Source organism: Pelodiscus sinensis, chromosome 4, assembly GCF_052426305.1.
Source record: "Pelodiscus sinensis isolate ZL-2025 chromosome 4, ASM5242630v1, whole genome shotgun sequence".
In the NCBI taxonomy this organism is placed as follows: domain Eukaryota; kingdom Metazoa; phylum Chordata; order Testudines; family Trionychidae; genus Pelodiscus; species Pelodiscus sinensis.
Genome location: NC_143055.1, coordinates 85,142,382 through 85,405,826, shown reverse-complemented (window position 1 = coordinate 85,405,826; position 263,445 = coordinate 85,142,382). Strand labels below are relative to the sequence as shown.

General features: G+C 44.1%; 2 protein-coding genes across 11 annotated transcripts; one reads left to right on the top strand and one right to left on the bottom strand.

The window, feature by feature from the left end:
• Positions 1 to 60,825: 60,825 nt before the first annotated feature.
• Positions 60,826 to 74,844, top strand: PGRMC2 (progesterone receptor membrane component 2). Its single transcript, XM_006127885.4, has 3 exons — positions 60,826 to 61,254; positions 72,783 to 72,938; positions 73,655 to 74,844. Exons 1-3 carry the CDS (start codon positions 60,849 to 60,851, stop codon positions 73,750 to 73,752), a joined length of 660 nt encoding a protein of 219 aa, XP_006127947.1. The 5' UTR covers positions 60,826 to 60,848; the 3' UTR covers positions 73,753 to 74,844.
• Positions 74,160 to 190,633, bottom strand: LARP1B (La ribonucleoprotein 1B). Of its 10 annotated transcripts, none has more exons than XM_075929961.2 (21): positions 189,787 to 190,633; positions 184,510 to 184,571; positions 175,681 to 175,740; positions 164,031 to 164,205; positions 154,188 to 154,328; positions 134,002 to 134,172; positions 133,036 to 133,204; positions 129,582 to 129,726; positions 113,283 to 113,457; positions 108,642 to 108,814; positions 107,057 to 107,431; positions 104,586 to 104,709; positions 103,566 to 103,777; positions 103,027 to 103,133; positions 99,140 to 99,300; positions 97,868 to 98,012; positions 87,077 to 87,186; positions 86,843 to 86,970; positions 85,601 to 85,826; positions 83,056 to 83,108; positions 74,160 to 81,683 (listed from the first exon to the last, which is right to left on the bottom strand). In XM_075929961.2, exons 1-20 carry the CDS (start codon positions 190,076 to 190,078, stop codon positions 83,089 to 83,091), a joined length of 3,171 nt encoding a protein of 1,056 aa, XP_075786076.2. In that variant the 5' UTR covers positions 190,079 to 190,633; the 3' UTR covers positions 74,160 to 81,683; positions 83,056 to 83,088. The 10 variants fall into 10 exon arrangements, 9 of the variants coding, with proteins under 9 accessions (XP_075786076.2, XP_089634103.1, XP_075786069.2 ...); XM_089777977.1 differs by lacking the exon at positions 83,056 to 83,108 and adding an exon at positions 187,517 to 187,627 and having other exon boundaries at positions 189,787 to 189,924; XM_075929954.2 differs by lacking the exon at positions 83,056 to 83,108.
• Positions 190,634 to 263,445: the final 72,812 nt, after the last annotated feature.

Sequence of the window (263,445 nt, the reverse complement as noted above, 5' to 3'; positions counted from 1 at the left end):
AGACTGTAGTGGGGCAGAGTGGCCACCACTGACCCCAAGGGGGAGGCGCCCCTCCTGGAGCCCTGGTGGGCAGCACCTGGCTACAGCAACCCACCTGACCAGAAGCCAGGAAGCAGGGCTGGAGATATAAAAGGCCTGCCCGAGAGTCCAGTCATGGCCAAGCAGCCAGAGCCTCTTTCATACAGCCAGAGCCTCTTTCACACAGCCAAGCAGAGAGCTGGGCCTGGGAGAAGCTGAGGACTGTCCTGGGATGCCAAGGCCATAGATGGATGACGGACTGGAAGGTCTGCTTGCCCGGCCGGGGGTTCCAGAGCACCAAAGTCCAGAGGATCTGCACCAGACACAGGTACCACACGAGGGGGACAGTGGAACAAGCGCAGGGGTAGCAGACCACCAGTGGACTAAGACAGAATCATGTCAGTGTGTTGCTGTACGGATTCCTGCTGACCCAGCAGCAGCCTGCTCTGCTGCTATTAGGGTCCTGGGATGGGACAGTGGAACGGGTGGGCCTGCGTGCTCCCTCCCACCCCACTCTTGGGTGGCAGTCTCCCCCCCCTTGGCTGTTATTCAACAGCACCCTGAACCTGCCAGACCCCTGCCCGAGAAAGGGGATCCAGCTGGGTGCTCATATTAAGACTGTTCAACTGCTTGCTTGCCACCCCACCCGAACCGAGGCTTGGGGCTCTGAACTGTTTGCTTGTGGCCCCATGCTCAACTAAGGGCCTGGGCGCAGAACTGTTTGTTTGATGCCCCACCCTGAGCAAGGGGCTGGGCTCTGGACCGTTGATTGGCCTGCCACCAGCCCTGAAGAGTTGAAAGCCACTGTTAATTCCCCAAAAGACTAAGCAGGGGGCAGAAGGGCAGAGTGGCCACCCACTGACCCCAAGGGAGAGGCGCCCTTCCCCAAGCCCTACAGGCTTACACACACCAATTTTGAGGGATATGAAGGTCTCTTATTTTCTGGGTACTGAAGTTCTGTGGTGAATGGCTGTTCCAGAGGTACATCAGAAGAGTCTATTGAGAACACAGAATGCTCCAGAGCAGAGACAGCAGAAGAGGCAGTGAGCACAAGAATTGGACTTCAGTGGGAGATGACAACTTGACTTCATTCCCTTTGGAAGTAATGGGAAATAGTGGCTATTTTGAAAGATGGCATCTTAACTGAGTGCACCAGTGGCCTTAAAAGGAATAGGTGATGGAAGCCATTTTGAAAGACTTTTTTGTGGAATTATCTATAGGATATAGCAGAACTTTGTAAACATCTACCGAAGAAAAATTTCAGTTATAAAGATTAATGGTACAAAACAGGCATTAATTCTAAAGAACTATCTTCCAAAGTAGCCAACACACGAGATATCAATGAGTTTTAATTAGATGGAGTTTAAGATCCTGAGTTATTCTGTGACTCAGATCATTTGGGTCAAAAATGTGAGGCACAGGGTGATAAAATAAAGATTTTACTTATGTTTTCAATTAACTAAAATTAATGAATATACAAAAGTTTCAGAATATCTAGGAGGAGGGAGAAAAATTATTCTCCTTAACCTCTGATAGGACAGGACAAGAAGCAGTGGTCTTAAATTGCAGCAAGGGAAGTTTAGGTTGGACATTAGGAAAAATTTCTTAATTGTCAAGATGGTTAAACACTGGAACAAACTGCCTAGGGAGGTTATGGAATCGCCATTATTGGAGATATTTAAAAACAGGTTAAACATCTATCACGGATGATCTAGATCAGTGGTCCCCAACCTTTTAGGGCTCCCGGGCGCGGAGGTCACGCATGCGCCGAGCGCTCGGGGGAGGCACGGCGCATGCGCCGCATGCCCGGGGGTGGGGACTGTGCATGTGCTGTGCACCCGAGGTGCAAGAATGGCTCGGGCTGGCCCTCGTCACAAGGCAGGTGCATATGAATGCCCCGGCAAGTGCCATGGCGCCTGCAGGCACCGTGTTGGGGACCACTCATCTAGATGGTGCTTGGTCCTGCCATGAAGGCAGGGGACTAGACTTGACCTCTCAAGGTCCCTTCCCGGTCTAGTATTCTATGATACTATTCTGTAGTCACAGAATAAGTGCTGTAATTTCAGTAAAGATAAACAGTATTCTTCAGGTAACAAAGTGGATAAATCTCTGCATAATACACAAAATTTAACTTCACTTCAACTGTGAAATTGAGAAAGGCACTTCCATAAAGTAATTGAGCCATTGTATCTTCTAGTGGCGGGTCTATGGCCTAAATTACTATCAGTAACAGATTTTCCTTCAGTTTAGATGGCAGGCACCTGTGCATTTGAAATAGAAAGTTGTAGGGTCTAAACTTATTGCTTATTATTAAATGTGTGAGCCCAATTCTATCCTCAGGTATATTGGTACAACTCCAAGGCAGTGGTGAATCAATTTTGTTCTCATATAAAAAGGTGTAATTTATTGTATTGGAGTCTACAATTAAAACTAGACTCTACATTACACAGTTTATATTTATTAGCTATTATACTGATAAGTCTTTAGGGAAAAATGTTTGACATTCTACACCTTGTTCAGTGCCATCACACCTACAGCACCATATGAAAATAGTAGCACTGGCACCATCTACCAGAAAAAAGACACCCTGATTAAAATCATTTAGAGATGTGAAATTTATCATGTACTATTCAGTGATTTTGCTCCATTTGAAATGAAAAGCAAAGAGCAGAGTCCTACACGTCAGTACTAACCAGAATGGGTATTCAGGGTACCATTTCCACCACCATAGAATTCCACCATACTAAACAAGGAGCTGTCAACCATAACAAATATTTAACCTATTAGTTCTCTAAATCCTGTACCACAAAAAATATATAGATGTGAAAGCGTGATAGCAAGTGCATCAAAAGTTATGGTGTCATTATAGGAAAACATGTAACCAACTATTCCTGCAGAATCATTTCAACTAGAGTGTTGCCATTGCCTTTGATGAAGAAGCAAAATACATTTTATAGTGCAAATAAACCATTAACAGTGACTAAGACCAGCAAGTTTGATGTAGCAAATTAAAAAAAAAATTAATCTCCTGATATACTTAATACATACTGCAAGTGCCACTACTGACATAAATCTCATTGGGATATAATAAGACTTATAGCTGATCAAACTAGTGAGCTTCATAGTAATGTGTAGAATTTTACACGTCTGGCTTGAGCATAGCTTTTTCCTCCGTTAATCTAATTTGCACAGGTAAAGCTTATTTTATATAGGAGAAGTTACAAATGTGCTCACTCTTCTAGGATGGAAAGTAAGGGAACATCTGTGTCTTAAAAATCTTTAACAGAAATGTCAAGTTCCTACTCTGAAACCACCATCACAACTAATATTGATTTATATCTTTGTTGGCACTCATCACATAAGCCAACCACAGAATGGGCTTTGACATAGAATAGGCTGATCTGCTTTTCAGTCCCTAGAGATGGTCACTCTAGTTCAGTGTTGAGATAATTTTCTCACTGCCCCACAAAACACAGTGAGTGGCTATTACGGCCACGTTGTACTTATTCTGTTACTTAAAAGAAAATGTATGTCTTCAGCATTCTGAATCTGGCATCTTTAAGGATTTACTACTTGTGACTCTTCTTATAAACCTGGCCAAGATCCAAATAAATATAATTGTCATAGGACGATGTTGTATATGTAAATTAGAACATTTAAGATCATTGGTAAGGTTTTTGCTTATCAAGTGAAGCTAGGAAAATCTTTACATCACTGCAAATGTCATTTACTGTTATTTAAACAACACTCTTCCATGTTTTCCATCTTCTAGAATGGTATTTTCATCAATAATGGCATATCATTGAAGACTGGCATATTGTATATCCTCAGATATTTTTCCTCATTTCTCAAACTGAACTTTGTTATCCCAAGTAGAAAAATGAGGAGGCAAGGACTTCTATGACAGTGAAAGACCCAAAGTCAAAACTCAGACACTTGTCACTGAAAAGTACTTAAGGGAATATTGCTATAGAAAAAAATTCCAACCTCAAAATAAACAATATTCCTTACATAGTAAGCAATAGTGAGTAACCAGTTTGTTACCATGACCTTGTTGTTAAAACTAAAACTTTAGAAGTCACAGAAAGAAGGGTTACTTATATCTCATAGCTGTTGTTCTTCGAGAGGTGTTCTTTAAGATGTGTTGCTCAGGTCCATTCCACGTAGGCATGCATGAATGTCAGAAGCTTTTTTGCTCAGCAGTACCTGTTAGGCCAGCCAGGGAGCTCTCTGGAGTGGTGCCTATGTATCTGTGCATATACACCTCTGCTAACCCTCCATCCCCTCAATTTCTTCTTGCCAGAAATCTCAGATGAAGGGGAGGGAGGGAAATTTGGAATGAACATGAGCAACACATCTCGAAAAACAACCGTTAGGAGATGCAAGTAACCATTTTTTCTTCGAGTGCTCGCTCATGTCCATTCCATGTAGGTAACTTCCTAGTCCTACCAACGGAGGTAGGATTGGAGACTATGTAGACGTGGACTGCAACACCGCTCTGCCAAAAACTGCATTATCCCTGGCCTGCTGCACAATAGCATAATGGCTGGTGAAAGTATGCACTGATAACCATATGGCTGCCATACAAACATCAAGAACAGGCACTTGCATTAGAAAGGCCGTAGACAAAGCATGTGCCCTAGTGGAACGTGCAGCAATAGGAAGCGCTGGTCTCTTTGCGAGATCATAACACACCTTGATACATGAGGTGATCCAGGAAAATAAATATTGGGCTGATATCGAGAGGCCTCTCATCCTTTCAACTACTAAAACAAAAAGTTGGGCTGACCTGTGAAACGATCTTGTTCTTTCTAAATAGAAGGCCAAAGCCCTCCTAACATCTAGCCTGTTCCTTGGGCATAGAATGTGGTTTTGGGAAGAACGCTAGTAAAAATCTCTCTCGGCACATGTGGAACTGCAAAAGAACTTTGGGCAGACATGCTGGGTGGGAGCACAATCTAACCTTATTGTTAAAGAACACTGTCTTCGAGGACTCTGAGGTGAGGGCTCTTAATTCTGACACTCGTCTAGCCAACATGATGGCCACCAGAAAGGCAACCTTCCAAGAGAGGGTACATTAGGGAGTACATAGCTAAGGGCTTGAACAGAAGGCTCATGAGCAGTGCTCCCTCTAAGCTTCAGGGCAGCACAGCTTCACAGGTGATTAATCAGCCCTGCCCAATCAGAGGCTCAGGGCTTTATGCATGGAGCTGACTGAGGGTATATCTACACTTGCACGCTCTTTTGAGAGAGGGATGCAAATGAAGACATTCAAAATTGCAAATGAAGCCAGGAATTAAATATTCCATGCTTCATTTGCATATTTGTGTTATGGTGCTATTTTGAAGTAATGGATGCAGTTATTTCGAGAGAAAACCCTTCTCTTGGAATAACCCTTATTCCTCATACTATGAGATTTACCAGTTATTTCAAGAGAAGGGTTTTCTCTCGAAATAACTGTCTTAATGTCTGTTATTTCAAAATAGCATGCAAATGTAGATATACCCTGAGTCAGCTCCATGCATAAAGCCCTGAGCCTCTGATTGGGCAGAGCTGATTAGTCACCTGTGAAGCTGTGCTATCACACAACTTAGAGGGAGCACTGCTCATGAGCCTTGTTAGGACCAAATTAACATCCCAGGACAGTAGGGGCTGTCAGCCAGGAGGATACAGCCTATCCGGCCCCTTCAAAAACCACTTAACTTCTGATTTGGAAAACACTATTCTGCCCTGCTTCCCCAGGTGGAATGCTGAAACAGCCTCCAAGTGGACCCTCACTGAAGAGATAGGTGCACCCTGTTGTCTAAGCTTCAACAAGTAATTGAGAATGAATGGGATGGGAGTTTGAAATGACTCCACTCCCTTCTGAGAAGGCCATAAGGAGAAACACTTTCACTTAGCCAAATACATGGCCCTAGCGGAGGATTTCCAAATCTGACAGCACCCTTCGCAGTGACTCGGAATAGAGGTGTTCCACTCCCCTCAACTACACATGTTCCACTCTGTGAGCTGGAGAGATTGACAATTCAGGGGATAGAGCTGACCCTGTCCCAGGTCCTGGGTGATCAGGTCAGATAGCAAGGGAAGCATAGTAGGTTTCTCTACCAACAGATCCAGAAGCATGGGGCCATACTGGAACCACCAAAAGTACTGCAGTCTTGAACCTATGCACCTTGAGCAAGACCCTGTGTATTAACGGGAAGGGGGGCCAGAACATATAGAGGAGTTGGAGTGGCCAGTCTGTGTGGAATGCATCCCCAGTGACCTTAGGATGTGATTCAGGTAAGAGTAGAAACTGACACTGTTTCTATAGGTGGTGAACGCATCTACATGGGGACAGTCCCACCTGCAGAAAATGTCTCGAGCTATATCCCCTATGGGACCACTTGTGCGCCCTGAACGACCTGCTGAGGCAATCTGCCAGGACATTGAGCATCCCTGGAAGGTATGAGGCCTTGAGATAATCACGTGAACAATACAGAACTCCCATAGGAAGAGTGCTTCCTGACTCAGGGCAGAAGAATCAGCTCCACCCTGTCTGTGGATATAATACATTGCTGCTGTATTGTCTGTCAGGACTGAAACAGGTGGGGCAGAACACTTAGAAGGGTAGGCAAGCCACCCTTAGCTCCTTGTACAACAACCACTCCGCCTGTGACCACATACCTTGAGTCTGGAAGTCCGCAAGGTGTGCTCCCCAGCCTGTGTCTAAGGCACCGAGCACCAGCTTGGATGAGGGCCTCTGTCTGGTGAAGAGGATGCCCAAGCAGACCATATCCACCTGAAGCCACCATTTCTGGGAGTCCAGGACTTCTGAAGGCACCAAAACTACCATGCGCAGCAGAAAGCATGCTGGATTGTGCACATGTATGAGCCACGCCTGCAGGGGGTAGAGGCATAATGTGGTATGCTGCACCATGAATGTGCATGCTGCCATATGGCCCAGCAGCTTCATACAATTTCTGGCTATTGTGAGAGGTGACCCTCTCATACACGTGATGTCGTCTCTGATGGAGAGTAACCTGGCCTTGGGGAGGAAAGCTGCAGCCGTTGTTGAATCCATGCAAGCCCCCATGAACTCTATTGTCTGTGCAGGAGCGAGGGTCGATTTTTCTTTGTTTAGCATAAGATCTGGCTGAGCAGAAGTATTCCTGACAAAGTCTATACACTGCAGTACCTGAGCTCTGGAGGTGCCCAGATTAACCAGTTGTCTAGGTAGGGGAAGACTTGGACCCTGCGTTTCCTGAGAAGGGCTGCTACCACTGCCAAACATTTTGTAAAAAACTCATGGGGCCATAGAAAGGGGGGGGGGGGGGGGGGGGGGGGGGGGGGGAAGAGGGAGGAAGAGAGACCACAAACTGAAAATGGTCCAGCCTGAATGTAAACCTAAGAAAACTCTCCTGTGCAAAGGGTCATAGAGGTGACAGGGGGAATGACTGGAATGTGGGGCGCAATTGGCACTGGGAGCCTCTGGGGGGGGCTGGCCAGAAAGAAGGGGGAGGAACCAGAGCTGGGGGGCGGGGGCCAGCCATGCTGCCCCCGACCCCGGGCCGGGAGGCAGGCACACCCCCCATCTTCCCGCCTGGGGTTTAAACTTCCCTCGCTTGCTGGGGAGGCAGGGTGATGATTCTGCTCCCTGCTGCCTGTTTCCGTGGGGTCCTAAGACCTGCCGGTTTTGGCCACGCATGCATGGCAAACCCTGCACAGCGTCCGTTTATGCACTTTCCCTCACTCTGACAGTGAGCTTCAGCCCTCTCCAGCCTCCCTAATGGGTGCCTGGAGTGTGGGAGGCTCAAGGCTGGGGCATTCCTGGAAGGATGTGGGTGCACCCCTCCCCCCCCCAGCCAGGCCCTTTCATCTGCTTGGTGAATCTCCTTTCTGTATGGTTTTATGAGAAATAATCCCATTCCAGACACACCACATTTTCCTGGCACAGACAAACCCTTATGTTGATTTAAGTTAATGGTAAGAGGAAGCTGCATATTTATTTGGTGGTCCTAGTCCTTACCATTTAGGAGGAGTTCTTGAACAAACAGACAAAATCTCTTATATAGTAGATATTGGCCCCAATAGAGCAAAGCACTCAATGGGACTCTAAATCATCAATGGCACTCATGACTCCAACTGAACAAGCCACTTACATGAATGCCTGTCACTAAGCCTGTGAGCAGTCCTATTGAAGCCAGTGCGATTAGTCATATGATTAAAATCAGGTACACGGTGAAGTGCCCTGCTGAATCAAGGCTCTCTTGCTTGAAGTTAAACACAAGTTTCTATGAGTTGCTGAATCATAGCCCTTTAAGAGGAGGTTAGACACTTACATGCTGAAAATAAATGAAATAATAAAAAAACCTTACCACCTACCACCACGTTTATATACAAAAAATGACATGAGGAATGCACTGCTGCTACTCAGTGTTATTGAACCCAGCAATATAATCTTCCAAAAGGGATTATCTCTCTGTTAAAATTAAGAATCAACTGTGGAGTTTCTTATGTTCCACCATATTTACAACTAATATTCCAGAATTTCTGATATTTTTAAAAAAATAAGTAGTTTGTTCTTTGCAGTCAGCTGTTTAAAAAAAAACTGAACCACACTGATCTTATGGCTGTTCACTCTTACACTACTGAGCCACACCATATGACAGACCTAAAGGTCCTAAGGTTAACCTGTGCTTCAGCATTGTTGCTAGAAGACATAGGGCATTTGGCCTATTAGTGTATTTCAAAATCTGTCCCTGGTTAGTAACTGTGAACACAACCTTAATTTATGCTTTTACTTTCATGTGCTTCACTGTGCTGTGATAACACAAGGAAACATTAGCAAGTGAACACAGAATTTAAATGCAGGATGTAAATTTAAAGAAGGTTATGGTCAATGCAAAATGGATACAACAAACGAATGAAACAGAAAATTAGCTATTAAGTTTTTCAAGATGTGTTTCCAACAGATTATTTTTAAACATTTCTAGTTCTGAATAGCTTTCCAGGGATTATTAGGTCTAAGTCATTGTTCTTTTTCCAGGAGCTGATGGGAGCAAACATGAAAACCAAAGCTACTTTTTCTTTTTATTTAAACTATATGACTTACTACCTACAGCTTGTGAGTCAGGATTACATAAAACAGATATCTGCTAGTACTATATCTACTGACACTGAAATTTTAACACTCAATTCCTTGCCTGAAAATGTAACCATATCAGTTTACTTTAAGGTATAGAGTCAGACATATCAAAAGAGTAAAACTATGCGGAGGCCAGGTCTGCACTAGCAAGTGATGCAGCTGTGCCACTATAAGATCACTCCTGTAGCTGCTCTATGCAAATGAGAGTGAATTTTCCAGTCAGTATAATAATACCACCTCTATGAGTGGTGGCAGCTGTGTTAGTGAGGGATGCTCTTCTAGCAATATTGCAATGTCCACACTGAGGCTTCTAGTCAAAAGTGGTAGGGTAGACATGGCCTTAGGAAAAATCAATCATTGTCCTCAAACCAAATTGTATTTGCTCTGTCAACTTCACATCAAAATATATAAATGTGCTTGAACACTGATGAAGTTGTAACATAATGAGAATAGATGTTGATTCCTAAGTAATTTTCTGACAATTCCCACAACAGTGACATTTTACGAAGATAATTGAAATACATTCTTAAAAGTAAACAAAAATATTATCTGTCAGTTTAAAAATAAATAAATTCTGCCAAGGCTACTTATAATTGTTTCCCCTCAGGATTCAAATCATTGGATAAAAGGTAAAGAAATATCACAATTCTCAGTATTAAAGCGTGAACTAACAACTCACCAACCATGACATCATCATTAAGTTCTGTGTTTTAACTTTCTTCAGGAATCACCTTTAATAATTTGGCTGTACAGTGCTCTGAAAAGATCATCATTTACTTATAAGCACAGCCTGCAGCAGCTCTTACAACCCGTACTCCAGTATTTTCCCAGTTCTTCAATTGATTTCAGCCATGTCAGTAAATCAGAGGAATCGCCACAGAATGGTTTCCTCAACAATACATATGCCTACAAACTCACAAGAGAAAACTTTACAGAGATTCAAATAGACTTTCACAGGACCCCTTTGGGGAGCTTATCTAATTTTATTAAATATGGCAAGCTACCTTTCTGTTTTGAGAAATTCTAAGCTGCACACTTGCCTACACTGAAAAGATTAAATTGGGGCTTAATCAGCGCCCTTTTCCCCTCCCCCCATCTGATATACACTTATCTTTTACCTTCCATTGTTTTGTTAGATGTTTGATGAATATTAATTTCTTGATTAATAATTGTTGTTAGGTCACAGTAAGGCAGGAATTTAGGAATTCAACAAACCTTTGTCACTAATACAGAAGAGCTTAGATTATGAAAGTTGAAATAATTGCAAACAAAGTCATTTTTAAAAGGGACATCATCTTAAATATCTCTTTTAAAACCTATCTTTGCTACCAATATCAACCAAGATTAACTACAATAAGCCCTGGTCTACAAGCAGCACGTCCACATTACCAAGCCCGTTATTTTGAACTAATGGGCTGGTTATTTCAAAGTCTGTACTCCTGCTTTCCATCAGGAATACTACTTATTTTGAAATGGTTATTTAGAAATAGTGGGAGTATGGACGCTCAGCTGCTGCTATTTCAAAATAATTGGCCTCTAGCAGCCTCTCAACTGTACTTGTGGCCACTCTGGCCACACCTGCCAGCTCCACTGCTCCCCGAAGGGCTTGTGGCACGAGGACAGCCTTGCCAGTGCTGTGCCACACAACCATCCAAGGCATCATGGCAGACCCCAGTTCTCCCTGTGAGCCCCCCCACAGCTGCCAGCACTACCGCAGCACCCTTTGTATTCCTGGCTAGGGATGCAAGCAAGCACCAACCTGGACTGGTACAGAGATCCTCAATCTCATCCAGGTCTGGGGTGAGACCACCAACCTCCAGGATCTCCACACCAGAAGATGCAACGCAGATATGCATGGGTGGATGGCCACCAGCTTGGCCGAGAAGGGACACATGTAGACCCTTAACCAGATCCACATGAAAATAAAGGCGCTCCAGCAGACCTACAATAAGGCCAGGGAGCAGAGTGGATGCTCTGGGGTGGCACCACACACGTGCCGGTTCTACAAACAGCTCAATGCCATCCTGGGAGAGGGGATGGTCACATTGGCCCCCTCTTTCTCCACAGGTCATAGTCTAGTCCAACCAGGACACGCCCAGCATCAGCCTCCATGAGGGAAGGGTTATGGAGGAGGAGGAAGAGGAGGCCAGCCAGGTGACCATGCCCACAAGCCAGGAGCTGTTCCTTATCCTGAAGCTGCTCCCTCACTCCCAGGATGTCTCCCAGGGGTCAGAGGAACCTGGGAAAGGCACTTCAATTGAGTTCTATAACTTTACCTATATGTGAGTTTAGGTGGCGAGCTGCGAGGGGCTGTGTACTACTTGCTCAGCCCCTTTGGCCTGGGGTGGGGGGTGTTGCACAATAGCCTGTGCACATGGAGCCCAGTCCACAACACAGCCCCATGATGCTCTGAGTCAGGAACCCCTCAGTCCTTTTCACAAGGCTCCCAGAGAGGCCTGCTCTCCTCCAGCCTCTGTGGTTGGACACCTCCCCATGACTAGCCACCACAGGAGGCTGGGGTCATGGAACCACACAACAGTATTGCACACACCATAGAATCATGCCCATACTCAGGCAGCATCCACTTCCAGACAAGCAGGGTGATGTGGAGATTGATCCTGTGCAAGAGAACCTGCTGGGTGAGATAGAGGGAGGAAACTAATAGCACTCTCTCCAGAAAGGGGCATCTGCCACTCACACACACTTCCCCAACCCCCACCTCCTCCAGTGTGCAGGGATAGACGTTCTCTCTCGGTGCCGGACCTGGTGTTTGCGGGACACAGAAGGCATCTGAGCTGCCCCATCCTCACCTTCCTGCCCACAGGCTCCTGGCCTGGCCATCACCTTCCCATGCCTGCTTGTCCCTGGGCCACGGGTGTAGCGATGCTCCCCTGGGATGTCTGTGTCCCTGCAGGAAAGTGCCCACTGTCTGGGCAACAAATGGCCTTGCTCAAAGCACATCACAACCATCTGAACCAAGATCTTCGGTGTCAGCTCCAAGATAAGGGCTAGGCTTCAAACACAGTGTCTTCTGGGATGATTGACCTTGTAACTTTTCTTCAGTTGGGCCAGCTGCGAGTATGGCGTGTCTACCACCTCCTATACCGTCCTCCGAACTCTGCAGAGTCTGCCAGAGGAAACGCACCCGGGAATAGAGGTTCAACTGAAAAAGTATGCTCCAAATTACCAAAAATAAACACCCCCCCCCCCACACACACACACACCGACACCATAATAAGAGACCCAAAAAATTCCCACCGTGGCTTAACAGCCAAGGAAAAGCAGCAGTGGGAAATTTTAAAAAAGCATTGTTTAAAAAGTGGAAGTTAAATCCTAGTGAGGAAAATAAAAAGGAGCATGAAGTCTGGTAAATGAAGTGTAAAAATATAATTAGAAAGGCAAAAAAAATTGAAAAACAGTTAGCCAAAACCTCAAGAAGTAATACTAGATTGTTTAGAAGGTTTCCTGCTTCTGATCTACTTAAAAACAAACTCCCTCTCAGAGCCTCAGGCAGATAGGGCGGGGAGGAGTTTGGATGGGGGGGGGGGGGGAGAGATTGGTTTGGGCTCAAGCTCTGGGCACCACCAAAACCTCTGCAAACCTGCCACCCCGTCTGTATGCAGGAATCAAGAAATTTTTAGCTTCATTAACTTTTCACTGTGGGTCCAAGAATGCTGCTCCCAACTGAGTCCGAGGCAAAACTGTTGGACTTTAGAGGTACATAATGAAGCAATTACACTGTTAGAGGAGCATTTTGGCTAAACATATTTCTTATGTACTTATAAAAAAATTCCTTTGCAGCTACATCTGTTTTTTCCCAGAAGCTTAGAGTTTTCTGGGGTATACTTGAAGAAAGTGAATGATAAGCACTGTAAAGAGAGACATTTGCAAATAAACTGTGCATGGAGCACTGCCACCTTTTGGTCATTTTCAGTAAAAGCAGCTTTGCTATATAGAAACGTGTTTTCTATTCAGATTGACAGGGTTTTATTTATTTGGTAACAGGTCCAACAATGCTTAATATGACAATTTGACTATAATCTATAGATTGTGTGATATCCACAATTACTGAAAATGTCTTTAAGGAACACAGCTAGTACTAGCCAAAGAAATGCTCTACTTTCAGAATTAGAAACCAAGTCCTGTGAGATTCAGAGAGCTTCTAGCAAGGCTCTCAACTCCCATTGGGTTTCACAAGTCCTAATATAGGTGTAAGCAGGGGCTGAACTGCTGCTTGCTGTCAGCCAGCTGAAAGGAGGGGTGGGTGTGCCCACTACAGTTGTTTAGCTCTACAAGGTTGTTAACTGTTAACTGTTGACATGTAAATACTGCTCAGGAGAGAATCCAAGGAGTGGCTATGTAAATCCCATTCAGCCAGGGCTGATGGAGGGTCAGTGTTGGAATGGAATGTGGAGAATTGTATATAATTTGGGACTGTTGTGGGGGTCACTAATCATGCTACCCCTAAATGTGGGAACTGTCAAACATGCCACCAGTGCTTGCAGGAGAGACACCACCATCATGGTAAGAGGCCTCGGAAGAACAAGCCTCCCCCCTTCCAGAGTTGAATGAACAGAGCTGGGGGAAAGGGTTAAAGGACTTGAGTCAGCCTGCTTCACACCTACCAGGTGTGAGCTATAAGACTGGCCCAGCCTGCACCTTTCCCCCTTTGTTTTAAGGACAGACCTAAAGCAGGCTCCCTGAGGAGTCTTTTTGTTTGCTAGTCCAGTGAAAGCTGGATTCATTTGAGAGCTGAAATCACTGGTTTGGCTGAGAGTTGAAATCACTAAGCTGAAATCACTGGTTTGGCTGACAGCCAGACCTACTGCAGCCAGTAGAGTGGCAGCAGGCAAGGAGCGGTGACTAGCGGCGTGGCGTGGAGCGGCGGCAGGTGAGGAGCAGCCATCAGCGGCGTGGCGTGGAGCGGCGGCAGGCGAGGAGCGGCCATTAGCGGCGTGGCATGGAGCGGCGGCAGGCGAGGAGCGGCGACCAGTGGCGTGGCGTGGAGCGGCAGCAGGCGAGAAGCGGCGACAGGTGCCCAGCGGAGCGTCCAGAGGTGTGGGACGAGACAGCTGGTGAAGTGTAGCGGAGTTTCGTATAAGGTGCCCCCTACCTATCTCCCCACCCCCATTTCTACCCAGGTTGGGAGGTGAAACCCTGTGGGTGAACTTTGGGACTCTGGGTGGCACAGAGACTTGTGGGGACAGAGACTTTTGGGGAGTCGGTGGACTTCGAGCGAACCTTGGCCGGGGTGGGGGCTCATGTTTGGGTTATGAACTCTGTTTGTGGTGTTTTCCCCAAGCTAATGCCGTATGAATTCTTCCTCTGTTTCATTAAATGTTCTTTTCCTACACTCAGACTCAGTGCTTGCGAGTGGGGAAGCATTGCCTCTCAGAGGCGCCCAGGGGTGCGTGAATTTCCCAGATCACTGGGTGGGGGCTCGAGCCGGTTCTTTGTGAGATTGACCCCAAGATATTGAACCCAGCCCTGGTTCCTGCCAGCCCTATCTGGCAGAAGGGCTACATTTTGGGGGCTCGTCCGGGATTTACTGGGTCAGTACCCCTCGCAAGCACATGTTGAGTGAGTTGCTGTTGTGGGAAATAATTGTGATTTGTATTTGAGGGCATTACTGTTTGTATCATGGCTTGTCTGTCAGGTTTGTTGGGCCCTGGCCCAGAAACCTCTAGCTCAGAGGCAGCAACCTCAGCAGATGATTGGGCAAAAGCCCTGGGGCAAATCTTGGAGAAATGTGTGCTATCCCATGCTATGGCAAGCTCCTATTGTAAGTTAAGATTATTCCCTGGGGAAGAGGAGTTTGAACCCTGGCTGGAACACACCACTGAAATGCTAGAGCATTGGGCTGTGCCAGACAGAGAAAAACGAAGATGTTTAGTAGACAGTCTCCGGGGCCCAGCTTTAGATGTGATTCGCACCTTGAAGCTCACTAACCCTGAGGTCAGTGTAAAGGACTGCCTAGAGGCCCTCACACACACCTTTGGGAGCATGGAGGGTCCTGAAGACAGTTTTTGTAACTTTCTCAATGCTAAGCAGCACCGAGGAGAGAAGCTCTCAGCCTATGTACAGAGGTTGGAGAAGTTGCTGCAGAGAGCTGTCATTAGGGGAGCCGTGACTGCTGAGCAGATGGACCAGACCAGATTGGCTCAAATTGTAAGAGGAACTCCATATTACAGCCCGATTCTACTACACCTCCGGCTAAGAGAACGACTGGAACACCCCCCTGTGTACTCCCAACTGATAAAGGAGGTCAGAGAGGAGGAAGAAAGGCAGGCTACCAGTGGGCTTTGGGAGGCCCAGAGGCCTAAGCCAACCAGCGCTGCACCCCGACAAACAGCCGGTGTGCTCATGGTGAACACCAGAGGAGACATTGCCCAGCAAGTTCAGGTCCTGACAGAACGGATTGCTGAGTTGCAGAGAGCCATTGACCAAGCGCGGATTTGCAGGGATGAGGAACCTCAGGCTGTGTTGATGGATAAGTCAGCGCCTGGAGCTGCCATCCCACCCAGCCAAAAGAGGAGAGGATCATTCTTCTGCTACCGGTGTGGTCAAGATGGGCACAGGGCTGCACATTGCCCAAATGAGGAAAACCCCAGTTTAGTTTATGGAAAGCTGAGAATCAGTCATGAGACGGTCGGGGGACAGGGACCACCCAGGCCCCCAGGATTTGACGGATTCCCCAGAAAAGATCACTCAGCTAGGATCCCTTCAGGACTGATAGGGCCTCGAGCAGAGGTCACTGTAAGGATTGAAGGGGTGGAGTGCAAAGCAGTGCTTGATACCGGATCTCAGGTGACAATTATATTCCAGTCATTCTACCAACAGGTGCTCAGGCACCTGCCTATCCAGCCATTGACTGGCCTTGGCCTGTGTGGTCTCAGCATGAACGAATATCCCTACAAAGGGTATGTCATAGTGCATTTGGAATTCCCTGAGGAGGTGGCAGGGGTAAGAGAAGAGGTGGACACAGTAGCCTTGATATGCCCTGACCCTAAAGGGGTCCCTGATGTGTCAGTACTGATAGGGACCAACTCCAGTCTCTTCAAGGTGCTCGCAGAATACTGCAGACGACGGGCTGGGGACCAATATCTGGATACCCTGATGATCCATACCCTTTGTGCTGAAGCCTATAGGAAGATTGAAGATGCTAAACAGGAGATGTCTGAGCTACCAATGGGTACTCTAAGGTATGCAGGCGCAAACCCTTTAGTAGTGCCTGCAAGGACAGAGCAGGAAGTGCTCGTCATGAGCACCTGGCTGAAAGGCAATAAACGAGTGTTCGCCATGGTAGAACAACCAACTGAGGGAGAGCTTCCTGATGGGGTCCTGGTCCCCTGTGGAGTTATAACTTTACCAGCAGCATCCCAGGACACAGTCACAGTACTGATTGCGAATGAAACAAGTCGTGATATTATTGTGAATCAAGGGCAAAAGATAGCAGATCTTTTCGAGACTGAATCGATTGTGAGTCCCCAGTGTGAACCACACGTTCAGACTATAGATCCATCAAGGTTTGACTTTGGAGATTCACCCTTGGACGAAGAGTGGAAGGATCGCCTGAGGAAGAAGCTCTCTGAAAGACCCAAGGTATTCTCACTGCATGAGTGGGATGTGGGATGTGCCAAAGGGGTTGAGCATAACATCAGACTACATGATCCCCGACCTTTCAGGGAGAGATCTAGAAAAATTGCACTTTCAGAGATGGATGATGTGCGACATCACCTTCAGGAACTGGCTGCAACTGGCATCATTTCCGAGTCCCACAGCCCCTATGCTTCACCCATTGTGGTAGTCCGAAAAAAGAATGGGAAAATTCGGATGTGTATTGACTACCGCACCCTGAACCGCCGTACTGTGGTTGACCAGTACACAATGCCCCGAGTAGAAGATGCATTAGATTGTTTATTGGGAAGCCAGTGGTTCTCAGTATTGGATCTTCGAAGTGGATACTACCAGATCCCCTTGGGAGCAGAGGACAAGGAGAAGACCGCCTTCATCTGCCCATTGGGGTTTTATCAGTTTGAACGCATGCCTCAAGGGATCTCTGGGGCCCCCGCCACATTCCAGCGCCTCATGGAGAAAGTTGTAGGGGATATGAACTTACTGCAAGTCTTGGTCTATTTGGATGATCTGATTGTATTTGGAAGGACCTTGGAAGAGCATGAAGAGAGACTTCTTAAAGTACTTGACAGGTTGGAGGCCCATGGGCTGAAACTTTCCATTGATAAGTGTCAATTCTGCCGAACATCAGTGAAGTATGTTGGTCATATTGTGTCCCAAGAAGGTGTGAGTACCGATCCGGATAAAGTAGAAGCACTCACTACCTGGCCGCGCCCCAGAAACTACAGAGAGCTTAAGACTTTCCTTGGATTTAGTGGCTACTATCGGAGGTTTGTGAAGAATTATGCCACCATTGTAAAGCCTCTGAATGATCTTACCAGGGGATACCCGGCCATCAAGAGGAAAGCTAAGACCAAGAATAAGGGGAGACCCCCACGACCTCCCGATCCAAGACAATATGGCCCCCTAGAGCCTTTTGGACCACGATGGGAGGAGGGATGTGAAAGGGCTTTCCGAGAGATCATTAGCTGTCTAACTCATGCTCCAGTCTTAGTTTTTGCTGACCCAAACAAGCCATTCCTCCTACATACAGACGCCAGTTTGGATGGTTTGGGAGCAGTCTTGTACCAAGATGTGAACGGCAACCGTAAACCTGTGGCCTTTGCCAGCCGAGGGCTGTCTGACAGTGAAAGTCGTTACCCCATCCACAAGTTGGAGTTCCTGGCCTTGAAGTGGGCCATCACTGAGAAATTTCGGGACTATTTGTACGGTGCTAATTTCCAGGTATGGACAGACAACAACCCACTGACTTATGTACTGACAAGTGCTAAGCTGGATGCTACTGGACAACGATGGGTGGCCGCCCTGGCCAGCTATGAGTTCAGCATACAGTACCGATCAGGGAGAAACAATGTAGATGCAGATGCGTTGTCTCGGCGTCCACAGCCAACAGAAATTGGTGAGATTCCTGTAGACGGAGTGAGAGCTATCTGCAACGGTAGTTATCAGAAATCCAAGGCACATGAGAGTCCTCATGGGTGTGTTGCAGAAACACTGGGCCTACCCCCTGAGAGTGTACCCTCTGTCTCCGTGAACTACATTATGTTGGACCAGTCCCCCTTGCCCAGGCTCAATGCTTCTGACTGGCAGAGAGCACAGCTGCAAGATGTCGACATCCGTAACACACTACTTGCAAAAAGAGAAGGGAAAAGCCCTAGTGCAGTTGCCACATCCACCCCTGAGGGTAAGCTACTGTTGCGGGAGTGGTGCAAACTGGAACTAATACAGGGGGTGTTGCACCGGATCACCGTAGATCCTTTGCAAAATCGACGAACGCAACTAGTGCTACCAAAAGAGTACAGAGCCTTGGCCATGAGAGCCCTGCATGATGATTTTGGGCATTTGGGAATGGAGAAAACCCTGGAACTTATCCGTAGTAGGTTCTACTGGCCCCGAATGGCTGAAGATGTACGAAAAAAATGTGAGACCTGCGCCCGATGTGTTCATAGGAAAACTCTGCCTACCAGAGCTGCTTATCTGGAGAATATCACCACCAGCAGGCCTTTGGAGCTGGTGTGTATCGATTTCTTGTCTTTAGAAGTGGACAGGAAAAATATGGGGAACATTTTAGTAGTGACTGACCATTATACCCGATATGCACAGGCATATCCCACACGTGACCAGCGAGCCACTACTGTGGCACGAGTTTTGTGGGAAAGATATTTTTCAGTGTATGGTCTCCCAACTCGGATACATTCTGACCAGGGGAGGGACTTTGAGAGTCACCTCTTGAAGGAGGTGCTACGATTGTCCGGAGTTAAGAAGTCCAGAACAACACCTTACCACCCCCAAGGTGACCCTCAGCCTGAGCGGTTCAATCGGACTCTACTAAATATGCTGGGGACTTTACGCCCAGACCAGAAAGCATCCTGGAGCCAGCATGTCGCATTTTTGGTGCATGCCTACAATGCTACAAGAAATGATGCTATAGGGGTCACCCCATTCTTCATGATGTTTGGACGAGAGCCGATGCTGCCTATAGACATATGCTTTGGAGTATCAGGAGATGGCGAGAGTTATGAGACACACTTGCAATATGTCTCCCGATTACGAGAAAAACTGCAGAATGCCTATCGCTTGGCTACTGCAGCTGCCCGGAAAAATGCAGACCGTAATAAACACCGATATGATGCGCGAGTGCGCCCACAAGAGCTCCAACCTGGCGACAGAGTTCTGCTACGAAATATGGGTATTGCTGGCAAACACAAGATTGCCGACAGATGGAAGGCAATGCCTTACCGGGTGGTGGAAAAACTTAGAGATCTACCAGTCTACAAGATTAAACCAGAAACTGGGCCAGGGCAAGTAAAAACAGTACATCGGAACCTTCTGCTGCCTGTGGGAGAATTGGTAGGCGCTCCTTACGAAATGGACCATGACATGGGGCCTCAGCGAAAAAGAAGTGTCCGGCCAAGTCAACCACCCATCATGTGTGGTGAGTCCTGTGAAGCTAATCTGCCTCTACCCAGCACCTTTGAGAGTGAATCTGAAGAGGAAGATGATCCCATTGAGTATACTGGGATGCAGACCAGATTCCGGACTCCATCAATGAGACATGGAGAGAGCTCCACTTCTTTGGCTCTGAATCCTATGGCTGAGGCATTTAGGCCTGTGGAAGGAGGTTCAGTGTACTCACCTAGACAAACCTCGGAGGATGAGTTTGTCCCATCTACATCTTCAGAACTTCTGGGAGAGGAACAGGCTTGTGATGACACACCTGTGCCAGTGGACAGAGAGTATGTTCCAGGGGAAGGTGTCCCCAGTGCCCTGGACATCCCAGCATCTCAACAAGAGGTGCAACGGCATTTATCTGAAGAGAGGGTACCTACACATAACCCCTTGTCAGCCCTACCCCCAGAAGAAGTCCCCACAGTTCCTGCTGTGCCTGTGCTCGATAGGCGTGACAGGGTTATAAAACCAGTGAACAGGCTAACTTACAATGCACCAGGAGTGGTTAGTGAGGATGTGATACACCTGGCACACAGGCTGGTAGAGGCCATAGTGGGGTTCCTTAGACCCTTTGAAGAGAACTCACGTTGCTGGTATAATCAGGAACATATTTTGCCGGGACGGCAAATTTTTGACTGGGGGGAGGATGTAAGCAGGGGCTGAACTGCTGCTTGCTGTCAGCCAGCTGAAAGGAGGGGTGGGTGTGCCCACTACAGTTGTTTAGCTCTACAAGGTTGTTAACTGTTAACTGTTGACATGTAAATACTGCTCAGGAGAGAATCCAAGGAGTGGCTATGTAAATCCCATTCAGCCAGGGCTGATGGAGGGTCAGTGTTGGAATGGAATGTGGAGAATTGTATATAATTTGGGACTGTTGTGGGGGTCACTAATCATGCTACCCCTAAATGTGGGAACTGTCAAACATGCCACCAGTGCTTGCAGGAGAGACACCACCATCATGGTAAGAGGCCTCGGAAGAACAAGCCTCCCCCCTTCCAGAGTTGAATGAACAGAGCTGGGGGAAAGGGTTAAAGGACTTGAGTCAGCCTGCTTCACACCTACCAGGTGTGAGCTATAAGACTGGCCCAGCCTGCACCTTTCCCCCTTTGTTTTAAGGACAGACCTAAAGCAGGCTCCCTGAGGAGTCTTTTTGTTTGCTAGTCCAGTGAAAGCTGGATTCATTTGAGAGCTGAAATCACTGGTTTGGCTGAGAGTTGAAATCACTAAGCTGAAATCACTGGTTTGGCTGACAGCCAGACCTACTGCAGCCAGTAGAGTGGCAGCAGGCAAGGAGCGGTGACTAGCGGCGTGGCGTGGAGCGGCGGCAGGTGAGGAGCAGCCATCAGCGGCGTGGCGTGGAGCGGCGGCAGGCGAGGAGCGGCCATTAGCGGCGTGGCATGGAGCGGCGGCAGGCGAGGAGCGGCGACCAGTGGCGTGGCGTGGAGCGGCAGCAGGCGAGAAGCGGCGACAGGTGCCCAGCGGAGCGTCCAGAGGTGTGGGACGAGACAGCTGGTGAAGTGTAGCGGAGTTTCGTATAAGGTGCCCCCTACCTATCTCCCCACCCCCATTTCTACCCAGGTTGGGAGGTGAAACCCTGTGGGTGAACTTTGGGACTCTGGGTGGCACAGAGACTTGTGGGGACAGAGACTTTTGGGGAGTCGGTGGACTTCGAGCGAACCTTGGCCGGGGTGGGGGCTCATGTTTGGGTTATGAACTCTGTTTGTGGTGTTTTCCCCAAGCTAATGCCGTATGAATTCTTCCTCTGTTTCATTAAATGTTCTTTTCCTACACTCAGACTCAGTGCTTGCGAGTGGGGAAGCATTGCCTCTCAGAGGCGCCCAGGGGTGCGTGAATTTCCCAGATCACTGGGTGGGGGCTCGAGCCGGTTCTTTGTGAGATTGACCCCAAGATATTGAACCCAGCCCTGGTTCCTGCCAGCCCTATCTGGCAGAAGGGCTACATAGGGAATCATGTATCTGTTGCAGATATGGGGGAAATCTTGGTTTTCTTTGAAGTCAAAGAGCCCATATGCTTGAGAAAAGATTTGGTTGAAAGTTTTCAGTCATATTTTCTACTTTTCTTCATGGACTACTTCCATTTGCTGTTCTACTCACGAATATTAACAGGTTAGATAGACATCTGTCAGGGATGGTGTAGACGGAGCTTGATCCTGCCTTGAGGGCGGGGGGCTGGACTCGATGACCTCTCGAGGTCCCTTCCAGTCCTATTATTCTATGATTCTATGATTCTATATATGAAAACACGACAAAAACCATTCACACAACTCTTTAGGTAGGGCAAGGGTTCTCAGAGTCTTTTTTGCTGGACTCCCATTTGAAAATATTTCAGGCTATGATTACCCCCCATCCTCTTAAAAACAACTACAAACTCCAGTGCCAACTCTATTCACACATCTATACAATTGACATCATAGGATTTAACCACATAAGCCACCACATTAGAGGCTCAGACAACTGCAATCCACGAAGAATGCTGACACTTGATGGCATAGATCACAATGCCTCTCTGCCATGTGTACTGGCCAAATTAGAAAGTCCTCTACAGCCAAGGATTAATGGACACAAATCAGCTATTCAAACTGGTAACACAGAGAAGCCTGTTGGAGAACATTTTAACTTGCCTAAGCACTCATTAATGGAGCTAAAAATGACTGTCCTCTTAGAAAGCAATTTCAGAAACCAACTAGAGAGAGAAGCTTCAGAACTTGCCTTCATATGCAAATCTGACACATTTAAGCAAGCTTTGAACAAACACATTGTAGCGGGTTCACTCACTTTTCACATGGCTTCTCACTTTTTTGCCTGGATGACTCCCTCAGGGTGGCTTGTGGGGAAGTCACCAACCGCTGATGCACCCCCTTTGGGGGAGGTGTTCTCTTCAGGTCACTGCCCTCCAGCAGTGATCACTCCCCTGTTTGTCCATGCCCCCTTCCGGGGGGAGAAGGCAGGAATCACTGTTCTTCCAGTACTCCCAGGGTTCCCCCTAGTCCTGGGGACCCCTAGCTCTACCCAGGAGCCCTCAGCTCTTTCCTGGAACACCCAGTTCCTCTGTCTGCCCGGTTCCCTCCTGCACCTCTGCCTTTGTGCCTTCTGGCCTAGGGCTTCCCTGGCTCAAGTGTCCCCAGCCTACTGCAGCTGCCTCTGTGCGAGCCACAGCTGTCTCCCTGCAGCCCAGCCTTTTAGGGCTGCCTCCATGCAAGCCCCCACCCTTCATGACTGCCTCCATGCAGCACTGGGCCTCAGGCCAGGTAGTCTGGGTTCAGTGGGCCCAAAGCCTGTAGCAGCAAACAGGCAGAACCCTCTCCTCCTCCCAGGAGCTGCTCTTATAAGTTCCAGCTGGGCCCTCCTTAATTGCCCTCAGCTGGGATTCCCCCAACTCCAGGTCTCCCAGCCCCTTAAAGGGCCAGGGCAGGGCAACACCCTGCCACAACATGTATTGGATGGGCCATTATGTTCAACACCCAAATGGCATCAAAAGCTAAGTATCGAGCACTTAAAGCCCATTCTATTAGCCTCATTTAGCATAGACACTTAAATTGACAAGGTGTTTTTTTTCCTTTTCCCTTCCCAAATCCCCTCTCATTCTGCTCTTTATTTGTACCTCTGAACCCCTTACTCTATTCATCTGAAGTGGGTTGTGTGCATGAAAGCTCATGATACTGTCTACATTTTTTGTTAGGCTCCAAGATGCTGCAGGACCCTTCGTTGTTTAAGTTCCTCCCCCCCCTTAAAAGTTATAGCAAATTAGCACACACTGAAAGGCTATGTCTACAGCAATGACTTCTTTGTTTCGGTCTTCACCGAGAAGTCTGGAGGTGTGCCTAACGTAGTGAATACAAGCAGAGAGAGGGTAAGTTTGTGTATCCTATCTTCTAAAGAACAAGTTAAAAATCACTTAGGAAAGTTAGATGTCAGCAAGTCATCAGGTCCTGATGAAATGCATCCCAGGATAATCAAGGAGCTGATAGAGGAGGTATCTGAGCCTTTAGCTATGATCTTTGACAAATCATGGAAGACAGGGGAGATTCCAGAAGACTGGAAAAGGGCAAATATTGTGCCCATCTATAAAAAGGGGAATAAGAACAACCCAGGAAACTACAGACCGGTCAGTTTAACGTCTGTCCCAGGGAAGATAATGGAGCAGGTAATTAAGGAAATCATATGCAAACACTTGGAAGGTAATAAAGTGATAGGGAATAGCCAGCATGGGTTTGGGAAGAACAAGTCATGCCAAACTAATCTGATAGCTTTCTTTGATAAGATAACGAGCCTTGTGGATAAGGGAGAAGCAGTGGATGTCATATACCTAGACTTTAGTAAGGCATTTGATACGGTCTCGCATGATATTCTTATTGATAAACTAGGCAAATATAACTTAGATAGGGCCGTGATAAGGTGGGTGCATAATTGGCTGGATTACCGTAGTCAGAGAGTTGTTGTTAACGGTGCTAAATCCTGCTGGAAAGGGATAACAAGTGGAGTTCCTCAAGGGTCTGTTTTGGGACCCGTACTGTTCAATATCTTCATCAATGATGTAGATATTGGGATAGAGAGTACGCTTATTAAGTTTGCAGATGATACCCAACTGGGTGGGGTTGCAACTTCTTTGGAGGATAGGGACATAATTCAAAATGACCGTAGCAAGTTAGAGAAATGGTCAGAGGTAAACAGGATAAAGTTTAATAAAGAGAAATGCCATGTGCTCCACTTAGGAAAGAACAATCAGTTCCATACATACAAGATGGGAAGCGACTGTCTAGGAAGGAGCATGGCGGAAAGGGATCTAGGGGTCATAGTGGACCACAAGTTGAATATGAGTCAACAGTGTGATGATGTTGCAAAAAAAGCAAATATGATTCTAGGTTGTATCAACAGGTGTGTGGTAAGCAAAACTCGTGAAGTCATTCTGCAGCTCTACTCTGCACTAGTTAGGCCTCAGCTGGCTCTGCACTAGTTAGGCCTCAGCTGGAGTACTGTGTCCAGTTCTGGGCACCACATTTCAAGAAAGATGTGGAGAAATTGGAAAGGGTACAGAGAAGAGCGACAAGAATGATTAAAGGTCTAGAGAACATGACCTATGAAGCCAGGCTTCATGAACTGGGCTTGTTTAGTTTGGAAAAAAAAAGATTATGGGGGGACATGATAACAGTTTTCAAATATCTAAAAGGGTGTCACAAGGAGGAAGGAGAAAATTTGTTCCTCTTGGTTTCCGAGGACAGGACAAGGAGTAATGGGCTTAAAGTGCAGCAAGGGAGGTTTAGATTGGACATTAGGAAAAAATTCCTAACTGTCAGGGTGGTCAAATATTGGAATAAATTGCCAAGAGAGGTGGTGGAATCTTAAATATCTCCAGAGAGCGAGAACAGGTTAGATAGACATCTGTCAGGGATGGTGTAGACGGAGCTTGGTCCTGCCTTGAGGGCGGTGGGCTGGACTCTATGACCTCTCAAGGTCCCTTCCAGTCCTATAATTCTATGATTCATATTGTTGCTCAAGATGATATGCAAAGCAGGCACGGCGATGAATACTGCTGCACCTCATTTGCATATCTAATGAGCTTCCATTTTTGCAGAAGGGGCTTTTGCGCAAGAAGGAGTTGTCCTCTTATTTTCAGGAAGAACGGCTCCTGCTCAAGAGGGTTTTTTTGTGCAAGAAGGAGTACTGTAGACAGCTCCTTCTTGTGCAAATGCCCCTTCCACAAAATGGCGTCTCATTAGGTATGCAAATGAGGCACAGCAATATTCATCACCACAGCTCATTTACGTATCTTCTTGCACAACAACACGCATTGTAGACGTAGCCAAAGTGTACTAAATGAACCATGTATTCATTTCTCTTACAGTCTAAGTCATGGAAGTTAGGGTTGGCAGGGGTCTGGTTTTTGGTGCAAAAGGGACTCTGATGGTTCTAGTCAGCACCGCTGACTAAGCTGTAAAAGTCTAGTCAGCAGTACACTGGGACTATGGTAAGCGCCCTGCCTGCTCTGGCTGTGTGCGGCTCACTCAAGCAGCCAGCATGTCCTTGCAGCCCTTGAGTGACAGTGGTGAGATCAAGGAAGCTTTTCATAATGTCCCAGCCTGAGCACTAGCTCCACAGCTCCCATTGGTGCAAGCAGCGCAATGAAGTCCCTGGCCACTGCTGCACCTCAGAGCTGGACATGCCATCCTTCCAGGAACCACATGGAACAAGTGCAGGTAGGGAGCCTGCCTTGACCCCACTGTCACCAACTGGAAGCGGCCTGAGGTAAGCACTACATGGCTGGAAACCAAATCGCCTCTCAATCCTCCTCCTCCATCTTCTCTGCCAGAGCCTGCATTCCAATCCCCTGCCCAGTCCAGAGCCCACCCTTGCATTCCAAGCCTCTTGCCTTGAGCCCCCTTGTACACCCTCATCTCTGGGCCTGCCTCTGAGCCCACACTTCCAGTCAGAGTGCACAGCCCAAGCTCACTCACTGTCCAGCTCTCCCCCCCCTTTTCCTAATTTCCTCCCACAGCCCAATGCTATACTTGAGCCCCTTTCCATACTTAAACTCCCTCCTGGATCCCCCAATCCCTTGCCCAGCCTGGAGCCCCCTCGTCCACCCCAAACCCTACATCCCAGAGCCCACACCTCCAGCCAGAGACTACTACTCCTCCCATACCCCAATTTCTTGTACCAGCCTGGAGTCCCATCCTAAATCCCTTTTTTCTTGTCCCACCCAGGAACCTACACCCCCAGCTGGAGTTCTCACCTCCTCCCAAGCCTCAAACACCTACCCTAACCTAGTTCAGTGAAAGTAAGTGAGGGTGAGGGAGAGCAAATGGGAATGGAGAGAGTAGGGGTGCAGCATAGGGATGTAAGAGACTAGTCAACTATCCAATAAGTAGAGGGGATAGTCTGTGGGGCTTCTGCTTATCAGATAGTTGACTAGTGATGCAACTTGTCACTTCCCCTCCCCTTACTGCCTCTATCAGAGAGAGGCATCAAGGGCAGGGGAGCAGGAGCCAGTGCTAGGAGCTGCCAGCTTAAAAGCTGGTTCCCACCAACACCGTCTCCGTGGGGGGCAGGGGAGGTCGAGGCACAATAGAAATGACACGAGCGGGGACTGAAGCAGTCTCCTCTTGTGCTGCTTCTGCTGCAATTCTGCTTCTGAAATGTACAAGAGCAGAAGCCCCATAGAGAATGCAAAGCCAGCAGGGGACTCCCCCGCTGGCTTTCCTTTGGAATGTACAAGAGCCCCAGCAGCGCTCTTGTATGTTTCAAAGGCTCAAGTGCCACAGGGAGCCCAGGGCCAGCAGGTAGTCCGGACTGGTCTCACGCTCCCTGCTGGGCTTCCTTTTGAAACATACAAAAGCCCCACAGGGGCCTAATGGGGCTCTTGTACATTTCAAAAGGAAGCCCCCTGCTTCAGTCCAAAGGTGGAGGTGCTCTTATAGAGTAATGAAATAGTCGATGGAAGTCCCATTGACTATTTCATTAGTTAATTAATCTAAATTTAGCATCCCTAGTGGAGTATCAGAAAAAGTGCAGAGCAGGGGCAAAGCCTTGGGGCAGAGCTATCCTTAGGCATATGTAGTATATGCAGCTGCATAGGGCACCACTAAATTTAGGGCACCTGGCCCTCTACTCTGCCTCACAGCCCCATCAGCTCCTGTCTCTCAGCCCTCCACTACCCTCCCGCAGTCCTCTGCTCTGCTTCCTGGCCCAGTTGTCCAGCCCCCAGTCTCCCCCACCCCAACCCTCTGCCCCCCACCAACCAGCTGTACCACTGCCACTTCTGCCTGCTCCACCTCCCAGCCCACAGATCCAGCATCCTATGCCACTCAGTCTGCCTGTTCCCCCACCAGCCTCCCTGCCCTTGCCCACAGCGGCTGCTCACACAGCAGCGGGTGGAGAGTGTAGGTGCTCAGACTGTGTAGAGCATCAAAAAAAAAAAAAAATCAGAAGGACCACCCTGGCAAAGGTGTTTCCACAGGCAGGTCCATCCATGGGGTGTATGAGGAAGAGTGATTATTAATGTCAGGATCACATTTTTTAGTGTGGGGCATTTTTTTTTTTTTTTTTTTTTTAAGTTTTGAGTCAATAATATTTGACAAGTTTCCCACATTTCCTACATAGGAAGCAGGAGATTATTTTAACTGGTGCATTAGACCCTTAGGGTTATTTTTTCAAAGCTGTGCTTGTGGAGTTCAAAACACAAATCCTTGTTACTGTTAGAGGATTAGTGCACATAACTTGCTAACACTGCTTTGAAAATGAAGCCAAGAAATATTTGTATGTAGTTTTTGGAATTAATATAGGCTGTGATTATTGGCCAATATTACCACAGCATGGCCACATACAGAGCTGTTGATGTTCTGTCTACAGTCACTACTTCAGATCTATTTGTTTTTAAACTGTGTGTAATGAAGTGGAATGTTTATGTAAAATGCATGACACTACTGCAACTTGTACTTAACTCCTTTGTTGCTGTACAGACTTAACTGTTTGTTAACAGTATTTGTCTATTTTTCATTTTTGACCAAAATGCACTGTAGAAGTTTAAAAAAAAAAGCTTTCTAAAGTTGAATTTAACAGTTAAGACTGGGAACTTCATTTAGATCACTCTCATACAGAAACGTGAAGCATTGAAAGATCTGGTATCAACCCATTTCTTCTGATTCTTTAACCCTGTCCAGCATGATCACATTAAACTCTCCCTTTCTGGGATATATGTTTTAAAAAACCTGGGAAACTTCATTACATCCCTACACAGCTCAGGCATTTAAAAAAAGTGGACTTAACACAAAATTCATTGAACACTATCAGCTAACATCTATAAGTAGTCTGTAATTTCCCTGTGTACAGGCAGACTCTTTATGTGACTGTACAGCACCAAGTACAATTGTGAATATGACCAAAGAACTCTACCGTGGTAAAAATGTTAACACCCCCCCCCCCCCCAAAAGCTTAACCCCTGACCCAAAGAGCTTCTCTGTTTTTATAGCACCCGGCACAGTGAGGCCCAAATCCAGAACAGGGCCTCTGAGCACTATTTTATTATAAAATGTATTTATTAATAATTTGTAAGCTAATATAGGATACAATTGTGTGTTCCATACTGTTTAATATGCATCACTTAATTGCAGCAAGAATGTGATTATTTTGAAAACACAACAAACTGAGAAACTGATGGCACTAATATCCTAAAGAATAAGAACCCCATTTTTAGGGACCAGAGTCCAAGTTTCAGAAGCAAAATAGACACAGAAGAACACAAAACCAGTGACTGCATAGATAAAACATACACAAATGGGTATTTGTACATCCAAGTACCTATATTTTGTGACCAATACATGTTCTCTAAATACAACAACCTGCTTATTTTCTCACCTTGTCATACCATGATGATATGACTTACAATTTTTTAAAATGTGACCCTACAACTTTACTCTTTGAAGGCTTTATTACTCAGATCTTTAACACACAAAAGTTTCATTCACTTAAATGGGAATTAAGACTTAATCGTATGTGTGTTTTACTATCCTAACTGCCTGCAAAAGGACAGTAAGGGTATATCTACACAGCAGGGTAAAGCCAAAATAGGCTAGGTAACTAAAACTACGCAATTGAGATAGTTGAAGTCTTAATAGCTTATTTTGGCTTTTGGCACTGTCTACACTCTTCCTCAAACTTCCCTTACTCCTCGTAAAGGAGTTGGAGTAAGAAGTCCTCCAGTTTGACATTATGATGACAATGTCAAAATAACTGCTTGTAGTGTAGATGCGGACTATGTTATTTTGGAATAATGTCAGTTATTGTGAAATAACACTGCTGTACAGATGTACCCTAAGAAAAGTCATATTTAGAACAAAGTGAAAGTCACTCTACACCACAAATGGTTTTCGTATAGCAATTTAAGATAGCTAGTGCCCACTTGGACAATATTAATTTATGACTAGATTCCGGGACACTTCCAGATATCAGCAGTATTATGAGAGGTGTGATGTCCCCGCATGCTGTATGAAGTTTGGCTTATGAATATAAATATGCATAACTTAAAGATGCTTTAAATAAAATACTTCATGTAATCTATCAATTTTCATGTTACCATCTACTGGATCTGTATATATCCTATTTTGGTGCATGTATCATTCTTATATGTAAAATTAGAAATACGAAGAAGATTGTTTATAGTTATATGTGCTAATCAAAGCCATTGCTAGTGTCCACACCCCAGGAAGCCTTAACTTGTAAATAGCCTTGTTTGTCCTTTAAGTCCAAAGGTGATTGGACTGATAAGATATGTGACCATACCACCTGCTACTGGGATTTCATTTTTGATCCAGGTATTTTTCCATGGAAGGAGGGAATGTAGAACAAAAGATTCCTGCCCTGGGGAAAAGACTATTGAAGCAAAGGGAAACTATCAGACCTTTGTCTTCAGCTGGCATGACATACTCAAAATGGGCTTGGAACCCAAGTCAAGATACAAGAGGTGGTCTCGGGCCTGAAAATTAAGCCTAGAACAAGAACAACTCTTTAGAGTAAGAATCTGCTTGCAATAAAGTTTAGTGGATTAGAACTATCTATGCATTCTCTTTTCATTTTAATTTAGTAGCTTACTTTGATCTGTCTGTTTTCTCTTGCAGCCACTTAAATCCTCCTGTTTGTACTTAATAAAAATCACTTATTTTTACTATTAGGCTCAGGATAAATAAATTCTTAGTTGGGGGAGAGGAGGGGATGACCAGTGTGCATATCTCCCTTTGCCTCTTTATCACTGAAACATCCACATGAGCTTTCTTTGTATAAAACTTTTACTCAGAGATTTATTTGGGGTTTTGATGCCTTTAGAGGCTTGGTTTCCTGGAAGCCGTGCCCTTGAACTGCATTCTCCCACAGCTAAAGTGGTTCAGTATCAGCATTGCTCTTCAAGGGGGCAATAACCCCAATTCTGTGCCTTGTCTGGGAGAGACCAAAGAATCTGGCCCACAGCGTGATGGGAAGCCCAGCATGCAAGAAGGCAGGTGTCAGTAGCATAATTAGTAGACTGGAGAACAATCCCAAGTGGTCTTCTGTGAACACATCCTGTCACAGGAGTATTGGAAAGCATAAGCCAATTATGTTTCTCAAGATGAAGACACTCTATATGTAGCTGCTTGGGAAACAGGAAGGGATGACTTGGAACAAGGAATATTACACCTCCAATTGCTCCATGGCTGAAATAATATTCTATACAGAAAGGGGTTCTGGTTTTGCGTCTTAGAAACGTGTAAAGCCAACTTACTTTGCTTGTCTAAGCTATAGCTCTTCAAAAACCCTAAAAAATAAAAGCCTGAAGGCAGAACCCAGAAAGCCTGAAAAACTGAGGTTCTGAGGGGGCTTTTTCCCCCTGATTAACCAAGTGAAACTTTGCCTGCTTATATTGCTTAACACTTACAGAGGTAAAGTAAAGAATGAATGTCAAACATTGCTTTGCAGCAGCTGTATCCAAAATATTTCCATGTCTGAAGAACCAGAAAGTGAAACTAGCACTTGAAGTGAAACAGTTGAATAAAAATAAAATAAAATAAATAAGCAAACAGCATAAACAGTTAAACACAGAGTTTGATTGTTTGCAGGTTTTTCCTCCTGGCTAAATTGCCAGGGTCATTTCAAGACTAGTCATTCTATCGTAGGAGTATTGGAAAGTGTAAACTAATTATATCTGCTATGATAGGAGGTGCTGCCCTCCAACACATGCCCTTGTTACCCTTTGGATCATGTATTACACTTAGGGTCTCAGGTTCTTTCAATCAGTTACCCTGGCTACATTGGTTAAAGACATTTACCACTTTCTTTTATTAAAAATCTTTCTATGACGAGTAATGCACTTGGGTCAGTTGCCCCAGGTCACTTCCTATGGGTCCATATAAAAAAATCCTACCCTGCTCTCTCAAAACACCAGCCCCCAGCTCTTCTCCTTGGAGTCAAGTTGCAAGTTAGCAAGCTAAAGGCCTCTCTCACATTGTTTTACCCCTCACTCCTCCTCCCATTAGTACTTGGATAAGGAAGGCCAAGCTTCTCCTGCTACATATCTGCCTTGCTACAGGGAAGGAGGTAGAATTTATGCCCATCACCTTCTCCCAATTCACCCCCAATTGGCAGAGTCAAAGAAGAAGTCTTATCCTTCCTTTTCTGCAAGGCACCTGACCCTTAAATACAGTGATGGGATTGCCTCCCAAGCACCACTTATTTCTGGCACCTCTTCCTCTTTTTCAGTATCTCCCCTGGTATACATACTGGGCCTTTAGAAATCTGAAAAGAACCATACCACATATGAGGTGGGTTGACCAGTCATCACTGGTCTTAAGGAGCAGACTAGCTCATCAGAAAAGCACTCAGGGCTGTTCACATGAAGAAGAATGCACTATAGCAACATATTGATAGATATTATCTAGTTGGATGCATTTTGTTATTCTGGTCAAATTACTTTTTCACCTACAACTAATAGCAGCATATTTTACCTGAACAGAGGCTTTTACAGTAGGACAAATTTGAAAATGGACACTTCTATACAAGGTAATTTATTAGCCAGTCACTCTTTATATTCTGACTACTGCTATTCCATGTATTTACCCAGCATTGCTTGGGTCCTTACCTCAACTAATTTTTGTTTTTCTTAATTTAAATAATTGCTCTGGGGAAGGGGGCTAAGGATGAGGGGTTCTGTAGGCAAGCTGCCCCAAGGAAAGAGGACTACTACAGCCATCACTCACTGTAACAGCTTGGGTTCAGTGAGAAGTGCTTCTTCATAGCCACTGCAGCTCCAAAAGGCACAGATGAAGGAAGGGTGCATGTCCCCAACTGTGGCAGATCCAGGTCTGTCTGCCCCTTGGGCTCCCCAGACAGAGTGAAGAATGCAGCAAACTGTGACCTTTCCTTTCACTTCCTTATGAAAGGATATTCCACCAGCAATGTTCCCAGATGAATCAGGGAGGGGTGGGAGTGTTAGCTCTCCCCCCGCCCTGCCTTGAGGGCTGGCTGCAGGGGACGGGGGGAGACTCAGTGCTAGAGCAGACTCAGACTGGGGTAGTGTATCCCCAGCCATCCCTTTTCACCTGCCTGGTGATTCAGTTTCTTTGCTACTCATAAAAAATCATACAGAGATTACATCCCAGACACGTCCCTGTGTCCTGGCACAACCACCCCCTTACATTGCTTTAAGTTATGATAAGAGGAAGCTGTATACCAAATTTCGTGGTCCTAGCTCTTACCATTTAGGAGTTCTTGAACAGACAAATGGACAAACAAACAAGCAGATAAAACTCTCTCAAATATATAGTAGATTAAATATTAATGTTTTCCCTTAAAACCCTGTTCTCCTGTTTTTGATCTTCCAATAAGAAGTTAAAAGACAGCACTTGTGATAAGAGTGCCCATTTTTCCATAAGAGCACCTAAATGAGGAACATTAGAGGTGCTGGAGTAAGTACCATAAAGGTATTGTAGATGGGTGTTTAAGTGCCACTTAGTGTCCAAATGCAGAATTTTGGTGTCTTAACATAGAAGCTCAAATTTGAAAGATGGACTATAGTTTGTTATTCTGAAAACACCTCTGAAGTTATGAGATTGATGTGATGATTATTTTAATATCAATCAGGAAAAGAAGATGGCCTGAGAATAAGGAAACTCTTGTTCAGTGAAAATCTAATGTGTCAAGAAACATTACAGAACACTAGGAAAGGTAAAAAGTTTGATATCTTAAATCAGATACACATGCAAGCTCTCAACATGGAAAGCCATTCTCACTTAAAAGCAGATTCCTCTGCTATTAGCATATCTAGCTGGCTCCTCCTTAGTTTAGCACATATTTTCGTCAACTGAATATGATCATCTAAAGGCTGGCCACCACTTCTTCAAATAATATGCTGAGTGAAATTCTGGTTACAATGAAGCCAATGGGAATTTTCCTTTGACTACAAAAAGGCCAGATTTTACTTGCCAGAATTAATATACAGGTTAAACTACATCAAAGTCTAATACAGTGGGTGGAGGAACAGGAGAAAACAAACAGTCCAATCAAGGCCACAAAGGTAACTTGCCAGAAGCTTAAGGACCAAATCTAATATTCATGAAAACAATCAGACTACAACCACTTCCCTGTGATACATAAGTGCAGCCCACACATTATACAGCAGTGGTGTGCAACCTTTTTTCATTCATAACCCCCGAATTGCCAGATGATGTTACCAAAAATAGAAGCACTGCCGAAATGCATTCGCAGCCTCTTTAATTGACGAGCCACTCCCCTGCCACTCCTCCCACCCCCACCACATATCCATCGGGCACCAAGCCAGAAAATAAGTTATCACAGTGCTCCGACCCACAGGTTGCGCACCGCTGTTATACAGTGTGGACTGCAGTCCATAACTTATACAGAGCCCATCATTCAGTACTCAGTTTTGAGCAGAGAGGTTTGCTTAGTTGATACGTCCAGAGAGACCTAGACAGATTAGAGGATTGGGCCAGAAGAAATCTGATGAGGTTCAGCAAGGACAAGTGTAGAGTTCTGCATGTGGGACGGAAGAATTCCAAGCATTGTTACAGGCTGGGGACCGACTGGCTAGGTAGCAGTTCTGTAGAAAAGGACCTAGGGATTACAATGGATGAGAAGCTGGATACGAGTCAGTGTGCCCTTGTATCCAAAAAGGCTAATGCCATATTAGGCTGCATTAGAAGGGGCATTGCCAGCAGATCTAGAGAAGTGATTATTCCCCTTTATTCAGCACTGGTGAGGCCACATCTGGAGTATTGCATCCAGTTCTCGGCCCCACCCAGAAAGGATATGGATGCATTGGAGAAGGTCCAGCGGAGGGCAACCAAAATGATTAGGGGGCTGGAGTGCATGACCAGTGAGGAGAGACGAGGGATTTGGGTTTGTTTAGTCTGCAGAAGAGAAGAGTGAGGGGGGATTTGATAGCAGCCTTCAACTTAGAATCATAGAATACTAGGACTGGAAGGGACCTCGAGAGGTCATCGAGTCCAGTCCCCTGCCCTCATGGCAGGACCAAATATTGTATAGACCATCCCTGATAGACAGTTATCTAACCTACTCTTAAATATCTCCAGAGATGGAGATTCCACAACCTCCCTGGGCAATTTATTCCAGTGTATTACTACCCTGACAGTTAGGAACTTTTTCCTAATGTCCAACCTAAACCTCCCTTGGTGCAGTTTAAGCCCATTGCTTCTTGTTCTATCCCCAGAGGCTAAGATGAACACGTTTTCTCCCTCTTCCTTATGACACCCTTTTAGATATCTGAAAACTGCTATCATGTCCCCCCTCAGTCTTCTCTTTTCTAAACTAAACAAACCCAATTCCTTCAGTCTTCCCTCATAGGTCATGTTCTCTAGACCTTTAATCATTCTCCTTGCTCTTCTCTGGACCCTCTTCAATTTCTCCACATCTTTCTTGAAATGCGGTGTCCAGAACTGGATACAATACTCCAACTGAGGCCTAATCAGCACAGAGTAGAGTGGAACAATGACTTCTCGAGTCTTGCTCACAACACACCTGTTAATGCATCCCAGAATCATGTTTGCTTTCTTTGCAACAAAATCACACTGCTGACTCACATTCAACTTGTGGTTCACTATAACCCCTAGATCCCTTTCTGCCATACTCCTTCCCAGACAGTCGCTTCCCATTCTGTATGTATGAAACTGTTCCTTCCTAAGTGGAGCACATGGCATTTGTCTTTATTAAACTTCATCCTATTTACCTCAGACCATTTCTCCAATTTGTCCAGGTCATTTTGAATTATTACCCTATTCTCTAGATTAGTCGCAACCCTTCCCAGCGTGGTATCATCTGCAAACTTAATAAGTGTACTTTCTATACCAATATCTAAATGGTTGATGAAGATATTGAACAGAGCCAAAACAGACCCCTGCGGAACCCCACTTGTTATGCCTTTCCAGCAGGATTGTGAACCATTAATAACTACTCTGAGTACGGTTATCCAGCTAGTTATGCACCCACCTTAAAGTAGCCCCATCTAAGTTGTATATGCCTAGTTTATTGATAAGAATATCATGCAAGACCATATCAAACACCTTACTAAACTTCCTGAAGGGAAGTTCCGAAGAGGATGGAGAAAGGCTGTTCACAGTAGTGATGGATGGCAGAACAAGGAGCAATGGTCTCAAGTTACAGTGGTGGAGATCTAGGTTGGATATTAGAGAAAACTATTGCACTGGGAGGGTGGTGAAGTACTGGAACGGTTTACCTAGGGAGGTGATGGAATCTCCATCCCTAGAGGTTTCTAAGTCTCTGCTTGACAAAGCCCTGGCTGGGTTGATTTAGTTGGGATTGGTCCTGCCTTGGGTAGGGGGCTGGACTTGACCTCCTGAGGGTCTCTTCCAGCTCTGTAAATTTCAATCCTGAATCATATTGGAACATATGATAGTCTTTAGTCACACATCTGCATTAAAAAAAGTCTACTGCAGGCTACCAGCCTGTCTTTATGCCACAACTCACATTTTGGCTACCTCTGGACTAAAACTATCTTCCTTTTCATAAAAATATTCTAGAATTTAAACAATGCAAATGGAAGGAAGATTTCTTAACTAAGAAATGATCATTTCCTTTTTGTGCTAGTGGAATAAATGTGGACACTATAACCAAAAGTCTCAGCCATTAGTGTAAGGTTCTTTTTAGTATGATTAAACATCAAATAGTTTCTGAAGCATCCATTTATAAAATTAGAATTTCAAATGCTTATTTCACTGTTGAAAATCCTATATTATTTTCAGACAGCTAAGCTATAATTCCCCACAATCCTTAAACCACAGTGGCCCAAGTCCCACCATCATCCATTAGTCAAGGATAGTGACTATGTCATTTGTAATAAGTCTTGACAGACAGGGCAGGAGATGGGGGGAAAGTATTTTCCTGTGCCAAGTGAGACAGGAATGCTGCCTACAGGAAACGGCACTGAGAAGTGGCAGATATTAAAGAGGTAACAAAATAGTCAATGATGACTGTGAAACAGGCCATTCAGAACTAGGATTGGGAGTGTTGGGATCACCCTGCAAGTGGTAACCAAGTATGACTGAAGTGGTTTTGTGCATAGCTGCAGCCTGCCAATGAGTCAGAATGTGATCTGCATTTTGTTTGTGAGGGGCCTAGGTTGGGACTTACAACAGCAAAGCCGTATGAAGGCATCCACAGTTGCATGGTTAAAACACCTCGTTAGTCTAAAGTGCATCCCAGCATGTAACATCCAGGTCATATTCCTGGATGACCTTAAGTAATTTAACCTATTTCTGTTTTTCCTCCCAATCTATCAGCTTGTCTCCTTCTGCATGCACACAGTGCCCATCACAATAGGACCCCACTGTTAAGTGCTACTGAAATATAAAGAGTTTTCACAAGTGCCTCAGCCTTGGAGGGTGAGGGGAGATTTGAGCTCCTCACAGACAGAGACTGCTGCAGGGGAGGAGAAGCTGCTTCAAAGCAGCCTTTATCCATGGTAGCCCAGGCTGGCCACGGACAGAGGCTGGTCCAGTAGCAGCCCCTTTTCATGGTGGGGGGGGGGCGTCCTTGCCAGGGACATGCCTCTGCCTGCAGGAAGCTTGGACCCCCTAGAGATGAGATGCTGCCATGAAGCAGCCTCTGCCCGCGGTAGGCCCAGGCTTATGGCAGCCTCCTCTGCTCCTCCTTTGCTCCTCCCCCCCCTACACACACACAGTGGGACAGCTGGCTCCCCCGAACACCAGCTACTACTTCCCCACCCCCAGGACAGCCTTGCTGCCTAGACTTATCAGTTAATCATATACTCAATTACTTGTTTACATCCCTAGTTGTAACCTACTTATAACTCATCTTTTGTATCATTGACTCAAGGATAGAAAATGCCAGTTTTTTTTTTAAATGGCTTTTGAGGTGATCCCAGCAATTACAGGCTGGTAAGTCTGACTTTAGTGCCAGGCAAATGGGTTGAAACTATAGAAAAGAGCAGAACATCATTTGTTGAGGAAAAGTCAAAATGGTTTCCATAAAAGGAAATTATGCCTCAATCAATCTACTAAAATTTGTTGAGGGGGTCAACAAGCATGTGGACAAGGTGGATATAGTGTACTTAGATTTCCCAAAAGCCTTTGACAAGTTCTCTTTTAAAGTTCTCTCTGACAAAGGCTCTTAAACAAAAGAAGCTGGCATGGGGTAATAGGGAAGGTCATCTCATGGATTAATAACTAGTTAAATGATAGGAAACAAAGGGTAGGAATAAATGGTTAGTTTTCAGAATGGAGAGCGTAACTAATCATGTCCCCCAAGGGTCTGTACTGAGACCAACCCTATGCAATATATTCATAAATGATCTGGAGAAAGGGGGAACAATGAGGTCACAAAATTTGCAGATGATACTAAACTGATAAAGATAGTTAAGGCCAAAGCAGACCGTGAAGATCTTCAAAAGGATCTTACAAAACTAGGTGACTGGGTAACAAGATGGCAGATGAATTTTAATGTTGATAAATGCAAAGTAATGCACACTGGATAATCCCATCATAGTGGATAAAATGATGGCAACTAAATTAGCTGTTACCACTCAAGAGACATCTTGGATTCACTTGGATAATTATCTGAAAACATTCCATCAATATGCAGTAGCAGTCAATAAAAAAAAGCAAACAGAATGTTAGCAAGCATTAAAAAAAGTGACACAGTAAGACAGAATATCTTATTGCCTCTAAATACCTCCATGGTATACCTACATCTTGAATACTGTGTGCAGATATGGTCACCTTATCTCAAAAAGCAAAAAACAAAACAAAAAAAAAACAACCCCAAAATACCACCATGGTTAGTTACCTTTGTAACTTATTTTTCAAGATGTATAGCTCATGTCCATTCCACGTAGGTGTGTGCATGTTTCATGCATGAGTTGTCGGAATACTTTCCCTTGGCAGAATCTGTTGAGCCAGCAGAGGAGCTCCTTGGAGTGGTGCTGCTAGATCAGCTAATATATACCCCTGCTGGCCCACCAACACCTTGGTTCCTTACCAGACTACTCCGAAGAAGGGGAGGTGGGCAGGATTTGGAATGGACATGAGCAATACATCTTGAACAACAGTTACAAGTAGTAAGTAACCGTTTTTTCTTCGAGTGATTGTTCATGTCCATTCCATGTAGGTGACTCCAAAGCAGGAGATGGGATCGGAGTTCTAACCGTCAACTGAGAGAAGGACAGGCCTACCCAAGGCTGCATCCTCTCTAGACTGATGGGTCAATACATAACGCTTAGCGAAAGTGTGGACCAAAGACCACAGGGCAGCCCTACCAATGTCTAGAAAAGAGACTTGAGCCACAAAGGCTATAGCGGAGGCCTGGGCCCTAGTAGAGTGAGCTGTGAGGGGAGGAGCTAGCTCATAACACTCTGATACAGAACGTGATCCATGAGGAAATCTTCTGCGTGGACATTGGCTGCCCCTTCAGACATCCCGTGACTGCTACAAACAGCTGAGGGGACTTACAGAAGGTCTTTGCCCTTTCTAAATAAAACACTAAAGCCCTCCTAATATTTAGAGTATGTAACACTTGTCCTTTACCCAAAGCATGGTGTTTGGGGTAAAAGACTGGAAGGAAACTATCCCGGGAGACATGGGAAGGAGACACCATCTTTGGAAGAAAGGTTGGGTGGGGGCATAGCCTGACCTTATCCTTAAAGAAAACTGTATGGGGGGGGGGGCGGTCCAAAGGGAGAGCCCTCAGTTCGGACACACGTCTGGCCGACATGATAGCCACCATGAAAGACACCTTCCAGGAAAGGGGTGACAGCAAACACGTTGCTCAGGGCTCAAAGGGAGGCCCCATGAGTTTTGACCACCTTGGTCAAAACCAGGTTAAGGTCCCACTGAGGGATGGGCTGACGGACATGCAGATAAAGCCTGTCCAATACCTTCAGGAACTGAAAAGCCATTGGGTCCACAAAGAGTGCCTTGCCCCATGAGCAGAGGTGGAAGGCTGAGATGGCAGCTGAGGTGTACCTTAATTGATGAGGGGGATAGTCCTTGGACCCTGAGGTCCAGTAAATAGTCCAGGGCCAGTGGGACCTGGGCATCCACAGGTGATACTCCTTTCTGGGTAGCCCAGATAGAGAAACACTTCCACTTAGCCAAGTAGGTGGCCCTAGTGGAAAGTTTCCTACTTCCTAACTGTACCTCCTGCACCCGCTCCAAGCACTGCAGCTCTGCTGCTGTCAGCCAAGGAGCTTCCAGGCCATCAGGTACAGGAACCACAGGTTTGGGTGGTGGTGCCTGCTAAAGTCCTGCATTATCACATCCAAGTCCAGCAAGGGAGGAGGGAGGAGAGGCGCGCGCTATTGGACTTTTTCAGGATAGGCTCAGAAGGGATGTAAACTGGTGCTGTCTGGGCCATGCTGGCACAATGGGTATTAGAGAGGCTCTGAACTCCTGAATCTGTAGGATCACCTTGTGTATCAGTGAGAAGGGCAGGAACACATAAATCAGACCCCTGGGCCAGCGGGTAATGAGTGCTTCTCCCAGTGACCCCCGACCCAGCCCCATGAGGGAGCAGAACCTGGGACACTTCCTGTTTTGGCAGGTCACAAACAGGTCTAGGAGGGGAAATCCCCACCTGTGGAAATCTGGAGGGCCACACGTCCCCTGAAAAACCAGGAGAAGGACCTGCTTAACTGATCTGCCAGAGTGTTCTGAGACCCCAAAAGGTAGGAGGCAAACAGGTAGATACCCTCCCTGATGCACAGCTCTCAAAGCTGGAGGGCTTCTTGACACAGGGAAGGAGAATAGGCCCCACATTGCCTGTTTATGTAGGAAACAGCAGAGGTGTTGTCTGATAGGATAAGAACTGTTCTGCCCCTGAGCTGAGGAAGAAAGGCCTGACATGTGAGACTGACTGCCTGCAGCTCCCTGATATTGATATGCAGGAAGAGAACCTCACACGACCACATAACTTGGGTCTGAATGTCACCGACGTGAGTGCCTCAGCCGGTGTCGGAGGCATCTGTCACCAACCAAAGGGTTGGCCGAGGCCTGGAGAATGAGACTCTGACACAGATCACCTCCTCCAGGGTCTACCAAGCCAGGGAGCAGAGGATGTCCCAAGAGTGGAAGGACGGGTTGCAAACTCATGCCAGCCACAATTTAGTGGCCACATGCAAAGCCTGGTGTGCTGGATCATGTAAGTCCAGGTGGCCATGAGGCCCAGCAGGCACAAGCAGTTCCTGGCCATGGTCATTAGGAACATGCACATGGTCATGATGGCTTCTCTGATAGCCAGAAAACGTGACCTGGGCAGGGAAGAGGCATGGCCAACCTGGAGTCAATACAGGCACCCACAAACTCTATGACCTGAGTGGGGACCAGGGTAGACTAGGCCACATTCAGTAGAAGACCTAGTTCCCGGAAGAGAGTTCTTGTACCAGGGCAACATGGGTCAGGACCTGGTCTGAGGAGGGGCCAGTTGTCCAGGTAAGGGAACACCTTGATACCCCGCTTTTTCAGGACAGTAGCAGCTACAGCCATACATTTTGTGAACACCCAAGGGGCCGTAGAAAGGCCAAAGTGGAGGGCCATAAACTGGTAATGGTCCTGGCCAACCATGAAGTGGAGGAACTGCCTGGGGCAAGGGAAATATGGAAGAAGGTTTCTTTTAGATCAAGGGCAGCATATCAGTCTCCAAGAATTAGGGAAGGGATGATGGATGCCAGGGTCACCATCTTGAATTTGGCCTTGGTGACAAAGGTGTTGAGTTCCCTCAGGTCTAGTGTAGTTCAAAAAACCCTTTTGCCTTGGGAACCAGGAAGTACCAGGAGTAAAAACCCCTGCCCATGAACTCATGGGGGACCACTTTGGCTGCCCATGGTCTCAGGAGCTGTAGCACCTCCTCCCAGAGGAGATTCTCATGAGAGAGGTCCTTGATGAGGAACAAGGCAGAAGGATGGGTGTCAGGGGCAAAAGGGGATAGACTATCCCCTCCCTACTGTCTCTAGGACCCATTGATCCGAGGTAATGGAATCCCAGGCACAGCAGAAGGGGAAGAGACGATCCTGCAACTGGAAGGGGGAGGTTGGTAGGCTGTCATTGGGTGTACCCTCAAAAGCCTTAATGGGGTCCCTAGGGCTTGTTGGAGGAGCCCTGACCCCAATCCAAGGCAGGGCAGGAACGGCACCTATTATTCCTTCATTTCCCATTTCCCCCCCATGGTAAAGGAAGTCTGATCTCAAGCCCTGTTGGGCAGGCCTAGAAAGATTCCTACCCAAGAGGGAATGTTTCTGGGGAGACGGGGCTTGAAGCCCTGGGCCTGGAGTAGACTGACCCTGTCCTAGAGGTGCCCTCACTCTGGCTTTGGTGGTAGGCACCCCAAAAAGGCCACTGAGCTGGGGGCCAAGATAGTGGGGTAGGCTGCAGCCAGGGCTGCTAGTGGAGTTGCAGGTGGCAGGAGTAAGATTAGTGCTGCAACCTTGATCAGGAGCCCCACAAAGACCAAACTGATTACACCTTTGAGTCGGTCTAGTATTCACAAGTTGACAACGGTAGTACAGTGGGGGAGGCAATCGGCAATCCCAGGGCATGCGAGGCCACAGATTCAGGCTTCCCCTGGTGCTGAGGAGAACGTGGAGGCAATGCTAGGCCACTTGGTGTTCCATCTGAGGGGCCCAGCACCCAGGTCAGTACTCCAGGAGTCCTCTGTGCCAGTACCAACTCCGGTGCCAGTGCCTGGGTCAAAGTGGAAGCCAGGGCTGGTGCCGTCACCGAGGGCTGTACCAGGCCTGGCACTGGAGTTTAAGACAACAGTGCCATGGTGAAGTCCTCTCTCTTCCAGGGCAAGAGTGCTGGGTGTGTAAGGACTAAAGACTCTTTATTATTATGATGGAGTTTAGTAAGACAAAATGGAGTCCATTGTTCAAGATGGAGTTTGTTAAAACAACATGGAGTCCATCTTGGATTGTGCCCTGCACTGGAAAACCAGCTCCATCCGGTTTTTCCCGCCAAAGCTGAAGTCACCTGGGTGTGCACTACACTGCACACGGCATGGGACATTTTGTACATGGCACAGAGACAGTGCACTCACCATCCTTACTGCTTTTCCTGCCTAAGGAACTTTAAAAGAACTGTCACCTGAGGGACTCTTGCTCTTCTCCTCCTGAACACTTTGCTGCTCATTCCTTCGATTGTTGCTACTTCTGGTCATCCTGCTGTCACTCTGGCAAAGGCTCAGGTGAGGCCTACCATCTGGCTACAGGATAGAAGCTGCCTGAGGATTGGAATATCTGAGCTGCTGTGGGCACCTCCCTTCACAGCCTCCACCAAACGGGGTGGGGTTTTGTGTCTAGGGGACATCCAGAAAAGCGCTTAGGTTCCTTTGCCTCATTCCGGAAGTCTGATCCTTGTGGTGAAAGCCCTCGGGAGTTCAAGGAATCCGTGATTAGCCCATACCGGAACACATCCATGGGATCACCTAGTGTTCCTCCCGGACAGCAGGTTCCCTGCTGAACGGTAGAAGGTCCTAGGTTTGCTTCTTCTCTTCATCCATATGTGTCATCTTCCATTTAAACCAGACACCTGTGAAGTATTTGAATACTTACCTTGTTGTATTGGGGAATTCTTTACTGTCTTCTTCTCTCTTCTGGTTCAAGGGTGTGGGGTTGGATCCACTGCTGGACTAGGGTCTTGACACGGGCTGGAGCAGCACCGACCTGACCACAATGATTTGGGTGCCGTACTTGCCGGTGCCACTTGCCCCTGTGAGGACACATGCCTCAAAGAAGACTTGCCCCAGCTATGTCTCCTTTTCTTCTATGGCACTGGGCAGTCCATGGTATTCTGCTAAGAATCCCTATTAAAGTCTTAAATTTGAGGCAAGGCCTGGAAACACACAGAACAAGCAGCTAACATGACTCTGGTTGCCCTGGCAACTACATTCCAAGAGGCTCTCACTCAAATAAGACCCTGGCTGGTACCAAAACAAACTTTACAGAAGTCATTCTCACTGTCTCCTTTAATCCTAGATAAGCCTGAGACCCAAGGACTATGCCAACATGAGGTGGTATCATCTCGCAGTAGACATAATTTCAACCAACAAAGTTGCCATTAAAATGCTTGTCTTGTTTATGTTGGCTTATTTAGCTTGTTAGGAATAACTACCTGCATTATTGATAAGATGTTTAATTGGCAATGGGCAGAGATGCTGTGTAACCTTCGTAGTTTATTGGCTTATGTGCTCATCACATCTTGCCACCAGACTCTATCAAATCACTTCCACTCCACCCATCTGTTGCCTATATAATCTATGGTAATGTTTTGATTAACTAGTGTTCACCAGGTTAACCCGAGGACACAAGCTATAAATCCTCTGCTTGTTTTCACCTGCATCCAGAGTGTCCACAATCATTCCCTACAGGTGCACAACTGGCTGGGTGTCTCCTATTCGGAAGCTGGTGCACTCTGGGTCACTGGTGCCCGGCCACCTCCATGAGGATAATCTTGAAGCAAGATTTTCCTTTCCCATTTAGTGCATGGTTTGGAGCCTTCGCAGATCTTACAAGCCCCAGTAAGAGGGATTCACCGAGGCACCTGAGGCAGGCTCTGTGGGGGTCGCCCCATGGCATAGACTTCTGGCACTTCTCACAGGGCTTGAAGCCTTGGGCCCAGGCATGCCCCATCAGGGGCACAAAGTGAGCCACATGGCCAAAAACTACTCACTAAGTGCTACACTTAACTGGTAACAACTATTAACTACTAGATAAAAAAAACAGAACTATGTAAACTTTAAACAATGAACTGAACAGCAAGGAAGAACTCCTAAGAGGTGCTTGCAAAGCAAGAGCGAAGCACATTCCAACAACCATCCATCACCAGTGGTAAGAAGGAATTGAGGGGATGAAGGGCCACCAGGGATACATGTGAGCCAATATAGCGGCACCGCTCTAGGGGGCTCCCCTGCTGGTTCAACGGATACTGCTAAAGGTAAATCTTCTGACAACGCATGCACGCAGCACACATGCACCTACAAGGAATGGACATGATCAATCAGTCGAAAAAGATGATATCTTAGCACTGGAAACGGTTCAGAAAAGGGCAACAAAAGTAGTTAGGAATATGTAGTGGCTACCACATGAGGAGAGATTAACACTTGGACTTTTCAGCTTGGAAGAGAGATGATTACAGAGGGATATGTTCGAGGTCTATATAATCCTGACTGATGTGGAGCAAGTACATAAGGAAAAGTTATTTACTTGTTCCCATAACACAAGAACAAGGGCCCATCAAATGATTATTAATAGGCAGTAGACATAAAACCACCAAAAAGAAGTATTTCTTCACATGGCCAGAGTCAGCCCGTGAAACTCCTTGCCAGATGTTGTGAAGCCCAGAGCTTTAACAGAATTAAAAAAAAAGAAACTAGATAAATATATGGAGGATAGGTCCATCAATGGCTATTAGACAGGATGAGCAGGGATGGTGTCGTTAGCCTCTGTGTCTCAGAATCTGGAAAAGGATGACAGTGGGTGGATGAACTTGGTGATTACCTGTTCTGTTCATTCCCTCTGGGGCATCTGGCATTGGCCACTGTCAAAAGACAGAATAATAGGCTAGATGGACCTTTGGTCTGACACAGTATGGCCATTCTTATGGTCTTAAGCCAATCCCTGCAGCGGGAATGGGGTGGGGGAGGAGGGAAGAAAGAGAGCTTTAACTTAGATTTCTCTGAACACTTTCCACAGCATACAGCCATCTTCTGGACATTTTCTCTCATTTTCTGACAAAGTGAAATAAGAAGCCCAACAGAGACATGGGGACAGATGCAGGTTAGCGGATCCTTGAGTAATGTTAAATACAATTTTGTCTGGTATGTTCTTCCAAATACTTGACTATAAAAGTCTGAGACCCCATTAATACGGCTGCACAAACAATCCCTGGCTGCTTTAATTTCTCCTCCTGAGGCATATACCTAAGCTATTGGACTACACCAGGTACAGATCAGCTCAACATTAGGTTAGTGACAGGGTGGAGACGATTCCACCTTTCTCAGCCGTACCAAGCAGTCATTAGCTAAAGCTAAGATTCTGGCCCAACATTTGCAATTTACTGTATATATAAAAACAAAAAGGAGCAAGTAGTTATGTAACTAATAGAGACAAAGATCACAGTCGATTATCAGAAGATTTAGGAGAAGAGGAACAGTCTTACACTTGCACGTTGTGTGTCTGTTTTCTAATAAAGTTATTACAAATAAACTCCAAATGGAGTTCATTCATTCATTCATTAAAAAAAAAAAAGAGAAACAACTGAGATTCATAATGACTAAAATCACCAGTTTACATATGGAAAGGTAACCTGTCATTTGTATTCCCATTATTGGCTATGGACAGGAAATACTCTCTATTCCTTACTGTAGTTCCCAAAATTAAATATAGTTTTAGACTAGGATCTATTGGCTGATATATATCTGTCTCAAATACAGCAATTAGAGCAGTGCTTCTCAAAGTGTTCCACGGATCTACTCTGAGATACCAGAGGGTGCAGTTAGCAGGTTTGTTTATTTACCAGCTCCACTGCCACAGAGCCACATGGCTCTCATTGGCGCCAGTTCTCCATTTGCAATCAAGGGAAGCCACGGGAAGCAGCAGTCCAGTCCATGCCACTTCCCACAGCTTTCCTTGGCTGCAAACAGTGAACAAGAGCCAATGGGAGCTGCAAGACTCCATGGCTAAAGAGCCAGTAAATAAAAAAACAATCCAGAGTGGCCAGTTATCAGTTTCTCAGAGTGGATCCATGGACCACTTTGACAAACACTGAATTAAATAATATTAGTTCATGAATCACTAGTTTGTTTTTTGCAATAGATAAGTCTTCCTTATGAGGTTGAATAAACTACTTTAAACTCTGTGATATTGTTGTAGACTGTACTCTTGAAGGTAATACATTAGGATTTGGCATCACAAAGTAAATTTTTACAATCTGTTATATCATATGACACTAAGAATAAAGCTGTTCACATTCCTTTCGTTGCACACACTGAGCTGTGCACAAATTTTTCTATCCATAGCAAAACTGATGCATTTTTGGTTTAGGGCCTGTTCTGCATGGGTCTCAGGAGCTCTGGCATTGTATTTAGCCAGAACTCGAGATAATTTCAAGCCTCTTTGTTATCATTCTTCCCAAACTGAAATACATTATCAGAGGGTATCTGCCAACTGAAAAGAGCTATGTCTACACTGCAGCCTAATTCAAAATGGGGCTGCAAATGTAGGCATCCAAAACTGCAAATGAAGCTCGGGATTTAAATGTCCCGCACTTGATTTTCATCTCTCCGGCTGGGCACCTTTTTTTTTTTTTTAAATTGAAAAGACTGGAATAACTGCCCGTGTCAACACGCAGCAGTGAAAGAGCCATTCGAAATAAAGCCCTATTTCGAACTACCTTTTAAACCTCATTGCAGGAGGAATAACAGGTAGCTCGAAATAGGGCTTTATTTCAAATGGCCATTTCACGGCTGCGTGTTGACACGGGCAGTTATTCCAGTCTTGTCAATTTCAAAAATGGCGCCCAGCCAGGAAGATGCAAATCAAGCGTGGGATATTTAAATCCCAGGCTTGATTTGCAGTTTCGGATGCCTATATTTGCAGCCCTATTTCGAATTAGGCTGCAAGTGTAGATATACCCCGAGTCTCAGTGCTTTTAGCTCTGGCTACATAGTGTTGTAGTCTTGAGGAACAGACTACAGCAAGGGAGGCTTAAGCTGGACATTAGGAAAAACATCCTACCTGTCAGCGTGGTTAAATACTAGAATAAATTGCCTATGGGGTTGTGGAATCTCCATCAATGGAGATACTTAAGAGCAGGTTAGACACTTGTCAGAGATGATCTCAACAGTGCTCCGTCCTGCCGTGAGGGCAGAGGACTAGACTCAATGACCTCTTGAGATCCCTTCCAGTTCTAGTATTCTATGAGTCTATAGAAGACACTGGACTGAAAGTGAGGAAGTTTTGTTTCACTAGGCCCTAATCAGGCAAAACACTTAACACAGGTGTAACACTTGTGAACAGCAACATCTCATTAAAAATGGCCATACTGGATTACTTAGGCACATAAGTGTTTTGCTTTGTGGCCTGGAGCAAATCAATTATTTTTGCCTCCGTTTCCCCTGCTGTAAAACAAATAGGGTATGTCTACACTAACCCGCTAGTTCGAACTAGTGGGGGTAATGTAGTCATCCGCAGTTACAAATGAAGCCCGGGATTTGAATTTCCCGGGCTTCATTTGCATGAAGCCGGCTGGCGCCATTTTTAAATGCCGGCTAGTTCGGACCTCGTGCCGCGCGGCTACACGCGGCACGGACTAGCTAGTTCGGATTAGGCCTCGTGGAACGAGGTGTACAGCTAGTTCGGATTAGAAGAACAGCTAGTTCAGATAGTTCCATATTGAGATCTATTAATCAGGATTTATAGGGGGAAAGGATGAATATTTTGGCCATAACGTTAGATATTATACAATACCTGCAAAGTAGGACATTTTATAGAGTTCTGACAGGAGAGTCAGAGCGATACATGTAGGGTACAAGTACAAATATGAAGAGTTATATCCCAGTCAAGAATGAAGCTAATCCTTCTTATACTTGCACACACACGGAATATATTTTATATAACTCTCTCTTGCCTACAGACATTTATAGACACACACATACAGATTTATGGTTGAGAAAGATACTATATGTTCACATAAGGATGATTTTATTTTTATTTAACTTCTAAGCTGAAACCCTGAAAGCATTTTCATAAATCACAAAGAACTTGATATGAGAAAAAAAAATCCTTAGTTTTACTCTGTGGTTGTTATTCTTACATTGTAAACAAACATTGGTGCACTAGCAGCCCTCCTTGGGGGGGGGGGATCTAAGGGGCCAAATGGCCCCCTCAAATGCCACAGGAAAGAGATGCAAGGGACCAGAATCTCTAGACAGCCCAAGAGACTTAGCAAGTGGGCCTGGCAGCTGCAGCAGGGGTCATCACCCCCCACATTCACTGGTAGCTACAGGCAAAAGTGGAGCAACACACAACATCCCTTTCCACTAACTGGGGGGGGAGGGGGGGCAGAGCAATGCAGCTGGCAGCCAGGGAATGGAGTCGCATTGTTCTGCTTCCTCTCACCATCGGCTGTGAGTGCAGGGGAGCCAAACCCCTGCTGTGGGTGCCAGATGCCCACTAGTGGTCTAAGTTTCAGCACTGGGAGAGGAGGCTTGTGGGAAGAGGAGGGCTGAGAAGAGGTAGAGTCTGGAGCAGAAGAAGCATTGTTCCAGTCCTCCCCAGGTGGCACAGGGAGGAGTCATGTGAGGGTGGCCAAATGACCAGTGCCCTTCTTCAGCAGTTGCCCCTGCACGGATGGAACAACCTTCTGAACGTCGAGAGAAAGAAAAAAAATTAATAGATTAGGCACAGATGAGGTCTGACCAACCAGTCTGTCTCAGTAGGAGACCTCATCATCTGTCAGTACACAAACCAAGAGGCCTGAGTATTGTCTAATACCTTTATTACAAAGAAACTTAGGCTATGTCTACACTTGGTCAGTGATAGAAGAGTGCTGGTTAGAGTTCCCATTGTTTTCCACGGCATCATGTGTCAGTATTTTGTCTGTTTCGTTCCTTTGAAAGATTTGCTTAAAAATGAAAATGAACATTCGAGTCTGCACAACACTCAGCCTAGCAAAAAAGGTTATGATTACTATAATTAAATGTGAAGCCATGACTACACTTGTTAGGAGACTCCACAAAAAAGATCAGTGGAACTGGGGATTAAATTCTATTTTAGCCACTAACAATGTTGTTGTTTCACAATTTTTATAGTAACCACTGTAGCAGAATTTAAATAGAATATGCTAAATTAAGATGTTACTTTAGAAAATATATCATGTTGGAGAGAAACACTGTAAGAGGCTGCAGCCAGAACAACCTCAGTCCAGACTGAAAGTTAGCAAAGACCTGTAAGCTACAAAATATGTACACAGAAACTGTAACTTATACTACAACTACTCTAATGTTAATCAGGTACCATATTATGTATTTATAAAGCACACAAACACATAGTATTTTTAAAAGCTATATGAAAAGGTTAAGGTTGCAAATTCAAGCACTCAAACATTAGGTGATGCCTGGTTTATGGCTGCTTGGGCAGATTTAATTCTGCTCTTGCCCAATCAACTAGCAATTGTGAATGAAGTAAGGTCTTGTAGAAAAAAATAGTGTATGATTAAAGAATCATAATGCATACGTGCACCGGATGAAATGAATGATGTTTTTACCTTTGCAGAAAAAAAAAAGTCTTAATCATTACTTTAACCATCTTTTGTCAGTAGCAGACATAAAAAATTTTGAGCTCATAGGTCCTGTCTGCACTAGCAAAACCAACATTAATTTATCTACAGCTGCCAAGAACACTTGTATTATGATCTTTATATTCCATTTTGTATGAACACTTTAAAAATACTAGAAAAATTGAAAAAACCAACCTGATTGCCAAGGAACTGTCATAAGTCTAAATGCTCATTGATATGCATTATTAAACACACAATCATGCTGAGGGCTAAGAAAAGAATTGCATAAAAGATTGCGTTCACACTATGCTTAATTGTGGCAACTCCAGGTTCAAAATAAACATAATTTGTAAAATTCCTGTCATAAAGAGATTGTGAATTCAAAAGCTAAGTAGTTATATTTGTTAACTCTCTTCCCCTTATTGCAATGACATTTTTAAAGCTAAAGTTGAATCAAAATCTCAGCTTCAAAATTTGAGACTTCAAATTCTGAGTCATGTTTTCAACCTCTTAAATTAATTTGGAAGTGTGAAGTGTGGTAGTAATTAGGTAAGGTATTGATCTGTGAATTCCTTTTCGGGAGATGCAATTCCCCACATAGCCACTGGATGGAGCGTGAGAAACTATTTTTCCCTCATATTCCCCCCCCCCCCCCAGATAGCAACCAAGATTCAAAGTACATAATCACCGGAGAAACCTGGTATTCAGAACAATAGAACATTTTCTGAACAAAATATCTGAACCACAAGGGAAAGAAGCAGATGTGTTTCTAATTTTTTATTTAGGACTTATTAGAATCCTGGTACAGCAAAGACCACATAATTGTCACTTTCAACTGTCTTTTTTTATATCATGTCAGTAAAAGCCCTAAAATAGATGCAGTTATACTTTCATTACAGTGCCTTACAGTAGTATGTTTTGTTTTTAGCATAAGTACTTATATACTAGTATAATCACGTCACACTGGAATTTTGCTGCTTTTACTATGCCAACAGACTTTATTGCGTAGCGAGTCTCAAATGTTACCAGTTAGCAACATTAGCAATGTACAGTTCCATAAAATGAGTGTAAATGCCTACCTGAAGCACATGGGAAGTGATAGAAGCAGGGGCTGAGCCAGCAATAAAACCCTATGCCTTTATTATAAACAGTGTACCTAGGGCTTAATTTGTAATCAAAGAGGTACTGTAGCCAAGATATGATGTTTGTATGATTCATGCAGCATTATATGTGGAATGTGTAAGTAGAATGTTCTAGGATACTATATAGTCTTCAGTTTTAGGGTGGTTGCTAGGGTACACACATTTCTGACTAGCAGAAAGGAACAGCCTAGTGCCATTGGTAAAAATGCATCAGACAGACTGTTTGTGTATTATTGATGTCAAGGCAGGAAGAGTCCAGAGAAGTCTGAGTTATTTATGGTCACTTATTTCAGGTTGATGTTTCTCGATGTGATCCATGAAACCACTCTGAGAAACCTACTAACTGGCCGCTCTGGTGTGTTTATTTATTAGCTCCACAGCCGTGGAGTCTCACGTCTCCCATATGCAGCCAAGTGGAGCTGCAGCCAAGTGGAGCTAGCGGCCCGGCCCACACTGCTTCCCAAGGCTTCCTTTGACAGCAAATGGTGAACCGAGGCCAAATGGGAGTGTAATCATCATGAGGGTTAGCCAGCAGCCTGGGAACTAAGGGGTTAACTATACCTAACTCACTTAGCCAATAGGAATGTAGGTAGGGATCTCAAACTAGGACAAAGGAATGGGGGGCTTCCCTCCTTTGTCTGTGGGTGTTTCTCTCCAGCTACTGAGGGAGACAGACATGTCTCTCTCTCTCCAAGAAACCATTCTTCACTTTCTGTAAGTAGGGTAAAGTTTAGATAAATGTTAGGTTTTGTTATTTTATGGTTTGGGAAATAGGATCTGATGTTTTGGCTTTCCTTTATAACTAAGTTCTAGGCCCACTGAGTTTCTCCATGAGTATATTATTTTGGTACTCTTCCATCTAGTTATTATGCTTGCAACAGGAATATTGTGGTGAAAATAAAAGTTCTCTTTTCTTTTTATTAACCTGGTATCGGTTAATTTGTCAGACCTGGTTTGTGCTTTAGGGGTGAGATTTCCCAAGTAGTCTCTCCGATTTCTTTAGCATATTTGAGTGATGGCAGCAGAGATGTTATTCCCAACATCTAGGTTAATATTCTGGGGGAGGAAGTTTTATACCAAAGCCTGGTAAATAAGGTTTTGGGGTACTTTTGCTGGCCCCCACTTCTGCATTTACCATGCCAGAGTGGGGAAGGAGCCATGATAGCGAGCTGCAAGGCTCAGTGGCTGCAGAGCCAGTAAATAAATACACTGGAGCAGTCCGTTAAGTTTCTCAGAGTGGTTTTGTGGATCACTTGGAGAAACGCTGTTTTAGGTTAATACTTCATTCTTTGTACTTTGGAATAGCTTCTTAATCCTTACAAGAGTAGTTTTTAGCAGTTGTAAAAAGAAACTGTTTTAGTAAAATTTGTTTAGCTTCTGTTTAAGTTCTGCTGCTCTATGAAAAATAAACTTTGCTTTATAAGAAGTTTTCATCTTTAATCATTTACTGTTCTGCGTGTGACTGAGAAGTGCATGTTATGTAAACAAACAAGACATGTCAGTACCAAATGGTTCATGTAGCTGAGGAAGAGGAAGAGATCAGGAGATGCCAGTCAGACTAGCAGGATATGGTGATGACAACTGGAGAATGACAGATTGAGGACCCTAAACCGTAGGTACACACCCCTAAAGGTAAGGTAACAAATGAGAGGTGAAACCAGATTATGGCAAAACTCCCAGTGACAACCACTAAAATGCTGAAGAAGGTTAATGAAAAGGAAACCACCAATAACGGAATAAATGATGCCACTTAAAGATTGTCATAGCATGATATTGCAAAATGCATACACTCAAATAGGAACTTACCACTATAAAAATAGGGTACATTGCCATAGTTCCTTGGGTTCAGTCCTGCAAAGCTTTAGAGCATAGGGCTGTGTCCAGAAGAGCCAAGGTTCTCACTCATGTTCAATCTAACTAGCCATGGGGGGGGGGGGGGTAAACGCAGTCAAGGGAAGGCATAGCCTTCCCAAAACTGTCTACATGCCTGGCCACCAAAGGCTGGGGCTGCCGCCAGGGAGGGATAGGGGCACAGTGCATCAGCTAGGCTTCCCTGGCCACCAAGGAGGGCTGAGGTAATAGCCAGGGACAGGATTCCAGCCCGGGATAGGGCTGCAGCCCAGCTATCCCAGCACTCTAGGTGGCCAGAAGGAGTGAGCTGGAGTGGCTTGCCTCCAGAGGCAGGCCTGGGGTGGAGTGAGCTTGCCTTCCCCAGCTGGTCCTTCTCTTACAACCCATGCAACTGGTCATAAGATCAACTCAAGCCACAATAGACTGGTAATTTACAAGTACGGCCCTACCAAATTTATGGCCAAGGAAAATGCATCAGACCATGAAATCTGGTTGCGTGTGTCATGGCTCCTTCCCCACTCCGGCATGATAAAGGCAGAAGTGGGGGCCAGCAAGTGTACCCCAAAGCCTTATCTACCAGGCTTTGGTATACCCCCCCCCCCCCCAAATCTTAAAAACCTAGATCTTGGGAATAAAACTTCCACTGCCACCACCCAAATGTTGATAAAGAAATCAGGGGAAAGATCATTTGGGAAATCTCACCCCTAAAATAAAAATCAGGGCACACAACCAATGCCAGGTTAATGAAAAGAAAAGAAAGAACTTTTATTACTACAATATTCCTGTTACAAGCATAATGACTAGATGGGAAGGTAACAAAATATACTCATGGAGAAACTCCATGGGCCTAGAACTTAGTTACAAAGAAAAGCCAAAACATCTTTTAAACAGTGCCAGATCTCAGATCCCATACCCAACCCTTAAAACAATAAAGCCTAACAAAACTACCTACATTTTACCCTACTTACAGAAAATGAAGAATGGTGCCTTGGAGAGAGAGAGAGAGAGAGAGAGACATGCTTGTCCCTCTCTGTAGCTGCAGACAACTCTCTCTGAGAGACAAAAAGGAGAAAGGAAAAAAAACCAAATTCCTTTGTCCCAGTTTGAAAGTCCCACCTACATTCCTACTGGTCACTCCACCTGGCTAGGTGTAGTTAACTCCTTAATCCCCAGGCTGCTGGCTAACCCTCATAATCGTGACTGTGTGTGTGTTTTTACTTGATACTGTAAAGATTTCCCAAACTGAGAGCCCCCCCAAGCCCAAAGACGAGTAGTGTGGGTTGCAAGATTATACAAAGGTCACAGTATTCACACACTTACTTCTGTGCTACCTTCAGAGCTGAGTGACCAGAGAGCAGCAGCTGTTGGCTGGGCCTCCAGCTCTAAAGGCAGCATTAAGTCAGTAGCAATACAGAAATAAGAGTACCAATACCAAACCATCCTTCATCAGCAGCTGCCACTCTTTAGCTGCCCAGCTCTCCAGACAGCAGCCCAAAAGTAAACGTGGCATCAGATCCACCAAGAGGAGGGGCAAAGAGAGCAACTGCCCTGGAGCTTGTTGATACAGAGAGGTCTGGGGTTCCAGACAGTGCTCCTAAAGCAGCATCTGGAGTCCTTTAAATCTCTGCTGGAGCACCATGTGCATTCCAGGCAATTCTGAGGGTTGCCTTGGGAGGCAGGGGTTCCAGCCAGCCCTCAGTACCTCCCACCCCTTTCTGAAGCATGAAACCACTCCCCCACACCTTGTCTAGGGACCCGATGTGACTATCAGCTCCCTTGGGTGGCATGGTATTGCCTATTTCTGCATTGCTGTTGGCAGTGGTTCTGCCTTCAGAACAGAGCGCCTGGCTAGCAACTGTCTCTCTCCAGCTGCCCACCTCTGTGGGGAGCATACCATTAGCAGCAGCACAGGAGAGTAGGAGGCTGATCCTGATACCTCCAAGCTTTGCTCCTTCAACTTAGTGTTGCCCCTTCACAGCCCTGCCTTCCCCCTCCCCCTGAGTGAGTGGATTTCACTAGACACTTTAGCTGTCTCTTCCAGCATTCCTTACATTTCTTATAAACATGATGGGGGGCTAGTTTTTCTGCAGTACCAGCATTTACTGTATGGTTTCCTTTAATTTTTGCATCACCACCAATTTCACTTGATTTTACAAACAATTTATCAGTTTCTAATTCCTGTCTTTTGTACCAAATTAGAAGTCACCTTTTCCTTCATACATACTGAACAGCTGTACTTACAGGGCTCATGACATTCAGCTTCCATTTCCTCACTAGCAGCTGTCTCTTCTGGTGACCTGCTGTTAGGAAACTATGTTCTGTGGCCAATTCCATAGCCTTCCATCACGTTTTGGCCGCCTTTCTTTAATCTCTCTCTACAAGTCCAACTTCACATCTGTAAGTTGGTCTATTACTGTTTTATCCTAAAAGTCTTCATTAACATCTGCATATGCCGGCAAGGCAAGTCTCAACAGGCCCTTTTAGGGTTGCCAATTTTGGATGTAGTTCTGGAGATTTAGTCACATGGCAATCTTTAATTCCTGGGGGTAATCCCAGAGGGCTAGCAATTTTAGGTCCTTTTTCAGTTCTATTTCCCTCCCCTAGCTTGTAGCTGCGCTCAGGTAACCACAGATTGAATTATCCAGATCTAGTACAATCCCTTGAGGTTTAGAGACAGCCATCAATCTTTTTTCGTAGGATAAGTTCTGTAGCACTATCAAAACTGGGCCATTCAAGCTAGCTGATAGAAATTCCCCCTTTCTGTTGATCTTCCCAATCATTTTTTGAGCTCTGCAGTCAGAAAGTGAAATAAGGTCTCGTAGGAGTTTCCCCTCTCAAAATAGTGAGGTTTCTGTTATTTTAGCAGGACAAACACAACTCTGCATTCAGGACCTTTGTGGATTAGAAAAGCTCTCCCATATGCAAGTTCTTGCTGGCCCAACTACACAGTTAGGTGGCTGACTTCCCCTCTTGCTGGCCCAACTCCACAGTCAGGTGGCTGACTTCCCCTCTTGCTAGGGTCTGTTTAATTTATTTTCCCAGGTGATTTTTTCAGTACCTTAAGTCCTTGCTGCAGTTCAAAATTAGCAAATTCAAAATTAACTAGAAGGATTTTCTAATCTTCCTTACTTCAAGGAAGAGGTCTCTCTAAATGGGAAGCATTGCAGCTGGACTTAAGTTGTGGCAGCAACTATGAAGTTTTCAGGCAGATGCTGAAGACTTCTGCCTTCAGGTCACATCAAACTTTTCTGGAAACCTGGGGATGGTACTTTCTGTGAAATCTCCAGCTCTGATTTTAATTCCTTTGGCCATTTAAATTTCTGCTGGCACCTATTATTATTTGTTCAGTCTTTGTTGACTATAGTCTCTCTGGAAACTAGGTCCCATTCTCACACCAACATTCATCCCTTTGATTGGGGTGGTTAACCAATATTGAAATCCTTAGGGTTGTTACTATTAGGAGGAGAAATTGATGCCATCTCATTTATTTACAAAAAAGGTACACCAAGTCCTGTTTTTCTTATCACAATAGAAGCTTACCTGTTTCCTATGCTCAAGACTCTAAGCCTCTTTTTGCAGCAATGCAATTCAAATTGCTCAGCTTTCTCTCAATTATTCAACATGTATTTCTCTAGCCATTGTGCTTTCCGTTGCCTTCTTTCATGGTATTAGCCATATCTACTCCCTCACACAGAGCTCTACCAAAGCAATATACTCATCCCTCTGCACTGACATTCAGCCCATAGTGAAACCCCTGTAGCAATATAGGTCACATGCAAGCCTAGTTGGGAGCTGAACTCACTTGGGTGAGTTCAGTTGTCCAGCTTTTTACATTTATCCTGAAAGGGGAGCTATACCATCCATTATCTTTAAGGCAGTTTCTCACAACAAGCAGTCTAATACACAAGACTCCATATTCTCAAAGATCTTTGGGCACCTGCCTCCCTGTGGTAGGTTACTATGCCATCCCAGAATGCCTCCATGGCAAAGTAGGGCTCTGCAGGCATTCCCCTCTCAGAGACCTTTTCAGCAGTTCAGAAATAAATATGTCCAGAGTCCAAACAATACTTTTCCTGGGGTCTAGCTTATACAGTGTAATAAGTAGGAATATATGATACTGTTTACAGTTAAACAGCTCATCAGTTAATCTTTGTTAACACGAGCCAGCATGAAAGATCTCAAACCCTATGTCTATTTTGTAAGCTATTATAAATATATATCTTGGATTTATACTGTGTTATAGTCTTCATTTTAAAAGGGAAATAAATGAACCATCATATAGTGATGTTAGTCTTGGTAGGGTATATTGTAACTGCTGTGCGTATAGAATATTTCTTGGTTGTGTTATTTATAAAGAAGCATTTAAAATGTAATAGTTGTATGCATGCATAAATGATAGTAAAGACTTGTACCGGATTCAAAAAAGAAAATGAATCCTATTATTTCTAGTTTTAAGTACCCAAAAAGATTCCTATAGAAAATCCAACTGTAGAGTCTTGCAAAGATAGAAATTAATGGTCTGTAAAGGTACTTTTAAATCAGAGAGGAACTGTAGCACAAAATTGTTGAATAGACTTATTCCCTGCTTCATAGGTAACACATGCATCAGTTCAAGTTTGGGTTACAAAGTGAGGGACTTATGCTGCTCAATTAAGTCCTCCCAGGGTTGCCACAAGCAGCATACTCAGACATAAGACTTGGTGAACATATGTTCTAGTTAAGACACTTTGATAGTGAAAAAAAGCCATCTTCTCTTTAGAGATGTTAGAGATTTATTGCAAATGCAACTAAGGGAAATACTGATAACCTTCCTATGAGATTCTGATTAATGAAACTGAAGTAAATAGAATGTCTTAGTGCATGTAGCATACTATAATTCAGAAGAGAAATAATTCTCTGCATATATCAGCAAAAAATATATATATTACAAGAAAAAATATTGAACACTTAAGGCCAAGTAGGAGTGATGCTGCTTGTAACATGATAGCCTTACCTGGAGCACTCTCCTGTGGCACTGCTCCACATGCCAGGAACGCTTATCTTAGTCCCCTGCCCTCCATCAGAGTTCCCCCAATAACTGCACACAAACTTTGTCTCAACACCACCATTCCTCACGGCCACTTTATCATCAAACAAGCTATGGACTGACTTGCGCTAGAAGTCCCAAGCAGTCCATGTATTCAGTAAAAATCCCATGCCATGAGGGGTCACATGCTAGCATATTCCACTGTACCTAGGCTACTTTTTAATCCTCTTCTGTCCCTCTGCTGGGAAAACCACCATCACTTTTTGACTGAAGTGGGTTGCCACACAGAGGAAACCCCCACAGCCTCTGTAGGGAGATCATCCTACCAGGGAACACTCCCCCCAAGCCCTCTCATTCTTTTATAGTCAACTATCACCAGATGTATCACTGGATAAGCCCCTCTAACTCTCCTACCTTCAGCTTTGGTTCTCCAAGTTAAGTATATAACTCTGCTGCAGAAGATACTTGCAGTCATTTCTCACCCATGCTCACTAGCTTGACAGGAGGTCACCAACAAGCCTCTCTTGCTGTTATCTTTAGCATTCTCCCAGAATATATTTTATTTCCCTCAGAAGTTAAGACTATTTCTATACCCCTAATTTTTCTTTACCTTTCCTGACAGCCCTAGAAACCCTTACTTACCAAATACTCCCTCCATCAAATTTGAGGGACTAGCTTGTTCAATGATTTTTTATAGTCCCAGTACAACTCTATCCCCTTAATTGGGCCAAGTGAGAACATCTGTTCTGACATAGGGTCATTGGATATACTTTGTTTAAAAGAACTAACCACCCTATGACAATGTTTTCCCCAGCTCCTACAAATTATTAATTCAGCTGTGAAAAGCCATGGAAAAGCTGAAAGTGATTACCATGGACAAGCATATCGACTAACTCCCAGCAGTGGGAGAAAAGTAACAAGACACACATTTTGATGTGACTGTTAACAGTAAACATGCAAAGCTTAATGAACCACTACAAAATGAAGTAATAATCAGACTAAAATAGTTGCTCAGTAATAATACATAATTAAAAAATGCATTTTTCTATTATGTATGTAACTGAGATTCTCATTAAGGTCTTCCTATAAAAGTACTATTCTTGCAAGCATTCTCACATTGTTTAGGAGTCTCCTCAATCCCTTAAAAATAGGTGATTAATTTCTGAATTTATAGATACTGAAGTTCTTTCTACAGGAAAAAGGCTTGCATCACCTGCATCTTTAGATTGGCTTACCTCTATTGATTCACAAAAGTGGCATGGGATCCTCCACTTCAATGAGCATACTCTAAAACAAACTAAGTTCAGTAAGGCAAGTTGGTGAAGTACCTTTTATTGGACCAAATTCTGTTGATGAGAAAGACAAGCTTTCAAGCTTACATAGAGCTCTTCTTCAGGTCTGAGAAGTGTATTCAAAGCATCACAGCTACATACCAGGTGAAACAAAAATTAACACATATTTCAAGGGAACTTTTAAGGTTGTAGTGGTCAGTTATTTCTCCAGTCACGGGAGAGGAAAAAAAAGCTGGGGAGGGGAGACTGAGTAAATTAGACAGTTGCAATCAGCCATAAATCCGTGTCACTGTTCAGTCTATAATTGGTAATGTCTAGCCCAGCTATACATTTACATTCATAGGTGTGTTTTTAAAGGAATTGTGCAGGTTGAGAATGAGGCCCGAGAGGTCACTTAAACTGTGAATGATGAGCTGGTGCTTTTGTCTTGCACCATCTTTCTGTGGGTTCATTTCAGAGCGTAGTGTTTGGTTTCAGCCACAGCAGGTCCCTTGAAATATGTGTTAATTTTTGTTTCACCTGGTATGTAGCTGTGATGCTTTGAATACACTTCTCAGACCTGAAGAAGAGCTCTATGTAAGCTTGAAAGCTTGTCTTTCTCATCAACAGAATGTGGTCCAATAAAAGGTACTTCACCAACTTGCCTTACTGAACTTAGTTTGTTTTAGAGTATGCTCATTGAAGTGGAGGATCCCATGCCACTTTTGTGAATCAATAGAGTTAAGCCAATCCAAAGATGCAGGTGATGCCTTTTTCCTGTAGAAAGATTTGTGTCCTGCACTAAATGCCCCATTGGCACTGTGACAGGCACGTACCGGATCTTACGGCAGTGCTCGTGACTGGAATAGTGGAGCTATGCCCTCACCTAGCTGTGCCCTGTAAAACTCCCCTGCTCCGCTCAGCAGGTGCTAGTCTTGTGTGTGTCCTTTGCCAGATCCTGGGGCAGTATGAGGGCCATCCGCAAGCCACCCGCGGGCTGGAGAACCGAGCTGTCCAGCACCGTTATTACCATGGGCTCGAGGCCTGGCTGTTCAGTGCAGTAGCCACGACGCCTTAAGAGCCGCCCAGGGCAAATTCTCAGCAAGGATGAGTTCAGGGCCCACCTGCGGCTCGCGCGTTAAATAGACGTTTCGCGCGCTCCACCGTTGAACTGCCCGGTGGCTCGCGCAGTAGCTCAAAACCCGCGCGCGCCCCAGCGAACAGCATGAGTTTAGCTCAGGCGAGCTGAACGCCAGCCAGCCAGTCTGTCTGTCTCGCTCGTGTGCGCGCGCGCGCGAGCTCCTCCTCCTTCTCAGCGGGCTGCGTGTCTCGCGCGCGTTCTGGCGCCCCCGTGCCGGATTCTCAAGCGAGGGCGGTTAAGCAACTGGGCGTGTCTGAGTCTAATTCGTGGGTTTGGCGCGAGCTTGTGAGGGTGACGTGTCCTGCCGCTGGCCAATCAGAGCGGGCAGAGGAGGGGGCAGAATGTGCCTCGCCCCTTCGCTCTTCCCTCATGCCCGTATGGGGAGGAGCCGGCGCTGGCCTAGTGATGGCGGACGATGGGGATGGGAAACTAAGAACTGAGGGTAGCAGCGGCGGCCTGGGAGGTGGGGGCGCCGAGGAGCCGCCCGCGGCGGCGGGGGGAGGCTGGGCGGCGGGCGGCGGGATGCTGCTGAACGTGGGGCTATTGGTGCTGGTGCTGCTGGCGGCCTATCGGCTCTACCTGCGCTGGGGCAAGCGGAACGGCCCGGGGGGCGCGGCCCAGCAGAGCCAGGCCGCCTCCCTGCCCCGCATGAAGCGGCGGGACTTCACGCTGGAGCAGCTGCACGAGTACGACGGGGCCCGCACCCCTCGCATCCTGCTGGCCGTCAACGGCAAAGTCTTCGACGTGACCAAAGGCGGCAAGTTCTACGGGCCTGGTGAGGAGCCGGCTGGGGCGGGATCGTGGCCCCCGGCCGTGGCACGATTGCTCCTTCTCCGGCGAGGGAGCCGCGGCTCTACCCGACCTCCCCTTGCCAGCGGGGAGCAGGCCCGGCGCTGTGTCTGGCCGGCGGGTGCTCGGGCTGCGCTGTGAGGCTGGTGTGGCACTGGGAGGACTGGCAAAGCGTGCGCGGCGCGTATCCATGTGGCTGGGGCGGGAAGGGGGTTCAAAGCTGCAAGCTGCCGCTCTCGCTGCTTGCCTCAGTCACCCGCCCGCTTGCGGGCTGTCTGCTTTGAGGCAGCCGAGTGCTGCTGGAGATTGCCACAGGGAAAAGGGTCTTGAAGACCCTGCTCTCTCCCTTTCTGGTCTTGCAGCTACAGCACCCTCGTCGCTACCACTCGTGCACGGAGAGCTCTGTCTGAAATGTCAAGTGGCCTCTGAAATAGTTGAAACAGTGTGGGGCTGATGCTGACTCTGCTCGACTTTATCTTAGTGTAGGTACGGAGTGCTTCGTTTTTCAATCTGTGCTACTAGAGGGTGGGTCAAAGTGCATGTTGATTTGTCGACTTTTCTTTCTAGCTTTAACAGCTTGAAAACACATGGAAGACTTGCTTGCTTATTTCATGGCACAGTGACCTCTGTTCTTAATACTACAAATTTTAACTTCAGGATAACTGACTTGTGCAAAAGTTCACATATCAGTACTACTTACGTAGCGTTTGCATTTTTTTTAAACAAATGTGTTCTGGCACAGATTGCCTATATTTGATTTTTCATGAGCTAAATTAAATAAAATGTACTTAAATTAAATGTAGCTTGTAGCAATGTTGGTCCCAGGATATTAGACAAGATGGGCAAGGTGATAGCTTTTATTGGAACAGCTTTGGTTGGTAACAGCTATGCTTTCGAGCACGAGCATTTCTTCAGATTTGGGAATGATACTCAGCCTGACAGCTAAATGCAAGATGGAATAGGTTGTTTAACATAAGTAATTAGCACGTATTCTGGAGACCATTCAAGGTATACTGGCCTGTTAACACCTGCAGGACAAAAAGAGGGGGTAATGGGTTATAGATTGTTGGGCTAAGTTAGAGGTGGGGAACCTAAGACCTCCGGGTGCCCAACCTGCCCTTCTCTCTCCTCCCCCCCCCCCCCCCCCCCCCCCCCCCCGCTTGCGTGGAACTCTCCCCTGAGGCTCTGGGCTCCCCCCCACCCCAGCTTTGGGGAGCTCACAGTGGTGCTCTAACCCCACACCTTCCCCTCCCCCTCACAGCTCTTCCTGTGGGGCTGGAGCACCAGCTGCCTGTTGTGAGGTGAGGAGCCCAGAGGCTTGTGGGCTGGAGTCAGGAGAGCCAGAGCCAGATCTGAGCCACATGCACTACTTATTGCCCCACAAAATCTACTAGCCTGGATTCTCTTTGGCTGGGCTGTATGAAGGAAATGTGGGGGAATCTTTTTGCTTCTCATTCTGGTGCCATGTCAGTGAGGTGGAGTTATTGTTTTGGGAGTTGTTTGTTTTTCTCTCTCTCTTATGTAGCCCCTGACTGACTTTTTTTTTTTTTTCTGTGAGTCCGCAGCTGCTGACATAAAAAAGGTCCCCCAACCCTGGACTGAGCTTAGTGTTTTTAGGCATGTGGTGGGCAACTTGTGGTCCACTGGGGTTCCACCTGCAGCTTGTGAACCCGCTATCTGCTCCCCTTCATGACACAACCTCTTGCACACTGAATTATTGGAACCTCACTCTTTCTCCTACATTTTCACAGCACTTTTGAAGTGGAGCATCATGAATCTGCTGACTTACCTTCTCTGGCCCCTCCCACCGCTTTTGGAGTACCATTAATCTGCTATTTCACTCCCTGCATGCTGGGCTTCTGGCCCTGCTGGGCAGCCTAACTCCATTATACCTGGCACTTTAGATGTGGGGAGCTCGGCAGCCCAGCCTTGGACTGGGACTCTCTGGTCCTGGAACATCTGTGGTTCGGCAGACAGTCCTGGTTAACAGAGGACAAACTGTAGTATATAATTTTCTCTTTAAGAGAGCAAGCATGTTCTGAATGAATTGCATTTTATACAAAAGTTCATATATTGCAGGAAGTTATATTCTGGTTCTAATATGCAACTCAAGATGGCTGTAATCAGCCACTTTATCTGTGTCAATCTTTGGCCCTCAAAATATAATGAAGTCTCAATGAGACTTCTGGACTGTTGGAGCATGCTCATTGTTGTATAGCTTGTATTCATAATAAATATAGTAGTGGTGAATCTGATCAGTATTTTTGTATGTAGATCTTGTTACAAATGTTTTTGTATGTACTTCTTGTCATACTCTGTTCAATTTAGGATTAGCTATTTGTACCTAAATAGAGCATGGTTGTACATATTGCACTGTATAAGAGAAGCCTTTGGGGGCGTTGTAGAAGTACGTGTCCTTGCAATGTTTACTTGCTGTTACCCTCTCGCAAAAAAGGAAGTTATTTCTTTAAAATAGCACTGAAGATAAGCACGTTCTATGAAGAGTGCTATGCAAGAGCTAAATATTGAAAATAGGTCCGTCAACATTTTCTGTTTGCTCATACTATAGTATTTTCAGTGGGACCTCTAGTTGCTTATGGCCCTATTGTGTGATGTTCAGACACTTAGACCGTGCCCTGTACAGTCTAAACAGACATGACAAAGCATGGGAGAAAGGAAGGATTATCGTCTGTTTTATATATAGGAGAAATAAACCATAGAGTTTTACAGGTTACATGGGATTGAGATGGCACAAGACTGACTTAACACAAACCATTCTGATCAAGCATCTTGCCCTTCCTTAAATTGAATATACTGGCACCAACTTATTTGGCTCTGGTGAGGACACATCTGGAGTATTGTGTCCAGTTCTGGGCCCCCCACTATAGAAAGGATGTGGACGCATTCGAGAGGGTCTAGCAGAGGGTGACCAAAATGATAAGGAGCGCATGACCTATGAGGAGAGACTGAGGGATTTGGATTTGTTTAGTCTGCAGAAGACAAGAGTGAGGAGGGGATTTGATAGCAGCCTTCAACTTTCTACAGAGAAGTTCCAAAGAAAATGGAGAAAGGTTGTTCACAGTAGTGACGGATGACAGAACAAGGAGCAATGGTCTCAAGTTACAATGGGTGAGGTCTAGGCTGGATATTAGGAAAAACTATTTCACTAGGAGGGTGGTGAAGGATTGGAATGGATTACCTAGGGAGGTGGTGGAATCTCCATCTTTAGAGGTTCTTTAGTCTCGGCTTGACAAAGCCCTGGCTGGGTTGATTTAGTTAGGATTGGTCCTGCCTTGGGCAGGGAGCTGGACTTGATGACCTCCTGAGGTCTCTTCCAGCTCTATGATGCTTCTCTTTTAAGTGCAAATGAAGTTGTTCCAAAACAGCTTGAAAAAATATTTTTAAACAAACTCCAACTTAAGTATGGATGAGTGGCAACTTATTAAATCTTTTAACTGGGTAACAGCTACAGAAGGGCTCAGCAGAAGCAAACAATATAATCCATATCTGATAATGTGGATATTGTTTGTTCAGAAATTTATGTTCAGTGAATTCTCTTATAAACAACAGCATTTGAATGTTTTCTCTTACTTTAGAAGAAACTGGTGCCTCTTTGGGAAGTGTTCTAGAATCACTGCAGCAGAGAGTGATGGAAGGCTTATATCTAACTCTAAGATTTACCTGGTGTTATTCAGGTCCTGAACTCATTTTTTTAAAATAAAAGGTACATGCTTCATTTAAATCATTGCTCTGAGGTGGGGTTGGGAATGAGGGCTTCAGTATTCAGATTGCCCCAGGGAGAGAGGACTACTCCAGCCCTCACTAGCGCAGCAGCTTGGGACCAGATGAGAAGTGCCTCTCCATGGCTGCTGCAGCTCCAGTGGGCACAGCCGGGTGAGGGCTGCATGTCCCTGACTTGAGGATGCTCAAAGTTTGTCTGCCCCTTGCACTCTCCAGACAGATGGAGGAATGCAGCAAACTGCAGCTTCTCCTTGTTCCCTGATGAAGGGGAACAACCAGCAATGTTTCTGTACAAATCAGGCGTAGTAAGAGGGGGCTTCAACCCCCCCCTCCACGATCCTTAAAAGGCACCTAGGGGTGAGAGGCTTGAGGCTGGGACAGTCCTGGATTGTGGCAGGGGTTGGGGAGTGGCACCTCCAGCCAATCCCTTTCACTTGACTGGTGATTCTCTGTATAATTTTATGAGCAGGAAACCCATTTCAGGTACATCCCATCTTCCTGGCACAACCAAACCCTGATCTTGCTTTAAGATAAGAGGAAGCTGTATACTGAATTTGGTGGTCCTAGCTCTTACTGTTTAGGAGGAGTTCTTGGACAGACTCTCTGAAATTATATACAGGCAGTCCCCGACTTACGCGGATCCGACTTATGTCGGATCCGCACTTACGAACGGGGCTTTCTCACCCCGAAGCTCACAGGCAGCGGTCAGCCACCTCGAACTCCGGGGCGAGAAAAGCTGCTCCCGGTGCCCCTGGTCTGCTGGGGACTGTCCCCAGCAGACCAGGGGCACCGCGAGCAAAGCCAGAGCAGCGGCGTGTTCCCCCGCTTCTGAGGCTTTGCCAGACTGTCCCCAGCAGACTAGGGGCACCGTGAGCAAACCCACAGCCGTGGCGGGGTCCCGCGCTTCTGAGGCTTTGCTCTGGCAAAGCCTCAGAAGCGGGGGAACACGCCGCGGCTGCGGATTTGCTCACGGTGCCCCTGGTCTGCTGGGGACTGTCTCCAGCAGACCAGGGGCACCGGGAGCAAAGCCTCAGAGGCGAGGCACCCCGCCACTGTGGCTTTGCTTCCCGTGTCCCTGGTCTGCGGGGGGGACGCAGCTAGTGTGCCCCCCCCCCCCAGCAGACCAGGCTTTTGTTGTGGACCCTGGGGCAGAGCAGCTGGGGCGCTGCCGGTTGGTCCCGCAGCGCCGCTCTGGGCACTACTGGACCAACCCGGCAGCACCCCAGCTGCTCTGCCCCAGGCGTCCTGATTCAGCCGCTGCTGGTCAGTTTCAGCAGCGGCTGAATCAGGACGCCTGGGGCAGAGCAGCTGGGGTGCTGCTGGGTTGGTCCAGTAGCGCGGAGGAGCGGCGCCACTGGAGCAACCCAGCAGCACCCCAGCTGCTCTGCCCCAGGCGTCCCCAAGTCAGCTGTTGCTGAAACTGACGAGCGCTGACTACAGGAAGCCCGAGGCACAGTTGCTCTGCCCCGGGTTCCTGGAATCAGGGGCTGATCAGTTTCAGCAGTAGCTGACTTGGGGTTCTTAAGTTGAATCTGTATGTAAGTCAGAACTGGCGGTCAGTTTCAGCAGCGGCTGAATCTGGACGCCAGTTCCGACTTACATACAGATTCAACTTAAGAACAAACCTACAGTCCCTATCTTGTACGTAACCCGGGGACTGTCTGTATAGCAGATGAGTTCATTTTCTGGAATTATCATTTCTCACTACCTTCACCTAGTCTTTCATTAAGAGGGAATATGAAGTAAATCCATGTTGGCAATTTTAGGTCAATCAGTTTTGAAAGATAGCCGTTTCAGTTGCCAAATGTTGTCTGAAGTCCTATTTCAAGGACTAGCATTAAATGTAGCATTTAGACAAAGAAATTCTTTTGTTTTTCTATTAACATGTTATATTTTGAGCAGAAAAGGAATATTTGATCCACTTTATTAGAAAAGAGACAATTGGAAATTACAGGTCTCATTGCTGTAACTATTTTTTGCTGTCAGCAATATATGATGGATGCATAATTCCTTCGTAGGGTCTGCAGAGCAAACAATTCTAAAGGTCACTTCACCTGCTTTGAGAGAGACTATGAAATGACAACTTCACTAACTTGTAATCTACCAATATTCTTATTTTTAATGGGAAATTTTATTTCCTTAAACTACTATTATTGACTTTAACTTCCTGTTTTAGTTAACAGGGCAGAGAATTTAATTCTTCTTAAGGAGGACTTCAAACTGGAATAATATGCAGTAGGTTGAATATTACATTATGTGCAGCTTACCAAAGAACTAGCCGTAAAGCTTGTAAAATCTTGATAAACTTTTATTCTAGATATATAGAGCCAGTGCTTTTTTTTGTGTTTAAAAAAAAAAAAAAGTGCTGGTAATCCAGGGGAAAAGTTGTTGAGCTCTGTCTGGAGGTGTCGGTACTGCATACTGGGCAGTACCGTAACAAAAAAAGCACTGCATGGAGAACAAGTCTTAATAATAATTTTTTTTTAAAAAAAAGCCTTTTGCTTAGACACATCAATCCATGTTACAGATGTAAAAAGTCATTTAGAAATGCAGTTGTTTAACCGCTAAAAATCGTAGTGATTACACTTTGGGCTCTGTAGTATAAAGCTTATTTAAGATTTTATACTGCACAGCCCACAGTGAAGCCTCCGTGGGAGCAGGGCTCACAAGGGCTGCCTTCTTGACTCTTGGGAAGCCTTCTTGACATGATGGGAGAGGGAGTTGGCTGAGCCAGGCCTGCCACAGACAGGGGCTGCACTGGCCAGCCAGTGAAATTCCTGCCTGCCGTGAGTCCTGTGGGGCTAGAGTAGCCCCTGAACTGCTTCAGCCCCTACTGGTTAACCAGAACTGGTAAGCTCACCTGTTAAGCATTAGACTTATCAGTTAACCATTTACAGGGCTCCCTGAACTGCAGCAAGTCCCGCTCGCCAGCCGCGCTGTCCAGCGATCTGCGCATGTGCAGATCACCCGAACCCGGCTCTTCCAGGTTGCAATCTACTCACCACGGACGAGTAGATTGTATTATTTGTCGAGCCCTGACCATTTACATCTCTAGTCCACGTATTCCCATTAGAAAACACTTGCTTTATGTAGGAAGCCTATGTCAATTGGTTTTGGTTCTACTACTTCAGTGACTAGAGGCCTTCCCCTATTGCTCTGGCCTTTTAAGTTACTATCAGTGTTCAGGTCTGTAAATAGAGCTAAAATGATGATGATAAAGACTTAAAATGCTTCAATAGACTAAAGGCTATTAATAGCTGGTATATTGAGAGTTCTGCACACTTCTTCGATAGCCTGCAAAATATCAATCCACTTTTAGCCATGTCAGTCACTTTGCGTGTGTCTACACAGCACCCTAAACTTGAAATAAGATACGCAATTTGCACTATGCAAATTGCGTATCTTATTTCAATTCTATTTCGAAATATTTAGAAATTTGGCACGTCTATGTAGTGTCAAATTTCAAAATAACATGCTATTTCTAGCCATCACTTAACCTTGGTGCAGCGAGGTTTACAGGGATGTCAAAATAGCACGCCCGTTATTTCAAAATAACCGGTGACTTGTTCAGATGCGGGGTAGCTATTTTAGGATACCTTCCAGTATCCCGAAATAGCCATGCAATGTAGATGTACCTGTTGTTTCAACAGTAAGTCTAAATTGACTGTTGAAAATGGTGGCGGTGCATGTTGTCCCCCGCCCCCCTGGTACATTTAAAAAATTAAAATATTTTCTAGAATGCATGAATTTGGAGTAATGTTTTATTCACACTGAAATCTTTATTTGAAAACTATTATTTTCCTTGGTGGCATAAAACAGATTAGAGGGTATTTTTGTTGAGTACGCTCTCTGCTGAGATTCGTAAATTTCAGCCAATTGGTGCATATATACAGGGCTTGACAAATGGCAAATAGATTGCAACCCGAAAGAGCCAGGTTTGGGCAATCTGTGCATGCACAGATCGCTGGAGAGCGGGGCTTGCCGCAGTTCGGCGAGCCCAGCATATATAGTACTAAAGACTTACCTTGTGTTGCCCAGGTCCTTCAGGGTGGGGGGTTGAGGAGGGGCTCAGGGCGGAGGAGGCCCAGTTGGCAGGGGCCTTCTCTTTTCCCTCCCTTCCTCCCCAGTGAACTAGGGCTTTCTCTTTCTTCCCCTTCCTCCTTTCTCCCCCCCCCCCCCCCCCCCCCGGTCTGGCAGGGCTTTCTCCTTCATCCCCTCTGGCATTGCAGTCAAAGGCCTGGTGGAGGGGAGGGTTTGGTGTCCGATGGCAGGCAAGAGGGTGAGCCTCAGCCGGTCATTCATTTGATGGTGTGTGCTGTCCCCAGTGATCACTCTGCAGTATAGTTCTCCCCTGTGCTTGCTGCTCCTAGTGGCCACAGTCGGTATTGCATCTCTGCTCCATCCCTTTCCCTTTCCCTGTTGTGGAAAACAGTCCTATTCCACAGACTTCCCGTTTTCTTGGCACAACCAAATTCTGACCTCTCTTTAAGTTAGGATAGGAGGAATCTGTAAATCAAGTTTGGGGGTCCAAGCTCTTAACGTTTAGGAGCAGTTCTTGACCAAATGGACTCAGACACATAGATGGACTCATACAGACACACCTAATTTTATTTATATATATACACACACTCTCTGCATACTATTCATGAGGGTACCCCAACCCCCCTTTTTCCCAGAGCCCAGCTACAGGCATCTTCTTCCCCCTCCCCATCCCACCCATTCACAAAAAGTGTTAGAGTACTAAATATCTGATCTGAAAAGACTTGGTCTTTTTAGCTGTAAGATCAGAGGTGGACACAAATTTTTGGCTGGGGGACACTTTAAAAAAATTGTAAGTGGCTGCAGGCTGCCCCAGAAGGGGCAGAGCCCAAAGTAGAAGGGGAGGGGTCATGATGCTTCTGGGCTTCTCCACTCACAGACAATGATTGGTCCGAGGGTGGGGGAAGCCCCTTTGCCTCCCCTTCCCACTAAGCACCCCTAGCCCTGGCAGGGTGGGAAGAGGCTTTGCATGCTCCCTCACCCCAATTACGGCCTGGGGGTAGCGAAACGCACAAAGTTTCCTCTGCCCTATCCCTGCCCTGTGAGGAGCGCACAGCACTTAGAAAAGTGCTGTGTGCTTCTAGCAGGGTGGAGAAAATTTCTTGAGCTCCCCGACCCCCAAGCTCTGATTGGCCTGGGTGCGGGGGAGGGTGTAAAGCTCCTCCTGCCCTGCAAGGAGCACATGGCACTTCGAAGTGCTATGCGCTCCTTGCAGGGTGAAGGTAGGGTGGAGGAAACTTTGCATGCTCCACCTATCCCCAGGCCAGTCGAGGCTTGGGGGCAGGGAAGCACATGAAGTCTCCTCCCTCCTTACCAGGAGCATGCAGCACTTGGAAGTGCTACATGCTTCTGGCAGGGTGGAGGAAACTGTGTGCTTCCCCTGCACCCAGGCCCTAATGGGCCTGGGGGGAGGGGAGCGGCTGGGCCTCTGCAGGCTGTACAAAAAACTGAGTGGTAGAGCCTGTTTGTCATAAATGCTTTCACAGCATTATCTGGCAACATTATCAGTTTTTGAAGAATCTAAGCTTTCACTTGATTCTGTTTGTGAATAGAACAGTACACGTGAACTTAGATCACTGTGCTATATCTTGAACAATGAGATCCGAGAGGTGTGAATTGCCCCAATGATTTAAATGTGAATATTGTTTCACTGCTAACAAACGTCCCACAATTTTTGGGACTGTAGGCAGATATTAGGTAGAATAGACTCATCAGAGTGCAAGAAAAGGTGCCTGAGAGGGTACACATCTGTAACGTTATATATTTGTACTGTACGTGCTGCTAACATTAGCAGGATCGTAGATGCATGTTAGAGGTTCAGAACCAGCTTAGTACCACACAAGAACCTCAGCAGAGGGCAGAAGCGGGCAATTCTTGTTTGTCTTAAAAATGTTTGCATTTTACATTTGACAGAGCACTATTAGCTGAAATCTCTATCACATAACTATATTACACAAGTAATGTCACCATTAGCTTCAATAACAAATATATTTTGATAACTTTACATTTAGGTTTTTAATTTTTTTTCACTTGCTACACATTAGAGTGTTGGTGCTTCAAACTATAGTATGCAACTGAGTTTTAGTTTCTGTACCTAGCAGTTTCCAAAAGTTATATATTGTGGTGTTGATGTAGAGGAATTTGGACACTTGGAAATTTTTAGTTTTACACTGCAATGGACTACTATAGCTTTTACTTTCCTATTGCACCCTCATTAAAGAGGAATCCTAACTTTATAAACACTTTGATTGCAGTTATTTGTTGATGGTAACTTTTGTGACTTTTAATTTGTAATCATGCAACATTTGGGATACTTTTCTATGTAAAAACTTTATGGCAATTTAATTGATATAAGGACAAATTTTAAAAGCTTAATGACTTAAAATAAAGTCTGGAAAGTTTTACTAATCTCAACAGGAAATTATGCCCATCAGTGAGGCTTATTTGCTTTCTATATAGTAACTCTATTTGATTGCTTGAAGTTTCATTAGCAGAATTGTTTTCTGGGGTCATCTAAATAACCTACGCAGTAATCACCTGCATGGCACTACTATCCTTGAGCCTGTTTCAACTGCATTAATGCAGGTGAATCAACTAGCTTTGGGGGGGGGGGGAGAGAGGTTATATCCATGTTCGTTCTGGTCAAACTCCAAATTGGGTAATTGTTTGCCTGTCAAATTCCCCTTTGATGTCTAGTTGGATAAACTATTAAAAGTAGAGGCAAGATGTTTATGAATGTTGGTATGCTCTTCAGAAATAGAGTAACTTCCCAGATAATGTTCTCACAAATAACAAAAGGGTTACACAGCTGTAGTCTTTTATAACATCTAAGATTAAATTGGTAGCTGAAAAACTCCCAAATTTAAGATTTGTTTTTACAAATAAGGTCAGTAGATCTGTTTCCATTACTGGGAATAAATACCTGGGAATGGGAATAATTTAGGACACTACTGCAGTGTTTGAAATGTAGATGTGGCAGAATAGAGAACCCTGGACTTTCATCAACTTTACTTTTTGCCAGCTGTAAAACACAATGAAAATAAACTGGGTTAGAAAACTAAACTTCAATATAGCTAAGAATGCTGGTTTAAAATAGTTGGATGCCTCCTTAAATACTGACATGCTGCAACTTTGACTCCACTGTGCAATAAGCTGGTTAGATATCTAGCAGTACAGACCTTCATTATCAAATAACTGAATCAAATCAGTGTAACTGCTTCCTCAATTCCCATTTCATAGTGTTAAGTTCATAAGAGTAACTCTTTAGTGTCATGGTTCATAAAAACTGGGTGAAGTGAGTGGACCAGTACCCTGGTCTTACGTTAAATAGCTGTTCTTCCACCCTTGAGAGGTTGCCAGGACTTGAGGAAAGGTCAAACTTAAATGTTCGTTGTATGTATGTACTATTTCCTACTAGAAAGATGTTTTCTTTGTCATTCTGTTCTCTTGAGCCTTCAGCCTCAGAAAGCAGAAGCACTTGAAATGACTCGCATAAGACACCAGCTTGACTTATAGTTTGGTCTTGACAGATAACTGATAAATGTTTACTTTTCTTGCCTTTGCTTCTCTTGTCCACTCTCCCTGTCACTCATAACAATGCCCATTGAGATGCAGTAGCACTAAATGCTTTTCAGCGTTGTAACACTGCTGTTTCTGCCACACACCAATCTTACTTAAGTGTTGAGGTCAATGACTATAAACTTTGAAAATATCAATTTTGTTTTCTATTTTCAGAGGGCCCATATGGAATATTTGCTGGAAGAGATGCTTCAAGGGGACTAGCAACTTTTTGTCTAGATAAAGATGCACTCAGAGATGAATATGACGACCTATCAGACTTAAACGCTGTACAAATGGAAAGTGTTAGAGAATGGGAAATGCAATTTAAAGGTAACTTTTTAAACTATACTACTGAATTTGTCAACACAATGACAATTAGAGGGGGCTTTTAAAAACGTTTCTTGCTTGCTGTACAGAAGTTGTGGCAATACTTGTACTGTTTATCTTCTTGGAAAGGGAATTCTGACTTAATTTCATCTTTAGCAGGCGTTTTAATTCTAGTATTTTTACATAGCGATAAAAATAGGAAGTGTAATATTTCAGACTTCATGTGTTAAGTATAGAATTTTACTACACTGACATACCAGCTCCCTGACACTTTCAGAGAATATGGCATCTGTAGTCATAAGCTATTCAGTGTAGATTCCATTTAATTTTTCTATTTTTGGAAAGTAATTTTTTGGGATCTAGTACTGAGCTTTTGTCTTAAAGTTGCATTATTTTCATAACATACAGGAGATTAGCCTGTTTGGATTTAAGGGCAGCTAGAAAATTGACTAATCAGTGGGGCTGCAAAGGGTAGAAATACAGGATGAAAATTCTACCGTATTAGTTGAGAGAGTGTGGTCTAAGAATGGATAACTTAGAAATCTCTACCAAGATATCAGGGTCTGATCTTGATTTCAGTGTTAAATTCCTTTTGACTGCAGTGATGTGGGATCAGAAACTTAGCATAAAAGGGAAAAATAACTTGTGCAGTACTGAGAAGTTATGGGGAAGACATTAAGTGGAAGTATCTTCATCTGATATATAAATATCTTTTCCAGAAAAATATGACTACGTAGGTAGACTTCTAAAACCAGGGGAAGAACCATCAGAATATACAGACGAAGAGGATATCAAGGATCACACTAAACAGGATTGAACTTTGTAAACAACCAAAGTCAGGGGCCTTCAGAACTGCAACCTCTTTCCCCCATCACAGAATGTCCTGCATCTTTGGGTACAGTTCATCTGCTGCAAAAAAAACATTCAACAGGTTTTGTACAAGGAAAATAACACAATGAAGATTGGAATATTAGGTATTTATGCTGCCATACTTTTTTGTTGCAGTTTATTTGTAATGTGTGGTAAGGCTTCATTAATGAGGAGGGGCCAAAGAGGTAAAAGGCAAAAAAAAAAAACCACCTAAACAAACCCCAAACCCTTACTCTTACCAGTAAGATGAAGCCTTCACAGTCCACACTTACAGGCTCTTGAAGCAAGTTAAGAAAATGAGGGTTGAGTCTTGTTTCATGTTTTCTCCTTGAGCATTAACGATATTTACGCATGCACATCAATACTAGAAATCTGGGCTACCGAATCTAGTGTTAGTGTGATATTTTTCCCCCCCTCCTCCCCAAATTCTTGTATGTGGGCAATAGTAGCCCTGACAGAGGGGAAAAACCTTCAGTTCTCTTGGCATAAGTTGCAGAGTTGAAGGATGTACAAGGATCTGTCTGTCAAAAGGATCTGGAAAAACTTATTTCTCTGCAACATCTATCAGCTGAAGCCTGCTTTTTACCCTTGCCCTTCCCCTAAATCAATATTAATTGTGCCTTATTTCACTTAAATAGACTTGAATTGTTTTAAGGGAAAGCCCCCCAATATGTGATTTCAAAGTCACTACAAGCACCATTGAGACTGAAGTTAGAATGTTCTGTTGACTGGTAAACCTTGATGTCATTCTGTATATAGAATGGAAAAGGACTGCTCAGTGTTACTTACCATATTGTTAATATACATAAACTGAATTAGCATTGATGGCCAAATGCATTCCCCATGCTTTTTTAAATTAAACCACCCCACCATGCCCCCCCCAATTTTTTGGGAGCCTAGCCTTCACAACACAATAGTGAGGGTGTGTGTGAGTGTGTGCATCTATGGGTGGGTGTCTGACTGCAAGGCTTGGGAGGGTTTGTTTCTGCAGAGACTGTAAATACAAGTACCATTTTAATAAAGCATGTACAATACTGAATGTGCTGTCTTTCTTTCTAGGTAAGTTGTTAGTACACTGGAATATAATGCCCAGCACTGCCATCTGTATGTAGAGGAGGGAGGGGGGAACCTTGGACACTGAATTTTTTTTGCATTGCCATAAAAGAAAACTATAGTTCTGTTACTTTTCTATGACACATACATTTAAGAGGGTTCTTAAAGAAATGATTTATTTAACTAAATGCATGAACTGCAATGCATCATGGTTGTATATAGAGAAATGAAACATTCCAGGAACAGTGATAAGTTAACTGGATCTGTGTCACTGTTATCTGCAATGATGACTCTCAGTTTAAGACATTTATTGGATATATTAATTGCATGGCTGCTTTGTTGTACAGTCAGCAGCAATTTTAATTAAAACAAATATATAAATGTACAATGTTTCTTTACTGATTAAGTTGTGGCACTAGTAGACCCTGCTAAGAGTTAGACAACATGTAATAACTACATGTACTTGGAATAAGTGACTACTAATCAGGTACCTTATACAATGTCATTTTATCTAATATTACAAAATAACATTAACACCTATTAAACATGAATGAGTGTTTTGTAATTCAAACTTTACATGTTTGTGTGATACTTGTTCCCTGTAGAAACTGGAAATAATCACTTAGCTGTCCATGCTTAAGCCAGTTACAGCTGTTCCCCATTTCAGCAATTATGTAGTCTCAAAAAATGAGCAATTTGTGTTTTGATTGTGTGTTCTGTAGATAAATATAAAGCACTAATAATTGTACAATAGCATTCAGTAGGGCTACTCTGCAGGGATGTAGTTCATGTTAATCCAGACAACTTTCTGGAGTTAAAGCAAGATTTTTTTTGTCTAATGCAGAAATGTTAGAATTCCTTTCCAACAGCAGCAGTATGGTACAAACCCATCCCTTAAGTATGGATCTATAAATGATTTATACAAATCATTTGTATAAATCTGTTGCTATGGTGCACTCAATTTGTCTAAAATACAAATAATTGTAATGTGACAAATTCTTAGGTCATTTTTTTAATTGTACAATGCAGAATATATCCATTTGAGGCAGATAATTCATATTAAAGGGTTCGCATACTGGTTGCTTCTAAATTGATCCTTTCAACTCACCTGACTATAGGCCTTAACCCTAATGAACTTCAGAAGTTTAATAGTGTACAACTCCAGAATTTTTAAAATACTATGCCACTCCTTGTACATGGTCACATCAAAAAAAATTCATCTGACTAAACCTATGGTCGTGTGTAAGAGCACACAGTACTATGGGGGTTTGTAATGTTCACTTACAGCATTTCATTTTGCAAGTATTGTCAAGTCATGTCACCTCAGATGAGAAATGGGCTAGCTTGCAGTTTAACAGGTGGTCTGTCTAATGTATCTACCCCTACCCCATAGAGAAGTCTCTATTGTAATGTGTGCTAGCAATGTAACTTCAAGAACACCTACCTCATGTACCTTAATTGGTCCAGACAGACCCAGTAGAACTACAAATGCTATGCTGTATTTAAATGTTAAGACCAATTAGTGTAGACTTTACAAACACTCCTGTAGAGTTCATTACTCTGTGGATAAGCCCTACACTTTTTTGCACCACTGCTTTTGTGAATTTGGCTTCAGCAGTGGATGCTGTAGGGTGTGCTTCAGTGTCTAATCCTGTACAATGGTAAACAGTTCTTATAGCTTTTTGCACATTCTATAGTTACCACTCTAGCAGTATTCCATGCACCTGCATGTCTTATTAAAATGTCTACACAAGCACAGGTGTGGCTGAGTTTCTTCTTGGTGCAGAAGACATGTACACCTACAAAAACTTGTGCCTACTTAACAGACATGAAACTAAATTGAACTCAATTTTAAAGCAGCAAGAGTTCACACTAATATATACTCAATTAACAAGAGAAACATTTCAAAATTTACAAGATAACAGTAGCCAATCAGTCCCAACATTATGTAATAATCAGACCAGAAAGGTATCCAATACCTAAAAGCAAAGCTTAAGGCTTTGTACATATCAATATTGAATAGGTCCTATACAACTGTATCTTACACCTCCCTTAACCTGGACTCTGTGGTCCTGCATGGACCACAGAGCTCAGGAAGAGGGAGGTGGGGCACGAGCGTTGGACAGGGCACTGGCAACTCAGCCAGGAGCCCATAGTGTGTGAGTAGAGGGCATGGAAGGGAGTTCTGGCCCCCGCAGCCAAGGAGCTCTAGTCTGGCTATGGCAGTGGACCTCTGACCTCATCCCTGGTGCTCCAGGAGCCAGGGAATTCCAGCCCTAGGGCCAGCCAGGGAGCTCTGGCCCTACCTCCTGTGCCCCAGTCACAGAGCTCCAGCCCTGGCCCCAATGGGGTCAGGGAGAGCACTGGGGGGCTGAGGCAGCAGTGGGGGCACACTGGAACCTTAGCCCAGTGGCAGCATGGCTATGAGGGAAGGATCCTTCCCTGGTTTGGCAAATCCCCTCCTTCAGGACTAGTCAGGTCCCAATGGTGCTGGACCAGTAAGGTTAACCTGTATCAATAGGCAGTGAAATAAATTTAACATGGCTTTAAAAAAAGTATACAAAGTGATTAACACTGGATATGTCCAAGTCAGAGGTCTACAAAAAGCATTTTTAGTGTGTTAATCTTTCATTGCCTGAAGCGGACTGTCAAAGTTATTCATATGATTAAGGAGGAAAAAGAGAGAAAGGTAATTGACAACTTGGAATCTTAACTCTGATAGATTAAATAGCTGCCATTTTGTGAACTGAGTTTCCTATCTTTTGTGAAAGTGGCATCCAGTGTGCACTTTGTCATCCAGGAAGAAAAGCACATGGAACATGATCTGAAATTGATTGAAGAATAGCAGATTAAATGCAGCATCCACACCAAAGCATAGTGCTTTGAACAAGTGGATGGAGGCCTCTGACAGCTTTGTAGATTTCTTTAGTAAGCAAGTCATTCAATAGGGCAAGAGAGATAGACACAAATCATGTTGAATGAGCTCTAATTCTTTAAATGCTTGCACATGTTCATTCTAATGCATGCCCCAAACACAGCTGCCCCCCTTTTCCCCTAATGGTATGCACTGAGTCAGCTCCAGTGTCCTCTTGTGCTCCACCCAGTGCTGGTATATAAAGGTCCCTACAAACTCTGCATTCCCTCATTTCCTTCTTACTGCTCAAGCAAGCTGCTGTAACTACTGTTATTGTTTCAGGCAAATTTCCAAGTCTTTTTCTGTACTGAGTATATGGTTTTTGTGATATGGTTGGACTCCTTAGTGCTTAGTTAGCAATGTTCATCCACTCCTTTGTGTTGAGGCATGTTTTGGTCACCAGACTTCACCAGACTTCAAGCCCTGCCCTTCCTGTAGCATGACCTGCATCAATTCCCACAATATTGGATCACTTATGCCTCTGTTTTCAAATGGTCTGTCCCACTTGTGTAATGCCTGGACTCATTACTTCAGACTACTGGATACTTAGCATAATAAAAGTAGGATGTATTGTTCAGTTTGTCTTTTCCACCTTTTTCCCCTACTCAATTCCTCTTCAGGGATTCTTTTCACAAGCAACTCTTGGAACAAGAAGTCTACTCCCACCTGTGGGTAGAAGCCATTGAAGTTTGGTGCACTTATAAGGAAAAAGATTCCATGCCTGTTATTCCCTAAGCTTGAAAGTGCAGGGTGGTCTCACATCTATCTTACACTTCTGTTGTCTTAACCACTCTCTCAAACTTAAGGTGCTGCATGGTCTTTGAATATGCCAGCCTCATTTTACAGGGCTTGACAATTACAGCAATCTACTCCCCCAGGGCAAGTAGATTTTAGCCCGGCACAGCACTGCAGCGTGAGTGTAGTGTGCCAAACCATGCGGCTAGGGAGCGGGGCTCACCGCCACTTGTCAAGCGCTGTCAATTTAAAGGATGCATACTTCCACATAATTTTCCACCTGCAAGTCTGTTGTCAAGGGTCTTTTGGAAACACCCTCCTGCTACTGTGTGTACATCACCTGTATTATGCCTTTTTTCTCCTATCCCAATGATACACAAGATTCCAATGAGGATCAAGCAGGACTGGGCATGGTCAGTCTCAGTCCTGACTCTGGCCAGGCAGCATGGGCTCCCTGTTTAAAGTGCTGGCAACATGTTCATTGATGCACTTCTCCAGGAAAGCAGTGTTCTTAGTGGCCATCACCTCGTCCAGAAGGATTTTGGAAACTGATGCCCTCACATTGTAGCCCCCGTATAGAATCTTCTGTAAGGATAAGGTGCAGCTGCATCCACACCCAGAATGTATAAAAGTGGTTTCACAATTCCACTGCCGTTAAGCAAATCTTTCTACCAGTGTTCCTCCTGAAGCTGCATGCAAGTAGGAAGGAACAAAATTTACACTATGTTAAGACAAGCCATGGCATTTTATATAGAAAGAACCAAACCATTATATTATGCACATCAATTCAGCTGTTAGAATCTCATCCTGGATTATATCATACATACTACAAAATGGATGATAAACCTGTAAGCTCATTCCAGAAACCACTACCACTAATTCCACAAGATCACAAGCCATCTTAGCTGCTTTCTTAGTGCAAGTTCCATTCAGGATATCAGCAGGGAAGCAACCTGTTCTCCATGTACCATGCCATCCCCAGCAGGCCAAAGACAATGCCAACTTCAGTCCCACAATCGTGCAGGTGGCTTCTTCTTGAAATTTTTGCCTATCTTCTGTGCAATTGCTTGAGTATTACCTTCCTTGGAACAGTGATGTGCAAGTATTTGAAGAACTAGTTGCTAACTTTTCTATAAACTGTTTGAGATGTTGCATATGTCCATTTCAAAAACCCTGTCCTCCTTTCCCTCTTATTAGTCAGCCAATAAGAAGAATCTGAGGGGGGCACAGGATTAGCAAGACTCTTTATAACCGCAGTATGAGCATGCAGCACCAGAGAACGCTGGAGCGGATCTGACCGTTACTATACAAGGAACAGTATCAGCAACTGAGCACAGGTACGTGTGCAATACAGCTAAAAGGTTTGGAAAGGTCAGTAATGGTTTTCACATTCAGGCTGTATAATGCTAGCAACATATTCTGACAAACTACACAGCTAGACACACATTTAAACTTTGTGGACACAGGTACCTTTAACCATGTCCACAATGGAAAACAAAATCCAATAGGTCTAGTTCTGTCTAAACAGAAAGATAAAGCCCTCTTAACATCCACAGTGCGAGGAACTGCATCCTTCTCAGCTTGATAAGGGTTTAAAATGAAAAGCCTGAAGCCGAATAGTCTGATATATAAGTATTAGGAAACATTACCTAAGAACCCAGTATACGGGCAGAGGGACAAGTTAAATAGTATAATGGGGAGGTGGTTAGTCACCAAACTAACTTAACAGCTCTCCAAACAGAGGTGAGAAAGCTACAGGGAAAGTAGTTTTCAAGGACAGGTATGAAAGTGAAGACAGTGTCAGCGATTCAAAGGGAGACTTAGTAAGAGAGAGAAGTTCAAATCTCAGGTTCAGGTGAGTTCCTTGATGATTGGAAACTAGGACTGTCAAGTGATTAAAAAATTTAATCACAATTAGTCATGTGCACCTCCCCTTTGAAATGCCGTTGCAGTGTTTCAACTCCGCACGTTTTAAAGGGGCAGTGGAGTCTGGGGTCAGCTGGGGACTCCCCAACTAATCCCAGGCTCCATGTTGCACTGCCCCTTTGAAGTACCCGAGTGCCACTTCAAAGAAGCAGTGCAGCATTAACTCCTGCAATTAATGTGTTAACGCATGTGAATTGACAGTCCTATTGGAAACAAGTTAGATAACCCTTTAATAAATCTAGACCATTTACCCTGAACAGTATGGTCCTGTAGGGAAGCTCACCATCCTAGAAAGGAGGCATCTGAATTAAGGGATGATAAGAAATGGATAGCTGAAGGAGACTCCTGAGCACATTTGTGGATTTTTCCACCAGATGAGACTAGCACATGATGAGGAATGGAGATCAACTTGATCAAACTGTGTTTGTTGGGGTATACACTGTTCTGAGCCAAGCCTGAAAACAGCAGAAGTGTAAGGTGGCATGTGATTGAGAAGCTGCAGGGGCTCATGGGACATGAGTAATCAAATGTCAGAATAAGAAATTCATCTTCCAGTAGGTAAGCTCTGGATGGTGTATCTACTGAGCAGGTGAGAGAGGACTTCACAATGTTTAGCATTCTGAACAGATATAAAGCTCTCTCAATGCTATTGTCTCTATTCCCACCCCAATATTTTACATGCCTTGTGAACAATAATTACGCAGGCTCTGGAGTAGGCTGATTTTAGTTTTCTTTTTATATTTCTACAGATTTCATAAGTTTATCCATAGTGGGCCAAATTCTCTGCTGGACTGTTTACTTTTCCATAGCTGTGAATTTGGGCTCAGGGTATACATTTGAAGTAATTTAATCACTAGTTAATAGACCTTGTATCTGCTTCATGCATTCATCATTTGATTACTCTGCCCACATTTTAACTGCTTATCCAATGCATTATACTCAACATTTAGGTCGATGCAGGGAATGGGATCCTTGAAACTGATGAAGCTCAAAGTAAGCTGAGTAACAAAAGGAAAAAAATATTTACAATTTTACTAGATTCTAAGAGTTCTAGTTTTCCCTTTTCTTCAAAACCCTTCATTGCATCGCTGATTTTCTGCATGAAGTTTAAATTCCTCACCCTCATTTTCCAGGTGTGCTCCAATACTACCCTTGTATTCCAAGTAACTTTCCACATCACTCTTCTTGCTTAGATACTCCTTTGACCCTTTCCAAACTGACTCCAACAACCTTTGCCTCTTCATAGATTCCTAGGACAGAAGGTACCATTGTGATGTACTAATCTGGCCAGAATAATATAGGCTATAGAACTTCCCCTATATAATTGCTAGAGCACATCTTTAAGAAAAAACATCCAATCTTGATTTCAAAATTGCCAAAAGATGGACAATCCATCAAAACCCCTGAAAAGTTGTTTCAGTAGTTAATTACTATCACTAATAACTTACACTTTCAGTCTGAATATATCCAGCTTCAACTTCCAGCCACAATGAAGCATGTTACACCTTTGCTAAATTGAAGAACATATTATTAAATATTTGTCCTCCATCTAGGTGCTTAGACTGTAATCAAGTCACCTCTTAACCTTCTCTGTGTTATGATAAGCAGAGAGTTCTGAGTCTCACTAAAGGATATTTCCTAATCCTTTAATCATTTTCATGGTTTTTCTCTGAATCCCCTCCAATTTACCAACATCTTTCCTGAATTGTGGGCACCAGAATTGGATATAGTATTCCAGCACCAGTGCCAAAAAGAGACACATCTCCTACTCAAGATTCCAGTTGATGCATCCAAGAGCTGCAGGTTAAGCCCTTCTAGGCCAAAGTATCACACTGGGAGCTCATGTTGAGCAACTTATCCACTATAAACCTCAACTCTTTTGTTAAAAGAAGGTATCTGGCTCTACTTTAAAATCCTCCCTTTAGCCTGATTTTGCATATCTATTTTACCATTGCCACATTCAAAATTTTTTAAAAAAAAGTAACTTGTGAAATGCACACCTCCTCCTATTTTCTTGCTTAGTTTTTTCCTTACCCTATTGTGTGATATTACTTCTTGCACTTATCTAATACGGATGAAAGCCTTTTGGGGTAGTGACTACACTAGTTCAGTACAGCACTAGAAAAAATATTTTTTTTCACTACATAAATATTAAATAGTAAACTGGATTTTTAAAACTGTTATTGATCTGGTACATCAGAGCTGCAACAACTTCAAAGGCTTCTACTCAGTGCACAGAATCAAGCAGGAATAATTATTTGAAAAGAAGTGCTGTAAATTGAGTTAAGATGACATTTTAGACTAGGTAAATTACAGCATTAAGCCCCAAGAAGCAGTGTGAGCTAAAGGATAAATGTCTAGGCTGAAAGGCAGCTTGCTGTTGAATTCTGAGACACTTTTCTTTTAAATGAAGAGGAAGAATTTAAAGCTTTTTATCAATTACATATGGTTCATTCAACTCACAATATTCTGAGCACTGGAAAGATCAGAATTTGAGATGGCAGATCCCAGATATGCATACTAAATTGTAAAATTTGCAAATGGCATTTGTAAAAAGAGCACATTTATTTCAACCACTTAGCTGTGTGGATTCCTACATTTTTAGGGATTTTATAAACATACCATATTCCAAACTAGTCAATCTTGTGTTGAAGATCATAAGCTACATCTTCCACCTCAAGAAAAGTAGATATACATATTACTGATTATCAAAATCTCATTTTGCTTGCTACTTACAAAGCATCATATCCACTTGTGCAATATTGTTTTCTGTTCTTTAAAACCATTCAGATATTTCTTCCAGTTTTCCAGAAAAAATAACTTTAAATAACGGAATTCCACAATATAGATGTGATACATTTTAACTAAAACGTCCAATTTGGGGTATTATCTAGTACTGATGACTATGGATATGCTGAAGATACTGGATAATCAGAAGGAGTTGGTATGGGGAGTGATATGGCATTGTGATTACTGATGTTTGCATGGGGGAGACTTATTATTTCATAAAGAAAAAATGAGAAGCGAAGCCATAAAGAGAGTCTGTGTTCTGCTTAGGGCCACACAGTATGTGTTGCCTGCCTCTGTGTTTTAAACTAAGAACAGAATTATATGAAAAGGATTTGATCAAAACTGTAGAAAACTGGTTATGAATTGGAGAAGCATTCCATTCTTAATTTTAAGATTAAATTTCCTAACAAATACCTTCATTCACCTAAGTTCATACAAGACTGCAATCTCAACTTTAAACAATGTCTTCATATATAATTTTACATATCAAACACAACACAATTGGTTTTTTATATTTTTATAAAATTTGCAAAGATATACCACAAATTACACACACTGAAAGCTAAATATGCACACATTGCATTCAATGAAAAAGTGAAATCAAATATTCCAGGTCTATTACTTGTATATACAGTTTCAATCCAAATTTACATTTGCATCATTTTCATGGACAGAAAGAGGCATAGATCAAATAGGTCTGAGATGTATGACTAGTATGTTGAAAAGCTGCTATTTAAAATATTCATTCATAACATTCCTATTATGTTAGTTCCTATTTTCCTTTTAAAATAGGTTACTTCTAAAAGGCTCAATTTTGTATTGAAAATTACTCTAACTACAAGGAAGGCCACTGCTATATACTCATTTACAAGTGTGTATGTGTTCATAATTGTTCTATTCAAATTCACAAGGCAAAATGACTGGAAAATTTTAGTGGATATGAAGTTACATGAACTTTTAAAATCCACTACAAGTCTAAAATTAATTCTTTGGATGCTGAGTCATTTAGGACACCTCCCAGTATTAAGGCATCAGTGTTAAACATTACTTCTAGTTAGTATAGTTAACTGAAGGCTCTTTTGGCAGTTAACTAATATAGCAAAAATGAAGTCATTCCGATCTTTTCACCTACCTTAGAAAGAAGTCATTCCCTCAATTATACTAAATCTTCTAAATCAAAATAAATGAAGTTAATAGGTAATTATATGCAATAAAACTTGTGATTCTACGCAAGTCCCAACAGTAGATATGAATGCTTATTTGAATTGTGTACATTGACTGAAACTGATGTCTTGGACTTATTTGTTGAAATCTCATTTAGTCTTATACCTAGCAGAATTTAAAATTATAAGTTCATTCACATACATTCTAAAATAGAAAAACAAATTTAGAATGAGTGCTTTAATTTTTAAATGTCTCAAAAGTAAAACTAAATATTTGGGTTAAAACGCAAATAAAATCGTAAAACATATCAATCTGCTATACCTCTGTTAGAAAACTTTATAGCCATGAAATAAAAAGAAATGAAAAAAACAAGAACCTCTATGAAACCGAAGGTGATTTGCATGTTATTTACTGTTATCAACCTGCAAAACCTGCAGATATTTTGTGAATTTAGGACAGTACATCAATCAACATACCCACTTTTCCATTCTATTTTACTGTTGCTCACATTCATACAAGAGCCAAGTGTTGGACAGTTCCTTAAAACTAAACCAGTTGATGTCCACTCAGAAAACTTCACACCCAACAAAACGCTAACTATGAAGACCATGAAATAAAAAAATGGAAAGCATTGTAATTCAATAGACTCCAGAAGCATACACAGTCCCGTATAGCTTTACATACTTGAATGTGCTTTTACTCTACAAAAAAGCAAATATTTTAATAGTTATATATGTAAGAAGGAACCTACAAACTTACATCATTTCTGTAATTAAAAAAATATACACTCTTTTTGGCTTTGATACAGACAATTCATAATGGAGAAATTAGGTGAAGAAAGCTTAGTAAGTAACATGGATATATTGTATCTCCTTTAAGAAGTATGAGCTAAAAGATAAGGCATCCCCAAAATATTTTTTGCATATAGTATGGAAATGCCATTTTTGTAAACAATAGCTCAAGGAAAGCAATACTGAAAACACAGATATTTCTCTAGCAATCCTTTCATCTCAGAACCAGCCACTACCAACCATGGGAAATGTTTTTGAACTTTCTTGTGAAAGAGAAAATGCAATCCTTTGTCTTCCCGTACATTTGTTTTTAATCAAGCATTAGAACTGTTCCCCCTGAAAATCTATGAACTAAAGTATTGATACCTAAGTTGACCTCAAGAGCACTAACTTGTCTTAAGTCTATTTTTCAGATATGTCACCTTCTGTTGATCTTGTGGCAGCTCTGTTCTGGCTTAACTTGTCAATCGATTCTTGTGCAGTATTTCCATCATGAAAGTATACTGGGATCTGAAGTTGATTGGCATCTGGGGGTTCAGCAGCAATTAAAGTCTTAGAAGAGTATGTAGGCTGGTGTCTATGACGACTGCTCTCCTCACTTATTGAAATTGAAGGTCTTTTTCTCCCAGATACTTCACTGAGAGGAGGCTGAAAACATTAATTTAACCTGTTTAGTCTTTTTTCAACAAGTACGAATCATTCATAGTGGAAGATTGAATTAGAATAACATGATTCAAAAGGAAGGGAGGCTAACATTAAAACAATGCTACTGATTATGAAAAATCTTTAACTCAGTAGAATTCTAGGTTCTTTATAGACAACATCCTTGCCCCCAAAGATTATATAGTTTAACTGAATTTGAAGTTAAGTTTTGACTCCTGGCATTAAAAAGGTGAAAATATTAGCCCGCAACAAAATATGTGGTAAAGTTCAGAGCAGCATGAATTAAATGAAACTGTCACAGGCCAATTCTCCGGTGGTACATAAGGTCCCAATCCTGAGCGCCATGACCTGTCTTGAAGTCACTGAGCTGTAAATACACAGTACCTGCAGAAATATTAACTGGCTACCCAACATCACAGTCTTAATGCACAGCAATTTATGGAAAGTCAACATTACAAGAAAAAGCACTTTTTTCCTTTATATCAGAAGACAGACTCACAAACAGCAATTAGGATCAGTAAATACTAAAATAGTGAGTATGATCGCTGTCAGTGGAATGGAGTGACAACTGCTCACTGAACATTTCTGACTTGCTGCATTCTTATAACTAAGCATCGAGAAATTATCTACACTAAAAACACTAATTAGAGGAACAGTCATATAATTAAAAACAAAAATGTGCTTATTAGCTTAGGTTTATTAAGTTGAACATTTTCTAAAACTATTTACTTTTGGTATTTCACTCATCCTAGACAGTGAAAATGGATTGATTTGTTTCAGTTTTGTTTAGTTTCATGTTCTTGTTTCTAGGCTCTAGTACCATGCTACAAACGCTGTAAATTAACAAACCTAAACAAAAATATTTTATTTAGATTTTGAAAAAAATGAAAATGTAAGATTTTAGGCTTTGCAGAATCTTGGTTTTACAAAACCCAAATAAACCTCAGTGTTCCTTTAGCAACAGTCCACTGAATGTTTTATTAATAGAACTATCAACTTACATCAACTCTGAAGTCCTCCAGTCTCTTAAAGTTACAAAGGTATTCCTGCAGTTTGGGGTCAATCGTTAGAGTTTTGGACTGAGAGTATTTCAGATAAGCCCAAAACTTTTCTAATCCATATAGCTGACCTAATAGCAGAAAAGATCATTGTCAGTTTCACAAGCACCGAACTGTAAATAGGTGATTTCTTATATTTCTCTCTATATGTAGAGAGCCTTAAGAAAAGGGAATTACCAGATTCATAATCTTTTTTAGTTTCTTCTTGGAAATCCTTGAAGATCTCTGGTCTGAATTTTTTTTCCAAACCATAGCTGTAAAATCTAAATAGGCATTCCAAACCATACCTGCAAACAGAGAATAATGATTTAAGGAAATAGTCTAATTACACTTCCACAAAGGATGTAAATTTTCTGTCTGTCCCTTTTACACTTGAGTAAATATTAAACACAATGGTTTATATTTCTTTCCTACCCATCCGATCCCTTTCTTCATCCATTTTTGCTTACTACTTCTAAGTTATCCGCAGAGTTGTAAATATTCAAGGAGTCAAATACAAGAATAGTTACAATAACACTATGGTTACTGGATCTCAGATGTTCCTCAGTTCCCACAGATTTTTTGTGTATCAAAAGTGGAAGACACAGATTGATGCTTTGTTTTCCTATAGATCGATGTTCTAACTTTACAGTGAGGAAACCTGCAGAATACTTTTAAGATGCCAAGAGCTGGTTAATTTCATTTTCTACACATTCTCCTCCACTTTGAACCAAGCTCTTTGTGGAATCATCTCCACTCCTAACAGGTCAGTCACTTGAATCTGTGAGCTTCCAGAGATGTTAAACGTATAGAATACATAGATGTTAAGCAAGGATTTCAGATTTTTTTTACTCCTAGATACTCATCAAGATCTGGCATTCAGACTAAGCCATGGCGCACATCCTTGAAACATAGTAAAATGGTTTGTTAAACCACAGCAATATGCTTATCACTAGTACAACAGAATTACAGTCTTTGCCGTCTTCTTTGCCTTATTTAGGGTACGTCTAGACTACATGCCTCTGGCGACAGAGGCATGTAGATTAGGCTACCCGACAGTGTAATGAAGCGGCGATTTAAATAATCGCCGCTTCATTTAAATTTACATGGCTGCCGCGCTGAGCCGAAAACAGCTGATCAGCTGTTTGTCGGCTCAGCGCGATAGTCTGGACGCGCGGGTGTCGACATCAAAGGTATTTGTCGACCACCGAGGTAAACCTCCTGGGATGAGGTTTACCTGGGTGGTCGACAAATACCTTTGATGTCGACACCCGCGCGTCCAGACTATCACGCTGAGCCGACAAACAGCTGATCAGCTGTTTTCGGCTCAGCGCGGCAGCCATGTAAATTTAAATGAAGCGGCGATTATTTAAATCGCCGCTTCATTACACTATGTCGTGTAGCCTAATCAACATGCCTCTGTCGCCAGAGGCATGTAGTCTAGACGTACCCTCAGAGTCTAAAAATTAAACCAGTATGACATAGAAAACTTTTGAAACCAATGAACAACTTTGTTTTGTACATCTTCACTTCTCCCAAATCCAGAATGATCTGTCTACTCAAAATCCCAATTCTGTGCAAATTGTACCAAAGACATATTATTGAAATGTTTTTCTAGTGGTCTAAGCACTGAACCAACAGGATTTTTTTTCTGACTCCCTACATAGCCTTAGGCAAGTTGTTTTTTGTTTGTTTGTTTAGATATGGCCTAATTTAAGTAGAAGTTATAGACTAGATCCAGAAGTCAGCTGGTGAAATTTTAGGTCCATGATATGCAGCAAGTTCAGATTAGATAATACAAATGGTTTCCTCTGACCTTAAAAATCTATTAATTTAAGCTGCAGCAGCATCTCTAATTTATATTCCTCACAGTCAGTAAACTGGGTAATATGCTACCTAATCTATATGGAGGTTATTATGAGGAGTAGTGTTAATATTATACTTTCCAATTACAAAGGTTATGTAGCACTGCATACTACATTAAAGGATTTGGATGAAGCATTATCATGGGGAAGGGAAATATCTTTCATGGATAAATCAAAACTAGAGTGATCAGATTACATCCTACCTTCAGCATTATGCCAATTCTAAGCACTGCAAAAATATGATGACCACTGTTTAAAAAAATGGAAAAGAGCTACTGTGCAGCCAACAATTCTTAACTCAAGACCAAGTGGAGTGTCCTGGCCAACAGTAGGCAGAAATAGTTCATTCTGGTTGTTGCTATGTGGATAACTGACATAAGCAAGGAGTTCAACAAAGACCCAACCTGGATACCAATTTGATAACGTGAAAGATTCTCACTGAACTGGTAAGGCATCAACTAATTCCTCAGAACATTTGTCTTTCCTCATCAGCCTCATCTACTTTTCCAGTTTTGCTTCAGACAGCTGTTCTTCATCCAATAGCTGAACTCTTTCCAGCTCAGGGACTGGTAGAAAATGGTATTTATCTTTATTTCATAAGCACACAGTAGGGTTGGATGTGTCTCCATACTGCTGGCATTTTAAAGTCATGATCTGACAGACAATAGAAAGTTTTTTTGGAGAGCAGAGTGCTTTGTGGATTTTCACACACAAGCTTTGGATGTGTACTTTCCATTTCCCAACACAACGCTCTGGATTCAGAGAGTGAGGAACAAAAATATTCACATTCTAATGCTCTTCTGTATCTTTGAAAATGAGCTAGCAACATTTCATACAGTATTCTAGAATTGCATATACCTTTCCACCAAATCTTTTGAAGAACTTGGGAATCACACTAAATTGCAGAAGGTGTATATTACACTTATCTCCCTATACAGAAACACTGGTCACCAAATTTAAGAGCAGACAAGGCCCTAGCAGAGTTTAATTACTGTTGATGCTGTACCTGATAGCAAAAAGTCTGTCACTGGATGACTCTTTCAAAGATTTACTTTGCTACCAAACTTCTGTTCATAATGGCTTGAGATTCTGAGACTTATTGAGCACTGACTTTTTCCCTCTTTTTTTTCATGCCAGTCAGTTGCACCAATGAAGAAGAACCAATCAGCTTTTTTAGCTTACGCCTGGAATCGCAGCAAAGATGATACCATCCACAGATTTCATCATCCAAGTGGCTGTATTCAACATCAGTTGACAACAGATACATTTGTGGATTTCAAATTGGTACAAGTTGATGAATTTTTGGTCAGACTTAGCAGTTGTCTTCTTCTACATAATCTGGAGATTCCTATTCCTCTTACTTTAAACGTAGGGTAAACAGACTCCAAAAAGCTAAGAGCTATGGGTTAAATGCCCATCAACATATTTTTGGCTGTGGGCATGTTGGTTTAATAAAAGATTACTGTATTGCTGTAGTGAATAATATGAAAAGGGATTACCTTCTCACTTGAAAAAGATCCAAGTTGAGCAAGTCTTAGGATATCATTCATCTGCCTAAATTTTGAGCTACTGTACAATGAAAATATAATATTAAAAAAATGTAAATGGAGCACAATAAAAAACATCACGAGGATATGCTACAGGACAGACCTTTCTATACCTACGGAATGCTTGGATGCTTCAATACAGGGTGCTCCTTCACACAGCGCACAACCTGTGGAACTCCTTACCAGAGTATGTTGTGAAGACTAGGACTTTTAACAAGGTTCAAAAAAAAAAAAAAAAAAGCTAGATAAATCCATGGCAGTTAGGTCCATCAATGGCTATTAGCCAGAATGGATAGAAATAGTGTCCCTAGCTTCTTGTTTGTTAGGAAATGAATGATAGGAGAGGGATCACATCATGATTACCTGTTGTGTTTACTCCCTCTGGGGCATCTGGTATTGGCTGCTGATGGCAGACAGGATATTGGGCTAGGGATCTTTGGTCTGACCCAGTATGGTGGTTCTTATGTTCTTCAAAGTTTTACTCCTACGCATGACTTTGAGGCATTGCACATGGTTTTTGGAATGTGACTCTAAAAGTGAAGTTACTCACCTTGGTGAAATAACTGTCGTTCTTTGAGATGGTGTCCCTGCGGGTGCTCCACTGTTGGTGCTGGGCTTGCCTCTGCAGCACTGGGGCAAGCCCAGCACCAACAGTGGAACACCTGTGGGGACATCCTCGAAGAAGACAATTAATTGAAGAAGAAACTCTTGATTTTTTTTTTCCAGATTACACATATTTTGAATCACAGCAAAATTTTAAAAATGGTTACTTATCTCTCATAACTGTTGTTCTTTGAGATGTGTTGCTCATGTCCATTCCAGTTAAGTGTCCATGCACCGCGTGTACGGATTCCAGAGCTTTTTTCTCCCAGCAGTACCTGTTCAGCCAGCTAGGGAGCCCCCTAGAGTGGCACCACTATATTGGCACATAAATACCCTTGCTGGAATTCTCTGATGAAGGGGAGGTGGGTGGGATTTGGAATGGACACAAGCAACACATCTCAAAGAACAACAGTTTATGAGAGGTAAGTAGCCATTTTTCTTTGAGTGCTTTCTCACGTCCATTCCATTTAGGTGACTCCATAGCTCTTCCACAGGCGGTGCGGGTTGGAGACTAATCTGCAATGGACTGCAACTCAGCCCTACCAAAGGTTGCGTCATCTCTGACCTCCTGTTCAATGGCATAATGGCTTATGAACATATGCACTGAAGACCTTGTGGTTGCCCTACAAATGTCAAGAATGGGCACCTGTGCTGCGATGAGGCCAGTGCCTTCTTAGAGTTGGCCATAAGAGGGGGCACTGGTCTATTGGCAAGGTCATAGCAGGTTCTAATGCAGAACGTGATCCAAGATGACAAGCACTGGGCTGATACAGGAAGGGCCTTCATCCTCTTGGCTATGGAAATAAAAGAGTTGCGGTGACTTACAAAATGTTCTCACCCTATCTATATAAAATGCCAAAGCTCTTCTGATCTCCAAAGAGTGCAGAAATCGCTCTTTTGGCATTGAGTGAGGTTTCAGAAAAAAAAAAAGGGAGGTAGGTATCTTGGAACATGTGAAACTGGGATGCTACCTTAAGGAGAAATGTGGGGAGGGTGTGTAGCCTAACCCTGTCTTAAAGAAAACTGTATAAGGAGGCTCACATGAGGGCCCTCAACGCGGACACATTCCCGCATATGTGATGGCCACTAAAAAGACCAACTTCCATGAAAGGGGTTTCAAGAAGCAAATGGCCAAGGGCTCAAACAGAGGGCTCCTCAGCCTTGTGAGCACCAGGTTGAGGTCCCAGGGAGGTAAAGGTTGACGAACATGTGGTAACAACCTGCCTACCCCCTTGAGGAATCACTTAACCGGCACATTTAAAAATACTATCCTGCCCCCTTCCCCTGGGTGAAAAGCTGTGATGGCTACTATGTGAACCCAGAGGGACTATGTGGAGAAGCCCTGCTGCCTAAGTTCAAGGAGGTAATCCAGAATGAGAGGGATGAGAGCCTGCATGGGTTCCACATTCCTCTGGAAAGCCCACAAGGAGAAATGCCTCCACTTTGCAGAGTACACAGCCCTGGTGGAACATTTCCTGCTTTCCAACAAGACCTTCCTTACTGCCTCAGAACCAAGGCATTTGGCCCCAGTTAACCATGAACATTCCATGCTGCAAGATGAAGGGATAGGAGGTTCAGGTGACACAAATGCCCCTCCCCCAGGTCCTGGACAATTAAGTCTGTTACCAACAGAAGCACCATTGTCTCCTCTACTGCTAGGACCAGGAGGATCGGGAACCAGTGCTGGCGAGGCCATGCTAGAGCCAGGATCACCAAGGCTCTGAACCTCTTGGCCCTGAGGAGGACCTTATGTATCAAAGGAAAAGGGGGAAATGAGTACAGCAATAGGGGAAGCCATTCTACTTGAACCCCTTTAACCCTGGCCCCTTACCCAGGCAGGAGCAGTAATCTGGACACTTCTTGTTTCTGTGGGAGGCAAACAGGTCTAATAGGGGATGACCCCACGTCTGAAAAATGTCTAGTAGCATATTCTCTCTCAGGGACCATAAGTAATCCATGAATGATCTGCTGAGCCTGTCAAGACATTTTGGCTTCTTGGTATATATGTCGCTCCAGGTGGATATCATGGTGCTGCAAAAGTCCCAAAGGAGCAGAGCTTCCTAACACAGGGGAGAAGAACAAGCTCCACCCTGTTTGGTGATATAGAACATTGCTGCTGTGTTGTGTCAGAACTGAAACCACATTGTGCCTCAGGTGAGACAAACACCTGGCAGGCTAGCCTGACTGCCCCGAGCTCCCTGATATTTACGTGAAAAGACCGTTTCGCAAGGGACCGTATACCTTGCAACCGGAGATCAGACAGATGTGTGCCCCAGCCCGTGTCTGATGCATCTGTGACCTGTTACACCGGTGGGCTCTGTCTGGTGAAAGGGATGCCTGTGCAGACTACAGGTGTCTGTAACCACTAATCGAGGGAGTGCAGAACGTCCTGAGGGACTGTGGAGACTGCATCCAGCAGGGCATGTGCTGGCCTGTGCAATACTGCTAGCCACCCCTACAGAGTAGAGGCACAGCTAGATGTGCTGCACCAGATAGGTACAGGTCGCCATATATCCCTGCAGTCTTATGCATTTTCTTGTAATTGTGAGGGGTGAGTTCTTGAGCCCCACGATGGTAAGCTTCATGGCTATGAACCTGGCCTTTGGCAGGGATGCCGTAGCCGTAGTCAAATCCAAACAGGCCCCCACAACTCAATCATCTGAGTGAGGGCGAGGGTGGATTTCTCCTCATTAATGAAGAGTACCAACCTGCAGAATAGTAGCTTAACTAAGTCTATGTGCTACAGCACCTGTTCCCTGGATGGGCCCCTGATTAGCCTGTAGGCAGGTACTACTGAAATGTGAAAATATATGTCCTTTAAATCGGGAGCAGTGTACCAGACTCCTTTTCCAGGGAGAGGTAATAGAAGCCAGCATGACAATTCTGAACTTTGTTCTCTTTATGAACATGTTACGGTTCCTGAGGTCTAGAACAGATGGGAGGCCTCCCTTGGACTTTGGGATGAGAGAATACCGGGATCAAAATCCCCTTCCCCTGAATGCCTCCACCGCCCCCAGCTGAAGGACCTCTTGTTGTAAAAGATGCTTGTGAGAGGGACTCCAGAAGAGGGATGGGGATGGAAGGTGAGAGGAGGCAGAGATAGGAAGGGAATAGCATATCCAGACCCTGCCCCCAGTCATCTGTAGTGATGTGAGACCAAGTATGGTAGAAGTGGGAGAGGCAGCAGCCAAAGGGTGGCATCAGTTTGGAAACTGGAGCCCTGTCCTTGAGCCCATTTTCAAAAACATTTCGGCTGCTGACTGGGAGGCGGGCCCAAACTGCTTTTGGAGTCCGACAAGGACCTCCTGCGCCTATTGCATCTGTTATTGTTTATGTTATTATTGCCCCTCCATCTGCCTTGGTCTGACCTATAGCCCTGATGGAACAGCCTCAGCAGGGCTCTAGGGCAGTGTCCCTTCTAAGCTGGGCAGTAGCACAGCTTCACAGGTGATTTATCAGCCCTGCTCAGTCAGTCGGCTCTGTGCAGGGAGCCCTGAGCCTCTGACTGAGTGGGGCTGATTAATCTGTGAAGCTGTGCTGCCCCGCGCAACTTAGAGGGAACACTGATCTAGAGTTTGAGGATCGTCTCTGAGGTGCTGGGGTACGAATACCCAGGGATTTTGAAGTAGCCCTTTAGGCAGTGTCATTTAGAATCCATCTGGTCTGAAAATAATCCAGACCCTTCAAACAGGAGGTCCTGCAAAGTGTTCTGCTCCTCATGGGGTATACCCAATACCTGACGCCAGGCACTGTAGCGCATAACCATGCCCATAGCCATCGTACATGCTGCCAGGTCCGCGGTGAGCAAGGCCACTTGCAATGTGGTGTAGGAGATTACCTTCCCCTCCTCAGATAGGACTCCGAATTCTTGACAGGACTCCTGCAGAAGCTGCTCCCTAAACTTATCCACCACTGACCGGTGTTATATGCCTATCTGCGTAACACTGCCTGCTGATTGGTGATACTCAGTTTCAAGCCCCCTGTGGCATAGATTGCCCTGGCTTCTCCTTATGGTTCGCTGCCTGGACCACCAACGAACCCGGGAATGGATGGGCATAAAGATGCTCATGCCCTGCCTGAGAAACGAAGTAGCACCTCTCAACACCTTTCTTTGCAGGTGGTATGGAGGCAGGTGTCTGCCATAGATAGCAGTCCGGCTCAGTTCTGGCTTGTAACAAGTCTGGGACCTACACTGGCTGCGGCTCTGCATTTCAAGTGTATTAGGAGCAGGGCAGGCAGACAGCCTGGCTCAGTTCCGGCTTGTACCGGGTCTGGGAGCTCAGATCCCACCCTAGACAGGGGCTGCTGCCAGTCCATGTTGCTGCCTCTTTTAGAGGTAGCAGCACAAGGTGACAGGCAGCTGGTTCGTGAAGACAGCTGGCTTTTAAACTGGCTCCCCTTGCAGACCAGGTCTCACCTGGCACCCTGACTATTGCCTCTGATACAGATGCAGCAGCATAGAGTGGCAGGGGACTCCTCAGGCGTGAGCCCCGCCTTTGGGAACTATAAAGTAGCTGACTAATCTATAAGAATTCTTGAGGTTACTCGACTATTCAATTAACCAATATTTAACATTCCTAGTCCTGATGAGCGCTGGCATCCATAGCTGGCATGGGGAAGAGGGTGGGGAGGGGAGGGGTCAAAGGGTCAGTGAGGGCTTCATTGGGAGATGAGGACAACTCCCCCCTGATGGGCTGTTGTTCCTGCTATACCTTTACCCTTTGAGGCGGGAATGCCACAGTAGGATGTCCCTGTGCCAGGATGCCCTCACCCGTCACCGGCAGTCTTTCAGTGTCCTTATGTGGGCTCTTCTTGTTCTCTGATGTTGGGGCCCTCGGCAGGGGAGTAGCAGATGGGGTACCTTGGGAGTACGTCACAACCACACTGTACCTCAAAAGGGCCAGGCCTCAGGCCTGATGATAGGCCCATGGAGTCCACAAGGGCCAGTGGACCTGTGGCTGACATTGTGGAGGCCATGATTCAGCATGGCTGCATCATGCCTTCGGTGTCTTGAGCAGTACCAACAGTGAGACTGGCGCTGAGAAGTGGATCTGGTTGAGGCCCTAGAATGTACCAAGTCCACCTGTGATTCAAATGAGTAGTTTGATGCCAACAATGGGGGTGCCAAGGATGGTACCACAGCTGGTGCTGTGCCATAGCCTCTGGCTTTCCCTTGTAGACGGGTGCCAGTGGAGGCATGGCTTATGCCCATGGTCTCTGTGCCAGCAGCTACGTAGCCAGCACCAATGGCCCCGCTGCCATAGGCATTTGAACTACCAGCTCCACTAAGTGGGAGTTCAGTGTCAGTACAGGAACCTGAGGTCTTGAGAGCAGCAGACGCAAGGTAGGTTCTGTTGCCGGGGCATTGCTGGACTGCACAACATCGAAGAACGGTGAGGGACCTGGTGATGTCGCCTGCTCGATGAGTTCTTGAGCTGCGTCAAATGCATTGGGAGGACATCATCTATTACTATGTCCTGTGCTGAGCTTAACTGGTGCCTGAAGTGGCCTTGGCACATCCAGGCATTGGGCAGGACACTGTCTCTTCCAAGTTCCCTTCCGATGGCTGCCCTCTATGGCCATGCTTAGAGGGGGACCTTCCCATATATTGCTTCTTCCTCTTAGGCACCAGCGATTGCTATTGGTACTGGGGTGCTACAGTCTTCATCAGTGCCACCGAGTGCCTCACGCACCAAAGCCAGGGCACTGCACACCACTGGTGCAGACTCCATTAAGATAAGCTTCAACTGGGCATCATGCTTCTGCTTTGTTCTTGGCTTGAAGCTTCTATAGATATTACAGCTGTTATCTGGGCCTCCCCCAGACACTTTAAACAAGAGTCATGGAGGTCACTGCAGGTCATAGGCTTCAAGCGGCTAGCACACGGCTTGAATCTGTGTTGACTGGGCATCTCCTCCCCAGGAGGGGAGAGATAAGCCAGAACCCAGCTAACAACTAATTAGCTACAAACAACTACTTACAGAAAACAAAAAACCTTTTTAAGTCTAGCACTAAGTAACTATATACACCAGCTGAGGTTAAACTCTCAAGAGACAAGCATGCCAGCTACTGTCACGGGAGGTAAAAAGGAACTGAGGGCGGGGAGGGCCAGTAGGGGTATATATGCGCCAATATAGCTGTGCCCCTCTGGCTAGCCCAATGGGTACTGCTGGGGAGGAAAGCTCTGGAATTTGCACATGCGGTGCACGCATACCTAACTAGAATGGACATGAGCAAGCACTCAAAGAAGAATCAAAGGTGCCAATGGCCACAGGGCAATGACTTTCACAAGAGAGAATTCTCCTGTTATGCAGAGACAGCATAGCAAGTCCTCCCTCCGTCTGACAAAGGTGTGACCAGGAAAAAAAGGAGACATCTGTGACAGTCTTTACCCTGCTGATTCCCAGTTGCCATCTCAGTCCCTAGTGGCATCCAGTACAACTCACAGAAACTCTTAGGGTACTTTATACCGGGGTTATCATACCAACACACAAACTGTTCAGAATTGGGAAGAAACAAAAAGGTATTAAAACCATACAGTGGCAGTTTTCTTTTTTATTATATTACTAGTGCTTCTGAAGGAAAAAAATAAAGCTTCACCAATTTTAAGAAGGACCAGAATTTCTTGACCTTCAGAAGCACCCTCATATTAACCAAGGAGTTAAATAATTATGTTGTCTTATAACTCAAACAATATCAATTAATAATTGGAAGTCTGATATCATGGTACATCGAATGTCATCTATAGCAACATTTATTTTATTTGATTGTTTATACTATTTTAATTTGCAAAAAAAATTATTTGTTAGAGAAACCTGTGCAGACTAATTTTGAAAATGCTACAAAGGAGTCAAATTGATACTATAAAGAGTTCAGGTTCTTTGAAGTTATTCTGAACACCTGGATCCCACTTTTCAAAATGAAAGATAGAAAGAAACCCAAATTAGCTCTAACTTACAGAACACATGAAATACCTGTAGTGTTCTTTTGCATCATCTAGAGCAAGCTGTCTGAATTCTTCATACATTTTCTTGTTGAAGTGATCTCTGAGAAAAAAGGACCAGAAACGAAAGAGCGTGTTCATTTCCTGGGATTGGCCAATTCCCAACCGTTTTCTCTCTGGAAGAAAAATACAAAATAGTGACAAAATAGCTAGTTTTAATTATATAAACATATCTTCTCAAATATAAACTGTTGGAAAAAAATCTATTTTGTATTAGTCAAATATACAATAAAAGCTCAGATAGTGTAAATTTAAATTTTCCTCAAAATGCAGCTCAAAATGATTCTAGTTGTGAAGTTGATTTGAAAGACGTTTCTAAATTTATGTAAAATTAGTTAGATATTACATTTCAAGCTGATTGTTCAAAATAGTCACTTAAAAAAACCAAGCAAATACAAAGCCTTAATTTTTTTACAAAAGTTTAAGCCACTGACATTATAGTACACAGTGATACAGCAAAGAACTGTACTAATACAATGTTTCCCCTAAACTGCCAATGGACTTAAAAGAAAACCAACCTATTGCATATAAATTGCCCAAAATTACTTCCTTTTACAACACATAGGCTATGTCTAGACTGGCATGATTTTCCGGAAATGCTTTTAACGGAAAAGTTTTCCATTAAAAGCATTTTTGGAACAAAGCGTCTAGATTGGCATGGACGCTTTTCCGCAAAAGCACTTTTTGCAGAAAAGTGTCTGTGCCAATCTAGACGCGCTTTTCTGCAAAAAAGCCCCGATCGCCATTTTTGCGATTGGGGCTTTTTTGGGAAAACAAATCTGAGCTGCCTACACTGGCCCTTTTGCGCTAAAGTTTTGCGCAAAAGGACTTTTGCCCGAACAGGTGCAGCATAGTATTTCCGCAAGAACACTGACAATCTTACATGAGATTGTCAGTGCTTTTGCGGAAATTCAAGCGGCCAGTGTAGACAGCTGACAAATTTTTCCGGAAAAGCGGCTGATTTTCTGGAAAAACTGGCCAGTCTAGACACAGCCCTAGTTCTTACATGATTAAGGTTATATATGGAAAATAAACTTGCTCGCACAATCTAAGATCATTTGGAATGCCTTTCCAAGCAAAGTTAAGATGGGCACCAAATAATCATGTAGACATTTTTCTTAATTCTTGATTTACTATGTAAAAACCATGCATATAATAAAAAAAAAAATCTGTTGAAAAATAGCATTATAGAATATCTAATTATTGCCAGGTAAAATTTCTGAGAACACCTTTGTCATCTTACCAGCTAGGCACCTTCGACGATATTTGTGGTACACTTGTTGTGTAAAGCCATTTTCCTTTAAAAGTTCATGAGAAGGATGCTGGAACTTGGGAAGCGAGTGAGGTGTATACCCATAACTTCCTACTTGTGGAGCACCTTCTGAAGGTGAAGCATTTGAACTGCTGTTGAAAAGAGTATTTGTTATCACATAAACACCACATTTTCATGCTCAACATGTAGAAAACTGAGCATCCAAACCCCACCCCTGCCCCGTTCCTTACCAAGACTTCATGTGTTTTCTAAGGCCCCATTGCCAACACTGCATCCCATCCTTACTCAGCTCCTCACTTTCACCAGGCTCAGGCAGGGATTGTGGCGTAGAAGGAGGAGAGGGCTCTAGGGATGACAAGTATGAAGTGCAGGAAGGGGCTTCAGATAGGGACCATGGGGTTGGGCATCCAAGAGGGGTCTCTGTGCTAGGGTTCAAGCTCCAGATGGGACTTACCACAGGTGGCTCTTGGAAGTGGTCACATGTCCCTAGGTTCCTAAGTGGAGAGGCAGCCAGGGGACTTTGCATGCTGCCCCTGTCTGCAGGTGCTACCCCCACAACTTCCATGGTCATGGTTCCTGACTAATGGGAGCTGCCGAGCCAGCATTTGGGGTAGGGGCAGTGCATGTAGTCCCCATGACCACCCTTACGCCTAGGAGCTGGAAAGATATGTCCGCCCCTTTTGGGAGCTGCATAGGACTGGATAAGGAGCCTGCCTTCACCACCAAGTGGTCTTTTATCAGACCAGTCAGCTGTGCTGACCAGAGTCACCAAGATCCCTTTTTGCTTGGATGTTTAGGTTGAAAACCTGGATACCTGGCAATCCTACTAACTGATTGAGAAAGGAGTTAAGGGATCTAGAAGCTCAAGTAGAGATGACAGAGTGGGTCAAGAGAGCCCTTGACCACCTCCAGAGCTTGCTGAGTCACCTATAAAGGCAGCAATTAGAACTAGAGGATGTAAATACTTCCTAGCAGAAGATTATTAATTACTGACAGAAGTGCATAGTAATTAGTCCAGTTGGGGTATAGGTAGAGAGGGGGAAACAGCTGTGCTGAATGCTGAAGCAGAACTTTGGCCAGGCTTTAGAAAGAGGAGGTGGTCAGGGAACAGAGGCTGATGGCAGAGTAAGAGAGGGTACAATGGGCACCCAGATGGAGCCTTGAACTGTTTTATGGTACCCATTGTAAGGACTGGAGATCAGAATTACTGGATGCTGCAGAACAAGAGCTACATATAGCTCAGCGAGGGCTAAGCTACATTAGAGAGTTACAATGGCTCAGCTGTAACGATGCAACTGCATTACTGTAGCACAACTGGTGAAGAGATGGTATGCTGACAGGAAAACACACTCCCATAGGCATAATTACTCCATCTTCACAAGAGGGCAGAAGTTATGTCAGTAGAACTCCCACAGAGGGGACAGCGTTTAAGTCAATGTAACTTGTATTCCCTCAGTTCTCAGAGGCATGTCTTTTTCACGCTCCTGAGCATCGTAAGCAGTAGCATAAAACCAGCCCTGACTGTGAAAGATCAGGACATTTACAAGTGATCCTGAAAGTGAGCATGAGGCAGAATTAGAGACCGCATGCAGAGACCTTGAGCCCTGGAGAAGAGGAGGAGGATCTATATAGACTGACTAGTGAAGATATGAACTGCAGTATGGGCTTAGCCTAGGGAATTCAAGTGTAGATGAACAAGTTTATATGGACTCTTTTTTGTCCTGAGTTATGATAAGATGTTGCCTCACAGGTCAGAGAAAAGTTCTGCTTGTGAAAGAGGCTATGTCTACATTGGGAAGGTTTGGCGACAAAACTTTTGTCAACATGCAAAAGTCTTCAAAAGTAAAAAAACAGTCAAACCAGTTTTTTCTGCCTTTCACTGGAGATATTTAAGAGCAGGTTGGACAGACATCTATCTATAAAGGATGATCTAGAGAAGTGTTTTTGAAAGAGTTCCATGAAATCACTTTGAGAAACATTAACTGACCGTCCCAGTTTGTTTATTTTACTGGCGCCGCAGCCATGGAGCCTCGCGCTCCCACTGGCTCTGTTTCGCTCTGTGCAGCCAAGCAGAGCAGCAGGAAGCAGGATGGGCTGGGCCACCGCTTCCCGCTGCTCCGCTTGGCTGCAAAGAGTGAAACAGAGCCAATGGGAGCCGCGAGGCTCCGTGGCCGCGTCGCCAGTAAAATAAACAAACTGGGACGGCCAGTTAATGTGTTTCTCATAGCGATTTCACGAAACACTTTCAGAAACACTGATCTAGAGAGTGCCTGGTCCTGCCATGAGGGCAAAGGACTGGACTCAATGACCTCTCGAGGTCCCTTCCAGTTCTAAGATTCTATTCAATGATACAACAACACACAAAATACATTAGCAATTACATTATAAATTATTATGACTATCCCAGAGGGTTAATCACATCACTTTTAACTCCTCTTTACATGTCAAATAAATGACAACTAGATACACATACCAAAGCATTTTTGCAACCCTGTGAATGATAAATTAATAGCACATTTCCAGGCCTGCCAACAGGCTGAGGTAAACCATGGGAGTTATTCAGCGGCCTGGCAATCCAAAAGGCCCAAAGCTCCCAGCCACCGCTACTGCAGCAGTGATAGTGGCTGGAACCCCAAGCCCTTTAGGATCGCTGTCAGAGAGCCATGTGGCTCACTCCAGGAGGTGCTGGGAGCTGGCTCTGTGGAGGGGGAGCATTCACAGTGTGCTCCAGGTGGCACTGAGGGCCGATTACTCAAAGTCCCACTATTTCAAGGAGTACAAAGTTGTCCCTCCCACATTTTGCCCTGCAACTCTATTAGCCCCCCTGCACATTTCTTCTAAAGTATTTGGAAAGCATAGTGTCCTACTTAAAAAAAAAATCAATTTAGTTTCCTACTATAGATTGACCCTTTCTAGTCCAGTATTCTCTGGTCCAGAAACATGTGTCATCCAGAATGATTTTAGTTAGCCAGATATCCACTTTTCATGGGTGTGGTCAAGTTTCCCACGGTCCTATGAAGTTTGTTTACAGCCACCAGTCCTAGTTCTCAAGTGTTCTATGCTGTTATTTAGCTCCAATGTATCCCTAAATGTCTTTTAACAGCCCAGTAAGTGGTAGAAGTGTTGATAATGCTGCTAGACAATACTGACCTCCTGTAGTCCAGAAAATTTTCTTGTTCAGAACCAGTCAGGTCCCGAGGGTGCTGACTAAAGAGGTTCAACCTGTAGTAGCAAACCAAATTGATGCTTTTTCTAATTAAGACACAATGTGTTCCAAATACTTTATCAGAAATGTACTGGAGGGCTAACAGAGTTGCTGGGCAAAGTGTGTGTGGGTGGCAGCTTCAAAGACTAAAACAAAACAACAACAGCAACAAAACAAACCCTGTTTAAATTTACTCATTGAATCTGTTTCTCAAATGCCTCATTTTTCCATCATGCAACACACTTTTGCTACTAACACTTCTGAAAATGGAGGCAGCTTTGACAATATAATACTTATGCATGCCTTTTCAGAACTACTTAAAGAAAACAATCATACTGAACTGAGTCTTCAGACATTTGAATGCTAATATTTATTAATGCTATTACATACCAAATGTGCAAGAAATACATTCAAATTAATTTAGTTCCAATTCATGTGATTCCTGGTATTCTCACTTCACTGTTTCCCTGCTATTCTTTTGTAATTTATTCTTGCTTTTCTTTCCCCAATCCCTTTTTTCTTTGTTGTTTTCCTTCTTTCCTCTTCATTTGTATATACTGTAAGTTAGTATATACTTCTAACCAATAACTGTTCCAATGGCTCAATGCACTGAATAAATCATAGCAAATTATTCCATGACAAAAATTACTACCTCACAGAGGATGTTCTTGGCCTGTGATCTCTGGAATCCATTACCCAACCAACATGGCATTCTAGTGGAGGGTTCGTACTATGTCGTGTTTTTCTTTTTCTTGGGGTCTAAGAAAACAAATGCAACATTGCAAAGTATTTCACTGCTGTAACTGCAGTCACTTTCTGAAAACTGAAAAATCACATGTGATTAGGTAAGTTGCCATTCCCCCCAAACTAAAGGTCAGTGTTTCATGTTGCATTGTGAAGTCATATGAAGTCACAAAACTTCAGTATCATAACCCAAAAACCAGTCTTAAATAGAAATTCAATGACTTTGGATGCTTTGCCTCTATGGATTATGGAACTTCTAATGGTAATTGCCCAATTTAAAGATGCCCTTTCTTAAACGGAGAAAATATCAGTTATCAGTAAGTCAAGTCGTTTAAAAATAGTATAAGCCATCCTCCCTCTTACAGAGACAGGTGAAGTAACATTACTGTTAAATTATGTTAGTAAAGTCTGACATGATGAAATTATGAATTCGTTTTTTCTGTTTACCTTTACATCAATGGATCTTGTTTCTTTAACAACAGGATAGAATCTTGGTGTTTTGTTGGGGTCTTGTAATCTTGGGGTATGAGGTGTTTTGGGAGTTCTGACAGGATGAACTCTTGGAGATTCTGGAACTGCTGTTGGCAGTGAACGAGCCATTGTTGTTGGAGGTTGTTCTACAACACCAAACAACTTACAAGCTAGTTCATCTGTTAAATCTACGAATAGAAAGAGAGATAAGATTGCTATAGACACAGAATATCTTTGAAATTCGTTTGTGTCCTACGTAAAAATTTTTATATTAATAATAAATGATAAGTTATTGGTGATTTCCACATTGCTTAATCTCAGTCTAAATTAACACAATGTACGCAGTCTGGGTTTTAAAAGTTGCTGTTAAAGTCATACAAAATTCAGGAAAGCTTACTACAATTTAAGTAACTTGTTTTAAAAAACCACCAATTTTTATCCATTCTGTTCTCTTTGCACCGCTTCTCCTCTATCAAATCAAAGTAGTTACTTATCTTTAATTACAAGATCCTTCATGATCTATCCTCCTTCTCTGTCCCTCAGTATAAAAAAAAAAAGGTAACTTCATCTCCAGTTGGCCCATGTTGTTAGCCTCCTTTGCACACTTGTTACATTTTCAAACAAGCACCTCTGTACTCTCTCATGTGCTCATTATTCCAACGGGAAATTTTTCAACATTTATAAAACTCTTTCCCTTCCTTCAAAACCCCCCTGAAAATTCTACTTTGCTATGACTGCAAAAAACTTAACACGTGTGCCAAGACAATTGCTTATCATGCTGACCGGTACTGCCTCATTGTTTCCTTGGATTTCCCTATCTTTATCCATCTGTTATCACTTGTTTTATATTTAGATTATAAGCACATAGGACAGGGACTGGCTTATTCTCTGTTTGTACACATCTATTACAATGAAATTCTAGCCAATGACTGGAGTTTTTAGGCATCACAATATTATTTTTGTTACATGTTTTAAAGACAGAACAATTTATACTACCTTGTTGTGATTTTGGAGGCCCTGGAGGCACTTCCTGGTTTGGATCAACGTTAGGTTCAGGTGCAAGACTGTCAAACTCTTCTTTACTGATGAGATTTAGTTTCTTAAAATTTTCAACCTCTTGCTGAATTTGAAAAGAAAATGCCACAATTACACAATAAAAAAGTGGCAATTGTACATCATAAAATTTACATGTACAAAGAACTGGGTTACACACAACATGTCAAGCAGTATTCATCACAACTGGACTACACAATCACAGTCCGTACTATTGAATTTAGAGGATGGGAGGTTGCACACAAGGTTGTGAAAGAAAATGGAAGATGAAGCTGACCCTAGACATGTGCAATGATCTTATAGAAACAAAGTATGCGACTGTTACTGTTATCTGAAATGACCAAATTAATTGAATTAGGAAAAAAGTTACTCTACTTTCATAAATAGGATACAGAGTCCTGATTTTCAAAGTTCCTATCCTGTGCCCCAACAATAAAACAATCTTTTATCTGTAGTAAGGTTTGCTCCAGAAGGTTCTAGCAGTTTTGGGGGAGGAAGGGAAAATAGGATATGGTCACTTCACCCTGTTCAGCCAAAACCCCCATCACTCCCCATTTTAATATTAAAAACAAAGAATTTTAGGAGTTACTAGTAACTTTAAATGTGATACTTGCAATTCCTTAAAGATGCCTGGTTTTTCAGAGGTTACATGCTAAATATCTCTGGAAAATGAGATCTCTTTAAAGCATCTCAAGTTGGACACCCAAAACTGATGCATCAAAAAAGATTATACATTTTTGAAATTCATGACCAACAGTTAAAAGGACACAGTGGGAGAACATATACTTCGACTTTTTCTCCTGTCCTCTTCCCGTTTACTGTACAATCTATAGATGCCTTAATTTCTAGCTTTGTCTATTCCTTATTTTATCCTACAATTCTTTCTTCAGCTTTTCCCATTCGTGAATCTATTTCCTCTTTTCTTTACTAGTTTCCCATCATTTAATCCTCTTTCCTTTCCAAATACCAACATAAGGTCCTGTCCCTATGATTTGCCACAATCCAGGGCTCACCAACTGTACAAGTAAATTAAAGTACAAACACTAACCTAAATATGATAATTCAACTCAGTTGCCCATAAACTTTATGCTCACAGCACTAAGTCAGAAATGGATCTGACAATGAGTAGAGGGGGCTAATTTACAAAGCAGGATTCCTTGGAATGACTGATCAAGGAGCAACATGTGATAAGGCAGGAATGGAGAAATCTAGGTTCCTCAGCTGTGAGCAGTTTAGTTAAACTTACTGCTACATTCACTGGCCAGTCACTTGGTATAAAATGTACCAAAAATGGTGTAAAACCACTAGCATGGTAAAAACCCCATTGGTCATGGATAGAACAGTTTGTTCTTTATGGGCACAGGCCATCTTAGTAGTATTCCATGCCATGGAATGTAGATTAAACTGCAGGTTCATTTCTGTTTTGCGAACCCACAGATAGTCAAGGAAATAGAAATCTAGCCTAAAATGAGGCTGTATTAAATCTGGCTTTTTACTTGCATTTTCATACCAACTAACTTTACAGCCGATGAAAAAATAAAAAATTTACAGTACAATGACTTCAGATTCACTCCCTTAAATTCAGCTATACCCCCTAAAACCAGGAAATCAGTTTGTCTTTCCTATGAACACATTTTAAAATTGTATTAAATAAAAGCACTTAGAGCACAAGGAAACATATATAGGGTGCGTCTAGACTGGCAAGAATTTTGCGCAAAAACTTGCCGCCTGTCTACACTGGCCGCGAGAATTTGAGCAAGAACACTGACGTTTCAATGTAAGAAATCAGTGCTTCTTGCGCAAATACTCTGATGCTCCCGCTCAGGAATAAGCCCTCTTGTGCAAGTATTCTTGCACAAGAGGGCCAGTGTAGACAGGCAAGTTAATTTCTTGGCTAAAATGGCCATCAGAACTTTCTTGACCAAGAGAGCGTCTAGACTGACACAGATGCTTTTGTACAAAAGATGTATACGCTCTTTTCCATTAAAAGTATTTGTGCAAAACCATGCCAGTCTAGATGCAGCCATAGAGTTTAAGTTAGCTACTATAAACTCAGAACATTCAAACACTACCCAACCAGCTTAAAATACTCTAGTATATAAAACATATTGGCTTAGATCTAAGTTAGAAGCTGAAGAGATGTTTTTATATTTCATTTAGCAACTTCTGCTGCACCTAGAGTCTACAATAGAAAACTTGACAGATGATAAACAGCCATTTGCAATAATTACACTGCAATCTGAAGTTAAAACTAAGCAAAATAATTGCAACACATACTATAGGCATACATATGATAATTACTTTCTATTTTCTTCCACACTATTAGATTTTTGATAATAAGATGCAGCAATAACAGTCAATTTTAGGCTTATTTGGTTAGGCATCTTTTTAAAATTATACAATTAAAAAATTACCTTCATGGCCGTAGAATCATTTTCACACTGCTCCATCCATAAATCCTGTTCATAATAGTATAAACCATCATTAATAACTTTAGCAAGTTCTGATGTAATTTTTGCACGAGACACATGGTTGCCAGTGCGATCTCCACCAGGATGTTTTCTCATATAAGGTGGTGTCTGTGTTACAATCAAAATTTTATTTATGTCATGATCATCAATTTCATAATCGGATTCACTGTCTGACCAATCAGTAAATGTATTTTTGCGACCTTCTATTTGTTCCATCTCCTCATCAAACAAAAAATCAAGCTCTTCTTGTTCTTGTTCCTGTGAAGGTGGGGCCTGCTGTTGCTGGCTTGGTGGGTGATCAAGTGTCTCCGCAGATTCCTGAATTAGGAAAGATAACATAGAACATTTTCTTTGGGAAACAAATCACTTGGTTATTCTGTTATGTCTTTTAATGGATACTAACCCATAGATCTCAAAGGAAGAAAACAAACATTTTGAAAGGTATTTTTGAAGGCTCTATCCACAGCAGGCCCAGGCTCACTGCATACCGAGGCTGCACCGCGGGATGTTGGCACAGTTCTTGTCCATAGGGAGCTCATGTCCCCCACAGACGGGCTGCTGCCACCCTGTGCCACTGCCTCTTTATCAGAGACAGCAGCATGGAGCAGCAGAGGGAAGCTAGAGCTGGTTTCTAAACAGAGGCAGCAGCATGGAGTGTCAGGGGGCTCCCCGGGAGTGGGGCTGGGAGTACACCTGCTGCCAGCCGCACTTCCAGGGATTATTGAATAATTGTGGCGAGGAGTCCTGTGGCACCTTATAGACTAACCGAAGTGTTGGGAGCATAAGCTTTCGTGGGCAAAAACCCACTTCGTCAGATGCGCGTAGTGAAAATTTCCAGAGGCGGGTATAAATATGCAGGCCAGAATCAGGCATATTTATGTCATCATCATCAATTTCATAATCGGATTCTTTATGCCTGATTCTGGCCTGCATATTTATACTTGCCTCTGGAAATTTCTACTACATGCATCTGACGAAGTGGGTCTTTGCCTACGAAAGCTTATGCTCCAACAGTCTGGTTAGTCTATAACAGGATTCCTGGCCGCTTTTTCAGATTCAGACTAACACAGCTACCCCTCTGATACTTGAATAATTGTGTAATGGCAAAATTTTGTGCAGTTACCTGATTATTCAATTAATCGATATCTAACATCTCTGGTGCCACTGTATTTGAGTCTTTTTTAGGGCTTAATTTCCCAGCATTAACTGCAGTCATTCCTTTTACTTGGAGCAGTCCTCTAAATACCCTTAAGATTCCTAATGAGGATAAATTATTTCATATATATTATGTGTATTGCAACATCAAATGAGGTAATCCATTATAATATGAACTGCTCTTGTTTTATGATCTGGAGTAAATTTAGTTTATTCTGCTCACACAGAGCAAGTATCCAGAAGAACGTTAAGCAGGCTTACATGAAGATAGAAGCACTCTCTTATGACATAGCAGTTGTATATTGTAATATTTTGGGAAAAAAAGGCACAAAGAAATGTTTTGTATGGAAGGGTGTTTAGCACTTAAAAGTACCTTCAGTTTGACTGGGGATGGACGATGCCTCTTTTTCACTTCTATCCAAGGCTCAGAGTCCAGATCTGGCAAGCTTGTAGACAATCCTTTTGACATTGTTTGAAGGTTACTTGGTTCAGTGCTTTTCTTTGGGCTTAGTGGACTTCCCATTCTTGGAGAACTTGGTGCAGACTCTAAAATTGTAAATTAGTTAGGTCTTCAGGATTTTCTTTTTATTGTTGCATTACAGACATGTTATTTTAATTGTAGCTATAATTCCTACTTTAATTAAGGTTTAAATAGCACACAGATCAGAACAAAATTAAAAGAGTCAATTACCTAGTATTTTATATTTTAAAGAATGGTCTATATTGATGACTCCATCATAAATTAAAAGGGTCTTTGACTGCCTGAGATGGAAATTATTTACAAAACAGCACAGTAAGTGACAAACTCCCAAACTGCCTTCCATCTCTTGGGGTGAGAAAGTAATTCGCCTTCAACTCTGATTCTATCCTTGGTTTCTGCGAATCCTTTCAACCAATGTTCATTATGTACAAATGCAATAGTACGTTTTTAATGTCACATGACCACCTCTCTACTAGGAACTTTAATGCAATCCCCAACTGACAGCAAAGACCATCAAACAGCCAAATAACTTTTGGTTTACTAAGAACTTGAACAAGAGTCTAACAGTGGAGAAGTTTTATTCCATTAGCAGTACCTTTAGACAATTAGCCAAACGTCTCCATAAAAGAGAAGAGAACGTTAAGAATCCTTTGGAACCTTGTCGTTCCCCTTTAGAAAACCTATAGTCTTAGCACAGCTAAGAATTAATAAACAAATGGATCACACTTTATCCTCTGCCACACCAGACATTATTTATCAGTGCCTTTCATCCCAGGGTGTTGCCAGATCACTGTTATTCACTGGAAGAGGTTCTATTGCTTGGTTCCGTCTCTTTTGTGCCTCAAGGATAATTCAGTTTAAAAGTGATCTCTGGAAATTGAAGGAGTTAGGGTATAAACTAGAAGATGGTTGAGAAGCCATCTATGAACTGAAGTGAACTATACAAAGGACGTAAGGTGGTCATTATGAGGTCAAGAAGAGTTATTTGCAACATACTGAACCATCTAGCTGACCAGTTAACACTAGTGAAGTTTAATTAATCCTGACTGCCTTACCTCATCAATTATACTGTCAAATGACCACTGTAAACTAAAACTCTTACTCAAATAAAAACCACTTTCTTTTCCTTCAAATTAAGGTAAACATATTGAAAGATGAATGGAGAGTTTGGGAGGAGAATATACATGGCTGGAATGGAGAAATGTTTGCACTGCCAAGACTTCTTTCCTTTAAGGAACTCATCTATAACAATAGAAGTGACAGATTTCTAACTGGAGACAGCTTGGGGAAAGCAAAGAATAGCATATGTAACATACAAAAGGTGGCCTTCAGAACAGCCAAGACAGGTCAGTTGAAATAAACAGGATTTCCTGCATGCCAAAAAGAAGTTATATCAAGGAACTTTGGGAGAGATTCAAACAAGGAGTCTTCATGAAGGAGGTCTTATGCCCAGTCTGACCTTGACTCAATTTTCAAATGGAGGCCAAAATTCACTGCAAAAAAGACAGATTAAGAGGTCATCACTCTCATACCTGAGTCTCAGATCATGAAGAGTGTTCTATACAAACACTAAAAAAATAATGAAAAGATTCAGATCCATCCAAAAAGAAAGAAAAGGATAAATGTTTATTAGCTGCTGAGCTTCAAAGATTGGTAGAAATATGGCTCCTGCTGGTAAGGCAGTTCTAGGATAAAAACAGAGGACGTAGTCTCATGATATGGTCAGATCACTCATTCCATTCCACTTGCATCTTTGGAGGATATTAAATAGAAGCTAGACATTATTAGTTAGACATTGTTAAATCAACAAGTTCAAATAAATTGCATCCAAGACTTCTAAAAATTGCTGGCAGAGAAGCTCACTGGAAAGTTAATGCTGATTTTTACTTAATATTGTAGCACTTAGGAAATTCCTGAAGACAAAATAAAGTTAAGATTGCGCCATTTATAAAAAGCAAATTAAATAAACCGGGTAATTATTGGCCTGTCATGTCAGCCTGACACTGATACCAGCAAAATAAAGGAGTGGATAACTGGGTACTCTTAAAAAATTAAAAGAGGTAATATAATTAATACAAAATAATCTGGGTTTATGGAAAACAGATCGTTTAACTAACTTGATATCTTTTTTATGATATTAAAAGTTGGTTCATACAGGTAATAGTGTTGATATAATACAGAGTTCTGTAAGAGCATTTGACTTGGTACTGCATGACATTTTGATTAAAAAGAATGATGTAAGATTAACATATGTAGAGATCAATTGCAGAAGAACTCTGTACATGTGAATATAGGGGTGGTGAGGTCTGCATTTCCCCCTTCCCCTCTCCCCCCCCCCACTACTGATAAGCCAGAAGCAAGCCTCTAGGAACATATGGCATTGTAGCAAGAACAAATTGTAGATAAGGGTGGGAACATAACGATCTTGTTTACCTAAATGTACTGATCATGTAAATAAACTCAAAGGACAAGCAGTACAGCTGAGCCATATTGTAACAAGTGATGGGTAACCCCCAGAAATTTCCAAACTTCCAAACAAGACAGACACACTGTATTTAAAGCAGCACCAGAGCACAGCAATTTGGACCTCACCAATGGGCTTTGGGTACCGGCGCCTCAGAAGCTGAAACAGTCTCCCACTTCATCCAAAACAGGGTTCCCCAGCTAGCAGAAGGGATATAAGAATGCCGCTTTTCCCATCACGTTGTTCTTTTAGTTAAGGGGCACAGCTGATAGCAGTCAGAAAATAAACAGCTTGTGTGTTTGACAGATACCTGTGTAGCTTGTCTTTGTACTTTGAGAACCCAGTGTCGGGCCTGAGATTCACTCTTGCTGGCAACAACATGGCACACATTAAATGGATCAATACTTGCTAAGTGACACTTCAGGACATAAATTTAATGGGGAATGGACATCAAGCAAGTCTATTCACAGTGGAGTCCTGTAATCATTGGTTCTTGGCCTTACCCTAATGATTTTTATCAGTGACCTGGAAGAAAACAAAATCATCTATAACTAAGTTGGCAAACTATACAAAAATTGGAGTTGTATATAATGAAAAGTCTAAGAAACTCATGAAACTTATAGTGATTTGGATTGCCTAAAACTGGATTCAAGCAAACAATGAATTTTAAATTTCAGCTAAATGTGTACATATGGAAAAAAAGCCATGCTCTGAAGTGTCCCTAGTCTGTTTGCCTGAAGCTAGGAAGAGGTGACGGGATGAATCAGTTAATGATTATCTGTTCTGTTTATTCACTCTGAAGTATCTGGGATTGGCTGCTATCAGGAGACACGGTACTGGGCTAGATGGACCACTGTTGCGACACCTAGCATGACCATTCTTATGTTCAAAGCACGTAGGCCATACCTTCAGGATGGGAGAGTACCCTATGAAGAAGTGACTAACAAATATTTTGGGATTATGGTGGATAGTCAGATGAACGTGATCTCCCAATGTGCAGCTGTGGCCAAAAGAGTAAATGTAATCCTGGGATGAACAAACAGGAACCCCAAATAGGAGCACAGAGATTACTTTATCTTTGTTTGACACTGGTCAGACAAAGTGCTGTTAGAATACTGTGTGCAGTTCTGGTGTCCAATTCAAGAAGGATATTGATAAACTGGAGAGGATTCAGAGAAGAACAACCAGAATGAACAAAGGATTAAAAAACAAGTGATAGACTCAATGAGCTCAATCTATCATAAGAAAAAAAGGCTAAATGATGATTTCATTAGTGTGTAAGTGCCTACCGGGAGGAGAGGGTACAAATATTTAATAGGCTCCTTCAATCTAGCAGAGAGAAGTAGAACTTTTCAAGCCATTGGATTGTGTAAAAGTTGGAGAAATTTAGACTGGAAATAAGGAGTACATTTTTAACAGCGACAGTAATTAATCACTGGAACAATATGCTAAGAATTCTGGCGGATTCTCCACATCAACATTAGATATTGTTTCTAAAATATATGATCTATGAATTATTTTGGGAAAATTCCATGGCCTGGGCCATACAGGAGGTCAGACTAGATGATCACAATGGTCACTTTTGGCCTAAGAATCTATTAATTATTCTTAAATTAGTTTCATGTTATCATCAGTCATATACTAGAGATGCAGCCCTAGGCGTAGGGATATATTACAGCTGTCTCTGTTGGGAAAATAAATATTTTAATAGATTTAATATTATAAAATATGACAAGCAAAGAAAATCTGTATTAAACCTGAAACTCTGTGATGACTTTTTATATCTTTTCACACACCAAAGAGAAGGTAATCTTACAAAGCACATGCTTCTCTTGGGAAAACATGTTGGATTAAAACACCAAACTATAAACTTTACCACTGTTTCCTGTCTTCTGGGACACTGTAGCTTTCTAACTGCCAGTCTTGCAATTCTCATTCCAACCAGCATAGGAATTTTATACTTAATGTTCCTAGTACCAAATAAAATATTAATGAAAATAAAATGCATTTTTGTTGTACTAGACAACACTTTCGGTCCTAAAATTCTGTGTTTCTATAAAAGCCTTTACCAGTATGTGAGCCAAAAGCTTGGCCTGGTATAAATTCTGGGCAGTTGATGAGCTGAGAGAAGTCAGTCTGTGGCTGATTCCGTGAAGGTGGACCAGGAATTGGCCATTTTTCTGGGTCTACCCTTTTCCTTATCTTCTCATCCACTATTTCCACTTCTGTACTGTCCTTTAGGGCCTGTGAGATAAACATGTTTAATCATTAAAACAAATGTACACATCAACAACATTGCTGAGAACTGGGAAATTCCATTCCAAGTTACATGGAGAGAGCTGACTGGCCACAGCCTTGTTAACATAAGAACAGCCATACTGGATCAGACTAAAGGTCTATTTAGCCCGGTATCTTGTCTTCCGACAGTGGCCAATACTAGGTGCCCCCAGAGGGAATGAACAGAACAGGTAATCATCAAGTGATCCCTGTCACCCATTCCCAGCTTCTGACAAACAAATGCTAGGGGCACCATTCCTGCCTATTCTGGCTAATAGCCATTGATGGACCTATCTTCCATGAATTTATCTAGCTCTTTTTTTAACCCTATTAAAGTCCTGGCCTTCATCATATCCTCTGGCAAGGAGTTCCACAGGTTGATTTCCACAAAGTAGTATTTCCTTTTGTTTTAAACCTACTACCTATTAATTTCATTTGGTGACCCCCTTGTTCTTATGTAATGGGTACAAGTAAATAACTTTTCCTTTTTCACTTTCTCCACACTAGTCATGATTTTATAGACCTCTATTATATGCCACCTTAGTCTCCCTCTTTTCTAAGATGAAAAATCCCAGTCTTTTTAATCTCTCTTCATATGGCAGCCATTCCAACCCCTCGTTGACCACTGAAGTATACTTATAAGGCCTCCAGCTTGCTTATGAGTCAAACTCCCAGTGTGCTTTGGAAACCATGCTAATAGAAGGGGAAATAGCTGGCTGAAAACTACTAGAAAAGATCTGACAGTTTACAAGACCTCTTAAGTAAGTTTATTACTTACAAAGATGCTTTAAGGTTCAAATTTAATACGTTCATCTTTTTTCTATAAACATTTAAATATACTGGAAACCAATGGGTAAAAATAAGATGTTATTTTCTCTTTTCCCATACAGAAAGCAAAACTGTAAACAGGCAGGCTATAAGAATATCACTTCATAAGCCAAATTCAGAACAAAATACAGTGCAAGATAATCATCAATGGCTACAAAAACAGGTGCTCACTGAGGCTCTTTTACATTTCAAAAGGAAGCCCCATGTCCCTGGGCTCTTGTACATTTAAAAAGCAGAATGGCAGCAGAAGTGGCACAAGTGCAGACTGCTTCAGTGCCCACCCATGCAGCTTCCTGCTGTGCCTCTACCTCCCCTGGCTCCCGCAGAGACAGTGCTGGGGGAACCGGCTTTTAAGCTGACCCCCAGCACCGACTCCTGCTCCCTGCTCTTGTTGCCTCTAATAGAGGCAGCAAGGGGTGGAGGAAGCGACTAGTCACTTAGACTACGTCTATACTGCAAGCCTCTTGCAGAAGAGCAAGTGCAAATGGAGCACTCATTTGCACTTTCTTTTCCTTTCCCTTTTGCGCAAGAAGCTTTTGGACAAAAAAGTGCTGTGTAGATAGCACCTTTTTGCGCAAGAGCCCCCTTTTGCGCAAGAGCCGTTCCTCCCTCAAAAAAAATGAGGCTGGGGAGGGGCACAGGGGAGAGAGAGCAGCAAATGGAGGACAGCAGAGCATGGGGGACAGCAGAGCCCAAGTGCACCCTGATGGGGGGGGGCGAAGGCATCTCAGGTGGAGGGGGGGAGGAGGGGCAGCAGAGCCTGAGCTGGGTCCCCTGCAGGCGGCAGTTTTAAAACGCCGAGGTTCAGGAGCAGCTCCTCATTTCCGGTCACTCCTTCCTCTCCCAGCAGCAGCAGCTACTGTAAAAGCTGCCGCCTGCACACGTGGAGAAGGAGGCTGCGCAGCAGTGCAGGCCCCGTGGGTCAGGGGCTGTCCTGTGGACTGGATAGGAAGGGGAACAGCCGCAGCGGGAGCTGTCTACAGGCTTTGCAGGGGGTGGGTGAGCAGAATTTTTTCTGTTCTCTCCACGGCACACCTCTGACTGCCTCACAGCATACTGGTGTGCCACGGAACACATTTTAACAAACGCTGTACTAGTGGCATCAAGGCCAGAGCAAATTCACACCAATCTTAACTACACTTGATCCAATTCATATCTGCCATTACTAGTAATGACAACAATGAAAAATAAACTAGAAATTTACGGGGTAAGTTTGGCTACTTTGACTATAGAGGGCGAGGAATGAAATTAATCTCATGTTGGTGTGGCTCTAACAAGCAAAGAGGGAAGAGAGTTTCTGAATGGGAATTAAAAAAAACAAACAAGAAAGGACCAGAGCATGACCATAATATCAATTCATATTAGTTAAAATTGTTATCTAAATGTTTTAGTAATGCCATCAAGTCTGAGCAATGTTAAAACAAGCTCTATTTGGATTTCTTTATCCCAACACCAATTTCAATTATCATAAAAAATTCTCAATTATTGCACTGTTCTATTTTTGCATATTTAAAAAAAATCAAATTCAGAATACATGATTCTACACTCTCTATAACAAGAAGCATGATCTGAAAAAATGAAGTAACTGCAACTTCAACTTCTCATTTTACACTTACTAAAATCCCTTTCACTATCATTTTCCAATTTCAGTTTTAATTGAATAACTGTTATGTACAAAAGATTTCAAATTGGCTTTTAAAGAACGTTTGAAGCCAGCAAAGTTGGCAGTAAGTTTCCAACTTGATCCTACTTTGCTGCACATACATTTTCAGTGCACCTCTTATGACGCAAGCATATTACAACATAAATGGTTTAACAATACGCACTTGTCATACTTACATACTTAATCAAAACCAACTGTTTTGAAATCTACAAAGACAGTACTCCTCTCAATGAGCACTGTTTACATGTAATATTTCAACTTAAAATCTTACTCAGACCTACCTTCCACCAAAAGAAGAATTGTCATAAAAAAATACAATCAAATATGGCTCAAAATTAGCCCAAATTCTTCCCCTTCCCCGAAAGGAAATAAAAAAGCCAAGTATAGAAAGTTTGAGACACTGTAAACAGAGGATCAGTGAAAGCCGTTTTGCAGCATTAATTACTGCAAATGCTTTGGAGCAACTGCTCTAATAAAAATAGAGGTTACTAATCTCTAACTGCAGTTCTTCAAGGTGGACTCTACACATTCATGCTTTTAGGAAGCACAAACTGTACAGCTCTGATATTGAAGCTTTCCTGTAGCAGTACTACTCTCCAAACACTTCTCTTCACTGTTCTTGAACGTGCTGAGGGAAAGCCTATAAAACCCTATGATCAACTCAAGTATCAGAGGGGTAGCCATGTTAGTCTGAATCTGCAAATGCGGCAAGGAGTCCTGTGGCACCTTATAGACTAACTTTTTTTATGCTCCAACACTTCAGTTAGTCTATAAGGTACCACTGGACTCCTCGCCGCATGATCAACTCAGTTCCTCCCCCTGCTTTCTTAGGTCCAAGATTTTTTTAATCGCTATTCTGAGGAAGAGAGGAAGGTGGGCAGGCAGTATGAATCTGTATAATTCATCTTGAAGAACTCCAGTTACAGGGGAGTAATCACATCTCTTCGAGTGGCCTCTACATATTCCCAGCCTTGACATGTTAGATAGGCAGTACTATCAACTGAAAAAAAAAAAAAAAAAAAGTGGTACATAAGTTTGAATAGTGACTATGTACTGCCTCTACTATTCTGTACTATATCAAGAGGAGAACGTGCAGTAAATATGGCTATGTCTAGACTGGCATGTTTTTCCGCAAATGCTTTTAACGGAAAAGTTTTCCGTTAAAAGCATTTGCGGAAAAGAGCGTCTAGATTGGCACGCTATAGACAACCACCTAACCTCCTATAGACAACCACTTAACCTCAAGATGATTCCTACCAACAACCACAGGACATACCACACTAATACCAACCCTGGTACTTTCCCTTGCAACAAACCCCGTTGCCAGCTTTGTCCACATATTCACTCTGCTGACACCATTATTGGGCCTAACCAAGTGAGTTATAAGATCAAGAATACATATTCCTGCGCCTCCAGAAATATAATCAATGCTATCATGTGCCGAAAGTGTCCGTCTGCTATGTACATTGGACAAACGTCTCAGATGCTTCGCCAAAGAATCAATGCCCACAAAACAGACATTAGACAGGATCACAAAGAAACAACAGTTGCTTGCCATTTCAACCAGAAAGGACACTGTCTCGGTGACCTAAGCACCTGCATCCTACTTCAGAAGACATTCAAATCTGCACTTGAAAGGGAATCCTCTGAACTGGCATTCATGCTAAAATTCGACACTCTCCGCAGGGGGCTGAACAAAGACCCCAGCTATCTTACCCATTACCAAGATGGCTTCCCCAATTATCACCTCTAATACTATTAACTCTCAGACATTTACCCTTCCCCACCTCTAATATCATTAACTCACAGGCATTCACATTCCTTCTCCCCCCTCCCCCCCCCCCCCGCATTCCCCTTCTGTTCTGAAATGTGATTTGTCCTTTTCCTATGTGTTCATTTTTTTAATTGTATCCTTTGGTATATATGGCTGTGACTATTTTCTTCCACTATTTGATCTGAGGAAGTGGGTCTGGCCCACGAAAGCTCATCATCTAATAAACTATCTTGTTAGTCTTTAAAGTGCTACATAGTCCTGTATTTAGATTGGCACGGACGCTTTTCCACAAAAGCACTTTTGCGGAAAAGCGTCCGTGCCAATCTAGACGCGCTTTTGTGCAAAAAAGCCCCAATAACCATTTTCACAATCAGGGCTTTTTTGCGCAAAACAAATCTGAGCTGTCTACACTGGCTCTTTTGTGCAAAAGGACTTTTGCCCGAACGGGAGTAGCATAGTATTTCCGCAAGAAGCACTGATTTCTTACATGAGATCTTCAGTGTTCTTGCAGAAATTCAAGTGGCCAGTGTAGACAGCTGGCAAGTTTTTCTTCAAAAGCCAGTCTAGACACAGCCTATGTGTATAGGGTTTTATGTTGTAACTCTTTAGATTTTGATACTGGAAATATGCTTAAGCCATGCTTATCCGTAGAGAAATGTGCCCTCAGCCTTGCAAGAGGAGGGGTGGCAGCTAGTTTGTAATTCTCTAACCTATTTGGAGAAGTACTAGGATGGAACTGCTTATTCTGTAAGAAATAAAGCATTCCGGAGACTGTCAAAAGTCTTTAGTTCTTTTTTGGATAGCACGCTACTACTTAATTTAGCATCTCGTTTGTGTAATTTTAGCTCATCTGAATGAGCAAAAAGTTTAGGAAAGCTAGTAGACTAACTGACCAGTTAAAATGGAAGTCAAATACTTCCTTGGGCAGAAATTAGGTAAAGAGCTATCAAATACACATAAGGGATACATCAGCTCAATAGTGCTCTAACATCTTTATAAAGTTGTGAAGAATGAGCTCTTTCCTGTTTGTCCACATTGAACATAGCTGTTGAATTATAAGTGAGTCTTTTGCCTTGTGAGGCATAGACTGATTGCCTTCAACTCTAGTACACTAACATGTAGCAGTTTCTCAAAGTATTTCCAATGACGGTGGGTTATTAGGTCACTGAAATACACTCCCATCCCAGATGGGGCACATCCAACTAACAGTTTGCTGAAGAGAGTGGATGATCTAATGCCACTCCTTTAAGGATGTTGAGTTCATCACGTAAGCAACAGGAGCTCCTCTTCTGGGAAAAATAACTTATGAAACAATGGTTATTCACCTTGTGTAATAACTAGAGTTCTTCAAGATGAGTGTCTTGAGGGCATTTTGGTTTAGGCGCCATCCTAGCACCTGGATCAGAGGTTTTTCTAGAAGTCCTGTGTGGGCTACATATGCACAGTGGCGCTGCCGTGTGCCACAGCGGTCGGAAACTCATGTGTGTGGCCCAAACCCTCCAGTTCCTATATCCGAAGCAGAGAGGAGGGTGTAGTGCAGAACCCATAGGGACACTCATCTTGAAGAACTCCAATTACTGCAGAAGGTGAGTAACCTTTGCTTCTTTGAGAGATGACCCTGTGGGTGCTCCACTCTTGGTGGCAAGAGAGCAATTTCCCCTTATGGTAGCAGGAGCTTAGGAATGTGTCGGAAGGCTGAAGAAAGTACTGCCCTGCAAAAGTGAGCATCAACTCTTGAACATATGCGAGGATATACGGGTTAGCAAACATATGCTGTGATGCCCCTTTGGTGGCTTTGCTAATTTCTACTAGAGGGATAAGTGGTATAGGGGAAAAGCATAATGCACAGGGGCTATCCATTGGATCAGAAAAGCAATGCTGCAGCTTTTTGTGGTTCAAGTTTTTCATGCGGTGTTGCAGATACAGAGCACTCTCGGGCTTCTGTAGGCACTGAGGAAGCGCACACCAGTCCTGTTAGCACGGAGGCTCTCCCTGTTGCTCTGGTATCAGAGATCCCCGAAGTACCCTGTCTCTCTCCCCTGCTGGTTCTTGGGGAGAAGGAAAAGGGGAGAGCATGATGGTGAGGCTCTTTTTTGAATTTTTGCCAAGGAGCGGGGAAGCGGCTCTCTTTTGTGGTGGGTCTTCCCATAGTCTAGAGGCATTCTGTACCTCAGCAGGCTGCAAAGCCTTATCAAATACCATCCTGAGGCGGAGCTCTCTATCTTTTCTGGCTCTCACTGTGAGGGAGGAACAATGGTCACATTTTTGCGGTGTATGGGTTTCCCCCAACCACCGTATGCATAGTGAATGCCCATCCAATACTGGCATAGGCTCTCGGCACTCCTCACATTTTTTGAAAGCCTGACATAGCTAGCTAGCAAGCAAGCAAGCATTTTTTTTTTCTTTCGCCAGGTTCTCACTGCCCCTGAACAGCAAAGCTGCGTTCAAATCCCCTGATGGGAATTTTTTTTTTTGTACATTAGCAAGGGAAATTTTATAAACTATTTATACAATTATTAAAGCTACCTATCTAAGTGGTAACTGAAGTGAGGTAACAGGCTGAGAGGAGATGTTAACGCTCTGTCCACTAACAAGGGAGGTTAAAGAGGAACTGAGGGAGTAGAGTTGAGCCGTGTGAGTAACACTTGGGTGGAGCATTGTGAGATGCCTCCTGTGCAGGCATGGCACAACAGGGGAAACTGCTTTGCAAGGCTCCCATCTGTGGCTCCGGGTGACCCATCACCAACAGTGGAGCACCCATGGGGACATCACTCGAAGAAGAACTAGGAATGCTGCAATGTCTCCCACATGGAAAGAAGTGATGGCAATATGAAAGGATGCCTTCATGGAGAGATATAATAATGGGCATGAGGTGAATGGTACAAAAGGTGATGTTGTGAGGGTACGTAAAATAAGGTTTAAGTCTCATGGAATAACCGCAAGTGGTCTTATGGTCAGGGTCAAGAATTTGGAGTCCCTTTAGAAATAGTTTTGTGGTTGGATGGGCAAAGATGGAGACATTATTGAACTTATGATGAAATGCCATGATTGCTGCCAAGTGTACTCTGATCGAGCTAAAGGAGAGGGTTGCTTGCTTGAGGTTCAGAAAGTAGTCCAGTATGAGTAAGAGAGGTGCTGTTAATGGGTCAACCTGCCTCGACATGCTCCATAAAACAAACCGTTTCATTTGTAGGTGTAGGAAGAATGGATGGAAGGTTTCCTACTGTGGAGAAGTATTTGCTGGACTTGATCTGAGCATTCTAGCTCTTTACGTGAAAGCCACGGAGAAGCCAGGCTGTGAGTGAAGCATTGGTAAGTCAGGGTAGGGTTGCTGTCCCTGTCTCAGAGTGATCAGATCATGTTGCAAGGGAAGGAAAACTGTGGTTCTCCTCAGAAAGGACTACCATGGATGGGCCAAGAGGGAGCGATTAGAATCACCCTTGTTTTGGTTTGCCCTGAACTTTTGCATGGCCCTGGAGAAAAGGGAGGTTGGGGGGAAAGCATAACAGAGTCTCAATTCCAAAATTCCAGAATTGTATGGCTTTGGTGCCCAGTGATTGGGTGTGACAGACCTCCTCCCATGCTTTATGAAATGGACTTATGGATACCAATATGCATAACTCAAAAATCCTTGGACAAAATATCTCATGCACCTATTGATTTTAAGTCTCAGTCTCCTGGATCTGTACATATTATTTTGGTGTATGTAAAGTTAAAAATATGGTATACAGAATGCGTTATTGTTTTAAATGTGCAAATGAAAACCATCAAGGGTGCTTCCTTCAATGTCTAGGTGATCACCTGTAAACAGCTTCTTTTGAGTCTAAGTAATGGTTGGTCTTAGGAAGTCATGTGACCACCCCAACTGGTATGGTCTGACCAGATAATTTTCCATAGAAGGTGGGAGAGAACACTCCAAGTTCCCACCCAAAGTGTAATCTACAAAATAGTGGGAAGCGATCTGTCCCTCTGTCTTAAGCTGGCATGTCATTCCCAGGAGAATGAAACAGACTCCAGGGAAAAAAGATCTTCCCAGGCTTGGAGGTTTAGCTGAAATAGGAATAGTTGTAGGGCAAGTCTGTAATAAGCTTGAGTGTGTGAGAGAACTAGCTACGCATTTTTTGTTATTTTAAATTTGGACTCTGCTCTGCTTGTTTTCAGTTGCAACCACTTAAATCCTACTGTTTGTACTTAATAAAATCACTTATTTACTATCAAGCCCAGTGTAAATAATTACCACCTGTGGGAAGCAATCAGTGTACATGTACATCCTCCTTTCACTGTTAAAGGAGGCTCACATGAATAATTTATTGGGGGTTCTGTTCCCATCTGGGGAGTGGTTTCCCTGGAAGCTGGGCCCAAAACTGCATTCTCCTTAGACTTGAAGAGGTTCAGTATCTACATTTGCTTTTTTTTGGGGGGAGGGGGGGGAAGTGATCTCAGCCATGTGCCTTAGCTGGGGGAGACCAGAAGATCTGGCTCAGCAGGGCAGGGTGAAGAAAAGTCCCCGAGAGCAAAGAGGTGAGGGCCAGTGGCTTTGTCAGCACTCCAGGAAGCACCCTCAAGGAGTATTCTCTGACCACAGCCCATCACATTGGGATCTAGCTCCCCCCAGCCTGTTTATATAGAATAGTGGTCTCCCACCTTTACACACCCATGATCGCTTTTTAAATGACAGAACAAGCCAAGATCTACTGCCCCATCCTTCCCCTAATGCCCCACCCCTTCCTTAAAGCCCTGCCCCTTCTTTTTAGCCCCACCCCACCTTCTCTATTCTCCTCCTCTCCATCACTTGCTATCCCCAACCCTTATACTGCTGCTTCCCTCCCACCCTCCCCAATTCTTCTTTAGGAAGAGTCTGGACTGTCTAGACCAGACCAAATGTCAGAAAACCCCCTTTCTTTTGGAAGTCCCCTTATTCCTTGTGGGAAGAACAATACAGGGGTTACCGAAAGAGCATGTTTGCTCTTCCACTAAAAGAAGCGGAAGAACAAATGCATCCCTGGATGCAGAAGAGTTTCTCTGGGATATCTCTAGAATCCTGAAAAACTCCTGCAGTCTACCTGTACCCTCGCTGGGTTGAGACACAATGAGTAGGCTCTGGGGTAGGAATGAGGGATTTGGGTGTAAGAAGGGGTGAGAGGTGCAAGTTCTGGAAGGAAATCTTGATGCAGGAAGAGGTGGAGAAAGGGATGCTGGCTCAGGGAGGGGGCTCCAGGCCGGGCAGTGTTGGGGTCAGATAGAGGGTTGGGGACTAAGCAAGCCACAAGCTTGTGGATGTGAAGCTGCAGGAATTTGGGTTGAGGTATGTGAGGGGCTCAGGGCAAGAGGTTCCAGTGTATGATAGGCTCAGATCTAGGATCTGGGGAAAAGTGGGGGTTCAGGAGTGTTATGATACTGTGGCCAGATGGGGGTTTGGCCCCAACTGGGGGTTTGTTGGCCAGGCTTCATTTTTAAGTAAAATACTATATCAAACACAAAAAGTTTCTGCATTGTCTTTATTTATGAGAAGAGTGGGGAACCTGTTTTCAGTCAGGATCACTGACCCACAGAAGAATCAGTTGGGGCCTGTGGTGTAGTGGGGGTGCTGTCTGCTCTGTGACCCGGGGTCCCCCTGTGCTGTGATGGTAGAGTCTCACTGACTCTCCCAAATGTGTATTAACCCAGACACCCAGGCTCAGCCTCCCAGGGAGAGACAAAGGAAGAAGGGCGGAGACCAGCACCTAGCTGGGGGGCAGGGCTGGAAAAGAGTTTTAATTTCTGTCTGGTGTCATGGAGGAAGCAGCCTAAGCAATGGGCTGGGGTTTAGGGGCCCAGTCTCCCCTATCTCAAGGGGGGCTGAAGCATCCTAGGCCTGCCCTGTAACCAGATTGCATCTATGCTGTGCTGTATCCTGGAGAAGCAATAAACTCCCTCTATTCTACCGGCTGGTGGAGTCTAGTCGTGCCACTACGGGGGTGCAGGAGTCGGAGGAACTTTGACACACCACCACAGGGCCACACAAGTGAGATGCAAAAAAAAACAAAAAACAAAAAAACACACCACCTCCTCCAAACCCCCGCAAGCCTCACTAATGTGGACCCAACTGTGCTGGTGGGAGCAGGGGACATGGTACTGGGGAAGGGTGCTAGTGGGTGCTGGGGCAGGGTGCCAGTGGGGACACGGTTCTATGACTGGGAACAGGCCAGAGGGAACAGGGTGCCGGGGGGAGGGGGAAGAGGAGGGGATAGGGTTCTGCAGCAGGAGACAGGGTGCCAGTGGGGGGCAGGAGACAGGGTGCTGGGGGAGAAGGAGAGAACACAGGGTTCTGCAGCAGGGGACAGGGTGCCAGTGGGGATAGAGTCCCCTGTACCCGCCTCCTCCCAGGACTCCCCCGCCCTGCAGAGGATGGAAGCCCTGTCGAACGCCTCCTGGGGAGGCTGCGCATCCCTCCCACGGAGCAGGGAAGCCCCCGTCCCCTCTGGTCCCGACTCTCCCCTCCTGCGGAGCAGGGAAGCCTGTGCATGTGCCCCCTTCGGGGCCAACTCCCCCCACTCCCGCAGATCAAGGAAGTCCCAGCACGCGCGTCTGGGGACTGCCTCAGTGAGCTCCCAGCATGCCACAGACCTGGGGGAAGGAAGCAGCCAGCGCATTTCCAGAACCCCCGAAAGTGGCGCACAGTTCAGGACTTCCGTCCACTCAGTGGAAAGCCGCCACTACCTCCATTGTCACTGGATGTAGGTAGTTGGGCCTCTTGGGGGTGGGGAGAAATGCAGGGCCCAGAACGTCTCGCTATCAACTGGTTGAGGTCTTGCGATTGACCAGTCAAGCGCGATCGATGGATTGGTGACCACAGATATAGAACATGCAGGTGATATCTGTCATCACATGCACCTGCTGGTTGCAGAGGAGGGGAGAAAAAGAGGTGGCAAGCACTGTGAACAGCAGAGTTCCAGGAGACTGATGTGTAAAATCGCCTCTTGTGCTAAGTATAGGCCATGATCTGTGTGGCTTTGAAAGTATGCTCCTCATCCTATCCAGGAGACATTGGTCATTAGTACCTGTGAGTGGTTCTGTAGTGTAAACAACCTCTATTTTACTTTTGGGTTAAAAAGTAGCAGGAGTAGAACCCTTTGCCTTTTTGTTGCTGGGGAACAGGCTCCACCTCTCCTACCTGTAGAAAATGTTCCACCTCTTGATGTAGTTGCATTTCATGGGAGGAGGTCCCTGAAAAGGGACAGGGTAGGGGGGGGAAGAGAGAAGAAAGATAGTTTATCCAGAGAGGCTAACATCTAAAACCCATCTATCTGAGGTTTGAAAGCCCATTGATTGTAATATGGGCATACGTGGTGTGTGAACATCAGGATGATCATGCATGGCTTAACAGGAGGGAGGTGTTTGAGACCCTCAACCAAACCTCCACATTTGCTTATTTAAGAGGGAGGTGTGAGGTGCCGATCCAGATGGTTGGCATCGTCATTGTGGTCTCTGACAGTCTGGTTGCTCAAAAGATCTCTGTTGCATGTAATTATGATATGGGGACCATTGGTAAGGCTAATGATACTGCCTTCTGGTTGCCAGGATGTGTATTCCAAGGAGTGTGGAATGCAAATCCTTCATTGTGTGCAGCACTTTGTTGGACTTGCTTGCAAACAGTTTTTCATCATCAAACAGTATATCTTCAGTGGTAGACAATCTCTCTTGGGAATGTAGAGGGCTCTCTACATTACAACCATGGTTGTAGTGGATCTTGCCATGGTTTTAGCAGCGTCAAGTGCTGCCAGTAATGCTGTGCCAGCAATAGTCTGACCCTCTGAAACTACAGCTTTGAACTAAGGTCTTTTGGCCTCAGGAATGTTATCAGTAAAATCCAGGAGCTTGGAATAGTTCCTGTGGTCATATCTGTCCAGTAGAGCAAAATAATGTGAAATCCCGAACTGTAGGATAGAGGAGGCACAGACTTTACAACCAAAAAGATTTAATCATTTGTTATCCCTGTCAACAGAGGCTGATTAGAAGCTTTGTCTGCCGCACTGATGTGCCACCTCTACTACAAGGGAATTTGGAGCTGGGTAAGCAAATAAAAATGTGGGGCCACTGGGCGGTATGTAGTACTTATTGGCCCTTTTACAAGTAGGAGATATGGAAGCTGGGGTCTGCCATACTGTCCTGATAAGGTCCAGCATAGAGGTGTTGAAAGGCAATGATATGGAAGAAGATAAAGCTTGCAAGATGTCCCTAACTTGATGCTGGTTTTCAGACACCTCCTCTAAGGCTAGTTTAAGCTCTGTTGCCACCCTTTTGAAGAGGTCTGGGAAGTGAGAGAAGTCATGAGCTGTTGTTGACAGTGAAAACATTACGGCCTCATCTGGCGAAGAGGAGTTGGTTGGTGGAGAGGTGTCCAGGGATGGGATCTGTGTGAGCTGAGTGTTCCCTTCTTGGTAAATAGCAGGCTGAGCAAGAGAGGTGGTACACACTCTGTAAGGGCTATTATGTCTGCACAGGCTACCATGTCTGCCATAGTGCCTCTTGTAGGATCCCCATGAGCTCCAGTATGGTCATTGTGCAGGATTCAGAATGGAGGGAGGCATTCAAGGATGACCATACCATCATGGCATATCACTGTGTAAGGTTCACAAGAAGTGGATCTTGCCTATGGGGATTGATGTCTGGTAGGGGAGATGCGGTGAGAAGAAAAGACAGCCCCAGCTTAATATCCTCATCACTTGAAAAGTGTGACAGTGCCAGAGAAATATAATGCAGTGCCAATGGTCTAGGAGCGATGTCGTATTGAAGAGTGGAGATTGCGGAATCTACGCAACTGTAAGATCAGAAGGACACAAACAAACAGTGGCAGTGCTGATGGTAACCGTGCTGATGAATTTAGGATCATGAGTTGTAGCAGTGTTGAGTACGGTGCCAGTATCCTCGGTACCATTGTAGTCAAGGTCCGTTTGGTAACAAGGTCATAATTGGCACCATTATTTGGACCAGAGCAGTTGGTACCATTGTTCTGGATGGCGCTGTCAGTGCCAACTTTAAGGCAGGCTGTTTGGAGCTTTTAGGCTTGGTACTGACATGGTGGGCGCCAGTTGTAGCCACCCTGTGGCAGATGCCAGAGATGCTGGAAGTGTCGTAAGCACTAACGCAAGATGCTCTATGTGCCAATGCTGTAGATCTTGTGAGTGACCATTTCTTACCATTAGGGTCCCCATGTGGCATTGAAGAATTCCTTTTCTTTGAGGAGGTTTTTTAATTTGGTGAGGTAGGAGGTGAAGGAGCCGTAGTAGGCTGCTTGCCAGGGTCTAAGGCTAAGAAGAATTTTTTTTTTAGCTAACAAATAATTAACAGCTAACTAAAACCCTATAACTTGGATAAGGGTTTTGTCCATGAAAGCTTATGATACTATACATATAATTTTGTTAAGTTTCTAAGGTGCTACAGGACTACTCATTTTTAAGGTTACAGATTAACATGGCTACCCCTCAGACTTTATAACCATAATAACTGCAATAATAAATGAAGACTCTTAGTTCTTTCAGAGGACTATGGAGCTCCATCTCAGGCTGTGGCTGGTTGAAAAGGAAATGGAGGGTTCAGGCTGCAAACGTTCAGTTCCAAAAATCATGGCGTGAAGAAGTTGCACTGCGCATGCATGGCCCACTCAGGACTGCTAGAAAAATTTCTGATCCTGGTGCCAGGATGCACCCAGACCAAGAGTGGAACATCCACAGCGACCTCTCTCAAAGGAATACTTTTCCCGTGTAGGAATTCTATTACTACTAGTAGATATACAACTAGTAGTAGCAATAGAATTCCTTCCAAAGGAAAGATCCTTGACTTAGTCTACCATTATCAGACTTCGGTGGAACCCCAACCCAACAGTAATATTGTTGTATATCCAGCTTGTTCTATTCTCAGTCCAGAGGCATTGAAGCAGACATTCAGAATGGTAGCACTAGTTACACAGAATATGACAAACTTTTTAGGGATTTATCCTGATTAGCCATTTTAGGCTTTCGTCTAAGACCTAAGGATGTTATGGAACCCAACCCAGAGAAAAGAGAATCAACTGGAACAGTGATTGGACCAACCTATTGACAGGGGCTGGCATTACATACTACAAATTCCTCCCAAAACCAGGAGTACTAGATTCAAAAGGGTGCTCATAACAAAAATGGCTCTGCTCAGACTGACACCTAAACCATTCTGCCACATTAGGAATGATGATCCTTTGGTACTAAGGACTTTGACACCCTTCTTCCTGGATCAAAAGATAGTATCTTTAATAGAAACTCGGGATATTGCCTCTTTGTTCCCAAAAGCATGGGGGGCAATGCAGGTCTCTCTTTAATCATGGAAACAATCACCCATACTAAACTGAGGACTCTATCTATAGGGCCTCCTGTAACAGGAGGGCTTGGAGCAGATTTTAAACACTTCTTATGGGCTCTTGGAGTAGAAATCCTGCATACTATACATTGGAAAGGAAAATGTCCCTCAGATAGCATGAGATACCTCTTAAGAATGAGGAGGAAAAGAAAAATAGGTAAAGAGGCACCTCTTTCATGCCTCCAAATATGGAAAAAACCCCAAGGGTGCAGGAATTATAAGTATTCTGACAACTGTAAAACAAAAACCAAATTTCAGTAAAACAAAACACAGTTAAACTACTCTTAAAACTAGCTAACAGCACTGAGTTGCTAGAGAAGGTAGAACTGGAAATGTTCCAGTCTGTTTGCAACTGTGGTTAAAAGAAAGAGATAGCTGGAGTGCCACCGTTGGACCTTCAAAATACAGAAGAGTGGGGCAGAAATGGGAGCAAGAGTGCTCCAGTGGGTATGGCAATCTATCATTCCACCAACACAACTGCACTGCTAGCACATTCCAAGTGGGAACATGTAGTGGTCACTCAAAGAATTAAAAGCTCCATTTGTGGTCTACTTACTGGATCCTTGTCAGGGTAACCAAATTCTTGTTAGCATGGAGTGACAAACACCTAGTATCTGGAGAACTAACTGATTGGAGGTCTACTAGACTGGACATGGGTGGGGAGGAGAGCACATACCAATAAGGATTAGTATGAGTGAGCAGTGCAGTGCATGAGAGTCCATGCTCTCTCATGCTACTGCAATTTCTACTAGGGTGCTTTTCCTGGCTTAGGGCTTCATTTTTTGGATCAATCTCTGACAGCAGATATCTGATAAATCTGAAGCTCACCACACAACCCCACCAGCTGTTGCGAGAAGCATCATTCTGGTCTTCTCCCTCTAGAATGCTTCCTGGATGCTGAAGGGGAGGCATGAAAAGGAAGGGCTCTTCAGTCCTCTAACCTTCTCCCAGATTCTTGGCTGCTGCAAGAAGGGGAGAGGAAAGTTTCTACTACTCTTCACTGCCTCCAGTCTGTTTTTTGAAATTTTCCCCATTTTGTGAATAACTATTTGTCTACCTGCTGCTATGAAGCTTTACCAACAGCAATGTGAAACAGACATGACTGACAGTTTCACTACTGCCCACAGATTTCTGAAAAACAACAGTGAGGCTCTTCTGTTAATTTTACTTTGCCACTTCTTGGCAATGTTATGAGCAGTAGCAATGCCATTTGCTAGCAGACAGCACCGTATCAGTTTATACTGTTCACAGCTGGAGGGTTCTAGCTACAGCTTTACTAGGCTGCCAACTTTAAAAAAAATGTATATACTGAAGAAACAGAAGGTTTAGGCCATCCGCGCTCACTAAGAATACTTACACCCAGCCACTTGCAAATAAGTGAATGGATTTTTCAATATTTGACTAATACATTTTCAACTATGCAACATTTGTGTACATGCATCTAAGTAATTTTACCTCTAAAATTAGGTTAACATTTGTGGTCAGAGCTTGCACACGATGGAAGCTGGCAATCAATGAAACAGGCAAGAATCCTTGTTGGTCCATCTTTCTCCTTAGAAAGAAGTCTCTTTCCAAATTTTCTATGCTGAAATAATACTCACTGGAGAGAGAGAGAAACATGAAAATGTGAGCCTAGGGTTGGGTACAGTTTATTTTTAATCCAAGTTTATCCTTGTCAAAATCTTTTATTACAAAATTTGGTTTATTTTATTATCAACAAGATTGATGTTTATTATTGTATGTTTGTTACTTATGGACTATCAATTATAAAACCAGCCTATATAATCAAATAAGCAAAATGGAACAATAATTTGATTAAGGATAATCAGTGTAGTACATTCAGAGGTATAATGGTGGCCTCGTACAGCCAATCATCATTAACGAAAGGCAAAAGTTAAAAAGAAAAGTGATATTCCTTTCTGGATCACTTTTCCTTCTTACATGGAGCATTCATGTGGATGATTCCCCTTATAGTTGCATTAATGTACCTCCATCCTAATCTTTTTCTCCTACTCAGGTACCCAGCAGATCAGAAAGTTTAAGTGCCCTATCCTAGAGTTAAGGCATAAGCACAGATATGCAGTTCTAAATCTTCATGAAAAATCAGATGAGAAAGAAGCAGAAAAACATGCTCTACAGTGTTTAATATCCTGAGGAATAGTGCCTGAATGCTCCAAAAGGTACTTGGCAAAAATGAAGTTCTTAAAAAATAAAATGGGGGTGAGACGTTGGTGGGTGATGGAAGTGGAAGAAGAGAGAAAGAGGTGCAGTAGGCTCTAAGTACTTCAGGTCAGGGGAGGGACAGGGTGAAGGAAACCTAGAAAAGAGTCCCTAGGGTGATTAAATTGCTTTATGAAATGATTCCAAGATGTCATGCTCTATCAGATCAAATGAGCATGTAAAGAAATGAAGAAAGTATAACTGAGAGCCACTATAGAAAGATATAAACTTGAAGATATCCTATGAAGCGGTATGGGAAACTTAAACTGGCTACAGATACCAAAAAGCTGGATACCTTAAACAGATCCTACATGAGACTGTAGAGTGGAAGATACTTTGTATGAATGTGGTCCTTTAGGAACTGGATACTTTAAAGAAAAAGAGATGAGAGTAGAATGCTGAGAGGATCTGAATATTAAGAATATAAGGCATTAATGTAGATGCAAGGAATTTTGGTTTCTGGAGAGAATCATGAAGTTGGACCGGAGAGAAGGCAACAAGAAGAGGTACTGAAATGTTACACTAACTGAGCTCTAAAGGAAAAAACAAATTTTTCTTTCTTCATAGCCTCCAGTACCAAAGAAGTTTGAAGTGCTAGCACTCTATGGGCTCATCTAGACTACACAGAAGCACAGAAAGAGGATATGCAAAATCCACAGGAATTTGCATATCTTCTTCTGATCTCGCTTTCGAAAGTGAACGCAGTTTGGACGCGGCTTTTCCAGCAAACCCCCCCCCCCCCTTTCGAACTGCGTAAGCCTCATTTTTTGAGGTTTTGACACTCTTTTGGAACTTTAGCATAGTCTAGATGAGCCCTAAATGAAAGATTTAAATCCAGCAGAGAATAGATATAAAACTTAGAACTGGAAGAGATGCAAGACACTTCTTAAGTCTGAATCAGCACAGAAGAGTCTATATAAGGCTCGGTTTGCTTTAAAAGCAGAATTTTTTCAGCATGCTTTAAGCAAAGTAAACGTTTATCAAACAGGCCCCTCTGCACAAATGAATAGAATGCAACCTATACTACCTCCAAATTATATTTTACATACTATTCTGAAATCCTAAAGTGCTTTTTCACTGCAGAAAGACACAAAAACAGAAACCCACTAACACTGTTAATTAAAATTTCACCTTTACATATATAAGGTAAAGATAAAAACCTGAGATTTGTTTGACCTAATCTCCTAAAATCCAAAACAGGAATAAATAAAGGAAACTCAAGTTGACTCAGTCAAGTTGGTTCCTGTTACATGTATAAATCACTCTTGACATTTTTCTTTATTGTAAATCAAAAATTCTCTGCCCTCAGATGTAGAATTTTTTTATATTAACAAGGCTAACAGATAAAAAAACATTCATAAACAAGGATACAACATTACATGTCCAAAATAGTCTTACTTCTTTAGACTTTAAAGAACTCCTCACTAGAAAGCTAGTACAAGCTTCTTTTGCATGAAGTTCACTCTTCGCATTCTAGCTTTCATAATTAGAAAAATATCAGAAGCAGAATGTTAAATGCTTCCATTTAGATGCTATTTAATAAATGAGGAAGAAAGGTAGCTTTCCATCCCTTTGTTCAAATGCAATGAGAACGGAAAAGATTATGGAACCTCACAGATTCCCAGAACTTCGCCTTCCTCTGTAGCACAGGGCACGGATCACTTGCTGGAGGATTCTCAGCATCTTGGGGTTCTTAAACCATTTGAGGATGTCAATATCTGAGATATAGGTGAGAGGATTATTCCAGGAGTGGGTGAGTGAGATTCTGTGGCCTGCATTGTGCAGGGGGTCAGACTAGATGATCATAATGGTCCCTTCTAACCTTAAAGTCTATGAGTCTAACTTTTTGAAATGGGGGGGGGAAGAAAAAAGTTATAGTCTAAGACTGTTTAATACTATCTCTCATGAAAGGTAAATTCCAAAGGCAATGATTCTTTGGTATTTCCAACAAGCCAGATGACCAATGTCTCTGGTTAACCAGCAATCTTAAGCCTTTAACTGACATCTGTCAATATCTTTTTGACAAAAGAAAATATATATAACATCAGAAGTCAGATGTGACCAATGTGTCTGACATTTTGCTGAGCATTAGAGGAGGACATCAACATGTCCTGCCTTAGAAGATCTGGATTCTACACTGCATGCCCAGAAATTTGACCAACAGTGGAGTGTCTGTGCTCCTCCCTCATTTGTCTGAGGACAGTGGAGGCCCATTATCCTGACAAGGATCTACAGGTCAGGTCTCAGAAGGGCCTAGCAAGAGTTAGAAGAAGACTGCAATATAGATTTGAAGTTGATAGCCGTATGTCAGATACTTTCTGCCCTTACAGAAAGGAGAAGCAGACATGCATCCATACATCAAAACCAACTAAAGGAGAATATGCACCATAAATAATTAAGATACAGAGATTCAAGGAAGATTACAATGCCAGAAGACTGAAGATCTTCCTCAAAGTTCCCACTTCTCCGATATTCACTTTTTTTCCCCCACACCATTACTAAGCAAAATTAAGCAGATATTTACTAGTAATGAATAAGACTCAAATGATTGATAGCCAGTATCTTCAGCATTACTTCAATGGTATACTGAAGATTGAGAGGCCAAACATTCTTTGAAATGAATTATATTACCTTAAGCAGATGTCTGAATTGTGTCTAAAAATATTCATACATTAAGCAGTTTGCTTACATTTGACGTTTAATGTATTCTTTAAGCAGAGTTTCATCCACAGAATACATTTGCACTCCTGTTCCATCATCATAGTAGTACATCATACTCGTATTAAGTTCTGGTTGAAAAGGCTGATTGGTCCTTTCACCATATAGTTCTTGGTAACCATATGAATACTCATAATTAACTTCAAAAAGAATGGAGAGAGGAATAAAGGGAAGAAAGAGTTTAAGATACAGAGAAAAATCCAATACAAAAATATTATAAGGTATATACACAAATTGCATTATTCATGCAACAGGCATTCAGTATCAGTTCTCGATAAAAAAGTTTAAGTGATATATTACAGGATGAAAATCTCAACAGGGATTCTCTGGTCTGGCAACATCTGTGGTCTGGCAGGACTGCGGATGTTCCAGGACCAGTAAGTCTTGTGGAGAGCTAGCACTGGGAGCTCTGCAGGTTGGCAGGTCAGCGGGAAACTGATGCACACCAGCACGCATGGCTTCCTGGACAGCGGGAGTTCCATACGCAATAGTAGGGCAGTGGGAGCAGGGTGTGCAGAGGCTGCCCAGCATAACAGGAGCCAGGCACTATAGCGAGACCCCAGAAATGGCAGCAAAAGCCCAGTGTGTGAGGAGGTGGCAGGGCTGCCGGGCACTGCAATGAGAGCCTGGTGCACATAGAGGTGGCAGGGATGCCCGGCAGATCAGCAGGAGCTGTCAGGGCAGTGGGGGCCAGCAAGCTGGGGGAGACAGTAGGGAGGCTGGTGGTCAGGCCAGGGCTGGAGGGAGCTGATGGCAGGAGGGCCAGAAATGACTTCCCCTGGTCCAGCATAATCCCTCATCCAGGACCATTCAGGTCCTGTGTGTGCTGGACCAGAGAGCTCCAAAGTGTACTTGCAACGTGACATGCAAACCATATGGATTAATATACAGGATTTGATTTGTGGCAAGGGAGGGTTGTACAACTTAAAGGTTATACTTTTTGCTTCAATATCAGCTCTCATACTTCGAGGGTTTCCTCTGCCACGCCCTCTTCCTCTGCCACGCCCTCTTCCTCTTCCTCTAAAGAGTCCTCGAATGCTGCCACCTTCACTTCTCACACTGGAAACTTCATCATGGTCATCTCTCTTCTCTCTATCACGATGCCAAGCTTTTCAAAAGACAAAAAACAGTACTGTATATACAAGCAAGAGGTTCACCCATGAATAAATAGTCTCTAGAGAACTATTCCACAGGTATCAGGTACATATTTTGCACTGTAAAGCTAAGCCAAACTTCACAGAAGCTGACTAGTAAAGAAGGAAGTGACTTTCAAGTGTTACTGATTTTAAAACAGAAACTTGTGATTAGTCTTAGCCATTCCATATTTAAGACTGACATTCACTCAATAGCTAATATTTTAAAATGTTTTAAAAACTACATACACACAAATTTTCTTGGGATCTGTACTGCATCATTAGGACCCTAACGTTGTATTTCTAAGTGTTCTCAAATCTATATCCATTCTCAGATTGTTCTGAAATTTTCAACATCTAATCAGGACTTAGGGATAAAGATAGTGGCACAAATCTGAAATCATTTGACCAGGATATCCTGAAGATAAAAATCAATTCCCTATGGGGCACTGGTAACATTGCTCGAAAACTCCCATATAAAAGGACAATATCAGAGAACAGATGTGCCACTTCCCTACTTGGGTCTTATCCCCAGTGTAAATAGGTGACGCCCTAGCTTGCTTGGAGCCAATGAAATGACTCTGGTGCCTCCCTCTCCCGCAAAGCTTGCAACATAGGGGCATTCTGGAGGAAAACTAGAGCAGTGCTGCACTGTGGTTATTTTGGTCTCCTATGACTTCTATGGAACTGTGGACAGTGAAGACTTAGAGCAGCTTTAAGGCTAATCTAATGTACAATAGAGGCTGGACTTGCTTCTGGCAAGGTTGAAAATATAGAAATCATAAAGGGGGCGTAGACACATCTTTCACTTTTTCAGCATTCCTACATTGTTACAGTATGGTCATGCCTTGATATCCTAATTAAAGTTGAGATGCTGTAGTTCAAACTGTTCTGCTAGATCTCATCATACTCCTGATATTGCTAGCAAATCCTCCAATGTCCTTTTGGTGTTTTGAATTCTGACAGTGATCACAGGACTGGAAGGAAGCCTGAGAGATCATCTAATCCTTCTTGGGGAGGGCCTGGGAAAGGGTTATAAATGGAGCAAGTCAGCTGGCTACTTGCAAAATTTGGCAATATTAATTTTCTTTTTATTTGACTTCATATGAAATAAGTCATGAACCTTAATTATCCCTTGTTTTCCTATTCTTTTCCATAACATTTTAAATTTGAGAGAGAGAGAGAGAGAGCGAGAGCGAGAGCGAGAGAGAGCGCGCGCGCGCTTGGATGCCATGGTGGCACAGATCCAAACAAGCACACATGACCTCAATATTGGTGCAGAAGACAAAACTCACTCTGCTCATGGACAGAAAATCTTAGCGGGAACACTGCTCTCAGCATGTCTTTTATTTGACGTCTGCAGCCACAATACAGTTCCTTTTACACATGTATGAGGTGCATACAATTTTGAGGATGCTTGGCACTCCGTAAGTACACCTATCACCCACAGTGTCTGAGATATGTATGGTGATATGGGACAACTATTATGGGGTGCATCAGTTGCCAAACTGAGACGGTCAGATCAAAGAGTCTAGTGGAAGATTCCTAACGAGACTAAATCAGGTGTATGCCAAACACCACCAGCAGAACTCCTGCTGAGAAGCATTAAAATTGACAAACTAGAAAGGTGCTGGGCATCAAAACCATACTTGATGTTCTTGGCCTTCAGAAGGCATCCAATAGTGCCCCGCTGTGATCGCTCTGGCCAGGACTTGTGACTCTACTACTTTCCAGGTGAACAAGAAAAGGCCCAGGAAACTTTGAATTTCATTTCTTGTGTGGATAACATGGAGAGCACACCTCAGAGCAGGCAGCACACCTGGCCATGAGTTCAAGTCACATGGGAACCAGTTCCAATGAGCACAAATGAACACCAGCATGCAAAGTGAAGGACATTTTGGACCTCATTGATGCATGGGCAGAGGAATCCATTCTCATGCCACTCCGAACCAGCAAGCGAAACACAGATATCTATGAAAAGATCCCAAAAGTCTATGGTGATGGGTGTGGGGGGGCGGGGGAGAAGGGGGCAGTTCCCCTGCCAGGTCATAGCATGCCTTTAATACAAGCCATAATCCACGATGAAAAACACTGAGCCAACACCAGGAGGCCTTTCATTCTGCCTGCAATGGAGATAAACAACTGCGTGGATCTGTGGAAAGGCTTTGTTGTATCTACATAAAATGCAAGAGCTCTTCTCACGTCTAATGAGTGTAATGCCTGTTCTTTCCGGTCCTCATGGGGCTTAGCGTAGAAGACCAGAAGGAAAACATCCTGTGACATGTGGAACACTGACACCACCTTAGGCAGAAAGGCGGGTATGAGCGGAGTGTGACCTTGTCTTTGGAAGAGACTGTTTAAGGGGGGCTCTGACAAAGGCCCGTAGTTAGGAGGCCCTTGTGGCTGATGCCATAGCCACCAGGAAAGCCACTTTCCAAGAGAGGTGAGACAAGGAACACGTGCCTAAGGGCATGACTGAGGAGCACATGAGCCCCTTGAGCACTAAATTTAGATCCCACTGAAGAACGGACTGTCTCACCTGAGAGTAGAGACTGCCCAAACCTTTTAGGAAACATTTAACCACAGGGCTGATAAATACCAAGCCTCCCCTTTTCCCTGGGTGGAAAGCCAGAACAACTGCCAGGTGTACCCTCACTGAGGAGGCAGATAAACCTTGCTGCCCAAGAGCAAGAAGGTAGCCTAGGATTAGCAGGATAAAGGCCTGGAAGGGGTCTACTCCACTCTGGGCAGCCCAAGTCCAGAACCTTTTCCATTTGGCCCTATAGGTTGCCCTGGTGGAGGATTTCCTACTTTTCATTAACACCCACCTGACCTGTAATGTTACAACTCTCCACCCCTCAACCATGAATCTTCCAGGCTCTGAAGTGGAGAGACTGCAGGTTTGGGTGGCACAGATGACTCTGACCCAGCTCCTTAGACAACAAGTCAGGCAAGAGCGGTACAGCAATGGGGTCCTCCAGAGTGGAATACCAGTGCAGCCACAGCCCTCAGGATCACTGATATGCTGCACCTCAACCTCAGGAGGACCTCGTGTATGAGCAGAAATGGAAGGAAGGCATACAGGAGATAAGGGGGCAACCACATTATCATGGAATCCCTCTCTGACCCTGGGCATTGATTCAGGTACAATCAGAACTTGGCATACTTCTTGTTGGCCTGGGAAGCAATGCACAGATCCCAGAGTGCTAGAGCTTCCTGACACAGGGGAGAGAATCAAGCATCCTATTGATTGATAAATCATCACTGTTGTGTTGTCTGTCACGATGGAAACACACTTGCCATTGAGCTGGGGCAGAAATGCTTGGCACACCAGGCACACTGCCCTCAGCTCCCAGACACACACACGTCGCGACTGCTCTGCCCAGGACCACATACCTTTAGTCCTGAGCTCACCTAGTTGGGGCTCTCCATCACCATCTACATCAAGGGAGGCTGCAGGGTGAACGGGATTCCTCCATATACCTTGTCCTCCTGCAGCCAACAGTCCATCATGCTCAACACCTCCAGTGGGATGGTCACCACTATGTCAATGTGATCGTGGGACAGGTTGTAGACCTTCACCAGACATGCCTGCAGAGGGCATAGGTGTAGCCTGGCGTATTGCACAATGTACATGCGTGATGCCATGTGACCTAGCAGTCTCATACAGATTCTTAAGGTTATCGGGGGTATGGCTTTGAGCCTCAGAATAATGTCCCTCATTGCTGCAAACCTGGTATTTAGGAGGGATTCATGCCCTGTCATGGCATCCAGTCTTGCTCCCATAACTATTACTTGCATGGGGATGAGAAAAAATGTTGCTTCATTCAACAGAAGCCCTAGACAGGAGAAGGTCTCTGTCCAGATCTATGTGGCTGAACACCTGGCTCCTGGAGCAACCTCTGATGAGTCAGTGATCTGGGCAGGAGAAGACTTGTACTTTCCTCCACTTGAGAAAGCTTGCCACCACTGCCATACACTTGGTAAACACCCTGGGGTCAGTGGACAGGCCCAACAGTAGGACCATAAACTGGGAGTGGTCAGTGCCTACCATGAAATGGAAGAACCTCCTGTGGGAGGGGATAATGGAAATATGGGTATGTCTACACTACCCCGCTAGTTCGAACTAGCAGGGTAATGTAGGCATACCGCACTTACAAATGAAGCCCGGGATTTGAATTTCCCGGGCTTCATTTGCATAAGCGGGGAGCCGCCATTTTTAAAACCCCGCTGGTTCGAACCCCGTGCAGCGCGGCTACACGGGGCTCGAACTAGGTAGTTCGGACTAGGCTTCCTATTCCAGACTACCGGTACAAACGAGGTGTACCGGTAGTTCGGAATAGGAAGCCTAGTCCAAACTACCTAGTTCGAGCCCCGTGTAGCCGCGCTGCACGGGGTTCGAACCAGCGGGGTTTTAAAAATGGCGGCTCCCCCTTATACAAATGAAGCCCGGGAAATTCAAATCCCGGGCTTCATTTGCAAGTGCGGTATGCCTACACTACCCTCCTAGTTCGAACTAGGAGGGTAGTGTAGACATTGCCCTTGACATAAGACACATAGGGTGTGTACCAGTCCCCTAGATCGAGAGAGAGAATGATGGAGACCATCCTGAACCTCAACTTGTTTACAAAGGCATTTAGCTCTCTGAAGTATAAGATGGGGGTAAAGGACCCCTTTAGACTTTGAGATTAGGAAGTACAGGCAGTCCCCGAGTTACGCGGATCCGACTTATGTCGGATCCGCAGTTACGAACGGGGTCCTCTCCCTGGTCTCCAGCAGACCAGGGAGAGGAAGCCAAGTGGCGGAACATGCAGGCAGCCCAGACGCGTCTGGGCTGTCCGCTGCCCGCGTGCTCCGCGGCTTTGTTCTGCTTTGCTCCCCGTCCCCCTGGTCTGCAGCACCAGGGGACAGGGAGCAAAGCAGAACAAAGCCACGGAGCACGCGGGCAGCGGACAGCCCAGATGCGTCTGGGCTGCCCGCGTGTTCCGCCGCTTTGCTCCCCGGCCCCCTGGTCTGCAGACCAGGGGGACGGGGAGCAAAGCAGAGCAAAGCCGCCGAGCCCGACGGCAGGAGGACAGCCACGGCACGTCTGGGCTGTCCCGCTGCCCCCGTGCTCCCCGGCTTTGCTCCGGACGCCTGTGGTACAGCAGCTGGGGCGCTGCCGGTTGGTCCCGTAGCGCCGCTCTGGGCGCTACGGGACCAACCCGGCAGCACCCCAGCTGCTCTGCCCCAGGCATCCTGATTCAGCCACTGCTGGTCAGTTTCAGCAGTGGCTGAATCAGGACGCCTGGGGCAGAGCAGCTTGGGTGCAGCTGGGTTGGTCCAGCGGCGCTACTGGACCAAGCCAGCAGCACCCCAGCTGCTCTGCCCCAGGCGTCCCCAAGTCAGCCGCTGCTGAAACTGACCAGTGGCTGACTACAGGAAGCCCCTGCCCCGGGCTTCCTGGAATCAGCCGCTGATCAGTTTCAGCAGCAGCTGACTTGGGGATGCCTGGGGTTCGTAAGTTGAATCTGTATGTAAGTCAGAACTGGCGTCCAGATTCAGCCACTGTTGAAACTGATCGGTTTCAGCAGCGGCTGAATCTGGATCCCAGTTCCGACTTGCATACAGATTCAAATTAAGAACAAACCTACAGTACCTATCTTGTACGTAACCCAGGGACTGCCTGTACTGGGAATAAAACCCCTTCCCCTGAAATTTATGTGGAGCCTCTTCAACTGCCCCCAATAACAGGAACAAGGAGACCTGACATAAAAGGTGCTTGTGAGAGGGGTCCCTGAAGAGGGACAGGGAAGGGGGATAGGAGGGTGGGAGAGAAAGGACAGGGATAGAGCTAGCTTCTCCGTTAGTCCTATCATTGTTGCTCCTGTTACACTGCCTGCCACCCTGCTGTCTGTGTCCCTGCTGGTAAGGCCTCTGCTGTCTCGGGTTTAAGGGGCGACATTGCAGGTCGGGAGTATATATGCCCAAGGACTTCAAGGTCCCCCTCAAGTCCTTAACACTGCAGCCAGCTGTCCATCTGCTCCAAAAAGAGCTGCCTCAAAGGTCAGGTCTCGCAGCATTGTTTGAACTCCGGGTGGGATGCCTGATACCTGCAGCCATGAATTCGCCATATTACTATCCCTGTGACTACTGCCTGGATTGCTGAGTTGGCAGCGTCCAATACAACTTGGAGGGCTGTATAGGATACCACACTGCCTTCCTCAGTGAGGGTCCAAAACTCCTGTTGCAGCTCCCTAGGGAGTTGGTCTTTAAATTTATTCACAGTCACCCAGGAGTTATAGGCATACCTGCTAAGCATTGCCTGTTGGTTGACAATCCTCAGCTGCAATCCCACAGGGACACAGGCCTCCCTCACCAAGAGTCTGTCTTAGGCTCTTTGTTCTTGGGGGTAGGCCCACACTGGCCCTGCCTCTTCCTGTCGCATGTAGCCTGTACCACAGTGGAGCCAGGCGGTGAGCGGGCAAATAGATGTTCATGACCCGACCGCAGCACAAAGTATCCTCTCTCCAAACCCTTCTGCTTCAGTGGGATAGATGCCAGAGTCTGCAGAGAGTTTTAGTAATTTTGGTTACCGCATTGTTAAGGGGCAGGGCAATTCTGGCCAGGCATCCACTATCAGGATGTCCACCATTGGATCACTCTTCTGCTTCCTCCTCGACCTGCACCCCTAGGTTCTGAGTAAGTCCCCTTAGGAGCACTTGGTAGGTGAATATGTCCATGGTGGGCATGACCAGAGAAGGGTCAGCCAGCGCCTCGTTGGGGGAAGAGGACATGATGATTCTGTGGGCATCCCTAAATCCTCAAGCTGTGCTCCTTGCTGGGCCCGAGGAAAGTGCTGATGGTGAGGATCCATGGCAGGCGGTTCAGAGGTGGACAGTTCTGATTGGGCACCCAATGCTCCCATGGGGCTTCCTCTGGACTCCGATGACAAGGCCTGTGAGAGTGGGATAACACACAGGGTGTGTCTATGCCCAGAGTCCAAGGCTGAAGCCGAGACTGACCTCGATAACCCCTACCCCAAGGCCTGGTGGTATGCTCAGCGGGTCCAAAAAGTTGCCATTGTGGAGCCCAGAGCAGTGCTGAGAGTGTGACTGGTGCCACAAACATGACCAGTGTGGGGAGCAGGACTGGCTGCGTGATGATGCCCTCGATATCGACTGGGTCCAACTCCAATGAGTACTCAGATGCAGAACAAGATGGTGTGGCAATCAATGACATGACCTTGTGCCGGCTGTAACACACCATTGCTGCTGTCTTCTCTCAGAGCGGTACCAGTGGTGGCATTTTATTACAGCCGCTCTGAGTTACAAACATTTGATCCGTAACTCGAACTGTTTGTAACTCGGATCCCATAGAGTTACATGGCAACCACTCTGTTTGTAAGCACGGATCGCCGTTCGTAACTCAGATCCGTGTTTACGACCGCTTTGGTCGTAAGTGCAGATGGTCGTAAGTAAAGGTGGCCGTAAGTCGGGGAGCGGCTGTATGTGCCAACACTGGGCCAGATGGAGTGCCTGCAGTACCGCAAGAGGTCCAGCTTCAGCCAAAGTTTGTCCTGTCGGGGCCTGTGCCACCGATGGGACGGGTGCCAGGCCCAACAGCACAGCCAGCAATGGTGGAGAGCACTTATGTGCCGTAGTCTTCAGTGCCAGCCATTGTTCCACATGGTATGGAGTCTCCACCTGGTGGTGTCAAGCCCAGTGCAGATATGAGTTCAATCAGCTCCCAGGCCTCAACAACTGTGTCAGGGATCAAGGGTTCCCAGACCACTCCACGGACAGATCTTGGACCTCTGAACTACTTGCCCATACAAAGCTCAACCTGCACCTATGCAGCATGGGCACAACATCGGATTTAGGCAGGGACAGAGCTTTTTGGTGTCCCTCCTGAGGGCGCACCTCTCACTCACTTCTTGACAGGGACCTTCCTCTCTGCATCTTCTTTGATCTCGGTGCCTGGGATTGGGACTGGTGCCGGTGCCACAGATCAGTCTGACGCTGCTGAACGTCTTGGCATAGTGCCTGTCTTGCGCACCAACGCTGGTGCGCTTCTTAGAGGTAGTGCAGGGCCCGGTGCCCCAAGCTGGAGCATTGACTCCATGAGGAGCAGTTTCAACCGTGAGTCGTGCTCCTGCTTTGTTCTAGGCTTGAAGGACTAACAGATTTTACAAGACTCAGTCAAATGTCCCTCTCCTAGACACTTAAGGCACTCCTGGAGGGGGTTCCCAGAGGGCATGGGCTTTTGACACCTTGCACAAGGCTTGAAGCTGTGAGGCCCTGGCATTCCCCCCATGCCCATGGGGGGAATGAAGTGTGAACTACAACTACTCTAAGATAACACTAACTTAATAGCTACTAAACAACTAATTATTTACAAGATTGAACTATTTACAAACAATAGAACATAATCCTCATAGAAAAATAACAACGGCCATAATGGGTCAGACCAATGGTATCCTGTCTGCTGACTGGCCAATACCAGATGCCCCAGAGGGAGGAAACATAAGAGGTAATCCTCATGTGATCCCTCTCCTGTCACCCATTTCCAGACAATCAGAGGCTAGGAACACCATTTCTACTTATACTGGCTAATAGCCATTGATGGATCTAACCTCCATGAATCTATATAGCTCTTTTCTGAACCCTGTTAAAGTTCTAGCCTTCACCACATGCTCTGACAAGGAGTTCCACAGGTTGACTGTGCGCTGAGTGAAGAAAAACTTCCTTTGTTTGTTTTAAATCTGCAGCCTATTAATTTCATTTGGTGACCTCTAGTTCTTAGACTGTGGGAATAAGTAAACAACTTTTCCTTATTAACTTTTTCCACGCGCGTCACAATTTTATAGACCTCTATATCATATGCCCCCTAGTTTCCTCTTCTCTAAGCTGAGAAGTCCAAGTCTTTTTAGTCTCTCTTCATATAGGAGCCGTTCCAAACCCATACTCGTTCTTGTTGCCCTTTTTGGAACTTTTTCCAATGCCATTATTTCTTTTTTGAGATGAGGCGACCACATATATACGCGGTATCCAAGATGTCGGCATACCATGGTTTTATATAGAGGCAATAAGATACTCTGTCTTCTTCTCTATCCCTTTTAAAATTATTTCTAGCATTCTATTTGCTTTTTTGACTGCCGCTGCACACTGAGTGGATGTTTTCAACTATAGTTGTGATTTTTTCCCCCCAATGTGCATTACTTTACATTTATCAACATTAAATTTCATTTACCATTTTGTTGCCCGATCACTTAGTTTGCTGAGACCTTTTTGAAGCTCTTCACAGTCTGCTTTGGTCCTTACTATCTTGAGCAGTCTGGTATCATCTGCAAGTTTTGCTACCTCACTGTTTACCCCTTTCGCTAGATCATTTATAAATAATTGGAATAGGATTGGTCCCAGAACAGACCCTTGGGGGACCCCACTAGTTACCTCTCTCCACTAGGAAAACTTACCATTTATTCCTACGGTTTGTTTCCTGTCTTTTACCCAGTTACCAATCCACAAAAGGACCTTCCCCTCTTATTCCATGACAACTTACTTAAGAGCCTTTGGTGAGGGACTTTGTCAAAGGCTTTCTGGAAATCTAAGTATACTATATCCACTGGATCCTCCTTGTCCACATATTAGTTGACCCCCTCAAAGAACTCTAGCAAATTAGTAAGGCATGATTTCCCTTTAGATAAATCATGTTGACTTCCCCCAACAAATTATATTCATCCATGTGTCTGACAATTTTATTCTTTACTGTAGTTTCAACTAATTTGCCCAGTACTGATGTCAGATTTACCGGTCTGTAATTGCCAGGATCACTTCTTGAGCCCTTTTTAAATATTGGCGTGACATTAGCAATCTTCCAGTCATTAGGTATGGAAGCTGATTTAAAGGATAGGTTACAAACCACAGTTGATCGTTCTGAAATTTCCTATTTGAGTTTTCAGAACTCTTGTGTGAATGCCATCTGGTTTCAGATAACTTGTTACTGTTAAGTTTATCCATTTGTTCCAAAACATGCTCTAATGACACCTCAAACTGGGACAATTCCTCAGTTTTGTCACCTAAAAAAATGGCTCAAGTTTGGGAATCTCCCCAATATCCTCAGCCATGAAGACTGAAGCAAAGAATTCATTTAGCTTCTCCGCAATTACTTTATCATCTTTGAGTGCTCCTTTAGCATTTCGATAGTCCAAGGGCTCCACTGGCTGTTTAGCTGGCTTCCTGCTTCTGATGTACTTAAACATTCTGCTATTACTTTGAGTTTTTGTCTAGCTGTTCTTCAAACTCCTTTTTGGCATATCGTCTTATATTTTTACACAAAAAAATACGCTCCTTTCTATTTTCCTCACTAGAATTTGACTTCCACTTTTTAAAAGGTGTCTTTTTATCTGTGTCTGCTTCTTTTACTTGGTTGTCAAGCGACAATGGAACTTTTTGGTTCTCTTACTGTGTTTTTAAATTTGGGATATACATTTAAATTGGACCTCTCTTACGGTGTCTTTGAAAACTTTCCATGCAGCTTGCAGAGATTTTATTTTTGTCACTGTACCTTTTAATTTCTGTTTAACTAACCTCCTCATTTTTGTGTAGTTCCCCTTTCTGAAATTAAATGCTACAGTGCTGGGCTGCTGAAGTGTTTTTCCCACCACGGGCATGTTAAATTTTATTACATTATGATCACTATTTCCAAGCGGTCATGTTATATTTACTTCTTGAACTTCTTGCACTCCATCTAGGACTAAATCAAGAATAGCCTCTCACTTTGTGGGTTCCAGAACCGGCTACTCCAAGAAGCAGTCATTTAAGGTATAAAAATTTTTTAATCTCTGTATCCCGTCCTGAGGTGATGTGTACCCAGTCAGTATGGGGACAGTTGAAATCCTCAACTATTATTGAGTGTTTATCTAATCTCACTTAGCATTTCATAGTTACTATCACTGTCCTGACCAGGTGGTCAATAATATATCCCTACTGCTATATTCTTATTATTGGAGCATGAAATTACTATCCGTAGAGATTCTAGGATACATTTTGGCACATTTTGGCTCATTTAAGATTTTTACTTCATTTGATTCTACATTTTCTTTTACATATAGTGCCACTTCCCCACCAGCACTACTTGTTTTATCCTTTCAATATATTTTGTGTTCTGGTATGACTCTGTCCCATTGATTGTCCTCATTCCACAAACTTCTTTGATACCTATGAACCTCAGAAGCAAGAGGGAGGGGTGAGGGCTGGGAACAAGGACTAACATCTTTCCTTGCACCCTCTTGAAGGGAAGACTTTTGCCCTGCTGTTGCTGTACTACCTCCTGGGTCAGAGGCCTGCCCAGTTAGCACTAGGAACTTTCAGCTGCAGGTATTGCCTGCAGCCATTTCCAGGGTGGGCTTAAAGCTAGGAAGCGGCTGCTGGCAGTGGGACACACTGAAGGGGCGAGCCAAAGAGGGCTGCCCTTTGGGCCCTGTGTTGTGTGTGTCAGTGTAATTTTTGAGTGTGTGTTTGTGCTATGGAGAGCAGCACATGTGTTATTTGTGTGGTGGCCTATTCAGTTCCTGGTGAGAGCAGGGAGGGCAGGGAAGGGTTCTTGGTGAGAGTAAGTGCCCCCTATCTGCCCACACTGAAGGTCAATGAAGAGTTGTATTTGTTGTTTTCCTTTTTCATTATGCGTTGTGGCACAGATGGCCTGGATAAAAGGGAGAGTTCAGATAGCATTGTAGCAGTTGTGACAGGTGGGGGAAGATACGGCAATATCATCAGAACGGTCCAACTAAGGGGAACAGTTATGTGCTATTCCTTCTTCCGGTCCTGTTCCCAGTCTCAATGACTCTGGGAACCTTAACATCTGGCCGTCAGCCCTGAGGCTGCTGCTGCATGCCAGGTTGGTATCCCACAATACAGTTATCCATAATTTAATCCTGGATGAAGGGGCCAGCCTGGCTTGTATCACTGAGACTTTGCTGAGAGTAGTTTCTCGGTTCAGCACTAGCTGTGGCTGGATGGGAGGGGAAGGGAGGTGGCGACTGTCTATCGGGATACCATCGCATTGGCCAGGGCCTTGGTCCAACAAAGGGTTAGATTCGAGTGTTTGTACTTGATGTTGAATGGCCAGGATAGGTTGGGTGTTCTGCTTGTATACCGCCCACCCTGCCACACAGCAGACGCTTTGCTCGAGCTGGCTGAGGTGGTCTCGGATGTGGCATTGAGGACCCCAAGGTTTTTGGTCTTGGGAGACTTTAATGTTCATGCAGAGGCTATCCTGTCTGGTCCAGTCCAAGATTTTATGGATACCATGATGACCCTAGGTCCATCCCAAAAAATAACTGCCCCCACGCATGTTGCAGGTCATACGCTCGATCTGGTCTTTTGGACTGAGGGAGCTAGAGTTCTTGGGATAAGGTATGTGGTTACACTCCCTTTGTCATGGACCCATCACTACCTGGTTAAGTTTAGACTGCTGACCTTCTCCACATAGGCACGGGACCGATTAAGATGGTCCATCCTCAGAGGCTGATGGACCCTGAGGGACTGTTTAGCCATTATGGCAAATGGTCCTGTCACTGTCCTACTTGATATATGGAATACTGAGGTAACACCCGGGCAGTTGACAGGATTGCTCCTAAGCGACCTTTTTGGGCTAGTCAAGCCAGGTTTGCTCCCTGGTTTTCTGGGGAGTTGACAGTGGCAAAACAGTCTGTATGATGGCTAGAATGCCACTGGAAGAGAACTAGCACTGAGTCCAATCAATTGTGGGATAAGCTGAATTGCGAGCCTACTTTGTGGTGGTGCCGATAGTGAAGAAAAGCTACTTCTCCACCCATACTGCATCTGCACAATGCCATCCAGTGGAACTATTTCGAGTGGTGTGGGGCCTCTTACTGTCTGGCACTCATGACGAAATGCAGGAGCTCTTGGCTCTCCACTGTGTCCTGTTCACGAAGCACTTTGCAGATATGATTGCTCACATTCAGTCTGATTTGGACTTGGGCTGTTATCTAAGTGGGGTACAGAATGTGTTGAGTGCGCCGCTTAGTTGTTTTTTCTTTGGAACAGTTTCAGATCGAGGATGTGGACAAAGTGCTTGGAGGAGTGCAACCCACCACATGCTCTCTCGACCTCAGCACTTCATGGCTTATTCAAGCTAGCCAGGGAGGGACGACTGGTTGGGTCCAGGGGATTATTAATGCTGCTATTAGTTATGGTATAGTTCCTGCCACCTGGAAAGAGGCAGTGATAAAACCACTACTTAAGAAGCCTTCCATGGACCCATATGATTTCAATAACCATTGCCCAGTTGCTAATATTCCCTTCTTGGGCAAGGTACTTGAGTGGGCGGTGGTGCTGCAACTCCAAGCTTTCTTGGAAGAAATGGATTATCTAGCTCTATTTCAGTCTGGCTTGAGGCCGGGTTTTGGAACTGAAACCACCTTGGGTCACCCGGGTAGATGACTTAAGCTAGGAAACAGACAGGGAAAGTGCATCCCTGTTGATTCTCTTGGCCCTCTTAGTGACTTTTGATACCATTAACCATGGTATCCTTATGGAGCGCCTGGCAGAGCTCGGTATCAGAGGCACTGTTTTGCAGTGATTCCAGTCTTACATGTCTGGACGTTTTCAGAAGGTGGAGCTAGGGGGCTGCCACTTGACCCTGTGTCGATTGTGCTACAGGATCTGCAAGATTTCATCTTGTTCCCTCTGCTGTTTAACATCTACATGAAGCCGCCGGGAGAAGTCGTAAGGAGTTTTGGAGGACGGTGCCATCAATATGCAGATGATGTCCAACTCTATTTCTCTGTGACATCAGAACCAGGTGTGGCGGCGACTGATCTAAACTGGTGTCTACAGGCAGCGATGGACTGGATGAGGTCAAATAAGATGAATCTGAATCCAGATAAGGCTGAGGTCCTGTGGATCAGGAAGCCATCTCTTTGGGAATATGGCGTAGCACCTGTTCTAGACAGGGTTACGCTCCCCCTGAAAGTACAGGTATGCAGCATGGGAGTCCTCATGGACTCTTTTTTAAGATTTGAGAATCAAAACTTCTTCAGCGGCCAGGAGTGCTTTTGGGTAGCTTCGGCTGATCGGCCAGCTGTAACCCTTCCTGAATAAGCATGATGTGGCCACAGTGATCCATGCTGTTACATCCTGATTGGATTACTGCAATGCACTTTATGTGGGGCTGCCTCTGAGGAACCTACAGAAACTTCAACTGGTCCAGAATGCAGCTGCTTGAGTTTTAACTAATACTTGTTATACGGAGCACATTATGCTGGTGCTCCGGCAGCTACACTGGCTTCTGGTATGTTTCCGGGCACAATTTAATGTCTTGGTTATAAGCTATAAAGCCCTAAACAGGTTGTGTCTGAGGTATCTGTACGACCATATTTTCCCATAGGAAAATCTGCCTGGGGACTGAGGTCAGCTGGGGGAGGCTCTGCTCTGTGTTCCTCCACTTGCGAAGTTAAGGTTAACATCTGTGCAGAGCAAGCCCTTCTCAGCTTTTGCTCCCAGGCTGTAGAACTCTCTCCCCCGGGATATTCACCCGGTGCCAATGTTAGCATTGATTCAACGGCAGGCTAAAGCCACCCTTTTTACTTGTGCTTTTATTGGTGTTTGATTCTGTACGTGTCTCCCTTCTCTTGAGATGTCTTAGCAGGTCTTATGTTCCCCTGGGGTCTTGTATTTTAATTTTTTATTTTTATATATAGTGTATAATATTTTAAATAAGGAGGCGGGGTAAAAATATTTGTAATCAAATACATACTAGAGGAGATGCAAGCAGAGTATCAGGAAAGGAGAGCTTGCAGAGCATTCCAAATGAAGCAGCCGGAGACAGTCTTGCTGTCCCTGATGTCAGTCATGGACCACATGGCAGCTTTCCAAGACATGTACCCCGATAGGCTCCCTCCCCTTCTTGCACACCAACATTCCCTTCTCACCCAGTTCCATAGCCTCCTCCTGCAGGGACCCTAGGGCACAGGGATGGGGAAAGAACTCAAAGGCAGCCTCATATTCAGCTAGCCTCCAAGGTGGCATGAAGCAAAAGGGTGTCCTTGAATTTCTGACTTCCCACTCCATCCTTAAGGGCTCCACCATTAACTCCTTTTCAGTTCCTACTGTGCTCCCTAAATAAAAATACATTTCTGAACAGTCTCTTTATTGCTTCTATTGCAGGGGTGGGGTTGGGGGCAAACACTCTAAATGCAGGGGCACCTCATTGAGAGCAACGTGCCTGACTCAAAAATGGCCATTCATGAAACATTTATTTCAAAACCTGTCTGATTTACACTGTCCAGAGCTGTGCTCTCCTTATTGCCCTGGTATCTGGCTGCTCAAAATCTCTGGCAAGGCACTCTGCCCTAGTTCCCCCCCCCCCCCCCACATTCTTTCCCCCTTGCTCTCTCAAATATTTTGGAGCATATAGCAGGCTGCCACCACAAAGGGACTGTTGCATTCACTGAGGTCTAACCTAGTCAGTAGACTCTGAAACCTTATCTTTCAACGTCCAAAAACACATTCCACCTCCATTCTGCACTTACTCAGCCTGTAGTTGAATTGCTCCTTACAGAGGTCCAGGCTGCCCATGTATGATTTCCTAAGCCACGGGAGCAAGAGATAGGCTGGGTCAACAAGGATCATTATTGGCATTTCCATCTCTCTGATTCCAATTTTCTCGTCTGTGAAAAAAGTTCTAGCTTGCAGCTTTCTGCAGAGGCAGGAGTTCCTCTAAAGGTGTTAACGTCACACATCCTTCCCGACCCTCCCAAATTAATGTTGGTGAAATGGCCTTTGTGATCTATCAGCACCTGCAGCACAATCGAGACGTACCCCTTCCAGTTTATGTACTCCTTGATAAGGCAGTCGAGTGCCAAGATGGGAATGTGTGTTTCATCTGTTTTCCCGCCACAGTTAGGGAACTCCATTGTGGCAAAGCCATCCACTATGTTGTCCACATTCCCCAGAATTACAACCCTGCGTAGCAATGTTATTGATTGCTTTGACTACTTGTATAACAATAGCCACGACTCATCGCACAGCAGCGAGCCCCGCTCACCAGCTGTGCTGTCCGGCGATCTGCGCATGCGCAGATCATTCTGTGCATGAGCAGATCGCCTGAACCCGGCTCTTCCGGGTTGCAATCTACTCGCCCCGGGCGAGTAGATTGCATTATTTGTCGAGCCCTGACAATAGCCCCCACTGTAAATTTCTCCACTCTGAATTGATTCCCAATTGACCAGTACCTGTCTGGTGTTGCAAGTTTCCACAGGGCAATTGCCAAACACTTCTACACACTTGGACTGAAGTGGAGATGAATGTAGGAGATAGCTGTGTAGAGAGTCTCTGGGTTAAGCTAAAAGGGGTAAAAAACGAGGGTGATATCATGCTAGGAGTCTACTACAGGCCACCTAGCCAGGTGGAAGAGGTGGATGAGGCCTTTTTTAAACAATTAACAAAACTATCCAAAGCCCAAGATTTGGTGGTGATGGGGGACTTCAACTATCCAGACATATGTTGGGAAACTAACACAGCGAGGCACAGGCTATCCAATAAGTTTCTGGACTGCATTGGAGACAACTTTCTGTTTCAGAAGGTTGAAAAAGCTACCAGAGGAGAAGCTGTTCTGGATTTGGTTTTAACAAATAGGGAGGAACTAGTTGAGAACTTGAAAGTGGAAGACAGTATAGGGGACAGTGATCACGAAATAATAGAGTTCATGATCTTAAGGAAAGGTAGAAGGGAGACCAGCACAATTGAGGTAATGGATTTCAGGAAGGCAGATTTTGATAAGCTCAGAGAACTTGTAGGTAAGGTCCCATGGGAAGCAAGACTGAAGGGAAAAACAACTGAGGAGAGTTGGAAGTATTTCAAAGGGACGTTGTTAAGGGCCCAAAAGCAAACAATTCCGCTGTGTAGGAAAGATAGAAAATATGGCAAAAGACCAGCTTGGCTTAACAAGGAGATCTTGCACGATCTCAAAATAAAAAAGGAGTCATATAAAAAATGGAAACTACGACAACTAACAAAGGATGAATATAGGCAAGCAACACGGGAATGCAGGGGCAAGATTAGAAAGGCAAAGGCACAAAATGAGATCAAACTAGCTACAGGCATAAAGGGAAACAAGAAGACTTTTTATAAATACATTAAAAGCAAGAGGAAGACCAAGGACAGGGTAGGCCCACTGCTTAGTGAGGAGGGAGAAGCAGTAACAGGAAACTTGGAAATGGCGGAGATGCTCAATGACTTCTTTGTTTCGGTCTTCCCCAAGAAGTCTGGAGGTGTGCCTAACGTAGTGAATACAAGCAGAGAGAGGGTAGGTTTAGAAGATAGGATACACAAAGAACAAGTTAAAAGTCACTTAGGAAAGTTAGATGTCAGCAAGTCACCAGGTCCTGATGAAATGCATCCCAGGATACTCAAGGAGCTGATAGAGGAGGTATCTGAGCCTTTAGCTATGATCTCTGAAAAATCATGGCAGACAGGGGAGATTCCAGAAGACTGGAAAAGGGCAAATATTGTGCCCATCTATAAAAAGGGGAATAAGAACAACCCAGGAAACTAAAGACCGGTCAGTTTAACGTCTGTCCCAGGGAAGATAATGGAGCAGGTAATTAAGGAAATCCTATGCAAACACTTGGAAGGTAATAAAGTGATAGGGAATAGCCAGCATGGGTTTGTGAAGAACAAGTCATGCCAAACTAATCTGATAGCTTTCTTTGCTAGGATAACGAGCCTTGTGGATAAGGGAGAAGCGGTGGATGTCATATACCTAGACTTTAGTAAGGCATTTGATACGGTCTCGCATGATATTCTTATTGATAAACTAAGCAAATATAACTTAGATAGGGCCACGATAAGGTGGGTGCATAATTGGCTGGATAACCGTAGTCAGAGAGTTGTTGTTAACAGTGCTAAATCCTGCTGGAAAGGGATAACAAGTGGAGTTCCTCAAGGGTCTGTTTTGGGACCCGTACTGTTCAATATCTTCATCAATGATGTAGATATTGGGATAGAGAGTACGCTTATTAAGTTTGCAGATGATACCAAACTGGGTGGGGTTGCAACTTCTTTGGAGGATAGGGACATAATTCAAAATGACCTTAGCAAGTTAGAGAAATGGTCAGAGGTAAACAGGATGAGGTTTAATAAAGAGAAATGCAAAGTGCTCCACTTAGGAAGGAACAATCAGTTCCATACATACAAGATGGGAAGCAACTGTCTAGGAAGGAGCATGGCGGAAAGGGATCTAGGGGTCATAGTGGACCACAAGTTGAATATGAGTCAACAGTGTGATGCTGTTGCAAAAAAAGCAAATATGATTCTAGGTTGTATCAACAGGTGTGTTGTAAGCAAAAAACTCGTGAAGTCATTCTGCCGCTCTACTCTGCACTAGTTAGGCCTCAGCTGGAGTACTGTGTCCAGTTCTGGGCGCCACATTTCAAGAAAGATGTGGAGAAATTGGAAAGGGTACAGAGAAGAGCGACAAGAATGATTAAAGGTCTAGAGAACATGACCTATGAAGCCAGGCTTCATGAACTGGGCTTGTTTAGTTTGGAAAAAAGAAGATTAAGGGGGGACATGATAGCGGTTTTCAAATATCTAAAAGGGTGTCACAAGGAGGAAGGAGAAAATTTGTTCCTCTTGGTTTCTGAGGACAGGACAAGGAGTAATGGGCTTAAAGTGCAGCAGGGGAGGTTTAGATTGGACATTAGGAAAAAATTCCTAACTGTCAGGGTGGTCAAATATTGGAATAAATTGCCAAGGGAGGTGGTAGAATCTCCCTCTCTGGAGATATTTAAGAACAGGTTAGATAGACATCTGTCAGGGATGGTGTAGGTGGAGCTTGGTCCTGCCTTGAGGGCGGCGGGCTGGACTCGATGACCTCTTGAGGTCCCTTCCAGTCCTATTATTCTATGATTCTATGATTCTTCATAGAGTGGATCTCATTCAGGTGTTCCTGCGTTTCAGGGCCAGGGAAAACCATTCACAAAGTTCCATGAAAGTGGTCTTACACATTCAGAAGTTTTGCAGTCACTGCTGATCATCCCATACCTGCAACACTATGCAGACCCACTAGTTTGCATTTGTCTGACAGCACCGGAACTGGTGTTCCACTGTTTCCAGAGGATCCAATGCTGGCGGCATTTCCAATTCGCTCAACTAAGGACTTGCCCGTACAGCATGTCCATACCATCCCAAGGTTCGTCCTCTTGCTGGAGTGTCATGCATACACTCTCGACAAACTCCACCAGTAAGCACACCAAAGTAAACATCATCATCACAATGCTTTGATGCACAATGGGATTCACAAGGCAGTCCATGCACATGCTGCTACGGCATCTGCACAGGTAACCAGGGCCAAAAAGGGCACAAAAAGACTATTTCCTGTTCATCAGAAGCAACGCACACAAATGCATTATGGGATGCTGACTACATGAACCCAGAACTACATGCTACACAGTTTTGGTCCCAGCATGCAATGGGAACATAACTCAGAATGTTAAGTGGTACAGGCATTGTGGGATAGCTACCTGCAGTGCATCGCTCTCAAAATCAATGGCAGCCTTCCTACTAGGGATGCGCAACTTTGAACTACATTGAATTCTTGCATAGAATGAGTACAAGAACCTTCTCCTTTACAAAAAGGGGTAGAAAGAGAACCTTAATAAATTCAAATTTTCACAGTGTAGGCATGGCCTCAGAGTAGCTAACTACAACTTAGCTCTTTCAGGTAAATTATTGCATTGTTAACGCTAAAGTCAACTTTCTGTACAACCAACCACGTTAAAGTCTGTTCAGGAGACGCTCAGTATTGGAATAGTAGGTGAGGAATAAAGTCCCTAAACAGGTCACATGGACAGACTTCAACATCCCGTTTCACAACATACCTCTTTTTAATCGGGGTTTTACTTTCACTAACATTAAAATTTTTATTCATTGAATGATAAATTAAACTTAGGCACTCGGATATCATAATCACAGGAGTCACTTACTTCTTGTCTCGTTTCGTCTGTTGTATGGAAGTAGTTTGCTTGTTTCTGGCTGAGATCTTGAACTATTTCGAGAGCCTGTTCCTTCTTGGCTATCTGGTTTTACGTCATCTAAATGAAGTGGTACCCACCTCTGCTTGTTACCTTAAAAGAATGAAAATTATATATATTCTCAACCTGAACTATAGTGTAGATAGGTGTTTATCATTTAGCTGTTTAGAATATATTGTACTATTCATCTGAAGGGAAGACTTAGTAGCTCTTAAATCATTAGTTTATCTAAAATATATAAACAATAGGAAATATCTTAATACCAAAGCTGTAATGTATCCTAAGTAAAAGATGCATCTTAAGTAAGCTTTGAATCTAGTAAGTGACATGAGTTTGGTCTATCTTAAAGGAGGAACCCCAAGTGGAGGTTACTTACCGTAATTGGAGGTTCTTCAATATGGGTGGTCCCCATCTGTACTCCACAAATGGGTATGTATGCAGGACATGTGCCTGAATCCAGGACTTTCTCAAAGCAATGTCTGTTGGCCTGCACAAGCATAGTTCTCATGGTCTCCTGACCAAGGGCGTAAGAGGCAGAGTGGATTGACACCTCTCCAATTCTTCCTCTTATTGCAAATCCAAACAGGATCCAAAACACAGGGAGATGGCAGGGGAAAGGAATAATGGAATAAGAGGTATGTAACCTCCACTACTTCAAGTCATGGTTCCTGTGCACATTCAGCACATGGGTGACTGGTAAACAGCATGCAAACTAGGGATGTTAAATATTGGTTAATTGGGTCGTCGATTAACCTCATGAATTCTTATCTGTTAGTTGACTCTTCTATAGTCCTCAGGGGTGGGATTGGCAGCTAGTGTGCTCCAATCCCACTCCCAGGGAGCCCGTGCCACTACATACTGCTGCCTCTTACAGAAAGGTGCCAGTCGGGAGCTGGTCCATGAAGAGTGCAAGTTTGAAAACCAGTTCCCCTCACAAACCAGCTGCTTGCCACCCCACGCTGCTGCCTCTGATAGAGATGTAGCGGTGCTGGGTGGCAGAGGGCTCCCTGCCAGTGGAGCTGGCGCAAGTCAGAACTGCCTGGCTCCTAATACACTTTAAATGCAGAGCCACAGAGGAGTTTAGTCCCAGACCCTGGCACAAGCCCGGACTGAGCCAGGCTGCTAAAAAATTTACTGGCATGAATGGGGGCAGAAATGAGTGTAGTCTATAGCATTAATCTATAAGATTTTGCTTATCAGTTAATCAAGTACACTATTACATCCTTAATGCAAACTTGAGGCTGGTAAGAGGAATCTGGTAGCAAAGATGCTTGTAGCACCACTGATCCCACCACTACAAGCACAGCTGCAGCATGAAGAGTATACTGCATCACAGATGTGCAACTGTACCAGCATGACTGGGATCTTACAAAACCTACTGACAACTGCAAGAGTGGGGGGGGAGGGGGAGAAAAATCAACAAGTGATGCAGGAGCAGGTGGAAGGGGGTACTGCAAAGTGGGAATGGATTAAATAGATAGTTTCATTCAAGGCTCTACACGACGGGATGCAAATGTAATTTCTTGTCCCGGACACTAAAATGCTTAGTTGCAGCACTAATGATTCTGTGTCAAGATGACAGACAAATCTTTCTTTTTAGACATCTTGCCCTGTGATCAGGTGTCCTTCATTGCACCCTGTTCCTTAAGTTCCACGTGCAATATTTCACTCCATCACACAGGCTCAAAAAAATTGGTTTCTTATGGACAGTCCTCAACAGGGATTTGTCCTTGCTCCCATAAACATGCGCGGCACTGGTTCATGGACCAATACTTGGGAACCACTCGTCTATCTAACCTGCTCTTAAACATATCTAGTGATTGAGATTACACAACCTCCCTAGGCAATTTATTCCAGTGCTTACCCACCCAGACAGGCAGGAAGTTTTTCCTAATGTCCAACCTAAACCACCCTTGCTACAATTTAAACCCATTGCTTCTTGTCCTATTATCAGAAGTCATGGAGAACAATTTTTGTTCCTCCTCCTTGTAACACCCTTTCAGATACCTGAAAACTGCTATCCTGCCCCTTCTCAGTCTTCTCTTTTCTAAACTAAACAAAATCTATTCTTTCAGTCTTCCTTCATAGGTCATGTTTTCTAGACAAGTGGTCTCCAACTTTTTACACCCAAGATCACTTTTTAAATGTCAGGGCAAGACAAGATCTACCTCATCCCTTCCCTAAAACCTCACCCTTTCCTTGAGGCCCTGCCCTCTCTGTTCCCCTCCTCTCCATCATTTGCTGCCCCTAGCTCTTACTCACTCTCACGGGGCTGAGACAGGAGGTGTGGGCTCTGGGGTGGGAAGGAGGGATTTGGAGGTGGGAGGGAGTGTGAAGTGCAAGTTCTGGGAGGGGATATGGGTGCAGGAGGAGGTGGAGAAGGGGATGCTGGGTCAGGGAGGGGGCTCTAGGCTGGAGAGAATTAGGGTCATGTGGAAGGTTGGGGTGCTGAGCAAGCTGCAGGCTTGTGGACATGAGGGTGCAGGAAGCTTGGGAGTATGATGGGCTCAGGATACAGATTTGCAATGTGCAGATGGTGCAGGAGTGTTGTAGCAGAAGACTGGGAATGTGGAGGTGCAGGAGTTTGAGGATATAAGAAGCTCAGGACAGGGGGTTCCCAGTGTATAAGAGGTTCACAGTTGGAGTTTGGGGGGTTCAGGAGTGTTATGATGCTGCAAGCAGATGGGGGCTTCCTTCCCTTCTGCACGGGGGGGAGGGAAGGAGGAGTCCTGAAGCTGCGGGCCAGATCCGACATCTCAGGAAGCACACGCATTGCTCCTACCCTTCCCAGAAGCTTCCTGAGACGTCTGATCTGGTGAACAGCCCCGGGAATTCTCCCCTTTCCCTTGTGGCAGGAAGGCAGACAGGCAGGTAGCACAGGGAAGGAAGTCCCTGGCTGTGCGCCAGATCTGACTTCTTGGAAAGCACTCTGGCTATTTTGGAGAGGAGCAGCACGTACTTCTTGAGACACCGGATCTGGCATACAGCCATGGGACCTCCCCCACTGCAGGAAGCTGGCGCTACCTCCATTTTCCCAGGAGGTTGTAGCGCCAGCACAGGCTCCTTCTTGGGGCTGGGAAACTGGAACACCTCTTCATCAATTGGTCATGCCTCTATGTTCGACTGGTTGGTGACCACAGTTCTAGACCTTTAATCATTTTTGTTGATCTTCTCTAGATCTTCTCCAATTTCTCTACATCTTTCTTGAAATGTGGTGCCCAGAACAGGACACAACCTAAATGAGGCCTAAATAGTGCAGAAGAATTATTTTTCCTGTCTTGCTCACAATACTCCTGTTAATGCATCCCAGAATCACGTTTGCTCCTCCCCCCCTACCCAAACAGTGTCACACTGTTGACTCATATTTAGCTTGTGGTCCCACTAGGACCCCTAGATTCCTTTCTGCAGTACCCTTTCCTAGACAGTTGCTTCCCATTCTGTATGTGTGAAATTGATTGTTTCTTCCTAAATGGAGTACTTCCCATTTGTCCTTATTAAACTTAATCCTATTTACCTGAGACCATTTTGTCCAGATCATTTTGAATCTTGACCCTATCCTACGAAGCACTTGCAACCCCTCCCAGCTTGGGATCATCTTCAAACTTAATAAGCGTACTCTCTATGCCAATATCTAAATCATTGATAAAGCTTTTGAACAGATCCAGTCCCAAAACAGACCCCTGCGGAACCCCACTTGTTATGCCCTTCCAGCATGACTCTGAACCATTAATAACTACTCTTGGAGAATGGTTATCCAGCAAGTTATGCACCCAGCTTACAGTAGCCCTGTAGGAGTGGTGCTGGCCAGCATTTGGTGATTAAAGGGTTCAACTCCAGTAGCTAGGGAATGCTGACAGGGAGTCAAGAAAGTCAATGGGAGAGGGTGTTGAAATTTGAATTGAAAGATATACCTGCTTGCTGTTTTCTTTGTGGGAGTTTTTTAAGCTAAGATCTGGGGAAACAATATTAACTGAACCAGGTAGAACTAGCATACCTACAAGAATACTGGGCACAGAAATGGATTGTACCTTGAAGCACAAATAAGTAGATAGGAAAATGTCTATTTAGTCATGTTCAGGTTATTTTCTGTGTTTTGATTTTTGGTTAAACTTCTCTGTGCCTCTCCATACACTTTATTTTAAGCTGTAGCCTAGAGATACCATTTTCTCTGTGTTTTAATTTGCTCTTCTCTCAGTTGCTCTGTAACCCATCAATTAAATATGCTTTTCCAAGTACATATTTTTGTTTTGTTAATATAATCACCTTTTTAAGGCAATGATTTGTTTCTTGTGTCCTGGAAGGTAGTAGGAGTTACCTTGCCTAAGACTAAGAGAAAAAGTTAAAAAACAAATAGTCTAGCAGCACCTTAACGACTAATGAAATATGTAGATGGTATCATGAGCTTTTGTGGGTAACAACCCACTTCCTTAGATGACTGGAGTATTAAAAGTCCAGATCCAAGAATAAGTAAGGGAAAAGGGGGAGAGAGGAGAGAAAAAAATAGAAAAAAAATAGTGAATTAGATTGTTCAAGTTACAAGAGGCTCATAAGAACAATTTGCACCTCTGTAAGTACCCATTGGTAGGTTAAGTCATTAGGATGTGGAAGGTAGTGTGCGAGCAAGCCAATATCTTTATTCTTTCATCTCTGATAGGAATCAAACTTGCAAATGAAGTTAAATTCTCTGTGTATTTGGCTTGTGGAATTGGCCTGAAACAAACAACACAGTGATATTAGTGAGTGGCCAGGAAGATAAAAGTGCCCGGGAAGGTTTGTGTGTGTTACCTTTCCAAATATCTGTCTTGTGTCCATTCATTCTTTCCCATAGAGACTGTCCAGTTTGGCCAATATATATGGCAGTGGGGCATTGCTGGCATAGATCTTATTAGTGGATGTGCAGTTAAATGAACCCATGATGTAGTGGCTAATGTGATTGGATCCAATGATGAAATCACTTGTGTAGATGTGTGAACAGAATTGGAACCCGGGCCTATTGCAGAGGTGGGTTCCTGGGCGATTATGATGGAGGTGTATTGTGTGGTTACTGACAAGAATTTGTTTGAGATTAGGGGGTTGTCTGTAGAAAAGGACTGACCTTTCCCCCAAGGCTTGTGAGAGTGAGGAGTCATTTTCCAGGATAGGTTGTAAATTGTTGAGAATGCACTGGAGAGTTGTAAGTTGTGGACTGTAGGTGATTACAAGTGGAATTCTGTTTTCTCTTCTTGGCCTGTCTCAAAGTAGTTCATGTCTGGGTACTCTTCTGGCTCTGTTGATCTGTTTTTTCACTTCTCTGGGTGGGTTTTAAAAATGCTCTATATAGATCCTGCAGGAGTTTGTCTCTGTGAGATTGGAGCAAATCTGGTTGTATCTTAGGGCTTGGCTGTAAACAATAGATTGAGAAAAGTGTCTTGGATGGAAGTTAGAAGCATGAAGTTAAGTGTAGCGGTCGGTAGGTTTCCAGTATATGGTGGTGGAAATGTGTCCATCATGTAATTGTACTGTAGTATCAAGGAAGTAGATCTCATGTAGACTGATCCAGGCTTTTAAGAATTTCACCAACTGCCACCCCACCATCAACCTCAGCCTGGATCAGTCCACATGAGGGATTCACTTTCGGGAGCTTTTCAAGCAGAAGCCTATAGAGAGAAGGTATTTAATGTCTCTTGCAGGCCTCCACTTTCTGTACTTGGAATGCCAGAGAAGGGAACAGTCTTGACAAGTGCCAGCTAGATTGTATTTTCCTAGTTTATTGATAAGGTCATGAGAGATATCCGACTTCACAACTTTCGCCATCAAATGCCTTCAGAAGCAAAGCTCCTGGGCAGAAAGGAGCGCAGAATTATATGCCTCACCCATTCGGTATAGGGAGCACTGATAAATATCACCTGATGGAGAAGATCAAGGGCATAGTCCCAGAACTGGGGAGACGTTTCCCAACCAGGAAGAAAAATATTCTACGATACAGTACAAGTTTTAAATAACTTAAGAATAAAACTATTGATAAATGTTTTCTTTATAAGTTATGCAATAGAGAAGGACAATTTTGACTCAGGGAGCTAACTGAGGAAGTATCTGAGCCATTATCTATCATCTTTGAAAAGTCATGGAAGAGATTCCAAAAGACTGAAAAAGAGAAAATATAGTGTCCATCTATACAAAGGGAAATAAATAAGGAAAACCCAAGAAACTACAGGCAGCCAACTTAATTCCTATACCCGGGAAAGATAATGGAGCAAATAATTAAGGAATCCATTTGTAAACATCTGGAAGGTAAGGTGTTAAGTAACAGTCAACATGGATCCATAAAGAACAAATCATGTCAAAACAACCTGGTAACTTTTTTTAAAATGATAAACTTCATGGATAAGGGGGAAGCAGTAGAGGCAGTACACCTACACTTTAGTAAAGCTCTTTATACTGTGTTACGTTACTTTCTTATAAATAAACTAGCAAATGTACCTGGCATTGCTCAGGTCCTTAACTCAATTAAGGTCTTTTTAATGAAAGGAAAATGTACAGTTAATTTTTATTTAAGATTTCTTTAAAAAGGCATTGCTAAATGTTTTCTGGGTTTTTCTTTTTTGTAAATTTTTAAAAAAGGAATTCCATCAAGTGTATTTTGTTTCTTCATCTTTAAAAACTTATTCACTTGGTTTTAACCAACAAGGGCTAAAGTCAGTTTGGTTTCCAACAACATTTTGTTCTAGTTGTCTTCTAGCATTGATTTAGCTGTGCCAAAACAGAGCACTACTCCAAATTTCTCGGTTTTCTCTTTTCTGTGAGGTTAAGCGAAGCAATCCCATTTCAGGTTCATCCAGTCTCTTTCAACATTCACTCAATATGTCAATACCAAGGGCTGATTTGGTAAATCTCTCTCTTTTTCTGTTTAGTTTTATGAGAAGCAATCCCATTCCAGGCACATCCCATTTCCCTGATAAAATCAAACCCTTACATTGCTTTCAGTTATGTTAACAGGAAACTGTATACCAAATGTAGTGGTCCTAGCTCTTACCGTTTAGGTGTTCTTGATCTGACAGACCGACCAACTCTAAAATAAATAGACTAGGGAAATACAACATAGATGGGGCTACAATAAGGTAGGTGCATACCTGGTTGGAGAACTGTTCTCAGAGAGTAGTTATCAATGGCTCACAGTCATGCTGGAAGGGGATAACAAGTGGGATTCTGCAAGGATCAGTTTTGGGACCAGTTCTGTTCAAGATCTTCATCAACAATTTATATCATGGCATTGAGTGCACACTTATAAAGTTTGTAGACTTACAACCAAGCTGGCAGGAGTTGCAAGTGCTTTAGAGGATAGAATTATCATTCAAAATTATCTGGATAAACTGGGAAAACAGTCTAAAGTAAATAGGAAGAAATTCAATAAGGACAAATAGAATACTCTACTTAGGAACAATCAGTTTTGCACATATAAAATGTGAAGTTACTGTTTAGGAAGGCGCACTACAGAAAGGGATCTGAGGGTAATAGCGGACCATAAACTAAATAGGACTCAACAACATAACACTGTTGCAAAAAAGCAAAGTGATCTGGGACACATTAACAGGAATCTTGTAAAAAAAAAAAAAACCCCACAAGTAGTAATTATTCTGCTCTACACTATCCTGATTAGGCCTCAACTGGAGTATTGTGTCCAGGTCTGGGCACCACTTTTCAGGAAAGATGTAGAGAAATTGGAGAAGATTCAGAGAAGAGGAACAAAAATGATTAAAGATCTCGAAAGCGTGACCTATGAGGGAAGATTAAAATAGCTGGGTTTGTTTAGCCTGTAAAAGAAAAGACAAAGGAGACATAACAGCTTTCAAGTATTTAAAAGGCTGTTACAAGGAGGAGGGTGAGAAACTGTTCTTAACTTCTTATGATAGGACAAGAAGCAATGGCTTAAATTGCAGCATGGAAGATTTAGGCCAGATAGCAGGAAAAACTTCTTGTTAGGATGATTAAGCATTGGAATAAATTGCCTAGGGAGGTTGTGGAATCTTCATCATTAGAGATTTTTAAGAGTAGGTTAGACAAATATCTATCAGGGATGATCAGATGATGCTTGGTCCTGCTATGAGGGCAGGGGACTGGATTTTATGACCTCTCCAGGTCCCTTCCCATAGTGTTCTATGATTCTGTGTGTCAATAAGGAACTGAAGAGACATTGATCCACACTGCCTCTTATACATTTAGCTGGAAGTAGAAAGTAAGCTACTGTGCATGTATGAGCTAGTGGATGCTGCTATAAAGTATTTCCAGATTTAGATGCAGGGCGTATAAGCATACCTCTGTGTGTAATATAGATAGAGACCAGTATTCAAAGAAAAACATGTGATACCTTCATAACAGAAAGAAGAGACCTCAGTTCCAAGCAATGAACATTTTCTTGACAATGTTAAGATGTGATATGCTGAAGTATAACAAACATTAAGATAAGAGATATAAGAGAAATATCTTAAATACCAAAAGGGTAAAAAAGATATCATATAGCTCATTAACCATAACATCTGCTATTGTGCAGTTGGTTCGGAGGAGGGAGAATCATCTTAAGTGGTATGCCCCCCCCAAAAAAGGGGGGGTCCAAAATGAAATCATGAATTAAAAAAAAGTCAGGGATCAACAAATCAACCAGATAATTCCAATTTAAGTTCTTCAAACTTTTGATGTAAAACATATATATATTGAAGTTGACACACATTTTTTGCATCAACACAAGTTTAGAAGCACTCACCCTTATTACAAAAACTAATAGCTTCAATGTGACAGAACACCAACACATCCTTCATCCCTGTAGTGCAAACCTGTTTTAACAGGTATTATTTTTTGCCTGATTTATAGGTGCAAATGATACCAACCTGTGTCCCAAAGCCTGAAATTCTCTGCTAATACAAGACAAATTTTATTCTTGCCTGGCATATGACAAAAGAGAGACAAGAATATGAACTATGTAATTCGCTAGAAGAAATCCACTGTTTTTGGAATTTCCGGTTTTGCGCGTTATCTAATATTTATAACTCTAGATCAAATATTTTATGAATTGTTCTGCAATTTCTGTATTTGCCTTAAATGCTAGTATACAACATATGAAGACTTTCTTCGAGCTGAGGGCTTAAAGATCTCAGGTCATTTTCCAATTTCAGACTTAAAGTTCTTACAAAATTGTGCTGTCCCACAAACTGATCCCAGCGTTACTTAATCCATTTGAGTTTACAAAATACATACAATACAGTATCCACTTTATTTTCCATATTTTATTGTGGAGAAAACTATTTTAAAGAGATGCCCCCCTCTTCCAACTAGCTTGTGCAGGCTAAGACAGAAGGGGAAATCAACAGATTCAGAATAACTTCTTCCTCTAGATCAGTGATTCTCAAACTTTCATACTGGTAATCCCTTTCCCACAGCAAACCTCTAAGTGCAGCCCACTCTTTTGAATTAAAAACTTTATTTATATTTAACACAATTATAAATGCTGAAGGAGAAACAGCGTTTGGGAGTGGAGGCTCACAGCTTGTGATTTCCAAGTAACAACCTTGTGACCTCCTGTGGGAGGGATCACATCCCACAGTTTGAGAAGCCCTGCTCTGGATGGCTCTCAGGAAGGCATAGAGCACACATTCACAAGTTTACTTTTCTATGACAAATCATGACACCTCAGAAATATCAAGAGAGGAGTAGTTTTAAAACTTTACACTACAAATACATTTAAAAAATCCTCTCATGCACATGCCAGAAGAAAAAATAGAAAAGCAACTCAGAGTTACAATTTTGTATAATGCCTAGACCAACCTTTTTTCCTTTGATTGTTATGAGCCTCATCTTCACTGATACTTTCTCCAGGACCATCTGGCTTTGCTTGCAGGTTCTCAATTTCACTGCTTGCACTCTTTTCAGTTTTCTCCTCATTTTCTTTATTTAGAGGCTTTTTATTCTGATTAATAGTTTTACACTGCAAGAGACATTGCTAAATATTTTCATGATTGTATGGATGCTGGCAGCATAAGATACCTTGAATACAAGTTTCCATACTTAACATGACTTAAGTGTTTTTCATTCTTTGGGCATGACAAACTCCAAAATTATGAGGTGTGTAAATTATAAATTGTTTCCATTAAAAGAGTCTAAGTTTTTCAAATGTTTTAAGTCCTCCTGGTTACAAAAAATAACTTTAGAATGCAAACACAACTAATAGATGGACTAAATATGAAACACTGCAGAAAATATAGTTTAGGGATGTTAAATATCAGTTCATTGAATAGTTGCATAACCTCATTAATTCTTATCGGTTTCTCAACTAGTCTATAGTCCCCAGAGGTGGGGCCAGCAGCTTGTGCGCTCCAGTCTCACTCCCGAGGAGCTCCCTATCACTCTGCATTGCTGCCTCAGATATAGTGCAGGGTGCCAGGCTGGTCTGCAAGGGGAACCAGTTTAAAAACTAGCTCACCTTGCAGATCGGCTGCCTGTCACTCTGCACTGCTGCCTCTGATAGTGACAGGGAACAGGCAAAGACTGTGGAGTGACCGGGAAGAGGCACCGGCTGAGCTCCTGGACCTGGTGCGGGCCGGAACTTAACTGGGCTGTCTGCCCACCTGGCTCCTAATACACTTTAATTGCTGAGCTGCAGCGGGGATAGGTACCAGACCTGGAGTGAACCAGAACTGAGCCAGGCTACCAGCCAGCGGGCTAAAAAATGTACTGGCCGGGGGTAAGAATGCACGTAGTCTATAGCATTAACCTATAAGCTTTTGTGTATCGGTTAATCGACTACACTATTACATCCCGAGTACAATTATATAATTCTCATAACAATGTATAGACTATATCTTGTTAAAGTGCAATGATTTATTTATGGCAAAATATAAAAAACGGAAATTAAACTTATTGCATTCAAAGTGTGTGGTCTCTTTCCACTGGGGCATAAGAATTTGGACCACACGCCTGAGAGCAGAGAATTCTTGCAAGCAGAAGCTATTCTCCTCATGCTTTACTCTGGAGATATAAAGAGTGAAGTGGACTGGACTGACCACCTCCAGTTCCTTCTCTACTGTGACTCTTGTCATGATCCAAAGTAGAAGAGAAGGAAGGTGGGTAATGGAATACAGCTAGGGACTGCACCTTTCAAATAACTCCAGTTACAATAAGATAATGTAGCTTGCCCTTCTTCTAGTGCTGGTTCCTATGTATATTCCACTGTAGGTGACAAACAGTACTCAGAGGAGGATGGCGCAAGGAGGCAAGAAGTAGTACTGCTTACAGAAATGCTGTCCCAAATGATGCGTCAGAGGTGTCTTGGGACCAAGGAATAATGCCTCCTAAATGCGTGGATGCAGCTCCATACAGCTACCCTGCAGCTATCAAGCTGGGGCATCTCTTCAAGTGACACTACAGAGGTTTCTTAGGTCCTTGTAGAGAGCATTTTCCCTATGAGGTGAAGCAAACTGTACCACAGAGTGAGAGATCCACTCAGATCCTCTGGGGGGATATAACTTGTCCTCATACTTGTTCTGCTATGGCAACAAACAGTCTAGGTAATTTTCTGATCTGTTTCATTCACTGCAGGTAAAAAACTAATACTAACAGGAAATACAATCTTCCTGCTAAAGGCATGAGCCTGCAGGAAAAATAAAACAGGTAAGTGAACTGACTGGTTTATGTGAAATTCTAGAAGTCTTGTAGGAATGTATTTCAGGTGTAGTTGTATTGAAACTTGGTCCCTATGGACTATTAAAGCTTCAGTCACTAGGCTCTCAAATTCACCTATCCTTTTGGCTAAAGTGATGGCAGTGAGGAACATGACCTCTTCTAACAGATGAAACATGGAACACATAATTAAAGAGGGATTTAGAAGATCCCAGTGAGGGGTTGGTTACTTACTGGTGCAAAGTTTCTAAACAAACCCTTCAAAAACCTGGCTTTATTCAATGAAAAAAGACTGAGTAATCGTCCATTAGCAGGAGTCATGCTAGTATGTGGCCAGATGAATCTGTAGCAAGCTAAGAGGAATGCATGGTTTTTCTGGGCTCAAAAACCAAAACATTTCCACTTGACGAGGTAGCATATTCCCATCATTTGCTTTCTATGTTTAAGAATAGTTTTCAGATCAGGGCATTCTAGGCTTGATGTCCTCAAAACAGCAAGCTCTGGAAGGAGAGCATCTGGCTTGGAATCTCTGATGCTGCCTCTCTCTCAGGTCAAGATATCTTGAATCTGAATGCTGACAGGTAGACAAGATGACATTTGCAGGAGACTTGGCAACCAGATCTGTTTGAGCTGTTTGGGGATGATGAGGAGGTCTTTATGCCTTGTTCAGTCAAATCTTCCAAAAACCTTAAGTAACAGAGGGATGACAAAGAAGAAATAGCTCAAATGATGTGATCAAGGCAGTTGTATACCATCACTTCTGGAGTACACTCTTGCAGCTCCTTGGAGGAATAAAATGTTGCCATTCCTGTATTGCTGAAGACAAAGAGGTCCAAAGTGGAAGGTTCCCCCACTGACTGAAGAGCTTGTTTAGCATTGAATCATGTAGTTCAACGTTTCTGATAGGTGACAAAAATGCAGCTGATGCTGTTCACTAGTGAATTCTGAACTCTATTCCCTTAGCTAGAAAAAAGTACATCTTTCTCTACTTTCTTTAGGGTAGAGGCACAGGCAGGCTCGTTCTAGTATTGGCTTTATTTTGTGGAAGCACTGTAGCTAAAAACTTATCATTTAAGGAAATCTGGAATGCTCCCACCACTCTAACAACTCTTGAAATCGTTTATGATCATCTGGAGGAAGATCATCACCTCATTTGGTGATGAGGACACACCCTCATTGGCTTCAGCTATACCAACAGATCTGGCTCACCTTCCTCTTCTTCCAGGTGCTCAGAGGAAAGGTTTTGATTGACACTTTGGAGGGGTGGAGTGGTAAGATTCCCAACTGCATCACCTGGATTCCAAGTTCCACACACAAAGGCACCATGGGACCCAATCAAGAAACTGAGAAGACAATAGTAGGTCACAGTGGTTAGAGTCATTGAGTACCATCCATCTTTGGGTGGGTTGCACTCTTTCTGTGGCCAAGACTGGATCCAAAAAGATTCTCAATCCCCTACCTCAGCAGATCACTCTAGGTGGAGGTGAAGCGGACTCTCCTGACCATGAAAAGGTTGGATATGGCTCCTCTGCCAGTACTGTTGAGGCAAAACCATGGTTAATGGACAAGACAGGAGATAAGACTTCTTCCAGAAAAAAGGGTTACTCACCTTGTACATTAAATAAGGTTCTTTAAGATGGTTGTCCCTGTGGGTGCTCCACCTTAGGTGTCTGGGGCACCAATGCATCTCTAGTTGGAGATTTTAGGTAGCAGTGCCCTTGGTAGGCTGCATGTGCAGCAGACAGCTTGTGCAGTGCCACTACTATGCATGCACAGCCAACTATCCCTTCAGTTCCTTCTCTGCCCAGGCAAAATGTCTATGTCCAAAGCAGGAGAAAAGGTGGGTGGTGGAGCACCCACAGAGACAGCCATCTTGAAGAACCTCTGTTACTGCACAAGGTAACTCTTTCCTTCTTCTAGTAGTGTCCCTGTGGTTGCTCTACCTTAAGTGACTATGGAGCAGTACCCGTGATCAGAGGCAGGAGCTTCAACTAGTCAGTGTCATACATGATAGCTGGAATGGTGTACCCAAACCGAGTATCATGGGACAGGTAAGTAACAAGAGCATAATGCTTCGAAAACATGTGGATCGGGGACCACGTTGCAGATCTACAAATGTCTGAAGAGGGATGCTATGCAGGTAAGCTGTAGAAGCCGCCATGGCCCTCAAAGTGTGCATGTAGCTGCAACGGAGGATCTCAGCCAAAGGTGCAGTAAGAAAGCCTCATGCAGTTCATTATCCACCTGGAGAGTCTCTGGGTCGAAATGGCCATAACCAAAGAACTCTCTGTAGTAGAAATAAACAACCTTGTTGACTTGTGGATTTGTTTAGATCTGTCCAAATAAAGGACAATTGTCCTGCAATATCCAGCATGTGCCGTGCAGCCTGCTTATCGTCAGCATGAGACTTCGGAAAGACGACAGGTTGGTTTATGGATTTATTGCAATGAAAGGCAGCTGGGACCTTGGGGAGGAACATGGGCGTGAGTGGAGAACCACTTTGTCCTTATGGAATACTGTCAAGGCAGAGTCCACCATCAGTGTGACAATTTCACCCATTCTCCTGGCAGATGTGACTGTTACCCAGAAGGCCACTTTTATAGAAAGGTGGAACATATTGCCATGGGCTCAAATGGCTTCCTGGTGAGAGCCCATAACACTAAACTGAGGTCCCAGGCTGGAACTGGGGGCAAGTAGGTGAGTAAGTGTTCTAAATACCCTTCAGGAAGCACTTGATTGAGTGGGAGAAAACAGATTTGTTGCCTGATGGGTAGGTGAAAGTCTGTTACAGCAGTGAGGTGAACCGTTAGGGAGCTGAGAGCTAGGTAGTTGTATCGTTGATGGATGCAAGTGTTTTTGTTCTGTCCAAACTTGCCCCTTAGAGAAAAGATTTTCTGATTGTTATTCTGCAACTGTTTCATAAAATTTGTTTGACCTGATTGGTGAATGTTGTTTCTACTGAGGTGAACCAATAAGGAACCACACCTGGAGGTAAAGTATTTTTAGGCACAGATGATGAAGTTGGCTGCCCTCTTGTCAGGAGATGAGAAAGCAACAGATGTCTGAAGCAAGTAAATGTACCATGTATGCCTATGCCTATGCCAAGCTGGAGCAATAAGTATCACCGTGGCTGCGTCCAGCCTTATTTTGTTGATTACTTGATAAAAGAGCAGAATTGGCGAGAAAGTACAGAGGAGTGATGCAGTCCATGTTGCTGTGAACATGACCCCAAGACAGTGTATGCCAAAGCCCTACACAAACAATACTGTGGACACTTCCTTTTGGCATTGGTTGCAAACAAGTCCACTGTTGGGAAGCCCCAGTCCATGAACTATTGAAGGAGGACTCTGGAGTCATTTCCCATTATGGCTGGAGTTGAAATTCCTGCTGAGATCATCTGCACTGACATTGTCCTTGCTTGGTAGATAGGAGGCTTATAGGTACATGTTGCATGCAATGTACCATATCCAGAGGCAGACAGCCTCCCTTCATAGGCGGTAGGATCTGACACCTCCCAGCCTGTTGATTTAATACATGGTTCTTTGATTGTCTGTAGATATGTATACCGTGTTGTTGTGTCTGAGGTGTAGGAAATGCTGGCATGCATAAAATACTGCTCTGAGCTCTAGTATGTTTATGTGCAGGTTGGAGTCCTGTGGGGACCATCACACCTGAGTTCTGAGAGAACCTGAGTGTGCTCCCTAGCTGAGAAGAGATGCACCTATTGTTATGGTCACAGATGGGCATTGTTTGTGAAAAGGTACTCCAACACACACATTTCTTGAGTTTGACCACCAGGCCAGGGATTGTTTGATCCTGACTGGGATTGATACCAGTTTGTTGATGCTGTGGAAGAACGTGTTGTATACAGTTCTCAGCCATATTGCATAGGTCTCATTTTCAGTCCGGCATGCTGTACTACTGAAGTGGCTGCTGCCATGTGCCCAAGTAACTGGAGACATGTTTGTGTGGAGACTTGTGGGCTGGATTGGACCAATGAAACAAGGCCCTGTATAGTCTGGAACCTTTGTTGTGGCAGAGAAGCTATAGCATCTATGCAATCGAGACGGGCCCCTCCAAAACCTCATAGAGATGGGGTGAGCAAATATGGAGACCCCCCTCTATCGGAGGGTGAAAGGCCAGGATATCAGCCAGGTGAACTTGGAGTGATGAAAGTGATAAATTTTGTTGTTTCAGGTGCATGATGTATTCCTGGATCAAGTGAAGTGGAGCCATGGATGGTTGGACTCCCTTCTGGGTGCACCATGTCTTAAATCATCGCCATTTGCACAAATATGTATTATGTGTAGTCTGTTTTCTGCTATGAAGTAGTACAGTTTTTACTTGTTGTGAGCACTGTCGCTCCGTTTCTGAGAACCAGATAGGTACCATGCTGCCAGGTGCAGTGTTTGCGGCTCAGGATGGAGGATCGCACCCTTGCTTTGGGAGAGAAGGTCCGGACAGGTTGGAAGTGGGTAGGGAGGTCGGCGAGACAGTTGACAGCGACATGGAAACCAGGTCTGCCGAGGCAAAGCTGGAACTATCAAGATTACATGGTCCCTGTCTAGCTGTATCTTCCGGAGGATCCTGGGCATCAGAGGTATAGGAGGAAATGCATACAACAGGTGAGTATTCCATTGGAAGAACATTGTGTCTGCCAATGAGTTGGAATTTTCGCTGGGTGCAAAGAGGTCTATCTGCGGTTGGACCCAGTGTTGGAATAGGTCTTGGATAACCTGACTGTGCAGTTCCTATTGGTGGTTTGTGACAAAGTGGCGGCTGAGTGTATCAGCTGTGGTATTCTTGATCCCAGGTAGGTATGATGCCATGATGGTTATGTTGTGATGGATACACTAATTTCAGAGCTGAATCACCTCTGTGCATAGAGATGGTGGTTTGGCTCCCCCTTGGTGGTTGATGTAGAATATAGAGGTCAAATTGCTGGTGAGCATATGCACCGTGGAGCCCTGGATATGCGGAAGGAAGTGTGTGCACACACTGTGAACTGCTCTAAGTTTGAGCAGGTAGATATGCAGCCTTGGACTCGTCGTTTGATTGGGTGCCCCAGCCTAGAAGCAAGGCGTCTGTAGTGATTTGTTTGTATGGTTGATCTCAGTGGAACATCTCCCTGCTGCAAAGATTATGTGCCTGGGTCCACCACTGTAACGAGGTAATAAGGACTTTTGGGGAGGTGAGACATGTCTTTGGACATGGTGTTTGGTTGGCGTATACACCGAAGAAATCCAGTGTTGGAAACCTTGAAAGCATAGTCAGGCATGTGGAACGACATATGTGGTAGCTGCCATTTGCCCCATGAGTTTGAGACTGGTTAAAATAGGAAAGGTTGGGTTGATCGTCACAATTGAAACTAGCTTTGATGGTCTGGAAGTGCTGATTGGGAAGATAGGTGCGTGCTATTGTGGAATCTATGTGAGCCCCTATTAACTCCAGCAATTCTGTGGGGGCATAGAACGGATTTTTGGTAGTTGATAATAAACCCTCAATACTGGAGGAAGGCCTTTATGAATCTTATCTCCATTGTGGCCTGTTGAGAGGGGCCTTGCATGAGACAATCATCCAAACAAGGGAAGATTGCGATGCCTCTTCATCAAAACTGTGCCACTGCAACTGCCAAAGTCTTAGACGAGACTCTGGAGGCAGAGGAGAATCCAAACAGGAAGACTCTGTATTGGAAATGGTCTGAAGCTACTGTAAAGCATAGAAAATGTCTGTTCATAAGAGGTATTGTGATATAGAAGTACGCATCTTCAAGGTCAAGGGCTACAAACTAGTCTCCTTTGTCCGGAGCCGGGATAATCGTGGCAAGTGTAACCATTTTGAAGCGCTGCTTGTGGAGGTATCTATTCATTTGGCGGAGGTCTAAGATAGAACCAGGGGTTGGAGGCCTCTTTTTGGTGAGAAAGTTTGAGTAAAAACCTCTCCCTTGGTATTGTTTGGGGACCCGTTCTACAGCTCCCTATGTTGAGAAGGTGTTGGACTTCTTAGTAGAGCAGCATTTTGTGAGATGGGTCCCTGAAAAGGGAGAGGGAGAGTGGAAAAGTTAGGGAGATCAACATGAAAGGGGCAGCATACCTGCAACTGATAATTTCTAAAGCCCACCAATCTGTGGTGATTGCTGTCCATTGGTTGTAGAAAGGACATAAGTGGTGGTAGAAGATGTTGGACTTGACTGGCACTGGTGTGGAGGAGAGGTCAGGCAGATGCTCAACCAAATTCTCAAACCTGCTGCCTAGAGGCCTGCGCTATGGAAGTGTGTGTGTTTGGGGCTCTTCGCCATTGGTTTTGGGGTTGGAAGCAACTTTTGGTCAAATGGTCGATGCTGCTGCCTGCCAAAGATTGTGTCCCTGTGACTCTGGTGGGGCGTATAACACTTCAGTCGGTAGGGAGGGGGGGGAGAGAGAGATGTAGATCCCTAGAGTACGAAAGGTGGCGTGCGAGTCTTTACAAGAATGCAAGGCCTCATCAGTCTTTGCAGCAAATAATTTGTCCTTGTTGAATGGCAGGTCTTCCACCATAGCTTGGAGATCTTTAGGGACTCCAGCTGCTTGAAGCCCGGACTAATGTTTCATTACTATGGATATCACTGGAGCTCTTGCCATGGTGTCTGCAGCATTGAGAAACATCTGTTGGGCTGTATGAGATATGGTATACTCCTCTTTGATGATGGTTTTCAAGGTCAGCCTCTTATCTGCGAGGTGTTGCGCAAGTTCTGTTAGTTTTGCATAGTTATCAAAGTTGGGATTTGCGAGTAAGGCTGTGTAGTTAGCTACGAGTAGCTGAAGGATTGAGGAGGAGTACATTTTCCTCCCAAATAAGTCGAGGCATTTATGGTCTTTGTCTTGTGTATTTGTTTTGTACTAAGGGTTTTTCAACCTTTGATTTGCAGCATCAACCACTAGCGAGTTAGGCTGAACGTGTAAGAATAAAAAGTCCATGCCTTTTGACGGAATAAATTATTTTCTATCATCTCTTTTGTTAGTTGGGGGAGGGAGGATGTGGCTGGCGTTTGGCATACTTTGTATGCTGTTTCCAATATTACTTCATCCAGGGGAAGCACAATTTTGTATTTTGTACTGCTTTTCCTGAACATCTGATAGCACAACCTCCTGACTGACAGATCTTCAACCCTTTTGAACAGATCTTGAAACTGTTTTAGGTCATCACTAGGTGAGGGATCCTCTGGGAAAACTACTTCATCAGGTGCAGAAGATGAGTTATCATTGGGTGGCATCTCCAATTGTTGGATGCTTGGGTCATCCTCTGTGTCCATGTATTATCTGTTGGAGGGGGTGATATCTGTGCAAGTGTGTGGGGGGGTAGTGGAACTGTCTCATGGTGCCCAATTATGATAAGGGGACCAGTGACTATGAGGCTGAGGATAGTACAGCCAATTGGGGTGTCACAGAAGGTATTGATATTGCCGTAGTCGGTGTGCCCTGTATGATGTGTGTGTTCTCTCTGGGAATGGATGTTGTGAGGAGAAAACACTCTTTGCGTTCCTCTGGTAGCCACTATATTGTGATAAAGTAGGTGAGCATGGCAAGGGAGGAGAACCCCTCACTGATGAAGGGGAGCGAGAGAGAGGACGTGCCAAGGTCTCACCCAGGGATCTAGTTCTCCATCACCTGTCAGTTACTGATGCAGAGTGCATTTTTCTATGCACTGGGGAGTGGTGGTGGCTTGATGTTCTATGCTGAGGTGCTGAGTCAGCCGGTGGTGGTGGTAGAGGAGGAATCGATTGGTGGTCATTGGAGTTCCAAGAGACTAGGGGCTAGGCTGTACAGTCAAAGGGTGGGTGGAATTTGCCCTGGCTTTCCCTGGTGCCAGAGGGAAACACTGTGCTGGGGGCTCGCAGGGTGCTGGGGATAATGCCGGCAGTGCTTTGGTTGTTTCGGGGGCCCTTAATAGGTGCCCTTTTTGGTGGCTGGGGTTCCAGCTTCATGGGCTGTTTAGAACATATTTTTGAGCCTGTTACATAGGAGGCTCAAGATTTATCAATGCCTGAGGTGCCTGGTTCATCTCCCTTGTTAATTCGCATTCGGAGGGAGCAGACTGGTGAAGGTTTCGCTTTTGAATACACCTTTTGTAGGGGAGGGCTCGAGAGTTTCTCCTGAGGGGAAGTCCCATCAGAGCAATTATTGCTCCATCTATTCAGGTGAGAGTCTAGCTCTTCATCAAATAGCAGCATTCACATTTGAGCTCTCTAGCCTTGCAAGCTCTCGCCGTAAGAGTAAGGCAATGAACACATTTCTGGGTAATACGTGTGTCACCCAGACAGCGTATACATTCACTATGGCCGTCAGATGCTGGCAGAGAGCCCCAGCATTTTTCACATTTTTTTGAAGCTGGGAGACCCCAGCATTGCATCAGTTAGCGGGCTGCAGTTCGCCACAGCTAGCTGCTGAGGAGTTGCATGGCGGTAAAACCTAACAGGTAGACTAAATATATACAAAGCTGAAGTAAACTTTTTTTTTAAACCTGTTAACTGGTTAATAAATAAACAAAAACAGCAACAGATAAGGCTACTCTAACTAAAATTTCTTCACAAAAGTCAGGACAGGAGAAGGAGAGAGACTGGAACTCCATCTGCAGCCAAGGGCAGCGAAGAAGGAACTGAGAGGAGTCGGGCTGCGTGCTAACTTCAAAGGTGGGAACACCACATGCCTCATGCATGCACAACCTGAATGGACACTGTTGAAAAAGTCTGCAATCTGCGGCACCGGGACAAGCCCGACACCAACAGCGGAGCACCGATGGGGATATCACTCAAAGAACCTTCAATTTCATCAAGAAAATCATGGTGGGATCAGGGGAAAGAGAAATAGCCAGAATAGAGCCAAAGATTGAAACAGCACTTGCTGAACTCACATAACTAGCTTGAAGCCTATCTAAATCCAACAGTATATTTTATTATGAATGACAAAGAACAGTCACTGGGCCAGGTAAGCGAGAGAATGATTCCACAGCCTGGGGTAGTTAGGGCACACACCTACAATGTTCAAGAGACTTCTACAATGCAATGACTAATTATTTATGAAGTGGAACATCTTCAACAGAAAACATTGTCTGTCGCAGAAAACCCTCTTTCACAGCAGTTAGGGCACTCCCCAACAATATGAGAGAGGGATATTCAAATCCCTTCTGCACATCAAGCAGATAGGGGGACTGAAGATGTCATCTGCATCCCAGGTCTAGCCATTCAACCCAAAAAACTAGTTTCAGATTAAAGGAAATGTATTGCTTAACCCAAACAGATCATCTCAATTCAACACAAATTGTCTCCATTTTTGGATTTGGTTTGACCTGAACCTAAGATGGCTTGTATTTTGTATTGCCAGTGGAACGAAACAGTGAGCATTCAGATCCATGAGGAAGCATGTAGGCAACCCCAAGTTTACAGTGTTGCAAAGGATTCCTGCATATGCATCCCAAAAAGGAAGAGCTATACTGACACACGAAAAAGGGGAATCAAAATGTAAAATTATGGGGTAAATCCTGCATACTTCCATGTACAGACGGATGCTCAAGTCAGCAGAATTTATATTGTTCCATCTCTATGGGATGGGTGGGAGGGATAGGAATATAACACCCGAGTCAAAAAGCTGTATTCAGTGAACTAACTCATACCGCAAAACCCTTTTCAGTGTTTCTGCTGAAATCCTAAAATGTCTCAGTCACCACAGTGAGCTTGAAATAGAGGAGTCCACAAGCTCTGTAGGTTTATAAAATTATAATTCAGACTATATATAAAAGTACATAAATATCATAACATACTCACTTCATTGTTGGCTATTTCACTTGGTGTTGGCCAGTTTGTGATATCACTGAAGTCACTAGCCTGTAAAGTTACAAAATACACAATTTATATGTTTACCAGACCAGCATTTCAGAATGAGCGAATGAGATCTGGTACACCTAACAGGGATGGTCAGAGATGAATTATGTTTCATAGATATAATTAAATAAAATCATTTCTCATTTAACATATGAACTCTAACAGAAACCAGGCATAACATTACTTTACCCAACAAGCGTGAGCAATCCAGTCAGCTACGCAGAGTGATTGCCTCCAATGCAAAGTTCTACACAACAATATAAAAGATTTAAAATAAAACTATGTTAAAAAGGTGATCCTAATTACAAACTTCTCTAGTTTGATATTACCATAATTGTCAATCTAACTCCTTGACCGACATGTCCATAACAAGTATATATCCATAAAAAGTAATCCCATCAACTAATTAAAAACCCTACATGTCAGTTATGATAGGCTACTGGATAGGTATATTTCATTTAGACAAAAATCTTTTAGATGAAAGCAACTAGGTTGCCAAATGTAACACATTAATTTTTCCTCCTTTAAATCTCTGCATCTCCTTTCTGCCCACACATTTCATAGCAACCACATTACTGGTCCTAAGGAAAATGTTAAAAAAAAAAGTTACTCCTCATAACTATTGGTTTTTTTATGTGTGTTGCATATGTCCATGTCAGTGTAATTGTAATGTGCGCCTCGTGCATTTGTAACTGGAGAGTGTTCCGATAATGCAACTGTAGGGGCTGCCACGCATGCTCCCTGGTTTCTCTCATGCTCTCAACAGAGAGTATAAAGAACAGAGCCTTCGTACCAGAAAGTTAGAGGAGAACTCTGAGGAACTGGAAAAGGGCAGGTGGGTCTCAGAATGGATATATGCAACACATCTCAAAAAAACCCAACAACTTCAAAAAGATGAATCACTATTGTGTCTTCTCTGAATGACTGTATACGTACATTCAACTGAAAATGCCCCCAAGCACTTTTCAGTGGCGGTGGGGCCAGGAGTCTCATCTGAAGACACAATGTACATCTGTTTTTTTCACGTTTCCAGAAAACATGTTAACATTTCTACTAAACAAATATTGACAATAGAGGCATTCTCCTCTAGGGATATAAAATCCTATTTAATTGACTAACTGGTTAAATACATTATTTAACAGGATAGCTGATTAAAGAGGGGCGAGTGCAGGGACCACTCTAGACAAGCTGGAACAGACTGAGCTGGGAAACCTCCCTCCTTCCTCCCAAGCAGAGGCTGCTTCGGCCCAGCCAGAACAGCCCCTGCCTGTGCAGTGCCCTGGCTTGCCATGGACAGAGACTGCTCTGGCCAGGATGTTGGACCATTCCCTGCCTGTGGTGGGTCAGGGTTCCCCACAGGCAGTGGCTGCTCTGGTGTCCTGGTCAGAGCAGCTCCTGCCTGTGGGATGCCTGGGCCCATCACAGGCAGGGGCTGTACCAGAGCAGCCCCCTGCCACAGACAGGCAGCTGCTCCAACCTCAACCAGTTAACTCTTCACATACCTATTCTCTATAAACGCAGATGACGACAAATGCATCCTAAATGCAATGTGCTGACTTTTCAGGAAGTATACTTTTAACACAATGGCATACAGCAATATAGCTGGTAATACATCTCAAAAGCCACTGTGCCATAACAGGATGGCCTCTTAACCATTCTACAAAGAATTCAAAGAACTGGTTAAAAACCCAAAAAACCTCCTCCTCTTCTGCAGCAGACTGGGGAACGGCCTTGACACTAGAAGGTCAATGCTAGTCACATTACTATTACAAAGAGGCTTGAAAATTTCTTCCAGTGTGCCTCAATTTTATTTTCCATCCATTGAATTGTAATTTAAAAAGATTACCAAAATAATTCAAACCACCATGATTATCGTACTATACTTTAAAAGGGTTTTTCCTGTGGGATGACAGAGTGATGTCATGCATCACTCTGCATCTCGCAGCCCCTCCCTCAGCTGCGTTCCTCCCACCCTCTTCCCCATACTCTGAAGGAGCTGCGAGCCATGCAGCCTCCCCCATTCTCTGAGCTGCCTGAGTTTAAATTGAACCATGTGGCTCCTCCACTGTCCGGGGTGGAAAAGGAGAGGGGAGCAGAAGGCAGGGGCACATGGGAGCTCGCATGAGAAGCAAGGGGTATACAGGAGCCACGCTACCTCTCAGGGACTTGGGGGGCCCCCCCGCAGGAAACTTGGGGGGTGGGGAGGGAAGGGAGCCACACAGCCTTGTGTGGGCTCAGGTAGGGGAAGCGGAGGGTGCAGGACCCGCGGGGCCTCAGGTGGGGGAAGAGGGTGCGCACAGGATATGTGCAGTGTTGCTGGTGGTTCGCAGAAAGGGTGCACACGGGAGCCGTGTGGCCTCACCCCTCGTCAGTGGGAGAGGCCAGAGCCATGTGGTCTTGACCCTCATAGCCAGAGGGAGAGCCGGGAGCCGTGTCTCCTTCCCCGTCCCTGCCAGAAGGAGAGGGCTGGGCCAGCCACGGCCTTGTCCCAGCCCAAACCCCAACAGCCAGAAGGTAGAGAGCGGAACCAGCGTCAGTCTGGCCCAACTCTTCCCTCCTCTGCCCCCCAAAGGGAGAGAGCTTGGCCAGCCACGGCCTTGATCCAGCTGCCCCCACCCCCACCCACCCCCGGTGGCTAGAGGGAGAGAGCCAGGGCAGGCCAGGGCTGCTATGCCTCAATCTGGCCCTCCGCAACTGCTGGGGAAGAGCCAGGGCTGCCTACCCTCAGAGGGGAGGTTGGCAAGTGTGGCAAGCAGGGGGCACCACCTCCTAGTATTCTTTTGTTTAAATAAATAAAGTGTTCTGAATTTTAAAATACTGTGCATAGAATTTTTAGGTGAATTCCCCCAGGAATAAGATCTGTACTGAGAGTTAGGCTGTCCTCAATGGAAGACTCAAAAAGGATGTGTGGAGGACTATGGGTGCGTTGATGAAGTGACAGAGGCTAGGGCTAGCCCCAGCCCCCTTCTCTGTAGCTCACGTTTGTGCCTGGCTTAGTCCAACTGCCCAGAGAGGTAGAACTGTTGCCCTCAGCTGAAGCTGAGGATATTTAGTCCTCTTGGGGCTGGTGTATAGACCTAGATACTTGAACACTGCCATGGAGATTCTCTCTGTGTATAAAACTTTATCAGTCATGGTGGAAAACAATGCACAGCCCTTAAAAGGAACGTCTTCAAATGCCTGCTGTACTTCTGAAGGTATCCCCAATGACCACAGCCATGAAAAATGGTGTATGGTTACTGCCATGACCATGATCCTTAAAGCTGGGACTACAGCATCTAAAGAAGCATATAGATCTCACATAAGGCCAGATGACTTCTCATCAAGAAGCACTGAAACTCATTGTTACAATCCTCAAGTAACTTTAGATATTGGTCCAGCAGGACATGGTGGTTGGATACAGGACTATTCAAATGGAGATGGGCAATGTGAAACTGTAAGCCCACTGAATAATTCCCTCTCCTAAAAACATTAGATTTATGCAACATTTTCCTTTTGGGTTGCCCTAGCTCAATCTTTGTGGTGCCATATATCTGTAGCAGTACCACCAATGAGCCTGGTATACAGTAAAAAAGCAAAACTGGTCAGACCCATCAGAATGTATCTTGTATTTAGCCACAGATAGAACAGATGAAGGGATTTGTCACAGTGACTTAGTAGGCTGCATTATTTCCCTCATTTATAGGAAGAGCAACCTTTGCTGCCATAGTTGCCAACATAACCAGGGCTTGACAAATAATATAATCTACATGCGCGTGGTGAGTTTATTGTAACCCGGAAGAGCCGGGTTTGGACGATCTGCGCATGTGCAGAACGATATGCGCACGCGCACATCGCCAGACAGCGTGGCTGGCAAGCGGGGCTCGCCGCGGTTTGGCAAGCCCTGAACACAACTATATATTTAGGATAATTTTTTCTCACAAGTGGTATTGGAATACCAAGAACTATAGCCATCCTTTTCAGTTCTTGGTAAACACTGAAATCATTGGAAGAGAAAAAGCTTCTGGCACCAGAGTTTCATCTGATGATAAACACAACGTATTCAAAACTGGTAAGACAGATCCTTCCTGAGGCAAGTCCTGAACAACCAAAGTAGAAGGTAAATCTAAGTGAAGGTTGAGGAATGATCTGTAGAATAGCATCTGGAGGCTATTCTATACCAGCAGCTCCTGGTCTATTGATATTGGGCAGGGAAGCCTCTCCTTTCACAGAAACCTCCTTCTGTGAGGAAACGGTGCTGAAAAAGTTAGTGCCACAGAAAAGGCCAATGAAGAGGCCGATATGGTATGAGAGTCCATTAGTGTCAAGACCAGGCCATCCAATTCTTCAGGCTGCTCGTCAAGTGTCTTCTATGAGAGTAGGAATGCGTTCTGGAGGACTAATTGAAATGTGTTTAATGGGAAGCACAGAAACTCATTATGGATTCCAATGAGTAGAAATACATGGACAATCAGATCAGTGCAATTCTGGGAAGAGATGAAAGTGACCAAGCCTGAAATCTACACCGAGACAGCAGTACCCCAGAAGCATCAGAGGCTTCCTGGCTTTCGATACTAAGCAGGGAGGTGTAGCAGGTACCAGACGCCTACATGTCATCACTGAAACTAAGGAATACTAGTCCATGTCATACAAACGATGCTGTAACTGGCACAAATGATGGTAGAAGTCTGCACTCATGCAACAGTAATAGTAAACAACCTTCACAATGAATAAGTGATGATGCAAGTAGTGAGAGGCAAAACAGGTCCTTTGTACTGGTGTAGCTTCAATTTTATTGATATTAAGAGTTCCATAGTAATCAAAAGTTTCAGATTCACTGTAGTTACCAGTGAAGTAGCAGGCCTCATTGACTCCTATATGGATACCAAAGTAAACAGCTAGGTCCTATTAGGCACTGACAGACCACTCTATTAGCCTCATTTACCATGGACATTCATGACAGACCTCTCCCTCCATGTTTTATGAAACAGACTTATGAACAAATATACACAACTCAAAAGTGCTTTGAACAAATTACACCACATAAACTGTCAGTCTTCATGTCTTAATCCGCTGGATCTGTTTATCTTATTTTGATGTATGTATTACTATTGTGTGTAAAAGTAGACTTGTGGAGTAGGGAATACTTTATGATTTTTGTGTGTGCAAATGGAAAGCCATCAAGGGTAATTCTACTGCTGAGAGGCCTCAATGTCCGGGCAATCATATGCAAATAGCCTTTTATCCTTCAGTCTTAACAGTGGGTTGGTGGGGAGTGGCCATGTGACTCCCCATGCAATAATGGAATTCTTTAAAAAGAATAGAAAGTCCAGAGTCTTTTGTCTTTGGCTGGCTGGACACTCCCGAGGAGAGTGAACTAGAAACCCCAGGGGAAGGGAGATGACCTTGGTTTGAAGGTGCAGCTGGAACAGAAACAGATTTAGGGTGAGTTTGTAGTAAGTTTGTGCTGAAGATTTTAGTGTTAGAATTAGCTAAGCATTTTTTGTTACTTTTGATTTGTAATCTACTTTGCTCTGCCTGTTCTCACTTATAACCACTTAAATTCTACTGCTTGTTCTTAATAAAATAACTTGTACTTACAGTACTATCAAGACCAGTGAAAATAATTACCACCAGGTAGGGATGTTAAATTTAGATTAACTAAAATTGAACAGTGGATTTCCATCAACTATTTGATTAGTCCAAAGTTTCCCAATTTTATTTGGCCACGGAATCCTTTTAAACTCGAAAGAATTTTGCGGACCCCCTAATAACAGTCTTATATATGGAGCTGAAAAAGTAGACCACAAATAAGTAAGGATGATAATAAACAAATTCTAAACAATGTCATGATATGTATCTGAATCTATCACAGTCAATGTATATTTGTCATGGTTAAATTTTAAATGTAAAAAATCATGCAACTATACTGAAATGAAGTATTCACGAGAGCGCTGCTTGTGCACTCCCATACAAGTAACTGGTTTGACAGAATCCTGAGGAGGCGGCAGATGCAGGGGACTCTCTGCTGCCACTGGAACCCCGCCCCCTGTCCACACTCCCCGCTCCCCAGACCCCACTCCCCTGTCCCCAGCTACAGAACTATGTCACCACTCCCGTCTCCAGCTACAGAACTCTGTCCCCTGCTGCAGAACCCTGTCCTCTGCCCTCCCAGCACCCTGTTCGCTCTCCCCTGCCCCCAGCCGTCGAACTCTGTCCTCACAAAATGTATAATTATAAATGCTTCATTTTAGATTTAAATAGCATGAATAAAAAACAGACCATTTATTTCATAACTATAAACACGTGATTTTATATATCGCATAATTTAAAAATAAACTGTTTATCAGAGCGTGTAAGGTTGTGGAATCTCCATCTCTGGAGATATTTAAGGGTAGGTTAGATAAATGTCTATCAGGGATGGTCTAGAAAGCACTGGGTCCTGCCATGAGAGCAAGGGACTGGACTCGATGACCTCTCGAGGTCCCTTCCAGTTCTAGTATTCTATGATATAACAGGCGATTGCACCACTGAGTAGTGACATCATCGTCCCCACTCTCTGGCTAAGCTGGGCTTACACAGGGACACTTATCGTGGCAAACACAAATGAAAATTGTTTTAAATTAAATAAATGCTTAAATATGAATTATTTTTTAAAACTCAGAATATATTATTGTAATGGAATTCTCTCACAGAACCCTTATTTTCACTTCGCGGAACCCCGGGGTTCCACAGAACACCATTTGGGAAACCATGGGTTAGTCTGTAAAACACCTCCACCTTTGAACAGTAGCAAGAACCCCAGGCAGGACTCTTGTACATTTTAAAAGTAGAATCGCAGCAAAATCAGCACAAGCAGAGACTGCTTTAGTCCCTACTTGCGCTGTTTCCCGCTGTGCCTCTACCTCCTCTGTGCCCCCGCCCCCATGGAGACGGTGGTGCTGGGGGGAAGGGGGGGAACCAACTTTTAAGCTGGCTTCTCCCAGCACTGGCTCCTGCTCCCCCACCTTGCTGCCTCTCTCAGACAGAGGCACCAAGAGGGAGAGCGGGAAGTGACTAATCACATCAGTAGTCAACTATCCGATAAGTTTATGCTTATCAGATAGCTGACTAGTCACTTACATCCCTATTACCTGGGAGAGCAATCAGTGTGTACATTCCCCCATTCACTGTTAAATGAAGCTTACCTAACTAATTATTTGGGGTTTGATCCCCTTTGGGGAGTGGTTTTCCTGGGAAGCTGGGCCCTAAGCTGCACTCTCCTTGGACCTGAAGAGATTCAGTGTCTGTACTGCTTCTCAGAGGGATAGTGATCTCAGATTGGTGCCTTGGCTGGGGGAGACCAGTGGATCTGGCCCAGCAGGACCAATCAGTGAGAAGCCTCAGACAGCAGCAAGGAGAGTGGTAGTGGCTATATCAGCACTCTGGAAAGTCCCCTACACAGGTGTTTCTGTAACCTCACCTCATCACTTTAATTAAGATTTTTTCCCTTCTCTTCCCCTCCCTATACAAATAAATATAATAAAAAAATGACCCCTTGCTCCATTCATCGGAAGAAGTGGGTCATGCCCATGAAAGCTCATGATACCATCTACATTTTTTTCCTAGTCTCTACAGTGCTGCAGGACCATTTTTTGTTTTTTTTCAGTTACAGACTAATATGCCTACACCTCTGAGCTAGGTCCTGATAGACACTGTGAGATGGCACAAGGGACCTGTGAGAGACAGTAGCCAGCCTTTGGTATTGGAATGCCTTACTTCTGCTATAGAGGAGTGCTACACAAAAGGGTGGAGGGATAGGTCAGTGGTTTGAGCATTGGTCTGCTAAACCTAGGGTTTAAGAGTTCAATCATTGAGGAAGCCACTTAAGGATCTGGGGCAAAATCTGTCAGGGATGGTACTTGGTCTTGCCTCTCAAGGTCCCTTCCAGCTCTATGAGATAGGTATATTTCCATATATTATAGATTTTGAAGTCAAAGCAATCTTCTTTTTTGGCTTCAGATAACAAGAATGATCTAAGTATGCAGGCGTTCTGGAGGATGGCTCTGGGGAAAGACCTCCTTTGATTTCTGCTAGTTGGCAAGGTCAGAAGAGCATTTGTAAAGGAGTGATAAATGAGTCTGGGTGTGGGAGGAGAGGGTTAATCAGAGTGGGAGAATCAATGGACCTACTTAACAGAAGAGCCCCACCTGCAGCTGAGGGGATGCCACATGCAAGCCTTCTCCTGTTCCCCGTTCTCCCCAATTTCCCTATCCCCTTTTTTGCTTCCCCATCACTTTCTGCAGATGGGTGGCATTTTACTCCCAGGAGTAAAACACATCACCATAGACCAATCTAGCTTTGCTCCTGTGGTTACCACCTCACTAGTGTTCATGAGTATTACTGTTTCTGCATAGTATCCTCTATATTTGATTACTAGATAACCCTACGATCCTTTATAAAAAATCTTTCTTTGCTGTTTCCCATGTCACAGCCTTCAGCTATTTCTAAATATTTTACCACATCTTTTCTGAATCCAACTATCACCTCAATTGTCCCATCATCCAGGGAGAACACAAACCTTTAGGATACAGCATTAAAAGTTTTTGCCAACAGACATATTTACTTGAATGATACCAGCTCCTTATACAGATAAAATGTTTAAGAAAAAATATTTCTCTATTGATAATTTACATTTCTTACATCAACAGTGCAGTTAAAGTGTTAGTTCAAATCAACATAGTTTATTAAATGGTATCAATCTAATCTGACTTGAGATTCACAGGTTCAACTATTTTTCCGGGAAATACAAACCTTGCTGGGTTTCCTGGTCTTCGGTTTCCCTGCTTTTATAACTTTAGTGGAACTTGGCCGTTCTAAATGAAAGGAGGAAAAAATGTGTTTTAATTATGCTTTTATATTAGAAAACCAAGTGTAGAAAACTATATTCAAACACTTTGCTCTCTAGTCCTTAATGTAATGCTGAAGCTCTACTCTGTGGCCCCAATAAACTCAAGCATGTAACCAGGTCCACTCAATGTATTTTTAAACAATGAAGATTACTCACTCTTAAAACTAAAGCACATGTTTAAGTGCTGTGCTAAATGGAAAGCTATATAATTTATTTTCACAAATATTTACAAGATTCTACAGATTTGAGGGATTTCCAATATTAAGTAAAGTATACTATGAAAATAAAAATCTTTGACATAATAGGGATTTAAGGCCCAGATTTTAAAAAGAAATTCAGGTATTGCAGCACTCAGCTTTGCAATACCAATTGATTTAGAAACTTAAATCTCATTTTCAAAGGGGTTTGGGGAGTCTATGACATGATAAATATACAACCTGCTTTACAAACAATTGCCAACATAAAACAACAAATACAGTCAGTCCCCGGGTTACATGGATCCGACTTGCATCAGATCCCTACTTACAGACGGGGTGAGGCAACTCCGCACTAGCTGCTTCCCCCCAGCAGATCAGGGAGACGCGAAGCTAGCGCCCTCTCCTCCCAGCAGACCAGGAAGACGCAGAGCGGCTTTTCTCAGCAGACACCTCAGCTTGAGAATAAAGGACTGAGGGAAGTGAGGTGTGGGAGAATAAAACTGAGCTCTGGAGAAATGTTCGGCTAGAGTTTCCCCTACAATATGTACCAGTTCCGACTTACATACAAATTCAACTTAAGAACAAACCTACAGTCCCTATCTTGTACGTAACCCAGGGACTGCCTGCAGTCCCATAGCACCTTAGAGACTAACCAAAATACACAGAATCACAAGCTTTAGTGGGTAAAACTCACTTCATCATATGAAGTGAATCACAAAAGCTCATGATTCTGTACATTCTGATCAATCTCCAGGTTGCCACAGGACTACTCATTTTTAAAGTTACAGACTGACAAATCTACCCTTCTGAAATTAAGAACATAGTTATTCAAAAGTGTTACTGAGAACTGGTTCTGCTACAGAAACTAAACAGATACGTTTTTCAGAAATGCATAGCCGACAAATAGAGCACAACATAAAAGAGAATGAAGTGTGCCATAATATAAGTTAGCTCTATGCTTCAAGCATTGCATGAAGCACAAGACCAGAAGATTTTAACCATGTATTTATTCTGTGAAATGTTTTCACTGCTTTCAAAAGCTACTTTCAAACAATTAGCCACTGAATCATTGGTGACCCAGGCAGTTATACAAAACTTGTGAACAATCAGAACTTATCAGCTGAATTATTTCCTTCATGCCAAATATATATATATATATATATATATGAGGAAATATTCTACTAAAAAAGCAATAGTTTTCTGTGAAAATGAAGTGGGAGTCGTTTTATGCAATAAATTCCATTATGGGAAACAATAAGACATTGCATCTGTGTTATGCTATTACAATTACTTTTTGCTAGTTAAGAATGAATCTTACTTGAAAATAAAACTTCAAGAAAAGCAATTTTTGGGGTAGTTACACGACAATTTCCTTTCCCTATACCTTCCCAACATGTTCCTATTTCAATAACATTTGGTCAAATTGAGCCCTGACAAAAATGCTGAAAATTTCCAGAACTAAAAAAGCTGGTACATCTTTTCTCCTTCTTTTGTAATTATCATTGCAAAGACGAAGTAATTTTTCAATCACCTATACCCATACAGCTTTGGGCTAAGATGTACAAGGCAACCATTATTGGGCCAGTTCAGTACTTCCATAAGAGACTTTTACATTTTATCAAATAACTTATGGTCATTTTTTATTTGGAACCTGAACCCCTTAAACTCTATTCATCTGAAGTGCATTATACCCACAAAAGCTCATACCACCATCTACATTTGTTGTTAGTCTCTAAGGTGCTACAGGACTACTCATTGTTTTTTAAGTTTTTCTCTTATGGTCATTGTTTTGCATCTCACCCTAATACCACCAGTGGCAATTTTCAAATAAATAAGCTTGATTTGGCTAATTATATTTTCCTACATAAAAATTAATCTATTGTTGTACATTGAAAAAAATTAACTTCCTGGCTTAAATTACTGAATGGTACTGCTGATTTTCATCTTACAACGGGGTTATATGTTAATGGTGGATGAAGAGGTATTTACACCTAGCAATAAACAGCAGCATCCAGTGAAGTCTTTATAATTGCCTTTGCAATTAAACGTTTCTATGGTATTCCTTATATTAAGTAAGCAACACTGGAAAAGCTGTTCCAGAAAGGGCAACTCAGAAAGACACTAATTTGAAGGACATTACTCTTCACTTACTTTATTTTTGCAACTTGTCCTAAATGCAAGAGTAAACACTTAATGCAAACAGAATTTTTTGTATTTGTACTGATCCTACCCCAACAGTATCCCACTCTGACTAGGGTCATAGAGCACTACCACAATAAAAATAAGGAGTTTCCTTGATACTGTACCAGTACTGCTAGAGATAAAAAGAGTGAGGAAACTGAGCAACTGACAAGTTTCAGTCAGTGGGAGGGGGCATATATTGAAGGTTGCAAGTTGTACATAGAAAAAAAAATGGCAATCCACATAAAAGAACAGGCTAAAAGGCAAAGAAGGCGAACAACAACGTATGTCAAACAGTCTTCAATGAATGCTTACAAGTTTAGTCAAATTTGAGTAAAGATTTTGGTTTTGAGACCAGAATTATTTACTACATATAAATAGTGTTAGGTTCAGAAACAGCTTTTCCCACTTATACATTTGGTCACAATGTTTGTACAATCCCATTTATCTTTTTCACACAACAGAAAAAAACATTTAAATTGCAGATGTAAAACAGAAAATTGGCAGGGAGATTCATGGGCAAGTGCTGTACCTGAAATCAACCCAGAATCAAAAAATTTCCAAGTTGAAACAGATCTTTCGGTGTCAGTGGTTTTCATCTGGTCCAGGATAGTATTGACTGAAAACTGCTAACATCTGAAAGCTGATAGTTTACAATATACAAGTTTGTAATTTCAATCCAATTCCCTTGCTAGCAATCCATACACAGAAATCAAAGATTCTAAAGCGAATTAAGATTTCATTAAGAAATCACTCTCTCTACAGAGAGACAGTCTCCACATATTTAAAGTAGGCGGCACATTTGTCAGGAAACTTGCATTGCAACTGTCTGTCCTATAGCTGTGGTACTACTTAAAAGTTTAAATCTCCAAAGCTACCAAGTCAATTGCTTTTATTAATACTTACACTTAAAACTTTTTTTAAAAACTTGAACCATAGATTTATTAGGTGTTCTATCATGTAATTATCTAAAAATGAGCTACCAAAGTCAATTGGGTTAGTTACTATTTGCTAAAGAAAGGGAAACAAGTAAAAATGTTACAATATTCTTTCTTATTTTGTTACTACTAAGTCTAAGAAATCCCTGTATTTTACAACTTTAAAAACTGTAGCATAATCTATCCTCCATCTAGTAATGGGGAAGGAGGATCTATCTGAAATTCACAATTGTTTACTCAATGTAAACATACTACAATCAACTCCATACACTAAAGAGTTTTGACAGTAACTCTTTCCTAATCAAGTAAACTTTTCATTCACTTTAAAAATACTTACACCACCAGAGTGTCAGTGTCTAGTTTAGAATCTAACAATTTATTATGAAGTTCTTGGTTACAAGGAATTATGGGTAATATCCTTCTAAATCTATTTCATTGATGAAAATACTAGCAACTGATATTTGGAACTACTAGAATTACTAAACAAAGAACATCTAAACTGAGTTTGGGAATTTGCAAAAGAGAAAAAGCTTGAATAAATTAAATGTATCCAGTCAGGATTAAATACTGGGCAAAAGACTTGAGTTTGCACAAAGTAACCCACATAGTTTGCACAAACTTGTACTCGGGAATAAAAAGAGAATCGTCCACTTTTAAACTTCTAGCTCAGTGGTCACAAACCAGTAGATCAGGATCTACTGGTAGATCTTGGAGCCTCTGAGAGGTGATCCTGACTGGTTTGGCCAAGAGACTATCTAGTGCCAGCACTTCAGCTGCTTCTCCCCGCACTGCTGCACAGCTCCTGCCCTCTGCTTGCAGCTGTCCCCTCAGGGGCCTCCTGCTTGCTGGGCAAGGGAGAGAGAGAGAGAGAGAGAGAGAGAGAGAGGAGGGTGTTGATGTTAGGTGCCCCCCTTCGCACTATGTATCCCATCTCCACAGAGCAGAGAGGGGACTCAACAGGGCTTGGGATGGAGGAAGTTTGCTGGCTGCTTTTGGGAGTGGTGCAGGGCTAGGGCAGGGGTGAGCCTGCCTTAGCCCCACTGCACCACCCACCTAGGAGCCACCTGAGGTCAGAAGGGCCCAGCTGGAGCCCACATCCCGAAACCCTACCCCAGTCATGAACCCCCACCAGCACCCCAAACCCCTGCCCTAGCTCTGAGCACCTCTGCATCCCAACACCTTTCCAGAGCCTGTGCTTAGAATCCCTCCTACCCCCGCCACAACTGACTGCCCCAAGATCAGCTCAAAGCCCCTCTCACACTTCAGATCCCTTAATCCAAGCCCAGAGTCTGCATCCCAACCCACAGCCCCAGCCTGGTGAAAGTGGGAGGAAGGATGGAGTGAGCAGGAGTGGGGCCTCGGAGAAGGGGCACAAAGGAGGCAGGGCAAGAGTATTTGGGTGTGAGATAGATCTTTGATTGCACTTAAATTCAAAGTGATCTCATGCATAAAGAGGTTGGAGACCACTGTTCTTTCTAGCTGATTATTCTCCCTCAACTAATGAAGCTATACATCCAAACTCTTAAAATGCCCAGCTCCCACAACCTGAATAAAGGACGGGGATAGACCACACCTCTCCACGCTCATTTTCCTAATCTGTCCATGTATGTAAAACATGAGGGAGTGAACGCAGCGAACGCTGGACACAAATACTTGGCCTGATTCACCAAAGCGCTGGCGCCAGCGATTTAAGGGAGCCGTTGCTACGCTGCACGGCAAGGGATAGGGGTGTTTTAAACCAACACGTTTCCCAAGCAGGGATTCAGCCAGCGGCAGCTCGACTAGTTTCCCTTCGGACACTGAGAGCAGCTCTCCGAGCTCATCCTCCCCATCCCTGCGCTGCTCCCTTCCTTCCGCCCCACACCTGAGTCCTGCAGGCCGAGCCGGGCGTCCGCTTCAGCCGGGGTCTGGCTGCTCGGGATCGGTTTTCTCCTGGTCCAGGGGTTTTCCTTGGGCAGAGGGGCCTCGATCATTTGCCGCACGAGTCGTTTCTCGTCCGGCTCTGGGGGATCCGCTTCTCGGGCCCCGCGACTCTCTCCGGCTTCATCCACCTGCGCCAGCACCTGGCTGGGCTGCTCCAACTCCGGGCAGCGCGTCTCTGCCCCCCACACTTGCTGCTCCGAGGGCGCTCCGGGCACGGGGGCGGCGGCGGACATGCCGAGGAGCCGGGCCACGAGCTGCGCGGCTCAGGCGTGGCGACGGCCCAACTTCGCTGGGGAGCCGTCCTCTCCGCTCCGCCCGCCGACCCCGACCGGTCCCTGGGGTGGGAGGGGTCCCTGTCAGCCTTCCCCGCCCCCCCAGCCCGGCCCGCGGCCGGCGTCGCTCATCCACCGCCGATGGTTCAACTGCCACGCTCCGCTCCCCGCCCCGATACCGAGCCGCAGCCAGGAACTGCGGCCGCTGGGCGGGGGCGTCTCTGCCGCTCCCTCCTCCTCCCGGCCCGGCTGCGCCCTCGCAGCGCCGCGGCGGCCGGCAGGGCCCTGCCTCGCCTGGGAGGGGGCGGAGACCAGGAGAGCGAGGAGCGGCGAGCAGCGACTGCAACAGCAGCGCCGGGACAAGGCGGAGCGTCCGCTCGCTCCAGCGCGTTATGACCTCACAACGGCCGGTCGCGTGCCTCGTGTCCTCGGCCCGCGCGTGCTTCCGGCACTTTAGAGCGGAGCAGCCAGTAGCTGCCTCGCACCGCAAGGGATCCCCCCTCCCAGCGGCGGTAAACAGCGGCCGGGGCTAAGGGCCTGCGCCTCGCGTCATCTCCTGTCCCGCCCTTTCTCGCGAGGGGCGTGTTGCTGCGCTCGCAGTGCAGCCGTGGCTCGTGCCAGAGAACGGGCCCGGCAATAACTTCTCCACCCGCTGTAATGCTTGGGAGTGGCGCCCCCTAGAGGAGCGAGGAGGGTCCTGCGCTCGGCCCCAAGCACACCCTGGAATACACAGCGGCGCGGCTCGCTCCAGGAGCAGATGTGGGTCCTCGGCTGAACGGCTCCTAGCACCGCCTCTGCGAGGCACGCTCGGCGTTAAATTAGTCGCACTCCCCTGCCTACCTCAGCGTTCACAGGGACGAGGCTAAACTAATGGTGCGTCTGCCCAGAGGCACCACCACGCTGGAGCCAGGCTTCCCTCTTTTTCTTCTCCACTCTCTGTGGAAGCGGATTTTGCCTAGGAAATGTGATCCTGCCTGTGTTAGTCTCTAAGGTGCTACAGGACTACTCTTTAAAGTTACAGGCTGTGTCTACACTGGCATGAATTTTCGGAAATGCTTAAAACAGAATCGTTTTCGTTATAAGTATTTCCGGAAATGAGCATCTACATTGGCCACAGATGCTTTTCCGGAAAAGAGCCCCGATCTTCATTTTCGCGATCGGGGCTTTTTTCCAGAAAAGACTACTGGGCTGTCTACACTGGCCCTTTTCCGGAACAGTGTTCCGGAATAAGGACTTATGCCCGAGTGGGAGCAGCGTAGCTGTTCCGGAATAGCGGCTGATTTTATACAGTAGAGCGTCGTTGCTTTTCCTGAAATTCAATGGCCAGTGTAGACAGCTCGCAGCTTATTCTGGAAAAGTGGCTGATTTTCCAGAATAAGTGGCCCAGTGTAGACACAGCCCAAGACTCTGCAATCAACAGCCTTATTTCTAGGCCCCTCGGAAACCGCTCCGGAGCCTAAAAGTCTCCAGTTGTGTGCGGTTTCTTTTTTTTAGCCTGGAAGGGATTTAAACCCCTACCTGGTTTTTCTGCTGGCTGCTCTACAGCTGATCTGCAATCAGCTGTTCAGGCCCCGCCCAGGCAGGTCTTTTGAGACTGCCTATTGGTGGAGGCTCTTCTGTTGCCTTAAAGCAACAGCTGCTCTCTCCTTTTTGCTACACTGGATCTTCTGCTATCGGCTGTGGATCTGCTCCGCTGGATCTGGATCTGGATCTGGACCTTTGCTCCGCGTCTGCCTGGTCTGCTGGCTCCCCCACCCCCCTCCCCCAAGCAGACCAGGGAGACGTGGAGCAAAGCCGCGGGAAGCAAAGCCACTCCGCGTCTCCCTGGTGCGCTGGGGGGAACCCCCAGCGGACCAGGGAGACGCGGAGCGTACTTTCTCGCTGCGGCTTTGCTCCGCCTCTCCCTGGTCTCCTGGGAGAGGTTTTTTCAAAGGCAGCGTTGGCAAGTGGCCAATTTTTAAATTTTTATTTTTATTTTTAAATCAAGAAAGGGAGTGAGGGCTCGGAAGAGCAGAGGCAAAGACAGAAAGACTGTGGGGAGAGGGGGCGGAGCCTGTCTGCAGATGAGCCCGGGGGCTGCCGGGAAGGGAGGAAGGCGAGCGGGGCGCCGCCCAGAGGGCCCCCAGCGCCCCGCCACCACCTGGGCCTCCCTGGGGCGAGAGAGGGTAGGCCGGAGGAGGTGCGCGGGGTGGGTGAGTCGGTCGGTCTCACTGCGGTCGCCGTGAGTGAGGAGAGGGCGGCAGGCGGTGAGCGAGCGGGCGGGACTTAGAAAATTTCTATTCTCCCGCGCTTGGGGACGTCTTGGGAGGGGGAGAGTACGTCTGTGTGCGCCGTAAGGTGAGGTAAGCTCGAGTGTAGTGTCGAAGCAAACGCCTCACTCAGTTTACGCGGCTAAATAGACAGTTTTATTGGCTAATGAAAGCAAAGTGAGCTTAATGTGGTCTCAGCAAAGCCGGGTCCAGTAAGGCTACTTAATACAATCAATCCTAGTATCTTTATACCCTTAACCAAACAGTGACGTCAGGGCATATAATTACAGAAATAATCAATTAAACTAGGAAAAACAAAGCCTTATCAAGAAGATGGCGGACAGGTACGAGGGAGTACCTCTCCTCTCTGAACCAGCCCAATTAACACATTCCAATAGCACATCTGTCTTGGCCTGGCGCATGGGGTGATAGAAAGTTCACTCTGGCCTACGTGCAAGGACAAAAAGCTGAAATGGTTTCTGTTATACAAGATGGCTTCTAGCTAAACATAAAATAGCTTCTACAACCCCGCCCTTTTAGCCTTTTAAAGGCTAACCATGAAACCGTTTACATCTCCATTTTCATCAAAGCCTTTATATACATTTCTTGTTCCTCTCTCTGCTCATCATATTTTAACATCATTACTTCCACATTCCCTTTAGTGAGGGTCTGTCCCTTGTTTTCTAGAATACAAGAAATACAGCATTTGATTAGCAAGAAACAAAAGTAAGCACAAAAGAATATAGCCAATACTAAAACTACACCGGGCAAAATCCAAGTTCCCACATGTCCAAACCAGCTTCCTAACCAATCCCAGAGGGTCCAGTCTTCCCCCTGCCTTAAGCGTTCCACAGTTTTTTCAGTCTCTGAGGCATCTTCCTCCACTTCTTTGCTGGTGTCAGTGATATACACACAGCATTCCTTTCCTACTAAGGCACAAACCCCGCCCTTACTAGCTAGGACATAGTCTAGGGCCATCCGGTTCTGGAGAACCATTTGTCTCACTTCTCCTAGTTCCATATTAATGGCACAGAGAGCTTTGGTTGTGGCATTAGCTACTTTCTCGAAAGCTACTTCTAGGCTCCGAATTTCTTTTACTGCATAGGCTACACCCAATCCTGGGAACGCAATTCCCCAAAACCGCTGTGTTTCTGTTATCTCTCGGTAGTTTCGGATTCTACTCCCAGGGAGATGGTTAGTGATTCGAATGGCTGGGAAGGCTGCTCCAATGTAGCAGGTTTCACTCCAACCCTTGGGCAGTGTTTTGTATGCTCAGCGACCACATATAAAGTAATGGCCAACCTTTGCTGTTAAGGTCCTTTGGCATTGGGGCTTCATCATCTATTGCAAATAGTACCCATTGATTCCAAAGTCATAAGGGCCTTTGTTATTTTCCTAGGTGTTATTTCTGTTCCATACTCCATTCAGGACAATGTTTACCTCACACCTGCTTTTCCCCACTCGGGCTCCTGTACCATTACATGTCTAGCCGTATTTCCAGCTGGTGTCAGAGCTAGGCGGATGTATCCTGGGCTAGTAAACTTTTTATCCTGCCAGGTATCATTTGGCTTTAGCTCATTAAACAATGGGCCATTCATTTGAGTGTTGTTCAGTGGAACTGGAATCATTGGGATGCCTCCTTCTGAATGTACAGGACTGTGAGCACATATCCAGCAACCTGTGGAATTAAATTCTTGGGAAACTTGGTTCATTAAAAGCATAAACACATTTGAACTATATAGGTTATAAGTACTAGGTATTAAAAACAAGACTAAGCATAAGCTCAACATGAATTGTTTGTCCAGCCTCATGCTGGCTGTTCTTCAGGACTTCGTAGACTGCTTCACCTATCACTGGCAGGTCCTTCTGGGCCGCAGCTGGTACCTTGGCCTCGGTCTTTCAGGATCGTCTGCTTCAGGGCTTGGATTGCCGGTACCAAGCCTGCGCTGATCTTCGTCTACTTCTGGACCTGGATTTCTGGTACCAGGTCTGCGGTGATCCCCGTCTGCTTCTGGACCTGGGTTTCCGGTACCAGGTCTGTGGTGCTCTTTGTTGGGGCCAACTTCTGTAGGGGCCAGGACGGGTTTGCAGTGGGATGCGTGAATCCAGGTGGGCAATCCTTCGCACTTTACAGCAGTATGGGTGGTCAGAAGGACTTGGTAGGGACCCTTCTACCTGGGTTCCAGGGCAGTCTTTCGCTGGTGAACTTTCACGCAAACCCAGTCTCCTGGTTGTAGTTTATGGCACGGCTCAGTCGGGGCCTCTTGGAAGGCGTCCTTAACTTGTGAATGATAGGACTGTACACACCTCATAAGTTCTTGACAATACTTGACTATGCTTCCTTTAATGAGTATGGCATCAGCCAGGTTAATGTCTGGGCTGCTTAACAGTCTCATAGGTCGGCCACATGCAATTTCATGTGGACTGAGTCCAGTTTTCCGATTAGGAGTGGCTCTCATGCTCATTAGGGCAATCGGGAGTGCTTCTACCTATGTTAAACCAGAGTCCTCACATATCTTAGCAAGTTTGTTCTTTAAAATCCCGTTACGTCTCTCTACTGCTCCTGCGCTCTCCGGGTGTCGCGGGCAGTGCAGTGCTTATCTGATAGAGTAGTACTTTGTCAGTTTTTGAACAATTTGTCCAGTAAAGTGGGTACTTCTATCACTGGAGATCACCAGGGGTATTCCCCATGATGGGATGTAATGATTTAGAAGTTTCTTAGCTACTGTGATGGCATCCGCTTTCCTGCAGGGATAAGCTTCTACACATCCCGAAAAACAAACAAACAATAACCAGCACATATTGAAAGGATTGACATTTAGGCAATTGAATAAAGTCCATTTGTAAATTCAGAAATGGTCTTAAAGGCGGAGGTCTGGTTGCCGGAACTGTCTTTACAGGTTTACCCACGTTGTGGGCTTGGCAGACAGGGAAAGCCAGACAGTAATCTTTTGCTGCTTGGGAGAATTTGGGAGCAAACCAATTTTGCTTTAGGATTGCCACCATCCCCCTTGCCAACGTGCGACAATCCATGGAGCACGGAGGCAAGGTGAGGTAGCAAGACCACTGGGGCAACAATGCGGCCGTCAGAGCTGCGCCACAAATGATCTGGGTGCAAGGTGCACCCTGCCAGTCTCCACTCCTGCTTTTCTGATTCTAGGGCTTGGTCCTACAGGAGGGCCAGTTCTGACAGAGATGGCAAAGGAGCTGTCAGTGGTGGGAAAGAAGGGTACAATACTTCAGCCCAAGGAGGACATAGGGCGGCTGCCTTAGCAGCCCGATCGGCCATGTCATTTCCTAATGCAACTTCATTAGAGGAAGAGGAATGAGCTACACACTTAACAATAGCAAGAGCCGAGGGTAAAAGTACTGCATCAAGTAAAGTGGCTACATAAGGCCTATTCTTTATAGAGTGGCCAGAGGAAGTAAGGAAACCTCGCTGCTTCCAGAGCATACCAAAATCATGAACTACGCCAAAAGCATACTGGGAGTCCGTGTAGATAGTAGCAGACGCTCCTGCGGCAATGTGACAAGCCTTTGTTAGAGCTATTAATTCCGCCACCTGTGCGGAAGAAACAGCAGGTAGAGGAGCAGATTCTATGACATCCCAGACAGTACAAACTGCATAGCCTGCTACTAAAACTCCACTAGAATTATAAAAGCAAGAACCGTCTGTATACAGTATAAAATCAGGGTTATCTAAAGGCATTTCAGACAGGTCTGGTCTTGGAGAGGTGACGGCTTGCACAACTTGCAAACAGTCATGAGGCTCCCCCTCATGGGGTGCAGGGAGCAGTGTAGCGGGATTTAAAGAGTCACAGCGAATTACAGAGACATTGGGAGAAGCAAAGAGAAGCCGTTCATATTTAACAAGACGGGCATTAGAAAGGTGCTGGGTTTTCCCTTTTAAAAGTAATGCTGACACTGAATGAGGAACAGCCAGTGTTAATGGAGATTGTAAAACCAAAGGTTCTGCTTGCTCTAAAATCCGTGCTGCCGCCACAATTGCATGGAGGCACGGTGGAAATGAGGCCGCAACGGGGTCAAGATAGGTGCTGTAATAAGCAAGAGGGCGGTATTTATCACCATGTTTCTGCACTAGTACACTTAAAGCACATCCTTCTTTTTTATGACAGAACAAAGTGAAATGACGGGAGTAATCGGGCAAGCCCAGAGCTGGAGCAGAAGCTAGTGTTTGTTTCAGAGACGAGAAAGCAGTGTCTTGCTGAGATCCCCACGGTATAGGGGAAGGGGTCGCATTATGGGTGAGCTCCTGGAGCGGTTTGGCTAGCTGAGAAAAGTTAGGAATCTATTGTCTGCAGTAGCCAGCCATACCGAGGAAAGAGCGGACTTGGGAGGAGGTAGTGGGTTTAGGGGCAGAAAGGATTGCCTGGATTCTATCAGCAGAGAGGTGATGGCTCCCTGCCGAGAGGTCATGGCCCAAATACTGAACCGTGGGCTTGCAGAGCTGAAGTTTTTGTTTAGACACTTTATGACCCTTATTAGCTAAAGCAGTGAGAAGTACAACAGAATCTAATCTGCAGGCTTCAAGGTAAGCGCTACAAAGAAGCAAATCGTCTACATATTGAATAAGAGTAGAGCCAGAGGGGAATGTAATGTCAGAGAGATCCTGCCGTAGAATTTGTGAAAAGTAGGTGGGTGAATCTCTAAACCCTTGTGGCAGAACGGTCCAACAGTATTGCTGTCCTTTATAAGTAAAAGCGGTAAGATATTGGCAATCAGGGTGGACGGGAACACTGAAAAAGGCGGAGGAGAGATCAACGACAGTAAAATGGGTGGAATCAGGTGGGATAGAGGAGAGAATAGTGGTCGGGTTAGGCACAACAGGAAATTGAGAAATGACAATAGCGTTAATAGCTCGAAGGTCCAGGACGAAACGATAGGTGTCCCTTCCTGGTTTCTTTATAGGCAGTATAGGAGTATTACACTCACTTGTACAGCGAACAAGAACACCTTGTGCCAAGAGATCAGAAATAACAGGCTGAATTCCTGTCTCAGCTGCAGGATTCAGTGGGTATTGGGTAATACGGGGCAGACGCTTAGTTTTGTCAACAGAAATGTAAACGAGATCCACTGATATCCTGCCCACTTCATTTGGGGTGGTGGCCCACAAACAGTTGGGGACCTGGGACAAAAGATCAGCATCCGAATCAGGAATTAAGGGAAATAGTTCAGTGTCAGGACCCTGCAGCAGGTCCTCCACCTCCTGTCGGGTCTGTGCAGGCACTTCAAGATAAACCCCATCAGGAGTACAGAAAATAGTGCAACGTAATCTGCACAATAAATCTCTTCCTAATAGATTCACAGGGGAAGTAGGACTTAGGAGAAAGGAATGATGCTCAGAAATAGGTCTTAGTACAAGAGGCACGGGTTTAGAAACAGGGTGAGGCACGACTTGATTAGAAATACCAACTGCATTAACAACCTGGTTAGAAATAGGAATAGAGGAAGAAGACGCTTGGAGAGTGGACCTGCTAGCACTTGTGTCCACTAAAACCTGGGTGTTTTGTCCAGCAACCTGGCAAGTGAGGGTGCCGTCAGAATTTAGGGGAATAAGCGGAGATAAAAGGGTGAAGTTGCAATCCTCCTCTGGGCACCCCTATTGACTCTCAGCTGTCGCTAAAGTAAACTGACCCTGCGGGGGTCTGAAAACTACAGGCTCTGGCTGCATGGGGCGGTTTGGGCACTGACTTTTCCAGTGTCCTGGCTGTTTGCAATAGTGACAAATGTTTGCATTTATCCTGGGGTTGCCACGGCCGGCAGAATTTCCAGACCAGGGTGAGCGCCGTGACTGTCGTTCTATGGGATACCCCCAACCCCTGCCTGTTTTAGTAGGCAGTGATTGCAGAACCATAAGCTTAGGTTCTTTGTCCTGCTTAGCCTTTATACACTGTCTGCAGTGGTTTGCCACTGTCAGAAGCTCCTCTAAGGGTTTAGTTTCCTAGCCAATGGTTATCTGTTTTAACAGGGTCTGGATAGCTGGATCCAGTCTAGTAACAAAAGCGGCACCCAGCGCCTGCTTGGCAGTGTCAGCTGGGTTTTCAATGCCAGAGTGCCTTTCAAACACTTTAGTAAGCCTTTCTAAATAGGCACTTGGTGATTCATTTTCTTCCTGTTTGCAGGTGCTAATTTTAACCCAATTCGGAAGTTTGGGAAAGACTTCAAGGATACTATCAAGCAGTCCATTTTTAGCTCAGGTGAGAGCCTCTTTATTAGCTGCTAAATCTGGGTCTCCTGAAATAGGTCCAGGTGGCCAGCCTGCCTTCTTTAAAATCTTTTTACGCTTATCATCAGGCAGAATCACCCTCAAAAGCAGATCGAGGTTTTGCCAGTTAGGATCATAAGACCGTATTACTAGTGCCAGTTCTGCTTTAAATTTTACCGGGTCCTCTTCTACTGAGGGAAAATCTTTGGCCATGGCGTGTAATTTGGTTTTGGTCTAGGGTTGGTAAACCCGCATACGCCCTCCTTGTGGGTTTGGGACTTCCCGTAAAGGATAAGCGGCGACGGGGCTATTATTCCCCGTCTTAATATGTGCCACTGATCGTTGTCCCTTAGGAGTTGCTGGCTGGAGGAGAATAGTGCTTCCCCCAGAAATCTTATATGTAGTTGGGAACACCCCTGTTCCTTGTTTTTCCTTCTCAGTCACAGCCTGGCTTCCTGAAGCTACTTGGGGCTCGGGAGCTGGAGGTGGGGCTGGAAATGGCAGGGGATTCCATGCGGGGAACAGGACATCATTCATGTCATCCTGTGAATCGGGGTTTGGGAGACAAGGATACAATTGCCCAGTAGGTGGTGCACTAGGCTTAGTTATCACTGCTTTTGATTGAGTGCCAGCCTCTTTCAGCAGTTTAATCTGTGTTTGCAGTTTTTCCCGAGTATCTTTAAAGCTTCTTAATTGAGATTCTTTCTGCCTTTTAAAAGTTTCTTCATACCATGGTAGATAGGCAGACCATTGCAGATCGGGAGTTTTTGCTCCACGACCCTCAAGAGCCTCCCTTAAATGTAAAATTTTAGTTATATCAAAAGTCCCTTTCAATGGGAATTGCAATTTTGGGTCATTTTGAGTATACAAATTCCACTTATCTAGAAACTTGCAAGTATTTTTCCCATAGTGGGTATACATAAAGAAAGACAGACTGTCCTTAGAAGGCACTGGAATTCCTGTAGACTGACCTACCCTCATTTTCTGCGTGCGCTTAATTCTGTAAGACACCGAACCAAAGTCCGCCTGCTTACACCATATTCTGCAAGTCACCGAATCAGAATCCGCCTGCTTGCTCTGCAAGTCACCGAATCAGAATCCGCCTGCTTGCTCTGCAAGTCACCGAAACAGGATTCGCCTGCTTGCTCTGCAAGTCACCGAATCAGGATCCGCCTGCTCGCTCTGCGAGTCACCGAATCAGGATCCGCCTGCTCGCTCTGCGAGTCACCGAATCAAGAATTCACCTGCTCGCACTGGTCCTCCCCCTTTTTGTTGCGAGGCACTGGACTCAAGGTCCACCTGGCTCGCAGGGGTTTCCGGCACCTGCCCCAGCCCGGCAGAACACCACGTCCTGGCGCCTGGAGACAGCCTCGCGGAATGGGGCACTATGGCCTGGGGTTAGCCTCAGAGGTCAGTACTACGCCCACAAATAACAGAGAGAGACAACAAAGCTTCCCCACAGTTCCGTGTGCCGAGAGAGAGTAATGGCACCACTCCAACTTTTAGCGTCCGAACACAGAGGGTCCAGCACATGGCTGCCTCACTAGAGACACCGGTGTGCCCTTTTGGAACTGTGACACATAAGACAGGCCTAATAGACAAAGACAGACACAGACAGACAAAAATGTTAGCCGCTCCAAAAAATTGAATTCCGTAGCTCCCCTTAGCCCGATGGCCGGCCGTCACTCCAAATCCCAAGCCCTCACTAGGAGATTTCGTAACAGGTATCTCCTTACCTTTTATTGAGTGCTCTGAGAGGTTTGGAAGTGGAGTGCCGGTCCGTCCATATGGGCAAGTGACGCGTTAGGAATCTCGGTGGAACCTCCAAATTGTCGAAGCAAACGCCTCACTCAGTTTACGCGGCTAAACAGACAGTTTTATTGGCCAATAAAAGCAAAGTGAGCCAAACGTGGTCTCAGAAAAGCCGGGTCCAGTAAGGCTGCTTAATACAATCAATCCTAGTATATTTATACCCTAAACCAAACAGTCTGACGTCAGGGCATCCAATTACAGAAATAATCAATTAAACTAGGAAAAACAAAGCCTTATCAACAAAATGGTGGACAGGTACGAGGGAGTACCTCTCCTCTCTGAACCAGCCCAATTAACACATTCCAATAGCACATCTGTCTTGGCCTGGCACATGGGGTGATAAAAAGTTCACTCTGGCCTACGTGCAAAGACAAAAAGCTGAAATGGTTTCTGTTATACAAGATGGCTTCTAGCTAAACATAAAATAGCTTCTACAGTAGTATCCGGCCCGGGCTCCTGTTTGAAGATCGCCTGATTATGCAACTGCCGTGGGATCGAATCCTTTGCTCTGTGGGACCCGATCGGATCCAGCCCTTTTTAGGGTTTCTGACACCAAGACTCTGCAATCCACAGCCTTATTTCTAGGCCCCTCGGAAACCACTCCGGAGCCTAAAAGGCTCCAGTTGTGTGCGGTTTCTTTTTTTTATCCTGGAAGGGATATAAACCCCTACCACGGTTTTTCTGCTGGCTGCTCTACAGCTGATCTGCAATCAGCTGTTCAGGCCCCGCCCAGGCACGTCTTTTGAGACTGCCTATTGGCGGAGGCTCTTCTGTTGCCTTAAAGCAACAGCTGCTCTCTCCTTTTTGCTACACTGGATCCTCTGCTATCGGCTGTGGATTTGCTCTGCTGGATCTGGATCTGGATCTGGATCTGGATCTGGACCTTTGCTCCGCGTCTGCCTGGTCTGCTGGCTCCCCCACCCCCCTCCCCCAAGCAGACCAGGGAGACGCGGAGCGTACTTTCTCGCTGCGGCTTTGCTCTGCCTCTCCCTGGTCTCCTGGGGGAGGTTTTTTCAAAGGCAGCGTTGGCAAGCCGCCGCTTTTTTTCATTTTAATTTTTTTTAACTCAAGAAAGGGAGTGAGGGCTCGGAAGAGTAGAGGCAAAGACAGAAAGACTGCGGGGAGAGGGGACGGAGCCCGCCTGCAGATGAGCCCGGGGGCTGCCGGGAAGGGAGGAAGGCAGGAGGGAGGGAGGGAGGCGAGCGGCGCGCCGCCCAGAGGGCCCCCGGCGCCCCACCACCACCCGGGCCTCCCAGGGGCGATGGAGGGTAGGCCGGAGGAGGCGCGCGGGGTGGGTGAGTCGGTCGGTCTCGCTGCGGTCCCCGTGAGCGAGGAGAGAGCGGCGGGCGGTGAGCGAGGGGGCGGGACTTAGAAAATTTCTATTCCCCCGTGCTGGGGGACGTCTTGGGAGGGGGAGAGTACGTCTGTGTGCACCGTAAGGTGAGGAAAGCTCGAGTGTAATATCCGGCCCGGGGTCCTGTTTGAAGATCGCCTGATTAAGGAACCGCCCTGGGATTGAATCCTTTGCTCCCTGGGACCCGATCGGATCCAGCCCTTTTCAGGGCTTCTGACACCAAGACTCTGCAATCCACAGCCTTATTTCTTGGCCCCTCGGAAACCGCTCCGGAGCCTAAAAGGCTCCAGTTGTGTGCGGTTTCTTTTTTTTAGCCTGGAAGGGATTTAAACCCCTACCGCGGTTTTTCTGCCGGCCGCTCTACAGCTGATTTGCAATCAGCTGTTCAGGCCCCGCCCAGGCACGTCTTTTGAGACTGCCTATTGGCGGAGGCTCTTCTGTTGCCTTAAAGCAACAGCTGCTCTCTTTTTTTGCTACACTGGATCCTCTGCTATCGGCTGTGGATCTGCTCCGCTGGATCTGGATCTGGATCTGGATCTGGATCTGGATCTGGATCTGGATCTGGATCTGGACCTTTGCTCCACGTCTGCCTGGTCTGCTGGCCCCTAGCCGCCCCTCTGCTGCCCCCCAACAGACCAGGGTGACGCGGAGCAAAGCCGCGGGGAGCAAAGCCACTCCGCGTCTCCCTGGTCCGCTGGGGGGTACCCCCAGCGGACCAGGGAGACGCGGAGCGTACTTTCTCGCTGCGGCTTTGCTCTGCCTCTCCCTGGTCTCCTGGGGGAGGTTTTTTCAAAGGCAGCGTTGGCAGGCCACCGCTTTTTTTCATTTTAATTTTTTTTTAAATCAAGAAAGGGAGTGAGGGTTCGGAAGAGCAAAGGCATAGACAGAAAGACTGCAGGGAGAGGGGGCGGAGCCCGCCTGCAGATGAGCCCGGGGGCTGCCGGGAAGGGAGGAAGGCAGGAGGGAAGGAGGGAGGTGAGCGGGGCGCCGCCCAGAGGGCCCCCAGCGCTCCACCACCACCCGGGCCTCTCTGGGGCGATGGAGGATAGGCCGGAGGAGGCGCGCGGGGTGGGTGAGTCGGTCGGTCTCGCTGCGATCGCCGTGAGCGAGGAGAGGGCGGCGGACAGTGAGCGAGGGGGCGGGACTTAGAAAATTTCTATTCCCCCGCGCTGGGGGATGTCTTGGGAGGGGGAGAGTATGTCTGTGTGTGCTGTAAGGTGAGGTAAGCTCGAGTGTAGTATCCGGCCCGGGGTCCTGTTTGAAGATCGCCTGATTAAGGAACCACCCTGGGATCGAATCCTTTGCTCCCTGGGACCCGATCGGATCCAGCCCTTTTTAGGGCTTCTGACACCAAGGCTGTGTCTACACTGGCATGAATTTCCGGAAATGCTTAAAACAGAATAGTTTTCGTTATAAGTGTTTCCGGAAAAGAGCATCTACATTGGCCACAGATGCTTTTCCGGAAAAGCCCTTTTTCCGGAAAAGCGTCTGTGGCCAATGTAGACGCGCTTTTCCGGAAAAGAGCCCCGATCGTCATTTTCGCGATCGGGGCTTTTTTCCGGAAAAGACTACTGGGCTGTCTACACTGGCCCTTTTCCGGAACAGTGTTCCGGAATAAGGACTTATGCCCAAGCGGGAGCAGCGTAGCTTTTCCGGAATAGCAGCTGATTTTGTACAGTAGAGCGTCGTTGCTTTTCCGGAAATTCAATGGCCAGTGTAGACAGCTTGCAGCTTATTCCGGAAAAGCGGCTGATTTTCCGGAATAAGTGGCCCAGTGTAGACACAGCCCAAGAAGCCAAAAGTCCACGCATCTGTTATCCCATCTCAGATGCAGGATTTTTTTTTCCAGTGTTACAGTTGTTTAGGAAAAAGTGACTCCTTATTCAAACTTTTGCATGTAAGGTAAGAAAAACAAATAGATACATGTATATCCACCATCTATTCCTCTTCTTTGACAGTGTCTAGCCAATCTTTCTGCTTCTTCTGTTCTTTTTCTGACATAGACCTACTTCACCCTTAGCCCTCGAATGGCAGGGAGATAAACTGAGGTGCAGGGATTCATTTTGGCTCCCTAAGTCTTTCTTCTGAGTTATGATTCGCATTGGGGTAGCCAGCTAGCTATTCCAACTACCTGCTGTTCATGCTGAGCTCTCCCCCAACCCCAGCCTCATTTTTTTTTGTTTTAAAAATGAGCTACAACTCACTCATGTCCAGAAGTTGCCTTTCATTATTTAATAGCAATGATATAAATAGGTGTTTCATTGTCACAGTCCTCAAGAGCTCTGCCTTTTTCTTTGCTTGTAAGATTTGAGGTATTTTCTGTGTTATACATAGGTATGTGTATAGGGGTATATCTACACTGCCACCCTAGTTCGAACTAGGGTAGCTAATGTACTCCTCATTGCAGGAGGAGTAACCATATTTTGAATTCGGAGCTTTAATTCGAACTACCTAGCCCGTGCCGCAGGTAGTTCAAACTACGGGACATTTAAAAATGGCGGCACCCGGGAACATGCAAATAAATCCCAGGATATTTAAATCCCGGGTTTCATTTGCAAGTTCGAATGCCTACATTAGCCACCCTAGTTCAAACTAGGGTGGCAGTGTAGACATACCCTAGGGAACTAGAAGATTTACTCATTGTTACCTAAGTCCTTAATTCAGTTAATTTGTATGTGTGTTTGAAAATAAAATGAAAATATACATGCTTCATTTAAATCCGGTGGGGAACCTCAGGCCTGGGGGCCAGATGCAGCCCCTGGCTTGCCTAGATCCGGCCCCTGTAGCTCAGGCCTTCTCCCCGTCCCCATCATTGAGGAGCCTGCACTGGTGCTCCAGTCCCCTCCCTGCTCCACCGTGGAACACACGAAATCTATTAGGCTGGGCCCCCATAGGCCCTGATATGTAAGGAGGATGTGGGAAGTGTCTTTCTCCTTCTCAGACAGGGGCCATGTCAGTGGCGGTTTTGGGGCAGGTTTCACTTATGTGCGGCCCCCAACTAATTTTCCTATGGGTCATTAAAATCATTGCTCTGGAGTTGAGCTGAGGGTGAGGTATTCAGAATGCAGGCTGCCCCAGGGAGAGAGGACAATTCCAGATCTCTCTCACTGCAGCAGCTTGGGACCAGGTGAGAAGCACCTCTCCATGGCTGCTATAGTTCCAGCAGGCACAGCCAAGGAAGGGGTGGATGTCCCCCCGCTGGGGCAGGTCCAAGTTACATTGAGTGGCCTCGACAGAAGTGCCATCTGTCCCGCAGCAGCGACAGCTCTGGGTTTGGTGCCATGACTGGTGGGGAGATGACCCCTTCTCTAGTAGGGTTGCCAGATGGTTTAATAAAAAATACTGAACACACCGTCCCCTCCTCCCCCCCAAAAAAATAAAAAAAAACACCAGGAAAAAATTCTGTTGAGGGGAAAAAAAGGGGGGGAGACCAAAGTTAAGGGGAAAAAAAGGTGCTGAGTCTCACCCTGGTGGGGGCGGGGGACAGAGCTTGTACCGCATATTACACCACTCCCTCCAGTTTGGGGCCACACACTAACGCCCAATGCACCCACCCCTCCCCCTGAACCAGGCACCCCAGTCCACCCATCCCAATGCACTCACCGCTCCCCAAAGCCAGGTGCCCCAGTGCCCTACATCCCAATGCACTCACCCTTCCCCCAGAGCCAGGCCCCCTCTAGCAACAACCATCCCAATGCACTCATCCCTGCCTCAGAGCCAGAACCCCCACAGCACCCCCCATCCCAGTGCACTCACCTCTCCCCCTGAGCCAGGCATCCCCAGCACCGGGAGCACCCCACCCCAATCAAATCCCCCTGCCCCTTCTGCAGAGCCAGATACCAGAGGAATGGAACAGCTGGGTAAGGAAATTGTACTTTTAAAGTCGCCGCTCCTGCTGCCTTGCCCGGCTGACTCTGCTCACATTGTGTAGAGGGAGGCATCACATGGCCAGCTCCCAGGTTTCTGCTTAAATGGTCACATGGGCCAGAGCAGTGTGCGCTATGCCCCCACCCAAGCCCCCCTAGCATGGCACCTGGCAACTGCCCCTTCCTGCCCCCACTTCTCTATGCCTCTGCCACTCTCCTCACTCCCCTGCCCCCGCCAGACCCGGCAGAGAAAAATTTTCCCCACTGGGCTTCCATCCGAGGGAAACAGGAAATACCGGACATTTCACATGTCCGGTATTTCCTGTTTTTTTTTACTGGATGGGGGATCTGAATAACAGATAGTCCGGGCAAAAACCAGACACTTGGCAACCCTATCCTCTGGCTCCAGGAATGGAGCGATTGTGGCTGGGGTGGAGGGGAGGTGCCTTCTCTCCCAACCCCAGCATAGAGCTGCCACAGTTGGGGGAGAGGAGGCACAGTCTCCTGTCAGCCCAGCATGGAGCTGCTATGGCAGCAGGCCCACCCTGAGTCCTCTTTCAACATTCACTCAGTTATGTCAATTTTGAGGACTATGCTTGAGTTGGTGGTGGTTTCTTTTCTGTATGGTTTTATGAGAAGCAACCCTATTCCAGGCACATCACATTTTCCTGGCACAACCAAATCCTTACGATTGCTTTAAATTATGATAAAAGGAAGCTGCCTACTGAATTTGGTGGTCCTAGCTCTTACTGTTTAACAGTTCTAGAACAAACATACAAATATGCAGATAGAGACAGGCAATCTCAAATATATAGTAAACTAAGGGGCCGCATCCTGTGCTCACTATGCTCACCAATCCCTCTCTCTCTCTGGCCTTTTTCGTGGCCAGAAAGCCTGTTAATCTTGCACTGATTAGATAGAAAAGTAACCAAACGAAGCTATATAGAAAAAAGCTGTTAATTGGTCTGTTGTTCACATACTACATGTTACAGATGGATTTACAGACAGAACTCAGCTTCACAGTTGGTTCTTGTTGAAGTGCAAGTAAGCAAGACACTGAGACTCCATTTTCAAGTAGGCTGTTGATGACATTCTGTCACACATCGGGAAAAAATATTTTTATATATAGAGAGAGATAATATAGAAAAGTAGATAATTTTATGTGGCGGGTCATTGTCATTTGGTTTCTTATAATAAGTGAACCATATTCTGCCCCTCTATGCCATTCTGGTGGCAAGCAAGGGCCAAAATATGGCCACAGTGGGAGGAAACTTTGTCATATGGATGTGCTAAGGATGAGAGAGGAGGCCTTGTCTACATTTGCACATTTGGTTGCCAAAAACTGCCTTTTGGTGACAAAACAATGAGAGTGTTTACACTGTAACACAACTTTTGTCAGGAAAAACACCCAGTTCTGGGGATGGCAAACTTCCACCCCCTTTTGTCTTTTCCGCTTTTGTCTTTTCTCCTCCCTTTTTATCGATAAAGAACCAGTATGGACTCTGCTTGTTTGTTTTGTCGAGAGAACAGGCTTCCACCAGTATTTCACAATGCCTGTCCTGATGGCCAGTGCTCACTGTTTTGATCGCTGCTGTCCTGCAGACATGCACCCTTCCCCTTTCAAAGCTTTGGGAAGTATCTGACAGTTGAGTGAGCTGCTCCATTTGGGGAGCAAAGAACAAATCATTGGACTGCTTCTGTTCTGCCCTATACTAGGAACACAGCATCAGGCAGACTGCTGCTGCAGGTGAAGGGCTGGAGAGACTGCTGTGGAATTTTGACATTTCTTAGCACGGAGAGATCACAGAGCTATGAGGGAATCCCAAGAAGTTCAGGGATCATCTCTGCTTTCCCACAATGCTGCTTTATGGGATGATTATCCATAGTGCTTTGTTTTGTCTGTCAATAGAGTACTAGCAACGTGACCATGAAATGTCAACAGTAGGGGGCATGAAAACTAGTTTGACCATTTTTCACTTTTGGTGACTTTTGCATGTCGATGGCACTTTTGTTGTCAAACCTTCCCAGTGTAAACATAGCTTGAGGTAGGGGAGCTATGATCCAGTTTTTCTGGCCTGCAGAAAACCCCATTGGAGCTGTATGGAGGCTGCTGCAAGAGCAGCCTATGTGGCCTTTCTCACTTATTGTGAGGGCTGGATAAGCACCATTAGCTGGCAGAGAGGAAAGATAGTGGTTAAGGCATTAATTCCCTGCTGTGACAAACTCTCTTTGTGACCTTGGGTAAGGCACAGATAGATTTTCAAATGCATGTCGGTGCCTAAAAATGCAGCTAGATACCTAAGCAAGTTGGGTACTTTTGAAAATCCTACTAGACATCCCTAGATTCCTAAATAAATACCTTTGAAAATCTGGCCAGTAGTCTCTCTCCATATCCATTCCCCATCTATAGAATGGGGATCACAGGACTTCACCTCTCAGTGTTGTGAGGATTAAATACATTACAGATTCAGAGGAGTAGCCATATTAATCTGTAATTGAAAAAAAATAAAAAACAACAAATAGTCCTGCAGCACCTTAGGATGTGTCTACACAGTCCCCTTAGCTCAAAATAAGCTACACAGTTTGCACTATGAAAATCGCGTAGCTTATTTCAATGCTATTTTGAAATAGCTTCTTTTATAATTTGGCGCTATCTATATAGCACCAAATTTCAAAATAACTTGCTATTCCAGAATGCCCCTTAACCCTCATGGAACAAGGGTTACTGGGATGTCAGAATAAATCACCCGCTATTTCAAAATCTATTTCAAAATAACAGGCTGCTTCAACAGATGCAGGATAGTTATTTTGGGATACTTCTGGTATCCCGAAAAAGCTACACAATGTAGATGCACCCCTTGAGACTAACAAAAATGTAGATGGTGGTATGAGCTTTTGTAGGCACAACCCTCTTGGGTGGTGTCCATAAAAGCTTATGATACCATCTACATTTTTTGTTAGTCTCTAAGGTGCTGAAGGACTATTTGTTGTTTTTTAAGTTTTTACATTACAGATTGTGAGGCTCTCACATACTATAACAATGGGGGCCATGTAAATATCATAGATAGCCCAGAACCTGGGAGGCAAAAAGGGCAGAGGGCCACCTTTGCCACCCTTCTTTTGAGACGTGCCTTTTGCCTTGCATCTTGGACCTAGAGGCACAGCACTGAATCTATAGGGGAATTAAAATCACCAGCAACAGATATTCTAAACTGGCTTCAATTAGAGATTTTTATCAAATTGCTGCTTCTAAAGTTTGACTTGTCCTCATTAGATTTAGTGAAGCTTTGTCTTCCCACCTCACCATTAACCTAGAAGCTTTCTCACTTCCCCATCTGAATACATTTTCTTTGGTAATAATTAGGACACACATGATTCTTGTAGGTTTATTAAATGAGGCACAGAACACCTGTGTGCTTTTCTTCAAACTATGCACTGCAACTTTTCCCTTTGAGGAGTGCCAATTTTCTTCCAGATCCTCATTTCATGGACTCTTTAATTCTTGCACATTCCAAGAGCTTAACCCATAATGATTAACTCGGCCTACTGATATGATCCAAGAGTGGGGCAAGTCATTATGTCCTCATCATTGTTAGTCATTGAATTGTTTACCACTCAGTTTACCACTCCATTTGCTTAAAGATGCATCATGTTGATCAAAGAAGCAGGTGACGGGAATTGTATTAGATGAATACTAGCAAAATAAATCAAGATGTCTATTTTTGTCTGTACATAGAAAATTGAAAATTAGAAATACATTAACCTCCTCAGTGTAGATTCACTGATAACTAGTGTTTTTCAGTGCATCCTATTGTGTCTTTGTCTGCCTTTTAGGTTGTAAATTCCTTGAGCAGGACCATTTAATTGCATCTTGTCCAACACCTAGTGTATTATCAGCCACCAACTGACAAGCCTGTGAACTAGATTCTATTCTCTCTTTCAGAATGCAGACCAGTCAAAACTGTAATAAAATTGAGTTTTATTACCACAAAATACAAAGTAGATATTTCTTATAGGAACCTGTGGTCTCTAACATCTACACAGCACCCTAAACTCGAAATAAGATACGCAATTTGCACAACACAAATTGCATATCTTATTTTGAATCTATTTTGAAATTTGAAATTTGGTGTGTCTACACAGCTCCGTATTTTAAAATAACGCCTATATTGGGCCATCCCTTATCCCTCGTGCAACAATGTTTAGCAGGATGGCAAAATAGCACGCCCGTTATTTTGAAAAATATTTCAAAATAACAGGTGGCTTGTGTAGATACCTCTGGTATCCTGAAATAGCCATGCAGTGTAGACATACCCTAATATAGGCAAATCTGGGCAATACTTGGAGACACAACAAAACATAAGACATAGCACTGTTGTAATTTCCACAGTAATACAAATGGAAGTTCATTTTCTTGTAGCTCATTCATGAGATAAGAAATATAGTAACAGAAACATCCTTAGTACAGAGGAATAGTCTGTCTAATAAATAAAACAATATTTAGCATAAAGTATACCAGGTATCAGGAGCTTTTTCTCAGCAGACATGGATTTTAAACACTTCTCAATTTTGTTTTTAAATTTTTATTTCAACTTGGAAAATTAAAAAAAAAAAACACCAAAAGAGTGAACAAAAGGGCAGGAGGAAGTACATTTTAAAAGTAAAGGCAGCCGTAAGGAAAGAAAATTGATTCTCAGGTACTGATTGCTTCAGTCTTGTATTGTTTACTCCCTTTTTAATGACTACTCCCATGCTGTACTCCACTTCTGAGAGCTCAACGGTGATCTGTGGGAGTTCCTGGAAATTGTTTCTTCTTGATTTGAACTCTGACGTGTCTAGATCATACAGTTTGATTATATTAATGTGATTGAAGGACAATCTTTGTTGTTAGTTACAAATAACTGAAATCAATAAACTTTAGAGGTAGCCTGCCTCTTGCTCTTGCCTACCAAGAGTTAATAACAAAGGACAGTACAAATATCAAGTTAATTTACCGTAGTTCTAGTATTGTTTTAATAAGACAAAGTGTCTCTAATGTTAAAAGATTTACAGATTCAGTTTGTTTCCAGTGAGGATCCAGAAGAATGAATTCTATAGTCATCTGAACTCTTTGATTTGGAAATCAGGCTGGAAACCTTAATACAAAAATCCCTTCTGCAATTTCACATATATTCTGCTTTCATTTGGGTTGCAACTACCACTGGAATTATTCACTCTTTATCTTGGTGTTTCAGTATAGCTCCCAGTCAATGTTAAGAAAAAATAAATGAATCATTTTTTAATGTTAACAATAAAAATACACCAGATTTCTGGGATTAAATAGTACTGTACACATCAGTACAGGCAGTCCCCGGGTTACATACAAGATAGGGACTGTAGGTTTGTTCTTAAGTTGAATCTGTATGTAAGTCGGAACTGGCGTCCAGATTCAGCCGCTGCTGAAACTGACCGCCAGTTCTGACTTACCGTATATTCCGGCGTACAAGACGACCTCTGATGTTAAAAAACATCCCCCCAAAATCGGGGGTCGTCTTGTATGCCGGATGCACCGCCGCCGGAGCCCCTCCGCGGCTTTGAAAGCCTCGGGGGAAGCCGGCGGGGGGGCATCCCAGGCGCGCATGGGCTGCTCCCCCCCCACCCCCAGCCCCTCCGCGGCTTTGAAAGCCTCGGGGGAAGCCGGCGGGGGGGCATCCCAGGCGCGCATGGGCTGCCCCCCCGCCGGAGCCCCTCCGCGGCTTTGAAAGCCTCGGGGGAAGCCGGCGGCGGGGCATCCCAGGCGCGCATGGGCTGCCCCCCCGCCGGAGCCCCTCCGCGGCTTTTAAAGCCTCGGGGGAAGCCGGCGGCGGGGCATCCCAGGCGCGCATGGGCTGCCCCCCCGCCGGAGCCCCTCCGCGGCGGCGCGGAGGGGCTCCGGCGGGGGGGCAGCCCATGCGCGCCTGGGATGCCCCGCCGCCGGCTTCCCCCGAGGCTTTCAAAGCCGCGGAGGGGCTCCGGCGGGGGGGCAGCCCATGCGCGCCTGGGATGCCCCGCCGCCGGCTTCCCCCGAGGCTTTCAAAGCCGCGGAGGGGCTCCGGCGGGGGGGCAGCCCATGCGCGCCTGGGATGCCCCCCCGCCGGCTTCCCCCGAGGCTTTCAAAGCCTCGGAGGGGCTCCGGCGGGGGGGGGGGGGCAGCCCAGGCGCTCCTGGCGGCTTTGCTCCCGGTGCCTCTGGTCTGCTGGGGACCATCTCCAGCAGACCAGGGACACCGGGAGCAAAGGAGGCGGAGGGGCGCTGGGGTATAAGATGAAACCCTATCTTTTAATTAAAAAGATAGGGGGTCGTCTTATACACCCAGTCGCCCTATACGCCGGAAAATACGGTACATACAGATTCAACTTAAGAACCCCAAGTCAGCTGCTGCTGAAACTGATCAGCCGCTGATTCCAGGAAGCCCGGGGCAGAGCAACTGTGCCTCGGGCTTCCTGTAGTCAGCGCTGGTCAGTTTCAGCAGCGGCTGACTTGGGGACGCCTGGGGCAGAGCAGCTGGGGTGCTGCTGGGTTGCTCCAGTAGCGCCGCTCCTCGGCGCTACTGGACCAACCCAGCAGCACCCCAGCTGCTCTGCCCCAGGCGTCCTGATTCAGCCGCTGCTGAAACTGACCAGCAGCAGCTGAATCAGGACGCCTGCGGCAGAGCAGCTGGGGTGCTGCTGGGTTGGTCCAGTCGTGCCCAGAGCGGCGCTGCGGGACCAACCGGCAGCGCCCCAGCTGTTCTGCCCCAGGGTCCACAACAAAAGCCTGGTCTGCTGGGGGGGGCACACTAGCTGCGCCCCTCCCCCCCCCCCGCAGACCAGGGGCACCGGGAGCAGCTTTTCTCGCCCCGGAGGTCGAGGTGGCTGACCGCTGCCTGCGAGCTCCGGGGCGAGAAAGCCCCGTTCGTAAGTGCAGATCCGACATAACTCAGATCCACGTAAGTCGGGGACTGCCTGTACTACATAACAGTTTATAATCAGAAATAAAGAATAGTGTAACAGCTGAATATAATTATCCAAATGAATTTGTTTGGTTTAACAGAAAAAAACACCCTTATTCATACAAAAAAGCTCCATCAAGCTTTAAAGACCACAAATGATCAGAAACCCAGTTTTTCATCTTTATAAAAAATATGACATTTCTAGAAGCACAAAACCTGTTGAATTCTGAATTCAGGACTTTCTCAGAGAAGAGTGCCACTTGCTAGCTAACCACCAGGGATGGGTTAAGGCAGCGGCATTATAAATCCATCCCTGCAGCCCTCGCTTTTAAGGTCCTATAATTACAACAAAGTCTCAGTTTTCCTTTTACAAAAGTTACTTTCTAGTCCTCATCTTTTCAAAGAAAAGCTTGAAAACATGACCCAAGTGTAATTGTGATGTCTGTCTGTCAGACTACAGAAAGCACGAATAAAAGCTCTGCGAGGGGCAAACTGCCCCACGTATCTCACTTGGGGATTATCTCTAAGACCCACTACTCCAGAGGTCCCTCCCCATACCTCTTCAGCAGCAGATTCTATATGTGGCAGGAAGAGAAGCATGCAAAAGGCCCAAAAGATATACCACCTCTGTTAGAGTATGTACTGAGGGTGCCATGGCTGCCTTCTGGAAGGGGGGAAGATATTACCCTTTTGCCACTCCTGCTGTTTTAAAAGGGAGGAGAGTTCTTGAGTGGGTTAATAGGAAGGAGTCCTCATGCTGCTGCCCTTTCCAATCTGATTTTAAAGTGGGGCTCCTACCACCACCACTAATTGTGGAGAAGGGGCGACATTTTTGAGGCAGAACCCTGGGGGATATGCGGTACCTTGGGCCCTAGCTTTACAGTAATCCATCTCTGTAACCAAGCTATAGCTTTCCAAATGTGGAACCAACCAGACCCTGCTTAGCTGGTGAGCTGTCAACTAGATCCCAACCCAGGGCGGTATGACTTTTACTGCTCACAGACAGGATACTAAAGGCAGTCTTACTTAACAAGAGATGCCCTGAGTACCAGATCCAGGTCAAATAGGCATAGAAACTCCTGATGCATTTTTGATGTTATTTGGGTTTATTATTTATCTAAATTTTCCACCTCTCATGTTTCTGAATTTACCTGTATTAAAGAACCATAACACATTGCCAGAAATTAATTGTACACAAGTAGACTTTCAGCCCTAAATGACGAAGACAAACCCAAACGGTTTCACACACAATTATATGTGTGAGCAAGCTGAAAGTTTAATTTTTGTTCAGTTTTCAAAATGTTTAGACACAAAACACTTGAGATAAATTATGGGGAAATCTGAAAGTACAAAGCAGTTTTTGCAGATTTTTGAACACATTCTCCATACTATGAATGAATTAAAAGCTTGAGCTTTATGGTCTTGAAGGATCACTCGGAGGAATTGTACACCTGCTGACCGTAAGCATCAGCCCCTCCTTATATGATTACATGAGTGACCTGTTGTCCTGAAAAAACAAAGCTTTGTAACTGTGGTAGCATTTCCCGAGATAATAGATAATTTGGTTTGAGAGCTTTTGTATTTATAGTATTTGTTTTGCTCTAGTGGAAGCCTAAGCATTTTCGTCTTTGTTGCCTTTGGCCAACCTTTCCATTTTGACCTCCCACACATCTCTTTTTTTATACTCATTTCCCCTGTTATGACTCCTGATCTCTGGCTGAGAAGGAAATATTTGGCCTTCCCCATGGATTAGCTGGTAGGAGAACACTAATATCCATGCAGCTATTGAAAACATCCTTCCTTTTCACAACACAGTATCTTCCCATCTAATCCCAGAGCATGAATAAATTATCTAAGAAATATGGCTTAGGGGACTATCAGAGAATTTAGGAAACATTTAGGCCACTTTCCCTGTGTCTATAAGCTATCCATTGATTTCTCCTCTGGTAGTCCAACAAGATTCTCACCAGATGTGATTAGCTGGATTTCTCAGCCTTGGGAGAGGTGACATAGAGAATCCATTCATCGAAATGACCCTCTCTAATAGGCAGAGGGAATTCTAACTCCCCAACTGGGATCCCCAGACTGGTTAGAACCCCATATGGTAGACATTTGCATCATGTGAACCAACTAAAATTTGAAAATATTTTTCTTACCCCTTCACTGTGCATCATCAGTGTAATGATGCAGTTCTACTGATGTAGAACCCAAAACTTATTTGATATTGTAGCAGTACAAAAAGTTTGTATGTATTTTTTTCCTGCCTGCTCAGTAGTTTGTAAAAAATTGAGCTGATTGCTGGATATGGACTGCAGTGGCAACACAAGAAACTAGAAGTAATAAACTTGTAAAAGGAAATGTTTTCTATAAACCAGAATGAATATATGCAGAAGCGCTTTCACATGAATTCTTTATTAAAAGAAGCATTCATATTAAAGTATAAATTTCTAGTACACAATAATCAAACAGCCTTTTCTCTTGGATTCTTTTTCCTCAGTTTAAACATTTACGGGATAGTGTATTTAGGAATAAAACTAAAGTATCCAGGAAAGCAACTGGCTGATAATTATTTACTACCCTCATTACCATTCAGTGAAAACACAGGAAAAGGATCTCTCCACATGGAAAACAGCAAAACCACATCTCTTTTAACTGCTATTCTTGGTAACAACATACCAAAACCGGACAGAAGGAAGACTGACATAATTGGGTAGTATGGATTCAGAGCCCTGATCTACACTGGGGAGTTATTTCAAAATAACTCCCCAGTTATTTTGAAATATTAAGCTGTGTGTCCACACTACCAAGCCTGTTATTTCAAAATAACAGGCTGGTTATTTCAAAATCTGTACTCCTGCTTTCCTAGGAGAATAAGTTTATTTCGAAATAGTGACCTCAGGAGTTATTTTGAAATAAATAATTTCCTAGTGTGGACATGGCCATAGGAACTTTAGCCCTTTGCTTCATTAATTTTACATGTTAGTGTCTCCATTTGACATATCAGAAGGAAATCAAATAAATACCTTTCAGTTATTTTCCTTACTGCCATTCCTTCTGTGCTGCATTATACAACCTTATTTTATATCAAATGTAGATTTATATATATGCACAAATGACAGTGCAATTAATAAACCACACTGTTAAAGAAATAGATGTGGCAGAGCATGTGCGGTATAAGTGTGATATAATTAATAGAGAAATGGACTGGGAGTCAGGATTCCTGGGTTCTGTTTGTGGTTCTGGATATTCTGGGTGTGTGACTTTCATGTGTCTGACAGAGACTCACAGATGTAACCACTCTGTGTCTCAATGTCTCATCTATAGAGTTGGGTAGCATTATTTACCATGCTTATACTGTAGTAGCATTTTGAGGATTTGTATTTGTACAGATTTTGACATCCTTACATAAGAAACACAGTGCAGATAAACCCTGCTTTAATAAACATCAATTTTTCGTCATTCCCTTTTATTAGTTAATCTGCGTCCCCACGCTGTGTTCATCCTAGACCACTGTATTTTTCAGTAATTTTTCTGAAACCCAACTTTATGAATGTTGTGAGTATCCCCCAGATATTCTGTAAAATTCTTAGTTTACAAAGTAGAATAGGGCCTGAAATCTGGAACTTGAAATCTCACCAAATTTCACAGGAAGGAAAGAGCTTGGATTTCAAGCGCTTCATCCAAACCCACAACTATGTTTTTGTGTGGGAGATAGAGTCAGAGCTAAAATGAAACAGTTCAGACTAGATCCAGTTCAGATATATTTCAGGCTAGTAGAAATCCATTAAAAAGTCTGCTGGTTTGAGCCAAAACCTCACAGAAAGCACTTATGAAATTTCAGCATAGTCACACCCTACCTCAGATTTTTTTTATAAAATCCCAACATCCCATTTTACTCACAGTCTAATCCTAATCTTGGTACCAATCTCAACTGTGGCACCTCATCACATCTCAAGTATAAAACATGAGAAGACCCTTGCAGAAATGGAGAGCAGAGGAGCCAGGACATTGAGAAAAGAATCCTATCTCCCCATAGCAGCACCATCCTACAATCCTGAACTGCAATCAGGCCTAATGAGAGTATGGTCTGAACAGTCTTTAACACATGCATCAAACCACTAAGAACTTTGGCATTGGCCTTATAGGCCTAATGGATAGTCAGGCCTCATCATACATTTGCATTATGAACTCTTAAAAATAAAAATAATAGAAGAAATAATGATTGTCTAAATTATTTCAGGAACATGAGGTGTCACTAATGTAGGACATATTGTAGAATACGTATTTTAATGCCATCTGGCAAGCTGCTCAATCAAGAGCACTCCAGATTTACTGAAGTACATCTGGGACAAGATTCATGTTTTTCAGTGGACTGGCATAGGGTGATGAGCAAGTCACTTTGGTCACTGTGGTTTCCTTGTTGAATGGCTGATATAAGTGAAGAGCTGGTAGCTAATGCCATGTAGATACTCTCATTTGGGGAACATACTGATTAGCTGCATTTGTGTGCTCTAAAAGATCCTGCACAAAAATCTTTAAAAATGTCAACAGGAGAGCAATAAGTAGGGGAGGGCGGGAGTAAAAAATATGTAGGGATTATGGGTAGAGCCCTGCATGGATCAAAAGTGGTAGTTGCTTCTGCAAAAATGTTTGCGGGTCTCCATGTCCGCAGATGTGGTTTCCCACTGATATAAAGCATATATCTGCAGATTTGCAGAATTCTAGATACAAAATTTTCATCTGCATACCTATTTGCAAATATGAGCTGTAGATATATGCATCTGCATCTGAGATACCCTTGGGTATAATGTTGATAGCTCCAGATTTGCAGGGCTCTAATTATGGGCACCTTCTTTTGCCTTAGTTATGCATGTGATAGTCTCCAAAAGAAATACACAATTGTGTGGTTGTGATCATGATCTAAAATTGTAGGTAAATGAAAAGCTATCTCAGAAATGAAAAATATGTCTCACAGATTTTCCTGTGTATCTAAGTGTGTGCAATCCATCACATTGCACTGTCATTAGCGAGAGTCTCAAGAACTGGAAGGTGGAGGGATACAAACGACTTTAGCCTGATTCTGTTCTCAGTTATATAGAAGTAAAATTGAAGTGTGAGAAGAATGTAACTTATAAGGTTTAATGGCATTATATATGAAACCTGTATGAACTAACTCAACCAAAGTCGTTTGTATCCCTCCACCTTCCAGTGATTTGGCATACACTGTAGATAACTGCCTAGATCCTCAGCTGATATATACTGGCATCACTCCAGTATCTTCAGCCTTTCAAATTAAACACATAAAGAGTTTGGTCCGGATATAAAGAGATGTCACAATTTGCTGATCCCCATGAATTTGTTTTTGTTTCATGTTACAAAACCCCACAAAGTCTGATAATCTTCATGTGGCAGAGACACTAATTAAAGATGTGGGCCTTTAAGAGCTCCTATTCTTCTGAAGTCTTATTGCCAGAGAAGACTGTAGCACTGGAAATATGAGACTACTAGAAGATTTACTCAGCGTTGCTCTGATCCTGAACTCAATTAATTTTTGGTTTTGGAAAATAAAATGAAAATGTACGTACTTCATTTAAATCATTGTTCTGGGATGAGGTTGGGGATGAGGGGCTCAGAATGCAGGCTGCCCTGGGGACAGAGGACAACTCCAGATCTCTCTCATTGCAGCAGATTGGGGCCAAGTGGGAAGCAGGCACAGTCAAGGGAGGGGTGCATGTCCCCTGACTGTGGCAGGTCCAGATTAGACTGGCTGGGAGCCATGCAAAACCCACCTCTCTTGGGGTTTTGGGTTGAGTGCCATGGCTAGGGGGGAGGCACCCCCTCCTCTAGGCCCAGCAGGTTCTTCTCAGTGTAAGTGCAGCAGTATCAGGCCCTGGATTAGCATAGCATCCATCACCGCTATCTCTAATGTAAAAATAATTCTCCCATTTTAGATGTAAATGAGTTTATAAAAGCTCCTTGTCTCCAAATAGTCACTGCACAAAAACACTATATTATTTGGCACAGTTCTGCACAATCTCTACTCAAAAGAAACCCAAGACAACAATAATAGGAATCTTGCAGGGCACGACTGAGAATAGATGCCTCAGTAGAGTTGTGTGGGCATGCACAAGGTCTGTCTGCACTGCCATGCCTATGAGTCACTGACACATTTTAAACAATGTATTGCTGAAGATTAAACAGAGAATAAAGCAAGGAACATACATCATTTGCCCTGTGTATTCAAGATCTGTGTTTTACTTCCGACTCAAAAACTAAGTAAACCAAAAGGGAGTCATGCAATAAGCATTTATAAGACACATTAAATAAGTGTCAGTCCCCACGAAATATTTGAAAGCAGCTAAAAATGTTTAAAACTCACTTTAAATTATTGTCTCCTCATCAGTCACAGCCTGCTCACCAAACATCCTCAAAATCTTGTTGGACAGGGAGTCTGCAATGGTATCATAGATAGCAGAATTTGGCCCAGTATGTTTTGAGAATTTATTGCCAAATATTCTGAAGCCAGAAGTGTCATGTGACACTACAAAGTCAATACCCTTTTTTAAATTTGGGGAACTAAAGCCTCTTAAGCCAGAGAGAGAGAAAGAGCGCGCAAGAGCGGACTAGGATAACATGATCAGATTCTATTGTTTTCATTTCAGATTACTGTCTTCTTCACTTTATACTTTAAGTGATACACTGTAATTGAGAGAGTTATCCTCTGCCTTGGTAGAAGGAATAAATGCAATATTCTGTTCACTTTGCTTGCAATATATGCTAGTTAACTCAGATGTGACACTGCTAATGCACTGTGGCACATTACTCCACCCCTTTTCTTTTCTTTTTTTTTCTCATCTTTGTGTGCCACTCATAAAATCCAAATGGCTGCCATTGCCAAGCTCTTCAAACATACTTCCAGCAGCAACATGAGCTAAACAACAGCCTCTCATTCCTTGCAGACTCCTGAGGCAGTTGTGTGGGTGGCTTTGGAGTTTCTTTGTTGTCTTTCATGTGGTTGAATAGCTGATGGGCTGTTTTGGCTGCCTGGCCCTCCTGGGTATCAACTCTCTTTGATTTTGAAGAATTTACACATCTTTATCAATATGGGAATAAAGTTTTATATAAAATTCTTCTGATCTAAGCAGAGTTTGTGTTATCTTCTTTTTCTTTTTCATGGAAAATATATATCATTTCCTTCTAAGAACTAGCCCAGGATTGTAATTGTTAGGCTGCAAATTTTACAACATTACATTAAAAGCTGGGTTTTGATTCATAATTTGCTTACAAGGAAAATATTTTAAATCATCTTCTAATTATAGTGTATGGGACACTGACAAAGAAAATACTGAAAGTTTGAATGTTTCCCTGTGATTTTTCTCAAGCTAAGTTCCATGGATATTGCATCCCACAAAAGTCCTGCCTACATAGTAGACATGACACAGGGATCTGATAACAATGTGCTAGTTGAACACAGTTCACTTTCTTTTTAAGCAGGGTCTGAATCAATGCTCTCATTACAGTTGCTGGAATGGGAAAGAAATCCGGGGTATGGTTATGTAAATACAGTTCACTCCGTTTGCTTAGGCCTGCTACATATTCAAATGTTAGAAGGTGTTTTGCCCAATGTAATCAATTTGGCTGTTGTGGGGGTCACAAACTGTGTTAACACTAAATGCAGGAAATGTAAGATATGACCACCAATGCTTGCAGTTATTGGGGGAATGCAGAAAAGACAGACTGTGTTTAATTCAGTTCAAAGGAGAGACCCCGTCAGTGTAAATACACTTGGATGGACAGAGTCTCATCTTCCGGAGCCCTATAAATTAAGCTGTGGAGGGAGGTGAGTCAGCAGGCTGCATACCCTCCAGGCATGAGCTGTAAGACTGGTTCAACCTGTTTCTCCCAACTGTTTCAATGATAGAGTTAAAGAGAGGCTCCATAAGGAGTCTCCTTTGTATGTAAATTTACTCCAATGGATGCTGGAATCTCTTATGGCTGGTCTGTGCTTTGGGCTGAGAGCTGAAATCACTAAGTTTGGCCCAAAGCCAAATCCACCACAAGCCAGTGGAATATGCCATGAGCAGCCAGCAGGGTGGTAACGGAGAGGTGTGAGCAGCAGCCAGCAGAGCGGCAGCAGCAAGGGGTGATGAATGGCCAGCAGAGCAGCGCCAGAGAGCAGCGAGCAGTTGGATGGTGAATGACTAGCAGAGTGGGTGAGATGTCTCCTGCCCTCCCACACACACACACATACTCATGATGAGAGTTGAACTCTGCAGCTCACTTCGGACTCTGGTCTGCCCTGATCAAGGGCAGCAACTATGAGTGAGGTGCAGCTAAAAGTTAGGCATGTGAACGGGACATTTACATTGCTGGGTTTGAGAGCTTAGGAAGAAAAGGACATTGCCCAGCCTACTTGAGCTCGGATGTTTACTCAAGATTTTGGTTATGAACTTTGTGGTGTTTTCCCAAGTTAATGCCATGTTACTTCTCTCCCAGATTATTAAAAGTTTCTTTTCCCCACACAGAGTCTGTGCTTTCGAATGGGGAAGCATTGCATCTCAGAGGTGCCCAGCAGTGTTGTGTGAATTTCCTGGGTTAGTGGGTGGGGGCTTGAGCCAGTTCTGTGATGGATGGATGGACAAGAAGCCCTAGATATTGAACCCAGCCCTGGCTGCTGCTGGGGCTGCCTGGCAGAAGGGTTACATCTTGATTATGTTTAAGGGCCTCTGATTTTCTCTTTACTTTTATCAGATGCAGCTTCCATTCTAGCACAACCTGGAAGCACAGTTAATTTCTGCCTGCATTGCAAAATGGAGTCATATTTTAATTCTGTTGGGCCTTGTTTTCATAAGGAAAAAAGGTATATTTTGCCCATTTTTTAGCTAACACATGGTAACTAATAAACAGCAGAATGCTAGTGAAAAACTAGTGTGGTATGAAGATGGGTTAGCAAATCTCAGTTAAACTCAAGGCTCCTCCATTGTCTTTCCCTTGATATACTAATACTTGTGAAAATTACAGATTGCCATGTTTTCACTAGCATTTTACTATCTGTTAGTTACAACATATTTAACTAACGTAAGAACAGCCATATTGCATCAGATCAAAGGTCTATCTATCCCAGTATCTTATCTTCCAAAAGTGGCCAATGCCAGATGCTTCAGACAGAATGAACAGAACGGGTAATCATCAAGTGATCCATCCCCTGTCACCCATTCCCAGGTTCCAACAAACAGAGGCTAGGGACACTTCAGAGCATAGTTTTGCATCCTTGACCATCCTGGCTAATTGCCATTAATAGACCTAACAAGACCTATCTAGTTCTTTCTGGAATTCTGTTATAGTCGTGGTCTTTACAACATCTACTGGCAATGAAGTCCACTGTGCATTGTGTGAAGAAATGCTTCCTTTGTTTGCTTTAAACCTGCTGCCTATTAATTTCACTTGATGACCACAAGTCCTTTTGTTATGAGAATGAATAAATAACACTTCCCCATTTTACTTTCTTCACACCAGTCATGATTTTCTATACCTTTATCATTTCCCCCTTAGTCATTTCTTTTCCAGTCTGAAATGTCCCAAACTTATGGAAGCAGCTCCACATTTTTTGCCCTTTCCTGACCCTTTTCAAGTTCCATTATATCTTTTTGAGATGGGGTGACCAGACCTATACGCTGTATTCAAGAAGTGGACACAGTGATACTTTCTGTCTTATTATCTGTTCCTTTTTAATGATTCCCAACATTCTGTTAGCTTTTTTGACTGCCTCTGCACATTGAGTAGATGTTTTTAGAGAATTATATATAATGATTCCAAGATCTCTCTTTTGAGTTGTAACAGCTAATTTATTCCCCATCATTTTATATGTATAGTTGCAATATATTTATCAACATTTATCAGCATTGAATTTCATCTGCCATTCTGTTGCCCAGAAACACCAGGTAAGAACACACCATTTTTCCTAGTGTGGGCACACTTTAGGAGAGTAACTGCATTTTGATCGGATGGATCCCTGACACAGAAATTATTGAAATGTAAATGAGGCACTCATGGAGCCTGGAATAAATATATACCATATGAAAAGTGATGATGAATGGTAAATATGATATTTGAAAGTGGTGCAACAAGTGAGGGAGTTTAATAGGAGAAAATGGGCTAAAGTTCAAATTTAGGCAGAATGTTGGTTAAGTCATTCTGAATATAAGATTTTATAGACTGTGGAATAATTCCCAAGGGATTGTCAGAGAAATGATATAATGACTAAGTCTTTCTCTATATAACTTCTGTATTTGAATATTCTGTCTTTATGAGATAAGGATATGCAAGTAATTCCTGGCAGAATGAACCCCACCAGACAAATATTCTGTATAACTAAGCTGCATTATCAGGTTTTTTTAAATGTCAGTGGTAAGGTTGAGAGGAGCTTTCCATTATAGGTCCTGATTCTCCGCGACATCTAAGCACAGCTTAATATTTTCTAGATATAAAAATATTAAACAGTTTCCATGTGAACAAAAGTTGCCTCTTCTCCTTTTCTTCATGGTCAGCTATCCTAATAACATCCACACATACCTGTCCCTTGGACATTTTAAAGTCTGTAGGAAGAATCTCTCTTTCCCTAAATCTGTTTGTGCAAAACTGACTGAAAGCTTTTGGCACTCACTAAAAAAGGCACATTCATCAAAAACTATATTTAATAATAAACAAAAAAGTGAACTTGAAAGTGTCCAAGTAATACCCCTCTAAAGTTACACACTTAAATCTAATACAGTCCATCTGTCGTCTGTAGCAGACAAGAGGGAGCTGCTCTCGGTGGCCAAAAGGTTGTTCATGGTGGGCAATGGCTCCTCATTCCCATAAGTACTGTCCTCTGAAGGTACATGGTTCTATCTTGTCTACCTGGATGTTCCATATGCATGCAAGGTTTTTGTCAGTGGGGAAGGGGTTTTGGGTTACTGTGCCTAAGTATGCTCATGGCACTCTGACCTGTATCTCTCTCTCCTGACTCAGCCAATACTGTTGAAAGTCTTACCAGTGTGTCAGAGTTAAAGTTAGTGATAGCTCATGACTGAGTGGTCTAAGGTGCAAGAGTGAAGCTACTGTCTTTCTCTCAGTTGGGTGTTCTGGTCTCCCATGCCTCTCACAGCCTTTGTTTGCTACATGGAGAAGTGGCTTTGTTGCTTGTTTCAATGTTTCCCTTGTGGTCTAGTGGCTAGCCTTTAATATTCTCACTGCTGTGCTGTGGATTCAATTTGATACGGCTTGACTTTTCACTGAAAACTCTCAAACTCATTGCTCTTAGTCTGATAGGATTGAATTAACAGTGGTAGGATGGGGGAAGCAAACAGAAAATCAAGTAAGGATTGTATCTGCTCTTCTCCTTGAGGAAGTGTGTCTGCCAATACCCTTACTATTGGATCCCCAGCTGCTGTTATGCAGTCATATAGTACTAGTTTCTAAGGAGGCTTATTTTCCATGTAAGTGTGGTCCGGAGATTGCTACTGTTTCTTTTGGATGCAGTCCTGTTTATCTATAACTTTATCATCTCAAGAGTAGATTATAGAAAGGTACTTTGTTTTGGGCCAGTGTTTCCCAATTTTATTTAGCCACGGAACACTTTTAAATTCGAAAGAATTTTGCAGAACCCCTAATAATCTTACATATAGAGCTGAAAAAGTAGACTTCAAATAAGTAAGGATAATAATAAACAAATGCTAAACAAGGTCATGAGATCAACACAAATGAAAATTGTTTGCAATAAAATTAATAAATGCTTAAATATTAATTATTATTTTTTAAAATCATAAAATGTTGCTGTAATGGTATTTTCTCGTGGAACCCTTATTTTCACTTCACGGAACCCCGGGGTTCCACAGAATACCATTTGGGAATCACTGTACTGGGCTGTTTGAAATCAACACAGAAACTTATGCTGGTGCACAGTGAGTCATCCTCCTTTTACTCTGAATTTGACCTTTAATTCAGGACCTTTAATTCAGGCATGCATAACATTGGCAGGCATCCGGTTTTCGATTGGAATGCCTGGTCAAAAAGGGGCATGGGTGGCACCAATTAGCACCTCTGATTGGGCCATTAAAAGTCCAGCTGGTGGTGTAATAGGGCTAAGGCAGACTCCCTGCTGCACTGGCTCCATGCAGCCCCTGGAAGAGGATGGCATATCCCTGCAGTACCCAGGCACGTGGGCAGCCAGGGAGGCACCGTGCGCTGCCCCAACCCAAGAGTTGGCTCCACAGCTCCCATTGTCTCCTTTCATGAAGCATGAAGAAAGCAAGGAGGCAACTGTGTCTCAGAATGGTATATCTGAGTCTCAGTCCTTCCAGGCCTCTTGGTGTAATGCAGTACACATATCCTTCCTTTCTTAGGGCAATGCCTGAAGCCACCATCTAGGCATAAAACAGACAAGACATGGGTGATAACAGATGCTTCTGTTATTCTGTTACAAAACAAAGTAAACAGTAGAAATCGAGTACTGTAATAATTCTGACTTGTCTATATTGATCTATAATGAAAATGATGTAGGCTGGCGGTGCCATGTATGCAAATAGGTTTGGTTCCATTAAATTACTGACCATGTTAAATTTTCAGAAACCCAGTTTTATGTCTCCACTTTTCACTTTGTTTTGTATTTTAGCCAGCTGTTGTAAATTAGCTATAAAAATATTTCAGACAGCAGGCAAAAATCCTTCCGAGTAGTGTGAGTTTGATGTGGAATCCACACAGACATGCTCTCACACACAATGAAACTGATATGATTCAACAAAGATTCTGAATTGACTTGAAATGATTTTCTGATGCCATTTCCCCATTTCTTGGCATGCAGTATCGCCCAGAAGTCTTATTAGCTTCTCAGAAATCTGTGAAATGTTGAGCTCCAATGCTTTCCCTCAGGCACAGAAATCATGAGAGCTTTAACTCTTAGTCTACCTTATCAGAGGCAAATTAATGCATCAGAAACTTATTATTAAAAATCTGAAGCACCATGTAACAGTTAAAATTTCCAAGTATGTTTACTAACTTGCTGATTAAGTAGCTTAAAGTTAGTAAGAATTTTTATCCTCCCCACATTAACATAATATTAATTTAGACTAATTAGCCCTAAAGACAACTAGAGTGTTTAAGAATTTTCTGGCTTTTCATTAGTAATTTTTTCAAATGCTGCTTAGTGAATAGGTTATAGAGAACATATTCAAGACAAAGAGGTTCTTTTTTGTTATAATTAAAAAATATTCATAGTATTGTAAATCAATATTGAAAGTGACTATCAAAAGGAATCTAATTGTATCTGCCGATGCGTTGGATGGGTTAACTATACATGAGCAGTGCACAGATGTGCTTTTCCATACATCTGGAAAAGATATCTATCACTCTTCTGTTGTGATAGTTCTATCACTTTTCCAGATCTGTCACACAATATTCACATCTCTACCAGCAACCCCAAAAGGACAGCCCTGCACTCATGCCTGCCTGCTATGGTGGCCCCATATCACTCAAATGTGTCTCTGGCCATGTCTAAACTACACCCCTCTGTCGGCAGAGGGATGTAAATTAGATACATTGGAAGTGCAAATGAAGCGGAGATTTAAATATCGTGCACTTCATTTGCATAATCACATCTGGGTGCTGTTTCAAACAAGTATAATTTCGAAACTGAAACAGCAGGGTGATTTCTCGACAGATCCTGTACTCCTCAAAAAATGAGGAGTACAGGATCTGTTGAGAAATCACCCTGCTGTCGGCAGAACCATATCTAAGCCGTGGTTTCAGTTTCAAAATGGTGCTTGTTTGAAACAGCGCCTGAACATGATTATGCAAATGAAGCACGGGATATTTAAATCCCCACTTCATTTACACTTCCGATGTGTCTAATTTATATCCCTTTGCCGACAGATGGGTGTAGTTTACACACAGCCTCTGTGTACCTCTTGCGGCGGGAGAGGGGGGAAGGTGGCAGCAGCCTGTGTGCTACCCACAGCCTGTGTTTACCCGTGCCTGCAAACACCCCCTCTGCAAGTCCCATTGGCTAGTTTCTGGCCAATGGGAGTTCTGGGGGTGGGGGCAGTGCGTGGAGATTGCTTGCTTCATTCCTCATAAGGGGTGCACAGAGACACACTTGCTATGTATGGCCTTTTGAATTAACAGTAAAAAAAGTGCTATACATTCTTAAGACTGCTTTGTGTAGGAATTGGGTAAAATATTTAAGCCTGGTCTAAACCTAAAAATTTCTAGACACAGCTACTGCACTTAGGGATATGAAGAAACCACACACCTAAGCGTGTTAGCTATGTAGACACAGCTAGGTAGCTGAAAGAATGGTGTTCTTGAACTAGCTACCACCAATAGGGGAGGTGGTAATCCTATAACACTGGTGAAAACTTCTTCTGTCACTATACCCTATGGCTGTGTCTAGACTGGCAAGTTTTTCCGCTTGAATTTCCGGAAAAGCACTGACGATCTCATGTAAAATCATCAGTGCTTTTCCGGAAATACTATGCTGCTCCCGTTCGGGCAAAAGTCTTTTTCTGAAAGACTTTTGCGCAAAAGGGCCAGTGTAGACAGCATAGTACTGTTTTCCGCAAAAAAGCCCTGATCGCGAAAATGGTGATCGGGGCTTTTTTGCGGAAAACCGCATCTAGATTGGCCACGGACACTTTTCTGCAAAAAGTGCTTTTGCGGAAAAGCATCCTGCCAATCTAGACGTGCTTTTCCGAAAATGCTTTTAATGGAAAACTTTTCCGTTAAAAGCATTTTCGGAAAATCATGCCAGTGTAGACGTAGCCTATCACTATACCCTTCGATCACTATACCTTGTACTACAAGTTCACACTGCCATAACTATGGTGCCATAATTTATATTGCTATATTCCCTGTAGTATAGACATTAGACACAAAAGAGAATAAAAGGCAGGGATAAAGAATTTGAGTGGTTGGAGATAGGGATGTCAATGTGTAGTCAGCTATACGATTAAGGGAGGAGGGAAGCTTAAAAGCCAGTTCCTCCCAGCACCGGCTGTGTGATGCTGCCTGCCCTTTCCCCACGCTGCAGCCTGTATCAGAGGCTCTTGGTCACATCTTCATGCTGCTCAGTTCTTGAACAGAGTATGGAACAGAGTATGTGCAACCTTCTCTGGTCAGGGCTGATATTTTATACAGTTCCAAGCCCTCAAACTAGGTCAAACCAATCTATGGTATTCCCCAAGGGCAATGAACCTTCAAAAGAGTTGTTAACTATATTATTTCAGTATTGGGGAAGAGCACTAATTAACATCCATTGTTTTTAGTTTCTGACCCATTTATCCAAGAATAAAACCATGAGCAAGCTCACAAAGATACATCTAACATTTATAGCATTAATATAAAGTCTAAGAATATCCCATGCTTCAGTCAGCTTCCATAGCATCTGTCATATAGATATCGTAGAGTTTTATGCTATAAATCTTATATCAGGACCCTGACAGAAATCCTAGATACAACTGTGACTCAGAAGATTGTGTATATTAAACGTGTTATTTGCCATATTAAAATCTGCCATTCTTATGTAAGCCCAGATTAAAAACATGTTCTGTCACCCTATTTTGTTTTTTTGTTTGTTTGTTTGTTTGTTTGTTTTTGGTGAGGGGAAGTGGAGGGATAGCTAATATCTCCTATATTAATTTGCTGCTGAACTTATTTTGTAAAGGTAGCCTTAAGAACCTCAAACAATGTTTTCAACTTCCATAGGACTATATCTATTCTAGCTAAGAATGTAAAAATTACTTTGTTAGCACAATAGTTATAAGAGCTCCGGAAAAAGATAAAGTTAAATGTTACTTATGGGTTATGTTTTCTTACAAAGACGTTTTTTATTTAAATAATCTCCATTGGACTCTGTAGAATGGATTGTTTAATATTATCTGATACTAAATCATCTTCATGCCTTGAATTGGAACAAGTTTAGCCCATGTCATTGTTTAGCAAACCAACTGGCAAAATGCCTGAACAAAATGGAGTTAGAATGTGATTTTCTTATTCATATTGGCCCCTTCATCAAGCACATATATAAGTTAAAGTATGTGTGTAGTCCCATTCCTTCATTAGCATAAGGTTATCTTCAAGATAAGCAAGGCCCAAAATGGGTATTTGCATGAACAAATTACTAAGTTATGTATTTATGGAGAACACTCTGATTTCAGCCAGGTATAGACTAGTCATGGACAATCTTTGCAGCATAAAGGCCCAAACTGCCCACTTAACAGGAGTCCATGAATTGCACATGATTTGCATTTGAATGTACCTGGGCAGAAGTAAATATGCATGCTTTGTTTAAAGGTTACTGTGGAAAATATACATACTAATTTTTAATGACAGAATACTGTGAGTGTATTTTCTAATCTGGACCAGTTATATACATCTTTGAGGACTACCAGAGAACAAGGCTATAAATGGAAATACCTCCACTGTGACTGGTTCTCTGAATCTAACTTCTTGCTGTGCAGTTTTATCATTATGGGGACCACACATTTTATAGAAAACAGGTATGAGTCTTTTAAGCAATGGCAACATTTGGATGTATTCACATTCCTGATACAAAAATTCTGTTCACAAATCCTTCAAAAAAGATTGGCACAGATAGATTTCTTGTATAGGTTTTTTTCACCTGGGTGAATAAATTGCCCTCATTAGACTTGGATTGTAGCATTAAAAGTCAAACAATTCTGACTGAACTTTGACCTCACTTTTTTCTGGGTTAAGGAGAAAAGTAATCTATAAAGATCCTGGATGTTTTTTGTTCCTTTGAAAGTCTCTGAATAGTTGATCAAATAAGTCTTGAAGCCCTTGATCCATTCAGTGTAGGGATGGCTGTCGCAGTCATATTTCTTGAGCATTTGCTGGCCAGTTGGTAAATGGGAAAGGTCATTCCACTGAAGCTATCCATGGAAAAAGCTTCCAACTGCAAACAAAGGCCTCTGCTCACCTCTGCTTCCTCTGAAGATTCAAACAAAGGTATTCAGTCCCCTGCTAAGCTTAAGAGTTTTAAGTATTTGAAAATTAATATTTTGCTAGCTGTTGAGAGTCGAACAGTAGCTTCAAACTTACAGAGAGTGGAGTATTGCTATGACTGAAGAGCTTTGAGGAGTTCCACATTTCCCTGCAGGCTGCAGTTGAAACCCCACTTCTGCTCAGTTCCCCTGCCATATACATGAGTTCTCTACTCTCTTCCTTGGTCTGGCTTTTGCCTGTATTCTGCAGCACCAGAGATACATTCATCTTGAGGGGCCTGTGGCATGTAGAACAGAGAAATAAATATTTTCTAGTTCCACTTCCTGTGAAATCCAGCTGTACTAAATAAGATTAGCTGGATATTTCAGTTTAAATGGTCAGAAGTGAGGTAGGCAACCATTTTATCAGTGGTTTAACAATAAAACTTGAAATAATATGGGTGTTGATGTTGTCATTAAACTTTATAGTCAAAACTCTGAGATTAATTGGAGAGAGTTCTCGCTTCTTCAAGAGCGACTCTTTCCAGCTCACTACATTGTAAATAATAAATAATAATTTTATTGAAGTGTTTAAACATCAACAATGTTTATGGCACAAAATAAAGACAGTCCAGGACTTGAAATGTTTCAGTGTAATCTTTAAAAAAAAAAAAAAAAGACAGAGTAGACCATATACAATGGGAGTTCCAGAAGACATAAAAGAAACGGATTCACATTCAGATGCTTTTCTTAAGAATAATAATGGTTAGAAATGTTTCTAACACCTAAGTTTAAACTCCACAGCAACTATGATGCTACCAACTGTCCCAAGTAAGACTAGATTAGTGTAACTTCAGTGGGTCATGGGTTATGCTTGAGAGGAATAAATGCCATGATATATATTTATATTATAAAATATATTAGTACCAGAGTCTACTCCATGTGAAGGAATGAATCAAAAGCAGGTTATGCTGTGATTTATCCACGTGGATTAATCAGAGGTAAACTGCAGACTGGATTTTCATATATATGAATGGTATGAATTGTGTTTTGCTTTCCTTTCCTATAGCAAGCTCCTTTTGCTATCAAGGACCCCATTCAGCAAAGCACTTCAGTATGGGTATGTCTACACTACAAAGTAGACTAGGAAAACCTCATTTTACAAGGATTAAGCCGAGTTCGAACTAGCTAGTTCGAATTAAGGGGTGTGTAGCCCCTTAATTCAAACTAGTGGGAGGCTAGCCCTCCCCAGGTTTCCCTGGTGGCCACTCTGGCCAACACCAGGGAAACTCGTCTGCCCCCCTCCCGGCCCCGGACCCCTTAAAGGGGCACGGGCTGGCTACGGTGCCCGTGCCAGGTGCAAGCCTGCCAGTACCCAGCCAGCAGACTCTGCACCTGGCACGGATCGAGCCAGCCACCCGATGCCCCCCAGCCCTCCCCCTCTTCCCGGGACCAGGCTGGCGGCTCCCGGGAGCTTGCCCGGGACTGCAAGAGGCGGGCACCCGCCTGAGCTAGTGCAGACATCGTGGACCTTGTCCACGATCTCCACACTAGGCACAGGAAAGTGGCCGTCTAGGGCAGGAGAGCTGCCAGCCTGGCCACCCAGGAGCAGGTGTGCAAGAGAATCAAGGGGGTCCGCTGAGACCCCCGACCCTGAGCCCTGAGCTTACAATGGCCGTCCTGGGTCAGATCAAAGGTCCATCTAGCCCAGTAGCCTGTCTGCCGACAGCGGCCAACCCTGGAGGGGATGAACCGAAGACAGTGACCAAGCCATTTGTTTCGTGCCATCCCTCTCCAGCCTTCCACAAACCTTGGGCAGGGACACCACTCCTACCCCCTGGCTAATACCACTCCATGGACCCAGCCTCCATGACTTGATCTCACTTCCCTTTAAACTCTGTTCTAGTTCTAGCCTTCACAGCCTCCTGCAGCAAGGAGTTCCACAGGTTGACTCTCTACTTTGTGAAGAACATCTTTCTGTTACTAGTTTGAAGCCTGCTACCCATTCCTTTCCTTTGGTGTCCTCTAGTCCTTCTTTATGGGAACTACTGAAGAACTTTTCTGTATGCACCCTCTCCACCCCACTCATGCTTTTAGAGACCTCTACCCTGTCCCCCCTCCGTCTCCTCTTTTCTAAGCTGAAAAGTCCCAGTCTCTTTAGCCTCTCTTCATATGGGACCTGTTCCCAACCCCTGATCATTTTAGTTGCCCTCCCCTCTCCCAGCCTCTCTCTTCCCCTCTCCCACCTCCTTTTCCCAGTCTCCCCCAGTTTTGTTCAATAAAGACAGATTCCATTTTGGAAGACACGTTATCTTTATTTTGTACATCAAGAAGAGGGGCTAGGGAAGGGTAAGTGGAAGGAGGTGAGGGAGGAATGGGGCACGAGTCCCCGATGGGGAGGACTGGGCTGGCTCTGCGGGCTTCTGGGGGTGGAAGCTCTCCTGCAGCCCCCCAATTGTCCCCTCTCCCCAGATGGCAGCCTGCGGCAAGTGCAGCCGGGCTGATGGCCGAGTGGTGTGATGTGCCCAGTGTTGGTAGTCTGGGCAATCCAAGCCAGGACTGCTTTGCAAGCGGGGCACCCCTGAGAACTGTCTGTCCGGGGTGGGGGTGGGGGTCGGGACCCTTTAAGCACAGCCCTCGGCTAGCCTGAGACAGCATCTCCACGCTCTAAGTTCTCCTCTGATGCCCTGCCGGCACTGCTTCCAGCCATCCTTAAGCCCGGTTCAGGGTCCACTTAATGTGGACATGCTAGTTCGAATTAGCAAAACGCTAATTCGAACTAGTTTTTTAGTCTGGATGCGTTAGTTCGAATTAGCTTAGTTCGAATTAACTAATTCGAATTAAGTTAGTTCGAATTAACGTTGTAGTGTAGACGTACCCTCAGTGATTACTTGCTGAAGTCTGGTTGACTACAATGGATCTTAAGCATCTACTGAAGTGGTTTGCTGAATCAGGGTCAGAATTCTCAGCTGCATTAGAACTAAACTGCTTTCCCTTAGTATTCTTTCTGGGCACATTTAACCTGGTGTAGCCAACAGTATCTTTACCCCCCTCATTTCTCTTTGAGGGGCTTTTATTTGGGCAAATGGAGGGGGTTGGCTTGTGTTTGTGAACTTTGTTCACGTTCTTCTTTGAATGCATTTATGAACATAAAAATATTGGGATATTTACTTTGCATGAGGAATTATAGCCTTACTATAGGGCTGTGTCTAGACTGCATCCCTTTTCCGTAAAAGGGATGCAGATTAGACACATCGCAATTGCAGATGAAGCGGGGATTTAAATCCCCCCGCTTGGAGCTTTGCCGGAAAAAAGCGCCAGTCTAGACTGGGATCTTTCGGAAAATAAAGCCTTTTCTGAAAGATCCCTTATTCCTCTTAAAATAAGGTTTTACAATTTGCTTTCCGTTTTTTAATATTAATATTTTGGGAGACAACACATTCATTTGCATATAGATTACATAATCAGATATAACCACTTTCATTTCCTAGCAGCCTGGATTGGATTTGAACCAACAGCCTAAGACTGGTTTACATGCAGCTACAAACTTTAAGCTTTGGGCTGGCATTTTCAAAACCATTTCTGGGATTTGAATCATCTCTTTCCCATTAACATGCATATGATTTGGACATCCTTGCATACACAAGGAAATTGACCACACCCTACACAGACTCTCTCTATCCTGAAATAAGAGACTTTATGCCAGAATAATTTCTCTGCTTTGTAATTATTCTGGAATATAATCACTTTTATTCATGATAAGAAAATGTCTACATGTAAAATTATTCTGGAATAATTAAATTGTACCAGAATAATTATTCCAGAATAGCTATAACAGTCCGTTTCCTCTTGTTAGACAGGACCTTAGTCTTCACACGCTTTCAGCTGGTTTCTCTGATTAAATGGTTTTTCTTCTTGCTCGTACAAGCCCATACTTTTAAATGAATATAAATATAAATTAAAACTGCAAATGACATTGCACTCACAAAAAATGTGAGCCAGTTTACTACAATTTGATGATCATCCTGAAACACTTCTTACTAAATATATCCTAATCTCAGTGATTCAACATGGTGACTCTGCCCTTTCCAATATGTAGCAATTATGCATCTCAGATTGCATATCGAGTGAAGTGAAGAAAGAAGAAATTCCACATACCAGACCGACAGGATTTACTTCAATCAAAAAATCCTGGCAAAAAGCTATAAAAGTCATTTCATGTTTTTAAAACTTTCAGGCTTTCCATAACAGTTTCCCTCAGGATACGAAAATTATGCTTTTTATATATTGACAGGCAACAAGGAAAAGTACTGGAGAAGGCCGTCAATACATTAAAACCTCCACAGGAAGTAGTAGGTATGGCACAGACTCCTGATGGTACTACTAATAGTCCATGCTGACGAAGACCATAAAATTCTCTTTAAATTAGGAATCCTCTATGATCAAATGACAAACACACTAGACCCTCAGATGACCCTTCCTTGCAATAATATGATAGAGAGTTCTGAATATTTCAGGAGTGTTGCCACATTTAAGTCATATGTCATCATCTGATGTGCCAGTACAAACAGAATAATTACATATTGACTCTGGAGATTCAGGTCAGAAAACTGGAGTGCCAGGGTTCCAGGCCAAAAGTCAGAAGAACTGCTACTGGATTATTCAAACCAAATGCACGAATGTAAATGTTAATGAAAATTTCACATGGTGAGTCAGTGCAGAAGCAAACTATAAACTTGGTCTATTCCAAATAGGTATTGTTCATTGTTGTTTGAAGTGTTGTTATAGCTATGTTGGTCCCAACTTCTCTCTCTGTTTATGAATAAACACAGCTAAGATGAAACATTATTACCAATGTTTATTAATTTCATTAACTCTCCAGATTTCTATAACACATAATGGTACAGTAATATCTAAGCATACTTTCTTAGAGAATATTTTCCATTCCTAGCCACTGACACAATATCTTCCATTCCTAGCCACTTTGCAATGACCACGGTGGCAATATGGTGATGGCACAGTCTCAGAACTAGAGTTCTATCCGTGTGTTAAAGTTCAGATTCTTAGTCCATGCTCCGGGCTCTGTACTCACAAGCAAGTTAAATACAACATTTTATTTCTGAAGTGAGAGGCAGCAGAGTCCAGCAGCTTGGTGATCTGGCATAGCTCTGCCCAACATGTATTCAGTTCTTTTTGAAGTGGTATTCAGATTGTACCAAGTCTCCCAGACTAATTTGTTTAGTCTGTTATGAGACATATTTTTCTTCATTGTATATTGATTGCACTAATCTAACTCTGGTTGTATGTGCTATTTTTTAGAGACTTCCAACTGTTACAGTGACACTCTGCCAGTTTAAAAAAAAATATGCCATCACAGTTAATGCCTTTGTTGGTAGTTATAACAGGGGAAGAAAATACTGGCTGGAAAAAGAAGCTGAACCCCTAGAGAAGTTCCCAGAGCCAGGCTTTGAAGTTTCCTAAATCTCATGGCTCCATAGCTGCTGTTTAATATGTGGGGCCAAGAAATATGAAAGAGAATTTTAGACTGTTTCTAACCATTTTCCTTGTGAAAAGGACCTTGAAAATACAGCACCCTGCAAGTGAGTCACTAAGGTTGAAAGCTTGGTACTGATTTTTCCAATAACTAAACAAGTTATATATAGTTCTCTGACATCCAGAATTGGCCCCAAGGCTAAAAACAAGCAAACAAATAAACCCAGTTTCAGATCACTTGATTATTGTGAAGACTGCAGATCCAGCTCATATTTTGTAGGGGGCAAAGCAACTCACACTACCACTGATAGCACTAGATTACCGCAGGCTCCCTAGTGAGCAGCCAGTGGGACAGATGGCCACAGGAAGAGCCGTGGCTCAGTTGCATGCAAGATAGTCTGGCCTGGCAGAGAACCAAGGGAGTAGGAAACTCTGACAAACTCCCTCTCTGGCATGTCACCAAGTCACACATGTCAAAACTTTCAAAGTTGGGTCTCTAAAGTTAGGCACCTGCATCTAGAACAGTACTACAGTATTCAGTGTGAGTAAGGATGCCAGAAATGAGCCCCATATTTGTTTCTCTTCCAGTCTGTCAGCTATTTTGGAGCAAGTCCAAGTTCACATGCTGTCAGTGAGCCTCCAGAAAGAGACAGAAATATCACTATCCTTTGGGCTGCTGCCTGCTGGGTGAGAACAGGATTGCTCGGTGTCATACTTTTCTTCAGCAGACATGACATTGCTGGGAAAAGAAGTTTTCTTTCCCTAGCATGTTTGGTTAATTAATATTGGCCAGCTCTACACTAGCAAAACTTCCTTGTCCCAAGTCACAGTTACCCCATGGTGACAGCTGCGGACAGCTGATGGATTTTCTTCTATTGTAAAAGAGAGTTAGGTAACAGAACATATTTTGTTCAGTAATATCAAAACTAGTACAGAGTGAGTCATTCATCTGAAGAAGTGGGCTGTGCCCATGAAAGCTCATTCCATCTACATGTTTTGTCAGTCTCTAAGGTGCTGCAAGACTATTTGTTGCTTTTTAAGTTTTTTCTACCTCAAAGTAGTTCTACATAAAAGAACAATAGGTTATAACTCTTTTACATTTTCCCGCTTTGGCGAAAGCGACAAAAGAATAGAAGGCAGTTTGCTGCCAGTTGGAATCATATGTGGGGAATAGATGAGTGTGGTGATGGAAAGCAGTATAAAACCCTGTAATTGTAATAGAAGGAGTTAAATGGGACTGAAGCATCCTTGTGCTGGCCCTCTGCCCAGGATGAATATCACCATTACAGAAATAAGATGCATAGTGCAAATGGAAAAATATGTGAAATTTTCAGAAAATAGAATGGGTTTGTTTTTCTCTTTGCATCTTATAGTGATGGCCATGCATAGTTACTTGGAGTGCATGAAATATTACTCAAAATTTGAGTTAGATACTACTGTTACGAATTTGAAAACATAATAATTTTTGCAGGGGGATAAATGTTATGTAGTGACAGGCAGCTTTAGAATTTGAATTTTGACATTTTCATCGCAAAACCAGACCTTAAATTGAAAATCCTGAGAAAGCAAATCCTGAGTAGAATGTCATTCAAAATGAAACGGCCAAAACATTTGTGCAAAAGTGTCTTGACCAGTTTTATAACACTTTTGTGCTGTTAGGTATTGTTCGAGCAAAGCATGTAGGCAAGTGAGTAATTTTAAGCTACCAACTTACTGAAGTGCTTTAATAGATCAGAGGCCTTTCTTACTGTCTTTTTAAAATCCACATATTCAATGCAGGCTGTCTGAAATTTGTCTTCCACCAAAGCTACATGAAATATTCCCCACGAAGCTCAGAATCTTGGGAAATAAGCCTTTCAGAGCTGGTTATGTACAGAGGTTTGTCTTGATCTAGCTAGAAAGGTGGTTTTAAGAATGTGTTAGCTATCAATTTCTAAGAAAGGGCTTAGAAATACAGTTATTTTATCACTTTAACTGTGGATATCCATGGAAATTTGCATATCTTCTTCCGATCACACTTTCAAAAGCGGAGCTTTTTTTTTCGGTGAAACCCCGCCCCCATTTCTCAAAAAGCTGCATAAACCTTCTTTTTTAAGGAAGAGTGGCTTTTTGACAAAGGGGACTCCACTTTCGAAAGTGTGATTGGAAGAAGATACGCAAAATTCCCACGGAATTTTGCATATCCTCTTTCGACCATTCAGCGTAGTCTAGGTACGCCCAGTGAAATCCCATTACCCCAGCAATTTGAAGTTCATGTACAGTTCTGATGTCTCTCCAAAGTGTCACTTAGCGTATTTATTGATAGAAAGTTTATGCAAATGTATCTCTCTATCTGTAACTGCTCTTTCTTCTAGTCACAAACAGATGGCAGCAGGGAGCTCCTTTCTGTATGGAGCTTGTATCTATCTGGAGTTTTACATATTCAACTTATTTTTTTGGCTGCTTTTTTGCTTGTTTACCAACCGATTATAGTAGCAAGCTCTCTACCCTCTATAACTTCAGGCCAAAGGGTCTATAGCAGGAGTGGGGAACCTAAGGCTTGCCTGGATCTGGCCCCTGTGGCCTGGGACTCCCTCCAGCATTGGGGAGCCTGCACTGAGACTCCAGCCCCCCTGCCGTCCTACTGTGGGGCTGGAGCACACAAAATCTACTAATTTGGGCCTCCTTAGGCTCTGGTGTGCAAGTGGAATGTGGCCCACATTGCCAGGAGTGGCTGTTTACCTGGAAATGCCACCCCTGGAAATGTGCCTCCCCAAGCATGTGCTTGATTTGCTGGTGCCTAGAGCCAGCCCTGAATGTGGGAAGTGTCTTTCTCCTCTGTTGGGGGCCATGTTGGTGAGGGGCTTTATATTTGCTTCTCATTTGTGTGTGGCCCCCAACTGATTTTTCTGTGGGTTATTGGCCCCCGACCCAAAAAGAGTTTCTCCACCCCAGTCTACAAGTAAAGAGGTGATTATACAGGAATCAGTTATACTGGCATATGGCATCTTTGTACCTACATAACTTCATGGACATGAATTATTTTAAAAAAAAATATATATCTCCTAATCAAAATAGTAAAATTGCAACAAAAATTGCAGTAGACCGGGCAGGAAGGCCTCCCCCCTTCCTCTCACACACGTTGTGCAGGACACAACATGCAGCCACCACATGTGGAATGTTGTGCTCCCTGAGGTCCAGGTAGGTGAGGAGTCATCTAAAATGTGCCTTCAGGCAGCCGAAGGCACCCTCGACCACCATGCGGGCCCTGCTCAGCCTGGCATTAAATGCCTGTTGTAAGGGGTTGAGGTGGCCGGTGTAGGGCTTCATGAGCCATGGCTGCAGGAGATAGGCCGCATCCCCCAGCAGGCACACTGGCATGTCCATGTCCCCGACCCTAATGTGGCAGTCAGGGAAGAAAGTCCTGGCTTGCAGCTTCTGGCAGATGCTAGAGTTCCTGAACACACATGTGTCGTGTGCTTTCCCCGACCACCCAACATTTATGTCCATAAATTGGTGCTGGTGGTCGGTCACAGCCTGCAGGACCACCGAAAAGTATCCCTTGCGGTTACTGTACATTGAGGCCCAGTGGTCTGAGGCAGAGATAGGGATGTGTGTCCCATCAATAGCCCCCGTGCAGTTGGGGAAGCCCAGAGCACCAAACCCCTCAATGATGGCATCCACATCTGCAAGGCAGATGACTGCACAGCAGGATGCTGTTTATTGCCCTGACCACCTGAAGAAGGAGACAGACAAACCAAGAATCACAGGGGTGCCAGAGTGCCTGAGAGTTCCGCTTCTCCCCCCTCCTACTTTCCCTCCCCCCACTCACCAGGAGCAACCCCCTGCAATCACAGCCACCCCAGGCAGGGCTTTGTGCAGGTGAGACAAAACAAACCCTCCTGGGGAGGGGACTTGCACCATTCCTACCGCCACCCCCCATTTCCCTAGGGAAGCCCATTCCCTCCTTCCACCCCCCTCCTGGGACAGTAGCCCGAGAATGGCATACCTGCCTGAGCAGGGCCCCGACAGTAGATCTCCCCACACCGAACTGGCTCCCCATGGATCGGTAGCTGTCCAGCGTGGAGAGTTTCCAGAGGGCGATGGTGACACACTTCTGGAGGGGAATGGCGGGTCTCATGTGCATGTCCTGTCACCTCAGGGCAGGGGCGAGCCACTCACGTGGCTCAAGGAAGGTACCTTTCATTCTGATGTTCCAGAGCCATTGTTGGTCTCCCAGCGCTCCAGAATGATGTGGTCCCACCATACTGCACTGGTGTCCAGACGCCACTCCCCCACATACCCAAGGAGGGTCTCCAAGAATCCCTGGGGGTTGGGTTCCTGCAAAGCCTGGGAGTCAGCCTGCAGAAAGTGCTGCATGACTTGCAGCAAAAGCTCCAAGAGCTGAAGACTGGCCGGAGGCAGCTCCTGCACCATAGCAGAGAGTGCTGTGGTGTCCTGAGTCAGAGCAACCAGAACAAGAAGAGAGGTAGGCAAGCAAGTAGGGAAACCTGAGAAACGGCTGTCCAGGGGGGTCCCTTTAAGCAGATAGCCTCAGGCAGCAGCCACACGAGGTAACTACTGACCTAATGCCCTGTCTGAACTGGTTCCAGGTGGCCTTAAATGCGATTTAGTGTCCAATCAGTGTGGATGCACTATTTCAAAATAGCTAAGCTCTATTTCGAAACGCTTTTTGTGTGTAGACGTGCTACTTCGAAATAAGCTATGCCGGAATCTCTCTTCTGGAATACCTTATTCTGAAATAACGCTGCTATATACACATAGCCTAATATGACATAGGGAAGGATCTTCAAACGTTTCTCACGATTCATCTGCACAGTGAGTATAAAGCCTAGCCATTGTTAAACTGAGCCCCATAGTAGGACCCTGACACTTTTGTTACATTGTATCGGAAGGAAGTGACTTTTTTCTCTATGCTTTCATCCTTGGAATTTCCTACTGGTGGAAGAACTGAGGTGAATTTACAAAAACTGCGCCTTATCTTTGGCAGCGTGGCAGTACTTTTGTAATGGCTTTCTGTTTGGGGCTTGCATTTTGGAACCATGTTTAAAGTGCTTGACAAGAACAGCTCACACATCACCCTTTTGCTGCATCCCCTTTTTTCCAGACAGATGTCTGTGCCCCACATCTCTGATTCCTCTACTCCAGTCATGTCTCTCCTAGCAGCTTCCCGTTGCTTGTTATGCCACTTTTCAGCTCAGCACAGCTCATAGACAGCCTTAGTTTCTTTCCTAACCTAAAAGGGTACTACTGCAGCTGCTATATTGTCATGTTATCCAGTCCTCAGGGTCCTCCTGCCCCCCTGCCTCCCTTTACCACACCTGCCACAGAGTCTTTGTTCTCCTGGCTGCATCTCCAAAATTGGGTTCCTCTAATTGTGTTGGCACCTGAGTCACCAAGGTGGGACAGCCAAAGAAGCAGGTATCTAAAATTAATAGATATTTTAAAAATTAAAATTGAAATCCAGTCCACAGGTGAAATCCTCACCACTGAAGTCTATGGGAGTTTGGTCAATGTTTTCAGTATACCGGGATTTCACCACAGATCTTCTTACCAACCATGACAACTCTTACAGAGCTCATAGCTTATCCCCCAACCCTAGCTATTTTGCGCTGTTGACAATTTTCCCCTCCTGCCCATTTCTTGTTACCTATTTTACATCTGTAGACCATTATGAATCATTTTTATTGTGGCTCTGTCAGTCATTCTCAGTGAAGTCATTTTGCTCTTAGCACAGCAACCACGTACAGTGTGTTGCTGCCTGCCTTAGGAGTCAAGCGGTATAGCAACATAGAGTTCCAGTAGAACAGCTGCCCTGCTAGTGACTGACTGACACAATGTGGAGCAGCAGCAGCAGCAGCAATGATACTGTCTGTATGAAATAAAAATGTTAAGCCTACAGGTGGAGGCTGCATTGAAGGCTTTGTCTGGGGCCCTTACTTAAGGACTATTAAGTATTGAGGTCAACTGGAGGGAGGAGAGTGCAGCAGTTGAATAGGCTGCATGAATGGCACATTTGTCCATGGGATAACATGCTGGGAGACAGAGCATCATGTGGGGCCACCATAATATGCTGACAATTGTGATTTATATTAAAAATCATGTAAAAGTCTCATAGACTCATAGACTTTAAGGTCAGAAGGGACCATTATGATCATCTAGTCTGACCCCCTGCACAATGCAGGCCACAAAATCTCACCCACCCCTCCTAGAATAATCCTCTCACCTATATCTCAGATATTGAAGCCTTCAAATACTTTGAAGACCCCAAGATGCAGAGAATCCTCCAGCTGTGATCTGTATCCCATGCTACAAAGAAAGGCGAAAATCCTCCAGGGCCTCTGCCAATCTACCCTGGAGGAAAATTCCTTCCCGACCCCAAATATGGCAATCAGCTAAACCCTGAGCATGTGGGCAAGACTCATCAGCCAGACACCCAGAAAGTTCTCTATAGTAACTCCTATCATCCCTCCATTGACCTATTTCCCACTGATAATGAATGGTCAATTAGTTACCAAGATCATGTTATCTCATCAAACCATCTCCTTCATAAACCCATCTAGTTTAATCTTGAAACCAGATAGATCTTTTGCCCCCACTACTTCCCTTGGAAGGCCGTTCCAGAACCTCACTCCTCTAACGGTTAGAAACCTTCGTCTAATCTCAAGTCTAAACTTCCTACTAGCCAGCTTCTATCCATTTGTTCTTGTGTCCACATTGGTATTAAACTTAAATAATTCCTCTCCCTCCCTGGTATTTATCCCTCTAATATATTTAAAAAGTGCAATCATGTCTCCCCTCAGCCTTCTTTTGGTTAAAGTAAACAAGCCAAGCTCCTTGAGTCTCCTTTCATAAGACAGGTTTTCCATTCCTCGGATCATCCTAGTGGCCCTTCTTTGTACCTGTTCCAGTTTGAATTCATCCTTCTTATACATGGGAGACCAGAACTGCACACAGTATTCCAAATGGGGTCTCACCAATGCCTTGTATAATGGCACTAACACCTCCTTATCCCTACTGGAAATACCTTGCCTAATACATCCCAAGATCGTATTAGCCTTTTTCATGGCCATGTCACAATGGCGGCTCATAGTCATTCTATAATCAACCAGGACTCCGAGGTCCTTCTCCTCCTCCGTTACTTCCAACTGATGTGTCCCCAGCTTATAACTAAAATTCTTGTTATTAATCCCTAAATGCATAACCTTACACTTCTCACTATTAAATTTCATCCTATTGCTATCACTCCAATTTACAAGATCATTCAGATCTTCCTGTATGATATCCCGATCCTTTTCTGAATTGGCAATAACTCCCAACTTTGTGTCATCCGCAAATTTTATTAGAACACTTCCACTTTTGGTGCCAAGATCAGCAATAAAAAGATTAAATAAAATTGGCCCCAAAACTGATCCCTTAGGAACTCTGCTAGTAACCTTCCTCCAACCTGACAGTTCACCTTTCAATATGACCCACTGTAGTCTCCCCTTTAACCAGTTGCTTATCCACCTCTCAACTTTCATATTAATCCCTATCTTTTCCAATTTAACCAATAATTCCCCATGTGGTACTGTATCAAATGCCTTACTAAAGTCGAGGTAGATTAGATCCACTGCATTTCCTTTATCTAAAAAATCTGTTACTTTCTCAAAGAAGGAGATCAGGTTGGTTTGGCACGATCTACCTTTTGTAAAACCATGTTGTAATTTGTCCCAATTGCCATTAGCCTCAATGTCTCTAACTACTTTCTCCTTCAAAAATTTTTCAGGATCTTACATACTACAGAAGTCAAACTAACAGGCCTATAGTTACCCGGGTCACTTTTTTTCCCTTTCTTAAAAATCGGAACTATATTAGCAATTCTCCAGTCAAATGGTACAACCCCTGAGTTTAGAGATTTATTAAAAAATTTTGCTAATGGACTTGCAAGTTCATGTGCCAGTTCCTTTAATATTCTTGGATGAAGATTATCTGGGCCCCCCGATTTACTCCCATTAAGCTGTTCAAGTTTGGCTTTTACCTCGGATATGGTAATATCTACCTCCTTATCTTTAGTCCCATTTGTTAACTTATCATTATCCCTAAGCTCTTCATTAGCCTCATTAAAGACTGAAGCAAAGTATTTGTTCAAATATTGGGCCATTCCTAGATTATCCTTAACCTCCACTCCATCCTTAGTAATTAGCGGTCCTACTTCTTCTTTTTTTGTTTTTTTCCTATTTATATGGCTATAAAACCTTTTACTATTGGTTTTAATTCCCTTTACTATTGGTTTTAATTCAAAGTCAATTGAATATGCATCAACCCTTTGGCTACTAGGAACTGAGACCCCAGTATTTTGTGGAGGTTCTTTAACAGAATTGTACCTTGTGCCATTGTGAATGCCAGCAGCTGTTCAGTGAGCTGAGAAACAGCTAAACGGAGTGATGCATAACTGACCGTGCCCAGTAGGCCAGCTAAACTGCAAAGCCCTCTTTGCCTACTGCAAAGTATTAGTAACACCAAAAACTAGACTTCACTGGGAAAAAAGTTCCCCATGGATTTTAAGCATTGTTAAACCTGTTTAACTAGGATTGCCAGAGTGTTGAAACAAAAGTACCAATCACTCGCCCCCGCCCCTAAAAAAAAAAACACCAGGAAAAAATTCTGTTGAAGAAAAAAAGGGGGGGAGACCAAACTTGTTGAGAAGGGAAAAAAAGGACTCCAAGACTTATTAAGCAAAAAAAAAAAAAAAAAAAAAAAAAATTAAAATAAAACATCATTAAAACATCATGTCCCCTTTAAGAATGAGTGCAGGGATAGGAACAGTGGCGAGGTTAAGCACTAAGACCCAGGGGAGTCATTGCTTCCTCTTGGTCTTTTTGCTGGCAGCCATTTTGTGCCAGCAGCTTCGCGGAACCAGGTAAGCATGGGGCCTGGGGTTGGAGGTGTTGGCGGTTCGGGGGAGGCTGGGCGCTGAGTGTTTGTAGGGTTGCCAGGTGCCCGGCATTTTCATCTCCTGGCTGGGGAAAAAATAAGAAAATACCGGGCATCTTAGGTGTCCGTTTTTTTCTCAATTTTTTTTACCAGACAGGAGGCAAAAATACCAGACTGTCTGGGTGAATACTGGACACCTGGCAACCCTATGTTTAACTGAAAGAATTTTCAAGCAAATGGGAGCCACTTTGTAGAGCAGAGTCTAGAGGCCTGGACCCATACAACAGATCCAATTGCTTTTAAAAACTGTTTCACATTTGTGGAAGTATTGCTCTAGTTTAGACAATGCACCCTTTTCCCCCACACACATTCTGGCTGTATTTACAGTAGGGTTTTCTTTAGGTAATAATTGCAAAGACATTGCTCTATCTGAGCCCTGTCTCCATTACAGCATCCCCAGGTACTACTACCAGTATAGCTATACGCATTTGGAATTATGGGTCCAAAAAATTTCTGTGTGGACAAAGTCTTATTGACTTCAGTGTGTGTTACTCATAGGATTAAGGATTTTCCTATAAGGAAAGTAGGATTAAGGATTCAATTTCAATCTGAATTTATACCCATCAAGAGTTATTTTTTTCAGAATATTTTCTTCACCAGTTGTAGAGAGATCTGGATGGCTATCAAAGGAGAAATCCGAAGATATTATTCTGTGATTTACTGCCATTAAAATGTTGAGCAGATTAGCCAGAAATAGTATTAGTATAAGCAAATTAGAGGCGAATGTGAGGTAACATTTGTTCACAGCACAAGTTTCTTCCTTTAATACCTTTGAAATAAACTCATTGCCGTTTTCTTTTGCACTCCTTGTAAGTTGATTAATTCATTGTTTGCAGATTCATAGTTTCTACAAAGACAACTAATGTAAGACAGCTTGACAGTGCTGGAGCTTTGTATTTACCTGCAAAAGCCACAACTTTTAATGTCATACTTATGTGTGAAAAGTCACCTTCTATGCAAAACATTCGACCTCTCTTTGTTCTGATGCAGGTGTGGGTTAAGTATTTAACTAATAGGCGTAAGTAAAACTTCACACTACTCAATGCTTTTGTGAAGACTGGTGAAATCCAGTTTAGATACAGGCTATCAAATAAAAATAGCTTTTGGTTCAGTCCTACTATGCTTAATTAATAAGCTTATATTGTCATGCTACTATATAAATCACTGGAAACCTATCTTCAGTTCTTCTGGTCACCCTATGTCAGGAACAGAAGGAATTAGGAAAGGAGCATGGAGAGACTAGAGCCTGAAAAGACTTGAGTCTGGTCTATATTTAAAAAATTAGTTTGACCTAGCTATATTGCTCAAGGGAATGAAAAATTCTTGTGAGTGCCAAAGTTAAGATGACCCTATCCCCTAATGCAGACACAGCTAACTTCCACTGACCTACCTACCACTCCTCTGTTAGGTTATTAACTACAAGGAGAAAAAACCCTTCCATAGCTGTAGAAAGCATTTACACCCGTAGTTCTCAAACTGTAGGTCAGGACCCCAAAGTCGCTTGGGTCCTCATTGTACTGGGGTCACCAGCACTGGCATTCAACTTTTTGGGACCCATAGCCAATGCCCCAGCCCCACTACCCAGGACAAGATAAAACTTGAGCCGCACTGCCTGGGGCCAAAGCCCAAGAGCTTCAATTGTGGATGACTGGGCTTAGGCTTTTGGCTTTAACCCCCCTCTGCTCAGGTGGTGGGAGCAAACTGAGTGAGTTCCTGAATGGATCTGTCCTGAGTCCAGTTTTATTCAATATCATCATTAATTATTTGGATTATGGCAGAGAGGATGCAGTTATAAAGTTTGCAGATGATACCAAGCTGGGAGAGGTTGCAAGTGCTTTGGAAGACAGTTCAAATTCAAAATGACTTTTACAAACTGGAGAAATTATCTGACATAAATAGGATGACGTTCAATAAGGACAAATGCAAAGAACTACCTTTTAGAAGGAACTGCATGAATTAAAAAGTGGGAAATGACTGCCTAGGAAGGAGTACTGAAAAAAAAAATCTGGATGTTATCGTGGATCAGAAATTAAATATGATTAAACAATGTAATACTGTTGGGAAAAAAGTGAACATATTTTAAGATAAAATAACAAGCTAGTCTGCCCCACGAAAGCTCTTCACCTAATAAACTATCTTGTTAGTCTTTAAAGTGCTACATGACTGCTTTTTTTGTTTTACCAAGATCAGACTAACACAGCTACCTCTCTGTAACTATATTTTAAGATGTATTAGCAAAAATTTAGTAAGCAAGACATGAGAAATAAATATTCCACTCTACTCAGCACTGACAAACTCTCAACTGGAGTACTGTGTCCAGTTTTGGGCACCACACTTCAGAAAAGATGTGGACAAATTGGAGAAAGTCCAGAGGAGAACAACAAGAATGATTAAAGGTCTAAAAACCAGCAACTGTGAGAAAAGGTTGAAAAAACTGGATTTGTTTAGTCTGGAGAGGAGAGGAGAAACATGGTGATAACCATTATCCAATACAGAAAAGGTTGTTATAAAGAGGAAGGTGATAAACTGTTCTCTTTGACCTCTCAAGGTACATTTCTATTTCTATGATTCTATCACTGTAAGACTTTGCACTATCTTGATAATTTAAGTTGTATGCCTTTCTTCAGTAGTTAGATTAGCATATTTGCAAGTTCTTCAAAGTATTTTCCCCATCTTGCTAATATCTCTTATCTTTCCTTTTTTGAATTTGAGCCAATTGCTCTTCTTGTTGCTGACTTCTTTCAAGTACTGGATATCTTGGTATTAACAGAAGTGCTGTCAGATTAGGAAATAAAGAGCCAGGTTCAAATGTATGTCATCTACATATTTGTGGCATTAGCATATCAGTCTGTGGCATCTCACAATCTGTGTGTTTACTTAGACTACAAGGTGATTTCCTTAAAATCTGATAGATAGCTGGCTGGTTTGAAGCTAACATGAGCCTTGTCTGTGGGTAGAATTTTCAGCACAAGTGAAGCAAAAGACATGAATAGACTAATCTCATGCTTAAAGTTAGGCACATGTGTAAATTACTAATTAGAATCCTAGAAAGTGAGCAGCAGAGAGTTCCACAGAAAGATAAGCTGATCGTTTTAAAGAGGTTGAGTGTATTTCAGAAATACATGGTGCATTAAATCAATAACACCATACCTGAATTCTAGCTTTGTGTACTCTTTATTCATGAAAAATTTGAGCTGCTTTGTTTTGTCTTCAAGAAACATCATACCAACAACTTCAGAGGTGGGAAAAAATCAAGACTTTCACAAAAATATATGGAAAGTAATAACTAAATAGAAGTCTGATCTTACCACCTTTTGAGATTGTTTACAAATGTTCAAGACAGTTACTAGCTTTTCTATCTATCAGTTGAAAAGGGCACCTATTATAACCTCTACTAGAATTGAGTGAGTAATTCACAATGAATCATGAATGTTAGCCTGTTTTCTACTCATTGACTTTCCGTGAACAGATTGCTATTTCCTCTAGTTATTTTCTATTCAAAATTATTCTGTGATTTTTTTTGTGCATTTGTAATGTGATCTGATATTTATTCAAACTGCATTGGCTGCTTGTTATTGCTCAGTCAGTTATTGCTAAGTCATGTGGTTTGTGCGAGGAGCTGGTTTTTAAATTGGCTCCCCTCGCAGACCAGCTCCCACCTGCCACCCCGCCCTGCTGCATCTGATATAGAGGCAGCAGCACAGGTTGGCAGGGGTTCCCTGGGAGTGAGGCTGGGAGTGGACTGGCTGCTGGCCCCACCCCCAGAGACTATCGAGTAGTCATGTAACTGATAAGATTTCATGCAGTTACACGACTATTCAATTACACAATATCTGACATCTCTAGTACATACGCCTGGTTGAGAACCATGACAATACCATGACTCATGCTAACTTGTGACAATGCACATCATAAGTGCAGACAAAACAAAGGTGACATCCAGAGCTGTCCCCTCCATATGACAGTTTGAGGCAACTGCCCTGGGAGATGCAGAAGTACAGGGTCAAGAGTTGCCAGGGGATTAGCAGGAGCCTCGCGCTAGCATCAGGGGTCAGGCCCCCCCCTGCACATGCTGATGGTGGCGGGAAGCAGAGTGACCAGCTCTCAGCTCCCTCTGTTCTGCCAGCTCCCAGTATCACTTAGGAGAAGTGGTGGAATGGGGCCAGGCAAGCCCACCAATGGCGGAGGGGAGCAAAAGGAGCAACTGTCCTGGAGCCTGGTGATTCAAAAGGGCCCAGGGCTCACAGACACTGCTACTGTTGGAGCCCTGGGCCACACACTCCAGGCAGTGCTAATGGGTTGGCTGGAGGAGGTTAGCACCAACCCCGGCCCTTTTGCCCATGGCTTCACCACTTCTGGGAGCCTAGTGCAGCCCACCCTGGGGCCTGGCAAGTCTGTTGGCCACCTTGGGAGCAGGGAGGAAGCACAACAGGGGCAAAAAGAGGCAGGGTGGAACAGAGACAGGGGTTTGGGAAAGGGTGGAGTGGGGGCGGGCTGTAGTTGGAGCAGGTGCAAGAAGGGGTGGCAGTGGGGCCTGTGGTGGGAAGGACGGCTGGTGATATCTCTCACTCTACTGCCATGCATGCCCCATGCTATAAAACAGGGGTGAGAAACCTCAGGTCCAGGGTTCAGATCAGCCTCTGGCTTGCCTGGATCCAGCCCCTGAAGCTCAGGACCCATCCATCAGCACTGGGGAGACCACACTGTGCGACCCGCAACTGATTTTTCTATGGGTCAGTGGCCCCTGGCCCCAAAAAGTTTCCCCACCCCTGCTATGAAATGTTGCCACTTCAGTTGCATAACATTACCATGCATACTTGTCAAGAATAGTATATTGCTCAGCTATAAAATTCAGTGTATGGAAGCAACCTATTTATCTGATGTAGAAAATGATGAAGAGTTGCTAGACTGCTTTATAAGCAACATCTGGGAAAGTTGCTTGTAACCCCATTGCAGACAGTTCCCTTTCCATTGTGTTTGCTTGCACATGGTATTGTAAGGCAATTACAACAAAAGTTTACTCATTTTGCTCATCCCAGAAGTATGAAGTTTCAAAAACGTGTGCCAAACTTAGACTCTTGCTGTAGTTCTTTTTACCCATGTTTTGGAGTTTCATGTTGCTGACTAGAGGAAAATGGATATTGTTTTACATTACATTCTGTGACAGAGTATTGGAGCAATTTAACTGGCTCAGATGAGAATATTATTTTGTGTTTTGTTGTAATCTGTTAGTTTAAAGACTCTAAATCCTTCAGGGGGTGTCACAAATCCACACAATGTCCCTGAGTGCGAGATTTTTACAGTAAATTGTATCTCTGATTGAGCTGACAGATGTGAAAAAAACACATGGAGCCAGAGAACTCCCTAGTAACTACACAGCTGTGGACACTGAAGAGAGCAAGTTATCTTGGCTAAATTCAGCATTAATTTATGCTCAGAACTTTCCTTCCAGGCCTGCATTTTCTGATGGTATAATGCATCCTAGTGTTATTTTGGGCTGACTCCACGCACTTTGATCAAACTTCATCTCCATTTGTGGCCTCTTCCACCACAAAGGCATAAGACATTCAGATTTCAAGCAGCTGCCTTTCCTGGAGCAGCGGCACAAAGTAGCAGATCCCCATATAGGTGCACAAGCAACAGCAAGCCACTAAATGTATTAATAAAGCCAAACTTCAGGGATTCACAATATCACATGTCTGGAAGGCAACTTTATTAACGCCCATTAGCTCCTGTTGTTGGCCACAAAAGCCCAAAGACCTTTCCTTTTTTTTCTCTTCACCATCTGTCCCTTTTCTTCTGCAGGAAACTGTAACCAGATTTTCTCTCTCTTATCACCTCAGGTTTTGCAGAGTCCAAAGGGTCAGCTCTCTCTGTAACAAACAGAAAGTGTGAAATGTATATGCAGTAGTGTTGCTTGGTAGTTTGATTGGTATGGTATAGGGATGTGAACAGGTAACTGGTTACCTGGTAAGCATCACCCTTACCTTACCAGGTGATCCTTACCAAGTGACGCTTACCAAGTACCGGTTAACTGGTACCTGGGAGAAGTCCAACGCCCATGGCCTGCCACATAGTGGGGGGTGTGGCAGCAGCAGCCAGGAGCCCCTTTAGGGGGAGGAGCACAAGCACTCTCCCTTCCCCTCCTTTCCCCTCCCCCCTCCACACGGGGCTTTTGGCTCCTGCTGCTGGCTCACTTGCGTGAGGGGAGGAGGAGGCAACAGTTGGGAGTCCATGCAGATGAGGGCAGGAGCAGAAGCCCCCCCTACCATGGGAATAACTTAAAAACAAATTTCCTGCTTAATCAGTTAAACCTAAAAGTGAAAAGCAGCTGGCCTAAAGAGGCCCCTCAACATGCATGTTTTAATGTAAAATGAGTCCATTAAATTAAGATTATTTTATTATCCCATGCCAACCCTGTGCAGAGTGTAAGATACTGGAGACAAGGAACTGATTAATAGTTAAGAAATGGGTGGCAAAAAATGTCATGCCCTATTCAAAAAATGCTAAGAGTGGCTGTGAGGTTATGCTTCTCCACAGTCTTATAAATAATATTGTACGGTAACTCAAAACTTAATGGAAACATTGTACAGTGCATAGACAAAGGCATTTTGTCAATCAATTTAATATTTTTTCCAGTTTAGCCACATGATCACAACTTTCAAAGTGCTTGTCAGATTAAAAATTGTATGTTAAGAAAATTGATTTCCTCATTTCTGTGTTTAACATTTCTGACTATTAATATTTTAATTTCAAAACTCTAATTTTTTCACTATTTAGGCTATATTTAGGATATATTTTTTCATATCTTTAATTTTAGATAATAGAAATAGATTAGTCATTTACACTCTTAATTTTCCCTTCAGATTCTCTTACATCAGCACAATACTGCAGTGTTGAGTCTCAGGCAATACAGGGGAATTTTGTTTTCCAGATAACTGTTTACACTTGAATTAAAAAAAAGAAAAATAGAAAAATTTATGATGACAGAAAGTTTTACAAAATATTGTTTTCAAAAGATAAAATGTGGGGCAAATGTGGCCTGAAAGAATCCCTTGATAATTCATGCCTCTGGGAGAAAGGGGAGTTTGCGGGGGAAGGTTGATGAACAAAAAGTGTCCACTCTTTTTTCTCATGAAGCATGAAAAGTTTTATTTTTAAGAAAATTATGGGCTATGTGAAAACAGAGCTTTATAAATAAAATATATATGTAACTTTAACTACTGAATTGTGTTTGTTATCCAAAAAATGCAACAATGCCTGGTCCAAAGCTCAGAGAAGACAGTAAAAAAGACTCATATTTACTTCCATGAGATTTGCATGAGGCCCATCTGGAAAAGGCTAAATTAGCAATAATGTTAATGGCACCCTCCTCCCCAATGTTTCTGATGTATTAAACAGATATTAGATTCAGATTATTTAAGCAAAGTGTGACCTTTAGATTCAGTAGACTTCCAAGTTAATTGAGTTATATCTAATGTTCTTGTGCCATTTTATGTGTCATGAGACTTCATTGTTCATATTTTTGGAAATTTGGTTTTAGGCTATTCCCTAGCTCCTGTTCAGTTTTTATAATGTGGCTTTGTTCCTTACACTGGGGTTGGAAGTCTCAGTTTAGAGATGTTACTCAGTATATTTTCATGGTCCCTTAAAAATCACTCTAATCTACAGCATACATGTAATACCAATCTGAAGTCATGTGCAGATGATTTCTCAGAAATGGTAACAACATTCCAAGACTGGTTCTGAATGGTCCATCTATTGTTTTATTCTTTAAGTCCATATAATAAATACTTGCCACATTTTCAGTTGTGGGGTCATCTACCTGCTTTGGAAAGAAATCTGAAGTAGAATCTGTTTCCTTGTCTAGATGCAGTATAACAACTGCAGGAGTGGCTAGACAAAATGCTAGTAAAGTTGAACCTCTGTAAATTGGAACTCTCTGGTGTGACCTCTGTGGTCCAGCAGAACCACAAAAGTTCCAGGACTAAAGAGTTCTGGTGAAGGGCTGGTGGATAAGAACCTAGCAGCCTGGCAGGGCAGTGAGCTGCTGGCAGTGAGCTGCCAGCGGGGTTGAGAGCCCAGCTCTCTTTAGCTAGGTCTGCTGGGCGTGCCCCATCTGGTGTAGCAGGCAAGGGGATATGAGGGACTGGCAGGGCAGCAGTGCTGGAGGAATAGGAGGAGTGGGCTGGCAGCCGGTGTGGGGGTGTGGGCTGGTAGCAGGGGGGCCAGATATGACCTCCCCTGCTCCAGTAAAATCCCTCATCTGGGATGGGTCAGGTCCCAAGGGTGCTGGAGCAGGGAAGTCCAACCTGTACAGGGTCAGCAGAAGACAATCCTCAACAAAGCTTTCCAGGTGCCAGACCAGAAACCTTTGGTTATCTTGTATATAGTATAGAAATGTCTTGTGCCTTGGATTTTATGAGCAGAACCAGGACAATGTCAATATCCCCCGGACCCATTTTTTTTTTCAAATCTCTCGCCACCTCATATTTTTGGTCATATTTTGTTACTAGGACCTAGTGAAGTCAATGAATCTGCACATATGGCTCGAGTGAACCAGTTTTGGCTATCCTTATGAGATTAAGGGCTAGATTAGCACACAAATAGTCTGTGTCAAAATATTCTCTTTTTTAAATTACCCCATTTTCTCCCTCTCCCTTCTGGCCATGTGGTTGTTTTTTAGGGCTTATTATTTGATTGTGGATGCTTGAGGGAAAGGACTGTCATTGCAATGTGCTTGTTCAGTGCCTTGAGGAATTGAGCCTGTTAACCATTTATTTGCAACTCTGGACCCCTTGCTCCATTTATGTGAAGAAGTGGGTATTTATAGTAAAGCCCATTTGTAAGAATTAGTGATAAAATACTTATTTATCATTAATAGGGTTAAAAATGTATTTAAGCACCAGTGATGTTCCTGGCACTAGACAAGTCACTAACAAAAGGTCCAAATTTGCATTGAGTCTATTCATGGTAGCTGGCACTGTGAACGGTAATATTTGGGGTGCTGGATCAGAAACTGTCACATTAAGGGCCCAGTCTTGTAATGAGATCCCTGCTACACTGACATGAGCGAGCCCATAAACTGTCTTAGGGCTCTTCCTCCACAGATTTCAGGGTCTCTATGCTAGGAAAATGACCTGTTGCTGACCTGCATTTGTATAGCTGGGGAAAAAATGTTTTATTAGAGACATTTCAGAAAATATTAATATGTACATACATAGCCTGCTAGCTACCAGCATTGTCTTCAACACTGTGTCAATTACTTATTCCTATCAATTATGATGTGGTGCTGAAAAGGGCCTTAATATCTGGTGATAGAAATGTAGCCGTGTTAGTCTGGTGTAGCTGAGGAGAGAGGTTTGTAAAATGTGGTGTTGGAGAGTTGTCTGGTTGCAAATCTGGTGGACTGTCTACGTTAGGGTTGCAAATATCAGTTCAATTAATCGTTCTGGTGGTAACCAATCTAGTTAAACTGGCTCTCAGGAAGTTTAATTAAATCATTTACAAGAGCAGCTTTTGCTCCTGGAGCCTTGTATCCTCTGCAGCTTCAACTAATTTTAAAACCAATTTGAATGGTTTGGCAATCTTGTCCTGTGTAGACCAGGCTACAGTGTTAAAAACACAGTTGCTGTGTCTGCACCAGCTTCTAACCCAGGGATGGGCAATAATTTTTATAGGGAGCCACTTCACCAGTGTTGGTAGTGGTTACAGGTTGGCCCCAGACGGGTCAGGGCCTTAAAGCAGAAGGGGCAAGTCCTTCTAGGCACCACGTGTGAGGTGGGAAAGGAGACTTCGTGTGCTCCCATGGGGCAGGGGAGCACAGGAGGTTTCACACACACACACACACACACACACACACACACACACACACACACACACACACACACACCATTTTGAATAGATGGTGGTTCCCTCTGGGGCTGTGTGCCCCAGCCGGGGGAAGGAGACTTTGTGTACTCATCTGCCCCCAGGTCTTGACTGGCCTGCCCAAATGGCTTGGCGGGCCGAATCCAGCCCATGGGCCGTATCTTGCCCATCCTTGCTCTAACCATGACTGCCTCAAGTGGAGTTGCCTCTGTGGCCGTGCAATAGTGCAAGGTTTCCTGGAACATGCTAGTGTAGACAGGCATATTGCTCTGCTTGTTTTCAGTACAACACTGCATAGTCCCTGCTCATAGGAGAGAAAGAGAAAGCCATTTACTTGCTCTGAGACCAGAGCATCAAAAACTCAACGTGGAGCATTACACTGAAAACTGATAACCATACACTAGAGAAAAATGAGGATGATGGACAGCACCAGAGGATCAAATCAGCTTTAAAGAGAAACATGTAGCGTTTAAGCTAGCTTTGCTTTGGTAACAGGCAGTTACAATTACTAGATGATGAGAGCTGCTCCAAGCAGGGATAATTGTCTGTTATAAAAGGCACTGCAGTACCTTGAGACCGATGAGCTACCTTTAATGTGATTATACTCCATCAATCAAAGTTATTCCTCTGACAGAACAAACAGGTACTGCCTCTCTGATTTGCTTTTGCCAAAGATAAAAGAGGACACAGCTGAAATAACACATATTTGAGTGCTTTTCATCTGGAAGAATCCAGAAATGTATGTGTGTACGTATGTAATGACTAGATAGACAAATATATATTAAAATCCCACAGAGCATAACAATATATGTTTGTATTTGTTTAATGCTTTAATGAGCACTGTAGTGCTGAAGGTGCTCTATTTTGAAAAAAAAATAAACCTAAGTTTTCACCACTCTCAATTGTCAAACATCCCACAAGCACTTTTCCTGTATGCTTAATGGTGTTAAGTTTAACTTAATGTCTTGACCAAATTTCAGTTAAGGTAATTACATTCTACCTGCCCAAATTGCCCCAAAAGGGTCACCATGTTTGTTTGTTTGTATGTTTGTTTTGTAATGTAACACATTTTAAAAAAACATGGAAATTGTATATAATGCAAATAATGTGTGTATAGTGCTTTGAAGTAAAATGTAAAGATATGAAATTTGCATCAAGAAACTTAACTTCAAAACTAGATGTAAAACACAACTAAAGTGATAAGAGACTGGTGAATATGAGTTATGAGAGGTGGGATGGGATGAAAAGAAATGGAAAGGGAATGCTTTTTGTGGATTTGTTTCCCTCCCCTACAAAAAGTAGAGTATGTTTATTTTGCATTTCTCTTATTATATACATTTTATGATGATTAAAGGTGGGTTTTTTTATTTCAATTTCAATTTCTCCTTTAGAGAGTAGAAATTGCATTAGAGTAGAAAGGCTTCAAGGGAAAGTCTGTTGTTTGGAGGAATTTGAACAAAAGAGAAAAATCAAAGAGTCTTCCTTACTTCATTGAAATGCCCTCTGAAAACATATTTGTTCTACAAAGCCTGTCAACATGAATATATTGAAGTAAGTGTACAACATCCATTTTAAAATAAAATGTGACACTGGAATTTTCCTATGACTCCTGAACTCCAACATTAAATTCATTGAGCCATTTAATTAACCACAAGCAAAGATTTTGATTTTATTTCCCATCTGAAAAATGGCTCTTCCTTCTGACACATGGGTCAGATTCTCCGCTGGTGTATTTTGGCCACCTGAGAATCTGATTCAGTGGTGGGGCAAAGTTTCAAAAGTGACTCAGCAGCTGAACCATCACTGTAATGTCCTGCAGTAGCTGTATATTTCTTCCTTGAGCACATCCCATCCAAGCACAGACCAGGCCTGACCCACTTAACATGAGATTTGATGAGATCACAGTGTAAGACTGCATAAGCGCAGGTCATAAATTTGAGTTATGCCCATTCAGCATGTTGCTCTCTGACAATTATATATTGTATTTCATGAGTGCTGAGGTACCCTCTATTCCTATGCTTTCACATCTTTTCCTTCTCTGCCTCTTTTCCAAATGTGTAATAAATATTAATTTAGATGATATTATAGCTATCACAAGTGTCCTCTATTGCCCTGCACAATAAACTACTTCAGTCTAAATGTCTTGTGTGTTTTTGTATTTGTTTCACTATGCTCAGTGATTGAGAGAGGGATGCAAGAAAGATGATTTCATAGGTGGTGATCAGTTGTGTAGCCCATTCGTTCCCTTTGACTTCCAGCAAAAGCATGAACTGCATGTGTGTTTGTCATGCTCTGACCTTTCAAATGGTATTACAGAGTGGGCTGACTGTGCCACTGTGACGGGGTGAAGCAACCCCGTCCCTTGTCAGCCCTGCAAGCCGCGGGCGCCGGTGAAGAAACTGCCGCTGCGGCCAGGGCTGCCCCGGCACGGCAGGGAGCCGGAGACCTGGCACGTCATCAGGGCTCACCCGGGGGAGGCGATGACGCCACCGGCGCACCCGGGCGGAATAGGGAGGGGCACCCAGAAGTGAGGGGGGAAAAGGGTGCCGGCATGGGACTGGGGGATAAAAAGGACGAGCCAGAGGAAGGAGGGGGGGAGGAGAGGAACGGAGAGCAAGGTACGGAGGAGGGAGACCGGCTTGAGTGCGCAGGCTGGTAATTGACCAGTGGAGTGGAAACGACCCAGGGCAGGCTGCGGAACCCGAGAGCAGGTGTGTTTGGGGGTAGACACCCCGCCTGCTACCGTCAGGAGGCACGCTCCTGACGTTAGGGCCCTCGGTTGGGGTCCGGAGAGAGGGTGGGCCCGGACCCCCCACTCCGCCCCGGGTGGGCTTTAATCGCTGGACAAGCAACCACAAAGGGGACAAGAGGAGGGCATATCGTGACAGCCACCTATTAAGGTTGCCTATCACATCTCATTTTCAGTTGCTTGTAACTTTGCCAGACATACATCATTCAAGATGAAGTTTTCTATGTAAGTTGTTTGCTTAAATCTGTATTGATTGATTTTAAATTTGGGCTAAAATGGTTGCCATTTCTAAGGAACAAGGTTAGAGAAAAATATGTTTTGCTCATGTTGAATTCTGGCAAGCTTTCTTTTGAAAAGCTCTTGCACCTTGCATGCTTTGGTGGAGGGACTTAAATTTGACATGGACTGGAGACTGAGACTGTCTTCCACAGCCCTACCTTCACTTACCACCCATGGGTGTTAGCGAGATGCCACAATGGAATTTCTGGGGAGCTTTTTCAGCTTGCTTTTTTAAAAACATAGGAAAGTATGCAGCTAACTACTTTAAAAGAATATGATTAAGGTTACAAAGTCTAGCACCCAGATGTTAGGAGATGGTAGAAGTAAGGTTGTCCCTGCAACCGTAATTTGGTCTCTTGTGCTTATGCAATATAATACAGCCTGATTTTGGGATGGCAAAACTTGAAAGTATCAGAGCTAGGTTTTTTTTTATCTGTTAACCAGATAACCAGCCTTTCACAGCAACTGCACCTGAAGAGAGATTGAATCCCTGCTACAGCTATACAGATAGCAAACACAGTCAGAATTAGTCAAACAGAACAAAAGGCAGAAGCAAACTTGAAAAACTTGGAGCCAACTTCAAAGCTATAAACAGACACTTGAGTGTGAGAAGTCATTATCATAAAACCCCTGAGGCAAGGAGAGTGAATTATGAGGCTAAGAAGGACAAATTGCAGCCTAATGCATAACATGTAGAAAAAAATCATATCCCAGGAGATTGTGTCCAGCTAGAAGTGTCATAAATGCATGAAATATGGTCATTTTGCAGCTTTTCTGCTCCACAGTACTCAGGGAGTTAACTTATATTAGACAATCAAGACCCATTGCTTCTGATGACAGAGCCTGTATAGAGAGTGAAATTGAATATTCATTGGCAAGAGTATTGCTTTTACAATTGAGTCAGGAGCCACATTCAAACTCAGAAGGAACTTATAGTCACATTCAGCACTTCCCTGAGCTGAAGTCAGATGGCAAAACTCCAATTAGCCCTAGAAACACTCTGAACTGCATAGGCCAGTTCACTATAGAAACACCTTACAGGGACAAAAACTATGCATCCAGAGCTTATGTGGTCAAAGGACCAAAGATCAACTGCCTCCTTAGGTATAGCATTGCAGTCATGTTCTACCTGTCTAGTGAGAAAGGTGGAAGAATTTGAGGGAATATTTGGTGATAGTGGAATTGTGAAGGGAGCTGCAGTACAAATAATGTTAGGAGACAGTGATGAACTATGCATTGTATAGCTACATTACTTCATAAAGCGGAAACTGAGTAAAAGAGAATGGAATGGATTAGTATAACGGAGAAAAACAAAGCCATCGGCATGGTGTGTCCCAGTGGTATCAGCTGTAAAGAAAAAAAAAGGAAAAATACAAATCTGTTTGGATCTTAAAAGAGGTGCTACAACAATTGTGAGAAAAATATATCCTCCCACCACTGGATGGCTTCTTCCCAAAATGAAAGAAACTACAATATTCACAAAGTAGGATGCCTCAAGTAGATTCTGGCAAATTTGTTTACCCACAAAGAATGCTAAAGTGACTATATCAAATCACATCCTTTTGGAGAATTTTCTTTTGAAATTTACCTTTTGGAATTACCAGTGCACCTCAGATTTTTCAGAGAAAGATGACAGAACTGTTAAATACAAATGGAGTTACCATTTTCATGAACAGTATTCTGATATGGCTCTTTGACGGACAAACACAACAAAACTCTCAACAAAATCCTAAACCTAAACAATCAGTTCCAACAAAACCTAAACAAGGAAAAGTGTGTATTCCACCACCCCAAAAAGAGTTTTAGGGATAGACAAACAAAGATGGAGTCAGTTCTAGCCCTAAGAAACTAAAGGCAAATTGAGACTTGAACACACCAACTAGTGTAGCAGAACTGAGATGTATACTGGGGATGGTAAATGACTTTGGTTGATGCCCACAAGACCTTTGCAGAGTAACTGAACCTCTGAACTATAAATGTCTGACACATCTTAGGTATGGAGGTCAAATAAAAAAAAACATTCAAAAAGGAAATTATCTCAACACCTCCAGTTTTTATGTACTACTATGTGAATGTACCAATAACGATCAGTAAATATGCAAGCAGATATGGCCTAGGTGGAATACTGTTACAACAACATGGCTCTGAGAGGACTGCAGTTGAATTTTGCTCTTGTACCCTGTAATGAGTTGTGATTCACCGCTGTGGGCCCACCTGCTGGTCATCTTGGCAATCGGCTCTTCAGCCTTATAGTGCCTTCTGCTATCTCAGGGGTCAGCAACCTATGGCTCTCAAGCCAAATATGGCTCAGTATGGAACCAAATATGGCTCTTCTGTCATTCTCAAAATACATGCAACTTTTTAAATAAAAATTAAAATTTAATTAAAAATTTTAAAACACATAATTCCTCATGTGAAGATGGTCTTTTTTTATCTACTTCACCTTTAACCAGAGGTGAAAGTAAGGCGGTGTGCCCTGGTGAAAACCAGCTGTGCTGCAGAAGAGCTGGCTGGTGCACTCTGCTCATTTAAAGGGCCAATTGAGGGCACGCTGTAGGGGATGCATATGCGCTCCCAGCAAGGATAGTGAGAGGGGCTAGTGGCAGCAGATGCCTCCATCTGGCCGCAGTGGTCCAGCTCCAGCTCCAGCTCCAGCTCCAGCTCCAGCTCCAGCTCCCAGCTAACTGCTTCAGTCTGTCCCCAGACACCATGCTCTTGGGGTTGGGCCGCAAGGTCTGCCCCAGTAGCCCCAAGACTGCTACAACAGCCCAGCCACAGTGGCCCATCTTGGGCTCTGTCCCCTGTACTCTGGGGTCCTCCCCTCTCAGGGTTTCCTATCTGCAAATGGAATGGATTTGTATACCCACTGCCAGGCATCATCTAGCCCCTGCCTCAGGGGCAGACTGCATTCTGCAGTGGCCACTCATCATAGGCAATAGAGGGGACCTACTGTCATCTTCTATCCTGGCTTGGAGTGGTGTCAGGCCAGAGCTCCCCAGCTCTGTCTGCCCCTCCCCAACACTGCTCTGTCTCAGGAAGCCTCTGTAGCTTCCCTGAAAACCAGGTCCTTCCTGCTTCACATCTGGAGCAAAAGTGGGCTCTCCTCTGCGCCAGGAGCCCCTATTTATACACCCCAGCTGGGCCCTAATTGTTTGCTAATTGCTGCAGCTGTTTGCTCCACAGCTCTCCCCTGTCCCATAGCTGGGTTTAACCCAGAGGTGGGCAATAATTTTCATAGGGAGGCCACTTAATGAATTTTGCTATGTGGTCGTGAACCAGCCTCAGCCTCTCTGAAGGGGTGGGGCCTGGGGAGGAAAGGGCAGGGTTGGGGATTAGCCTTTCCCCAAGGTTGTTTGGAGTGGGAGGCTTTGAAGTAAAAATACAGCAAAAGGCTCATGGCTTCCGGCCTTGAAAGTAGGAATAAGGGATCTTCCGGAAAAGGCCTTATTTTCCGCAAGATCCCGTCTAGACTGGCGCTTTTCTCCGGCAAAACCCCGAGCCGGAAAAAAGCGGCAGCCATGTTCATGCAAATGCCACAGGGAATATTTAAATCCCCCGCGGCATTTGCAATTCCGACTGGTCTCATTAGCATCCCTTTTCCGGAAAGGGGTGCCAATGTAGACACAGCCCTAGTGTTAGACAACGGACATAATTTACTGACGATGAAATTTAAATCCTTCTAGACAAAAATGATTTTGATATTGCTGGCAACCCACATTACACAGAAGTGAATAGAGAGACTGAGAGAGCTGTGCAGACAGCCAAGAAAATCCTACAGAAGCAGGAAAATCCATTCCTTGCTCTCCTGAATAACAGATCAACACCAATAGCAACAACTAGATATAATCCAGGACAACGCCTGATGAGAAGACAAATCAAACTACTGTTCCAACTTTGGAAATGATCTATCTCCAAAGTGGCTAGACATGAAGAGAGTAGCCAACTCAGATAAAAAGGCTGAAAGAACCCCTGAACACTTTTTCAAAAGACATCACTCAGAGAACTGCCAGGTATAGAACCTGGTGTCTATGTTCACATGAAATTGGATGGAGAAAAAGGATGGACAACTCCACCAGTTGTAAGGAAAAAAAATTCAGCCCACAGATCACATGTGATTGAGACCAACAGTGGAGAATTCAGTAGAAACTGTCTGCATTGATAGCTTGTTCCTCAGAAAAAACAATCAAGAGCACGTAGTCTACAGAGGGCAGATGCTGAACAAGAAGAATCAAGGTTCCAAATAAAACACAGCCAAATATTGCAACTAAAGGACAGCCAGATTGACCATGTTGTAACACACCGAGATTGTGTAATTAGAAAATCAGTACAACTACGAGACACATTAAAGACTGATCCATATTGAACTTCAAAGACAGCATGATAGTGTAAGCATTGTAAACGTAAAATTTTAGGACTGTCAAATGTAATGGGCGAGATGGAATGATAAACTGAATTATACGTTCAGCCACTAGGTGGCACCATGTATAAAATACTTTGCTTTTAATAGCTTCTGCCTCACCTGGCAGAGCTATTAAAGGATTTTCTGCTGAATACATCTGGTGTATGATGAACAATCTCTTTAGTCTGTCCGTATGTGGTATAGGAACATGACAAAGGAGACCCTGAGCACGGAAGCAGGGATGGGGATGGGGATGGGGAAGAGCTTGGTGAAAAACCTAAAGAACATGACCTATGAAAGAATTGGGTTTGTTTAGTTTAGAAAAGAGAAGATTGAGGGGATATCTGAACATGTTAGCAGTTTTCAGGTATCTAAAAGGGTGTCATAAGGAGGAGGGAGAAAACTTGTTCATCTTGGCCTCTGGGGATAGAACAAGAAGCAATGGGCTTAAACTGCAACAAGGGAGGTTTAGGTTGGACATTAGGCAAAAGTTTCTTACTGTCAGGGTAGTCAAACACTGGAATAAATTGCCCAGGGAGGTTGTGGAATCTCCATCTCTGGAGATATTTAAGAGTAGGTTAGATAAATGTCAGTCGGGGATGGTCTAGACCCGTGGTCCCCAACACAGTGCTAAAGGCTAAAGGATGCCATGGCGCCCGCGGGGGCATTTGCATGCACCCGCCAGGTGCTCGGGGCTGGCCTGGCCCCAGGCACATGGCGCACGGTGAGCGCTGGCCCCGGGCACGCGGTGCTTGGCTGGGGGAGCGCCGGCCCCGGGCGCGCGGTGCTTGGCGGGGGGAGCGCCGACCCCGGGCGCGTGGCGCTTGGCGGGGGGGAGTGAGTGCCAGCCCCGGGCGCGCGGCCCTTGGAGGGGGCACCGGCCCCGGGCGCGTGGCTATGGGGGGGCCCCGCCCCCGGGCATGCAGCTATGGGGGGGGGCGCCCCCGGGCACGCAAGTGTCCCCGCCCCCTGGTGCCCGGCGGGTGAACGGCCACGCCCCCTGGCGCCCGACAACCTCAAAAGGTTGGAGACCACTGGTCTAGACAGTATTTGGTCCTGCCATGAGGGCAGGGGACTGCACTCGATGACCTCTCGAGGTCCCTTCCAGTTCTAGTGTTCTATGATTCTATGAAAAACAGAGCAAAAGATGAAACTGGGCTGGAAAGCGGGGGAGGGGGGTGGTCTCTGAGCAGGACAGATGACAAAGTAGCAAGGGGAACATGGCAAGGAGATAGGTAACAAACAATAAGAGGGGATCTCTGCCCCCAGGTAAGACAGAGGAAGACTGTAACAATCAGTGAAGGGGGCCACCGAAGTCCAGTATCAAACTGGGGGAGAGGAGGGAGTAATGAACTGCAAGGCAAACAGTGGGGAAAATGGGGGGGAGGAGGGAATCCAAGGGAGGCATGTGATCATTCTCTTCTGCAGTAGTCGCAGGGCAGGTAACTGTAGGCAGGCAAGCCTCCACTAAATGGTCTTGAGCAGCATGAGTGATGAGGGAAGGCTCTACTCCATTCCCCCGCTGCCACCTGCCAGCAGCCAGCAAAGCAGGGGTAGGACAGCAGCAGCCACCTTCTCCAGCAGCAAAGACAGCAATGGCAAGTCCTGCCCACAGTGCCACAGGTGCACAGGGAACAATGCAGGGATTACAGGATGAGGAAGCATTGTCTTAGGGGACTGAATTCTATTCCTGCTTGTACTATAGTGTTTTGGGGTAATGCTAGACCAGTTCCTTCACCCACTTAAGTACTACAATGATAAATGCTATCGACCAGTGGTGCGCAACCCATGGGTCATGACCCCCAAGGGAGTCGTGGATGTCTTCCTGGGGGCTTGCCATGCCACATGACTGCCAACGGCAGGGCCCAGCTATGGGAGGGGAAGTGTTGAAAAGAAGTTGTGCACCACTGCTATAGACAGCCCATGAGGAAATTAATAGTTCTGTCTTCACAGCAGGGCTTGAACAGTATGCAATACATAAGGACCAGGTCCACACATTAAACAAGAAGAATGCAAAATATTGAATAGCTGCTCATTATTTGAAACACCATCCATTTTGAGTACTTCTGAGGCAAGAGTCTTGTGTAAAAATGCAATGTCATTACAACTCTTTAATTAGTCACAGTTAAC

Bases quoted from the DNA above. Each gene is read 5' to 3' on its own strand.
- PGRMC2 (XM_006127885.4), top strand. From the start codon at position 60,849: ATGCCCGTATGGGGAGGAGCCGGCGCTGGCCTAGTGATGGCGGACGAT. The intron at 61,255-72,782 runs GTGAGGAGCCGG...TTCTATTTTCAG, and splicing joins CGGCAAGTTCTACGGGCCTG to AGGGCCCATATGGAATATTT. The intron at 72,939-73,654 runs GTAACTTTTTAA...TATCTTTTCCAG, and splicing joins ATGGGAAATGCAATTTAAAG to AAAAATATGACTACGTAGGT.
- LARP1B (XM_075929954.2), bottom strand. From the start codon at position 190,078: ATGTCCGCCGCCGCCCCCGTGCCCGGAGCGCCCTCGGAGCAGCAAGTG. The intron at 164,206-175,680 runs GTGAGTATGTTA...GAAAATATTTAG, and splicing joins GTGAAATAGCCAACAATGAA to CAATGTCTCTTGCAGTGTAA. The intron at 87,187-97,867 runs GTATTTCATGTG...CTCTGTTTGCAG, and splicing joins GATGCAAAAGAACACTACAG to GTATGGTTTGGAATGCCTAT.